Source organism: Mesoplodon mirus (assembly GCF_964341445.2).
Source record: "Mesoplodon mirus genome assembly, chromosome: 15".
NCBI lineage: Eukaryota > Metazoa > Chordata > Mammalia > Artiodactyla > Ziphiidae > Mesoplodon > Mesoplodon mirus.
In genome coordinates, this window is record NC_138991.1 from 29,660,256 (window position 1) to 29,919,931 (window position 259,676).

The 259,676-nt window shown below is 44.0% G+C and overlaps 4 protein-coding genes across 8 annotated transcripts; 1 reads left to right on the forward strand and 3 right to left on the reverse strand.

The window, feature by feature from the left end:
- Positions 1–8,416: 8,416 nt before the first annotated feature.
- DDRGK1 (DDRGK domain containing 1) lies at positions 8,417–19,294 on the reverse strand. Of its 2 annotated transcripts, XM_082644010.1 has the most exons (9): positions 19,120–19,294; positions 17,709–17,915; positions 16,401–16,513; positions 16,071–16,172; positions 12,815–12,937; positions 12,449–12,487; positions 9,795–9,851; positions 9,217–9,265; positions 8,417–8,886 (listed from the first exon to the last, which is right to left on the reverse strand). In XM_082644010.1, the coding sequence occupies exons 1-9, from the start codon at positions 19,286–19,288 to the stop codon at positions 8,720–8,722; spliced, it is 1,026 nt and encodes a 341-aa protein (XP_082500136.1). In that variant the 5' UTR covers positions 19,289–19,294; the 3' UTR covers positions 8,417–8,719. The 2 variants fall into 2 exon arrangements, with proteins under 2 accessions (XP_082500136.1, XP_082500137.1); XM_082644011.1 differs by lacking the exon at positions 17,709–17,915.
- A 4,658-nt stretch (positions 19,295–23,952) lies between these two features.
- Positions 23,953–40,493, forward strand: ITPA (inosine triphosphatase). 2 transcript variants are annotated; one of them, XM_082645093.1, is made up of 8 exons: positions 23,953–24,069; positions 33,125–33,182; positions 33,271–33,335; positions 33,946–34,019; positions 35,205–35,236; positions 35,794–35,909; positions 38,757–38,833; positions 40,017–40,493. In XM_082645093.1, exons 1-8 carry the CDS (start codon positions 24,004–24,006, stop codon positions 40,138–40,140), a joined length of 612 nt encoding a protein of 203 aa, XP_082501219.1. In that variant the 5' UTR covers positions 23,953–24,003; the 3' UTR covers positions 40,141–40,493. The 2 variants fall into 2 exon arrangements, with proteins under 2 accessions (XP_082501219.1, XP_082501218.1); XM_082645092.1 differs by lacking the exon at positions 23,953–24,069 and adding an exon at positions 25,329–25,731 and having other exon boundaries at positions 33,123–33,182.
- Positions 40,494–40,598: 105 nt separating this feature from the next.
- Positions 40,599–51,285, reverse strand: SLC4A11 (solute carrier family 4 member 11). Its single transcript, XM_082645078.1, has 19 exons — positions 51,241–51,285; positions 48,789–48,941; positions 48,606–48,652; positions 48,092–48,323; positions 47,924–48,005; positions 47,560–47,683; positions 45,702–45,917; positions 45,532–45,625; positions 45,307–45,432; positions 45,114–45,227; positions 44,891–45,023; positions 44,551–44,624; positions 43,850–44,114; positions 43,667–43,773; positions 43,406–43,574; positions 43,142–43,315; positions 42,744–42,939; positions 42,484–42,653; positions 40,599–42,354 (listed from the first exon to the last, which is right to left on the reverse strand). The coding sequence occupies exons 1-19, from the start codon at positions 51,269–51,271 to the stop codon at positions 42,291–42,293; spliced, it is 2,571 nt and encodes an 856-aa protein (XP_082501204.1). The 5' UTR covers positions 51,272–51,285; the 3' UTR covers positions 40,599–42,290.
- A 10,053-nt stretch (positions 51,286–61,338) lies between these two features.
- Positions 61,339–208,409, reverse strand: DNAAF9 (dynein axonemal assembly factor 9). Of its 3 annotated transcripts, none has more exons than XM_082600361.1 (38): positions 208,245–208,409; positions 183,373–183,452; positions 179,228–179,347; positions 176,123–176,247; positions 175,014–175,110; positions 173,938–174,044; positions 159,456–159,533; positions 149,919–150,017; positions 144,341–144,396; positions 143,431–143,481; positions 141,954–142,089; positions 136,797–136,878; positions 135,788–135,824; positions 129,933–130,017; positions 128,722–128,798; positions 126,452–126,496; positions 126,041–126,086; positions 122,378–122,489; positions 121,295–121,365; positions 120,336–120,386; positions 119,499–119,586; positions 109,111–109,214; positions 105,023–105,169; positions 103,865–103,953; positions 103,343–103,444; positions 102,969–103,086; positions 100,984–101,072; positions 98,999–99,157; positions 93,443–93,568; positions 87,970–88,007; positions 77,308–77,443; positions 73,843–73,929; positions 70,437–70,543; positions 70,036–70,110; positions 67,858–68,063; positions 66,651–66,716; positions 65,320–65,413; positions 61,339–64,742 (listed from the first exon to the last, which is right to left on the reverse strand). In XM_082600361.1, the coding sequence occupies exons 1-38, from the start codon at positions 208,325–208,327 to the stop codon at positions 64,630–64,632; spliced, it is 3,582 nt and encodes a 1,193-aa protein (XP_082456487.1). In that variant the 5' UTR covers positions 208,328–208,409; the 3' UTR covers positions 61,339–64,629. The 3 variants fall into 3 exon arrangements, with proteins under 3 accessions (XP_082456487.1, XP_082456486.1, XP_082456488.1); XM_082600360.1 differs by having other exon boundaries at positions 129,933–130,020; XM_082600362.1 differs by lacking the exon at positions 143,431–143,481 and having other exon boundaries at positions 129,933–130,020.
- Positions 208,410–259,676: the final 51,267 nt, after the last annotated feature.

A 259,676-nucleotide genomic window follows, 5' to 3' on the forward strand; every position in this document is an offset into this window, starting at 1 on the left:
TGATGGTGTAATAGTCAAAAAAAGAAAAGTTTTTTTCAACCTAAATACATCAATCTACTAAGAGAAGATTGACAAGTGAATACCAATGCAACCAATGCAATGCAAGTCCAAAAAAGCAAGTGGCAGAATCACATGTATACACACTATACTCTAATTTTTCTATTATTTTTTAAAGAATATATATGTACACGCATAGAAAAGTCTGGAAAGATACATACCAAACTACTAACAGTGGCTACCTTGAGATGGTGGGATTTCAGGGAGTATGACAGAAGAGAGGACTCTAGGCACTTTGGTAATGTTTGCACTTTTTAAAACAAGCATGTATTAATTTTGTAAAAAAAAATTTTTTTAAGGTAAAGAAGTTTGCTTGCAAGAATAAACAGGTGAGGGACTTCCCTGGTGGCGCAGTGGATGGGAATCCGCCTGCCAATGCAGGGGACACGGGTTCGGGCCCTGGTCCGGGAGGATCCTACGTGCCGCGGAGCGGCTGGGCCCGTGCGCCACAACTACTGAGCCTGTGCTCTAGAGCCTGCGAGCCACAACTACTGAGCCCACGTGCCAAGACTACTGAAGCCTGCGTGCCTGGAGTCTGTGCTCCGCGGCGAGAGAGGCCACCGCAACGAGAAGCCTGTACACCGAAATGAAGAGTGGCCCCTACTCGCCGCAGCTAGAGAGGGCCTGCGAGCAGCAACGAGTACCCAACACAGGCAAAAATAAATGAATAAATTTTTAAAAATTTAAAAAAAGAATAAACAGGTGAGTAAGCTCTGAAAATTTAGACAGGCTATTAGATATTAAATATTTGCTCAAAAATCCCTGCACCAATGGAGTTTGCATTCTAGTGGGAGGAGACAATAAGTAAAATATATAGTGAATTAGAAAGTGGTAAGTACTAAGGAGAAGTTGAGACTGCAGGGGATCCCAACTCTGAATAAGATAGAAGGTCTTGCTGAAGAAGTGCACTCAAGTTACAGATCTGGAGGGGAGGGAAGCAAGCCTGAAGTATAAAAGAGGTTCCTAGGATGCAATCATTTTATCTATAACAAAATGAGCTTTTCTTTTTCAATGTTTTGTTTTATTGCACTAAAGCTTCCAGACAGAAAAATGGTTAAACATTAAAACATTATAGTTTTTAATAAGATCAATAACTACAAAAAGAATTAGCATTGTTAAAAATCTACCTTTTGGGGCTTCCCTGGTGGTGCAGTGGTTGGGAGTCCACCTGCCGATGTAGGGGACACGGGTTCATGCTCTGGTCTGGGAGTATCCCACATGCCACAGAGCGGCTGGGCCCGTGAGCCACGGCCGCTGGGCCTGCGCATCTGGAGCCTGTGCCCCACAGCGGGAAAGGCCACAGCAGTGAGAGGCCCGCGTACCGCAAAAAAAAAAAAAAAAAAAAAAAAAAATCTACCTTTTTTTTTTTTTTTGGCCACGCCACATGGCATGCGGGATCTGGTTCCCCAACCAGGGATCGAACCTGTGCCCCCTGCAGTGGAAGTGTGGAGTCCTAACCACTGGACCACCAGGGAAGTACCAAAGGTCTACCCTTTTAAACGGCACTGGCCCTAGATTGTTTTATGGCTGAGTTCTACCTATCTATAAACAGGTCATTCTAAATCATAGGAAAAGAGGAAAAGCTCTATGGACCTAGAGATTATCATACTAAGCGTGGTAGGTCAGAAGGAGAAAGACAAATACCATATGATATTTTTATATGGAATCTAAAATACGACACACATGGACATATCTACGAAACAAAAACAGACTCACAGACATAGAGAACAGACTTGTGGTTGCCAAGGGGAAGGGGGGTTGGGGAGGAGAAGGATTGGAAATTTGGGATTAGCAGATGCAAAGTATTATATATAGGAATAATAAACAAGGTCCTACTGTACAGCACAGGGAACTATATTCAATATCCTGTGATAAACCATCATGGAAAAGTATATGAAAAAGAAAATGTGTATGTATAACTGAGTCACTTTGCTGTACAGCAGAAATTAACACAACACTGTAAATCAACTTTTTTATCCTTCAGTAAAATTAAAAAAAGGAAAGCTCTCTAATTTATTAAGGTAGAATAATCTTAATGCCAAAATCTGACAAATGAGACAAAAGAAGAAAATTGTGTGATTCATTAATCACCTGTCTTCCCCACTAGCTTGTAGCACCTATGTAGACAGGATCCTTTTTTAAAATTCCATATTTCCATCTTAATACTCTGGTAAGCAGAATAATGGCCTTCCAAAGATGTCCAAGTCCTAATTCCCAGGACCCGTGACTATGTTAGGTTACATGGCAAAGGAGAATTAAGATTATAGATAGAATTAAGTTTTCTAATAACTCTCCACTTGGAGATTATCCAAGTGGGCTCCATGTAATCACAAGGGTACTTAAAAATGGAAGCGGGGGACTTTCCTGGTGGTCCAGTGGCTAAGACTCAACACTCTCAATGCAGGGAGCCCGGGTTTGAACCCTGGTCAGGGAACTAGATCCCACATGTCCCAACTAAGGATCCTGCACACGGCAATGAAGATCCTGCATGCCACAACTAAGACACAGCACATCCAAATAAATAAATATATTTTTTTTTAAATGGAAGAGGAAGTTGGTGGTGGATTGGGGGGGCGGGGAGGGAGATGTGACTATGGAAGTATGGTTAGAGAGATACAACGTAGCTTGCTTTGCAGATGGAGGATGGGGGCCATGGGAATATGGGTGGTCTCTTGAAAATGGAAAAGAGCCTCCAGAAAGAAACATAGCCCACCTTGATTTTAGCCCAGTAAGACCTGTGTTGGACTTCTACATAACTACAAGATAATAAATTTGTGTTGTTTTACAACACTAAGTTTGTAGTAATTTGTTACAGCATCACTAGAAAACTAATGCAAGCACATAACAGACACTCAACATTCATTTGCTGAATGATGAATGAAACCACAAAAACCCTGGGTCTATAGATAAATGGGTAAAAGATAGAAATATATCATTCACAGAATACAAATGTCTAATAAGCAGTTGTAAACATCTTCAGCTGATATTGAAGAGATGCAAATGAAAACCTATCAAATTAGCAGGCTGTTGTGATCCTTTGGGCGTCCTACCCACCAAGTTATCCAGAAGGGAATTAGGGGCTTCTTCACTGGGATGACTGGGCAGTATCTCCAGATGCCAAATTGAGGAGCAGGCACTTAAATCCATGCTAAAGTTTGGATGTTTGTACCAAAGCTTTTTCCAGCTTGCTTTATAAAGGAAATAAAAACCTCCCGAATTGGGCCAAAAATTCTTAGGAATGACCAGTAAAAGTCTTGGTGGTTATCTAGACCAATATAAAACTATAAGTGAAATGTTGATGACCCAAGCATGCTGGGGTGTTTTACAAAATGCTGATGTTCACACACACACACACACACACACACGGCCCGTGAAAAAGAAAATTTAAAGGAAAAATACAAAAACATTATTAGACTATATTCTCTTTTGTACCACTACTCTTTACTAATGGCACATTCTACCTAAGACAGAATATGGTTTTATGTTCCCCAGGAATTTTTCTTTTCTGTAACATTTTTCTTTTCTGTTTTTACATAATTGATGCTTTGTTTATATAATATTAACAAACAGACTTATCTGTACCTATACGATATAAACCTCACTGCAAGCTATTTAGAAACAAGGTAAAAAGGAATACAAGTCACCACCCCACCTGCCATCTCAGGTGAGTTTTATGCACTCACCTCTATTTGTGAAGCATGTTGGTCCTTCTTAAAGCCCCAAGCAAAATAATATTTTAAATTATTATTGCATCATGGAAATTATGGTCATGCCCAAACCTCTAATCAATTTTTTTTTTTTTTTTTTTTTTTGCGGTGCGCGGGCCGCTCACCGTTGTGGCCTCTCGCGTTGCGGAGCACAGGCTCCGGACGCGCAGGCTCAGCGGCCATGGCTCACGGGCCCAGCCGCTCTGCGGCATGTGGGATCTTCCTGGACCGGGACACGAACCCGTGTCCCCTGCCTCGGCAGGCAGACTCTCAACCACTGTGCCACCAGGGAAGCCCCCTCTAATCAATTTTATGGAAACTTGCAAACTCCAAAAATATTACCAGATTTTTGTAAAATCTGGGGTAAATTTGTCCAGCAGAAAGTCTTCTCTGTAAACTCTGTACATTATCATTACAGATAGGTACACTGGTGGTTAAATGAAACTTTTATAACCTGCCTTGGGGGCCCACATTTCCCATGTGTCCAATACACACAAACTAAAAAGGCATCAAGACAACTGTCAAACTAGACATCAAACGTGTGTCTACACAACTACTATGAGGTTTAGCTCAACAAAAAAGTGACTTGACTTACCTCATTGATGAGGAATAAAGGAAAATAAAACAACAGAAGTATTTATCTCAGTTACTCAGTTACGATACAGTCATAACATTACTGGTTTTAGTTTTGGTGTAATTATTATTATTATGGATGTGTTTTTTGTATCATGTTAGAAATTTAAGTCAAATTGTAAAATCATATAAGAAAGTTAAAGTGACTAAAAGTGGTCAGAGTAAATCTAGCAGGTTATATAAAGGGATATATTTAAACAAGTTTAGTGTTACAGCATCAGTATTTGGTAGGTTCTCTTATGAGGTTCCTTTACACACTTATCTGTAATGAGTAATCAAATATTGCATTAACCAGTCAAAAATTATATATGGTGTCAGAATAAACCAAGCAAAAAAATTCTTTTCAATGTCCCCACTATAGTCTACATTGCTTTTGGTACAATTCTGTGACTACTAAAAGTTATGTATGATACACAACTCTTCACTCAGATACTGCCCTGTCAATACAAAAGGAACAGCCTCCTTAGAACCCTGTTTTTCAAACTATAGGTCGAGATCTGTGAGTGGGTTAGAGAAACAGGGAGTTCTCTGGTGGTCTAGTGGTTGGGATTCTACGCTTTCACTGCCGTGGCCCGGGTTCAGTCCCTGGTCAGGGAACTGAGACCCCGTAGGCTGCTCAGGGCAGCCAAAAAAAAAAAAAAAAAAAAAAGAATAGAGAAACAAATATCAACATGCATCAAACCATGATAAGCAAAGGATTACTGTGAAACTTTAGCCTGTTCATTATCTCTATATATGCACACACACATGTACCAAGTCCTTGATATAAAACCAATTTCTTAGTAAGAGATACTGTCAAAAAATTTTGAAAAACACAGCATTGGTAGAATAGTTGTCTCCAATCTTGGGGCCAGGGCTTAGGACTGGAGGTGTCTGGGGAATGCGCTTGTGAAGGCTTGCTGCAGTGCCCTCCAACAGTACAACGGGAGCGTGGAGGGAAGAGATGATAGACTGATAAAGATTTGTGGGATATGAAGATTGCGAAGAAGGCTTAAGAAATGAGTTAGTGATTTAAAACATTAATTAAACATCCCCCCGACACTTCACTAAATACAGCCTAAATCTCTGGGCTCAGTATTTACCACCCTTCCCAGCTGGGTCCCAAGCTCCCTTTCCAACCTGTCTCACCTTTGCCCCCACCTATTCCTTTCCTCCACCCAACACTCCATGCCCCTCAATCACAAAGCTTTACATTCGGCACACCTGGCTTCTCCTCAGCCCAAAAGGCCTCACCTTGTAATTACAGGCCGTGCACCTGTTGGCTGAATGATGGGCGGTATCCCTGCTATATTAATAGCATTACCCTGCCCCCACTTGTGGATGGGGCCATGTTTTGTTTACTGTGATTCCCTGGGGTGCTTAGTATCCTTCCTCATACTTAGTATTTAATAATTTTCCAACTCTTGACCAATTTTGTAAACAACCATTTTGATAAGACAAGTTTATTATATGGCTCTCCAACCTGCTTGTCAATATACCTTGAAGGTGCCTTAAAAAAGAAAAGTTGTAGGATTTCCTGGCAGTCCAGTGGTTAAGAATCTATGCTTCCACTGCAGGGGTGCACGGGTTCAATCCGTGGTCGGGGAACTAAGATCCTGCATGCTGTGCGGTGTGGCCAAAAAAAAAAAAAAGTAGTCATAGAACTGAACTGAATCATACTGGACTCTATTGGGAGCAAAGTGCTTTCAAAATAGACCTGTTGGGCTGGGCTGTGAAGATAAGGCACCTAGACCTAGCACAACAAGCACTGTGTAATTTAGGGGTTACAAAAACCAAAACGTATCTGATTGGTTGAAGCCATCAGTCTGGAGTTCCTGATGGAAGGGGGAAATCTGTGAAAGAGGAGCCACACAACAGGTTGAGGACTCAGATGGGTCCCTGGTTCTGAATCACCATCCTTCAGTCATTTATATTCTCAGCCACCTGAAATAACCACCCTGGTGCTCCAGGATAAGTAAAAACTGTACCCCCAGGAAAAAATAAAAATAAAACTGGAGTTAGTGAATAAGCAAATGGAAATCCATGGTATTTAAATGTTTATAATCAGTTTTAGCATTACATGTACAGATCAGTAATGTAATCACTATGATACCATGTGTGTTTGGTCAACTTTTTAAGGTATAAAAGTATTTAAAATAATTTCATATACAGCTGACCCTTGCGCAACATGGGTTTGAACTGCTTGGATCCACTTACTCGCAGATTTTTTTCAGCAGTAAACACTACAGTACAGCACAGTCTGTGGTTGGTTGAATCCGTGGGTGCAGAACCACAGATAGGGAGGAACTTCCGTATAGAGAGCCAGCCATAACTTATATGCAGATATTTGCCTATGCAGAGGGCCAGCGCTCCCAACCCCCTGTGTTGTTCAAGGGTCAACTGTACTGATTTGGGGAGTTTAAATGCTTAGAAGTATTTAAGTAATAATTAATGTTTAAACACTTGAAAATTTGTCTCAGTGGTTAAACTTTTCATTTATTAGTTGTTAAAAGTTTGTACATATTTAGAAAAATGTTAATCGCTTACTATCTGAAGAACTATTCATTTGATACTTTTATTAGATTAATAGATTGATTACTAAATAATGCACAAAGGGTTATAGGTTTTCCCCCTCTACACTAAGCCCCTGGGACATTAAGAGTCTTAGAAGCCTTCTGGGATATGAGGAAGGGTTGTGCCTTTTTCTTACTCCAGGCCTGTGGGCAGTGTCCTGAAGGTAGAATGTGGCGGCTTGGGCCGCCATAGTCATCTTGCTACGCGGATGGCAGTGGCTGAGGATGGTTGAGGGAAAGGATGGAAGAGACCTGGAGCTACTGTCTTGCTCTTCCAGAGAAGCTCCTTTGACTGGGGATTTTAATTACTTGCAACTTTACGGCCTGCCTTTCCACCCCACCCTCACTTCCTTCGCTGTCTCTCAACCTCAGCTACACATTGTAATCTCTTACTTATGTTCCCTGGACCCCAACCCCAGAGATTCTGATTGAACTGGTCCAGGGTGCAGCCTGGCACGAGACTGCGGTAAACTCCCCAGGTGATTCTAACGAGCAACCAGGGCGGGCTGAGAACCACTGCTCTAACTGTAAGCTCTTCTCTTCCCTTTGGAATTTTATCTTTCTATCTCATACTGTGGTTATCTATGACTATTTCTTCCTTCTTCCTAGACTGTGGGCTCCCAAATGGCCTTCCAAACAATGCATGTGGCCCTTCCCAGCTCCAGGTGACTTCAAGTGTCCATTGCTGACAGAAGTAGCAGAGTTATGCCTTATTTGGAATTTAGGTTCTATAGTCTATGCTTATGACACCAAATGAGTCAAAATCACCCTTGACAATCCCTCAGGAAGGCTCTGTTCTGGGAGCCTGATGTCCTGTCTCCCCATCACCATATACATAGACTGTTTCCTCCTAGACAGGAACAGAAAGCTGCCTCCTCCTCCACCAGGCACCAGAGGAAGTAGGTGGTTGTGTTTAGGGGCCATCTTGCATAAAAAATACACATTTAAACAGATGCCTCACCCTCAGCACAGCAGTAAGCTCATGCCATGAACAGCTCACAGGAACCAGAGTGCTGACCCTGCAGGAGACACACATCTCCCATCTCAACCCACTCTCGAGCATATGGTCCTTATATCCACCAGTGGGTGGAATCACCCACACCATTCAAACTTTTTGTCAAGGATGCAGAGCTGAATTCATGTGAAGTACTATATGAAGCAATGTCCCTCCACTGCACAGTTCTATCCAGCTCACACAGGTCTTCCCCTTTCTTCTCCCTGTCCCACAAGCAGCTGGCCCAGCCTCTCTCCTCCCTGACCTCCCTTCTGATGGCTGATGTTCCCTAGGACTCTATCCTTGGCACTTCTCATTAACTCTTCTTCCTACGGGCTCTCGTGGTGGGAACTCCTTCCTCAGTTCGGGGAGATGTGGCCCGAGAGGATTCCCACTTTGGCTCTGGTAAGGTAGGGGAGGAGGAGTAAGACCTCATCCAGGCCTTGGGGGCTGGGCTTGCAGGACACAAAGGAACAGAGTAAACGCTTTTTATTGAATGAATGGATGAATACATGCTTGATAAGAACGGAACTTGTATCTGCCTCCAAAGGACCCCACCCCCACTCCCAAGATATATTCTGAGGCTGAGATTTTCACCTGCTCACCTAGCACCCCTTCTGCCACACCAAGCCACGCCAAGCTCACCAGTGCTCATAGACCTTGAATCTGTAACTGCCTGGCCCACACTCCATCACTGCCCCAGCATGCAAGGGAGGGATAAAGATGTATAGCCAGCTAGACCATGCCAGCTCTGAGTCCAAGAGGGAAGGGCTAGGTCAGGCTGGGACCTGGGCAGGGGGCTCCCGGCCCCAGGCGATGAGGGAGTTGCTGGCCTGGGCAAGCTCGGTGATGGATACCCGGCCCCGCTGTCGGATGAAGTTAGCCACGGCAGCCAGTTCCTCCGGGGTTATGTAGATGAACTTGCCCCGGTCGTCAATCACACCTGTGGGGACATGCAGGTTGTGGGGCTGAGCCCTCCCCACCTGGCCTGAGGATGCCCACCCACCCACCCTTCCTGCCTGTCTACTTGGCCTTTCCTGGCTGTATCCAATCTTGACTAGGTGAGTCAAATCAGGCTTCCTTGCCTGTCCTCGTCACTCAAAGCCATCCCCAGGCCTTAGCATGTCCTCCTTGTAACTGCATCCCCCTCCTCAGTACACTGCTCCCCCAACCCGGGGTGGTCATCCTACCTCTGCAATAAGTCCCTGCAGCCCCACATGGCTAGATACTCCCCAAGGCCAGGGCCCAGAATGACTGACTTTTATCCTCTCACCTGTAAGAGTTCCCTCAGTTAGCAGGTCCTGGATGCGGTTTATGGTGTCCTGTGAGGAGAACAGTTCTCAGAGCAGAGATGGGTGCTGCCATCCCCAGAAAAGGCACTCACAACCTCCCTCCCACCACAGCCAAATCTCCTACTCTCCTTCTCATGGCCACCCTGCAATGTGACTCCATGTTTCTCCTTTGGAGGGACCCAGAGAGAAAGGGCTCTGGTCCTGGGACCCTGCAGGACCCCTGAGAGAGGCGCTCTTCCAACCAGGGGAGAACCGTTGGTGACATTTGGCCGAAAAGGCTGGTATAGCCTGTTGTAAGACAGCTGTCAAGGTAACTGGATTTGGGCTGCTAAGAGTGATGGGGTTTAGACATTTTTCTTTTTTCTCCCTGCCTGTTTTCCAACTAGTTAGAAAGGCAGGATTCCTGGGGTGCCAAGAGATTCCTACAGTCTACTCATTCTTGGTTGGGGGCAGGGTGGAAGGGGCATCAAGACTTTCCATCTTTAGGGCAGGCCCTCTCTTACAGCCACACAGACCCCATGGCCACACTCCATGTAACAGGCCACCTTGTAGGGCTTACCTGAGTCCGCAGGCCCACCTGGGAAGCCAGGTCTTCCAAGAGCACGACCTTGGACTGCTACAAACAAAAGGTGGAAAGGGAGTGAGGCTGAGCTTGAGCAAATCCTTCTCAGCACTGGAACCCTCTGAAGTTGGCATTCCGGTCTGATCTGCTCTGGGTGGCTGGATAAACACTGTGCAGATTCCTATGGGAGAGCCTTGCTCCCTTCACACACTACTCACGCACTCTCCCAACTACCCATATGGAGAGACACACACATTCATAACCTATCTCATTTCCCTTGCTTGTGGGCAGAGATCTGCCCAAAACTACCACTTGTCCCCCAGGCTCCGGGACCGAAGACCACCCTGAGAAAGACTTACAAGTGGAGAACCAAGCATAGCTGCCACCTTCTCCTCTGCAACCAGACGTATCTTTCTAACATCTTGGGCAGGTTGGAAGGGGAAGCACCATAGAGATGAAGGGGAGGGGTGACAGTCACCAAAAGCTATTTAAAGAAACTTTTTCTAGGACTTGTATTTGCTGAGAACCTGCCAGGACAAGGTACTGAGAAGCTGCTGGGGAAGCAATGTTGAAAAAGACATAGCTCACAGCCCCGCCAGGAGGAAGGTGAGAACGTGGAGAAGAACAGAGCAGAGCAAAGGCCCCAATAAGCCAGGGCCTTGGTAGAAGCTCATTCTTGCCTTGCCTTTGCTCAATGCCCCCTGGCCTGGAGAGTACCACAACCCTGACACGCCCATACTACTTTTCACCCATCCTCTTCTCACCGTATGAGACCCCCTTAACATAACTTTTGACAACACTGCTCAGTGCTTTCCACACACAGCCGTGTGCCACGTGCCTCCCTCACATCCTCAGGAGAAACGTTAGTTCCCAGGGATGCAGCTGAGGGTCCACTGCTGGATCCTACACATGCACCTGCCCCCGCCTCCCCCGCAAACAGCATATGACTTGAGAGAAGGCGGTCTTTTGCGTTTCTGTGAATCTTCCATAGCAAATGAGCTGAGGTAGGAGTGACACGGTGACACCGCCCCAGCTGCAGATGGCATGTGACTGTTTGAAATGCCAAACCGAATATGTAAGCAGGCAGGCAAGTGAGCGGCAGTTGGGCCAGAGTGTGGGCGAGCACAAGGTGACCTGGCCAGCTGGCCTCTACCTACAAAGCAGGGAGTGGGTGCTGGGCTCTGAGCGACAGCTCAGAGTGGGAATATGGAGTCACTCCAGGTGGTCCCTGAAAACCTGGCCTGAGGGGCTGCTGGGGCCAAAAGTATGTTTGGAAAAACAAACCAACCAACCCAGCCTCAATCAGAAAGAAGAGTGGAGTAACAAGAGCAAGCTATGCCTGTGCACATAACTGCTGCTCACAGAAATGTCCCTCCAGTTCTGAAACCCTAAGACAAAAGGGCCCATCCCCTTGGAACCAAGAGGAAGGTGGGTAGGCTGAATTTTGGAAGTTCTCCTTCTCTCTGCAGACAGCAGCTCTGGGAGAATCAGCTAGCATAGGCTGGAGAGACTTTTAAACTCCAAAAGAGTTTGGAGAACCCTCAGAAAATGGCCCCTCCAGAGAGGTGCTGAGAGCGAGGGCTGGCACTGCCCTGGGTACCTTTTCTCAGGCCTCTGCCTTGGAGAGGGGGACCTGAAGCTGATGCAGGAGGGCTTCCCGGAAGAGACTCAGGACTACATTGCTCCCCACTGGGTAGGTGGGGACAGTGAGCTCCAAACAGCAGCAGGAAAGCGTGAGATACCCTGCCCAGGGTTGCAGCCCTCAATCAAGTGTGCCAGGGTGGAGAATGGGCTCCATCAGAGGGAAATGGCGGCAGTCTGAGGGAGCCTTCTCCCTCTCGGGAGCCCTGGCCCCCAGCTGTGAGCCTAGCCCCTCGCTGGCTGGGAGCTGTCTAAACCCCTCTCTCTTCTGGGAGAGGTGGGGGAGGGTTAGCAAGCCCCCAGCTCCTTGGCGCCCCTGGTTACCACTCCCACCACCGCCTCCGCTCCCTCTGCATTCCTTCCCTCAGCCGCCTCTGCACCCCTGAGCTGCACTTGAAAACCTCTCCCCTCATTGCATCCTTTGTGGGAGAGGAGAAGTTGCTTAGCAGCAAAGCAGAGCAGGACGTGCTTATGCAACGCAACCTGGAGCAGTATCCGGGAGGCCTGCGCTGCAGCTGTAGACAGAAGGGGGCACACCTGCTGCCCTGCCCCAGGTTCCAAAGGAAACATCATCCTATATCCCCCGGAAGACCCAAGTTACTGGTTGGGAACACATGGCAGGGGATGCTTGTGTCACCTCAGTAGAGCCTCAGTATGACAGAACTGGCAGAAAACACACGTGAAGAAACTTGAAAACACAGTGACTCACTGAGCATGGGGTCTGAAGAGCAGGGAAACTGTCAAACCCTAAGCATGAGGAAGCGATCATAGACTCGCACTTCCCACACAGACCAGGTCCTTCTCCACCTTTGGGGTCAGAGAAGGGACTCTCCTGGCCAGGACCCCAGCAGCTCAGCCTCTCTTTGTCCACCTGCCCACTCCTGCACTAGCTTGAGTGAAAGGCCTGCAGCCCCCGCTCAGGCCTACTCCCTCCAGGCCCTGAAGATGCATCCAACATGCACACAAGAAGCAGGCAGCCGACACCCAGGTTCTGCTCTGTGGCTTCTTACCTTAATGTAGTTGATGAACTCGGCCAGGAAGCTGTGGGACTAGAGGAGCAGAGAAATCAAGGTGAGTGTCCCCCTGGCAAGGGCCACAGGGTCTATGCCTACACACCTGCCCATGTGAGTGCCACCTGCCTGCCCTGTGTGCCTGTCCAACCACCTGCATGAGCATTAGAGCCTCCTGTGGTGCGGGGATCGAGGCGCCACTTCTCCCAAAGACAAGGTCTCAGCCGCTAGAACCTGCTGATCCTGATGCCCACCCGCCTCTCACTGCCTGACTGGGGAGGCAGGTGAGGAGCAGCGGGGTGTCTGGGACGGGGTGGCTCATCTTTTTGGGCACAGGGAGGGGTTTCCTAGGGGTGGTGGGCCCACCTGCTCCTCGGTCATGGTCTCGCCCACACCCTCTTCCTCCACCACGAAGGCCTCCTTCAGTTTCAGATACTCTTCATGCTCCCGCTGGGCCTGCTCCTCCCGGGCTTTCCTCTCCTCCTCCTCCTGTGGACACAGAAGAGACAAGAGTCAGATATTTTGGGGTGAGTGCCCACCCTATCCTGTTCTGGTCTCTGCTGCCCCCACAGGGCAGCAGAGCATCCAGACCAGCCCTTTCTCAGGGACAGAGCTCCTTTAAGACCTTGATCCCTCTGGCTCCTAAGCTGAACAGCAGGATCCCTCTTCTCAATCACTTCCATCACCTCCCAGGTGAATGCTGCTCAGCCCCCCTTTCCCTGAAAATCCTGCCATGACCCCCCCCCCATAATATCCTCCAGTCACCTCCCCTCCCACTTCCTGTCCTGTCACATCCAAACTTCGTGAACAAACACCCAGTTTCCCCTTCCCACCAATCATCCATCCCTCCAGCCCACTCCAATCTGGCTTCTGCATACTCAGCTCCACCAAAACAAGTCCTGCTATGGTCTCACCCATGTCCTCCAACCACAAAAGCCAAAGGACAACCATCAGGCCTCATACCCCTGTCTTCTCAGTGGCCTGGGGCAGAGCCAACCATCCTTTCTTCCCTCCCTTGGCATCCAGACCCTACCCTCTTCTGGATTTCCTCCTGTTCCTTGGGCCATTCTTCCCGCCTCCTCCATCACTCAGCCCTGTCCCTTCTTTCTCCTTCACTCTCTGGGCCACCTCACCATGCCCACAGCATCAACAGTTATGTCCTTGCCAGTGGCCGCCACAGTTGTATCCCCACCCAAATCTCTCCTTGCAAACACATGACTGCCCAAGTGGCACACCCACTGGGCTGTCTCACAGGCACCTCAAATTGATTATGTCCCAGAAAGACCCTGTGATCTACTCCCCACACATCTGGTACTCCTCCTGGGCCCCTGGCTCAGTGAATCACACAACCATCTGGCCAGATGCCCTGGTCAGAAATGAGGCCCCATCTACCACTTCTTTCTTTAACTTGTGGAAAACTTGATCCACCCATGTCACTCCATCACCAGCACAACCTACTGCAACAGTCTCACCCCAAATCAACCCATTTTCCAGAATTCTCAGAACAATCTATTTTAAACATGAAGCTAAAGCTGGGACACGGAATATACAGGATGAGCCTGGAGCATTTTGCAGTGTCAAAAGTAAGAAAGTACTTAAAAAAAAAAACAAAAACAATAAGGGTATGTCAAAGGTACACAGGAGCCAACTAAAAGAGCTCCCAGTGGCCAAAGCTGGAACAATCTAAGCAAAAAAGTAAATAAGATAGCACTGGATGGGACTTCCCTGGCGGCCAAGTGGTTAGGACTTTGCACTTTCACTGCTGAGGGCCCAGGTTCAATCCCTGGTTGGGGAACTAAGATCCCACGAGCCACATGGCGTGGCCGAAAAAAAAAAAAAAAGATAGCATTTGGATTATAATACAAAGTTCAAATAAATATCCATAAGTCCATGTGGATACAAATAAACAATTGGGGACTTGCCTGGTGGCACAGTGGTTAAGAATCCGCCTGCCAATGCATGGGACACGGGTTCGAGCCCTGGTCCGGGAAGATGGCACATGCCATGGAGCAACTAAGCCCACGTGCCACAACTACCGAGACTGCGCTCTAGAGCCCACAAGCCAACTACTGAGCCCACGTGCCACAACTACTGAAGCCTGTGCACTCTAGGGCCCGTGCTCCACAACAAGAGAAGCCACCACAATGCGAAGCCTGTGCACTGCAATGAAGACCCAACACAGCCAAAAAATAAATTAATTTAAAAAAAAGAAAAAAAATTGTTTTAATTGCTTTAAAAAAATAAAACAATTGAATAAAGAAAGAAGAAAAGATAAATCTGTACAAAAGAATTCCAAATACTTTATGTAAATACTCTCCTCTTAAGAAGGTGGAGCATAGCTCCCTACCCCTTAAGTGTGGGCTGTGCAGTGACTTGTTTCCAAAGAAGCATGAGAAATGGAGAAATCTGGCAAATATAACCTTAGCCAGGTGATCAAGGTTAACATACTAGTGATAAGTCAAGTTGATAACGTACCCTTGCTATGTTGTGGTGAGGATGACACTTCACCTCCAGTCTTCCTCCCAGAAATCTATAACCCCCAGTCTAACCGTGACAATAACATAAGCCAAACGCAAATAGAGGGACATTTTACAAAATACTTGCCCAACAGGTCACAAAACTGTCAAGATCATCAAAAGCAAAGAAAGTCTGAGAAACTGTCACAACCCAGAGGAACCTAAGGAGATATGACAATTAAGTGTAATGTGGTATCCTGGACGGAACCCTGGGAAAGAAAAAGGATATTTGGGGAAAGCTAAAGAAATCCCAATAATGTGTCAAATTCACTTAATAATAATGTATTAATATTAGTTGTGAGAAATATACCACAGTAAGGTATGATGTTAATAATAAGGGAATCTAGGGTGCAGGGGAGAAGAGTCCCAGAGTATTTAAGGTGCATTATTAGGATCAATATTCAGAAAGGTAAAAAACTCTCTCAACTAATGCCTCCCCTCTGCTGTGTTCCAGCCCATCTGCTATAGCACCCATAGCCAGGCTTCCTGCCATCCAGTGTCCCTGGACAATAGGGCCAGAAGAGGCCAAAGGCACCACGTTATGGGGTCTTCCCATCTGGGCAGCCCTGGCTCTCACCCTGTATACCCCACATCTTTCTGATGTTGCCTTTCTTCAGCACATGATTCTCAGAAGGAAGGAAGCACCTGGCAAACAAAGGTTGATTCACCGCCCTTACTGCAGTGGCCTCCATTCCCTGAGCATCTTCTCTATGCCAGGCCCTAAACAGAACCTGGTACAGATACAATCCACCATCTCTTACAATGTCCGTTAACAGCCTCAAGACCCTTGGGATCCAGAACCCCCGCTCTGCCACCTTACCTCTCTGACCCCTTTCCTACTTCCTTACCCTGCTCTAGCCACTCTGCCTCAATGTTCTTCAAATGCTTCAGGTGTGTCCAATAAATCACATGCACAAAATTTCAGTCTCAGGCTCACTTTTCAGCAGCAGCTTTACAGAGGCTGTGCCTAGAGCTCAGGGACCAAATAAACCAGGGCCGGCACCTGGCTCAAGGCCCCTCTTCTAGGCTGGAGGTGTTGGGAAGCGGCATGGGTATCAAGGCTACCTGGGCAGCTGTCAGAAGTCAGCATCGGGGGCCTGGCTCACCTTCTGTTCCTCCTCCAAGCGAAGCCGCTCCTCCTCCTTTTTCCACTCTGCCTCACGCTGCGACTCAAGGCGTTTCCTCTCCTCACGCTCAGCCTCCTCTGCCTGGAGAAAGGCCTTCATGGGGGGCACATCTCCACCGCCAGCTAGAGTTTGCCCACCTCCCAAACAGGCCAGGCCAGGCAAGGCCTGGCCACAGACCAACATTGCAAGAGACAGAGACAGGCAAGCATCAAATACCAGCCCAGCATGCAAAGAGCCTCGAGGGGAGGGTCTGCCATTTAGAAGACCCTTTCCCACTTCTCAGAGCCGCACCCCATCCCTCCTGCTTGCCTCACGCTGGGCTTTTCGTGCTTGTTTCTCCTCCAGCTTCCGTAGTTTCTTAGCTCCAATTTTCCCTAACAGGTGAGTTTCCACTGGCTTCTCAATGTCTTCTTCCTCTTGGGCTGAGTATGGTCAGAGAAAGACACTTCAGGTCCTGGCCATGGAGGACTGATGATGATGGATCCACCCTACCCCTTGCCCCTCTCCTTATGGGGGGGATCTCCTTCCACTCACTTGCAAATACCACTAGCCCAGCTCTGCCCTCTAGAGGCCTCTGCCACGCAGAAATTCATCTGGGGGTGTGTGTGTTAGGTGTGGGGGAGGGGTGAGGGAACCATGGGTAAGAAAACAGATGATAACTTTAGATCTGCATAGCCATAAAGAAAGCACTCTAACCCAAGGGTTAAGCCCTCAGGAAATGAGTGTGCCCACACAAGGAGAGTGCTGGAATAGAAGGAGTGGACTGGGCTTCCCTGGTGGCGCAGTGGTTGAGAGTCCGCCTGCCGATGCAGGGGACACGGGTTCGTGCCCTGGTCCAGGAAGATCCCACATGCCGCGGAGCGGCTGGGCCCGTGAGCCATGGACGCTGAGCCTGCGCGTCCGGAGCCTGTGCTCCGCAACGGGAGAGGCCACAGCAGTGAGAAGCCCGTGTACCGCCAAAAAAAAAAAGGAGTGGACTGAAGAACTCTCTAGGTCAATCTAAAGACTCCTGCCCTTGGACTTCCCTGGTGGTGCAGTGGTTAAGAATCCATCTGCCAATGCAGGGAACACAGGTTCGATCCCTGGTCTGGGAAGATCCCACATGTCCGGAGAAACTACGCCCGTGTGCCACAACTACTGAGCCTGCACTCTAGAGCCCATGAGCCACAACTACTGAGCCCACGTGCTGCCAGTACTGAAGCCCATGCGCCTAGAGCCCTTGTTCTGCAACAAGAGAAGCCACTGCAATGAGCCCGAGCACCGCAACGAAGGGTAGCCCCCGCTCGCTGCAACTACAGAAAGCCCGCACGCAGCAACGAAGACCCAATGCAGACATAAATAAATAAATAAATAAATAAAAGACTCCTGCCCTCCTGTTTGGACACTGAGAGCCAAAATGAAGGAAGAGGGGGTTGGCTCAATGGAATAGGGATCAGGGTCCAGAGCTGCTAGTCCCCGGGAGCAAAGGCTGGGTCCTAAGTTTCCCCTAACTACATCCTATGGCTCCCAGATAACCCTCCCACACTATGGCTTCACACCCCACTCTTCTGCCCAGCTTTGGGGGTCCCCTCACCCTCTAACCCAGGCCCTTTCTCCACCAGGCTGGGCCCCTCTCACCTGGGATGACGGCCTCCCCCTCATTCTCAACTACTTCTGCCCAGGCCACCCGCTGGGCTCGACGCTGGGCCTGCAGGCGACTGCCCAGGTCCCTGCGGCGCCGGGGCCTGCCCCCAGTTCTCTGCTCCTCGGGCTCCAGGGGCTGAGGCTGGGCCACTCGGCCTGCTACTACTGCCTCCTCCTCATTGTGCAAAGGCCCATGGACAGCTGTAGGGAAGAGAAGAACCATGATTCTGTCTGGCAGCCCAAACCACCTCATGGCAGGGGGAACAGCGTCCTGGAAGCCTCACCCTCCTTGGCTCAACTTCCTCCAGGCTCCCGCTGCCCACAGCACAAAGTCCCAATTTCTCAGTCTGACTGTGGAGGCCTTCATATCCTAAACCCAGACCTTGGTCCTATGCAGCAAGATCACTCCATCCCTCCCACCTGTGCTGATATCTTTCTTTCCTCTCAAGGCCCCACTTTTCCAGTTGACCTGTCAGGAAACTACCACCCGGCAAGATGGAGCTGAAGCTCTACCTCCTCTAGGAAGCCCACCTTGACCTCTCCAGACCTCATGTGAATGCCCACGGCAGGACTGCATTTATCTGTTGCCTAACACCACCTGCCATGGTTTTATCTGGCACCCCAATCAGAGATCACACCCGAGGGCTGAGTCTCTCCTCTCAGGAAGATTTGTTGGCTATTTGCTTTATCTCAGCTTCTCTGTGCACCCTCCCACTCCCACAGATGCTCTGAAGTAGCTTGTAGGTCCAAGGAGGGGGAGAGACATATACACAAACCCATATGCTGATAAGAAATGATGGGGAGGGGGGCAGGATGGAGAATGACAGGTGTATGGGTTCTGTGCCCTGGAGGGCGGGGTGCAAAACAAGGAGGAAGGTGCATGGCCACATGTGTATTCTCCTTGAGGGTGAAGGAGAGAGCTTCCTGGAGCCACCTCATGCTCTGTTCAGCTCATGGGTAGGTAGAAAACTTAGGTTCCCCCTCCTCGTCAGCTGCTCTGGAGCCAGCCTAGGAGGGATGGGAAACCCCTGTGGATCCCCCAACGGGCGCAGAGAAGGGTTGCCCGGATGAGGGATGTGAGTGCCCGCCAGGGCCTGACCCTTCTATAGTGCCAAGGGGCCGGGGGAGAGATGAGGCGAGGCTCTCTTTTGGGGCCAGGAGAAAGGCGTATGTTCCCTGCTACTCTGTCCCCTAGCCGCAATCCTGCTCTGCGGCTCCCCGCTGATCCCCCTTCGCGCACGTATGCGCATGCGCGCAGCCTGCCTGCCGCGAAAGACGCGGCTACCTCGTCAGCCCAGCCAGGCAAGCTGGCGCATGCGCAGGAGTCGCGGCTCGACGGCCTACAGAGGCTCCGGAGTCAGAGAAGGCGCGGTCCCACCGGCCATGGCGTGGCGACAACTCCTACCTGCTACCACCCGGCTCCGGCTGCGACTCAGGAAGAGGATAAGGCCGACAAGCAGAGCCGCCGCCACCAAGTACACCACCGGGGCCACCATAACAACGGCTTCCAGGTGGAACCAGCCAGCGCGTCCACCCTGAGGCCCAGGATCTCCCAGGCCCCGCCTAACGCCCATGTGGCCCCTCCCGTTTCCCATTCTAGGCCCCGCCCACCACTCGGCCCCGCCCAGGCCGCACACTAAATTTAGAGGCCCTAATTTTTTTCTTAATCTGCTGTACAGCAATGAATGAATTAATTAGCTGTATAGCAAAGTGATTCAGCTTTACATATATATCCTTTTTTTTTTTGGCCTTGCTGCACAACTTGCAGGATCTTAGTTCCCCAGCTAGGGATTGAACCTGTGCCCTTGGCAGTAAAAGCACAGAGTCCTAACAACTGGGTTGCCAGGGAATTCCCTACTTTTTTTTTTTTTTAATATTCTTTTCCATTATGGTTTATCATAGGATAATGAATATAGTTCTCTGTGCTATAGGAACACAGAAGGTAGGCGCTTGTTTACCTATTCCATATATATCAATAATAGCTTACATCTGCTAACCCTAACCTCCCACTCCATCCCTCCTGCAACCCCTTGACAACCACAAGTCTGTTCTATACGTCTGTGAGTCTGTTTCTGTTTCATAGATAGGCTCATTTGTCATATATTAGATTCCACATATAAGAGATATATGGTATGTGGCTTTCTCTTTCTGACTTACTTCACTTAGTATGATAATCTCTAGCTGCATCCGTGTTGCTGCAAATGAGAGGCCCTAATTTTTAACTTTAAAATGAATTCTGGGGGAGTAAAAAGTTAAGTGGAAATTATTGCAAATGGTTATGTGCAGCGTGACATTTATAGGTTTTTTTTTTTTTTTTTTGCGGTACGCGGGCCTCTCACTGTTGCGGCCTCTCCCATTGCGGAGCCCAGGCTCCGGACGCGCAGGCTCAGCGGCCATGGCTCACGAGCCTAGCCGCTCCGCGGCATGTGGGATCTTCCTGGACCAGGGCACAAACTCGTATCCCCTGCATCGGCAGGCGGACTCTCAACCACTGTGCCACCAGGGAGGCACCTTATGTATGTCTTAAAAGCACTAAACAATACCACAGTGTTTATGGAAGCATACATATGCAGAAAAAGTAAAAAAGATGCTTGGGAATGATACATACCAACTTCAGAATAGCAGTTACCTTTGGGGAGGAAAGAAGTTGGATGGCATTAATGGCAGAGCTTTGCCTGTATCTGTGACATCTCATTAAAAGTGGAGACCAAATCTTCAAAACAATAAATTGTAATATACTTTTGTACTCAGACTTGCAATTTCACACCATTTTAAAGTAACTTATTGGGTTGTACAAGAATTATTGATCCAGTTTTCCATAGTGAGCACTAGGAAATTAAATACAGGAAATTTAAATTTTCTTTTAATTCTTGACACTGTTAAAAAAGAAAACAAAACTGGGACTTCCCTGGCAGTCCAGTAGTTAAGACTCAGCACTTCCAATGCAGAGGGCACAGGTTCGATCCCTGGTCTGGGAACTAAAATCCCACATGCCATGTGGTGCGGCCAAAAAAAAAAAAAAACAATAACCAACAAACAAAAACAAAACTGGGGACAAATTCTACCTCCATAAAGTTGTTTAAAAAAAAAAACCTAGGGGCTTCCCTGGTGGCGCAGTGGTTGAGTCCGCCTGCCGATGCAGGGGACACGGGTTCGTGCCCCGGGTCTGGGAAGATCCCACATGCCGCGGAGCGGCTGGGCCCGTGAGCCATGGCCGCTGAGCCTGCGCGTCCGGAGCCTGTGCTCCGCAGCGGGAGAGGCCACAACAGTGAGAGGCCCGCGTACCGCAAAAAAAAAAAAAAAAATTGGAATGGTGGGAACTTGAGCATTTATGATTTTCTGTAATTTTGAAATAGTTCATAATTTATAAACAAGCAAAAAGGGCAGGACAGTGCTTTTAAAACATATAAATGTTGATAATCGTTAAAGCTGGTCAATGGTTATATAGGGGCTCATTATACTACTTTTTTTTTTTTTGGTAAGTTTGACATTTTTGTGCAACTTTGAAATTTTCCATAATAAAAAATATTGTTAAAAAGTAAAAATTAAGACTTGATACATTTTTGTGTGTAATTTGCATGTGCATAGAAAGTTGTTTGGAAGGGCGAAACAAAAAACTGTCAATAGATATAACTTCCTTGCTGCCTCAGATTATATCACTTTCACAGCTTTCATTTGGAGTTCTCAGATTGTCAGGGTTCTGGACCCTAAGCATGTTGCTTAAGGTTTGTGGGCAGACTGAGTGGGGTGGAAGATGGCAGAGAGAACAACAGTGAGACAGCTGCTGCCCTGGTCCAGGTAAGAACAGAACAGGGCTGGATTCATGACAGTAGCATTGGAGTGGTGAGGAGGGGACTGATTCAAGAACTATTTCAGAGGCAGAATTGATAGGACCTGACAATCTCCTTCGAGGGCAAGAATTGTCCTTCTTTGCTTAACTTGGTTTCCTCCACAATGAGGGAAGTGCAATTCCAAAGAGATTTTCTGTCATATTCCTTGCTAAAGGAAATAAAAATTTACATTTTAGGGACTTCCCTGGTGGCACAGTGGTTAAGAATCCGCCTGCCAATGCAGGGGACATGGGTTCAAGCCCTGGTCCGGGAAGATCCCACATGCTGTGGAGCAACTAAGCCCGTGTGCCACACTACTGAGCTGCGCTCTAGAGCCCGCTAGCCACAACTACTGGGCCCATGTGCCACAACTACTGAAGCCAACGTGCCTAGAGCCCGTGCTCCACAACAAAGGAAAGCCATCGCAATGAGAAGCCCGCGCACTACACTGAAGAGTAGCCCCCATTCACCGCAACTAGAGAAAGACTGCACGCAGCAACAAAGACCCAACCCAGCCAAAAATTAAAAAAATAATAATTTAAAAAAATTTACATTTTAATTCTGGCATAGGCTACTTAATGAATAATGCAGTCCCCTTCCTTTCTGCTCAGAGAAACTAAGAACCTATTTACCCTGGCTCACCAGTTAAGTGAAGCAACTGATACATTTCTTTTTTGTTTTGTTGTTGCCTAAGAGGATTTCTGTCGCTTGCAACCAAGGATCCTAACTAAAGATCACACATACACAAACTTCTGCAAACAATTTTAGGTATTCACACATCTCCTTCCTCCCCTCCCCCCCACCCTGCCAAGCTCTTGGGCTCCAAGACCTTCAGATTTATTTATCTAACTATTTACGATTTATTTATTGGCTTGCGGGATCTTAGTTCCCTGACCAGGGACTGAACACGGGCCTTCGGCAGTGAAAGCAGAGTCCTAATCACTGGACAGCCAGGGAATTCCCCAAGACCTTCAGATTCAGAGTGAGGTCTATCTAAAGTGAATACTCATTTCCAATACTCCATGCTTAATAACCCTGTAGCTGAAGCTTTCAATAGTCAGGAGGTCAGCTTTGCTGCCGGGAACCTCTCCTGCCCCTCCACCTCCCTGAAGATTCACCATGACTTCATGAATTAGGAAGACAAATGACATACAGGGAAAGCAACCACTTCCTGATGTAACCCACTACTTCTCAGGCCAACTCCAAGGAGCCTCGCAAATCACATGGTAGAAAGGGATCACATGGTAGAATGGGAAACTTCAGGACCTGCCTTAGGACACAGTGAGGCCTTCTGGCCTATGCAATACTCCCGCTATGGTAAAGTCGTTGAGCAATGGGATTTCCCCCCCCACCCCGAGGACAAATTCTGGGATCTAAAAAAAAAAATCATCCAGATTATTAGAGGTCTTTAACATTAATGAAAATAACTCATCAGGCATTGACAGTCCTCCAGACTTCCGATGACACTCCTCTGACAGGAGTTGCCTCACCAGGAGCAGAGCTGGCCCTGAATCTGCCCTTACTGTTAACCTTTGGCTGTGAGTCCATGAAGGAGGGAGACAGCTGAATTGCCCAGTGGGGGTGTCAGCAGTGGGTCAAGGCCTATCGCACAGGTGGGTCTGCTGGGGCACTTTCTACTCTTTGCTGTGTTTGGGATGAAAAGATGTGGCTGAGAAGGGATGATGGACTTAAAGGACTGGAGGGATGAGGTAATAAGGGAGTCTAAATACTGAAGTCGCAAATCTGGTAGATGGGGGGAAAGACCGGGCTAGATTTAGGCTATGCCAAGTTTAAGATCATAGTCAAGTAGATAAGAGCTGGCAAGCAAGGAGGAACTAAGGAAGCGAGGCTGAAGGTGACGTCAGGACAAAGACCCAGGTTTGGGGGCCCTTGTCCAGAAGGAAACAGTTTCCAGAGACAGCTTTAGAGTGCCCGCGGTTAAGGCGAATCGTCCAGAGCCTAGGCAGTTCATCACCAGCCTCGAGGTAGGTACGCTGGGCTTCTTTGCTTCCTCGGTGTCCCTGTCCCAGAGAGGGGCGAAAGCAGGGGTGGGGCAGGTGGCTGGAACGGTCTCTTCTGACCTTGAGGAGAGCGTCTCTTTGCGGGAGGGACTGGTCTCGGCTTACACAACCTCCAGCGTTGGGAAGACCCCAGCAAATCCGACGCAGGAGGGCCGAGCCCTTCTCTTCCCTTCTAGCGCCCGGGGCCCCAGGCTGCTCAAACGGAAAAGGGCGCTGTGCTCCCAGGGATCTGAGCAAGGATTCTGGGCGCCCAGCGCAGCATTCCCGCCCCTAAGGTGCCCAGACTGCAGCTGCCTCCGCCATCATAGCGCGCAGCACGCAACAAAATCCACAGCCAGCCTTCCTGGGACCCCAGGCCGGAAACCGAGCCACCCCCTTCCGCCGCCAGGCGGAAGTAGAGGGGCTTCCGGTGAGCCGGCCAGGTACTTGTGGTTCACAATGGCGGCCTCCTTCTCCGGGAAGAAGATCGTGTTTGTCACGGGGAACGCCAAGAAGCTGGAGGAGGTGACGGGAGGGGTGGGAAGCCGACCAGGAGGCGGTTGGGGGGTAGCGTGTGGCAAGGTTGGCTGGGGAGAAGGCAGAGAAGTGGCTTCCAGGCGGAGGGAAGCACGCGGGTGGAAGAGCAGAGGGGGAACAGAGTCCGACCGGGAGGGATGGGTTGGATCGGGAAGGGGATGGGCCGCGCGGAGTGGACCGGCACGTATGCGGAGTGGGGGTGACCCGGGGTTGGACTCGATAGAATGAGGGCCTTGACAAATCCGGGCACAGGGCTTGTGAGCTTAGGGGCATCGGGAGCTGAAGGAGTGGTAGGGTCCTTAACACTTGTCCCAAAGGTCATCTCTTAAGCTAGGTCCCAAACCGGGACCCTGACACCTCTCTCGAGCGGATCCAGACCCCGTTGTTGTCCTGGGGTTGGCAGGGGCCGGACAGGTTGTGGGGCGAGGCATCCAAACTGAGTTCCACACCCCACCACGGTCCAGAAATGTGGTCCTCAGCCTCTCCCAGCCTCTTTCCGCCATCTGTGAAATGGCCATTATTCAGGAGGTCTGATTCACAGCGCAATGGGGAGGAGGAGTGAAGGAGGCAGTGGATCCAAAGTTCCTGCCTACAGGGACTTTGTGGTCGGCTCTGAGAATTCTGGGGGTTGATGGAACCGCTTTGGCTGCAAATAGTAGAGAGACACAGGGAGCTCATGTAAACAGCCAGGTGACAATCGTGGGAATACAATGGTATGCTGTCCCACAGGGCTTGAGGAGTCTTTCTCAGGAGTCCCTGTCGAGGGGTTTATTTGTCCTTCTAGTTCTCTCTGGATGCTCATCCCTTTTCCTTTTGAGGTCTTTCTGCATTTTTCCCTTCTGATGGAGGAGGCAGTAAGGCTTCTGCCAGGCATCAGCTCTGATTGGCCTTACTTGGATCAAAGGTTTGCCCTTTCTTAGTCAGCCATGGTCAAGGATGTGGGTCATATGTGTGGAGAATCAGGATGACACCCACTAGATGTCTGAGGCAGACCAATGGGGTGCAGTCATTAGGGTCATTTGTCTACAGCATAGGGACCAATGACACTTGTGTGCTGTTACAGGGTGGCCTCAGAAGTCAGAGCCCTGTGCTGATAAAAGGTTTGGGATCTTGAGGCCAGACCAGACAAGCAGACAGGCAGTGCCACACTGAACAGAGCCCCATGCAAAATGGTGGATGCCAGCTCCCAAGGCCATCTCTACCTCTGGTTGAGAATGTGGCCATCCCACATTTAAAGAAGAGGGAGGGAATTCCCTGGAAGTCCAGTGGTTAGGATTCCAGCTTTCACTGCCGGGGCCCGGGTTGGATCCCTGGTCGGGAAACTAAGATCCTGTAAGCCATGTGGCATGGCCCCCCAAAAAAAGGAGAAAAAAAAAAGAAGATGCTGGAGTAGCCAGAGGAGGCTCACTGGAGAAAATGGACTTGAAGTTGGCCTAAAATTGGGAGGTTTTTTTTTTTTTTTTTTTTTGCGGTACGCGGGCCTCTCACTGTTGTGGCTTCTCCCGTTGCAGAGCACAGGCTCCGGACACGCAGGCTCAGCGGCCATGGCTCATGAGCCTAGCCGCTCCGCGGCATGTGGGATCTTCCCGGACCGGGGCACGAACCCGTGTCCCCTGCATCGGCAGGCGGACTCTCAACCACTGCGCCATGAGGGAAGCCCTTAAAATAGGGAGTTTTAACTCTTCATCTCATGGTACCCCATTGGCAGAGTGATGAAGCCTCTGGACCCTTTCTCAGGAAAATATTTTTATTTTTATTTTTTATTATTTATTTATTTATTTATTTATTTATTTTTTGTGGTATGCAGGCCTCTCACTGTTGTGGCCTCTCCCGTTGCGGAGCACCGGCTCCGGACGTGCAGGCTCAGCGGCCATGGCTCACGGGCCCAGCCGCTCCACAGCATGTGGGATCTTCCCAGACCAGGGCACGAACCCACGTCCCCTGCATCGGCAAGCAGACTCTCAACCACTGCGCCACCAGGGAAGCCCAGGAAAATATTTTTAAATGTACATAATAAAATACATAGGATTACAAAGGAAATCAATTCTATTGGTTTACAATTCTCAAAATATTATAAATATTTGTGATCCAGTTACATATGCTTTATTAATGCATACTGAGCTGATTTCCCTGTGCTATGCCGCTGCTTCCCACTAGCTATTTTACATTTGGTAGTGTGTATATGTCGATGCTTCTGTCACTTCGCCCCAGCTTCCCCCTCCCCCGCTGCCGTGTCCTTAAGTCCATTCTGTATGTCTGCGTCTTTATTCCTGCCCTGCCACTAGGTTCATCGGTACCATTTTTTTTTTAGATTCCATATATATGCGTTAGCATATGGTATTTGTTTTTCTTTACTTCACTCTGTATGACAGACTCTAGGTCCATCCACCTCACTACAAATAACTCTATTTCATTTCTTTTTATGGCTGAGTAATATTCCATTGTGTATATGTGCCACATCTTCTTTATCCATTCATCCGTCAGTGGACATTTAGTTTGCTTCCTTGTCCTGCCTATTGTAAATAGTGCTGCAGTGAAGATTGTGGTGCATGTCTCTTTTTGAATTATGGTTTTCTCAGGGTATATGCCGAGTAGTGGGGTTTGCTGGGTCATATGGTAGTTCTATTTTTAGTTTTTCAAGGCACCTCCATACTGCTCTCCATAGTGGTTGTATCAATTTACATTCCCACCAACAGTGCAGGAGGGTTCCCTTTTTACCACACCCTCTCCAGCATTTATTGTTTCTAGATTTTTTGATAATGGCCATTCTGACCAGTGTGAGGTGATACCTCATTGTGGTTTTGATTTGCATTTCTCTAATAGTGATGTTGAGCATCTTTTCATGTGCTTCTTGGCCATCTGTATGTCCTCTTTGGTGAAATGTCTATTTAGGTCTTCTGCCCATTTTTTAATTGTTTTTTTTTTTAAATTTATTTTATTTTATTTTAATTTATTTTTATTTTTGGCTGCGTTGGGTCTTCATTGCTGTGCGTGGGCTTTTCTCTGGTTGTGGTGAGCAGGGGCTACTCTTTGTTGTGGTGCGCAGGCTTCTCATTGCGGTGGCTTCTCTTGTTGCGGAGCATGGGCTCTAGGCACGCGGGCTTCAGTAGCTGTGGCACGGGGGCTCAGTAGTTGTGGCTTGCGGGCTCTAGAGCGCAGGCTCAGTAGCTCGGTAGTTGTGGCGCACAGGCTTAGTTGCTCCGTGGCATGTGGGATCTTCCCAGACCAGGGTTGAAACCCGTGTCCTCTGCATTGGCAGGCAGATTCTTAACCACTGCACCACCAGGGAAGCCCGGGTTGTTTCTTTTTTTGATATTGAGCTCCATGAGCTGTTTGTATATTTTGGAGATTAATCCTTTGCTCGTTGTTTCATTTGCAAATATTTTATCCCATTCTGAGGGTTGTCTTTTCGTCTTATTTATGGTTTCCTTTGCTGTGCAAAAGCTTTTAAGCTTAACTAGGTCCCATTTGTTTATGTTTGTTTTTATTTTCATTACTCTAGGAGGTGGGTCAAAAAACATCTTGTGGTGGTTTATGTCAAAGAGTGTTTTTCCTATGGTTTCCTCTAAGAGTTTTATAGTGTCTGGTTTTACATTTAGGTCTTTAATACATTTTGAGTTTATTTTTGTGTGTGGTGTTAGGTGGTGTTCTAATTTCATTCTTTTACATGTAGCTGTTCAGTTTTCCCAGCACCACTTGCTGAAGAGGCTGTCTTTTCTCCACTGTATGTTCTTGCCTCCTTTGTCATAAATTAGGTGATCATATGTGCATGGGTTTATCTCTGGGCTTTCTATCTGTACCTTGATCTATATTTCTGTTTTTGTGCCAGTACCATATTGTCTTGATTACTGTAGCATTGTAGTATAGTTTGAAGTCAGGGAGCCTGATTCCTCCAGCTCTGTTTTTCTTTCTCAGTATAGCTTTGGCTATTCAGGATCTTTTGTGTTTCCATACAAATTGTAAAATTTTTTGTTCTAATTCTGTGAAGAATGCCATTGGTAGTTTGATAGGGATTGCATTGAATCTGTAGATTGCTTTGGGTAGTATAGTCATTTTCATAATATTGATTTTCCAATCCAAGAACATGGTATATTTCTCCATCTGTTTATGTCATCTTTGATTTCTTTCATCAGTGTTTTATAGTTTTCCGAGTCTAAGTCTTTCGCCTCTTTAGATAGGTTTATTCCTAGGTATTTTATTCTTTCTGTTGCAGTGGTAAATGGGATTGTTTCCTTAATTTCTCTTTCTGATTTTTCGTTGTTAGTGTATAGGAATGCCAGAGATTTCTGTGCATTAACTTTGTATCCTGCAACTTTACCAAATTCGTTGATTAGTTCTAGTAGTTTTCTGGTGGCATCTTTAGGATTTTCTATGTATAATATCATGTCATCTGCAAAGAGTGACAGTTTTACTTCTTAACCAATTTGTATTCCTTTTATTTCTTTTTCTTCTCTGATTGCCATGGCTAGGACTTCGAAAACTATGTTGAATAAGAGTGGTGAGAGAGGACATCCTTGTCTTGTTCCTGATCTTAGAGGAAATGCTTTCAGTTTTTCACCATTGAGTATGTTTGCTGTGGGTTTGTCATATATGACCTTTATTATGTTGAGGTAGTTTCCCTCTATGCCCATTTTCTGGAGAGTTTTTATCGGAAAAGGGTGTTGAATTTTTTCAAAACCTTTTTCTGCATCTGTTGAGATGATCACATGGTTTTTATTCCTTAATTTGTTAATATGGTGTATCACATTGATTGATTTGCGTACATTGAAGAATCCTTGCATCTGATGTATGATCCTTTTAATATGTTGTTGGATTCTGTTTGCTAGTATTTTGTTCAGGATTTTTGCATCTATGTTCATCAGTGATATTGGACTATAATTTTCTTTTTTTGTGATATCTTATTCTGGTTTTGGTATCAGGGTGATGGTGGCTTCATAGAACGAATTTGGGTGCGTTCCTCCCTCTGCAGTTTTTTGGAAGAGTTTGAGAAGGATTGGTGTTAGCTCTTCTCTAAATGTTTGATAGAATTCACCTGTGAAGCCATCTGGTCCTGGACTTTTGTTTGTTGGAAGATTTTTTATATATATAAATTTATTTATTTTTATTTATTTATGTTTGGCTGCATTGGGTCTTCGTTGCTGTGCGTGGGCTTTCTCTAGTTGTGGCAGGCCAGGGCTACTCTTCATTGTGGTGCACAGGCTTCTCATTGTGGTGGTTTCCCTTGTTTTGGAGCATGGGCTCTCGGCAGGTGGGCTTCAGTAGTTGCAGCGCATGGGCTCAGTAGTTGTGGCATGTGGACTCTAGAGCATAGGCTCAGTAGGTGTGGCACATGGGGTTAGTTGCTCCGTGGCATATGGGGTCTTCTCGGACCAGGGATCGAACCTGTGTCCCCTGCATTGGCAGGCAGATTTTTAACCACTGTGCCACCAGGGAAGTCCTGTTGGAAGATTTTAAATTACAGTTTCAATTTCATTACTTGTGATAGGTCTGTTTATATTTTCTAATTCGTCCTGGATCAGTCTTGGAAAATTGTACATTTCCAAGAATTTGTCCATTTCCTCATGGTTGTCCATTTTATTGGCATATAGTTGTCTGTAGTAGTCTCTTATAATCCTTTGTATTTCTGCAGTGTCAGTTGTGATTCCTCCTTTTTCATTTCTAATTTTATTGATTTACGTCCTCTCCCTTTTGTTCTTGATGAGTCTGGCTAAGGGTTTATCAATTTTGTTTATCTTCTCAAAGAACCAAATTTTAGTTTTATTGATTTTTGCTGTTGTTTTTATTTGTGTTTCATTTATTTCTGCTCTGATCTTTATGATTTCTTTCCTTCTACTGACTTTAGGTTTTCTTTGTTCTTCTTTCTCTAGTTGCTTTAGGTGTAGGGTTAGATTGTTTATTTGAGATTTTTCTTGTTTCTTGAGGTGCGATTGAATTGCTATAAACTTCCCTCTTAGAACTGCTTTTGCTGCATCCCATAGGTTTTGAATCATCGTGTTTTTGTTGTCATTTGTTTCTATGTATTCTTTTATTTCTTTGATTTCTCTAGTGATCTCTTGGTTACTTAGTAGTGCACTGTTTATCCTCCATGTATTTGTGTTTTTTACAGTTTTTTTCCTGTAATTGATTTCCACATAACAGTGTGGTCAGAAAAGATGCTTGATAACGATTTCAATTTTCTTAAATTTTCCGAGGCTTGATTTGTGACCCAAGATGTGATCTGTCTTGGAGAATGTTCCATGTGCACTTGAGAAGGAAGTGTAATGTGCCACTTTCGGGTGGAATGTTCTATAAATATCAATTAAATCTATCTGGTCTATTGTGTCATCTAAAGCTTGTGTTTGCTTATTTATTTTCTGTTTGGATGATCTGTCCATTGGGGTAAGTGAAGTGTTAAAGTCCCCTACTATTATTGTGTTACTGTCGATTTCCCCTTTCATGGTTGTTAGCATTTGCCTTATGTATTGAGGTGCTCCTATGTTGGGTGCATAAACGATTATAATTGTTATATCTTCTTCTTGGATTGATCCCTTGATCATTATGTGCTGTCCTTCCTTATCTCTTGTAACAGTCTTTATTTTAAAGTCTATTTTTAAAAATAAATTTATTTTATTTATTTATTTTTGGCTGTGTTGGGTCTTCGTTGCTGGGCTGTCTCTAGTTGCGGCAAGCAGGGGTTACTCTTTGTGGCAGTGTGCAGGCTTCTCATTGAGGTGGCTTCTCTTGTTGCATAACACAGGCTCTAGGCATGCAGGCTTCAGTAGTTGTGGCACACGGGCTCAGTAGTTGTGGCTCATGGGCTCTAGAGCACAGGCTCAGTAGTTGTGGTGCATGGGCTTAGTAGCTCCACAGCATGTGGGATCTTCCTGGACCAGGGATTGAACCTGTGTCCCCTGCATTGGCAGGCAGATTCTTAACCGCTGTACTACCAGGGAAGCCCTTAAGTCTATTTTATCTGATACGAGTATTGCTACTCCAACATTGTTTTGATTTCCATTTGCATGGAATATATTTTTCCATCCCTTCACTTTTAGTCTGTTTGTGTTCCTAGGTCTTAAGTGGGTCTGTTGTAGACAGCATATATATGGGTCTTGTTTTTGTATCCATTCAGCCAGTCTGTGTCTTTTGGTTGGGACATTTAATCCATTTACATTCAAGGTTGTTATCGATATGTATGTTCCTATTACCATTTTCTTAATTGTTTTGGGTTTGTTTTTGTGGGTCTTTTTCTTCTCTTGTGTTTCCTGCCTAGAGAAGTTTTTTTAGCATTTGTTGTAAAGCTGGTTTGGTGGTGCTGAATTCTCTTATCTTTTGCTTGTCTGAAAAGCTTTTGATTTCTCTGTTGACTCTGAATGAGATCCTTGCTGGGTAGAGTAATCTTGGTTGTAGTTTTTTCTCTTTCATCATTTTAAGTATATCCTGCCACTCCCTTCTGGCCTGCAGAGTTTCTGCTGAAAAATCAGTTGATAATGTTATGGGGATTCTTTTGTATGTTATTTTTTGCTTTTCCCTTGCTGCTTTTAATATTTTTTCTTTGAATTTATTTTTTGTTAGTTTGATTAGTATGTGTCTTGCTGTGTTTCTCCTAAGGTTTATCCTGTATGGGACTCTCTGCGCTTCCTGGACCTGGGTGGCTATTTCCTTTCCCATGTTAGGGAAGTTTTCCACTATAATCTCTTCAAATATTTTCTCAGACCCTTTCTTTTTCTCTTCTTATTTGGGACCCCTATAATTCAAATGTTGGTGTGTTTAGTATTGTCCCAGAGGTCTCTGAGATTGTCTTTGATTCTTTTCATTCTTTTTTCTTTATTCTGCTCCTTGGCAGTTATTTCTAGCATTCTGTCTTCCAGCTCACTTATATTTGTTCTTCTGCCTCAGTTATCCTATTATTGATTCCTTCTAGTGTATTTTTCATGTCAGTTATTGTGCTTTCATCTCTGTTTGTCCTTCAGTTCTTCTAGAACTTTGTTAAACATTTCTTGTATTTTCTTAGTCTGTGCCTCCATTCTACTTCCGAGATTCTGGATCGTCTTTACTACCATGACTCTGAATTCTTTTTCAGGTAGATTGCCTATTTCCTCTTCATTTATTTGGTCTTATAGGTTTTTACCATGCTCCTTCATCTGTGACATACTTTTTTACCCTCTCATTTTTTCTGATGGGTGGGATTGTGTTCCTGTTTAACTGGTTGTTTGGCCTGAGGCTTCCAACACTGGAGTTTGTAGGCTGTTGGATAGAGCTGGGTCTTGGTGCTGAGATGAGGACCTCCGGGAGACCTCACTCCAATGAATATTCCCTGAGGTCTGAGGTTCTCTTGTTAGTCCAGTGGTTCAGACTCAGAGCTCCCATCGCAGGAGCCGTTCACTTGGGGGTTCTTCCCATCTCCTTGGGCGTCAAGGTCTCCCACCAGCATCTGGCAGGTGCCCTAGTTGTAGGGAGACACGAACTCTGCGTCTTCCCATGCCGCCATCTTGACTCTGCCCCTTGTAAATGATATTTTGAGATATCTGCTACAACTGTAATGGGATATGACCACATCTGTGATTTTAATAGGTTTAAATATCACAGGAGATGCTAATGCTATTTGTGTTTGTTTTCTATATTCACTATTGAAAGGGATGCTAAATTTCAGGTAGCAGTTAGTTAGTGAAAATAAAGCGTTTTTTTTTGTTTTTTTGTTTTTTTGTTTTTTTGTTTTTCTAATCCAAGTTCACAGACCTCCTGAATTCTGGGTAACCCCTGATAGAAAATTCCTGGCCCAAAGGATAGGTTTTGGGAGCACTGAGAAGGGAAGAGGGTGTTCTAGGTAGGTGGTTAGCATGAACAGAGACCTGAAGTAGGAGGGAGGGATCGGAGAGTGAGGAGATGGGGGAGCTGACCTGCTGGGGTGGGACCCTGAAGGCTGGGGTGAGGCTCGTGGGCTTGACTTGGTGAGCTTTAGGGGACTGACAGGAGAGTTACCTGACGAGAAAGGTGGGTGACAGCTTGTGTAGTAATGGGGAATAGTTAAACAAATGGTGATAAATATTCTTTCATTTTGGAACAGGTCATTCAGATTCTAGGAGATAAGTTTCCATGCACTTTGGTGGCACAGAAGATTGACCGTATGTCTCTGATTAGTTCTATTTTTAAAAGATGATTCAATTTCTCTCTCTCTCTGTGACCTGACTGTGTGTCTGTTTCTCTGATAAGTGCCAGAGTACCAAGGAGAGCCTGATGAGATTTCCATTCGGAAGTGTCAGGAGGCAGCTCGCCAGGTGATTGCTCCACACGTCCTGTACTTGCGCCTCTTGTCTGGTGGCTCCTGGGGTCTGTGCCTGCTGGGGATGGGTAGAGAATATGGTGGGCACAGTTTATAATGACTTGAAGGACCTTTCCAGGCTTAGCTAGGCTGGAGTCAGTTAATGTTGGCTCTGGAATACTGCCTTCCTTTCTCAACTTTGACTGCATAGTATCCCCCTAGATGACCACACACACACATAATTCACTCTTCCCAATTCTCAGGTACATACATTCCACCCCTACATTCTCCCCACATACATCCACCCTGCACTCACACATCTCTGTGGAACTGAAAAAGAGTGCTTTGTAAACAGGCTGCTTGAGTATGAATCCCAGCTCTCCTGTCACTGTACCTGGAGCAAACTTTACAACCTGCCAAGGCTTTGATGTCCCTACCTTTAAAATGAAGATAAGAGATTAGTCAATGGCTGTTACCCAGAGCAGATAGACCTCTATCTGCTGCTGCTGTTGCACATCCCAGCTAGCTGTGAGTGTGGCCCTGGCTTGGGTGGCCGAGGAATTCAGGGTGGAGATGGGGCCTGCTGCTGGGCGCGGGTCTCAGGGCTGCATGTCCTTGTGCTGCAGGTGCAGGGCCCTGTACTGGTGGAAGACACCTGTCTGTGCTTCAACGCCCTTGGGGGCCTCCCTGGCCCCTACATGTGAGTGCTCCCCCACCCTTTTGCAGGGCCCTGGCCACAAAACCACTTGAACTTTGAAATGATTTGTTACTTGATGCTGCGGGTCATTCACTGTCTTGGCATCAACACCAGTATGTCAGATCGTCTTGAGGGAGGATTAGGGATGGGGAAGAGGCATACCTTTCTTTTGTAAAGTGTAAGAATGTGATTATGTAAGTTGAGATGGGCAAGGGGAACTCACCCATTGGAGAGGTACATTCGTGGGCAGATCAGTTTCAGGAAAGAGGAAATAAGGAAGTTGAGATCTGCAGATGGATTTCCTTAAAGCTCTCCAGTACCCTGGACCCCCTCAGAAGGTCTTTTTTTTTTTTTTTCGCGGTATGCGGGCCTCTCACTGTTGTGGCCTCTCCCGTTGCGGAGCACAGGCTCCGGATGCGCAGGCCCAGCGGCCATGGCTCACGGGCCCAGCCGCTCCGCGGCATATGGGATCCTCCCAGACCGGGGCACGAACCCGTATCCCCTGCATTGGCAGGCAGACTCTCAACCACTGCGCCACCAGGGAGGCCCCCTCAGAAGGTCTTTGTGTATCTCTAGGGTACAAATACCCCAATTTGTTAGGTCTTGGGTATGTATACAGTTGACCCTTGAACAACTCGGGGGGGTTAACGAGCATTTAACTTACAGTTGGCCTTCCATATCAGTGGATTCAACTGTATGTTACTGTAGTATTTACTACTGAAAAATATCCATGTATAAGTGAACATATGCAGTTCAAACTCATGTTGTTCAAGGGTTAACTGTATCTTTAACTTTTGGATTGCTGATTTGTTTGCCAAGGCAGTAGCACCCCTACACACTTACAGTGTACATTGCTCCATATTCTTACCAGCACTGTTTTATGACTTTTTAGTATTTTGTAATGGCGGGAGTGGGAAATGTTACCACATGCAATTTTAATTTGCATTTCCCTAATTACCAGTGAGATTGAGGGCTTCACTGGTTTATCAGTTCTTTTGTGGATTGCCTCTTTGTCTCCATTTCCTTTTTCCTATTGGATTATTTCTCTTCATTTTGAGTTGAGACATTCTTTATCTTTTCTCCTTGGCTCTCGCAGGGCTCTAATCCCTGGGGGACGCAGCCCAGAAACAAGGTGGTAAGAACATCCATCTGCTTGTGGTGTCTGACTCACCTTTATTTCTCTTGCAGAAAGTGGTTTCTGGAGAAGTTAAAGCCTGAAGGTATTATCCCCATGGCTCTTTCTTTAGACTTGTTTGAAATTAAGAATCTGTGGGTTCTACGGGAGGAGCTCCAACTAGTAATCAGGAATCTCGGGTTCCATCCCCTTCACGGAATCTCCATTCACCTCAGTTTCCCCATCTATAATCTACAGCTCACACTCTCCCTATACACCTGGTGCCAGGGAGCACTGAGATTTGGGAGGAGTGGATGGGGTGGGGGTGGGTGGTGAGAGCTTTGCGTTTGAGGGACAAAGGGGCTCTAGTTGATTCTGGCTCAGAGACGGACTGGCCCCACTGCTTGCTGTCCTTGCCTCAGTGTGGGGCGGGGAGGGGGACACCCTGTTGCTCCTCCTCGTCCCAGCAGCGCATACCCTGAAGCCCACAGTGGTAGAATAAGGAACCCCACGTCCCCATCACCCAACTTCCTGGGTTATCAGTGCAGGGCCTATTTGGTGATATGTATAACTCCCCTCGCCACCTGGGCCCCTTGAGTGCGAAGAGGGGGCTGGGGCTGGGCAGCACAGAGTGCCCTGAGCCCTCACTGCACCTGCCCGCAGGTCTCCACCAGCTCCTGGCTGGGTTCCAAGACAAGTCGGCCTATGCACTCTGCACGTTCGCGCTCAGCACTGGGGACCCAAGTGAGCCTGTGCGCCTCTTCAGGGGCCGGACCTCGGTGTGTACCCATGCTCGTTCCCCCGCGTGCCGCCAGAGGGCGCTGTGACTTGCGGTGGTGCTGCAGGACTGTGGTGGGGAGGGCTCGCCCCTGGGTACCACAGCTAGAAGTGCTGTCAATCCCGAAACTTATTTGACCCCTGAGTCTGGTGTTTGGAAAGGCACAATGGCTTACAGCTGTTGGGGCCTGGTATACCCAGAGCTCTGCAGTGTATGCTCTCCTGAGAAGCAGATGTGGAAACTGAAGGTGACAACTCCTAGAGCTACATCTATAGCCCAGACTTCTCCAAGCTTGAATCTCCTCATCCCACTGCTGAGGCAACAGCTTCCCTTGAACATCTCACAGCCTTTCCAACTTTCTATGTTCATATAGAATCTTCCTTCTCCCCCCAACTCATTCCTTTCAAAACTGCCCTTCAGTGCCCCCATGCTTACCTATCAGACCATAGGTTCAGCTGCTTCTCACAGGCTCCAGACCACCCTCTGGGCTGGCCTGCTCCCCCCACTGCCCCAGCCCATCCGTCCCCTCCCCGTGGCGGGAGTGTACGTTCAGGCCCATCATTTCTCTGCTTTGTCCTCTCTGCTCAGGATGAAAGCCAGAGCCCCACCACAGCTCCCATAGCCCTATGCCAGTGGCTCCACAGGGACTGTCCACAGATGCTTTACTTTACGCTCCCTGATTAGATTTTTAATTTTTGTGGTGAAAAAACAGGTGACAGAAATTACCATCTTCATTTTTAAGTGTACAATACAATAGTGTACACTGTTGTGCACCAGATCTCTAGAACTTTCTCATCTTGCAGAATTGAAACTATGCCCATTGAATAACGACTCCACCTTCCCCTCATCTCCCCAGCACCTGGCAACCACCATTCTACTTTCTGTTGCTAAGAGTTCAGCTACCTCAGATACATCATATAAGTGGAATCCTGCAGTGTTTGTTTTTTTGTGACTGGCTTTATCTCACTTAGCATAATGTCCTCAAGTTTCATCCATGTTGTAGCATGTGACAGGATCTCCTTTTTTAAGGCTGAATAATATTCCATTGTATATGTATACCACTTTTTCCTTTATCCGTTTACAGGCATACCTCGTTTTATTGAGCTTCACAGATATTATGTTTTTACAAATTGAAAGTTTGTGGCAATCCTGCATTGTCAGACTATGGTTAGCTTTTTTTTTTGCGGTACGCGGGCCTCTCACTGCTGTGGCCTCTCCCGTTGTGGAGCACAGGCTCCGGACGCGCAGGCTCAGTGGCCATGGCTCACGGACCCAGTGGCTCCACGGCATGTGGGATCTTCCCGGACCGGGGCACGAATCCGCGTCCCCTGCATCGACAGGCGGACTCTCGACCACTATGCCACCAGGGAAGCCCGATGGTTAGCATTTTTAGCAATTAAGTATTTTTAAATTAAGGTATGTACACTTTTTTAGACATAATGCTATTGCACAGTTAATAGATTACAATATAGTGTAAACATAACTTTTATATGCAGTAGGAAACCAAAAATTTCATGTGACTTGCTTTATTGCGATAATTGCCTGATTGCAGTGGTCTGGAACTGAACCCACAATATCTCAGAGGTCTGCCTGTATTCGTTGATGAACACTTGCGTGGCTTCCACTTTTTGGCTCATAATGCTGCTATGAATGTGGGTGTGCAAATATCTCTTCAAGATCCTGTTTTCATTCTTTTGGATATATATCCAGAAATGGGATTGCTGGATCATATTGCCTGGTTACATTTTTAACAGTTTTAGTGGTCTGCTACTTTCACAGAAATGTTCTCTCAAAAATCAAAAGTATGAACAACCACAGGCCCAACTTCCTGCACCATGACTGACTAGCACCTATGTTGCTGACGGGGCCTGATCACTGCCATTCGACCATTCCCTATTATCTCCCCAGCTTGGGCTGCTGTTTCTACTTTGTTGCTGCCAGCCCCGACTTTAACTGAAGTAGCCTTGTTTCTCCTTGTTTTGTTCTCTCCTGTGCTTTCTAAACCCCAGCCACATTGTCCTTTCAGCAGTGCACATGCTAAGCCCTTCTCCATCTCTGGACCTCGGCACAGCTGTGTCCTCCACCTAGAATGTTCTTTTTTTTTTGCGGTACGCGGGCCTCTCACTGCTGTGGCCTCTCCCGTTGCGGAGCACAGGCTCCGGACGCACAGGCTCAGCGGCCATGGCTCACAGGCCCAGCCGCTCCGCAGCATGTGGGATCTTCCCGGACTGGGGCACGAACCCGTGTCCCCTGCATCGGCAGGCAGACTCTCAACCACTGCGCCACCAGGGAAGCCCGACACTGGTTATCTTTGTCACATTTTCCTTTTGGAATTTGCCTATTACAGCCAGTATTTACTGAGCTCATTTTTGTGTTGAACATTGTGCAAAGTAATTTCTATTTTGTTATTTCATTTAATTGTTAGAGCCTCCCTTGTATTATGAGAAATGCAGTAATAGTAGCAGGCACAGGGCTTGGCTGCAAAGTTCAGGGCCCTCAAACTTCCTATTAGGAGAAAATGTTTTCTGTCAGTCTTTCCAAGTTGATTCTCTTCTTCAGTGAGGTCACAGTCTGTCAAAGCTTCAGAGAGGGAGGCTGGTCCCAGGGGTATCGGTGGGCTGATAAGCATGTGGTTCCTCCCTGTCTCTGGGGAGCGAGCTGTCCTGCTCTGCATTTTATGTGTTCAGCAAACATTTGCCGGCACCATAGACCCCTTGAGATCATATATTTTGAGTAAATAGGGTTTAACCAAATTCATAAACTAACCAAACTCAAGCTGGCTACTGCCCTCCTCACAGTGCATCTCCTCCACACCCAGTGGCACACCTGTCCCCCTTTCCTCTGGCAGGGCCGGATTGTGGTGCCCCGTGGCTGCCGAGATTTTGGCTGGGACCCCTGCTTTCAGCCTGATGGATATGAGCAGACGTAAGGAGCCCCAGTTTCTTTCAGGGGTGTGGGGTGGGGATGGCCGTGGTCTGGGTTGGGTCAGTGCCCCGCCCAGGTGCAGGCACGTGGTTACAGGCGGGGCAGGCTCTGAGGTGCCGTTCCGGCTGAAGGCAGCTCTGCTGGGGTGGATGCAAGGAATCTGGGTGGCCCGGTCCACAGCTGGGAGGCAGCTGGGCATAGCTGAAGTCTTGGGCTCTCGGGCTCAGCTCAGTACAGAGCAGCTTTGTAGCTTCAGTGGCTTCCCCGCTCTGACCTGGGCTTGTCAGCTTTGTTGGATGATTATCTGACCCCCATTTAGTCTGGAAAAATGTTAGCACTTGGCCACCACGTTACACCCCCACAGTGCCAGGTGTTCTCATTATTTCATGCTAGCCCCCGCTTATTTACATGGGGCATGTTGGCCATTATTGGAATCAGGTTTGTCAAGCTGGAGGGGGGCCCTTAGGGAGTGTGGCCTGAGGCCTCACAACAGCCAGGCAGGGCTGAGGACAACATGAAGCAGCACTTTGGTGACACAAATGCTCTATATCTGCACTGTGCAATCCAGTGTCCATTAGCCACATGTGGCTGCGGAGCATCTGAAATGTGGTTAGAGCAACTGAGGAACAGAATTTATTTTTATTCAGTTGTAATTGGTTTAAATGGCCACAGTGGCTGGTAGCCACCATATTGGACAGCGTAGATGTGAAAGTGACAACTGGAGTAGGGATTCTTACCTCACTGGAGTCTTGCCATGGGTGGCAGGCCACTGGCTGGCTGTTCAAGGCTCGTCTGCTGCCCCCTGCCCCCACCTGCCCACCCCACAGTGCATTGGAGGAGATTGCTGTGTTTGCTCTGTCAGGCCCCACTGCTTCCCGTCAACAGATGACAAAGCTGATCAAACATGCAACCCATCCCCCTGTCCCCAGCTTCCCTTTGATGACTTTTGGACACACTAGAACCAGTTTAAGATCCTTTCACACTTATTAATATGGGTTTCTACCTACAGGGGAATTTAAGACTCTGATTTTAAAAAAAATTAACTCTGGTTGCCAGGAGCTGGTAGCCCCACTACCCTTTCCTAGGGACTCTTTGAGCTTTGGGCTCCAGGATGAGGTGAGGTGTACACACCCTCCCTGAATCTGGGCTCCCTCTTCTCTGAGCTGCTACTGTTGCCCCTTAGATATGCAGAGATGCCCAAGGCTGAGAAGAACACCATCTCCCATCGCTTCCAGGCCCTGCTTGAGTTGCAAGAATACTTTGGCAACCTGACTCTACTTGGAGCTGGTGATGACCACTCTGCCTGAGGATCCGGGGAGGGCTAGCCTGAAACCGCCTCTATCAGGCAGGCACCCGTCCAAGTACTGCCTTCAGGGTTACCACTTCCTGGGGGTGTTACCAGCCGTCAGGAGCAGCTGGCTCTGCCTGGAACTTTGGCCAGAGGACACCATCCTCTTGCCCTCAGGGATTCAGTGGTCTCCTACAGCCTCCAGGCCTGGAATCCGGAAAGGACCTTGGGTGTTAAAACTGGCCTTGGCAGGGTTGAGGGTTTGGGGAAGAACCACACAAACAGCCTTAGATGTTTTTTAAATGCAGCAAATAAAAATTCCGGAGGGTACTTGCTTCCAAAATAAACTGGGTATATTTGCTTTGAAACCTGCCCCAGACAGGTGTCTGTCTCCTGAGTCCCCTTTGGCATGAGCAGGAAACCTCTCAGGTGGGGGGGGCAAAAGGGGTGTGGGGGGTGGCTGGACGAGGGCAGTGCTGTGTCGAGGCTGTTCGTGTGCCCTTGCTAGCTGGAGTATTATATCTTTTTGTCCTTGAAGCCTCTGATCATGGGCTGAACTTTTCCATGCCACATCCCTGCTGCCCGCCCACCCAGCCACTGAGCAATGCCACCACCCAGCTGGCCTCTATTGTGTTTGCTGGGTTGGGGGGCGGGCAGTGTGGGATGTTGAGTGCTTTTGCTTTATTCTGGTGTACATTAGAGCAGCTAAAATGTTGGCTTATGGTTATAACGCCAGGTTCATTTTTATGGCAGGGAGGAGGGATGGAGTTCTTGACCCCAGTTGGGTTGACATGCCACGGTTCAGCCTGGGGGGGCAGCTGAGTTGAGCCCTTCAGGAGGCCCGGCTCAGCTATCTCAGACCCGTACTGTGTCCTGGTGAAGCCCTTCCCTGGGAGGGACTTCAGAGTCCCGGGGTGGCTCCCTGCCTTCCTGCAGGTGTTACTCTGGTAAAGAGGAGGTGCCCAACCCCAAGGACAATCAGAAAAGCCTGTTGTGTGCAGCGGGTTGCGGGGGTGGGGGTCCTTAATGATGGTGTGTCACTCCCAGGCTTAAGTTACATCCCCTCCTCAGTCCTAGCAGCACGGCCCAGGGCCTAGATTTAACGGTTGTTTCCTCCCCTAAAATTCATCAGCACGTGTGGGTGAGGACAGGACCTCATCCCTTTGCTCCCGTCTTGTCTGTGAAGCCCAGCGGGGTGGTTTCCTCAGGAAGTGCCGGTGGTGGTGCTCAGCCTCCTCTGAGTTGTCTGCTTGCGGTGGGTGGTGTCCGGCTGGAGCTCAGGTGTGGGGTGCTCGGGGGGCCTGCCTACTCCTTGCCTGGTGATCCTGGACACAGCCCCACCTGCAGGAAACACACAGGCTACTGGGGTGGGGGCCCCAAAGAAGGATCACTTGCCACGTGGCACTTGGAGCAGGGCACCCCTCTGTGTCTGCTCCTCAGCTGCTTCCTCAGAGTCCTGTCCTGGATGCACAGTACATTTTCTGTCCCCTTTAAACTTTACCCATCCTGCAAGCAGCACCGTGAATGTGCTCATCCCACCCTACCAGCCACTGGGCTCTTCACTGGCCCCAAGCCCACTTTCCCTGCAGGTTCCTGGCAACATGGCAGAACAAAGGCCTCCTGGATCTTCCACGTTTCCCTGTTGAGCTACTGTGTGGAGTTGGAAGTAATAGCCCTTAGGTGGCACTCAACAAATCAGTCCCTTTTACCCCATTTCCCCTGGGATGGTTTCTCCCTCCTCAGGGCCCTCAGGTGGCCTTCAGAGGCTGGGGCAGGGCAGCATGGATGGAGGCGGTATGTAGAAGCATAGAAACAGGAGCTTTATTCTCTAATGTGCATGCATACAGCAAGTTCCTTACACAATCAAGGAAATGGTTTCTCTTTCAGGCTCTTTTATCAAAAGAAAATCCGTCCTGCTTAGTCCCACCCTGGGCAGAAGCTGCCCTGAGCAGAGTTCCGGACCCAAAGCAAAAGGCTAATGGGAAGAGGAGCAGACACACACCTTGGAGCCCCCTCAATGCCCAGACACCCTAGGCCAGTTGGGACAGCTGTGAGGGGGTGCAGCACAGAGCAGCACCCCAAGATACCCACACACAGCCACAGAGCCAGCCTGGGAAGACCCAGAAGGATGGGCGAATGGGGTGTGGCCAGGGCCTGGTAGTCAGGACCTCAGTGCTCAGCGTCCATGGCGTCCAGGTACTTGGCTTCAATGATTTGGGGCAGCAGGTTGTAGCTGAGGGGAGGGGGAACAGGCAGGAGGATAAGCATTGGGTCAGGGAGGGAACAGGCTGAGGGTAGCCACTCCAGCCCACCGTCTCCCGCCCAGCCGAGTCCCTCCTGCCTGCTGGCCACCCTCCCGTACCGGATGGGGATCATGGCGATCATGATGAGGGGAAAGATCATCTTCATGTAGGGCAGGGTGCTCATGCCAAAGGCACAGAGCAGCAGCAGCTGCAGGACCTGCAGGCCTGTGAAGTAGTGGATCTTCCTCTGGGGCACCCTCCGGATGTAGTGGGTGGGTGGGTACGAGGTCTGTGGGTGGCAGGGACCAGGTGTGGGCAGGTCTGCAGCCATATCCCCCACCCCCACCCCCACCCCTCACTCTCAGGGTCAGACACTCACTTGGTCCTTGAGCAGCAGGACCATGCGTGCAAACAGCTGGTTGCCGTCGATGGAGGTGAGCGCGATGTAGAGAAAGAGGCCGTAGAGCACAGGCTTGGGGATCCACTGCAGCGGGAAGGGCAGCAGCAGGAGGGAGAAGCCCACCAGGATGCTGGCGCCCAGGCTGGTCAACCGCGTCTCCTTCACACTCACAATCCTGTGAGGTTCCAGTGCACTGGGTCACCGCCGGCCTGGTCCACAGGGCCGTGTCCATCCCAGGTCACTGGGCTCTGTTACTTCTGAGCCCTTATCCCCTGAGCCATATCCTTCCTTAGGTCATATGTGGCCCAGGGCTACCCCCCACCTCAGGGTCCACGTGACTCTGGCCTCACGTCTCAAGGGGCCAGTTTCACACTCACGTCTCGTAAATGTGCCCATTCTCCACACGCTCTTCCACCATGGCTAGTGCCCGCACGTGCAACGGGGAGTGGGGGTAGGCAGCGTGGATCCAGGGCAGCCCAAACAGAGACAGCCCGGTGTTGATGATGGCGACGAGCAGGAGGTCCCAGTGGTAGGCAGTACCCTTCACCAGCCTGCAGCAGGCAGGGTCACATGTGGACAAAGCCCCATGGCCCCTGGAGGGCTGGGCACATGCTTACCCCTCCCTCCCCAGCCCTGCGAACCTGTTCTCCGGGGCATTAGCCAAGGCGGCCACCAGGTTCTGCTCGATGAAGAAGAGCATGGAGAGGAGGAAGCCGAGGCCCATGGCGCCGCTGACGGCCACCAGGGATAGCGAGTGCATCTCGGCCATCTCGAACAGGCTCTTGCTTGGGTTGTATCGGAACTTGCCCACTGCAGCCGGGTACAGGCCCCTGCTCAAGCCTTCCTCCCCCACAGAGCGACCCACCACACCCCACCCCACCCCACGCCTAGTCCCAACTCACTCTTAATCTCCTGGAAGCCGTAGGAAGAGATGAGGGAGAAGGTGAGCACTGAGATGGGCAAGGCACAGTCTGACAGGATCTCACGCATGTAGGGGTGCAGGTAAGGGCTAGGGAGGCAGGTGGGTGTCAGCGTGGCCTGCGGCTTGTGCTCCCTTGCCCTCACCCTGAGGGGGCACTCCTCACCTCTTCTTGAACTGGTAGAGGGTGTAGCTCAGCCAGAGTGTCCCCAGCATGATGAGGAGGCTGAGCACAGCCGTGTCCCGGGCCAGGGGCTCGGGGCCCTGGCTGCCCACTGAAGTCAGCTCTGGTGGGCTGGCCAGGAGGCTGGTGTTGAGGGCAGCGTGGAGGCTGCTGTTGAGGCTGGGGCTGAGGCCCAGCAGGCTCACCGGGGAAGACCTATCTTCGTAGTAGTTCCCGGGGTTGTGGCCACAGTAGTACTTCTGGAAGACTATGGACACAGGCCAACAGGACTCAGCCATCTGGGTTCTGGGAGCCTGGGGGCCCAGCAGCTTCCTCCTGGATGTGGGGGTGAAGGAGCCCCGAGGGGAGGAAGGGATTCTGGGGGGAGGAGGGGAGAGAGCTGGCCTTCTGTCAGCCAGGACCCCTTGACCTGCCTGTCTACCCACCACTCCACACCCTGCCCTCATCCATTTCTGACAGCGAATCCTGCTTGGCCCAGTGCCTCTGATCCTGCCTAGGGCAGCTCTATCACCCTCTAGCACGTGGGCCTGCTGCTCTTTGCTAGTCATGGCTCCCAGAGCACCCTGGGCCATGGAAGCAACCTTAACGCTTGCATGCTTCTTGGCTGCTCTGGGCACAGTTCCATAGCCCCCCGTCTCAACTCAGCTTCCCCTGCAGGAGGTGGCCATCGGCAATACACTCACTTTTGACCATGCCCTTGACAGCATCCAGCACGAATGTGATGGAAATGAACAAAGCAATGATCTCCTCCGTTGACCTGCCAGCAGGGGATATGCCTCATAAGACGGGGTGAGTTGTTAGTAGTGGGGAGCCTTCCCCGAGCCTCAGCATGGCCCCCTACCTCCTGCCATGAAGAGGACCAGGGTCCCAGGCTTTCCCCCTGGAGCAGTGATATGGTGGGGGCACCCCATCTACTCTAGGGTTAACAGGGCCTCAGAGGCTGGCGTGGAGGCTGACCCAGGCCCCTGGCCTTGGTCTCCCTCCTGCTTGCGAGTCCCAGAAGCTTAGGGAAGGCCCTGTCACCTCTTGAAGAGACTCATGACCAGGCTGAGGTTGAAGAGGGCATAAAGCGCGAGGAAGAAACTGTTCCACAGGCCTGTCCATGCGTAGAAGGTACTGAAGTCCAGATCGTAGTCATCACAGATGCCACGGATCACTGCAGGCGGTGGGACAGGAGTGAGCAGTCAGGGCCAGGCTGGGACCAGCGACCTCAGGAAGCATCTCCCCGCTGCCGCCCCCACTGCACCGTGGATGTAGAGGGCCAGGGGTGCGGTCGTCAGCAGCACCACCAGTGGCTGCCCGGAGAAGAGTGCGTACAAGAGGCCTCCAATGCTCTGCCCAGCTATGGTCTTCTGTACATCTGAGGATGCGGGGCAGTCAGGGGGGAACCGTGGCCCTGGGCTCCACCCGGCATGCCCCACCAGGCTCCAACCCCTCACCAATGGCCCCGTTCGTGTTCTCATCGTTGAGGGACCCAAAAGCGATCGTGGGCAGGAGGCAGGCGAAGTAGAGGAACAGGGTGGTGGTGATGTATTTGCCCACAGCTTTGTTTTTCCCGATCATGCCTAGGAATGGGAGACAGGGCGGAGGGTGTGTTGGGGATACAGGACAAGCCTGGGGCCTGAGCTACAGGCCGAGCTCCAGGAGGGCCATGGGCCACTTACCATCAGTGAAGTCCAGTGGGTACACAGGGAATCTGCGGGCGATGTCCTCCCGGATGCCCCTCCCCATGGGGAGAAAGTCCTTGTGCCGTGGGGGCTGAGAAGAGGACACGCGCCCATCAGCCCTGTGTCCCTGCCCCGTGCTGCCCGCCCAGGCCACCTCTGCCCTGCACCTGCGGGGGTCTGTGGGTGCAGATGGAGCTCATGCTGTAGTCCTTCATGCTGATGCTCGGACAGTGGCTCATTACGGTGAGCAGCTGTCTCTGATGTACCAGGGCCTCCTTGAATTCCTCCTCCGTGCGGGTCTTCAGGAGCTTCTGGCGGAAGGTGATGTCTAAGAACATGGTGGCAAACGTGCGTCCCACCTCCGTCGCAGTTTTGGTGCTTTTCTGGGGATGGGGCAAGAGAATCACATCTGTAGCCATTGTAGAGCGAAGGGTGCCCAACCCCAGCCTGGCCACTCACGGACAGACATTCCCAAGCACGTGGCAGGTGCTCTCCCCATGACCTGGGTGTAGTCCCCCAAAGTTCAAGCATAGTGGACTCTGCCACGATTTCCACCAGGTTAGCAGATCACTAGAACTACCATCAACCTAGTATTTTTTTTTAATAAACTCAGGTATTAAATCTGTGTAATTGTGGATAATGAAATCATGATGGTGGAGAAAAATGTTCACCCAGCTACTTTTCACTGGTGGCATTTGCACGGTCGGCTGGTTTATGATTTTCAGAGGGGTTCCAGGCCCATCCAGCCTTGTGCCTCTTGCCTGGCCAAGCTCAACCCTGTCCATGAACTCAGTGTTCAACCTCCATCCCAGCAGCCTGTCTCACCTCCCCATCCTAGGTCCCCTGGGAGCAGCATCCACCCCTCCATGCTGCCCAAAGCTACAGTCCCGGGGCTGCACTGTGCACACTGTGCTTTCTGGTAGCTTTAGAACAGGCTTGTTCCCCCGAGGAGGAGCCAGGTGTCAGGATGGCTGGCCTGTCTCAAGGCACCAGTCTAGCCACTCAATCCTAGGGATTCTCTTCCTTCCAGCTGTTCTGGCCACCTTGTCAGCTGTCACTCCCTCTGACCCATGAGCTGCCCACTGCCCTAAATGCCCTTCCTCTCTCCCCAGCACAGTAACATCTGGAGAGATTCACAGCATGTCTATGAAAGCCCTGGGAGGGACGATCCCATTAGCACCCCCTTTGCTTAGAGAAAGCCTGGAGAGGGGCCATCCGAAGCTCTGAGTCTACACCAGAGGCAGGGGCAGAGTCATCAAGAAGCCAATGGAGGGCCTCCCTGGTGGCGCAGTGGTTGAGAGTCCGCCTGCCGATGCAGGGGATGCGGGTTCGTGCCCCGGTCTGGGAGGATCCCATATGCCGCGGAGCGGCTGGGCCCGTGAGCCATGGCTGCTGAGCCTGCGCGTCCGGAGCCTGTGCTCCGCAACGGGAGAGGCCACAACAGTGAGAGGCCCGCATACCACAAAAAAAAAAAAAAAAAAAAAAAAAAAGAAGCCAATGGAATCTTAAGCATTAAGGCCCTTCCCAGGCCTGGGGAGGGGCCCTAGCCATTTTCTATTAATGATTTTAAAATCCTTTTCCATAAAAGAAGATTCCCCAAATTGTATAAGTCTCAGCCCCCACAAAAGCGAGATGCCCCTGGCCGGGGGGTAAATACCCCAGGAAGGAGTGGGGATCTTTGGTCAACAAATCATAGCCAACTAGAAGAGTTAGGGTTGGGCAGGCCAAAGAAAGGCCCCTATATTTGAATAGTAATAATCTTAAAAAGTATCTCTTTTCAGTCAGGGAAGAAATACAACCTTTTGGGCAACTTCTGGGGAAATTAGGGCTTGATAAAGACCTAACAAGTATGCTTCAGATGAACCCCAGTAGGGTGGAGATGAACAGAGAGGGTGAGAATGTGGCCTTCAGAGGCCAGGACTGTGGTGCTTCCAGCACTGGGAGAGATGCCCCCAAGAAGAGGGCAGGGTAACCTGGAACCCTCCTTCCTGGGAAACAGAGCAGCCACCCGAAACCCCTCCTCACCATCTTGGGTGGGGCCAGCACCAGGATGACAAACCGCACCTCACAGGAATTCTCCCCCCAGTTCTGCGGGCGAACCAGGCGGCTGATGCACACGTGCCGCTTCAGCAGGGCCTTGGAGGTACAGCTGGCAGGGACAGAGAGGGCACACAGCACACAGTTGCCACCCTTGGGAGCTGGGGCTCCCCCCTCCCCGAGCCCCCAACCATGACCCCGGTGACCTCTGTTAGGGAGGAAAAAAAAGACCAAATGGGATGGATTCCTCACTCTCTCTCCCCGCAAACTGAGCGGGCCAGCCTCCACAGGGACTGGATGCCTGGCTCCAAGGTGACGTGGGGAGGCCAGTTGTGGCGGCCTGGCAACTCACATGATGCAGAGCCACGACTGCTGGTATTGCACCCCCGTTACTGTGGCAGTGACCCCTTGGATGGTATCTGACAGTAGGTGAACTGCTGACAGAGTGGAAGGAACAGGAGGGTCAGATGGCCCCACCTCCCTGACCTCTCTCTCGCCCAGGCAGAGGGACAGCCCTTACCTTTACCCTCCATGGGGGCCCCGGCATCAGTGAAAAGCATGGCCATGAGCAGGTCCAAGTTGCAGTCGGGCTCGATGTTCTGGGAGTCTTGGGCTAAGCGGCACAGCATGGCCCGTAGCACATCATCCAGGGAGGTGGCTGTCTCGTTCAGGATGATGCTGGCCCGTGCCAAGAAGTCGTCTAGGTCCCGGTGCGCTCGGATCTCTTCCTCAAAGTTCTTTAGCTTCAGGTACTGTGGGGACCCCATACACAGAACCACACAGGCCCATAAATAAGAAAGACCTCCTGTCGCTGTCTGGGTCCTTCCTCTGTGGTGGTCCCCGGCTGACCCTGCCCACCAGGACCCGACACCCCCTTCCTGGAGAGAAGACCAGCGTGGTTGGCCCCAGCAGCCGGGCCCTGGGCTAGTATGAGATCCAGCATCGGTGTGAGCTCTCTCAGGGAAGCAACCACCTCCACCCCCAGCTAGTGGTCCAGGACCAAATGTCTCCCATCCGGTCAATGGGCCACTCACCTTGCGGGAGATGTGTAGGAGCCCGTAGCCGCCAGGCGATTCACTCTCTGCTGGAGGAAAGCGGGAGGGCTCAGGGGGCGGCCCCAGCCCTTCAGGTCTCTCTTGGTGGAGCAGGGCCGTATCTGCCCAGTCCCCAGTCCCCTGCATGCCTCCCCCGACCCATCCCTGCTACAACCCCCATACCAGACTGGGTGGGCTGCACCTCGAGGTTGACGTTGACAAAGAAACGGATGCTCTCGCCAGACACAATGGAGGAGTTGACCGTGTCGAAGGCCTCATCCCCCAGGCTCTCCTCACGGGTTTCAGAGGCATCATCCGTGTCACGCTTGAGGTAGCCTGGAGCCCCAACCACCACCAAGAGAGACCCCCCCCCAAGAGGGCCGGGCTACACACAGGACAAAGGGGCTCCAAGCCAAAGGAGCGGGGGCCCCTGGGCTGTCCCACTTGGTGCAATCTCGGTGAGTGGTAAGGGAGGCCTCTAGCAGGCTAGGAAGGAAACCTCAGCTAGGCCCAATATCTGGTCCTGGCCCAGCCCCCTGCGTACGGCAGCCAGCTGGCACCCCCCACCCAATGGTTTTCTCCAACATTCTTCAGCAGCGGGAACCCTGCACTGTTCTGTGCCACACATATCCTTTAGCTAGAGAAAGAACATGTTCATTCCACAGACACTGAGCCAGGCACATGGTACAATGATGTAGTTAAGACTGACTGGCCCCTGCCTTCTCAGAACCTCCAGGTTGCGGGACCTGGACCTGTCTGGCTCCCCAGAAGCAACTCAAGGAAAGCCAGAGCCCTGCAGTATCCGGACCTCATTGGCACAGGGAAGGCATGTGGGGCAAAGCATCAAGGCTGAGAGACCTTAGTCCAACATCAGACAAGGCCCAGGAAGCAAGAGAGCCAGAAAAACAGAGCCAGAGACAGAGGTGAGAGGACCCCAGAGGAGGCCTCATCTCAGGCCTCCACCCATGGTGGGCAAGGGGCCTGTTATGGCACCTGGGGACTCCAGAGCACAGAGCCTGCTGCCCCTTTCTTTTGGTCTGCGTCTCAGTTCCTGCAACTGCCCCCCAACACAGGCCCCCTCCTATAGGAAGCCTTCCTGACGACATGCAAAAGTTCCAGTCTGCCCTGAGTCCTGCTGGGGCTCCCCACAGCCTCTGGGATGACAGCCTGAGCCAGCCCTGCTACCCCTGGCCCCTCAGGCCCAGTCCCACACCGCCCACCTCCATCTCTCACTCCTCAGGCCAGGCGGCTAGCACCCCAGGCATGCCAGCTCCTGTCCTCCAAGCTGAGGGCTTCCCTCCCTGGAGGGCCTTCTTCAAGCCTTGACAGACCCTTTCTCCTCTGGCAGGGCCCTCCCTGCCTTACTCTTGGCCCAGCTGACACCTCTTCCTCACTGTCCTGTGAGTCCCCTGTGGTCCACCACTTGTGATTCACCCAGGAGCCCTTGTAGCTGAGACCCCACCAATGCCTGAAAAACACCTGTGCAGGAACAGGGACGGGTCAGCAGCACGCCTCCACCTGCCAGGCAGTGACTCACCCTGACTCACTTCCACTCCCTCCCACTGGTTTCCTCTGCACATCCCAGGCCCTGTTCCCCCAATGTCCTGTGCTCAGCCTGGGCCCTTTCTGGGTAGGAGGCACTAGGCCTCCCCTGTCAAGGCCCTCATGGACTGGTGACCCCTAACTCCAGGTCTGCACTGCACCCAGAGCCCAGAGAAGAACTATTATTCAAAAGATGTCATTCCCCCATTTGTCATGGAGCTCATGTCCATGAAAAACACCTTCCTCCCCAATTCTAGACCTGCTTTGCTTAGAATGCTTGGTTCCCCAGCCCCAACCTATCCCAACCTCCTTTCTGTCACCCCCACCAGCACCCACTATTCCCCAGCATGCTTCTCACACTGTCCCTCTTCTCCACTATCCTGGGCTCTATCTAGGACCTACCCAGCAGACACTACCAGCTCCCTGCAAGGCTCCTGGGATGCCATGCGTGCCCTATCTCCACCCTATAGCCCAATCACACACCTAACCTGCCCACCAGCAGCCTGGCACATGCAGTCACCATGCCCTGGGGACCCTGGGTAGGAGCACATCACCACTGTGTCCAAGCACTGTCCCACTAAACACCCCTCTGAGGCCAGCTCCCGAATCTGGGCTCAGGAGAGGCAGCACAGAGCCAGCCCAGAGATATGGGGAGGGAGAGAGCTAGGCTGGTGCAAGCAGGGAAAGCTGAGGTGCAGAGAGGTTACAATTCTTTAGAGGGACAATGGCAGCCCCTCCCTCAGAGGGCTGGGCGGGGTCTGAGGAATGTGGGCACACACAACACTTAGCCTAAAAGCTGGTCAGACAACCAGAGCATTGTAACAGCAAAACCATGGGCTATCATGGTCCACATAGTGCAGGATGGGAGCAGCCTGCCCTCCCAGGACCACAGGACAACCAGAGATCTGCCAGAGCCCAGGGCAGTTATCAGCTGCCCCTCTGACCACATCACAGCTTTCTGGAGGGTAGAATCCAAAGGCATCCCAGCACCAGCAGAGTACCATGAGTACCCAGGTGGATGGACTAGGTCCCCTAGAGACTTTTGACCAAGGAGCTCTCTCTATACACACACCCATACCTGAAATGTACTCACCTGCATCCTCAAAGTATCCATTCTGCGACATGATAGAAGAGTTTTCTGCAAGGCAAGGCAAAGAATTGTCACCAGCTCCATGCACCAGCCCCGGACAGTCTTCAGGGCACATCTGCTGCCCACCCCACACCAACCCTGCTGAGTCTTTCTTACCCTTCCCAGAGACCCTGGGAGAAAAAGGAGCAGGGGACAGTACAAGACAGGGGCTCCTTGAGGAGCCAGAGGAAGCCAGGCCTGTTATTCTTCAGCCCATCTGCTAGGGGCTGCCCAGGTGGGAAAGGACCGAGGCAGACAGGGAGATGCTCTCAGCATGTTTTCTCCAGGAGTAATTAAGAGTACCCAGTGAAGGAAGGAAGGATTCGCTGGTTGCAGGACTCGGGAGGGAGGAGACTTGCCTGGCCACCTTCCCTGTGGAAGCCGGCCTCCCTCTCTCAAGCCTTCGCTGCCAAGCCCAGTAACTGGGCTGGGGTTCTTCCAGCACTTTTCGGCCCTCACTCTCACGTCGGTCCCTGATGCCATCAACACCCATCACACGGGCAGTTGCCCCCAACCTCACGCGCCAGGGGTCACACGGGGGCGACCCGGCAACGGCCTCCTGCCCTCAGCACCACCCACTTTCTCCTGGGAGGCGGAGCCGTTGGTCCTCTTGGGAGATGCCGCGGGGTGGGGGGCGGGTGGGGGGGGGGAGGAAGAGAGCTGTCCGTGCTCTCAGCGCCGGGCCCCGGATGGATGGTCCGGGCTGTTTGTGCCTCGCTTTGCGAGGAAGGAAGCGACAGGAAGGGCCGCGTGCACGAGAGGAAAGCGCCTCCAGACTCGGAGACCCTGGGGGTCGGGGGGCAGGATGCGGACGGACTCCCGGGGCGGGAGCCCGGGCGGCATCAGAAGGGAGGGGCGGGGTCAGTAAAGCTAGCACCAGAGGCTGCAGGGATGGACAAAGGACGAGAATGACGAGGGTATGGAAGGGTGGGGATGCTACTCCCATGCGGGGCGGTTCAAGTGCCACGTAAATAGATGGTAGTACAAACCCCGGGGTGGCCCTCAGGTGTCAGCTGCGGCCGCGCTGGGGACAGTCAGAGGCCCAAGGATCCCTAAGAGTGGGCAGGCTGCCGCGCAGCGCCAGGGGCGGGAAGGTGTCGGGTAGAACGTAAAATGAGGCTTTCCGAGGTGGCTGCACGCCCGGCTGCGAAGACCCTGGCGCTCCGGGTGCTAGGGACCCGCAACTCCGCCCCGCCATTTGCAAGCCCCCCACTCCTCCACAAGCTACCTCGTAGGTTCAAAAACTGTTAAGAGTTTCAAAACGGCATTAAGTCAAGCGCGCAGTGCCCACGAAGTCGTCCTGGGCTTCCCCCAGCCACCCGCATACCCACCCGGGCTCCCACTCCCTCGCGGCTGAACTCACCCAGGGCACCCCCGGTCACCCCCGTCCCAGTTGGGAAGCCCCCACGACCCTCTCGCCCACCACGCCGGGGACCGGTGCAGGCCGGCGGCGTCCGCATTCCCCCCAGCGCCTCGACGGCTCCGCGTCCCAGCTTAGCACGCCTCTGCGACGGAGACCGGACGGCCTTCCAGCCGCAGGCACCCACCGCATGGCAGGAGATGGAACACGCGCCTGGTGGCCGCGGCCATGGCCCCAGCGATCAGCCGCGGGACGGCTGCACACCAGCGCGCACGCCCTGGCTCCTCACCAGGTGCCGCGGGACCCCAACCTCGGCGTCCTGGGCGGGCCTGAGGCTGGAGCCGGAGACACAAGCCTGCGCCGCGCCTGGGTCCTAATGCCGCGCCGACGGTCCTCCCCAGCGCTGCCCGGGCGGGGTCCCGTCCGCCCGCCCCGCGCCCTCACCCGCGCTCCTGTTCAGCCCGGGCGGGCTACTCCCGGGAGCCCGCGGCGACTTAGCCAGAACGCGTAGACTGGGCTTCTTCGGGCCCGCGCAGTGAGCGTTAGTGGCTGAGCGGGGCTGCGAAGTTTCTGGGAAGAAGCTCGGTGAGCTCGGAGACCCTCGGAGTTGAGACAGTGAGGCGGGTGTGGGTAGGGCCTCCCTGCAGTCGGCTTTAAGCACTTGGCCGGGCCCCCTCACCCCCTCCTCTAGGCAGGGGACCTCCGCTGGGCCCAGCCCTCCTGGGCCCCGCCCCCTCCATTCATCCCGGCTGCTCGAGCGGTAAATCCTCCTAGTCCTCCTCCAGGAAGCGCGCCCCGACTAACTACACGGGCCGGCGCGCGTTCTCTGGGCTACGCCCTGCCCCGCGGAGCCCGCTGCCCTCCCGACTCGGCGGCGTCGGGTTTACTGGCAGCGCGCCTCGCGGTTTCTCTCCCGGCCTCGTTGCGCCCTCGGCCTTCTCTTCGGTCAAGGTCTTGGCTTGCGGCTTTTTTCCTTCTCAAGATGGCCCCGCCGCCCGGTTTTCCTTCCCGGACACGAGGGAGCCCGGCCCGGGAACGCGCCTTCTCCGGCGCCTGGTCCTCTGCCAGCAGAGTATGTGTTCGGGAGGATGGGTGCGGGGTGGGGCGCGAGCTCTCTTGTGTAGGGAGGCGGTGATGCGCGCGGCCAGGCAAGTCCAGCCCATGCGGTGAACCCCTGATCTGACCCTTGGTGGCTTCTCAACAAATGATCACACAGCCCTCAGGCCCCGGACTGACCCAGGAACTCTCCCCATAACAAAGTGTTAACCCCCCATTCCTTCCACACTGGCCACCAGCCCTAGGAATAGCAGCAATCCCCCCATCTGACCTCCTGCTGGAAAGTTCTCCGCCTCTGTCCCCCAGGCATGGAAGAGGGCAGGCAAAGCAAGCCCAGGGTGAGCCCACCTCTACGGCAGGGGCTTCCCTGCGGCCCCCAAGGGTTCCTGGTGCGTTGGGGCAGCCCCATGCATAGATGGGGTGAGGCTGACCTGGTTTCCCCTCCCAGCGAGATAAGAGAGCATTAGGAGCAAAACTTCATGGGGTGCCCTCCTTGGCAGATGAAGGCCTGGGGGTCAGGATGGCCCTGAGCACCCTGCTCCCTACTACTGCAGAAGATGCTGCAGAAGAGACCTGCGGGACTCTGACCACGACTGACGGGGCTGGCCACATGCTCCTATGGTTGTGGTGAGCAGAGCTTGGGTGGAGACATGGGGTCTCCTCCATTCATGGGTATCCCCTCCATTCAGCCTAGGGACCGTCTCTAGGTCACCGTTTAGGTAGACCCGCAGCCCATGGCACAGACTCCCCCAGACAGCGGGGTGGGGGATGGAGATTTGAAGGGGAGCTGAAGACAGGCAGGCTGATTGCCCAGGAAGCAAAGTTCCATGTGGGAGGTGCAGGGGCTGGACCCCTGAAAAAACACCCATTTTGCCCTCAGCCCCTCTCATCTCAGAAAGCCTAGGCCTCTACATCTGCCTCCCCATGTCATCAGCAGCTCCCAAACACCTGGACATTCCAACCCAGCTGTTCCTGGAAGCCACCCTGGAATGGAGGGGACACCTCTCATCCCCGTACTGCAGCCTCCTCCCTCATCTGAGGCCCTTACCACTGAGCTCACCGAGGAAACAGGAGCCCACAGTCAAGATCTCCCGCAGTGGTCTATGGACCTGACTCTCACAGAAACTGACACCAACCCCTTCTGACCCCTTCCCCACTATAGCCTCCTGCGCTCTGCCCCTGTGGTTTCTATTCCCCTGGCTGTCCTGGAGAGACCCTGACCCCCACACCCCTGCTGCAAAGTGAGAAGCTGTTTCCTTTAGTCCTCCCACCCACCACCTGCCCTCTGTGGACCAGAGGCTGAGGGCAAATACAGGTGCTCCAGGTCTCCCTCCCCCCACACTCCCCATCCTCCCCCCCACCCTCCATGCCCCAGTGGGTCCTTACACAGGGGGTTTAGGGACCTGGACATAGACACACACATTCCCCTCATTCGCATCCTTGAAGTCTCAGACTTTACTGGGCTGTGGACACAACCTTGAATTCTGGGTTCCACAAGGCGCTTAATGGCTTTCTGAAGTACTTTCAACTGAGTTTTCTCCTTTAGCCACTATGCCTATAGATTTTAGAACCTGGAGAAGTAACTCTATAGTATCTCATTAAAAAACAAAACCCAAAATACTCCCCCCTCCAGGTACCACCCATTTCCTCAGCTGCACTTCAGAGCAAATTTCTCCAGAGTTGTCTCTAGTTCTCTGTATCCATGCCTCTCCTACCTCTCTTCCACCGATGCATACCGATCTTTTGTCCCCACTACCCCACTGAAACTGCTCTCAAGATCATCCTGCCTCAGCTTTCTGCCAGCCCCTCCCCCACCCCCTAGCAGCTCCCAACACCACCAATCCCTCCTTTTTAAAACAAATATTTATTTATTTTGGCTGCACCAGGTCTTTGTTGCAGCATGCATGAGGGATCTAGTTCCTCGACCAGGGATCAAACCCAGGCCCCTGCGTTAGGGGAGTGGAGTCTTACCCACTGGGCCACCAGGGAAGTACCCCTCCTTTTTTCTTGCAGCATTTCCTTCTCTCTCTCTCACCTCCTCGGACCTAGGAGTGTTGGCCTGCCCTGGATCTTTCCCTGGATCCATGGCTCTCTACCAGCCACAGCTGGCCACCAGATTTCACGACACCTGTCACTGAGCTCCTGACTTCAACATGACATAGCCTACTTACACCCTCCCCCCTACCTGGATGGCTAGTAGGGAATTCAGATGATATTCAGGCAAAATAGAGCTCCCGAGTCCACTATCCACCACCATCCACCTGGCTGCTCTGGACCTGGGAGTCCCCCCGACTCATTCACATCTGATCCATGAGTAAGTTTTGTTGGGTTTACCTTCAAAATAGAGCTCAGTTCTGCCCCCTTGCATCCCCAGCCTGGTCCATCATCTGGCCCTCTGACTTGCCCACACCCACCATCCATTCTCCACCTCCAATGGCTTCTCATGGCATTTAGGAAAAAAATAAATAAAAGCAAACTCCCTGCTGTGGCCTAGGGGAGTAGGGGTGTGGGGTAGGGGGTGCTGTACAGCCTGGCACCTGCCTATTTCCCATCTCATCCCAGACCTCCTGCTCCCAGGGGAGCACTGTTCCAGCCATCTGGCTGCCAACAGTTCCTTCAACACAACCGGCCCCCACCTGCCTCCAGGCCTGGAGAGTCTGAGTACCTGGAAGGTGTGTCCACAGCTGAGCTCGTGGCTCAGTTCATCCTTCAGCTCTCAGAGAGGCCTCCCCTGGTCACACCATCTAAAGTAGGTTCCTGTTTTCTGCCATCACAGATCCTCATGGCCCCTAACTCTGCAGCACAGCCTTCTTACTTTACTGCCTGGGCCGTCTCCCAGGCTAGACTGGGATCTCCCTGAGAGCAAGGCTATGGTGTCTTTCACCAGCGCAGCACCGGTGTAGTAGGTGCTCAATAAATCCATGACATATTGAACGCATGACCAACACCTCCCTGTACAGTTCCTGGAGGCTTTCAAGCCATGAAGCCCCCCACATGACCTCTTCAGCCGCCATCCTCCACTCCCACTCAGGTTTTCCAGCCAGGTACTCCTGACTCCCTCTGCCTCCTTCCTGTCGCCTGGACTCTTCAGATGTCCAAGTCCTTGTATTTCTACTTCCAATCTGCCCTCTCCTACTGCCCTCACCTTCCTTGGATAGCCTTGGCAAGCATGGCTTTCCGCACCTTGCAGCCTTAGGCTTTCCCTGGAGTCACAAACCTCTTGGGGCTCTTTGCTGCCCAGGGCAGGCAGCCTTGACCAGCATTCCCAGACCCTTAACAGCCCTTCTCCAGCTGCGGCTGTACCACCCCCTTGCTGTTCCTGGGAGGAGAGATGATGTTCCCATACTATCCCTCCAGTGGTGCTGGAGGGGGCTGAGGGAGGGAAGAGGGCCTCCACTGGCCTCCCCTCTTTCCTGGGGGACACCTCCAGGCCCCCTGGGTAGGTGAGAGGAAGACCTTTTGGTGCTCAAATATCACAGCATGAAGCCTTCTCCCAGTTGCCATCCACCCCTACTGAGAGGAAGATCCAGGTTCCTATAAGGACAGCTAGGAAGGCAAGGAGCCCTATGGAGGGCCAGAAGGACCTGCTCCCCTCAGGACAATATCCCTCTGTGCCCCCCATACTCAGAGTCAGAATCTAGTGCTAGACAGCAGGCTGTTGAGCAGGAAGGTTCCAGAGCTGCCCCACTGCCCTCATGCCTTCTGACCTGGGTTTCCAGTTCCACAGCCCAGCTTCTCAGCCAAGAAACCCCTGGCAGACAGACACCACTAAACACTGACCTACTTTCACTCATCCTGCTCCAGGGTATCCCTATGAGAGGCCAGGAACCTGCATTCCCATCAGAGCTGGCCCCAAACTTCCCCACCCTCATCTACCCCCAGGCCCCACTTCATTTGAACCCCATCACCAGCCACCTGAGTCCTTCCAAGTGGTGAATCCAGGTGGCCTATCATCCTCCTGGTCATCACTGCCCTCCTTAGCCTTTATGTGTACCCCACATCCTCCTTATCCATGGCTCTCATTCTCACTGGTCCCCTGTGTCAAGGAGCTGCCCAAGGTTCTGCTTCGAGCTCACTATTCAGGGCTGACACTGCCTGCTGCCCCACTTCAGCTGTCTTTCAAATGACCTCCAGCTCCTCCCAGCTCCTCCAAGGAAGCTGGATGCACAGAAAGGAAAAGTTAGTGGGGAAGGCATACAGGGCAACACCCTCGGGCAAGACGTTCAGCCTCTTTGGGTCTCTGATCCTTTTTATCTATAAAACAAAGAGGTTGAAATCGAGTGCTTTTTTTTTTTTTTAATTTTTATTGGAGTATAGTTGACTTACAATGTTGTGTTAGTTTCTGCTGTGTAGCAAAGTGAATTGGTTTTACATATATATATACCCACTCTTTTTAAAATTCTATTCCCATATAGGTCATTACAGAGTATTGAGTAGAGTTCTCTGTGTTATACAGTCGGTTCCTATTAGTTATCTAGAAATAGTTTTTTTAGTTAGAAAATTCCATGAAGTTTTGGTTATCAAACCATCTTTCCTCCTCCTGTTGTCCTTATTTTGCTATTATGTGTACATTCACCCAGGCATGAAATTTCAGAGTAAAGATGTAAAGTTTCTTAAAATTTTGAAGCTATGAAGGAAAAAATTAAACTTGTTTATTGGTATGGAAAAACAGTAGTAGTGGTAGGATAAAATGGAAATATAGTCACACTTCATTTGGTTAGCTTTTTTTTTTTAACAGATTTCTAATCATTTATTCGTTTGACATAAAATTTGTCAACCCTGATGCAAGTTTTTTTTTTTTTTTTTTTTTTTTTTTTTCTTTTTGCGGTATGCGGGCCTCTCACTGCTGTGGCCTCCCCCGTTGCGGAGCACAGGCTCCGGACGCGCAGGCCCAGCGGCCATGGCTCACGGGCCCAGCCGCTCCGCGGCATATGGGATCCTCCCAGACCGGGGCACGAACCCGTATCCCCTGCATCGGCAGGCGGACTCTCAACCACTGCGCCACCAGGGAGGCCCTGATGCAATTTTTTTAACCAAATTATTTTGGCTAGTCAATTTAGCAATGCTGAGGCCTGGGCAAAACAGGTATAATTTGTGGATAAACAAATTTATTTTTCTTCAAATTTCTGGAGAATGAAACAAAAGAATTTTGGAATTGTTTCAAAATGTTGGGGTTTTTTCCACTTTGGCTTTTTCCACTTCTACCTTGAGGTCATTCATCCCTTTGGCTCTTGTCTAATTAGTCATTTCGTCTTGTCAATTGCTCCTTCAAAATCACTCTTTAGTTGGTCCAGTTCTCACCCCCACCAATGTGGAGTAGCATTACAGTCTACATGATCTTTTTTTTCTTTTGGTTGGGTCATTTCCCTGACCAGGGATTGAACCCAGGCCACAGCAGTGGAAGTGCAGAATCCTAACCACTAGACCACCAGGGAATTCCTGATCCTTCTTTTATTTAGGAGAAAAAAAAGTATCAAACAGGCTCCCATGGCTCCCATGGAACACTGGTGTTCCTGGGTATACAGAAGCAGTAGGAGCCTTTTCTCCATCTTCAGGGGGGCAGTTATCTTAGCGAATAGAACATTTTCAAGTTAAAATGTTTCTTCCCTTGTTTAAAAGTCACTACTACCATCACCACCACCACAACAGAACAACTGTGTTTGCTATCACTTGTAGTAGAAAAGACTAGCAGAAAGCAAAAAAAATTAAATCAGATAGGTATCTGACTTTAACAGAAAAGCTCAGAAATGGCCTTCAGGTGGATGTGCAATGCTGATCCAGGGGAGCAAACCCTTCTTTGGGGAACCCAGCTCCCAAATGATGTTGAAGCGCCCTCATAAATGTGCAGCGACCCCTGGCCAGGCCAATCAGAATACTCCTGACCATTGTGACTGATTCAGGGATGCAAATGTGACCCCAGATTTTGGGCCTGCCTTTGGAGAGAGAGGTCGGGTCTTGCCTTTGGGGTGTTGGGGCTGTTGGATGGCACAGAGGAAGCTTACTGCCAGGGGAGTGTGAAGCCATTAAGGACAGAGAGGGGGCTCTGATGACATCTGAGACCAGCTGAACTTGAAGCTGGTACCACCCTGGATTCCTCTTAGAGCAACCGAGCCATTCCCTTTCCGTCATGAGCTGGCAGTAGGACCATGGTCAGATTTTCTTCGGGCAGGACTGTTCCCTAGATTATATGATGGAAATTAATACATCAGCATTTCTCTGTGCTCCTCAGAGAGCCTTGTGATTTTCAGCAGCTCCACCTTCTGCTTCAAATCACTTTCCACATGTCTATCCCACCAGGATTCCTTGATTCTAGGACTCTGGCTTGGTCAAGCATGCCCTCAGGGTTCAGTTCAGTAGTCCCCGGCCCCTACTGTGGGCCACTGGTGGGGAGGACCCCTTTCGCCATCCCCGGACTTCTTGGCCTCCAAGTCCTCCTGGCCCTCAAAGATCATCCAGTCCTGGAGCTCTTTGCCATTTACTGTCCCCCCTTCTCTCTGACAATTCTTTGGGGGTAATCCCCAAACCTTGGCGGTTTCTGGGAAGTGCAAGCACAGGAGCTCCTTCAAGGTTCAAGCCCTGTAGGATGGCGGGTGTGGTGGTGTGTCCGGGGTGGGTGGGTGGGTGGGTGGGGCGGGGGGCATAGTGGGGAGGGAGGGGGCATGCTGGGAGGCTCTGGGTAAGCCGGTGCTGAGGAGGGTGTATAGTACTGAGGCCAAGACCCCTCCCCCAATTCTCTCGGCTCCTCGCACGGTTTTGCAATCACATAGAGCCTCCAAACCCAAGACCACCTTCCCAACCATTTGAGGGAGGCTGCCTGTGGAGTCTGCACCCTCCCCCTCGGGCCAGCTCACAGATCTTCCCAGTGGGTCACTTCCTTCGTCCGGAGGCCCCTGCATTGAGGGTGGGATAGGAAGCAGGGTCTCTGTGGACACCGGCGGTGCCCCTCCTTAGTCGGCCCTTTTTCCGAAACGACAGAAGCCCCTGCACGGGGTGGGTCCTTGAGAGCTCTGGGGGTTCCGGCCGACCTCTCCCTTAGACCGTGCGGTTCCAAGGCCCGCCTGACCTAGGGAGCGCCAGGAGGGGTGCTCGGATCTAACCCGGCGAGGGCAGTGACTCTGCCACCCGGGCCAACTACTGTCCCTTCGCGCTTTGCTCATCCCCCGATTGTAAAGCGGACCGAGTGGCCACCTGACGGAGCTTTGGCCGGGATTAAACCAAGCTACCAGCCTGTGAAGCAGTGGTTCCTACCGCAGCCTGGCGCAGGTGGGGTGCCCCGCAGGCCAAGCGCCGGGACTGCGGATGCGGCTTCTCTGGGTGAGGGTGGGACAGCTTATCTCTGGGGCCCCGCCAGTCCCCCGCGCCCACAGCCAGCTTCCTCGAGCCCCTCCTTGGGATCTGGGACTCCCAGAGAGTGCCCACTGCAAGCCATGGTGGTCTCCTCATATAAACTGTATTCTCCGCAGCCGCTCAGGGGTCTGGGGAGGGGAGTGGAACACCCAAGGATCCCTCCTGAGGATCCCTCCCAGCAAAGAGGCGTCCCGGGGGAAAAACTGCGGGGAGGTCCCCAGTCCCAGGGGGAAGGCCACCTCCTGAACCCCCAGGGACACTTCGGGAATACACCAACAGGCAACTACTGGAGGCCCTGCTTGTTCAGTGATAAGTTTATTGGTCCTCAGTATTACATCTCAGTTAACAAGATAAATTCACATACACAACTGCAGGTAAAAAACATGAAAATAATATAAAAATAAATTGAAGGCTACTTTTATATATTTACTGAATTAAGTAGTGTAATAAATACTATAATAAGCAAAAAGCTTCAATCACACAATTGTTTCACTGAAGTTACAGTAGTGTTTGTAAATAGGAGTTTTAAAATTTAAGTTATGAATATTAAAGCATTGAAAAACTAGTATAAAAGTGAATTTTGGCACGTAAGTGAGCTCTTCTGTCATTAGTATTTGACAACCTGGAACAGTGAGGAAGCTATTTCTCACCTACTTTTTGAGGTACACTATCCATCTAGGTCAGCAACATGGCTGGAATACTTAATAGCTTACAATCTTTGAGTTAACTTTTCCCTTTTGACAAGCCCAAAGAGCAAATCCAGAGCTTATTACTGTGCAAAAAATTTCCGAAATCCTAATAGAATTTAGGAGGGTACTTTTTTTTTGAGACCCACAGGGCCTGGTGTCCAGGCCTCAGGTCACAGCCCCCAGGACTCTGTGGGGCCAACTCCACTCCTTGCCAGCGGCCCCTTCCTAGGGTGATCCCTTTTCTCCAATTTCTGCCTCCTTCCAATCAAAAACAGAAAAATCCCACATCAAAATGTAAAATAACCTATAACTTCAGCGACTTCAACACTATCACACTCACTCGGGGTGATATAAAACTGAAGCTGCTAATAGAAGAGTGGGCAGAAAGCATGTAAGACCCTGGAGGACTTCTGCCTATCCCTAGGAACCTGATGTCTTTGGCTGGATCTCTGGTATCCACTTCTAAGGTCAAAATTTCAAACACAGTGTCATGGCTCTTCCTCTAGAGACAGTCTAAGACCCCACACCTCCACCTGGAGTGTCCAGAGGAATCAAGTGGATATTAATCTTCACATCCAAGACCCAGAGGCCCCAAAGGTTACAGAAGGGGCAGTGTGGGGAGGAAGCATCCTCCCGGCCTCAGTCCTCAAAGAGCTCACACAGCGCACGGCTAGTGTGCCTCTTCACCAGGGGCACAGCAAGTACGCCCCAAGGAATGCCCTTTCGCCAGTGTGCCCTTCACACTCCCAAGCAGGCTGAGGAGTGTCTACGGAAGCCTCAGCCAGTTTTGCCTTTTTGGCTTTGAAACTTAACATTTTGACTTTTTTCAATCACAGTTTCATATTCAAGTTGAGGTAATCACAGTTTCCCCTCTAACAGGAGAGGAATTGGGACAGTGGGGCAAGTTGGTGAGAGAGCATTTCTATGGACAATGGTCAGAAACCAAGACCATCAGGAGGTATAGCCCCATGCAGTGTTTAAGACCCACTTTTATGGGCGGGCTCCGACCCCTCTTTAAAAACTCTTTTGTGCAGCAGCCAGGAAATGGCTCGAGCTCCTAGAAAGAGAGCTTTCATGTAAATGTTCACAGCAACCCACCTGGAGGAGATGGCCTGTCGTCTCCCCCCACCGCCACCCTCCCACCCCCAGCTCCCTTTTCTAAGGCTGCTTGAGTTTTTAAAAAGAGCTCGGTAGAGCTAAAGGAAGCTACAGTAACTCATTATTATTTCATCAATTGCACTTAAGATCTCTATTATTGATTCTGAAGCAGAGGCAGGCCCATTGTGGACCCCAGCCTCTGGCCAGCTAGAAGTGAGGGGCTCCCAGACTGGGGCTCCAAACCTGGGCCCTTGTCACCAGCAACTTTGGGAGCTGGGACTGGAGCACATGGGCCTTTTCAGAAACCTTTCTTCAAGCAAGAGTTCTTATTAAATGGTATTTGGAGTATTGTTCATTTGGCTTCAAATGAAAAATTTTTTTCTAATATAAGTACATGTTACTAACAAGCCCTTAACAACTGCTTTACTACTTGCATGCAGGCCTCTGTGTGACAGACTACATGTGCTCCATCGGTTTTCTGTCTCTCCTCTATGCCAGGATCCCTTCTCAAAAACCCCTCTACATTACTAGAAACTTTGCTGGTTTTGCCTATGTGCTCCTTCCTAAGGCATGCAAAAAAATACGTGAACTTCAGAAAGCATTTACAATCTAGGCAGCTGAGGCGCTTAAGTCCTAACAGACATCACCTAAGTATCTGTGCCTGCGACCTTCCTCTTCCCCACATTAATTCTGGAGGTCAGGCATGGGATACACTTGAAATTCCCCTCTGCTTTTTAGTCCAGCTGAAAACAAAGCTACTAGAAGGAATTCTAACTTGGATATTGGAGTTCTCCGAAATTCCTGGTCCCCTGGAGCCAAACAAATACAAGGCTAGCAACGATGCTTGGAGACATGAGATTCCTGAAGGTTGGGCTGAAAACCAGGCCTTCCCTGGCAAGACTGGGGGAGGTATGGGTGCTGAGACTGAACCCCCTTCAAGTGAAGATGCCCCATAAGCGACCAGAACCCTGGGCATAAGACTATGCAGTTGCAGGACACTGCCCTTAACAGTGAGGCAAAGCGTCACCAGGGAGGCCTGAGCAGCAGTTTTTCTCGTCCCCGAATGAGGTAAACCAGAGTGATGACGTGAGGAGGCTCAAGACCAGTCCCAAGGGGGGCTGCTTGTGTCAACTCAAAAGCCACATACTTCTGGAAAGCAACAAGTCTTTCCCTTCTGTTTAGTCCGTAAGGGAAATTCCCTCATTTTAGAATAAGCTGCTGATCTCCACCCAAGCTGTTGGCTCTGTGGGTTGGGATTGGCCAAGGCTTGTGCTGTTCCCTCTAGGACTGGGCACAGGGTCAGCAGGGCCCAAGCCTTCAGTGGAAGGGGCCTCAACAGGGAGGCAGGCACTCCACTGGGGTGAAAGGCTCTCCTGGGGTGGTGTCTGAGGCCCGAGGCCTGTGGTGGCCTGGGCCCCCAGGCGTGGCCACAGTTTGGCAGCCAGGATTCTTTATGTCCCAGCAGCCACCCTGTGCAAACCCAAATGCTCCTCCCACCCTCACACACTGCTGCAACAGCCCAAAGAAAATACTGTTATCAGAGACCCAGAGGTCCTGGACTGCTGGCTGCACACAAAGGGCAGCCCCCCGTCTGCTCATCCTCCATGAGGACCCCCCTCCCCCGCCAAATCAGTGGTGCAGGTGACGCTCTTCAGCGCTGTATAGAGAATAAAGACAACATGCACTCAAGCCAGCACACAAAGGCCAAGGAGAACAAAGACGGCCCCTCTAGGGAGGGGCCTCTGGAAAAGCTGAGGTTAAGACACCCCGTTTTAAAACGTCCATCTCCAGGGTCTTCTTCCTCTAGGGCTTCTGCTCAAAGAGGTCATGATACTCCTGCTGCTCCAGCTCGCGGTTATACTTCTCGATTTCCCGGTTGGCTTCTTCCACGTAGTCATTCATGAACTGGTCCATGACTGGCACCTCATTAAGGAAGAAGGCCCTGAGCCTCGGGGCCAAGGGAGCTGCCCAGGCCAGAGGAATCTGTGGACGGGTGAAGTAGGGGACACTGAGGTAGTGAGTGCTCAGCCTGCACAGAAGGTACCTGACTGGCTTTTTTTATATACTGGCGGCACCACAGCTGCAAAGAATGTGACAGGGGTTGACACAGGGCCCTTCATGAGCTCTTAGAACTGAGCCCTTCAGCTTTCACTAGCCCACAGCAGCACCCCATCCACCTTTTCACAAATTAACTACTGTAATCAGACCCAGTCTCCAACTTGTAAATCATGACTCCCTGATGACCACAGGATGTCACCACAGCTGCATTTAAACTACAACCCACAGAGTAACCTCAGCCATCACTGAGTGAAGAATAAATGTAATTTTAATGACTCTAAGAGGACAAAATGAAAAGTCAGCCTCTGTGGCTTGCTGTGTATTCCCAAACCCAGCCGGCACCAGGGGCTAGGCTATGATGGCTCTAGCAGATACCCTCTTTACAGCCAGGTTTTCACACACCCCCAGCCTCTCTGCCCCAGATTCCAAGGATACGTGGGTGAAAATCAGTCTTGTCACCAAAGAAGTTGACAAACTGGGTGCCATTATAAAAGTAACCTGCAGGTAGGGGGTCCAGGTGGCGTTTCACCTGTAGGAGAAGAGTCCTGTTAGAATTATCTGACCATTTTCTATCATTCACTCATTCATTAAAAACAAAAACAGGGACTTCCCTGGTGGTCCAGTAGTTAAGACTTTGCACTTCCACTGCAGGGGGCGTGAGTTTGATCCCTGGTCGGGGAACTAAGATCCTGCATGCTGCGCAGTGCGGCCAAAAAAAAAAAAAACACCCCAAAACAAACACGCCTATTACCCTAGCAAAATAGCCCACTTTGCTCTGTGGAAGGCTAGGTGTGCCAGGGAATAACACCATCCTCACAGCAGCCATCAAACAATGACTGACAGAGGTTCTCTCACCTCTCAGGGAGGAACTCTGGGATTATTAATGGGACCAAGCCCCAGGTGCCAACAGTGGTACTGGTTTGACAATACACGATTCCCTTCTCTTACTTTCCCATTTTCCTAATAGTGTTTTCTAGAATCACTTCCAAAATAAACTACCTGCGTTTAAATCCTTATTTAAGGTGTGCTTCTGGGGAAACACACACTGCCTGCTTTCTGAGGTGCCCATGGTGTCCTCAGCAGGAACACCCAGAGATGCCCAGGCCCTGGAGTCGGAATAAAGGGGCCCTCCTCAAATCCACAGCAGGGGCTCTTGGAAGCCCAGAGTCCTGCCCCACCTGCTCATTACTGGGACTTGGGACACAGCTCATGCTGAGACCTGGACTCTCTGTCCCTTTTAGCCTTTGTCCCCAAACCCATCAGGAAAAGGCCTCAGTGGGTATGGGAACTGGGGTAGAGCCTGGGAGTCAGCATGGGAGAGGGCTCCTCAAAGGGCCTCTCGTCTTGGCCTCAGGATTTCACAACCTGCCCATAAGCAGCTTCAGGATCTAGTTTTTACCTAGGCCCTCGCTGGTTTCTCTGTGGTTTATCTAGGACAGAGGAATGGGAGTAGGAAAGGACTTCTCTGCAGCTGCTTGAACACGGTGACAAAACAGACCTCCATGTCACCTGTTTCTCCCACAGGCACTAGTTCCCAATTTTGTAACCACATCACACCAGAGGTCACACTGCCCTTCTCACTGAGGCTGCAAGGCCAGGTGAGCTAAGGTTTCTCTTTACCCAGCTTCCCTCTGTGGCCTGAGAGAAGCAGGACCTCCAGCATGCCTACAAACAGCTACCTCACTCAGGAATCCTAAAAGATAGAGCTGCACAAGAACATCCTTGGGACACTGAGGGGACTTAGGCCCCCAGGGCAGGGTACTCACATGGATGTTCCTGATCTCCTGCTGGGTCAGCATCCCCCTGGTCTTCAGGGCTTTCCTCTGAGGCTTCTGTGCAGAGATGTAAGGAGGTGTCAGTTTCCAACAGAGCTGATGGGTACACGGGAGGGTGAGGGCTCAGGGCTCTGGGGGCCAGTTACATGACTGAGATGCCAGAAGGGGAAGCACAAGCATCGTCATGGATACAATATCCTGCCTGTCTGCCCCTTGAGAAGACCACTTTCCCACCACAGAGTCCTACGGGCCAGTGGGGAACAAACGGCAGAAGAGAGACTGATGCATTTGCAAATAGGCATGTTTCTGCCTCTTTGCAGATTCTCAATCCTAGGCCCCACCAGTGACAGACATGCAGACAAAAGAACAACTGGTGGTCTCACAGTCAAATACCATTTAAGAGTTTATCCAGTGAGTCTGAGAAAGACCCAGTCTGCAAGCACCCATTCCTTAGTATAAAAGACAGGTCCCAACTGAGCATGTACAGAAGACCCAGGCCCCAGCCAACTCTATTTCCAGAGCTCTAGAATAAGCTTAAGCTCAGACTGTGCTAAGAGGCTTAGAACCCAAAGCTAGCAGCATATGAAAGGATTTAAACTCCAGTCCGGACTTTTTTTTCTTTGTAGTATTGGATGTTTGTGTGGCTCTATAGGCAAGCCTCCTCTTCCCCTGTACCTCTCTCTAGGGCCTCCGGGCTCACTGCTGTCTATGCTTGGAGTCTTGGTTTGCAAAGGACTCTAAGCATATCTTTGTTGTTTTTCCTTTCTAGAGAGAGAACCAAAGTACAGGAGATGCTGGGCTCAGAAGACAGGAGAGCCTATGAATTAGGTTCAGCTAAGAAGACATTTTTGAGTTTAGAACACTAAGCTGATCCAGGGTCCACATGAAACAACTAAGTTTCACCTAGGTCCTGGTTAAGCCATCTGATAATAACTCCAGTCTGCCTTGGGAAGCAGAACTGGAAATGGCTTTGAGAACCTGGGCTCGCAGGGTAGGCAGCAAAACAAGTCTGTCTGGAGTTTGCCCCAGGGGCTTCCTCCCACTCTCAGAGTCCCTGAAAACGCTGGCTGAGCCTGTGAGGGGTGAACCAGTGGGGAGAAAGCAGGGAGAAGGTGGAGGGGCTTCTGCCTCAGGTCCAACAACAACTCTGAAGTGTCTGTCATATCAGTGCCAGGTCTGTCTGGGCTTTGGAAACCACCTGCTTAGCTGACTGCCGCAGCCAGTCCTTGACACTTTCTTCCTTCAGGGAGCAGCCTATGAACACGAGGTAGCATTCCTGCTGCCCGCTGCTGCCTTGAGGTGTGCTTCTGGAGTCAGGTGGTGGCGTGGGTCCCTCCAAAACTGGCACGATGCTCAAGGAATTGGCCAGAGTGTTGTGGCAGACCTCCATGGTCCTCTCAGAGTCTGCAAGGAGAACATTTTAGTCCCTGAGACCCTGTCCCAAAAGGATAAGGCTACACTAAGACTGGATTAGTGCAGCTGTGGGGGACAGATTCACAAGACATGCAGGAGGGAGAACTGACATGACTGACAGCAAATTAGAAAGGATGAAGTAAGAGAGGGAGGAACAATGTAAGTTTCTAGCTAAGCTGATTGGGTGATCTGGTGGACATCATTAACCCAGAAGGGGACTACAAGAGGAAGAAAAGGTTTGCAAGTGGGAGAAGAAGAGTTTGACTCTGCATCTGTGGCATTTGAAAGACTGTAGGACCCTGAGTGGGAGACATCTACACAGTCATTAGAAGAAGGGAATGGCTGGGGTCACCCCTATGGAAGAGGTAGCTGAGGAGAAGCAAGGAAAGCTCCCTTGGTAGAGGTGGAGGAGGTGGGTCTCAGCTGAGGTCTGAGAGTCCATGGGAGGAGGGCAAGCTCAACAGTACAAGTGCTGCAGGAGGGACACATGGGTGGGAACAGGAAAGATGTAATCGGGTTTATAAGCTGAGGCGCTGGGGGCTAAGATATACTGGAGACACAAGAAAAGGGTAAGGTTCCCCAAAAAGGCATGATGAGAAAGAGATCTAAAACAAAGAAAGGTTTACCTTTAACAAGAAAGGGGTCAAGAGTCAGTCTAAATAAAAAAGAAAAGGAGGTGATGACAGGGGAGAGGGATGAGCAGGGGGGGCTCTGTCAGAGCCTGAGGGAAGTGGGCTTGAGTAAGGGGCTTGTAGAGAAGGGCCAAAGTTTCAGATTCAATAACATAAATTAAGCCAAAGGTTAAGGACCTTGAGAGATTCTTTTATAGAGGCTCTGCCACCTAATTCTCCTATCTGAACCCAGATGATTCCATGCTTACAACTCTCAGTGGCTCCCTGCTGCAGACACCCCAGGTTACCTGCCCAGCATCCCCCTCCTCCTCCAATACCAATTCCCCATGGGCAATGGCAACTTGATCCTGGCCAATGAGAGAAGTCTGCTGAGGAACTGATAAAGACACCCACCGGAAGAGCCAGCTTCTTCCATCAGCTGGCTGTTGTATCTGGATGTGACACCTAGACCTGCAGCACTACCTGGCAACCATGAGGGGTGGGAACCTGAGGAAAAGCTGACACCAAGAATGTAAGAACACAAAAGCCATATATTACCTGGGTCTTCAGTGGCCTTGCTATCCTGCCAGACCTCGTGAGTTCTTGCTATGTAGCTAACACCTGCTAGCTGAGCTGGGGTTTTCTGTTATAACTGCCAAAGATGCCCTAACAGACACACTCCCTCACTTCCTCCCCTGGGACCCAGACACAGTAAACCCTTTTTGGTTCCTGAAACGTGCCTTTTTTTGCCTCACATCCACAGCACATGCTCTGCCTTTTCCCTGGAACATTCTCCCCTTTCTCAATGATGAGTTAACTGGCTCCTTGTTTTCACACCTTCCCTGAACCCCAGCCCAGGATTGACAGACTTCAGGTTGCAAGGGCTCCAGGGTCAAAGGCTGATAAACAGGTTTACTGAACAGAGGGGAGGAGAAGGCAAGTGGAAGGCTTGAAGACTTTGGCAGAAACGGATCCAGAGCTGGAAGGCTCAGCATTGGGGTAGCTCCTGGTGACAGGTCTAGGAGGCGGCCATGAATGGCTCAAGAGGGGTGGAGTGTGAGTCTTTAGAACAAGGAAGTCAAGGAGCTGTGAGGAGAGGCCCTGGGCAGGTTCATCCAGGGGCAGGAAAACAGATCCTCCACTGCAGAGCAGAAGGACCTGGAGAAAGATTGGGACCCTGACTGAAAGGGATGACTGGAGGAGCCTATGGTGTAAGACCCAGAGGGGAGGGTTTTTTGAGAGAGTTTAAGAGGCATCAGTGGTCTGCAAAGCACCAGCAGAGGCTATGAACTCACATCATGAGATGTGAGCGCTCCATAGAGTAGCGCTCCCAAATCCAAGCACCCAGTTACCTGAAAACTTCACTTTGCCCAGGATGTGGTAGATGTTTCCAGAGAAGGGACTTGGCTTGATAGAGGACTGAATTGCTGGTGGAGGAAGAGGACAGGGTTGTTACTCACCTGGGGGCAGAGGCCAAGTCCAGGGTGGCACAGCTGGGAGGGTTAGGGACTGGAAAGGCACCTCCTCTAGGGGCCAGGGTTCACAGGTACCCCCACCAGATCCTCCCCCAGTGGCTCTGCCACTATTCCCAGGGGTAAGGAACTCCTGGGTCCTCAAATTCTTCTGCCTGCTTTCAGACCCAAATGGTGAGAAGAGACAGCACACACAGAATACTAAAATGGTGCCAGGAAGCGGGGACAACTCTGGGGCATTCTTTTACCAGTGTCTGGGACATGTTCCGGTCAAGGCTTACCTTTACACTTGGCCACAAAGCGAGTCTTCTCCAAGGGACGACCAAACCATACACAAATCTGAACCATTAATGGAAAGACCGATCCAACATCAAATTTACCTTCATACCTTAAAAGGTTTAAAAAATTATAAATACAAGTAATTGGGGCTTTGAGTGTTACTACATACTACATTGGAAAGAACTACGTATCACTTATCATATTTGAATTCTCCCTTAATTGTACGTCATTTTGTGTACAAAGCACTTATTTGAAAGCATTTATGTCTCTTTCATCTTGAGACTGAGAAGCATGTTTGCCCCCTTAGAGCAGGAAGGTCTTACCTTCTTTGGACTAGCAATTCCTTAAAGTCAAAGACCCCCTCTACCTTTGAAGCTTGCCAGTATCCCAACTGTGATTAGGGGTCCCTCCTGGTACCTTTGGAGCTCTTCCTCAGGATCCCCTCCCACTCTCTTCAGGGCTCCCATTATGCCCTACCCTCACTGAGGGAAGTTTAACAGACTGTACATTTGGATGTGCAGTCTCTCCAGAAGGAACTAAAGGGCTGGGGCATCTCTGATCTATTTTCTCAGTTTTGAGTTCAGCAGACTTACTGACTGCCACAGACTCATTAAGAATGCAGCATTTAAAAAAGTTAACTTTTTATTATGGAAAATTTCAAAGATATGCAAAGATAGAAGGGCAGTGTAATGAATTCCTACCACCCAGCTTCCAAAGTTATGAAACTGTCATTCCTTCTTTTGAATGATTTCATTGAGATGAATCCCTTGATTGGAATCAGTCCAGGAGAGGGCATAACATCTCATGGGTAATTTATACCACCCGCAGCAGTAGATGAGTGTACTAGTTTCACAACAATTCCCCCAGCAATGAATTTTATAGATATTTTTGCCTAAATGTAACAGGTGTCAATCAAAGCAACAGTGAGACACCATTTTTCATTTGAGTATTACCTACATGGAATTCTGTTAACACAGTTGCCATTTATACTTGGTCTTAAGTGGACTGTTCACATCTATATAATATGGGTTACTCTTCTTAAATATCTAAACAAGCTTCCCAAATACTATATTAACCCTTCGTCACATTTGATGCAAACACCTCCCTCCAGTCTACTGTATTTTCGTATTAGTTTCCTTTGTTTGAAAACTGCACGGCAGTTTTGAATTTTACATTGTTCAAAGTATCTTACTCTTTAAAGCAACTTCTTTAAAGTAAGGTGGTGGCATAACATTTTTGCAAGACTGACATGTTCTTTTTGTTCTCTCCCCATCCAAACATGAGATTTGGAGACCACGGGCTTCTCAGGCTTCTGTGTTCAGAGGTGTGTTCCATTCCTTAGGGGAATTTGGAGGGGCCAGGGGAAGAGTACAAGGTTTCCTTACAGACTAGGAACAAGCCCTTCTACCAGGGGAGGTGGGGGTGGGGTCGATGACAACAGAGGGCTGTGGGAGGGGAATGGCTGAGAATTTGCACAGCACAGAGCTGAGCACATCCTGCAGCTAAGGCCTGTTCACTCTGAGGTGGTGGCCCTCACCCAAGGAGAGAGGGGAGTAATGTACAGCGATGAGCAGGAATCTGATGACTGCCATCTTGTTAAAAGAGTAAATCATCTGATTCCTAGGAATGAACTTGGAAGGGAGGGCCTGAAGGGTGATTCTGAGGCCCCTCCATCTCTGATTCTCTACAAGGACTGATCTTCCTGATAAAGTAAGATTTCAGACTCTAGATTCACAGAGCCTTCTAATGAACTCCCTCATACCTGTCTCTGTCCTAGATCGGTCTGCCTCCAGAAAAGTCTGTGCCCCGAGCTAGGTTAATGTATGCCATGCCCACAATGAGTTGGTATGGACTGGAGAATAGGTGCTTCCCTAGGCACCAGGTGGAGACGACAGAAGTCTCAGGACCAGGCCCAGAGGTGTGGGCAGCAAAAACGTCAGTAGCTGCAGCCACTGGAGAGTAGAGTTTCACCCCAGAAGCTCCATCTTTTTCTTTTTAGCTAAGATATTATTGTCTTATTCAGGCATAAGGAATGATCCACCTACTCACTGTTTAAGTATGATGTGACTCAAACCAGAGGTTCCTTCTAAAAATAAGCCTGAAAACCTTCAATTTTACATATTGACCTTTTTTTTTTTTTAAACAGGATAGTACAATCAGTTTTTTGCTGGTACAAAATACTGGTAATGTAAGGGGTGGTTGGAGGACTCACAGAGGTGGCTGAGGGAAGTGAGTGAGGACAATAAAGATGATCCAAATCAACATGAGGGATCAATTTTGTCTAAGCTTTAACAACTGTCTTCCCCTGAACCTTCAACAGAGCAAAACTAGTTTATCCATTCCATACAGGGACAAGTGCAGCATGGTGGTTAAGAGTACAGGCTCTGCTGTACAGCAGAAATTAACACAACTTCGTAAATCTATTATACTTCCAAAAAGAAAAAAAAAAATACAGGCTCTGAAGCCGCACAACCTGGGTTTGAAACCCAACTCTTTCACTTACTAGCTGTGGGACTTTCGACAAGACATTTAAGTCCTTGCTTCCTCAGTTACCTTATCTCTAGAATGAAGAAAATAATGGAATCTACCTTGCAGGCTTGGTGTGAGGATGAATGAGATAACACAGGTTGAACTCTTAGAGTGGCACTGTGAACAGAACTTTCTGTGATGATGGAAATGTTCTGGATCTGAACTGTCCAAGACAGTAGCTGCTAGTCACAGGTAGCTGTTAAGCACTTGAAATGCAGCTTGTGTGACTAAAAGGCTAAATTTTACTTTATTTTTATTAATATACATTTACATTTTATTAACTAGCCAAATGTGGCTAGTGGCTGCCGTACTGGAGAGCGAAGTCTTAGGGCAATGTGTAGCACACAGTAAGTGCTCAAGTGATGCTGGAAATATGATTACAGTGCACTTCACACTTTCTTTTCTCTTCCTCTCCTATCTGGAAGACAGGTTCAGGCTAGGAGGCCACCTGCAGAGCACAGAATATCCCCTGGGCCACAAGAGCAGGGAACCTACCTGTCAGATGGGAACCCTAGAGGACTGACTATTCTCAGGAGAGACTCTCTCACCCGGGAGGGTCATAACTCCTTGGTTCAATGCCGGCCACCTCACCCTCACTAGAGGCTAGAGGAAACAAAGGATACCATTGTGCTTAAGGCCTATAAGATGACTCCTTAAGTCTCAACATCCAGCAAGGGTCGCAATTTGGACCCCAAGATGTGGATCACTGGGCTTCCAGCAAGGCCAGTGGTTACTGGGACATGGCAGACTGTTGCAGCTGCCATTGTCACCCTCCTAGAGCACACCTGGTATTTTCACTTTCTTTTTTTCTTTCCTGTAAATAAATAAATCACTGAGTTTATAAAGAAATCTTAGCTACTTTTCAATGATGATACTTGCCAGCCAGGGTACATTAGATATCGAGATCGTAGCATCTGAGGACTCGAAAAACTATTTTCTGAGAGAATCAGTTCAATGTCTTCATTCCTTTGAAAACATACAGAAAACCCAGGTTAATCAGAAATATTAACCTTAACCTGTACATTCTGCTTACTCTCTACACCCCCAAACACACATACAAGTACATGCATATATATTTTTTTTCTGTTATTTCACCCCTAAATACTTTAGTATGCATCTCTAAGAACAAGCACATTCTCTTGAAGAACCACAACAGTATTATCACACTGAGGGAATTTAATACTGAGGACAAGCAGCACTGGTATCACATGGGAGCTTGGTGGAAATGCAGGATCTCCAGCCTACTCCAGACCTACTGAATCAGAACCCTCATTTTAATAAGATCCCTAAGAGGTTCATATGCACATTAAAGTTGGAGAAGTATTGATCTAATATACATCCATTTTCAAATTTCCCCTTTTTGGGGGGATAGGGCACTCAGGATCCAATCAAGGATTGCTCATTAATTTATAATCTTTATTTTCCTTCAGTCTGGAACAATTCCTCCAACTTTTTTTGTTTGTTTGTTTCTCATAGAGTTGACATTTTTGAAGAGTACATGCCAGCTGTCTTGTGTCCCACAACCTGGGTTTGTCTGGCTGCTCCTCATGATTAGATGCAGCTAAACATTTCTGACAAGATTAATGGCCAAGTGATGTTGTGTCCTTCCCACAGTGTCACGAAGGAGGCACATGATGTCAGTTTATCCCATTAGTGGTCTTGCTAAGTTTAATCATTTGGTCAATGTCATGTCTTCTAGATTAGACCTCTCCATTGTGAAGGTACTTTTCCCTCTTTGTAAGTAGTAAGTAGTCTGTGGAGTGACAGATACTTTTTATTTATTCATTTATTTATTTAATTTATTTATTTATGGCTGCATTGCATCTTCGTTGCTGTGCATGGGCTTTCTCTAGTTGCGGAATAGCGGGGGCTACTCTTCGTTGCAGTGTGCAGGCTTCTCAGTACAGTGGCTTCTCTTGCTGCGGAGCATAGGCTCTAGGTGCACAGGCTTCAGTAGTTGTGGCACATGGGCTCAGTAGCTGTGGCTCGCGGGCTCTAGAGAGCAGGCTCAGTAGTTGTGGCACATGGGCTTAGTTGCTCTGTGGCATGTGGGATCTTCCCGGACCAGGGATTGAACCCATGTCCCCTGTGTTGACAGGCAGATTCTTAACCACTGCGCCACCAGGGAAGTCCCGTGACAGATACTTTGAGACAAGTGAATATCCTTTTCCTCAACAATCTTTCATCCACTGCTTTTAGCATCCATTGATAATTCTTGCCTAAATCAAGTATTATACGAAAGGTTACAAAATGGTGACTTTCTAGTACTATAAATCCGTATTTATTTATTAGCTAGCATTCTTCTATAAAGAAGAGCTTTACTGATCTGTCCATCTCCCTTTTTTTAGTATCACCACAGACTCATTTTACTTCACATGCTATATAATCCATTATTATCATGGTTCTCTCGTATACTCAAGTTGTCCCAAATTTGCCTAGTGGGAGCTTCTTAAAGCTAGCTTCTGTATCCTTTCGACATATTTCCACTTATCTTTGAATACTTCCCTGCTTTTTTGTCACAAAATGTACTAGGCTCACCTTGTACTTTCACTCCCTAAACCTGCAATCAGCCAGTTCTCCAAAGAGTCCTGATACCTTGTAGCAGGGATTGGTACTTGGAAATTAAGATCTAGAGGTAGAAGTATTAATTGCTATTATTATTTCTAGTCCCTTTTAATGGAAAGGGTATTATTTCTGGTCCCTTTTAATGGAAAGAGCTAGAGAATATACTTTTTTTTTTGAAATAATGAATTTATACTGAGTCCCCCAATTCAACTCCAACATTTGCAGGGTTTTTCCTTACCTTTCCCATTTCATATTTATAATCTCCCTTCTCTAATCAGTGATGTCGTTTGTTTTGTTTTGTTTTGTTTTTTTTGCGGTATGCGGGTCTCTCACTGTTGTGGTCTCACCCATTGCGGAGCACAGGCTCCGGACGCGCAGGCTCAGCGGCCATGGCTCATGGGCCCAGCCGCTCCGCGGCACGTGGGATCTTCCCGGACCGGGGCACGAACCCATGTCCCCTGCATCGGCAGGCGGACTCTCAACCACTGCGCCACCAGGGAAGCCCAGTGATGTCGTTTGGAATCAGGGTTCCAACAGAGGATTATGCTCAGAAGCTACTTGAATTATTTTGCATATGTACGGTTCTTATTACTTTGGTATACAGATGGATTCACTTTTTTGTTTGTTCTTTTTCCCTCCTTGTTGACTTAATTTTTGAATGTGTAAAATATGTGCAATGCTCAAAAGTCAAAACTATATGAAAAGTATACACCTTTTAGCACCTTACTGAGCAAACAAAACTGCTATATGACAAGATGTTTTCATACATACATACACACAAAGTCACTAATTCTCTATTTTTAGTTTGTAATTTGAACCCAGGTCTATGAAGTAAAGATATAATTTCCCTATGTTTCCATGCCATTTCTCTCACATATTAACACAAAGAACATTGAGAGAGTCTTGACTTCCCTCCTTTAATGATGAGAACGTGAATGCATCAAAACAAAACATCTCAAAACAGTACAGGAGGGCTTCCCTGGTGGCGCAGTGGTTGAGAATCTGCCTGCCAATGCAGGGGACATGGGTTCGAGCCCTAGTCTGGGAAGATCCCACATGCCACGGAACAACTAGGCCTGTGAGCCACAACTACTGAGCCTGCGTGTCTGGAGCCTGTGCTCTGCAACAAGAGAGGTAGCAATAGTGAGTGGCCCCCGCTTGCCACAACTAGAGAAAGCCCTCGCACAGAAACGAAGACCCAACACAGCCAAAAATAAATAAATAAATAAATAGCCAATTTGATACATGAAAAATTATATATTTTTTAAAAAATTTAAAAAGTAAAAAAAAAACAGTACAGGATACTAACATGTGGGGTCCTCTTGGTGATTTTTACATAGCATCAAAAGCACTTCAAGGGTTTCCCTGGTGGCTCAGCGGTTAAGAATCCGCCTGCCAGTGCAGAGGACACAGGATCGAGCCCTGGTCCGGGAAGGTCCCACGTGCCGTGGAGCAACTAAGCCCGTGAGCCACAACTACTGAGCCTGCGCTCTGGAGCACATGATCCGCAACAAGAGAAGCCACCGCAATGAAGAGTAGCCCCCGCTTGCCGCAACTAGAGAAAGCCCGCCTGCAGCAACAAAGACCCAATAAAGCCAAAAATAAATAAAAATAAAATAAATAAATTTAAAAAAATAAAAATAAAAAAGCACTTCAAGACCTGACTTTTATAAATGCTCAGGTCTTTGACACAGTGGAAAGACCCAGTGGGCCATAGCCAGACTGCTGCATCTGAGAAAGTGGCTGGTCCTGCGGAGTGAAGTGAACTGGTAAGTTTACCTGGTGACAATCCCATTTTCTGCAAGAATGAAGGCTGCGGAAGGATTGGCAGCTCTGATGAGGCTCTGCAACTGAATGAGGAGAGGGTGCCTCTGCTCTGTGGTGTGACTGGTGAACACCACATTACTCACCAGGCCTGGGGAACAAAACCAAAAACAGTTCAGCCTTTATAGAGTCCTGACTGGGGCTGAGGGTTTGCACAAATGTGAGCCCTTGCTCCCTCTCCCCTGATCATCGCTTCTAGCAGCCCCCTCATGTAGACACCCCTGCCACCCAACACTGATATACATAGCCATCATTCTGCTCCTCTTTCTGCCACTGCAACCTCTTGGAGTGAACGGCCTCAACTCTGTAGCTGCCTCACCTCCTAACCTCCTCTGTCTTCTTTTTTTTTTTTTTTTTTTTTTTTCAGTACACAGACCTCTCACTGTTGTGGCCTCTCCCGCTGTGGAGCACAGGCTCTGGACGCGCAGGCTCAGCAGCCATGGCTCACGGGCCCAGCTGCTCCGCGGCATGTGGGATCTTCCCGGACCGGGGCACGAACCCGTGTCCCCTGCATCGGCAGGCGGACTCTCAACCACTGCACCACCAGGGAAGCCCCCTCCTCTGTCTTCTTAATTCCGCTTTGATACCTGGAGCTTTTTCATCTAAGGGCCCTTTCTATACCTCATGTACTTAACCTCATCAGGAACTGGTGCCAGTGACTTTTCACCAGTTCAGAACACAGACATGTACCAAGCACAAACCATATGTCAAGTGCTAACCATTCTCAAAGAGTGCACAGTCAAGAAGTCTCACCCATGGACCCACAGTTCCAAGGTAAGTGCTAACAAAGATATTCAGAGTGACACAGTAAGGAAGGGTGACGCATGTAAAGAGAGGTTGTGGAGTGGGCCACAGTCACTCTCAACCTTTCTGTGAAAATATAGAAGTAAAATCCACAGCACTACAGATAATTTCGAAATCAGAGAATTTGCCACATCCCACCATGCCGACACAATTGTAATACCTCTTCCATACTTATTTTTACATGGCTAGGATCACAGCATATACACCATTTCTGCTATAATATCATTTGCATTTGTGTTATTCAACCATTTTTATTCACTTAATATTGTGAAAATTTCAAACATATACAAAAGTAGAAAAAAATAGTATAATGAATGCCCACGAGCCCATCACTTGGCTTTAAGAAAGATCAACATTTGGCTAACTATTTCTTCTATACCATACCCCAACCTTTTCTCCTTTCCTCTCCTTCCCCACTGGATGATTCTGAAGCCAATAATAGACATCCTATTATTTCATCCAAAAATATTTCAGTATGTATTATCATAAGGACTCTTTAAAAAATGTATGATTAACAATAAATTCTTTAATATAAAATATCTAGTCCACACTCAAATTTTTCTGTCTCAAGAATATTTTCTTAATTTTTTGGAAACAGGAACCAAAGCCCATACATTATATTTCACTGATGCATCTCGTAATTCTCTTTCAATCTATAGTTTTCTTCTTACTTCTTTGTGATTTATTTGTTGAAAAACTGCATCTTGTATATTTCTCTCAGTCTAGATTTTGCTGATTGCTGTTGCTTAACATGCTAGATATATCTGGTTTATAGATTCAATCTTTTTTATTATAATCTAGTTTTTTTAAAGTTCTTGTTCTTTTTCTAACTTCTTAAGTTGAATGCTTATTTCATTATTTAAAAAAGCCACAATGAGATAGCATTTCACACCTGTTAGAATGGTTATTCTCAAAAAGACAAGACATAAGTAGTGTTGGTGAGGACGTGGAGAAAAGGGAAACTTGTACACTGTTGCTGGGAATGCCAATTCCATAGTGGTATAGACACTATGGAAAACAGGATGGAGATTCCTCAAAAAATTAAAAATAAAAGTACCATATGATCCAACAATTCCACTTCTGGAATATACCAGAAGGAACTGAAATCACTATCTTGAAGAGCTATCTGCACACCCATGTTCATTGCAGTATTATTCACAATAGCAAGATATGGAAACAACCTAAGTGTCCATTAGTGGATGAATGGATAAAGGAGATATAAGATGGATATATCTTATATATAAGATAGATATATCTTATGTATGATATGATATATATATGAATGTTACTCAGCCATAAAAAGAATGAAATCTTGCCATGTTGCCATGGATGGACCGCAAGGGCATTATGCTAAATGAAATAAGTCAGACAGAGAAATACCATATGATCTCATTAATATGCAGAATCTAAAAACAAAAACCAAACCCATAGATACAGAGAACAAACTGGTGGTTGCCAGAAGCAGGGGGTAGGGGGTGAGAGAAATGGGAGAGAGTCAAAAGGTACAAACTTCCAGTTATAAAATAAATAAGTCATGGAGATGTAATGTACAGCATGGTAACTATAGTTAATAATACTGTATTGAATAACTAAAGGTTGCTAAGAGAGTATATCTTAAAAGTTCTCATCATAAGAAAAAAATTGTTTTGTAACTATGTAAGGCAATGCATGTTAACTAGACTTATTGTGACTTCATTTTGCAATGTATACAAACATCAAATCATTCTGTTGTACACTTGAAACTAATACAATGCTATATGTCAGTTATATCTCAATAAAAAGAAAAATTATTTCTTGTTTAGTAACTTAAAGGTATATGCTTTCTTTTGAATTATTTGGTACAGAAATATTCATGACAGGTTGTAGATGGTGTCCTTTGTCATTAAAAATTGCCTATTTATTGATTGATTGATTGATTGGCAGTGCTGTGTGGCATGCGGGATTTTAGTTCCCCGACCAGGGATTGAACCCGTGCACCTTGCAGTGGAAGCACGGAGTCTTAACCACTGGACCACCAGGCAAGTCCCAAAACTGCCCTTTTTAGACTCTGCAATATTTTGCCTGGTATTCAACCCTGCTGTTATTAGTATCAACCTCATTTCTTTTTGTTTGCATTCGTCTGTTATACCTTGTCCATTCTTTTATCACCATCCTTACTTAGTTTTAGATGCTTCTCTTGTACAGAACATCATATAATTAGATTCTATTTTTTGGTTTAATCTGAGATACTTTTCCTTTTAATAGGTGTTTATTCCATTTATATTTACTGACACTTTGTTTCTGTTACCTTGTTTATGTGGAATTCTATTAAAATTTTTTTTTAACTTCTAGCAGTATGATTTCTGCATTCTGTTTTCTGCTTTCCTTCTGATAAGTGGTGGGCTTATAGTCTGTTTTATGTTCTTATGATAGCTATCCTTATGTCACCTTTAGACAATGTCTTCTGACTTTTCCATATGACAGACAAGGAAGTTCATATACCCTTAAATTTGTCCCACTTCTCCACTATCACGTTCTGGTTGGTTACATTAATAATTTTATAGATCCTCTAGTGGATACTTTTTCTTTTTTAAGTTTTACTGTTCTTATAAATTTATTTATTTATTTATTTATTTATTTATTTATGACTGTGTTGGGTCTTCGTTGCTGCTTGCGGGCTTTCTTTAGTTGTGGCGAGTGGGGGCTACTCTTCATTGCGGTGTGCGGGCTCCTCATTGCGGTGGCTTCTCTTGTGGTGGAGCACAGGCTCTAGGAGCGCGGGCTTCAGCAGTTGTGGCTCGTGGGCTCTAGAGCGCAGGCTCAGTAGTTGTGGTGCATGGGCTTAGCTGCTCCGTGGCACATGGGATCTTCCCAGACCAGGGCTCAAACCCGTGTCCCCTGACTTGGCAGTTGGATTCCTAACCACCATGCCACCAGCGAAGCCCGAGTGGATAATTTTGTATCTTTAAAGACTGTAACTAACTCTTTACAACTTGACTTAACAGCTTTAAAATTTACTGATCTCCCACTTGAGAAGATGTGGAGGTAATATCTCTCTTGTTGCCTCCTAATTTTTTATTAAATATAACTTCATTTATAGGGTTTTGAGATTTTCAACTTTTATATTCTATTTTGTAATAGCATTCTCATAGGTGTTATAATTAATTCTATACCTAAGAAGACTCAATGCTCACCATCAATCTTTTTACTAATAGAGACTAGTTTTGTTTTTGTCTTTGGGTTTTTTTCGCGGTACACGGGCCTCTCACTGCTGTGGCCTCTCCCGTTGCGGAGCACAGGCTCCGGATGCGCAGGCTCAGTGGCCATGGCTCACGGGCCCAGCTGCTCCGCAGCATGTGGGATCTTCCCGGACCGGGGCACGAACCTGTGTCCCCTGCATCGGCAGGCGGACTCTCAATCACTGCGCCACCAGGGAAGCCCGAGACTAGTTTTATAAACGATTAGTTCATAAGTGAATGTCTCTAAATTATGAGAATTCAGCTTTCCTAAGTAACCCTGTAATTGTAGGATCCTGAATAATGAATATTCAGTACAGAGGACTCTTACTGTTTACTTCAGTCAAGTGTTTTGTTTTTTAAAGAATTAGCTGTACTTAGTTTTTGAGGGCAAAACTCATAATGTACGGAAGGGTTCACAGAGAAAGTAAATTCCCTTCTTACCCAGCAACCTACTTCTTTCCCTGGAGGCAACCATATTTATCAGAGTTTTCTTCCAGATATGTGCTGAGTATTTACAAGTAAATGTGTATGTATACATTTTTCCCACAAGCAGTGGCATACTGTACCATTCAGTATACCATTCTGAATACTTGCCATTCTGTACCTTGTTTTTTCACTTAAGCCCTTTTAAAAATTTTAAAATACTATACCATTCTGTACCTTGTTTTTTTTACTTAAGCCCTTTAAAAAATATTTTTGGTGAAGCTTACTTCTTCCTTACAATCTTCTCTCATACCTTATCATCCCAATCCTCCCCTCATGCCACCTTGCTGTCTCCCTTTCTCTGAACTATGAGAGCTCCTTTGAATAACACAGGCGGTGCTTAAAATATAAGGCTTATATTTTTATTTATCTTCTTCATATATGTACAAAGATAGCATAAGGTAAAGATTAAAGCATGGGTTTTAGAGCCAAGCAAACCTGAGTCTGAATTTTCGGTTCCACTAATTATTCATGGGTGACATTAGGCAAATCGCTCAACCTTCTCTCTGAGCCCAAATTTCCTCCTCTGTCAGATGGGAACACATACCTCCAGGTTATCTGTGAAATGCTTTATCACAGGCTACAGAGATTAAGAACTCATTAAATGCAACCTGACACTACTACCACCACCATCTCATCATTTGGGAATGGGACCCCTACATGTACATCAAGGAGCCTGGACCGATCCATTCCTCAGACTGACAGAGGTGGCTGTGGCACACCTTAGCCACAGCAACAAGCAGGAAGGTAAGTCACATGACTCTCACCAGCCTAGGCTGTTGAGCCCATGGTTTAGATGAGTGGCTATCACTGGTTTGAAGGCAACTTCCAGGACCCCTGGCCCCTGCCTCTGGTCTGAGCCAGAAGTTAGTGATACTTCTTTCCTCTCACCAATCATACTTATAAAAAGTGTTTCAAAACTCTGAAGACTGAATCTAACCTCATAACCACATTCCATTCGCAACCAGGGAACAGGGGGTAGGAGCTTCATGTCAAAGGTCGTGTGTTACAATGGGGACAGGGCACACACAAAGGGTATACGGTATGCCTAGGATCATAGATGTCAGGAGGTAGATAGGGCTGCTGAGCACATAATCTGCTTCATGAGTGCTTACACACTGTTTGGGAATCTACTGGTTCCTTGGTTCTGAGACAGGAGTCCTGCTCTTTGCAGGTATCTGTTAGTGCTCCATAGAAAGTCAGTCGGCCTTAGGTAAATATGGCCTGTATGCCTCTGCACAGTGCTTGAGAGACCTCTGAGGATTCAAGGGTGAGTTTCCTCAATGGCTTCCCCTGACATCCAAGTGGTCACTTGGTGAAAGGCACACCAACTGCCTAGTTCCCCAAACCTGGGCCATCGTCCATCCTCCACTCAGTCCCTGCTACCATTTGCCTGGTTTAGACCACTGCTCTCTTTTCACTAGGTTACTGCTCATTCTTTCTACTTCCAGGCTTCCTTTACTACAATTCATTCTTCCTACTGTAGTAGGAGTAATCTTTCAAAAACATAAATCTGATCAAGTCACTTCCCTACTTAAAATATTTAATGCATTCCAATTATTTTTAGGCTGATATCTAAACTTCTTGGCCTGCTTGACCTATCTGCATGATGCACTTCCTCAGGGACCTAGTCGTACTCTAATCACCATCAGGCCTTCAGTCTTGCTGTTTCTTCTGCCTGGAGCCATCTTTTTTCTCATTTTTTTGAAGGAGGGCCAACTCCTCCTTCAGGGTGTAGACAATTTGAATAGCACCCCTTCCAGAAGCCTTTCTTAATCCCCCAGGACTGGGTTACAGCAGGCATTAGATAAAGATTTGCTGAATAAATGAACGAATGAACAAAGTGTAATAAAAGACACATGCAACCTGACCTCCGAGGCAGCTGCCTAAGAAACTAACCTGTGGGTACCCATATGCCAAAAATTCTCCCACTTGCAGGTCTGAGCAAGTACCATTCATCAGACAGCCATCTGGAAAGGTTTCTAAGATTTATTAGTATATACATATTTTTGGTACAAAATTCATAAGGTACAAAAGGGTGTTCAGTTTCTTCTTCCCTTCTCTGGCACCCTGAGCCTTATTTCTCCTCCGCAGAGGCAACAACTAATAACCAGATTTGGGGTATGCCTCCTCAGATAGTCTATGCATATACAAGTATATAGGAATATACAGAACCACATTTTCTTAACAGCTTCTCCTACACTTAAAACTTCTATTCTCAAGGTCTTCAGGTATGGCCTAGATGTGGTAACAGCACAAGACTTAGGAATTCAAATGGAGAATATGTCTGCATTTTGTTTACTCTATTTTAAAAAGTTTCCTCACATGCCTTCCTTGTTCAGAAGCTTTAACATTAAGATGGACCATCTGCAGTTAGAGTTTCAGGAAAGCCTCCTAACAAAGGTGACACTGGCAGTGCCTGTGCTTCCATCCCCATTTAGAAAGGTCACTCTGGGGCTTCCCTGGTGGCGCAGTGGTTGGGAGTCCGCCTGCCGATGCAGGAGACACGGGTTCGTGCCCCGGTCCGGGAAGATCCCACATGCTGCGGAGCGGCTGGGCCCGTGAGCCACGGCCGCTGGGCCTGCGCATCCGGAGCCTGTGCTCCGCAACGGGAGAGGCCACAACAGTGAGAGGCCCGCGTACAGCAAAAAGAAAAAAGAAAAAAAAAAAAAAAAAAAGAAAGGTCACTCTGGAGGCTGTGGGGAGGCAGTGAGGACAGCCTGGTGAGCCTACTGCCAGAACCCCATGTCCTGGTGCGGCCACAGGAAGTGGCTGGGGCCTTTGGAAACTGAGTAAAGCAAGGCCAGGCAGCCAGGCCCAGAATGTGGCACAGTGGGGTAGCAGGCAGGGTTCTAGAAGGCTCAGCACATTCCAGAGATGGCAGTTATGGGAGCCGGTTCCTGCAAGAGGCCCATGACATTCCCAGGGGTGGAAGACAAAAATAGCTGTGGTGGATCTTGCAGTGAGGAGTCAGGAAAGGCTGAGAGAAGATCTATAAAGGCCCTAGGACTCTACTTAGCATCTTCTTGGGCAGAAGAAACTGGAGAGTCAGACTACTACAAATGTGCCAACCTGAGTGGCATGCAGCAGGGTCACAAGCACAGGCTTGGCCTGCCTGAGAAAAGGCTAGGGTCTGAGTCTCTGACAGATACCTTGCCCAAAGTCCTGTCTGCCCCATGAGTATCGTGTAGACAAACACTGTGGGCTTTGGATTCTAGGTCAGGAATTGGACATAGAAAAGGGGCTTTGCTTTGTGGAGGAACAAGCAAAAGGATTATCCCCAGCATTCCTCGGGCCAGCTATGCAATCTGCTACCTGCCAAGAGGAAATGCCATCTTCAAGGCAAGGTACAGCAGTTATCTGGAGCACAGGGTGAAGAGGCCATCATAAGCGGTTTCATCTTGCTTGGGCTGGGAGCTGCCTTCTGCTCTGTTATCAAGGAGTGGATACTCTGATTTGGCCAATGCCTCACCAGTCTGGCTGTGAGTGAGCAGGCAGCCTGGACTGGCCCGTTCCCAAGAGTGGAGAAACATCTCTGAGGTCTGTTTGACCATCCCAGTCTGGCTAAAGACTTCCAGCAGCCCAGAAGAATACAAATCTCACTTCTTTTTTCTATCTACAGATACATCTAAAAGCAGGTCATGGTAGTAAATTATCTGCGCTCTGTTTTAAAGCCAGCATTATAATGAGCCTTGCTTGTTGTTTAAGCATTGAGATTATTTCCTAATCCTTGGATTTCTGTAATACACATCATTTTGTGGCTGCAATACAGTGATTTTCTCATTGTAAAATAATCCTTTGTTGTAAAAGTAATGAATCAGGGAGCTTGACTCATGAACAGGAGCGAAGGGAGGCAACTGCTCCCTTGGGACATGAAATGTTTGTCTACCGGTGGCAGATCCTACCTCTAAGAGAGCCACCAAATCTCTGAGGAGGAAGAAATACTTGCATTTTATCTCCTCTCTCCCCAGAGGGTCCATGCCCATGGTGAATTAGGTCAGATCAGTCTATAGGGTCCTCTTGGCCCAGATGTAAGGGGAAGATGTCTACCAAGGCACTATCACTTAACAAGCCCTTTGCAGTTCAGAAAACAGCATATATGGCCTCAAGGTTATCTGTCTACATCTGATCACATTCCCAGCTTTCTTTTTTTCTTTTAGTCCTCCGACCAGGGACTGAACTCGGGCTGTGGCAGTGAAAACGTCAAGTCCTAACCACTGGACTGCCAGGGAATTCCTCCGGCTTTCTTTTTTTTTCTTTTAATTCTTTTCTTAAAAACATATTTATTTATTTATTCTATTTTTGGCTGTGTTGGGTCTTAGTTGTGACACACGGGATCTTTTGTGGTGGTGCACAGGCTTCTCTCTTCTTGTGGCGTGCGGGGTCCAAAGCATGTGGGCTCTGTAGTTGCGGCATGCAGGCTCTCTAGTTGTGGCTCGCATGCTCAGTAGTTGCAGCGCATGCGCTTAGTTGCCCCGCGGCATGTGGGATCTTAGTTCCCTGACCAGGGATCGAACCCAAGTTCCCTGCATTGGAAGGCGGATTCTTAACCACTGGACCACCAGGGAAGTCCTCCCACCCCCACCCCAGCTTTCTTTATATAAGCACAGAATTGACACACACTGCCTTTGAACAATGAGTTGGAAGGCAGTGTTAATGAAATATGCCTACAAAATTCCAGACAGAACTCATTCTGTCTTGGCCTAAAAGAGCTTTCCTCTTGTAATACTGGCCCAGGTTCATGGGCAGTAAACACAGAACACTTGCTTAAGGTTCTTTGCCAAGGTAGTCTGATCATCTTTTTCCCAAATGCAAAAAAAGCAGAGGGGCACTGAAGGAGAAAGTGTCAAGAAGCCAAGGGGCACTAGGGTGGCAATCGTCATGTGATCGATCATGTGATCGATCACTATATGATCGATCATATAGTCAGAGGGGCTTACTATAGCTCACACCCTTGGCTTTGATCATGACTTCCAAACATTTATTGAAGGACCAGACAGCTCTCTTTGGTTATCTCCTGGACCTATGTTTTCTCCTATGTAGTCTATTTCAAGGATAGGTACCACCAACCTTCCCAATCTCCCAAGCTAGAAACCTAGGAGTCATTTCACATACCCCCTTTTTCAATGTCCCCCCATCTAGTCTGTTACCAGACCCTACTGATCCAGCCCCTATAAAATCTCTTTAATCTACCTGGGGTGGACACTGTGGATAGACCCAGCCAACCTCCATTCAACTCTGCTTCTGGGGTGCAGTGCCTAGAAAGCAACAGGGGCTTCTAAAAGCTAGACTTGAGACTCCCTGGTGCAGCAGTCCAACACACACATTCTTCTCTCCAGTGACCCGGCCTCCTGCCCTGCACAGCCTCCAGCTCAGCTCTTCCCCAAGACAACAGCTCTACGAATGCTCTGTTGTCTCCATTCCCTGTGGATTGGCAATGGGATCAGCAGAGCACAACTGTGCTGGTGACACTGAGTTATTTTCTTCCATCTAATTTCTACTTGCTGGGTTATTTCAGGAAGCCCAGACCCCAGGCCTTCTGACAACAATAAGTATTTTATCACTAACTGTAGGAAATTTAGAATTTATTCTGGGTCTCCAGCCATCATAGCTAATATGACTAAAAAGTGCTGCTCCCAGGCTGCCAGATGGTAGGACAATGCAAGGTTGAGTATAACCTACAGGATGGGTGGATTTTTCTAAATGTTATAAAGGAGACGTGGAAAATTTCAGTATATGTAGGAGGGGACTAAGGGAGGAGGTTCTACTTGGCCATACTCTCACTCATGGGACAGGAGAAATGCATCAAAATCTTGCTGATCCACAGGCTAGGAATTCCTATTCAGTCCACTGACATTAGCTGGAAGGCTAGGGCAGACTTAAGCCCAGCTCAGAAGAGGTGTTGCCATGGCAATTTATTATCATTAAGAGACAAACTCTTGGAAGAAATCTGCCTATCAAATATGATAAAAGCAAAAAATGCCCAAGTTTTCCCTGGATCAGTTTTATTTGCTTTAGATTTCAGAATGGTAGGTGGGAGCATGAAGAAAAGTCTGTCGTGTCTAAACATAATTTGAAAGGCAGGCAAGCGAAAATAGAGCATATTGCTTACCTTGTGAACACTGGTCGAGACATTTAGGAAAGAGAAATCTAGGGAGAAAAAAGAAATATTTTAAAACCATTAATCTCAGAATTTTCATTGGTTATTTCTCACAAAAATGTGAATATCACTAACATACAAGATGACTTACTCAGTGGGGCAACTGGCAGGCAACACTGAACATTAAGGAGAGCCATGGTTATACAAAAGGTTTTCATAGCTTTGAACCAAAGTCCCCTAAGCCAGAAACCCCACAGAAGTCCCAAAGTGGCCAACTCTTGGTGGAATGTTGAAGAGGGGATACTGAGGACAGGGCCAGCTCTCAAGACTATAGGAAATGGAGAAAGAGAACTTGGTCTTCTTTTCCACCCTCCCAAAGAGATACTGTCCTGACAGTGAAGGGGAAATTTCAAAGGAAAATGAGAATTATTTTGCCTAACTGTGCCAAGGGCCTTCAGTACCAAAGTTGCCATATTTCCCTTTATGTGCACAACAGAATCCTGGTTTCCCTTTAATCCTATCCTGAGCTCAAACGGTGAATGAAATGTAGGAAACTGACTGATTGGATTGAGGGTGACTAATCCAAAGTGTGAGTTAACAACTGTAGCTCTGCAGTAAGCTCCAGAGAAAAGCCCATATTCTCAGTGCTTTAAAACTTCTAAAACACCACGGTGCTCTTCTTAGAGAAGAAAGCTAACACTAATGAGAATAGCTGCCTTTTATCAAGTTCTTACCATGGGCTGGGCACTGTGCAAGCAGTTCATATATACAATTCTGTTCTCACATCCACCCTGTGCCTTGGGTACCTAAAAACCACAAAGAGTGGGTTTAGGTTGGCTAAGCAAGCTAAGCACTTGGCCCAAGGTCCCACATGCAGCTAGGAAATGGGAGAGCTTATACAGGGACCCAGGTTCGTTTGGCACCACAGAGCTCTGTGCTTTCTTCCCCTGCAAATAAGATGCTTGATAAAGCCACCCTGTGAATTGTTGCTGGTGTAGTTGGCAGGTATTAATGCTGTTCAAAACACTGAGGGGAGTTTCTCTCCTGCAATTTTCTTGGTGGTGGCAAATCCTCATCTTTTAATTTGATTTCTGACAACAGCCAGACACACACCATTTGGAACCAAATTTGGTGGATCAGTGAGCTGGATGAATACAACTTTGGGCTGTGGATCTAATTCACTTGCCTGACTCCTTCATGGTTTCTAAAGAATTCCATGGGAGAATCCCCATGTGCTCTGAGCAAGGTCAGGAGCCCTGGAACAAAGGAAGAGACATCCGCACCAGAGTGTCCCAAGAATAGAGCTCACTGACTTCACTGCACTCATAGTCCACTGAATGGCCAGCCACACAGCAAATGCATTTTTAGAAAAATGTCTGTCCCCATCAAGTAAGTGCGTGTGACTTTAGAGTACGTGCCCTTAAAAGCCCTTCTCAGCGTCCTGCTTGCTTTCTTGCAGCAGCCCACAGCAATTCACACCAGTGGCATCTTAGACAAGGTTGAGCAATGTTTCCCCTCAAGGCATCTTATACAATCACAGGTTGGATGCTCATGTTTTAAACCTCTGACAGGGCAGAGGGCCATTCAGCTGCTCACTTTAAACAGCTGCAAAGAAAATACTCAGAACACATGGACTTGCATATTCATGCAATTTCTTCTCATATCTTGTCATCTCTGGCATCCTGGTCCTTCAAATTCATATGCTGGCTTTCTTTACTAACCCAACTATGAGTTATCGTTGCTTTTTTATAATTCTTATAAAATTACATGAATTTTTTATTACAGCACTTCCTACCCTACATCATGATTAACTGTGTACATGTCATGGGTGTGGCATTTGGAAAATTATTTAACTTTTCTGAGCAAGAGCTTCCTCATGGTAAAACATGGTAATGATGCCTACCTTAAATGCCTCCCAAAATACCTAAAGGGGATTCTGAGGTTTGAAAGGGGTAAAGCATCACAGTGTCTAACAAACAGTGGAAAACAAATGTTGGCTCACTCCTTTCCTTCTCTACATATCGTCCTCCCTGTAATATTAGTATTATTAATAATATTATAATTATTAGTGTGTGTGTGTGTGTGTGTGTGTGTGTGTGTGTGTGTGTGTGTGTGTGTGTGTGTGTGTGTGTGTGTGTGTGTGTGTGTGTGTGTGTGTGTGTGTGTGTGTGTGTGTGTGTGTGTGTGTGTGTGTGTGTGTGTGTGTGTGTGTGTGGTACGCGGGCCTCTCATTGCTGTGGCCTCTCCCGTTGCGGAGCACAGGCTCCGGATGCACAGGCCCGGCGGCCATGGCTCATGGGCCCAGCCGCTCCGCGGCACGTGGTATCTTCCCAGACCGGGGCACGAACCCGTGTCCCCCGCATCGGCAGGCGGACTCTCAAACACTGCGCCACCAGGGAAGCCCGAGTGCAGAGTCTTAACTGCTGGACCACCAGGGAAGTCCCGATAACTTTCTATTCTTGATCATGAGTCCCATAATTCTCTTATTCTATTCCACATGCACCCCCATGCACATGAAACAGAATAACTCCACAGTCCACGCACAGGGGCTAATCATTAGTTTTCCAACAGAGCATTAGTAAACCACTATAGTAAATTACTTTCTGGAATGGATTCAAAAGTAAATTTGGAAATTTCTTATTAATATCTAAAAAATGAGCAAATCAGTAATTTTGATTTATTGACAAATATTATCTTTGATCTCTTATACTTTTTTTTTTTTGGCTGCATTGGGTCTTCATTGCTGCACGCGGGCTTTCTCTAGTTGCGGTGAGCGGGGGCTACTCTTCTTTGCATTGAGCTTGCTTCTCATTGCGGTGACTTCTCTTGTTGCGGAGCACAGGCTCTAGGTGCGTGGGCTTCAGTAGTTGTGGCTCACGGGCTCTAGAGCGCAGGATCAGTAGTTGTGGCGCATGGGCTTAGTTGTTCCGTGGCATGTGGGATATTCCCGGACGGGGGCTCAAACCCGTGTTCCCTGCATTGGCAGGCACATTCTTAACCACCGCGCCACCAGGGAAGTCCTAATCTCATACTTTTTAACCCACCTGATTTTGTCATTTATATTTTTATATTCCATAACTATAATTTATATACTCTACCCTTATTTCTATATTTAAAGAGGTTATATGCTTATCTTTAGCTTGTTTATTGATTTACTTATTTAAATTCTCTTCAAGGACATTTATTCCTCACATGCTGGCACACTCATTTATTCCACAGACACTTCATGAGCACTTACTATGTACTAAGCATTAAACAGAAATGATTTCTGTCCTCGCAAAAGCTAAATCTGTATTCTATAATTCCTCTCTTTTCTCTAATTGTCTTCATTTCTTTGTCTATTTCCTCTCAAAAATTTTTTTTGGTCGTGTAGCCTGTGGGATCTTAGTTCCCCGACCAGGGACTGGACCTGTGCCCCCTGCAGTAGAAGGGAGGAGTCCTAACCACTGGATCTCCCGGGAATTTGTATTTCCTCTCCATTTTGTTTTAGCAGTGTCTACTTTTACTTCTCACTGCTTTGAGATTTTCATTTCTCTAGTGAAATTTTTATTTTCTTTCTAGGACTCTAACAGTTTATCTTTCAGCTGCTTTTGTCAGCTAAATTCCTTTCCCCCTGATCTTTTCTATTTAACTGCTTTATTTATAACCTGCACACCATAAAATTTACTCATTTAAAGTGTACAATTCAATGATTATTTTTAGTAAATTGTTTACAGAGTTGTGCAACCATCGCCACAATTCGGTTTTAGAACATTTCCACTACCCCAGGAAGATCCCTCCTCCCCATTTCCCCAGACCTTTTATATCTCTTCCTTGAGCTCTTCCCTCACCACCCTGTTAGTTTCTCTTCTCCTTAACTTTTTCTTGACGGTGTAGAAGAGTACTTGTCTAGAGTGTAACCTTTGTCTGTTCTTTGTTTATTACTATCTTTTCCTACCTTTCTATGTTAATATCTCTGGTAGTGTCTAGTCCCCTGTTGGACTCCTTTCTGCTTTCATTCATCTTTAAGTAAAAACTTCAGAAAAAGAAAAGACATGGATGGTAGAAAGAGTGGCATGTAAGACTCAATATGGCATTCTGAAGCACACTGGGGATGCTCAGCATTGACTACAATAACCTAACCTAAGGCAGAAGGAAAAATAGACCACCTTAGCTTTATTATGGGAGAGCAGAACCTAGGTCAGAGCTAAAGAGAAGGGAGAGTGGTGAAGACATTTCTTGGGATCAGTTAAGGTGACTAGGGAAGTAACTTCTAATGTAAATTCTATGAGAAGTCTAAAGATATCAACTTGGGACTCAAGAAGGGAGATTTTTCAGATGAAGATCTAAGGAGAGATCAATCAGTTACCAGGAGATGATAATAATATGGACTAGTCAGAAAAACCACATGATTACAGACCTTGGATACATTCTACTAGGCTAAAGGGAGAGGAAGTCAAATAGCTCTATGAAGGGACACTGTAATGTTTGAAATTTCCCAGTGATGATTTCTCTCATGATGAAATAGGTATTCCAGATACCACTGGGGCAGTATAAACTGCAAAACCCACTCAGAAAGCAATTTGGAAATATGAATAAAGAGTAATAAAACTATCATACAATTAATTAATAATGTATCTTTGAGGAATCTATTCTAAGGAAATTATCTGAAATTTGAGAAATTTATATGGATAAAGATGTTCTCATAGCATTATTTATGATAGTGAAAAGTTGGAGACATCCTATGTGACTAACAGTGGGGAGCTGGTTAAGACTATTATGTCCATACATGCACATAATGATTATATACCCAATCAAAATGTAATTACCACTGTAATTGCAGGAACATATATATGTTCACTTATATAACATGTCTATATGTTAACCTAAGAAGAAGGATATAAAATTATATGTATACCACAACTGTAAAAAAGCATGCATATAAAAGACCAGAAAGGAATTCACAAAAATTATAATAGTTAACATTGAGTGAGATTATGAGTGAATTATACTCAATTTTCTTTGTTGTTATTATATTTACTTCCAAAGTAGAAAAAAAAAAAAAAGTTCACCTGTTTGTAATGAGAATAAGTGTCATTAACTGAGGTAAGATGCTTTAAGATGGCTTAACCACATGAAAAAGTATCTGTGAGGTACTCCAAGTGCCTTGGGACACAAAGCCCCTCCCCTGCAGTAAAGAGGAAAAGAAAAGCCTGCCATAGGCATTCTTTTTTCCTGGGAGAAGCTATTTCAAGTCCCACTATCCTAGAAGGGTGACTTTTCAGTGCACAAAGTGGTGAGAAGCTGACAGTCCAAATGGTAGCTCTGAGGACCTAGCACTAATCAAATGACAACTGGGCATTTATTACATATAAGGTAGACTGATGCATTCCAAAAGATAAACACACGTAAAGATGTGTCTCCTACTGGCAGGTGGGAGAAAACTGCTTTCTGTACACTTAAACACAACACACCCTGTGGGCCAGAGGTGGTCCTAAGTATGTACCTGTGCTCCATGTAGCAGCTCAGGGGCTCCACGCACACTGTGATGGCACCAATGGTGAAGGAGGACTTGACATTTGAATCCGGGTGTATCTGCAGGGCCTGGACAACATCAATAACATCTGTGTAGCTGGGGGGGAAAAAGGGAATAATTAGTTTACTGATTGGCGCTTTAGAGTGCGGGAAGAGGGGTATGCTTGCCGAGTGGCTGAGTAAGGGTGGAAGGAAAACCAAAAGGGGGAGACTGCGACTGGGTTCCTTGGGGTCACCCACTTCATGATTTAGAGCCCCCGGAGTCCACAGTGCTTCTGTATTTCCGAGTTCCATTAGTTCTAACTGCAAGAGTGAGTGGAAGAAAGAACCCTACTGCCCACTTCCCTTAGAGAAGCCTGCAGGTGACCCTAGGGCTCTGAGGGTGGGACCTGGTGTTTTCTTTTCTTTTTTTTTTTTGCGGTACGCGGGCCTCTCACTGCCGCGGCCTCCCCCGTCGCGGAGCACAGGCTCCGGACGCGCAGGCCCAGCAGCCATGGCCCACGGGCCCAGCCGCTCCGCGGCATGTGGGATCCTCCCAGACCGGGGCACGAACCCGCGTCCCCTGCATCGGCAGGCGGACTCCCAACCACTGCGCCACCAGGGAAGCCCAGGACCTGGTGTTTTCTAATCAAGTTAGGAGCTCCCGCATTGGTATATTTTCTTTAATAGCTCTTTCCTCTCCTTTCATCTCACAGAACATGCAGGAAAGAGAAAGAGGGATTATGAGACATATCTCCAAGTCAGTAGACACATGTCAAACACCAACTGCATTTGTATCTCCTGCCTGGAACTCCCTCCAGGGCCAATTTGATGTTTTCAATTACAACTTAATATGTTCCTGATCCAACTCTCCCACATCTGCTCCTCTTGAAGTCTTGTCCTTCTCAGCAGAGGAGATTCCGCTCTTTCAGCTGCGAGGCCAAAGGTTTGTTTGGCATCTTCTTTGACTCCATTTTTTCTTAATCTTTAAAATATAACTATGCTCATACTCCCACTCTACCACTGAGTCCAAACTGCTTCTGTCTTTGTATCTCCCTATAACCTGTTTTCAACACAAAAGTTAGAGGGGTCATACTAACCCCATCAGATAAGCCACTGAGTGAGTGGCTTCCATCCCCCTCAGCCTGAAAGCCAAAGCTCTTACAATGGCCCACAGAGCCCTCTAAGATCTGACCCGCACTGCAGGGATGAGTTTAATTTCTTACTATTTCTTCCTGTACCTGAATCTACCTATTTTGACCTCCTGGCTCTTCCCAGAATGTGCCAGGTATACTTTCACCTTTGCACTCTCTGTCCCCTCTCTTGTAATGTTCTTTTCCTCAGATGTCTGCTAGCCTCACTCCCTCAACCCCCTTCGGGTCTCTGCTCAATTGGCATCTTATGAGAGAGGTGTCCTCTGACTTCACGCAGCCTGTGGGATATAGCAATCCTCTCTCTTGATACTCCCCACCCTCACCCCAATTCCTCTCCAAAGCACTGACTACAGCTACACACACTGTATTTTCTAATTTGTTTATTGTGTGTCTCTGCAATAAGAATGTAAGGTAGTTGCTAGGTGCTGTAATCAATGGTGCCTAAAGCAGGGCAGGTGAATGAACTGGACATTGAACTCCAGGAAGACCCCTGGCCACTCCAAGAACATTTTCCTGACTAACCCAGCCTATCACAAAAGGTCAATTCTTACAGAGGAAAAGGCAAATCTGATGGGCAGCCTTGCTGATCATACAGACCTGGGTCTTAGCCTGGGGCTGGGGGGATAGGTACAGCCTGCCTGGGCTATTTCCTGAGTTCCTACAAACAATTCATCTGTACAACGGTACTTGACTTTACTCCATGCAACAACATTAGCACCGCCAAGCCCAGGTCTGCCTCAGTCCTGACCAAACAGCAGTGGGCGCTTCAGTAGAGAACATGGTGTGCTACGTTCTACAAAGAGCGAGCCCTCTGCTCCCTGGCTTCTCTTGGAGGCTTCTCCCACTGCCTGAGCATGTGTGCATATGACCACGTAGAGTGCTTTCCACTGGTTCTGTAGTGTCTGGATGGTCCTAGATGCTAGGAGAGCCCCTCACACTGCAGCAACACTCTGGTAAGCAGGCCTGAAGCTTACGAACTGCCTTAAATCTCTTTGTAGTTGTGTTTAATGGCCTTAATGCTCATGGTGAAGTGCCCTAGCCTTGCTCCTCAGCATCAGCTTTTTCCTCCTCTTCTAAAAAAAAGTGTCTGGGGGCTTCCCTGGTGGCGCAGTGGTTGAGAGTCCGCCTGCCGATGCAGAGGACACGGGTTCGTGCCCTGGTCTGGGAAGATCCCACATGCCGTGGAGCGGCTGGGCCCGTGAGCTATGGCCGCTGAGCCTGCGCGTCCGGAGCCTGTGCTCCGCAATGGGAGAGGCCACAGCAGTGAGAGGCCCACGTACCACAAAAAAAAAAAAAAAAAAAAAAAAAAGTGTCTGGGGCTTTTTACTTTCCATGTTTGGTACAAGCTGTAGAGACTCTCATTTCTTAGGGTTAAAAAGAACTGAAAGGGACTTCCTTGGTGGCACAGTGGTTAAGAATCCGCCTGCCAATGCAGGGGATATGGGTTCGATCCCTGGTCCAGGAAGATCCCACATGCCGCAGAGCAACTAAGCCTGTGCACCACAACTACTGAGCCTGCACTCTAGAGCCCGTGAGCCACAACTACCGAAGCCTGCGCACCTAGAGCCTGTGCTCCGCAACAAGTGAAGCCACTGCTATGAGAAGCCGGCGCAACGCAACGAAGAGTAGCCCCCGCTCGCCGCAACTAGAGAAAGCCCACGTGCAGCAATGAAGACCCAACACAACCATAAATAAATAAATAAATAATCTTATTTAAAAAAAAAAAAAGAACTGAAACATTTATAAGTCAGTCCTGAGGATTTTGGCAATTTTAATACAATAGATTTCCCTTAGACAGGGTGACTGGGGAATTCCCAAGTTTTCAGAGGATTACATTAATTTTCACTGATTTTAATGGAAAAAAGAGCAAAAATCAGGCCCCAGGCTTCTTGGTGAGGCCAATGTATCTAGGTGAAGCATCTGGGCACTGCAGCCAGGAGCCACTGAGGCAGACAGCAGGTCTTTGGTGTCAATCACTCTACTTGTTAATGGGGTGCCTGCTAATGCCCTCCCTTACTGCCCAGCCACTGCCTTATAACCATCCTGGGCATGGCTTCCAGACAGCAGGAGGCAGCCCTCACCTCAGAAGGATGCACACTGATCCAGCTGCTGAAGCCTGTACCTGGCCACTCTGGCTGAACTGCCCCAACTGCATGACGAAGGCAAAAAACTAACTCTTTGTGTTGCCTCTTTCTTTTCAGTATTCTCTTTATTAAAAACAAAAACAAAACAGAAATGAAAAACCCAGCAGGGCTTTAACTTTCTTTCCTCTGAAACAACAGATATTCCATACAATTGTCTTTCAGGCTCTATTTTACATTTGAAATTTAAGCCTACAATTTTACCTCGTTTTACATTAATTCAATTTTTGTTTTGAGCAATACTGTTTTAAATGTAGATAATGTAAAGAATAATTTTACAATGTTCCAGAGTATAAACAAATACAGCCTCTCAAATTCCTTAAAATTATTAAAACTCAGATTTCCGCAGTTTTACTTATTTGTGTATGTATTAAGTTCTATACAATTTTGTCACCTGTGTAGGCTCCACCACCACGATAAAGATACTGGACAGTTCCGCACCACAAAGCTCCCTTGTGTTGCCCTTTTATAACCACACCCACCTCCCTCCTGCCCCCAACTCCCATCCCTAACTCCTGGCAACCACTAATCAGTCCTCCATTCCTAAAATTTTATCATTTCAAAATACATTAATTTTTAAAACAACCACCTAATAATCCACTTGATGTCAAAGCTCAGCACCACTGCCCACCTGCTGCAGTAAGTAGAATGGGACCAGGCCACTCTAGGGGCAAAAGAAAATGCTGCCCTACAGCACAGAATCCTGTAAATCAAAATAAAGGCCACATTCAAGGAATAAAATTCTCAACATGAGAAGCCTCTGGGGTGTCCCCTCACCAACAACCTCAATACTGGGCTCTAAGGCCCAGCCCCAAGGAGATGGACATGCTACAAAGAGGCTGCCATGTGTTCCCTGCTGAGCCTCAAGAGAATGGGCTCAGCCTGTAATAACAGTGTCATAGTGAGCACCACAGCAGGAAATCCATCTGAGGTTCCTAGTGTCCTGGGGCTATGACTGGGCAAGAACTGGGTCTGAGTACAAGTGGGCTGGCCATACACTGTCACTGCAGTCCAGAGCAGCCAGGACACCTAGCACTTTTGCAGACTTGTACAGTTAGAGACAAGGAGTCAACAATGCTTTCTGAAGTAATGGAAGATGGATATGACCTCAGCTGCACAATGTCAAGCTACCAAATTTGACTCCAGGTCCACACCCCCAATGACTCTCAACTCTGGAGAAGCAGCAGGAGGTGATGAAGCTAGGCCCACCCATTCCTTTGACCATTAGAGGCGATGGAAAACAAGTGATCTCTAGCCTTCTGGCTCTGTGGCTTCCACAAACTCAGCCCACTAGTAGGACAAAAGGGTCAACAGAAGGGAAGCCCAAAGCAGGTGTAAGAACAAGATCTCAAGAAGAGAAAAGATGGCCTGGCAGGGCACATACTCCCAACTGCCTCCTGCAGCGCCACTGGCCTGGCTTTCCTCTAGTTCTCACCATCACACCCCAGAGACCAAACAGGGCTTTGGATCTGGGCCTATTCTCTACCGGAAACAATTAGCCAGTTGCAAATACTAATTATTATGAGCACAAAAAAACACAGCATAGCACAAAAGCACTTTGTGAGAACTGCCAAAAGCTTCTTTATCACCAACTATAATGACAGCAGCAAAGAGCACAGCCCATGTTTTCTTGATCTGGCACGTTCTCCTCTGGGCCCAGGGGATGATGGGCCTGCTTCCTCCCTGGAAGCTCTTAGAACAGGTCAAGGGAAGCTCCTTGCAGCCAGGGCTCCCCAAGCAGTGGTACACACTCCGAAACTGTCCTCACAGGGAGCTCCCTGCCCAACTGGATTATTCATGCTCCTCACTGAGGGGCCAAGGAAACCCTCCTGCACTAGCCATTCCGTGGATAATGGGGCTCGAGACTAGAGAGTAGGGACTGTCTCTGCAAGTCCACAGGAGGGAGGACTGAAAAAACTGAAGCTCCCTTGCCTCGGTGGCAAAGGAAGAAGCTTAGGGACCATTACCGTTAGAAGAATTATCAAAGTATCTTGCCCAGAAAACCGCCTCCCTAACTTTCTGCCTTCTGAGGATATTATGATGTTGAGGCCAAACTTAAAACTTGTGTGCCATCCTCACCAGTCACTCTGGGCCACAGGATGGCAACAGTTCTTGTTGAAGGCCTATCTGTGTAACACAGACACTTCTCATGCATGCGTGTTTGTTCTGTGCCCCAAGTTAGCCACACATGAAATAACAATAATGGCAAGGTCACCACCCTACCCCACTACCCCCAAGACTCCCAGTGCTCACCCTTGTAACACCACCAGTAGTCTGGTCTTCTTGCGGATGTAGGCTGACTGGCGGGCAGAGCAGTTCTGTTGGGCCTCCAGGGCACTGGAAAGGTATCTCTGGAAGTGGGCAGCATGAAAACATTCGGAGCTGTCCATAACCTGACGGTACACCATCCACCTGGAAATGGCAAGTGTAATCTCAGCATGAGGACCAGGCCCACAGGCTCTGCCAGTGGATTCAAATGTGACCAGTACTCCCACAGCCTCTCTGTCCAGTGAACCCATACAGGAGAAAGCAATCCTGGCACCACAGAAACAGGTAGAGTGCACTGGCTGGGTGGGGAGCCCTGTATCCTGCACTCACTGCTGGAGCTTTTGGCAGGAAATGCCTTGCCACAGGAAAAAAGGTCAGATAAGCACATGACCAACAGATTTCAGAGTTGAGAAAGACTCCTGAACAGGCAGTCACTTCCTGAAGGATCATTCAGTAAAATGGCTTCAGTCTAGTTTTCAGTAAAATTCTTGCTAAGAATAAGTAATGGGGGGACGGGGAGTTCCCTAGGGGCCTAGTGGTTAGGATTCGGGACTTTCACTGCAGTGGCCCAGGTTCAATTCCTGGTTGGGGAACTGAGATCCCACATGCCAAGTGGCCCAGTCAAAAAAAAAGAATAATGGGATAATGGGTAGGGTGAAGAATTCAGATTCTTTACAGAACAATCAATGGAAATGAGGGAGGAACTGGTTAGCTATTGAGTACTTATGAAGGAGGTCTAATATTTCCCCATATCTCTCCAGAACTCACCTCCCCACAGCGCTCCCCCCACCAATCTCCCACTCTAAACTCCCAAACTTCTAGGTGATTTCAGTCTTCTCAATTCTGCTATATGGCCTCCTGCAGGATGCCTTGCCTTTTTTTTTTAAAAAATAAATTTATTTATTTTATTTATTTATTTTTGGTTGTGTCAGGTCTTCGTTGCTGTGTGTGAGCTTTCTCTAGTTGCAAGCGGGGCCTACACTTTGTTGCGATGCACGAGCTTCTCACTGCGGTGGCTTCTCTTGTTGCAGAGCACAGGCTCTAGGTGCGCAGGCTTCAGGAGTTGTGGCTCGCAGGCTCTAGAGCGCAGGCTCAGTAGTTGTGGCACATGGGCTTAGTTGCTCCGCGGCAACTAAGTGGGATCTTCCTGGACCAGGGCTCGAACCCGTGTCCCCTACATTGGCAGGCGGATTCTTAACCACTGCACCACCAGGGAAGCCCAGGATCCCTTACTTTGAGGTAGACCAACTAGTTATTAAAAGCCTGGTCGGCAAGGGTTGTTTAGCAATCTGCCAACCAAATGGAAGTGATGGATGAATGATTTCCCCAATTTTGCCTAAGCCAGCATGTCCCAGTTCCACCTGAGCTCACGCAGTCCCCTTGTGGTCACGGAAGGATCACATCCACCAGCTCTCAAGTTCTAACCACCCTGGTTCTGAATTCCCCTGCTGACCAGGCACATTCCCAGGCCTCTGCCCATGCTGGTCTTGCTGCTACAGGGCTCTTGCCCAGATATCCAAGGGTTCATTCCCCCATTTCCTCAGGCCTTTGCTCAAATGTCACCTTCTCAGTGAGGTCTTCCCTGAGTACCCAATTTAAAACTGGAATCCCTCCCCCAGCCCAGCACTCCCTATAGTCTTCTCTGCATTAATTTCTCCATAGCACTTTTCACTAGCTAATATACTATTTTCCTTATCTGGTTAACTGTCTATCTTGCCAAACTAGAATACAAGCTCCATGAAGGCAGAGATTTTCTCATCTGTTTTGTTCATTTGTCCCCTATAGTTAGAACAGTATCTGGCATACAGAAAGTACTCAGTATAAATATGTTAAATGAATGGATGGATGGATGACCACTGCGCCGATACCAGTGACACCAAAGGTCAGTGCATGTTGAAGGTTTCCCAGTGCCAAGGCAGACCCAGACATAGAATCCCTTTCCCCAAAGCAAAGGCAGCAGCCATACTAACCTGCCGTATTCCTTATGCAGAGTGACCAGAAAAGCACAGAGCTCGCTAGCATGACAGCCTGGGAGACCAGTTACAATGCTGATAATTACCTACATGAAAGAAAAGCCATGTGGGTTTGTGATTCAACTGGGAGGCAGCGTTGTGTAAGAGGTTAAAAGAACTGACTTCTTGAGCCAGGTTCTATGGGTTTGAACCTCAGCACCAGCACTCACTAGCTATGTGACCTTGGGCTCACAACAGAACCTACCTTGCAGGGTGGATGTAATGATTAACTGAGTTAATATATGTAAACAAAATGCGTGCAACAGTGTCTGGCACATAGCAAACACCATATACAACAATGTAGTGTTACTATAATAATTTCCATGGAGTAGGCTGTGACTAGATCAGTCTATGTGTGGAACAGATAACTAGTGAGAGCCTGCTGTATAGCACAGGGAACTCTACTCAATGCTCTGTGGTGACCTAGATGGGAGGGGTATCCAGAAGTGAGGGGATATGTGCATAAATATGGCTGATTCACTTTGCTGTACAGCAGAAACTAGCACAACATTGTGAAGCAGCTATACCCAATAAGCTAAAAAAAAAAAAAAGTATAATGGAAAATACTGGGCAGAAAGGAGGTTTGGGACAAAAATGCCACAGGCTAAATTGGTGTCGTAAACTCAGCGAAGGAGGGGAGTGGCCTGTGCCTTCCAAGCCACAGGGCCTGAGCTAAGGAAACAAACTGGGTGGAGGAAGCACTTCTCAATCTTGATGGGGAGAAGAGGTGCCAGGCTGCACTTTCCTAATCTTGGCACACGACCACATGAAAACAGGGCCCTCTGCAGGCAGACATTCCAAAGCAACTCAAGAAATTCACCAACAAAGAAGGGGTCAAGCAGAGAAGAAAGGAACCATGCATTTGCTGAAGGATAACGATGTCAGTGACATAGCATGGCAAGGGCTTCTTTAAGTATGTTTTATTTCACAATACACAAGACTCACTGGGACAGGTCTGGAGTGAAGTTCAACTTGGTGGCACTCATCACTTGAGCTAGTCCCATCAGCACAGAGATGGCTATGGATGCCTCTTTTATGGGAAACAGTTCTCCCTCCTCCCCTCTGACCAGACCCTTAGTCTGTATCCCTTTCTGTGCCTATGGGCAGTACTCCATGTAACTGACTTTCTGTTTATACTCTTCCCATCCAAATTTCTCCATCTTGGTTCCCATTCCTCAGCACCCACGCCTCAGCCTCTCAAATCCCAGCAAACATGCTCACAGCCAGATACCTTCTTACTTTAAGGCCAGTCCTGTAGCACTTTGTTATATGAAATATCAATACATATATTAAAAAATATTTAAAATATGTAAAATATAACATTTTCATTTTTAAACTCTTGCTTAAGGGAAAAATGAGGCTTCTGACTGCTTAATGCTTCTATTTTCTTTTGCAGCTGAGTGTCTTTTAGATTTGCACAGAAATAAATGCCCTCTTTGAGCATATTATGACATATGGTTCCAAAGAAATGGTGGGAGGAGTCAAGAAGAGAGACGTGTGAAGCAGGAGATTAAAATCCACTCTTGGGAAGACAGTGTTTATAAAGTGTCACCTTCACCTGGTGGTGCTAGCAAGGTCTCGTTAACACTTCCCCTTACGAAGCTCAATGTGCCAGGTAAGTCCTTGCAACCAGCAAGAGCTGATGGCATGAGAGTACTGAGCAGGAGTTTGGAAGACCTGGAGGGGCAAGGGGGAAGGCACAGCAATATGCCAGGGTTTCATCATTGCTATGGGGCTCAGCTGGGTTTAATGTAGATGCCTGTACACAGTCATTATATAGAGTAGGTTTCATGTATATCATTACATCAGTATCCAGGGAGGTGGAGAGTCTTATAAAAGGGACTCCGCCTGAGCTCCTTTTGTTAATTGACACTGAAGATTAAGGGCAGGCTATCAGGATTATCTTCCCATGAATTCCCAGCTTATTTGGTGAGCTGCTGTACCTTGTCATTTTCTACTGTGTGAGTAGGGTTGATTTCAGCTTGCTGCAGCAGGACAGGGAGATGGGTCCTCATCACGGGTTCCCGACTAATGCTGCTGACGGCAAAATGCTGGAGAAACCTAGAAAAAGAAAGACAATGCTATTACGTTACCGTCACCAGCCTTGCCTGAATGTGCCCATTCACATGATAAACATTTAATTGCTGAAAAGAAACCTTAGTGAATATCTCCAGAGAATAAAATTGTATATGGTGTGTCACTACTACTTTTTATAATTATTCTTAAGAAGCTATAAAGAAAGAAAATGGAGCTTAGAAAGCACCAACTCTGAGGTTTCTGACATTTTAAAAGTCAGAAACAGAAAAACAGAGCTCACCCATCCAGCTCTGGGAGTTTGGCTGAGAGTAGTTTTAGAGGACTCCGTTTCTCCCCAGCAGAATGGCTCAGGACACTGAAGAGCTTCTGCGCACTGGAGTGTCTGGAATATCAAAGGCTCACAGATTAGAATTCCATCTCTCTACAGCAAACATACTTTACATAACTTGTTCTGATATTTTCAAGCCAAAGTCCCGTGACAGAGTCAATACTTCTAAAACAAGCATCTCACTGACTTAAGCAAAATTCAGCATTAATGCAGGATGACTGGTTTGCCCACATAGGAAGCCTGGCCTAAAATCTTTGGTAATACTACAGGTTTCTGATTCTTGGTGGATTTCATCTCTCTTGACTTTTGTTCCCCAAGGGCACTGGCTACCTGCAAGTTGGCAGCACTGGAATGATTGTGTCGGCCCTTTCAGAAGCCAGGACCCCTGTGTTACATAACACAAGTCATCCTGCAGAGAGAGCAGACACACACAGCCTAGGGAAGCAAGCATAAACACTGAAGGCAGCCACTTACAATCTCTTTTGTTCCACAGATAATCCATCTTCCTGGATCACTTTTAAAGACAGCCCTGAGTTAGCCTGCTGTTGCCAGGGGGAGAAGACCTAAACAAAACAGAATTTGAGCAAAGAACACTTTAAACCCAACAACAGGATATGGAACCCACATGGGGATTTGATGGCTGTTGAAAATCTAGACTGTCAGTACAGAGAAAAACCATCATAACAAACAAGTTTGTTCCAAAAATAGAGGCCTGAAGCAATTCTGTTCTGTATTTTTAAAAACTAGAATTTCTTTCTGGGTTCTTCTCCCAGGGATTCTGCTCCTTAAGAGGCCAGGAAGCACAGAGGAAGGTATCAGGTAATACTGTTCTGGCAGCAGGGGCATGTCTTCCCTGGTGATAGGGCCAGAGAGAAGGAGTTCAAGCAACCCCTGCCTAGAGGCAGAGGAATAGCTGAAGAGAATCTCTAGGTTCCTAGACTGAAAGGACAAGCACAAGGAGGTAGAAGGACCAGCTGGCAGTAAGATGGAGACACAGACAGGCCCTAAAAGCCGCTCTGCAGCCAAGGCCAGTTCTTGCCTCTTCTCTGTTCTACGAATCTATCCTGAGGGAGGGACTGTCCTCTCAGAAGCTGTTGCATCACACCTTTCCAAGCATTTCCACCAGAATAAGACTGGCCATTTGTATGACTCTGGCTACTGCTTGGTCTCTAAGTAGGCTGTATAATTCTTGGTGAGCTCCCTCACTTGTGCAATCTGCGCTGAGAGCCTATGGTGTGCAGCCTGCTAGGTGGAACCACTTGCAAGGGCAGGGCCTATGAACCATGGGGAAGGAGATTTTGGGGTGGGGTAGAGAGCTCTGACCCAGTAGGTAGGGCCCAACAACTCAATAAAGTAGCTAAAAGGAAAATGAGTCTAATTATGACTTATAAGGGACAAAGAAGATTTTTCTTAGAAGTTAAAAACCCTTTTGTTCAGTTCCTTTAGGTTCTCACCTTTCAATGGCAAGAGTACTATTCCAGGACCCGAAAAGATCAGAAGCAGCCACCCTCACACCAGCCCTCCCAACTCTCCCTCTCAGCACCTCACTGTTAGCCCTGAAACACTGCCTTACCAACTAAATTGCTAGGAAAAAGGGGAGTAATTGTTTTGCTGAATAATGATTGATGTTACCTCTGAGTAAAATGTTTGGTATATCTTGGATTTGGGGAAAAGGGCAATCATCAGAAAATTGTTTGATCCACGGAAATGAACTGGAAGATGGGGAAGCAATGAACTTTTGAAGTCTATCAGAAGGGCAGCAACAATACTGGTGGAATCCTAAAGAGAAAAAGAGGGAGCATCACTGAGAAAAGCCATATGCATGATACAAGCCCTCACATCTACTGTCAGAACACATACGGTGAATGTCAGTCCAGTTATTTTCACATTACATGGTTTACTGGGATTCAGTTATAGATGTGCTTACCCACACCCAGTTTTAGGAGATATAGGAAGTACAGGGTCTTTTCTCCTAAACTGAAAATATCATCTCTTCCTAGGATATTAATCCCTTATCGGATAAATGACTTGCAAATATTTTCTCCCATTCTGTGGGCTGCTTTTCACATTCTTAATAGAGTCTTTTGATGCAGAGAAGTTTTAAAATTTGATGAAGTCCAACTTATATATTTTTTTCTTTTGTTGTCTGTGCTTTTAGTGTCAAACCCAAGAAACTGCTGCCTAATCCAAGGTCACGAGGATTTATTCCTATGTTTTCTTCTAAGAATTTAATAGTTTTCGTTCCCACATTTAGGTTTATACTCCATTTTGAGGGTTTTTTTTGTATACAGTGTAAGGTAAGAGTCTAACTTCATTCTTTTGCATGTGGATATCCAGTTTTTCCAGCACTGTTTGTTGAAAAGACTGTCCTCTTCTCATCGAATGATCTTGGCACCCTTGTTGAAAATCATTTGACCATATAAGCGAGACTTTCTTTTTGGGCTCTCTATTCTGTTCCATTGGTCTATATATCTAATCTTACACTAATACCACACTGTTATAATTATTGTAGGTCTGTAGCTAGTTTTGAAATTAGGAAGTGTGAGTCCTCCAACTTTCTTCTTTTTCAAGATCATTTTGGCTATTTTGGCAGGGGAGTCCCTTGAGATTCCATATGAATTTCAGGATGGGTTTTTTCATTTCTGCAAAAAACACCATTGGGGTTTTAACAGGAATTGCCCTGAATCTATTGATTGCTTTGGGTAGTACTGTCATCTTATTTTAATATTAAGTTTTCCAGCCCATGAACGTGGGATGTCTTACCATTTATTTAGGTCTTCTTTAATTTCTTTCAGCAATGTTTTGTGGATTTTGGTGTTTTAAGTCTTTCAACTCCTTGGTTAAATTTATTGGAATTGTTTCCTTAAGAACCGTTTCGGATTATTCACAGTTTGGCTACGGAATTGCAACTGTTTTTTTATCTGTTTATTTCATATTCTGCAAATTGGTGAATTCGTTTGTTAATTCTAACAGTTTGTGTGTGTGTGGAGGGAATCTTTAGGAATTTCTACATATAAATCATGTCATCCATGAACAGAGCTACTTTTACTTCTTTCGTTCCAATTTAAATGCCTTTTATTTCTTTTGCTCGCCTAATTGCTCTGGCTAGGACTTCCAATACTATGTTGAATAGACGTGGCAAAAGCAAGTATTTTCGTCTTGTTCCTGATCTTAGAGGAAAAGGTTTTTTTTTTTTAAGTTTGTTTATATATACTTTAAAATTTTTATTTATTTATTTTTGGCTGTGGGCTTCTCTAGTTGCAGCACATGGGCTTAGTTGTGTTATGTGGGATTTTAGTTCCCCAACCAGGGACCAAACCTGGGCCCGCTGCATTGGGAGCATGGAGTCTTAACCACTGGACTGCCAGGGAAGTCCCTTTTTTTTTTTTTTTTTTAAATCATTTAAGATTTCATTATGAAAGTCATATGTTCATTAAATAAAAATGTGAGAAAAACATAAAAATAGAATAGAGAATAAAGGTTAAAAAAATTAATCCAAGGTCCCATCACCCAACTCCAACTACAGCTAACATTTTAGTACTTTTTCCTTCTAGTCTTTTCTTCCTATGCATTCATTGACTTCCCTTTTTTATGTATTGGGAAATCATATTCACTTTTACAGTTTCATATCTTGCTTTTAAAACTTAATCTACCATGTTGTTGTAAACTATCTGTAAACATTTTCAAAGGCTGCATCCGACTCCCCTCTTAGCCCACCACTATGACTGGACATTCATATTATCAATTCCACTTCACCTTTTGTCTACTTCACTGTACCTTTTATCTACTCTTTACTAATTTACTAATTTACTGTTATACATGGTAGCATGCATCTGATGTGCTTCCACGTATCTGTTAACTAACCTCACGTCCTCTGAACACCCATGACCTGGCACTCAGTGTTTTCATGTTGATAAAGTTAGAGCTCTTCATAGAAAAGAAACAGCAACTCATTTTTTTTAATCACCAAAAACAGTTTTCCTGGTTTGTGTTTTTGTCTTTTAATTCCCTTTTTGAATACTTTTCAGAGTTTTAAATTATCAGTGTGATAAAATTTATGCTACATCCATACAGTGGAATACTACTCATCAATAAAGCAATAAAAAGGAAAAACTATTGATACACACCACAACATGGATGACCTAAAAATCATGTTGAGTGAAAAATGCCAGGCTCAAAAGGGTACAGAATGTATCATGTCCATTTATATAACATTTTAGAAAATGCAAACTAATCTACAGTGACAGAAAGCTAATAAGTGGTTGCCTGAAGCCAGAAGCTGGGGGAAAAGATGATCTGCAAAAAGGTATTAGAAAACTTTTGGGGGGGTGACAAAAATCTGTATCTTGACTGTGCTGGTGGTTTCATGAATATATACATCTGTCAAAACTTTAAACAGATACAGTTAACTGTATGTATGTATGTATTTATAATATATTTTATTCAATCCAACATATCCCAAATATTTTAAATGTAATCAATATAAAAATATTATGAGATATTTTACATGCTTTTTTTTAGGTATAGCTGATGTACAATATTATATAAATTTCAGGTGTACAACATAGTGATTCACAATTTTTAAGGGTTATATTCCATTTATAGTTATTATAAAATATTGGCTATATTCCCTGTGTTGTACAATAAGTCCCTGTAGCCAGTTAACTGCACTTAAAGTATATTTCAATAAATTATCAGCAAAAAGTTAAAAAATCCTTAAGTGGCCAAATCTGACAAACTGTTTCTTTAGAATTTCTTGTATCATTTCTAAGCTTAGATTAGAAAGTCTTCCTGTCCCTAAAGATTTAATAAATATTCATCTTTATATTCTCCTTAACTGGACTTATTGTGGTGATAATTTAATAATATATATGTCTAAGACAGTAGATCTTAAAAGTTCTCATCAGAATCTGAAAAAGAATGGATATATGTATAATTGAATCGCTTTGCTGTACACTTGAAACTAATACACTGTAAATCAACTATACCCCAATATAAAATAAAAATTAAATTTAAAAAAGTTCTCATAAGAAAAATAATTTGTAACTATACCCTTTTTTCTACTTATGAAATTTTAAAATATTTAATTTTCTCAGAAGTTTATTTTCATTTTTGATATGAGTTAAAAATCCATCCCCACCCACCCCAAAATTAGGTAACTTATCATTCCAGCCCTTAAGTTTCACCCTTTCCTTTCTGATGCTGGAAGACTCTTTAACCTAATTAATATCACATATCAAAGCTTTCACCTAATATAGCCATCTAACTTGTCTGGTTGGTCTGCCTGCATTTTTGAATAGCCGTTAAGGAACAAGGTTCTATGTGGAAGAAAGACATAACTCTTCCTGACTTGCTCACAGAATTCATTTTCAGAGCTATCTGACCAAACCACTTTACCCGGTCTCTGTCCTGGCTCCCAAACAAGCTGGTTTTGAGGCTGAGACCACACAGGGTGGAGGGCCTGCCCTCTGCTTTGGTGTCACACTGTGATGAGCTGTGCCCTGGCCAAAGGGTACAGGCTAGGGGAAACTCATAGCTACCCCTATGGCTCACAAGAGCCTCTCCATGACTTTCCTGCCTGCCTGCCTGCCTCAAGGGCAGCGCTGGTTCCTAACATCCTGCCCTGTGGTGGTAGAGGGAAGACAGGGAGTTATTTGATTTTCCCTTAGAAGTGTGAGTATCTTTCTGAACATCAAAACCATGGACTGTAAAACACCTACCCCATCATAGAACAAAACGGAATTCATGTGATCCTTGGAAATGATGATATTTCCGTGATGACGGTCAGAAAACAGAAGTCCACCAGAGAAGAAATGTACTTTCCCTGGAAGGAAAAGAGAGCTGGTAAGAGCTGGAGGGCTGGATTCTGGGGGCCAGTATCACAACGTTCTTCCTGCAGGTTCCAGGCCAAGACAGAGTGGTTACTAGAGACCATTTGAAGTGCTTAAGTTAAACAATCTTTATGCTGAGCCCTGTGCGCTGAGAAAGCCAATGTACCCTCTTAGGGTCTCAGAGAGAAATGAGGCATCAGATACAGTCTTTGCATAAGAATTAGAAAAAGAAACAAGTGAGTAAGTTATCAGCTGATGGAGAGAGGCAAAATTCACATTCACTTATGGGTGTCTTCCAGGGAAATACACTAAAAAAGACTTTGGTATGTCTGCTCCATTACTGAGTTTATAGATGCTCCTTTCTACTATCTTGGCAGAAGCTGGCTCGGCTCTGAAATGACCACATCTCTCTCATAAGGCCCAAGAAAGAGCACTAGGGCATGAGTTGTTGAAAGACTGGTGAAGGGTGCTTAAGGGCCCCTTGCCAGGAAAGGAACATGTGAGTTAGGCAATAAGTGAATTCTACAGACACTGGAGGCTGCTGTTCTGTAGTTCCCAAAAGCAAGATGGGTGGGACATGGACACTGAATGTGGGTTCCTTAGAATAAGGATTCAGGTTTAAGGAGAGCTGCTTGTTTCCTGGGTGGCCAAGGTTACACAGCAGCTCAGTATGGGCCCTAGGGAGTAGATCACAGAAATGATGGACACTAAGGTCACAAGGGTTAAGGCTGGGCCTGGGCTTGCTTTGGAGACCCAAATGAAGTACCCAGGGCACCCATAAGACCCCTAGGTGAAGCTGCTCTCTGGAATGGTCCAAGCTGGATCCTTCCTATTCCTGTAATAGCCTTTCTTTCCATGTCTTCACAAACAGACAAGAGATAAAGTATTTCTTAGAGCTCAAGGCACAGGCTTGGGGAAAACCGCCAATATCTTATTGCTAAGGCAGAGGACATGAGACCAAGAAGAGGGACTGATTCCTTGAGCTGTAGTTCTAAAAAGGCAGCCCCAAAGCTGTGTAAGTTGTAATGACAAGGAGAGCAAAGGCCAAGTTTTGAAGGTTTCCTGAGAAGGTGGGGTTTCAGGAGGCAGAGAGGGGCCTAGAGAGTATGTGTGCTTGTGTGTGTGCATGTTAATGGGGGATGGGGAGAAGTGGGGGAGGTGGAGGCAGTTTTTAGGTACTAGAGGACGGTTTGAAGCCTGAATCTCAACAAAAGAACAAGACAACCAGTCAGAGGGAACTAATGCCAACCTTACCAGCCAGCCCAGTTCAAGGCACTCAATGGTTCAAGTCCTGTAAGGCTTCTACCCTCTAACAAGTAAAATCTAGCCTCACCTACACACAGTCTTGCCCTATGGCCCTCTTGAGTGGAGGTTCCTCATGCCCCAGCCTCATCCTGCACCCATGCCAAGGTTCATCACTGCTGTTCCCAGACCATTCCCTCCCACAATGGCACAATATTTTCATTCCCTCAGACTCATGCCCCTCCTTTCCTTCACTGCTCACATCTACTCCCTCCTAATTATGCTACAACACTTCAAACAGCTTCTGAATGTGTTCACAGTCTTCTCTTCCAAAGCCGACACTCCCATTCCCTCTGAGAGATCAGGGGGTGGGCCATGCCACGCTCTGGCCTTGCTGCTCCTCAATGCCAGTTCCATACCAGTAAAGCAGCACCCAGAATGTCTTAACTTCTGAAATCTTCAGCTACAGAACCTACTCTCTGACTACAAAATGCCATCATACTTTTAACTATCTCACTCCCCAAACCTCATCTCATGATGTCACTGAGCCTTTGAAGCCTTCAGTTCCCCCATTTTCCCTTATTGCTCAGAAGTTTCTGACTTTCCTCTCATCCACATTCAGGGCCAATCCCCAGGTACAAGACAAGCTTTTGATCTCTGTTTTGTCAGGGAAAGGGATGGGAACAGATTTTATTTAGTATTTACTAAGCACCAACCATGTCATATACATTATAGTTTTCCATCTTTGCAACAACTGTAAGAGGTAGTATTATTTTTAGAGGACTGATGGGAAACTCAAGCTTAGAGAGATCTTCCCAAAAGTCATAGAACTGCTTGATAGTGGAGCCAAGTACAGAACACAGGTTTGTCTGATGTCAGGGCACTGTACCACGCTAGCCACTTCGGTTCTCTTTTTTCCTTTACTTCTGCTCTCTCCACAGCCCATCTGTGGCTAATCTGATGAGGTACCTTCTCTGCTTGCTCAACCTCAACAAGCCCTCAGTGCTGCCTGGCAGTCCCACCACTGCCATCTCCTTCCATCAACTCCTCCAGGGCCCAACCAAAGCCCTTAACACTCTCCTAACACCACAACTTCTTAAACTCCAGCCACAAGATGACTCTACCTACTGTTACAGAGGAAAGAGGGGTCAACAGGTGTAATCAGGTAGAAACTGCTCCCCTACCTACTGCTTAGTATCTGGACCCTTCCATGTCCTGGGCTCACCATCCACCTGTATACCTCTAACAGAAAGCTTCTCAGGAACAAGTACCACTCAAAGGCCTCCTGGACAAACCTCAAAATCATTCCAAAGCTTCCAGAAAACAGCACATATCTGAGAGCTGGTACATTCCAAGTAGTCACTGGGAAGATGGGAAAAGAAGTGGATCAGGGAGGTCATCTCCAGCACTTCTTCTCCCTCTAGATTCTAAAGCCTCAAAACAAAATGGAAAAGAGGCAGAGAGAAATTCACAAGGCAGTGCTGGAAAAGCACTCACTATGGGACCTGGCCCAGGACAAGAGCTGATTTTAGTACTGGTGCAGACTGTTCTGTGTTGCAACTACCCTTTGCTCTGGGAATAGTAACTCTGTTATTATTCTCAGGGCACACATGAGATAACTGAAGTCTCTCACTGGGTGGTCCAATGCCAGTGCCCCAGTCTCTTAGATACTAATCCACTTGAAGTAGTAACACTTCCAGTATCTGTTCTGGACTTGTGACTGTCAAACTGTTATCTGATAGGACATGCCTTTGCAAGGGCTTCTCAGTGACTGGGGGAGCCAATTCCTGATGAGATCTCCCTGGCTCCTTAACCAATCCCTGGTGCCTTGCTTAACGGGCTCTTTCATTCCTTCTCCATTCTGTGAGCCTGAAAACCCAAGGTAAGAGGAAGGTCCCCCTCAGTACCCAAGAAGTAGCAGGGGACTACAGCAGGGCTGTCTTTGATTGACCTCTACATCCCCGGAGATCTAACAGGAATGAGCCCTCAGGGCAAAATAAGACACCAAATGTTAATGAAGAATTTGGCTTTTCCTCCTTCAGACAACTGGCTGTACAAATAAAAACGCTTGGACTTCCCTGGTGGCACAGTGGTTAAGAATTCGCCTGCCAATGTAGGGGACACGGGTTCGAGCTTTGGTCCGGGAAGATCCCACATGCCGCAGAGCAACTAAGCCCGTGTGCCACAACTACTGAGCCTGCGCTTTAAAGCCCCTGAGCCACAGCTACTGAGCCCGCGTGCCTAGAGCCCATGCTCTGCAACAAGAGAGGCCACCGCAATGAGAAGCATGTGCACCACAACAAAGACTAGCCCCCACTCGCCACAAACTAGAGAAAGCCCTCATGCAGCAAAGACCCAACACAGCCAAAAATAAATAAATTAATTAATTAAAAAATAAATAAATAAAATAAAAATCCTCCAGTGGTCCAGCCTGTGTAAAGAGGGAACATTATCACTGCTGGGAAAATATTATGATGCAATGGCTGGATAATTCTCCTTCTGTGTGTGTGACAGTATGTGAAGTATACATATATGATTTAAAGAAAAAAAACTGGGCTTCCCTGGTGGCGCAGTGGTTGAGAGTCCGCCTGCCGATGCAGGGGATGTGCGTTCGTGCCCCGGTCCGGGAGGATCCCACATTGCGGAGTGGCTAGGTCCGTGAGCTATGGCCACTGAGCTTGCGCATCTGGAGCCTGTGCTCCGCAACGGGAGAGGCCACAGCAGTGAGAGGCCCGCGTACCGCAAAAAAAAAAAGGAAAAAATAAAAGAAAAAAACCTAAACAACAACAAACCCTGATGCCTGTGTATGCACCACTCAGCTTAAGAAATCAAGTATTCCTAGTGCCTTTGAAGCCTCCTCAATGTCCTTCCTCAAAGGCCCTCTCTCTTCCATCCAGAGGGAACCAACATCCCAAATTTTATGTAGCTTTACCATACTTCAATGTATCTATAAACTATATATGATTTAGTCTTGTCTCTTTTACTTTCATACAAATGGAATCTTAACACATGTGTTCTTCTGTGACTGGCTTACTTCTTTCAGCATCCTGTTCCTGAGAGTCATCCATGCTGTAGGTAACATGCAACTGTGGGTAATATGTATGTTGTAGGTATATGCTATATAATTCATTCATGCTCAGTGCTGCAGAGAACTTTCTCTTTTAAAGTGTCCCTCAACAGTTTCATATCAACACAAGGGAACACATGAGAGGGTGCAGAATGAAGCAGATGGCCACTGCCTGGGCCTTCCCATCACAGGAAGGTGAAACTAAGCTTGGTCACCAGAGTTCTCAGACTTTATGTGTCAATGGTACCAGCATCTCTGCTCCTCATTGCTAAAAAATCTCTGCCTGATGGAAAAAATACTCTGGAATCTGTAAATTGCTACAGAGATAATGAAGGTGCTGCCCGAGGGCCAACCATTCACTGAGGCTTGCAGGAAGTAGTAGATATATGGTCAACTGATATTCAACAAAGGTGCAAAGACAATTCAAAGTAGAAAGGAGAGTCTTTTCAACAAATGGTGCTGGAAAAAATGGATATTCCCATGTAAAACAATGAACATCAATTCATACCTTGCACCAGATATTCTGCCCATTAGCACCAGCCACAGTGGAAAACTTCGTACTTCATAGGGATGGCAGGTAGTGTTCTCAGAATGATTTTGTCTCACTACTGGGGTAAAATTAGTCCTAAACTAAATGCTGCTCTGCTTCTTGCCTAACAAAGCTTAAAAGAAGGCCCAGATGATAAGAGTAGAGAGAAACAGAGCAGTTATTATCACTGTATTCCCTATGTTTGCGGCTAGAGGAAAGACTGAACCACGTTAACCTGAGACATGAAAGATGTAAAAAATGTCTAAATTGAACTTCTAGAGATGAACAATACCATTTCTGAGAAGAAACACACACTGGGTAAGACTAATGACATGACAGCTGTTGACAGCTTAGCTACTCCGTGGTTCTGCTGCCTCAGCATCCATCTCGTTTGGCCAAGCGGCCTGCACGGGCCTTAAACTGACACTAGCCCGCGCATGCGAGCACATGTCCTAGACAACAGCCTGCAGAGTCACAAGCAAATGTAAGTTCCTGATATGACTTTCCCAGCAGCCCTTGTCATCAAGAGTCTCCCCTGCCTCCTTAGTGCCTTCCCCTTGTGTGCCCCTTATATAAGACCTCCATGAGCTTAACAAAATTCCACTCTTTTTAGTTTGAATTGACCAGTTTGGCCTTAGCCAAAAGGCTAAGGAATCCCAAAGCACTCCAACCCACAGACCCTAATAAAGGCATGTACCCAGGTCCAGCCTGCACCTTGCCTTGACCACCACCCCCTGGCCCCCGCACCTCCGTGTAGCCCCTCAAGGTATGCCATGTACTTCCTCCTGGACCTGTGAATAATAAACTTCTTTATTTCAATTTCTTTCGTGGTCTTCTGTTGAACCTGGCTCACCATCCAGCAGCCTGTGTTCCGTTTGACAAATGTTAATTTAACAAACTCATAACAACAATGCAGAACAAAAGATTAGTAAATCAGAATATGTAGAAACTATGCAAAATAAAACACAAAGAGAAAAAAGACTAAAAATAATTGTACAGAGCATCAGGGAGCTGTGGGACAACGTTAGGCAGCCAGATGTATGTAATTGGAATCCCTGAAGGAGAGGGGAAAAACTGAAGAAATAATGGCCAAAAAATTTCCAAATTTGAGGAAAACTCTAAATCCATCAACTCAAGAAACTAAATGAATCCCAAGCATAAGCAACATGAAGAAAACCACACCAGTCACATAAAGATCAGACTGCTTAAAATCTGTGATAAAAAGAAAGAAAATCTTAAAAGCAGCTGGTAATAAAGGACATCTTATATAGAAAGGAACAAAGATAAGAATGACAGTAGATTTCTGCTCAGAAATAATGTTAGCAAGAAGACAGTGGAGTGGAGCAACATCTTTAAAGCACAGAAAGAAATGGTCAACCTACAATTCTTTACCAAGTGAAAATATCTTTCAAAAGCCTCAGGGTTGGGACTTCTGAAATGGCTGTGAGGAGTCTGGAAAATTCTCTCCCCAGGAAGCAGCCATAAAACTGGACTGTCAAAAACAACTAGTTAAGGACTCTGGAAACGGACCAAAGTTATACAACAAAACTGAGAAGCATTTAAGGAATTCTACTGAAGCTTGGTAAGAACAGTGGAAATCTATGGTATTTTAGCTTGGGGCTATTCACATTACCTCCCCTCCAGCTCTGTGGTGCAGAAGTCTTATGAAGGAGAGAGGTTGGCCTGCTGGAGTGGCTGACTTTATTTGGGGGCAAAGCACAGAAAATTCCATACGTAGGGATATCAAAAACCAAAGCAATCCAAATGGCAAACGTGGGACTTCCCTGGTGGCGTGGTGGATAAGACGCTGTGCTCCCAATGCAGGGGGCCCAGGTTCAATCCCTGGTCAGGGAACTAGATCCCACATGCATGTCACAACTAAGAGTTCATATGCTACAACTACGGAGCCCGAGAACCGCAAATAAGGAGGCCGCCTGCCACAATTAAGACCTGGTACAACAACAACAAAATAAGTATTCAACAACAACAACAACAACACAGTGGCACACACTCAGGGAAGACCAACATTGGACCAGAGATCTCAGTGCTGGCTGGTACAACCAGCCAGAAATGTAACAGGAAAATCAGAGGAGTGAGACCGTAGACGGCAATTATGTCTTTACACACCACAAGAAAGATGTGGTGCAAAGCACTGTCCTGGTGCCAGGTGCACCAGGAGACATGTACAAGAATGCTCATGAGAGCACTGTCTGCACTAGCAAAAAACTATAAACAACCCAAATGTCCATCAAGAGTCAAAAGGATAAACAGCATATTTTCATACAAAGCAATCCTATGGAACCATGAAAATGAATGAGCCATATGGCTACACACAACAATCTGGATGAACCTTAGGACCAGAACACTGAGTGAAAAAAGCAAGTCCCAGAAGAACACGATAGAGTGTGATCCTAATTTGTATTGAATTCAAAAATAAGACATTGTTTAGGGATATAGGCATATGTGGTAAAACTCTAAAGCAGGCTCCTGAGGATTAGGTACTGGGCAGCCTGCCTGACCAAGGTCAGCAGGGTAGGGAAGAGAAGGGCACATAAAGGAAATGAATGAAAAGGAAGCTGCATAACAAAAAGTCTTTTGATAGCAGAAGTCACTAACTGGGAAAGGGAAAAAATACCAGAGCTGGAAACATTTCAAGGTAAAGGAAGTACTATTCTTTTTATCCATAAGTAGTTCATTGGGCCATCCCTAGACCAAAAATCAAAAGACCTGGACCACCCCCCCAGATGTCACCACTAACTCAGAACCATTTTTCACCTTCTATGGGGCTCAAGATATGAAGATCAATCAAGATAATGCATGCTGATGAGCTCTTTAAATGCCTTCAGAGGATGGGAACAAATAAATCTCAGTCTCAACTCCAGGCATATTTACCTAGACCCTTAAATGACATTTAAGCTTCAGGACCCTTCACCTGCTCAAGCCCCTTTTCAAGGCCCAGAGAAGAGACCTAACCCTTCTGTATGTACTATTTTTCCTTAAGACAGCCCTGAAGTGGTATAAACGTCAAACCCTATAAAACTGACCCGAGCCCTGAAGTGGTGAAATGCTTAATACACAGCCAGAGGATATTCCTATTTAAATTCTCTGCTCTACTGAAATTTCCTGCCTCAGAAAACCATCTCCTATTCAAACTACATTTTCCTCAGGAACTAAGAAAGTGTGAAATCTAAGCTCTCAAGTGTGTGACTAACAAGGCCCCAGAAATTCCTGGCTTTATTCGTGTGTAGAGACCTCAGGATACACTGAATCTTGCTGGATAACTCAATACAGTGTAAGATTATTTTTCTAACAAGGACTTTTGCTAATAAGGTGCAAACTAATTTTGGCAAATATCCTTGCTAAATATTATAACTGGCTCAACTATGACACAGCACAACCACCTCTGTGTTGTGTCTACAAGCTGATTTTAAAACATTATGCAACTTGGCCTCAAGGCTAGGAGTACTGTCACACACTCTCCTGTCTTTGGCAAATGTTCCTAACTTCCTGGTTTTTTGTACCAGGATCTGGAGAGGCAGAAATGCAGGGGGCACAGCATGATAAAAAATGCTACCTGGCATTTTGTGGATCGAAAACCAGGACTCCTTGTGCTTTATCTTCTATGACAACAGAGGAGCCAAGTTTAACCAGTGATCTGAGAACATGGAGAGCAACTTGTCACTGGAGAGAATATTTTCAAGAAGAACAAATTATCCAGAGAGGGAATTTGCTTAGTAAAGGATGAGGAATTTGTGGAGTAAGTCACAACTCTTCTTCCACAAAAAAGGCTTATCTAACAGGGAAAGAATAGGACTCATAAGAAAATGTTATTTTGAGGAAACCAAACAGGAGCATGGACTGAATCCCCAGGAAATCCATGTAAGACCAACACAGTTCTTGAGAATTTTACATCAGCAGAAACACTGCCAGCTTGGACTGAAAGGGATAGAGAGAATAGAAAAATGAAAGGAGACTGTTGGACCCCCAAAATTCTAGCAGCAAGAAGCAGGCTGATAGAACTAGTCAGCTACAAAGTGCCACCTTCATGAAAAGGAAGGACGACAGAGGTATAGCCACAGACCAGAGGGCAGAGTCATTAGTCTAGAGGGCAAAACTAAGAGTTTAGAGGGTAGAACCAAGAGCCCAGTGGGCAGAACTAAGGGCCATGGAGGACTATTCCTAGGCCTTGAAACCTAATGTAGGAACTGGAGTTTGTCTAGCTGAATTTCAAAGCTGCCTTGGGGTTGGGACTCCTTTTTACCTTTCATTTTTCCCCCTTTTTAATATGAATGTCTGTAACTGTTATCCTATGCCAGTCCTACCTTGTATGTTGTGAGGGCTGGGGCAGATAACTTGCCTCTAATTTCACAGGCCTACAGATGGAAAGGAATTGTGTTCAGGACCTGTACTTTATGAATTAGCTCCAGAGCCTCACCTACAGCTGATTTAAATAATCTTGATGATGAGATTATGGATTTTTCAGTTGGTGAGATTTAAGACTCTGAATTGTTACCATAATGGAACGAGGCTCTTGGGTGGGGGTGATTATACCTTGCATGTGAGAATCGTGGGGCACAGAGGGCACACTGTGATAGGCAGAAATTTAAAAGAGCCCCCATGATCTTCATCCTCTTAGGTTACTCCTGTATTCATGTAACATTATATGGAAAAAGGGAGATTATCTGATTGGGCCTCCTCTAATCACATGAGCCCTTTATAAGCAGACTTTTCTCTGCCTGGTAGAAGAGGAGTTCAGAGAGATTCGAAGTGTGAAAGAGATTCAACACAATTAAGGTTCTTTGTTGCTGAGATGGAGGGGGTCACAGGGCAAGGACTCCTGGGAGGAGGAGCTAAGAGTGGTCCCAGTTGATAGCCAGCAATGAAAGAGGCCCCTCAATCCTACAGTCTGAAGGAAATGCACTCTGCAAACAACCTGGATGAGCTTGGGAGCAGGTTCTTTCCCAGAGCCTCCAGATATAAGCCTGGTTAATGCCCTGACTTCAGTCTTATGAAACCCTGAACATGAATCCAGCAAAGCCTTCCTGGACTTCTGACCACAGAACTGTGAGAAAATAAATGCATGTTGTTTCAAGCTACCGAATTTGTGGTAATTTGCTACACAGCAGTAAAAAACTAACCCAGGTTTTGTTTTGGCCCAACAGAACCTATTTCTGGACATGTTGCTGCTCTAGCCCATTCTGAGAGCAATCCTCAGGCAGCAGCAAGAGGACCAGGTGCAGTTCTGGCACCAGTCCTTTCTAGCACAAGTTTCCTCATCTGGAAAATGGACAGATCAAAAGAGAAAAGCTGTAAGAAAACACTTCTACACCAATAAGTTTTTTCAGATATCAGATGTATTATTAATTACAACACTCATGTTGAAACCTGTGAAAGAGGTAGCCAGACAGAGTCAAAAACAGAAAAGTCAGAGCCGCTCACCTTCCTCAGGCCAAGACTGTTGATTACTAGAATAAAGATACGCCCCTTCTCCTCTAGTTAGAAAAGTGCCCAGGAAACACTCATCTCCCTTTAAAAAACAAACACAAAGAGCAGGTGATTTACAGCATAAACATTCAGAGAATCAAAAGTCCTGCCCAAGTTAATCTGTCTACAGAGGCTGCTAAGTCAGCCTCAGATTTACCCAGCTTCTTTCATGGCCTTTGGCACTGCTTGGCTCTTTGCCATGTTACTGGTATTCATGACTCGTGCTGAGAAAAATGTTAAGGTCCTCTCTGAGTCTAGGCACCATGGTCTGCAATGCTTGTTCATGTTCCTGTAGATTTATATCCTCTGATAAAAGAGGCAACTTCTCCTTGGCCTAAAGCCTTGACCTCTTAGCTCTACATGTCTAGGCCAATTTGAGATCTTCATGTATGTATGTATGTATGTATGTAATTTATTTATGCCGCACCACGTGGCATGTGGGATCTTAGTTCCCCGACCAGGGATTGAACCCGCGTCCCCTGCACTGGAAGCGGGAAGTCTTAACCACTGGACAGCCAGGGAAGTCCCTGAGATCTGCTTTTAAAAGTACTGGGAGATTTTGAAAAAACACCTAAAGGTTTAAGTGGCAGAAAGAATCCCTCTAGTTTGTACCCCATACATGGTTATTTCTAGAGCTCTGCTGGGAAGGGGAAGAATACAAAAAGGAATTGAGACAAGAAGGTACAGAACCTTTAGATTAGCAGTAAGAGGAAATATTTTAAGTTGTTTTTATAAATTGTTTACATTTCATTTTGATATGATGTTAACATTAAGAATAAGAAGGCTGCTTACCATAACCGATTGCTGGGTTTTCTCAGAAAATTTTACTTCAATATCTTCTACCTGTGTCCAAAAGGAGTGCAGATTTTCAGTTTACTACTTCAAAGGCAAAACTCTGCTAGGTCTCCCTTGTGTTCACATATTTCTAAGAGAGCAGTCCCTCCACCAAATCCAGTGTTCTCAGGCCCTGATGGCTGGCAGAGCTGGCTGCTGGTCACAAAGCTCAGAGCACCAGGCCATGACGGGCTCTCTCATGGGGACCTGAAGTCCAGCTAAATAAGCCTACGATATGTGGAGAGGATATGTTAGTCTCCACTTACATTTCACTTCGGAGAAAACTATTTTTAGGGATGAAGGAAAGAGAACATTTTAAAGTATTTTGAATGTGTTCTCATTTAAACATGTTCACATTAGAGGATGACTCTTGCTCTCCTCTATTCATGTCAGGATTGTAGAAACAGAATATAAACAGATTCTGAAATAGGTACTTAGACCATTACTAGACTCACTGCTGTCATATTTTCTGTGTCCCAAGGCACCAGAGTTTCAGACAAGTCCCACAGATGAAGATGGGACCGTTCCACATGGTTGTAAAAATTCAGCAGCAACTTTTCTGACCAGAAAAGGGAGCACGTGATCCACTTCTCACTTTCCGTGTGACCTTGGACAGGTTGGTCAATTTCTAAACCTCATCTGTAAAATTAGGGTGTTAATTTCTTCCTTTCACAATTTAACAGGACCCAGATAACTGAGTTCCTTTCTTTTGGAACTTTTCCAAGATTATAAAAAAGTTAAAGAAACTAGATTCATCTGTATAAAGAAAAAGAGCAGAGATAAAAACTTCTATTCCTGAAAAGTCGCTAGGTAAGGATCTGACGTCCCACCAGGACCCAATGAAGAGGCTCTTCCTTAAACGTTCTCCCCAGTTTCTCCACGTTTATGTCCACTTTCATCTGATGAATGACACTAACCAGCCAGGAGCAGAATCTGGGTATGGCAGCTGTCAGGATTATGAAGCTGGTTTCTGTGGTAACAGTGCCATCTGCAGGAAGACCACAGATATGCCGGTTACTGCCCACCAGAAGAGCCCACCTTGCAGGCCCCAGACTGCTTCCCCTTCTCAGGAGTGAGGGCTCCTCTTATTAGTATACAGAGTCTGAGACCTTCAGAAAATGAAAACTTCCTCATCTGGGTACAGGGAGTCTAATGAGGGGATGGAGAAAGGCTTCCCCATGTGATTAACTCTATTCTTTTTACGCCAAATAGAAATACATATTTAAATAAAGAGTCCATTTCATCTATACTTTTAATTTTTGTCAAGGTAGTACAGATGTACATATTAAAAACCAAACAAAACATTATCAAGCTCATCCTACTAGCATTGGATATTATCATTCTCTAGAATTTTTTGCTAACATAATGGGTAAAAAAACAGATCTAATTATTATTTCAAATTGCTTTTTTCCTGACTACTAGTAAGGCTGTACATATTCATATATATATATATATATACACATACACATACAGTGGACCCTTGAACAATGTGAGGGTTAGGGGTACTGATCCTCTGCACAGCTGAAAATCCATGTGTAACTTTACAGTCAGCCCTCTGTATCCACAGTTCCACATCCACGATTCAACCAACCATGGAACATGTAGTTCTGTAGTATGTACTTACTGAAAAAAAATTTGTGTATACGAGGACCTGTGTAGTTTAAACCTGTGTTCAGGGGTCAATTATGTGTGTCTGTGTATGTGTAACATTAAAAAATATATATTTTTAAAATATTAAAAAATTTTTTTTGTTTTCCACTCTGGTAAACTGCCTGCTCATATTTTTTGCCCATTTACCATGGGGTAGCTTGTCTTTTTCTTATCAATTTATAAAAGCTCTTCATAAATTAGGATATATACTCTTTGTTTATTTTAAGTATTCTAATATTTTTACCAGTTTATTGCTGGTCTTTTGATTTAGTTTATGGTTTATTTTGCCAAAAAAAAATATACATCTAAACAAGTTCAAGTTTTGCTTTCCAAAGATGACATACACTTACCCTTTTCTTTAACCAAGATCTGAGATGTCAAAAATGATTCTGAGAAGACCACAGATCCTAAGCACCCACTTCCTCCCAGCAACTCAGGAATGTCATAGATGGTCATACAAGCCTGTATCAAATAAGAAACCAGAGTTAGTCCAGTTGTCAGTCCTAAACATACAGGGGAAAATCCATAAGAAACAGACCACAGAACACTAAGGCACATGGCAAAAGAATACTGGAGAATTTCTAAGGAAAACTCAAGTATATCTTGAAATACATCTCAAACTGGGAGATGACTTCAGGATCACCCAGGCTTTTTGCTCCTTGGTCAGAGGCACACGTGGGCTAGATGAAGAATATCTTTATGTTTCTGTAAATTCCCTCAAATTGCTTATCCTCCCTAAAAGGCAATGCAACAGCCTTCCTTCTTAACCATGACCAGTGTCACATCCCAGTGTGTCCACATGTTCATCCACTCCTTCTTTGGTTTGGGCTCGAGTTCTGAACAAATCTGGAAAGGGGGATACATGTCTTCATGGATATTTCTGGATACCTGTCAAAACATGCAAATGCTCCTTTCAGTACCAAAAAATTAAAAGAAAGCTGTTCGAGCTTTAATGGCCAAGACAAATAAAAACAGAGGCTTCAGTAGGCCAGAAAAAAACTAGAGCAACTCAGAGAAAGCTCCTGAATGGCTGGTAAGAAGGCTATAATTTAGTTAAAAACCACTGAAAATGAAATAATTCTGAGATGAATCTAGCAGAGGAAATGCAGAAATTGGTACAAGCCAGAGTTAGAGTTTGAGATGACCGTGAAGATTTGGTGAAGGACAAAGGATAAGCTGCATGATGAGCGCTCCCAGGTTCCTGTCCTTCCTGGCCTGACGATGCTGAATGGCCAGGTACAGAGCTCCTAAAGCCAGAGCTCATTTTCACACCTTGTTGTCCTCATATGGGATCCCTGCTCTATCCTCAGTACAGAGACAAAAGACCTAGGCCTCTTGAAGGGACTGCTAGATTCTCAAATAAAAACAGATGGCAGGGGACTTCCCTGGTGGTGCAGTGGTTAAGGATCTGCCTGCAAATGCAGGGGACACGGGTTCGATCCCTGGTCTGGGAAGATCCCACATGCCGCGGAGCAACTAAGCCCATGCGTCACAACTACTGAAGCCTGCGCGCCTAGAGCCTGAGCTCTGCAACACGAGAAGCCACTGCAATGAGAAGCCCGTGCAGCACCACAATGAAGAGTAGCCCCCGCTGTTCGCAACTAGAGAAAGCCCGCGCAGCAATGAAGACCCAACGCAGCCAAAAAGAAATAAATAAAAAATAAATAAATTTATAAAAAAGAAAAAAAAAGATGGCAGAAGTGTTGAAAGGAAAAAAACCATAGTTAGTCCTTAATCATCCATGTTGTCGTGATAAAGGAATGTACAAAGTGACAGATAGGCTTTATACTTCAGTTAACTTTCTCATTAGGCATGACAACTGGAAGGTTTATCTAAATTTGTTTCAAAGAATTTTGAGTATCTGAAGACACAGAACCTTCCTGGGCTACATGGTTCTTCTTAAGTGATAATGATCAGTTAGGTTCCCAAATCAATTAGGAAGACAAATCCTGTGGTTTCCTAATCCCCCACTTCCCCATTTGGCCTCTGGTGTTGAGGAAGGGGAGAGAGGACATTAAAAAGAATACATGTAGTATTGTTTAGACACTTGCTATGTACTTCCCACATGTGGCATGGGGAGAGAAAACATATGAAGCATCATTCCTATCTTCAGGAAACCTATAATGTATAGCTGGAGAGACAAGAACATTCTTACAGAGAAGTCATCATGTGACACATTACTACAGAATTACTCCCTAATTTATGTAATTTACTCCCTAATTATGTATTCCTATAGGAATACAGTACTTGTAGGGAGAAATCAGTAGGGTAGGCTTGGAGGAGGAGGCTGAACTTCATCTCTGCCTGGAAGGGAGGATAGGATTTGGACAGAAAGCACCAACATCCTATCTTTTCTTTCTTATTTCATTAGCTGCTGCTGAATGTGTACTTAACACAGTAGTATGATTCTACTGGACTGCTAATCACCTACTCCAGTGCAAAGCATCTTCCAGAGCACTGCACAAGAGTCTAAGAAGAGAAGTCAGGGAAACTAAAGTCCAGCAAGGAGACAAAGTATTATTACCTAAATATCAGAAAGTATTTCCCAGTGTCTTAATAATGTCACAAAAAAGTCTCCATTAGTTCTAAAAGAACATCACCACAAAATACTGACAGAGACAGGGAGCAGGTATGTTATAAACACAGAAACTACTCACAACCTTAAAAAATTAACCATGTTGTACCACTCTCTGTAGATGAGATAACACTATGCTTGTCTCCTGGTGATGGCAGTGGGCATGCATTTGCACCAAGTCATCCACGCCTGCCCACCCACTTCCCTATGACCAAAAGCTCACTGAAATTAAGGTTCAGGCAGTAGCCACAGAATGGACTGAAGGTACAACTTGTACCCATATATACTACAATCAGAATCTTGGCTGGATGTCCACCATCCTCTTATGCATTGCTTGCCAATTTTCTTCATATCAGGATACACTGGGGTAAAGAGAGGATTTGGATGTGGCTGGGAGCAACTGGTTTAGAAACTCTGGCTCCCCAAGACCATGCCAGCTCACCCCAGGGACCAATATTTCTGCATCTCTACACCCATTCCCTTGGCCCATTAGTTCTGCCTTCAGCACGGAGGTCAGAAAGCTCTGTTCTCACTACCCCACTTCACAGTAGACTCAGGCCCGTTTTTTTTTTTTTTTTTTAACGTTAGTTTGTTCTTATTTTCATAAGCGTCTGTTAAATAAGGGCATAAGGACTTCCCCTGGTGGGGCAGTGGTTAAGAATCTGCCTGCCAATGCAGGGGACACGGGTTCGAGCCCTGGTCCAGGAAGATCCCACATGCCGCAGAGCAACTAAGCCCGTGTGCCACAACTACTGAGTCTATGCTCTAGAGCCCATGGGCCACAACTACTGAGCCCGTGCGCCACAACTACCGAAGCCCACGTGCCTAGAGCCTGTGCTCCACAACAAGAGAAGCCACCGCAACGAGAAGCCCATGCACCACAACGAAGAGCAGCCCTCACTGGCCCCAACTAGAGAAAGCCCGTGAGCAGCAACGAAGACCCAATGCAGCCATAAATAAATAAATAAATAAATAAATAAATAAACAAATGTATTTATTTATTTTTTAAAAAGGGCATCAACACAGGCCTTGGAACACACAGAAGCCACTGAAAACTTGGTCTGTATTGAGGTAGGCTTGTCATCAGCTCCCATTTCCATGTGAGGTCAGAGAAACCTCAGCCACTTGGAGGAAGCCTTCCTAATATCAGGAAGAGGTGTCTACCACCCCACACCCTCACCCCCCCCCCCAGCTAAGACTCTGCACCCAAGGGGCGCCTAGACATGGGAGTGTGGATGTGGTAAGCCTTGTACAGCTGCTGGACACCCTCAGAAAGCACAGGCTCACCACCACTGCAGCTGGAACAGTCCTGAAAGTAGACTAGTTTTCTCAGGTAAGGGGTGGGCTGCCTAAGACTCCCACCCACTCCTACCTCACCCCTTGTAGATGTCCTCTACAGGCCATTCCCTGCCAGCTGACCTGTAACAGCTCTGCTTACCGTCTTCACAAAGTATAAGCTATCTTCACTGTCCAGAGGCACAATTCTATAAGAGGAAATTGATGGGAGAGACATATTAAATTTACAGTGTTCTCTTTTTTTCAACTTGGAAGCAACTCACACTCAGATCTCTCTCAGGGATTTTCAAAACACTGGGTTGCATGTATGCAGAATTCCACTTGGAGGGAACTAGGTCCACCCCCCAGCCCACCCTAGTCTTTCAGTGGGAAGCCTTCAGGGCAAAGGGTCTCAGCTGAACACAGCCACTTCCAAGCCCAGCCCTGGAATGATGCCACTGCCAGGTGTAGAAGGGTGAAAAGATCATCCATGCCAGCAGTTACAAGGTAGCTGCTCTTCATTTTGCTCCTAAAACTTGCCCCCAGTGAGGACACACCATAAACATATACTTACCTTCCCTGATTATTCACAGCATGTATATGAAAAGCCATCTTGGAGCTGTAGACCCAAAACAAAATAAAACAAAAGTCAGTCTGCTTCTGTGACCACTGTGTTGGCATCCTCCCCAGACACCTGCCACTGCAGTGCACCTGTGCTGGGCTCTCACAGACACCAGTGAGGTGTGTGTCATCCTTACCTGCCTTAGGGTATCATGCCATCAGCAAACATGGGGTCAGTGTCTGACTCCAGTCACGGCCCTGCCTCTGTGCAGATTATGAGGGCTATCTTGACTCTTGGACAGAGCAGGAGAGAACTATGTGCCTGCCATCCATGGCAGATTGAGAGTAAACCTCTACTTGTCCCAGGCCTCTGGCCCACAGCTTGACATATTCTCCTGCTCCTCCTCCTCTTCACCACCTTTGAAGTCAAGCTGCCATCCCTGCTCGGAGTCAGACTGCTACCCACAGTCAACTGCTATGTAATAATGGGCATGGTCAGGCCTTTAGAACTGAGGAATAACCAGAAAATCCTTTTGGCATCAACTCTTTTTGTAAAAGAAAGTTTCTAAATTGAATTAAGTTTAATTTTTTTGCCTTAACAAGTACTGGTCAGTCATATGCTAACTTCCCGTGTTCCTCTTGGGAGAAGATTTGCTAATTTGATGCAGTTTGAGGGAAGTGACCATGTGAAGAGAAGGAAGTGGGGCTCTTGGGTGGAGGGCTGGCCCTGGAAGACTCTCCTCCTATTGCCTGGAATGTATTCTCTCCTTGTTCTTTCCTCCAGCCAGGGTGGTACACCCCATGCATAGGAGACCATGGGATTGAGAGCGTGGCCTGCCCTAGAAAGACAGGGTGGGCTAGGCAAGGCCCCGAGGACAGGAGGAATGGAATGACTTTGTCAGCCATGCCAATGGTAAGAGAGGAGAACCCAATGAGACAGCAGCTACCATTCACTTGCCCAATCACTCTACAGGGCAGGAAGATGATGAAACAGATGCACAGAGAGCTCCCTATCTTGCCCAAGGTCACACAGCCTGAAAGCAAAGAAGCTTCCTTAAACTCAGGTCTGCCAGGAACAGACAGTGCAGGTCAGCACACAGCCTTAAGGGACCAAATTTCCTCTAACCCTCTCCTCTCATGGTCAGAGCTACAAGATTCAGAAGACCCAGAAGAAAGGAAAAGAAACCTGAAGCAAGCCTACAGCTTTGCACCAAAGAGTTCTGGCTCTTTCCTACACTCCTGGAGCTATAGCAATAGAATCCTTCTTGTTAGATCATTAACTAACTTAGTTTTCCAAATGTTCCTTCTCACTACCCAGGGCTGCAGATGTAAGAAAATGTGGGGTACGGAACTGAGGTACCACAGGGCACATCCCAGAAGTGTCCTTAAAGAAACTCTCTGATATTGGTGTCTTTTGTCTCCTTTGCAAAAAAGTACACCTGGGCTTCCCTGGTGGTGCAGTGGTTGAGAGTCCGCAAAAAAGTACACCTGGGCTTCCCTGGCGGCGCAGTGGTTGAGAGTCCGCCTGCTAATGCAGGGGACACGGTTCGTGCCCTGGTGTGGGAGGCTCCCACATGCCGCAGAGCGGCTGGTCCCGTGAGCCATGGCCGCTGAGCCTGCGCGTCCGGAGCCTGTGCTCCGCAACGGGAGAGGCCACAGCGGTGAGAGGCCCACGTACCGCAAAAAAAAAAAAAAAAAAAAAGTACACCAAGTCGTCCTCATATGGGACAGAAGGTTGAGTAGACTGGGTTCAAGAAGGTTTAGCTATGGACAAAGACTACACAGAGATCCACTGTGATATGCCAGGACATGTGTGATGGGAAGACTGCCAGGAAGCCAAATTCCCAGACCTTCTAGACCCTGAGACATGGCCAGGCTCAGGGGTTTCTACCATCTGAGAAGTAGATGAGGCCCAGGGCAACTCTCTTCTAAGCAGTGACCATCTTCATGTGCCCAGGCCCCTAATCCTAACAAACCTCACCACTCATGTCCCCAGCTTCATCTTTCCAACCTCTGAACCCAGGTCTGTCAGTTCTAATACTGATCTGCTTCCCCTTCCAGCCTCAGGCAGTGTGTCTGACTCTCAAACAGTTCCTCCATCCTTGGCTCCTTGGCCTCTCAAAAAAAACCCTGATCATGAATGACTCTCCTTCACATATCTTATTGATCTACTGGAACATTTCTCAAAGGGGAGACAGAATTATCAAATACAAAGGAGAAAAGGGTTTTTAAAACACAAACATTAAAGAAAAGCTTTTATAGACAATATCAGCTATTGCTTACCGCAGGGCTGCCTTAAACTGCATCAACTCAAAGGAATTTAACCCAGATCCAAAGGTCTGCTCAGCTACCTCCTTGGCCTGTAAAATCAGTAACAAAACAGAGACAATTAGCTTTCACAGCAGGAAAGAATACACTTAGAAGGGCCTTTCTCACATATGGCCAGGAGAACACTTCCCATCCCCTCTAAGTGACTACTTTGTATACATCAATAGATTAAAGTGAAAACATCTTGTTAGGGGAAACAGGAGCCTGCTTTCTTCGGGCTGGGTTCACATGAAAACACTTCATTCAGGCAGGTGGCCACTGGAATCTGATCTGGTGACCTGTAACCAGCTGGGACGGTGCCATTGTGAGGCCTGGAAAAGCGCTTTCTCCTCCCCTTGAGAGATCACTGCCCTCAGTGTTTCTGCCCAGATGCTAAGCACATTCAAATAACTAAAGTTATAAAAAATCAGTTAAAAAACAAAGGTGCACAACTGATACTGAAGAATAACCTACAGTTTTGCATAAGCCTTCAGCTAAAGGGCTGGGAAATCCCAAGTACGGGGGAATCAAGTTCAGTGAGGAGGGAAGATGGCAAGGAACTGGTGACAAGGAACTGGTGACTAGGCGATAGTCTCTTAGATATCTACAACACAACCTTTCCAATATCAAACAGTTTGCTTCAGGAAAGGTCCTATTGGCACTGGGAGGCATCAAGCCAATTCGTTCTCATCTGTCACTCGGTCAGATATAGAATTCAACTCAGCACAGCAGGTTAACCACAAAACAGCAAGGAAGTAAACGGTCAGAGAAAGGGAACACATGTGCCTGTCTAGGAAAGACAAGTCAGAATTTCTCATCTTTAGTTAATTTTTTAAAACACAGAATTATAGGAAATCAAACTATGTAGCTCAAAATAAACTTATCTAACTTTATTAAAATTCACAGTAGAACAATCTATATTTTTCAACTTTTGAAAACCTTTTAAAAAACTACTAAGTAAAACAATATACTACAGAATGATTTCTTTTTTAACACAACCAGATATCTACAAAGTGCTGATTAGCTGTCATTCATAAGACAAGCTCAGCACACTAAAGGCATCTCTTTGGTGCCCAAGTTCACACACAAAATTAAGTACTATAAGGTGTCCAAATTAAAAACAGATCGATAAAAAGTTTCACATTAAAATAACCACTAAGGAAAGAGAAATGCGGTATTTAAATTACCTTTGTTAGACTGGAAGTTTTAGCATAACATGCGATGGCAGCCACAACAGCCTCAATAACAGCAGCATATACCTGTGACAAGAGCCTACTTTAAAAACAAAAAATAAGGGTTAATTACAGCATCACAAGTTTCATCAGAAGCTGCGTGCACATAAATGACATTCTCTAAGAAACAGATTTTTCAACAGAATGAGAAAAGTATAATAACAGAACTTGTTGACTTCTAGACCTTTTAAAAGCTATGTGCCCCATTCCAATTTTTACTTTGCTCTTGTTAAACCATGATAAGGACCACCTTTTCTTAATTCTGCTCAAAAGACCAACCCTCCCTGTTTGTGATCCAACAGAAGAAAACTGTGTAGACTCCCTGACCCTCTATGAGGACCCGAAAGGTATCATGACACAGACTTGCTGCTTTTCCAGGAACCAACCACAGCACACCTTCAAGTCGTCTCCTCCCCAGGCCTGCTAAGGGCTGGCTGCTACTGGAACCTCAGGGTGGGACTCCTCAGGGGGCAAAAGAGATTATCCAATTTCTCTCCACTTAAACGAAAAAAATTTTTTTTAATTGGGGTATAGTTGCTTTACAGTGTTCTGTTAGTTTCTGCTGTACAGTGAAGTGAGTCAGCTATACATATACATATATCCCCTCTTTTTTGGATTTCCTTCCCATTTAGGTAACCACAGAGCACTGAGTAGACTTCCTTGTGCTATACAGCAGGTTCTTATTAGTTATCTGTTTTGTTTTGTTTTTTTAATTTTATTTATTTATTTTGGCTGTGTTGGGCCTTCGTTGCTGCACACGGGCTTTCTCTAGTTGCAGTGAGTGGGGGCTACTCTTCATTGCAGTGTGCAGGCTTCTCATTGTGGTGGCTTCTCTTGTTGCAGAGCATGGGTTCTAGGTGCACAGGCTTCAGTAGTTGTGGCACGTGGGCTCATTAGCTGTGGTTCGCAAGCTCAGTAGTTGTGGCTCATGGGCTCTAGAGCACAGGCTCAGTAGTTGTGGTACATGGGCTTGGTTGCTCTGCGTCATGTGGGATCTTCCTGGACCAGGGCTTGAACCCGTGTCCCCTGCATTGGCAGGCGGATTCTTAACCATTGCGCCACCAGGGAAGCCCTAGTTATCTGTTTTATACATATTACTGTATATGTGTCAATACCAATCTCCCAGTTCATCCCCCACCTTTCCTCCCCTCCCCGCCTTGGTGTCCATACATTTGTTCTCTATGTCTGTGTCTCTTTTTCTGCCTTGAAAACAGGTTCATCTGTACCATTTTTCTAGATTCCACATACACGTGTTAATATATATTTGCTTTTCTCTGAGTTACTTCACTCTGTATGACAGTCTCTAAATGCAAATTAATAGCCAGAGACCACTTTCTAAATAGCTCACCTGACCTAGAGAATAGAGTCTTTTGAGGGGAAGCATCCCCTGCTCCTGCCCAACCTTGCGCTTCCTATCTGACTTCACACTTCCCAAAGACATTATAAGGTTTTTTTCTTGGGACTTCCCTAGTGGCGCAGTGGTTAAGAATCCGCCTGCCAATGCAGGGGACACGGGTTCGAGCCCTGGTCCGGGAAGATCCCACATGCCGTGGAGCAACTAAGCCCGTGGGCCACGACTACTGATGCTGCACTCTAGAGCCCGCGAGCCACAACTACTGAGCCCACGTGCCACAACTACTGAAGCCTGAGTGCCTAGAGCTCGTGCTCGGCAACAAGAGAAGCCACCGCAATGAGAAGCCCACACACCACAGCGAAGAGTAGCCCCTGATCGCCACAACTAGAGAAAGCCGGCGAGCAGCAACGAAGACCCAACACAGCCAAAAATAAATAATAAATAAATAAATTTATTTAAAAGAGGAAGGTTTTTTTCTTTGCCAGACAGGGAATGCCATGAAGATTCCTAGAAAATCCAAGTCTGGTTCCCTTTTGGGCAGGGTTTCTCAATCTCTGCATTTTGGGCCAGCTAATTCTTTGTTGAGAGGACTTCCCTGTGCATTATAGGATGTTGAGAAGCATTCCTGGCCTCTCAGTAGTAACCTCAGTTGTGACAAGCAAAAATGTCTCCAGACACTGCCAAACATCCCTGGGGGTGGGGGGTTGGGGAGGGACTGGTGGGAGTGATGTGGCAGAACTGTCCTCGGTTGAGAACCACTGCCTTAGGGGAAGGAGACCCAGGGTCTTATTAGGATAATTACAGAGAGAAGGGGCTCATCCACAAGGCCTCAAAGGCAAGGGAGGTGTTTGGCAAGTAACTGCCTTATCTAAGAATATGTTTATTTTTAAGCCTGAGAATCTTGTAACAGGTAAAGGAAGGCGAAAGGAGTTTTGTAACAGGGAAGAGCAAATTCTGACTCCACTTGGATCTGTTTCTTCTACTTTAACCTTTGCTTTTCATTGCTTTTGTTATTATTATAATCACTATCTATAGCTGTAAGCATACATAATGGCCTGCCACAGGGAACCCTGACCCTCTGCCTGACTGTTAAACTAAAAGGCCTTTGTTCAGCTCACAGAAAGACATTCTGACCCTGCCCACCTGTGAATGGCTGCAGAAAAGAAGAAATTAACACAACCCCTTCCCACTGCAGGAGATATTCTGCAAGACAAATGGCCTTTTTACTTTACTTCTTCACCACCTCTCCCTCTCTGATTCTAGAAAAGAAACTGGCATCCAAACCCTGGTAAGATGGTTATTTGGCCACCTTCTTGGTCTGCCGAATAAAGTCTCTACTCCTTGCCTCAACACCTCGTCTCCCAATTTATTGGCCTGTTGTGCGGCGAGCAGAGCGAGCTTGGACTCGGCAACAGTTTGATAGCAGGAAGAACAAAGAAATGATCTGGTCTAACACTCTCATCTTACAGAAGAAACAAGTAGGGCCTGTAGAGGAACTCAGGTCTGCTCTCAGCCTGGTGCCTTTCCATTGTGCCACATCACACTGCCAGCACCTTCAATTTCCTCCTTGGCTCTCACACACCTCTGCATTGCAGGTAAGAGATTTGAATAAGGTAGAAGAAAAAGAGAAACGACACATAACAAAACGACAGCTCCAAGGTTCGACATATCCTGAAGATTGTTGACCAGGCCATGGCAGAGGGGTATGTCCTGGTAGGAAAGTGCCCGGCAGGGACACTGCCAAAGAGCTTGGCCACTTCCAGGTATGACAAGAATCCTCCACATCTCAACACTAAGGGCAAAGATTTATAGAGACCAAAGACATATAAAGATACCCTTACTCCCTCCCTCACCCAGCTTAATTCAAACATCACTCAGTACCAACACTGGTTCAGGCTAACCCCCTGCTTGGCCTTGTCCTATATAGACCCTCAGGCAAGAGTTCAGTACAAAGCTATCTGGCTTCTGACTCATAGAAAGGCCTGGACAGGAGGCCTGAGACCCATGATTAGGGAAGGGCCTGCTCTATGCCTGGATGGTGCTGCTGTTGCCTTCAGTAGGACTCCATTAGGCCCCAATTCCACCAGCCCTGTGACTTAACAAGTCTCCTGATGTGGGCCCAAGCACCTCTCAACACCAGTCCCTGAAGTACAGCACCAGTGACTTTGGTTTAAGCAAAATGTCTACAGGTCTAGAATGAGGATCCAGGGCAATGGCTAAGCACAGCTGGCATGGAAACACAAACAGGTACAAAGCAAGACTATACATATCCACCAACACATGAGAATGTGGTTGACTTGCTGCTAACGTAAAGAAAACCCGCACAAAAAAATTGCATACACACTACAATTACAGCTACACAAAACCTATATGTATAATTAAAAAAAAAAACAACAAAAAGATACACATTAAGATACTAATGTGTGGGGCTTCCCTGGTGGCGCAGTGGTTAAGAATACACCTGCCAATGCAGGGGACACAGGTTTAAGCTCTGGTCCACAGGGGACATGGGTTTGAGCCCTGGTCCAAGAAGGTCCCACATGCCATGGAGCAACTAAGCCCATGTGCCACAACTACTGAAGCCTATGTGCCTAGAGCCCATGCTCAGCAACAAGAGAAGCCACTGCAATGAGAAGCCCGCCCACTGCAATGAGGAGTAGCTCCTGCTCACCGCAACTAAAGAAAGCCTGTGCGCAGCAACAAAGACCCAATGCAGCAATCAATCAATCAATCAGTCAATATGCTAAAAAAAAAAGATACTAACGGGTGGTGTCTAAGAAGAGGAATTATGGTTAATCTTATTTTTTCCCCTTATATCTCAAATTTTCAAGTGTGATTATATTACTTTATATTTTTCCAACAGAGCCTTACGGGTTCTACCCTAGAGATTCTGATTCAGTACTTCTGAGAACTACTATAGCCCGGGAAATGTATGTTTTTAAAAAGATCCTTAAATGATTCTCTGTGGCCTGTCACTGTTAGCCTTTGGGAAGCACAGACCTAATTCGTTTGTGCTAGGATATTTAATTAGGTAATAACAGAACTCTATTACCTTCATAATTCTGAAAGAAAATCCCTTTATGGAATTCAGAAATTCCTGCATTATTATGGACTGATTACATCCTCCCAAAATTCATATGGAACCCCTAATCCCCAATGTGACTATATTTGGAGATAGGGCTGGGCCTTTAAAAGGTAATTAAAGTTAAAGGAGGTCATAAAGGGTGGGCTCCTAATCCAGTAGGATTGGTGTCCTTATAAGAGGAAGAGACACTAGGGACTTCCCTGGTGGTCCAGTGGTTAAGAATCCGTCTTGCAATGCAGGGGACACCGGTTCGATCCCTGGTCGGGGAACTAAGATCCCACATGCCATGGGGCAACTAAGCCCACGTGCCACAACTAGAGAGAAGCCTGTGCACCTCAACGAAAGATCCCATGTGTCAATGCAGCTAAAAAAAAAAAAAAAAAAAAAAAAGCAAGAGGCACCAGAGATCTTTCTCTCTCTCCATGTAAGCACAATACTAAGAAGGTGGTGGTCTGCAACTCAAGGAGAGAAGCCTCACCAGAAACCAACTCTGCTAGTACCTAGATCTTGGACTTCTAGTCCCCAGCATTGTGAGAAAATAAATTTTGTTGTTTAAGCCACTCAGTCTGTGGTAATTTGTTACGGTAGCCCAAGCAGACAAGCATTAATGAGTTAACTTCGTGTCTTTGGTTTCCTGCTAAACTGGGGGGGTGGGGTGGGGTGGAGAAATCAACACTAGGCCCTTTCTAGAGAGTTGCATGGCCTGAGTTGAGATCCTAGCTCTGTTCCATAAGTCTCAGTGTCAAATTCAGAGGAAACACCTCTCAGACCAGATGTGGTTTCACACAGGTTCTACCAATGGGTTTCAGGATGTTTTATTTTTTGGAAAGCCCTGTTACAAAATGCACAATATATTAAATATATTAAGAAGCATTATGCCATTTAAATGCATGGGTGTGCAGGCAGAAGGTCTCTGAGTCTGGAGAGAGGAGCAGATGGCAAACCTGGCAGAGTCTCTAGCCTAGACTTCAAGATGAAAGACAGGGGCTGGGACATTCTGGGAGACTACACAGCTCTACTTTACTTACTTATTTTACTTACTTACTTATTTATTTATTTATTTATTTGGCTGCATCAGGTTTTAGGTGCAGCAACGTGGACTCCAGAGAGCACGGCCTCGGTAGTTGTGGTGCGGGCTTAGTTGCCCTGCAGCATGTGGGGATCTTAGTTCCACGACCAGGGATCGAACCCACCTCCTCTGCATTGGAAGGCGGATTCTTAACCACTGGACCACCAGGAAAGTCCCTCTGCTCACCTCTTAAACCAAATGTCCTACCCAACGCTGATCTCAAAAGGAGGTAGATGGGACAATCTCAACATCTGAGTAACTCAATGGGAGAAAGAAAAAATGTAATAGAAATGAAGACTTACATTTGTTCAGTTTTCTTGGGCAGCTTGTTGTCATCTCCTGTGAAAGAGGACCATGTATTAAGAATGTGACAAGATTATAGGAGATGCAAACACTTTCACAAGGAGGCTAGAATTTCTTAATTTGAAGGAGATGTCAAGAACTACATTTTTTTCTTTTGAGTTAAATACTGTACAAGCACAAACAGTGAAACCTAGCTTCTGCCAGTATCCTCCCAGACCATCATCCCTGACACTGACCTTGACAACCAATCAGCATCACCACTAAACACCAGAGAAGACATGTGGAATCTTCAGCTCTGGAATGTTTTTGCCTTTATTTTTAAATTTTTAAATTAGGAGGTATAAGTAAGCAGGCTCAGTTCTGCCTCTTTCTTCATCTCCTTAATTATCCAACCCAAGTCATGCTTCTTTCAGAGTTTCCTGGCTTATATAACAATGCTCAGGAGAAAACCTGGTTTCTGATGTACTCTCCTCTGTGAAACAGTGCTGGGACCCTCATTCATTCAAGAGTTCTTCTCTGTGTCTCTTTGCATGTCTGCAGCTTCTGGTTACCCCAGCAAAGAGGATAGCCTCAGTCAGCCTAGCCTTTCTGAATGGCTCCTCAGCATAGAGCACTTGCTCCTGTCAATGTTCCCAGCTTATGGGTACCCTTCTACCATGGCTCTTCCTCACCTTCCTCACTAGAACAACAGGCACCTGGCTGAGTCATCCAAACTCCCATTGCAGCCCATATCTCCTCCTGCTATCTCCAACTACAGCTGACTCATCTTTGCCTTCCCTCTGATACCAAGCACTTGGTCTCACACATGATTGGATCTAATATATACTGAGCTGATAATTATTCCTCCTGAAATACACTCTGTGAGAAATGTGTTAGGCACATCAACAAGGAATTACAGGCTACAAAATGAGTTTCTGAGGAAAGTAGTAAATCTCAAGTCCACTTCTAGTTCATGGGAGAAACTTTTCATTAGATAAGTTGATGAGACGACAACTTACATGGACTTACCCAAGTAAGGAACATGAGTAGCTCCAAAAAAGTATGTTCTTGAACAAGCAAGGGGTCCCTTTGGTGAAACACACTGTACTACCTGGATATCAGAAAAAAAAAAAAAAGGAAAAAAGGAGCAGAGACTTAAGTGTGTACTGTTAGAGAAACAAACAGTGTATAGTTAATAGAAATCCATTTTATTTTACCAACAGCTGCTTTATTATTTTTTAAACGCATAGGGGAAAAGGTCACCTTTGTTCTTTTTCCAAAGGTATCTTGTGTGTATTTTATAACTTTGGCTACATTGTGAGGCTGCTGTTGGGTCAGCCCAGGATGCTAAAGAATTAACAACTTAGAAAGAAAAGAAGAAAAAATGTGCTTGGGTTTTGACTGTCATTAATGTTTAGTGCAGAACTTTCACAATTTGAACCTTGGCTGACATGATATGCAGATGTGGGAAGGCAGCTACAAATTCAGGAAAGGAGGTGATACCCAGGTCCCCACCTTCACTTGTATTTCATCTCTGCTAAGTTCTCTAGATTTTTTTTTTTTTGCGGTACGCGGGCCTCTCACTGTTGTGGCCTCTCCTGTTGTGGAGCACAGGCTCCGGATACGCAGTGTCAGCGGCCATGGCTCACGGGCCCAGCCGCTCGCTCCGCAGCATGTGGGATCTTCCCGGACCGGGGCACGAACCCGTGTCCCCTGCATTGGCAGGCAAACTCTCAACCACTGCGCCACCAGGGAAGCCCAGTTCTCTAGATTTTTAAGTTCTTATTTTTCTTCCCTGCTTAGTTGCTCATTTATACAGATAGAAATGGATGTCCTTTTCTATTTTGAAAACCCAACAATCTCATCAGGGTTCCTAGGATAGTAGGTACAAAATGCAAAAATGCTACCACAAGAAACAGAGGAAAGGAAATTAGCACAGTATCTTATTTTTTTAAAATTAATTAATTTATTTATTTATGGCTGCATTGGGTCTTTGTTGCTGCGCGAGGGCTTTCCCGAGTTGCGGTGAGTGGGGGCTACTCTTCATGAGGTGTGCAGGTTTCTCATTGCGGTGGCTTCTCTTGTTGCACAGCACTAGCTCTAGGTGTGCAGGCTTCAGTAGTTGTGGCTCACGGGCTCTAGAGCACAGGCTCAGTAGTTGTGGCGCATGGGCTTAGTTGCTCCGTGGCATGTGGGATCTTCCTGGACCAGGGCTCAAACCCGTGTCCCCTGCATTGTCAGGCAGACTCTCAAGCACTGTGCCATTAGGGAAGCCCAGCACAGTATCTTAAAAACAGCTAAATATGACACAAATATTCATTCCTTCTATTTTACTCCATTAAGGAAGTCACAAGAGAATACATGGCATTTTTCTGTAATCCAAGTTATAGATTTGAAATAAAAATTTAATTCTGACTAATCTAAACTATACCATAGTGAATATGATCAATACTGCCATGATCCTAAATGAAAAATCATGTACATAATTCTAACTGTTGGTTAATAGGCTTATTTCCTCAAAACATGTTCCTTGGATTTCCAAATTTTCCCTAACTAAAGGTTTTTTTATAAGGTGCCATGTATTTCAAACCTGCTTCCTTAGATGAGGTCACAAATTTATGTAAGCCTGTATTAACATCAAATTTATTGATGTTTAGATGCAACTGACAAGGGATTAATCTCCAAAATATACAAAGAGCTCATACAGCTCAATATCAAAAAAACAAACAACACAATCCAAAAATGGGCAGAAGACCTAAATAGACATTTCTTCAAAGAAGACATACAGATGGCCAAAGGGCACATGAAAAGATGCTCAACATCACTAATTATTAGAGAAATGTAAATCAAAACTACAATGAGGTATCATCTCATACCGATCAGAATGGCATCATAAAAAAATCTACAAATAATAAATACTGGAGAGGGTGTGGAGAAAAGGGAACCCTCCTACACTGTTGGTGGGAATGTAAATGGTGCAGCCACTATGGAGGACAGTATGGAGGTTCCCCAAAAAACTAAAAGTAGAGCTAGCATGTGATCCAGGAATCCTACCCCTGGGCACATACTGGAGAAAACCATGATTTGAAAAGATACAATGCACCCCAATGTCCTCTGCAGCACTATTTACAGTAGCCAAGACATGGAAACAACCTAAATGTGCATCAACAGATGAATGGATAAAGATGATGTGGTATATATATACAGTGGAATACTACTCAGCCAAAAAAAGGATGAAATAATGCCATTTGCAGCAACATGGGTGGACCTAGAGATTATCATACTAAGTGAAGTAAGCCAGAGAGAGAAAGATAAATACATATGATATTATATGTGGAATCTAAAAAAATAATGATACAAATGAACTTATTTCCAAAACAGAAAGAGACTCACAGGCATAGAAAACAAATACATGGTTATCAAAGGGAAAAGGGCATGAGGGGAGGGATAAATTAGGAGGCTGGGATTAACATATACACACTACTATATATATAAAATAGATAACCAACAAGGACCTACTGTATAGCACAGGGAACTATACTCAGTATTTTGTAATAACCTATAAGGGAAGAGAATCTAAAGAATGTGTGTGTGTGTGTGTGTGTGTGTGTGTGTGTACACACATATACACATATATATGTATAAATGAATCACTGTGCTATACACCTGAAACTAAGACAATACTGTAAATCGACTATACCTGAAAAAAAAATGTTATTGACATTTACATTAAAAAGGAAATTGGGGGCTTCCCTGGTGGCGCAGTGGTTGAGAGTCCACCTGCCGATGCAGGGGACACGGGTTCGTGCCCTGGTCCGGGAAGATCCCACATGCCGCGGAGCGGCTGGGCCCGTGACCCATGACCGCTGAGCCTGTGCGTCCGGAGCCTGTGCTCCGCAACGGGAGAGGCCACAACAGTGAGAGGCCTGTGTATCGCAAAAAAAAAAAAAAAAAAAAAAAAAAAAAAAGTAAATTGGTACAACAGAAATTGCATGTGTAATGTAAAACTGCTCAGATAATCTGGATTTTCAGGTTTAATATCACCTATTAATTTGTAAATTATTCACAAATGGCACAGAAATGGAAAAGATAAGTATGTCACCTTGAAACAGAGCTGAATGAAGATGAAAGTTCATAACTAGGGCCCCCACCACCCCAGGACCAGGTCTCAGTAAGTTCCTTGACTTCATTAGGTTTTCATGTTTGTAAAATAAAGAACCCCAATTATTACAGAAAGTTGTATAAATAACCTGCTACATTTTTGTTTTGGTAATAGACTATTTTTTTTTAGAGCAGTTTTAATTAGGTTTACAGAAAGACTGATCCGAAAGCACAGAGAGTTCCCACATTATCTCCTGTCCTTCCCTCTGCCTCCACAATTTCCCCTATTATTTGTCTTGTAATATAATATTTGTTACAACTGATGAACTAATATTGATAAATTATTATTAACTAGAGTCCATAGTTTACATTAGGGTTCACTCTTTGTATTGTACATTCTATGGGTTTTGACAAATGTATAATGACATGTGCCCATCATGACAATATCATACAGAATAGTTTCACTTCCCTAAAAATCCACTATGATCCATCTATTCTCCCTTCCTCCCAAACTCCAGGCAACAACTGATCTTTTTACTGTCTCCATTTTTTTTTTGTTTTGGCTGCACTGCGTGGCTTGTGGGATCTTAGTTCCCCCGACCAGGGATTGAACCCAGGCCCTCGGCAGTGAGAGTGGCAGTGAGAGCATGGAATCCTTAACCCCTGGACCACCAGGGAATTCCCTTTACTGTCTCCACTGTTGTACCTTTTCCAGAATGTTATATAGTGGGAGTCATATACTATGTAGCCATAAAAGACTGGCTTCTTTAACTTAGCAATATGCATTTTAGGTTCCTCCATGTCTTTTTGTGGCTTGATAGCTCTTTTTATCACTGAAACACAGTCCACTGTATGGATGTATCACAGTTTATTTATCCAGTCACCTGCTGAAGGACATCTTGGCTGCTTCTAAGTTTCCAAGTTTTGGCAATTATGAAAAGTGATGTTATAAGAAAAAATTCCTTGTGTAGGTTTTTGTGTGGACCTAAGTTTTCTGCTCACTTGGGTAAATACCAAAGAGCATGACTGATGCTAAAAGTATGTTTAGTTTTGCAAGAAACTGCCAAACTGTCTTCCAAAGTGGCTGTACCATTTTGCATTCTCACCAGTAATGAATGAGAGTTTCTGTTGCTCCACATTTGGTGTTGTCGGTGTTTCAGCCATTCTAAGGTGTGTAGTGGATGGCTAAATTATTGCTCCAAACATTTCACAGCACGATCCTCACTGACTCTTCTACTAGTCTATGAGATCCTTCGAGGCAAAGACTATGACTAAATTTGCCCTGCACCTAGCACAGTGATTGGCACATAGTAGACACTCAATAATGATTACTGAGTTAATGACTGAAAGCCCTTTGGCTTTGGAGTCATACAGACCTAAAAACAGAAATCGGCTAAGTCATCCACAATGTGGGTGTGCACTGGGGTTAGTTTCTTTTTTTGCAATTTTTTTGAGATAATATTCACTATTTTAAAGTATAAAAAAATGTACTGGTTTTATCATTGTGTTCTTTTGTCCTCTTTATTGTTCCAAGATTCCTTCTTTTTTTTTTTTTTTATCATTTCTTCTTTGTTTTGACCAAACTTCCTTTAGTCATTCTTTTAGGGTAGGTCTGCTGGCAACAAATTCTTGTAGTTTTCTTTCATCTGAGCATGTCTGGATTACCCCTTCATTACTGAAGGAGGTTTTCACTGGATATAGATTTCTAGATGATAGTTCTCTTTTAACACTTGAAATGTGACAGTCAAGACATAACAAATTTAGGCTTGGAATGACTCTATTTTCAAGTTAATTTAAAATTCTTATTCTACTGTTGATACTACTTGGATAAATGAAAGTTTGGTTTGTGAAAGTATTTTTTTAACCTTTTCCCTTCAATATTTAAAAATTAAATATGATACTTTCAAATCCTATCTAGTACTTACATAAAAATACACAGTCAGTTTTTATTCACTTTTCACACCAAAACAACTTCAAATTCAAGGTTAAATCAATACACTAGTTGGAAAGGTTCCATTTATCCAGCTCCCCTCCTCCCTATTTGATAATAAAACCAATTAAGCACCAGGTAGTCAAGCCACTCACCATGTGTTTGGCAAAGCTCCCGCTGGGACCAGTGCTGCGTACCAGGTGCCCTTCAGAAGGGAAGTTAAAGTTGCCAGCATTCAGGTTTTCTCGTGTGGAATGATTACCAAAGAGAACAAATGGCTGCCTATTAGGGCTAGAGTGGCAAATCAAAAACATGTGATTAGTGAAGAGATATCTGGCTAGGTAAACTTCCAAATGAATGAGTTCTTGGGCTTCTCTGACTGTCATCCTGCAGTTTGAGCAAGGTGATTAGTACAGTCCACCTAATGCTCCCTGCTGGTTGGGAAGAGATACCAGATTATCTCTGACTCCTCCTACTGACCCATAGGGACATAACTAACCCAAGCCATGTTTATATTTTTAGCTTGTCCTCTGCTTAAGGAGAAAGTTCTTTAAGTTTGCTGTCCATGATGCAGAGATGGAGCAAAATCCCAGTTTTATACAATAGCATTTTGATAGAAATATACATTTTCAAGAATGATAGCAGTTGTGATACTCACACTGTAGACAAACAATAGAGCTGTTAACCATTCCCAAGTAGCTTTAGGAGGGAAGGAGGAAAGTAGGGTTCTCACCACCACACCTACCCGTCCCTGCACCCATCCCTCTCTTCCCTCTTTCCTCTTGGCTGCAATGCTTCCTCATAGTTTCCCTACTTTCCACTCTGCTTCCACTCTGCCCTCCTATAATCCATTCTCCACATTGCAGAGAAGATCATCTTTTAAACATGCAAAGCCTTTATTTTCAGGAGAAGGGCTGACATCTTTCACATGGCCAACAAAGACTAATATGGTCTGGCCTGGCCAACTTCTTTAGCTCCATATAAGGCCACTCTCTCCCAACTTCCACACTCCGGCCAAATTCATCTTCTTTTAGGTTCCTCAACACACATTTCTTTTATGTTCCTTACGTTCTCATCTCAGGACCACTGCTTTTGTCCCTTAATTATCTTTACTCATCATTCACATCTCATCTCCCCCCAGAGGTCAGCTCTCCAGTGTGGTCTTCACAGTACCACGTTCTTTTCTCCTTCAAGGCGTCAATCAGAGTTTGCAATTACATATTTCTTTGTGAGGTTGCTTGATTAATGTCTTATTTCTCCACCACATTATTCACTCCATAAGGGCAGAGACTGTGTCTGGTTTATTTTTAAATCATGTATCTCTTGCTTAGTATGTCATACCTATTTGTTAACAAATAGTCTGACTAAAGGATATTTTAAAAAGATAGTTTCTGCTATGGATTGAATGTTGTGTTCTCCCAAAATTCAACATGTTAAAATCCTAACCCCCAAAGTGATGGTATTAGGAGGTAGGGATTTGAGGAGGTGATTAGGTCATAAGGATAGAGCCTTCACGAACAGGATTATAAAAGAAACTCTTATAAAAGAGGTTCCAGAGAGATCCCCCTTGCCCCTCCTGCTATGTGAGGTTAGAGTGAAATGACACCCATCTATGAGAAAGTGGGCCCTCACCAGACACCAAATCTGCCAGTGCCATGATCCTGGACTTCCCAGTCTCCAGAACTGTAATGGAGAAACAAATGTTTGTTGTTTATAAGCTACCCAGTCTATGGTATTTTTGTCACAGGAGCTAAAACAGACTAAGACAGCTTTCTTTATCCCATACCCTTTCCTTAAGTTGCCCTTAGAGTACGTCATGTGGAAAATCCTTTGTATTTCTTCTCATTGTTCTTAAACATACTTCCTTAAGCTTCAGGCAAACTGGGGCTGTTAAAAGTAAAAATGACCCTGATTCTATTCTGATGCTTAATTCAAGTTAAGTGAGACTCTGTGCAGAAAAAGATGACTCTGAGTCCCAGTCAGGGTAGTCTGTCTCATTACCAGATTGGACTGCAACTGGGGAAGAAAAGAAAGATCTACTCGCATTTATCCATCAGAGGAACTATCCGTTGCTGGGCCCTCCTGATTATCACTGCAAGAGAGGTACTGAAGGAAACACTTCAAGAAAACAAATGCAGCAACCTTCATTGCTCCCATGTCTTCCTGGGGCTGGACCTTTATGCCCAATCCCTTTATCCCTTTTACTCCCCAACAAGCCACTGTCGATCACTGCCCAGCCCTTGGACACTCTGCTTCCTCTAGCTTTGCTGGGTTACAGATGGAATAAAAAATTCCTTTCTTTAGATTTTAGCAAGTTACAATGTTTTAAAAGCCACCTTAATATAAAACGGTTTTTAATACAAAAATACAAAAGCAGTGAAACAGACAATTTTATAGAGTATGGATTTCTTACTCTGTGATGACTAAAGTCAACCCATATTTTCCTGACTCCACCTTCTGTACTTAGATTCTCTCCCATTTCCACCCCCTTGTCAACCCCATTTTCTCTATTACCATTCAATTTCTTTCCCAAGAATCTTACCTATTTTCAGTTATATGACTGGAAATCATTCCATGACTAAAGTAACTTCTGAATGGCTAAAAAAGAAGTCAACATTATATATATTAAGATCACAATTTTATAAAACAATGACAAACCCCTCACATATGCATGTATGTATGTATATAGTGTGTGCATGCATGTGTGTGTGTGAGAGAGAGAGAGAAAGAGAGAGAGAAAGAGGGAGAGATGCATGTTTATAGATTGTTATAAGAACATGGGAGGACATATGTGGTGGATAACAACATGAATTTTGGAGACAGAAAGCAAACAAACAACAATTAGCAAAGAAAAAAAAGACAAAAGGCTGCAAAAGAAAAAGAAAGGAAAAGGAAGGTAAAGAAAAATCCTTGTCAAATTTTACAGTTTTTAACTACTGAAGGGAAACTGGACAAACCACCATCTGTGCTCTAAGTTACTAACCATATAGGAATCTTCTTCTTCTATTAAATTTGTTTCTACATTTCCAATAATTAGAATTATGTTAATTCTATAAATTATAATATATATTAATTCTAATATACTAATTTAAAATGAGTAATGAGGGAGAATCCAAGGGACTTAGAAGTACTGACAGAAGTTTCCCAGGAAACCACAGAAGTACTTCTCAGCTTTGATGTGCATAGCGCTAGGCTAAACACTAATCAAACATTGATATGCAGGGTCTTTGTCAAGAGTTCAAAACTTCAAAAGGCAATTCTAATCCCCTTAAATAATACTGATTGTTTCCCCCCACCCCCGATTAAATAAATAATATATGCTTATTTTAGAATACAATAAAAACCACCTACAATCTCTAAGAACTATTAACGTTCTGGTACATTTTCTTCAAATCTTTCTTCTATGGTATATTCATAGAATATATATAGATTGTACCAAAGTTTATTAAATAGTCCTTTATTCTTGGAAATTTATATTGCTACTAACTCTTATATCATAAATAATACTGTAATGAATAACTTTTCATAAATTTTATCTACAGCTCTGATTATTTCCTTAAGGCAAATCTGGAAATGAAATTATAGGGTAAGAAGGCAAAACTATATTGCCAAATTGTTTTTCAAAAAAGTCTGATCAATGTACACTTCCACTTACAATATCTGAGTGTGCCTATCTCAGGGTAAGCACTGTCCAATAAATGTCCTTTTAAAAATATATTTGTCAAGTTGACAAACGAAAAATGGTACCTTATTGTTGTTTTATTTTATACCCCTTTGATTTTTAATGAAGTAGAATATTTCAGATATGTTCAATGGCCATTTGGACTTCCCTTTGGTAATTAACTATTTATTTACATCCTCTGTATGTTTATCAATTGGAGTTTTGGAGTTTGTCTTACTGATTTGCAAAAACTCTTTATATATTAAAGGAATAATAGCTAAAGTTTATTGAGGGTTTACCATGTGAACTGTGACAGGCATTTAAATGTATTATCTCAAGCACAGTTGACCCTTGAACAACGAAGTTTGAACTGCACAGGTCCACTTATATGTCTTTTAAAATAGTAAATACCACAGTAACATATGACAGGCAGTTGGCTGAATCTGTGGATGTGAAACCGCGGATGCCAAGCAACCGCAAATATGGAAGGACTGCGTATAAGGAGGCGTCGTGTACACAAAGAGCTGGCTATAAGTTAAATGCAGATTGTCGACTGTGTGGAGGGTCTGGAGGGTCTGGGTTCCTAATGCCAGTGCTGTTCAAGGGTCAACTGTAATCCTAGTAACAACCTATGCAGTTCATTCTCATGATCCCCTCTTTACAGATGAGTTGGCTAATTTAATTAACTTGTCCCAGGTCACAGAGCTAGTGAGCTGCACAGTCAGGATTCTAACTGGATTTGGGAAAAAAAGATAAAATTAGATCCATATCTCACATCATATCCATATCTCACATCATATACGCAAAAAATCCCAAGTGAATTACGGATCTAAATTTAAAAAATTAAACCATACAAGTACTAAAAGGGTAAATTCCTCTTTAACCTTAGATTTATAAGCCTTTCTGTATATGACTCAAAGTCCAGAGGCAATAAAAGAAAATATTAATAAATTTACATAAAGATAAAAAGTTTGCATGGCAAAAAACCACCATAAACAAAGCAATTGATAAATAAGGAAGAAATATTTGGAATATATATCACAGACAAAAAGGTAATAGCCTAAATATATAAAGAACTCGTAAAAAACAAGGGACAGGGCTTCCCTGGTGGCGCAGTGGTTGAGAGTCCACCTGCCGATGCAGGGGACACAGGTTCGTGCCCTGGTCCGGGAAGATCCCACATGCCGTGGAGCGGCTAGGCCCGTGAGCCATGGCCGCTGAGCCTGCGCATCCGGAGCCTGTGCTCCGCAACGGGAGAGGCCACAGCAGTGAGAGGCCCGTGTACTGCAAAAAAAAAAAAAAAAAAAAAAAAACCACACACAAAAAAACCAAACGAAGAACAACAAAAAAAGGGACAAAAGACCTAAAACCTGTGCTCTATAGCTCAGTTAATAATGTTGTACCAATATTAAAATGGGAAAAAGACATGAAAATAAAATATAAAATGGCCTTCAAACATATGAAAAAGTGTTCAAGCTTAGTCATATTAGAAAAACACAAAATAATACCAAGATACCATTTCTCATCGATGAGACTGTCAAAAATTAAAAAGTATGACAACACATTCTATTGGTGAGGCTGTGATAAAACAGGCACTCTCATATGTTGCTAGTGGGAATGCAAATCAGTACAACCTTTCTGAAGGGAAATTTGGCAATAGCTAACACAACTACATATGCACTTACCTTTTGACCCAGCAATCCCATTACTAGGTATACAAACCTCCAACAATATGAAAACACATAAGCACAGAGTTATTTACTATGGCACTGTTTGCAACGGCAAAATAACCTAAATACACATACATAAGACAGGGGTTAATCTGCATATAACTTATTATAGTTGGCCCTCTGAATTTGCGGCTCCTCTGCATCCATGAATTCAACCAATCTTGAACCGTGTAGTACTGTAGTATTTACTACTGAAAAATATGCAAGTGGACCCAGGTAGTTCAAGCCTGCATTGTTCAAGGGTCAACTGTACTATGAATTATAATAAGGAATGAACTGACCTAGAGAGAGTTCCAGGATACACTGTTAAGTGAAAAGAGCAAAGTGGAAATGACTACATATGGTATGCTACTCTTCAGTAAAAGAAAGGATATAAGAAAATACTTATGTATCTGATCATTTGTGCAAAAGAGACAGAAAAGATAAACCAGAAACTGAAGAGATTTGTTACCTACTGGAAATGGAATGGGTGGAAAAAGGGTGGGAAGAAAGTGGGAATCAGAACATGGTAGTAAGAACCCAGGATAGACATGTCACTGAGTGTATCTTTTTGAATATTGTTTACTCTTAGAATCAGTAATAAGAAAAAAAGAATTAAAAAGAATAAAAAACTGAAATGGGCATCAGTGAGAGGTGGGACAACTTCAAGTGGCCTAATATAGAGGTAATTGGAGTCTCTGAAGGAAAAGAGGACAGAAAAAAAAAAGGCCAAAAACTTTCCAAACTTGATGAAACTAAAAATCCAGATCCAAAAAGCTCAACAAAACCCAAGCATAGGAAATATGATCAAAATTACAGTGAGACATACTATAATCAAATTACTCAAAACCAGTAATGAAAGAGAAAATCATAAAAGCTACCAGAGGGAAAAATGACAAGTTATATACAGAAGAACAAAGATAAAGATCAAAGACTTCTCATCAGAAATAATGCAAGTGAGAAAGAGTGGAACAACATCTTTCAGGTACTGTAAGGAAAAAACTGTCAACCTAGAATTCTATACACGGCAAAAATACTTTCAAAAATGAAAGTGAGGGATTTCCTTGGTGGCATAGTGGTTAAGAATCTGCCTGCAAATGCAGGGGACACAGGTTCAATCCCTGGTCCGGCAAGATCCCACATGCCGCCGAGCAACTAAGTCCATGTGCCACAACTACTGAGCCTGTACTCTAGAGCCCGTGAGCCACAACTACTGAGGCCCAAGCACCTAGAACCTGTGCTTCACAACGAGAAGCCACCACAATAAGCCTGCACACCACAACGAAGAGTAGCCCCCACTCGCCACAACTAGAGAAAGCCCACGTGCAGCAAATGAAGACTCAACGCAGCCAAAAATAAATAACTAATTAATTTTTAAAAAATGAAAGTGAAATAAAAATTTTTTTCAGACATACAAAAGCTGGAACAATTAATCATCAGAAGATTCACACTACAAAAAATGTTAAATGATATCCTTCGGGGAGAAGGAAATCATACCAAATGGATACCTGTGTCTACACAAAGAAATGAACAGCACCAGAAATTTTAACTACATGGGCAGATATGTAAGATTTTTTAATTATTTAAATCTTTAAAAATATTTTTAAAGATTTTTTGAAAGACAAAAAAGACAACTGACTGTTTAAACAAAAATAACCCCAATATATTGTGGGGTTTATAACATAATGTAAAAGTAAAATGCACAGCAACAAAGATCAACTCCAGTTCCAAAGGTCAGGAGTAGGGCCTGTCCTGGGTCGCAGTGGAACACAGCAGAACTGAGGACTGGCAGTGCAAGCCCAAAGTAAGCTCAAGTGCAAGCTCAGGATCACTCTTTTTTTTTTTTCAGGATCACTCTTTTGATCCTTCCTGTTGACTAGTTTTGGGAAATAGTTTGAGAACTAGATTTGTGCTTTGCTTTCTTTCTTTCTTTCTTTCTTTCTTTATTTATTTATTTAATTTTTGGCTGCGTCTGGTCTTAGTTGTGGCATGTGGGATGTTCGTTGAGGCATGCAGGATCTTTTGTTGCAGCGCGCAGGCTCTTTGTTGTGGTGCGCGGGCTTCTCTCCAGTTGTGGCCTGCAGGTTTTCTCTTCTCTAGTTGTGGCGCGCAGGCCCCAGAGCACGTGGGCTCTGTAGTTTGCAGTACACGGGCTCTAGTTGCAGCATGCGAGCTCAGTAGTTGTGGTAAGTGGGCTTAGTTGTCCCACGGCACGTGGGATCTTAGTTCCCTGACCAGGGATAGAAGCCACGTACCCTGCATTGGAAGGCGGATCCTTTACCACTGGACCACCAGGGAAGTCCCTGTGCCTTAGTTCTTGATTTACATACCTCAGTTTACTCATGGAGTGGGTCTTATCCTGAACCTAGTAACTTCACTACTGTTGTTTGCCTAGAAAGAAAGCTTGGCATTACCTAGAGGTTCAACTGACAAAGGTGTGCTATTCACATGTGGAGAATTATTCCTAGGCTTATTAACTGGTGCCCAACAGAATTCCTGGCTGACAGGGGCACCACCTCTGACAAATGAGTATCTTTCTTGTAGAGAAACTGGCACAGAAAAAAAAAACCTTCTTATATAGGGGTTGGCATGGGAGTTAAAAACTTCTTTACAGCATGCAACAAATCTTAAGGAAATGATAGCCAAATTCGGATTGGTAGTGCTGTGTTCTGAGAAAATTTTTAATAAAAGTAAAAACAATAAATAAACTAGCCAATTTCTTCTTTCTCTTTAACCCTTCCTTTACATACCTCACCCGCCTGAGATTCAGACAATTCCAGCAAGAAGGGAATTTCTGTGTCAAAACTGGCAAAGAAGCTAGCCCACTGATGTTCAAAAGCCACCAAATCCTAGAAAGAAAATGAAAAGATAATGTGGTCATTCAAGGAGGTACTTTAGAAAACCAGAATCATGAAACCACATCTGATCTCAAAATACCAGACCGCTTAAATATGTTGTTTAAAAGGTAGTAGCAAACTACTGATACACGTTACCACATGGATGGACCTCAAAAACATTATGCCCAATGAAAGAGGCCATATATAAAAGACTACAGTATATGAAATACTCAGAAAAGACAAATCTACAGAGACAGAAAGTAGACTAGTGGTTTGCTTAGGGCTGAGAGTGGGAATGGAGGTTGACTGCAAGTGAGGACAAGGGAACTTTCTGGGTTGAGGAAATGTTCTAAAATTCAAATTGTGGTGATGGTTGCACATCTCTGTAAACTTACTAAAAATCACCAAACTGTACACTTAAAATGGGTAAATTTTATGGTATATAAATTATATTCCAATAAAGCTGTTTTTTTTAAAAAAAAGGGCAGTAATGTCCTTTAAAAGCTGTTTTTAAAAAGGACAGTTAGCAACCCTTGTTGAAGAGGGAGTTATTTATGAGGCACCTAAAGCTATTTATGAGACACTACACCTAGTACCATAAGCTCACAGCAGTGAAGCTTTGTTCAAGGACAAATCAGTTGACTTTAGTTAGAAGTTCAGTGGGGCCAGAGGTGGCCCAGAGCCCTTTCCTCCCTCATCCTCTCCTCCCAGCGGGAAAGCAAGTATGAGGAACTCTGCACCTTCCCAGCTGACTCTCCTCTACATACAGCCTGCCTCCCTCCCCCATCCCAGCTGCTTTTCAGCCTCCTCTCTGAACTCATTCCTGTTCCCAACCACCACACATTGCTTTGTGTTCCTGGCTTTTCTTTAAGGCATCATCAGTTAACCCAAAATATCAGCTATGACTTGCTTGATTGAGATACTCAAGTGACATCTTTGTCCTTATTTGGAAGTTGCTGTTAATTTGTACTCAAATTGGATAGTTCTCTTTACTGTCCATCTCACACTGTGTAAGTGTACATGACAAACACCCAGCCTAGTGCCTTGCTTACAGCAGGCATCCTGTTTGCTGCACTAAAACTGGCTGTCTGGATCTATGCTCTTCCCTACTCTTCTCTTTAAGGATACACAAGTACTCATACCTATGAACTCTGTGTTAGCCATGCAATGGTCCCAGGCATAAAGCATAATGGATCTCTGCTGGGAATACTTAGTGTAAACAACATTCTCAAGTGACTTCACTATTTGCTGCCCAGACAATCTATATTTTGTTTATTATATATATATATATATATATATATATATACACACACACACACACATGTATTACATTACATATATGTCAATATATGTATAAAATTATTTTCAGTAATATGTAGGAGACAGTGCTGATACTGTTTTCTGAGTATGTTTTATATATAACATAGGATAAAAAATCAGGTATATATTTGTGTACATATGTATGTATATACATGTGCATGTATATATAAGTATGTATATGTGTATACACACATACACACGCACAAGGAGAGAAAAGGTGAGGGAGCAGGGAGAGAAGAGAATTTCCTAGTTTCGTCCACTGAAGAGATCTAGAAACAATGACCAAACCAGGAGCAAGGAGCATTTCTAGCACCCAGATTGTGGTGCTGAAATGTGATTTCCCACTCAAAGAAACCATAACTTACTAGAGAAATGACCAATTCCAGGTCTGAGACAGGAAATGTACAAGATAAGCCTGGAATATCTTGTCACAGTATATAGCAGAGAAGTTACTGAGGACTATTAAGATTGTGTTAAAAGGATTTGTGACCAACTTGAAGTGAGACCACAGCCCAAAGATGGAACAATTTAGAGCATCAGTAAAGATGATAACTGCAATGGACAGAAACATATCAAATATGTTTAAATCTATGAGTTCAAAATTAGATATATTTTAAAAAACTATTTTTTTTTTTACTGGTTACTTTTGGAAAACGGTTGGGAACCAACCTTATTTTGAAAACTTAAAAGTAAAAGCAAGAATTCAAGCATTTATATTGCTTTTCCTACATGAATGTCACCACTGCATAAACAATATTAGCAAGCTGAATATTTCTCTTTGGAGAATATAAATGAAGAAGGAATTATAGAATTGGAATACCACCATTTTGCAATAGTGAATTAAGACTCTAATTAATGAAGTAAAGATCTGAAGATTGCATATCAATGGCTGTTCACAAAATAAAGAGAATCAATTAGATATACGTACTTCTTGGTAAGGAACACAACACCCTCTATGAAGTAATCTTCCCTCTAAAAATCAACCCTGAAACTGATTAAGGGTTTCTAGATTCAATTACTAATAATCAGGAAATACAAAAGACAGGGCAACTGTTAAACTACATCATGGGAATGCAATCAACAAAATCCCAGTAAGGGGCTTCCCTGGTGGCACAGGAGTTAAGAATCTGCCTGCCAAGGCAAAGGACACAGACTCGAGCCCTGGTCCTGGAAGATCCCACATGTCGTGGAGAAACTAAGCCCGTGGGCCACAACTACTGGGCCTGCGCTCTACAGCCCGCAAGCCACAGCTACTGAGCCCGTGGGCCACAATTACTGAGGCCTGCGCACCTAGAGCCAGTGCTCCACTACAAGAGAAGCCACCACAATGAGAAGCCCATGCACCACCACAAAGAGTAGCTCCCACTTGCTGCAACTAAAGAAAGCCCGAGTGCAGCAAAGACCCAAAGCAGCCAAAAAAAAAAAAAAAAAAAAAAAAAAAAAAAAAAAAATCCCAGTAAGGACAACCATATGACAATGATCTGGTTTCTTCAACAGACAGTTAGCGAGGGGTGGGTGGGAACAAAGAGAAGGAGGGGGAATCCATACATGAGAAGAAACCTAAAACACACACAAGCAGGCAAAGCTAAACTATGATTAGATTCAGAAAGACATGTGCTGGAAACTTTGCTTTGCCTCTTACTGGCTGTGTGACCTTGGGCAAGGGAACTAACCTCTCTGAGCCGCAAATGCCTTATGTGCATAATGGCGGGGGCTATTATTTACCTTACAGAGATATTATAGGATTTAAATAAAATAACCTGTAGAAAGTGCTTATTACCAGGCCTTACACACTAGATGTCTGCAGTACTTGTCAGTTTCTCTGCTTCTACTGTTGGCTAGCTGGAGTTGGCTAAGAACATCTGAGCCTCCACCTTAATTTCCTGGAACTTGTCTGCTCTATCTCTCAGACACCCATAATGCATATCACTGGCCTCAGGTAAGTCACATCTGAGGCTATGCAACCCATTGTGGGTCTGTGCTTTCCTTGCTTGGCTCTGTCCAATCCCTTGGGCTATACCAGAATGCTTCACTTTGTGAGGCTTAGGAAAACAAAAAGAACCAATATAGCTATTAGTACAGAATACACTTTATTCTGTTTTCCAGTTCTATTTAGAAACAAACTCAGAAGTATGTCTCTATTTTAATGGCCTACATGGTGACACTCACCTTGGTTTGGGTCTATGATAAGAAGTAGAGTTATACAGTTGGGCAGTCACCATTTTCTGGCTATCTTCTACAGAAAAACACTGCGTGCTTTGGGGGATACACAGAAAAGATAGGCACTTTGCTCCCAAAAGAGTTCCCTGAGGGAGGTAGATATGTCAGTACTAATTACAGAATAAGGTGGAATGAATCATTAAATACTGCCTTCAGCTCCATGCTATGCCGAAGAGTGACAAATCCTAACCACTAAACCATTGGGAATCCACGCTATGACTGAAATGGGAGAGAGAGAGAGAGAGAGAGAGAGAGAGAGAGAGAGTGTGTGTGTGTGTGTGTGTGTGTGTGTTCAAATCTTCCTAATATCCTTGGGTACCTCTCTATGCCCACTTTATAGATGAGGAGACTGAGGTACTAAATGGTAAAGTGACCTGAGGATGCGATACTAACAACTAGCAAAAGTGAAAATATATCTAGGTAAGGGATACCCAGAGTCTGTGTGGTTTCCACCAGACACACTATTCTCCAATTTTTCCCCAGCACAAACAGTGCATTTGTGGAAATGGATACTGTGCATGGAGGTAGAATTGGTTCGTTGGATCTGATGATGAAGAAGGGAAAGTCTATCTGCTCAGACTCCTGAAGGCCGAATCCAGAAGACAGGCCCAGATGGATATCAAGATCAGATAAGCAGCAGAAGTCTGCAAACCCCAAGAAACATGCCAGTGTGCCTTGGCCCTTGGCCACCAGGAAAGGACCCTGAACTTCAGACAGAACTCTTGCCCCTAGGCTGGCATCCGGCAGTGTCTGATCTCAGGTGACTCAAAGGGGGAAAAGAAGCTTAGTTTCAATATTTAAAAGTATTTTTAAGAATTACATGAGGTAGAACTTCCCTGCTGCTGCAGTGGTTAAGATTCCGCCCGCCAACGCAGGGCACACAGGTTCGAGCCCTGGTCTGGTAAGATCCCACATGCTGCGGAGCAGCTAAGCCCATGTGCCACAACTACTGAGCCTGCGCTCTAGAGCCCGTGCGCCGCAGTTACTGAGCCCACGTGCCACAGCTACTGAAGCCCGTGCACCTAGAGCCTGTGCTTCACAACAAGAGAAGCCACTGCAATGAGAAGCCCATGCACCACAATGAAGAGCCCCCGCTCACTGCAACTAGAGAAAGCCCATGCATGGCAATGAAGACCCAACACAGGGTGGGAGGGAGGGAGGGAGGGAGGAAGAAAAAGATGTAAAAGAAAAGAATTACATGATGTAATAAATATAAGAAAATGAAAATAAGTAAAATAATAACAATCACCAGTGAGACTACCATCTGAAGTTTCTAAGACACAGAACACAAATTATTTTACAAAGATGATGGAAATATACTCTGCTTTTTACTTTTCTCATCAAACATATTTTGAACATCTTTCTAAATCAAATCTCAGAGCAGTATGCATTTTCTCTTTGCAGGATCTGACCAAGAAGCATGGAGCTGTAGGCTCCCTGTTCATCAAAGAGCTGCCAGCAGTGACTGACCAATAAAAATTAAGGCCTAGATGCTAATTCTGACTATAAGATTACCAGTCTTAGCAAAGAGAAAATACATGTGAACAGAAAAGTATTTGGATATTGAAGAGAAAAAGAGCTTTTAAAGAGAACTTTGGAGGCTACGAAGCAGCTAAGCAAGAGAAGGAAAAAAAAGTAGATTTTAAGAAGTAATATGGGGGGGCTTCCCTGGTGGCGCAGTGGTTGAGAGTCCGCCTGCCGATGCAGGGGACACGGGTTCGTGCCCCGGTCCAGGAAGATCCCACATGCTGCAGAGCGGCTGGGCCCGTGAGCCATGGCCGCTGAGCCTGCACGTCCGGAGCCTGTGCTCCGCAACGGGAGAGGCCACAAACAGTGAGAGGCCCGCGTACCGCAAAAAAAAAAAAAAAAAAAAAAAAGAAGTAATATGGGTATAGATTGGTTCCCTTTTAAAAAATTTTTTATAGGCACAAGTAATGACTAGAATTGCATTTTAACTTCTTTTGGTTGTTGGATTTGAATTTTATTAACACTTGTAGACTCACCACAGAGATCCCTGCACAAATTTATAGTCATTTTCATACATATTTATTTTATCCTACTTAGGGTTTACTAAGCTTCTTGATCTGTGGATTGATGTATTTTATTTCATCAATTTGGAAAGTTCTCAGACATTATCAACTTAACTTTCCAGCCCCATTTTCTCTCTACTCTCCCTTCTGGGACTCCAATGATCTACTATGCTAGATCATTTGACACTGGCAGATACTGGATGCTCTGTTCTACCCCTTTTGCTCTTTTTCTCTCTGTCCTTCAGTTTGGAAACTTTCTATTGACTTATCTTCAAGTTCACTGAACTTTTCTTCATTTGTATCTAATCTGATAAATTAGCCAACCTAATAAATCCTCCATTTCTATACCATATATTTTTCATTTCTAGCATTTCCATTTGGTTCTTTTTATAGTTTTCAGGTCTCTGCTAAAATTCCTCAACTCTTCACACATGTCCCATTTTCTTCCAGACGCTTTAGCACTTTTATCAGTTACTTAAACAGATCAAATTTTCTTGTTTCTTCCGGTCTTGTAATTTTTAAAAAATCATATGCCAGACATTTTGTATAAAAGACCAGTAAAAACAGAGGTAATAGTACCATTTACCTCTAGGAAAGGGCCACTAGATCCCTTTCTTTTGTTAGGCCACTAAAGCAGGGATCTAAGTCAATTTGATCTATAATTGATCAGGGTCTGTGTTTTGTAGCATTTGTAGTTTGGTTTACTTCACCACTAAATTCAAGTATTTCAAGGGTGGGGTGTGAACTTTGATAAAGATTTTGCTCAGAGCACTGGGACAAGATTCTGGAAATCTCTTTGCATTTTATAGCTGAGCCACCAGCTTGCAGAATCATGGACAATCTCTCCCTGCTTTACAAGCTGTCTACCACTTTTCTGGGTGGCTAAGTTCTCTTTGCCCTCTAGTCCCCTTGGCTCTGTCTGTGTAGAGAGATCCTTGTCTTGCTGCCTTGCACCCAGCCTTAAGAGGGCAGCTGCTTATACTCTGTAAAGACCTGGAATGCCTCCAAATGACTGCTCTCAGCTCTCCTGCGCTAATCCAGGTTATAGTTGAGTGTCAAGTACCTCAGGGGGGATGGTTCTCAGTGCTCCTACCTGGTGCCTAGTCTTTGGTGGACTACCCTGAGCACTTGTGAAGACCTATGGTTTAGAGTTGAGGGGTAGGTGCTCACTCACTCACATACAGCCATTAAAAGCTCTTTAAAAGGTCAACTGATTTTTACTTATCCCTGTCTGTGATAGATTTCTCTTCCTCCTGCTGCTCCATTGGAAATGAGAACAGTGTCCTATGAAGGGCCCTACTTTTTTAGAAATAGAGTTCTTTGAGGTTTCCTTGCATCTTCAGCTCTCTAATGATTTTACACTATTATTCTGTTGCACATTCAGATTGTTTTGGTTATTAGGGTGAGAATAATGGTCTCTTTTGACTTTCTATATCCCTAACTGGGAGTGGAAAACCATGCTCATTTTTATTTCTTATTTTGTGAACAGCAAATTCCGGTTGTCTCCCAGTTCCCCACTGTTGTATTTTTCTTATCAATTTTAAGAGCTCTCCATAGTGTAGTGGGTATAAATGTGCTCAATCATATTTTGGAATAAGAAATATCACCTTACTTTATTCTTTCTAAATAAAATTAAATCTGGCCCTGAGTCCTCCTCACTCTTGCTGTTAGATGGGAAGTCCACTATCAGACATTAAAAGGGCTCCCTTTCTACTCCTTCACGGTATCACCTAAGAATACCAAGCTCACTGGAAGTCAGAAAACCAGGAAATGGCCTGGTCTACAGCCCATGATGATTACCGCTATTGCTTCTTCAGTTGCATGATGTCACTGCTGTTCTCGGTGTAATTAAAGATGCTATCCTGAGTGGTCCCATTCCATTGACTCCAGAGATGCTTGTGATGTTCTCAAAACTACAATGCTATATCTAGCTTCCATGTGTGACATGAAGCGTCCTCACATTCAGGGCACTGCATGCAAGTGGGTCATGGGTCCCAGATACTATGCAGAAACTCCTAAACTACTTATCTCTCTTATTTGTCTGTGGTTAAATTTTGTGTGTTTGTTTGTTTTGTTTTTTTTGTTTTTTGCGGTACGTGGGCCTCTCACTGTTGTGGCCTCTCCCACTGCGGAGCACAGGCTCCGGACGCACAGGCTCAGCAGCCATGGCTCACGGGCCTAGCCGCTCTGTGGCATGTGGGATCTTCCCAGACCGGGGCACGAACCCGTGTCCCCTGCACCGGCAGGCGGATTCTCAACCACTGCGCCACCAGGGAAGCCCTGTGGTTAAATTTTATTTAACATTCTTACACTCTTTTTTCCTTTTTTTGTGGCCATGCCACACAGCTTGTGGGATCTTAGTTCCCCGACCAGGGATTGAACCCAGGCCCTCAGCAGTGGAAGCACGGAGTCCTAGCCACTAGACCGCCAGGGAATTACCATCATTCTTACACTCTTAATGTTGTAATTTTTGCATTTTCACTTTTTCCCATAATTAGGCAAGCCATGGATTGATGATGATGATTAGGCCTTTTAAAGAACAAAAAGTTCAGGTTTTAATTTTCTTTTATATTCTTATTTTATTAGAAATGTTTAACAGAATGGATGTTCAATTTCATCAAATGCCTTTTCAGCATCTATGGAGTTATCATAAATGGTTCCAAGGAGAAAAATCAGTAGTGATACATGAATAGATTTCCTGATATTAAACTAAATATTAAGCCCTTAATAAACTCTGCTTCATCACAGAATGAATGTTCTTTTAATATGATACTGTTTGCTAACATTTTACTTAAAGTATAGGCATTAATATTTGTGAGACTGATGTGCAGTCTTCATTTTTTGAATTATTTTTGTTGGGTCTTGATTTCACAGCTCATTTCATTAAAAGGCTACATACAAGCTTTTTTTTTTTTTTTTTTTTTTTTGCGGTATGCGGGCCTTTCACTGCCGCGGCCTCTCCCATTGCGGAGCACAGGCTCCAGACGCACAGGCTCAGCGGCCATGGCTCACGGGCCCAGCCGCTCCGCGGCAATGTGGGATCTTCCCAGACCGGGGCACAAACCCATGTCCCCTGCATCGGCAGGTAGACTCTCAACCACTGCACCACCAGGGAAGCCCCAAGCTGTTCTTTTTCCATGCATATCCATCCATGACCCCTGAGAGACACTATTGAGCTGTTTAAACAAAGTACCTATACCTTAGTTTTGTTTGTTGCTCCTCATTGCAAATTGCTCTGCCCACTGTGAATTTTTTCTTCAAAGTTCAGATGAAAAATTAATGCCTGACCCTTTAATCTAGGAGTTAGTGAGTTATGGCCTGCCGGCAGGCCATATATTTTTATAAATAAAGTTTCCTTGGAACCCAGACACACTCATTCGTTAAAGCATTGTCTATAATGACATTGCTGAGTAGTTCGAACAGAGACACAGGGCCCACAAGGCCTAAAATGTTACTGTCTACCCCTTTACAGAAAAACGTTGCCAATCCCTGTCTAATCCTTGATTCCTTTAAGGCATACACCAACTTTTTAATCTTTTCATGCCAGAGAAAGAGTGCAAAAAGACACCCTCTTTATTGTTTTTCTAAAGTCCAGCCCAATGGAAAGAATGTCTTTAGGGGAAAACCTAAATCTTGGACCAGACAGGCAGCCTTGGTCTCATCTCAGGTGAGGTTTCCTCAGAGTGGAAGAGGTAGTGTCTCTTTTCCAGGTCCCCTTCCACCCCCCAAGAAGTTCAAGATAATAATTGGGGAAGAAACTGTTCAATTCTTTGACTAAAGCAAACTAAAATATATCCTGCGTTTCTACAAGTTAAATACCATTAGTGGATAATTGAGCTGGTTGTAGTATTTATAAGTTAAATACAGTATGGCTCCTTACTTCTGAAAGCAAACTCTCCAGAGACATAGGATCCATCTTGCTGTAGACATTCCATAGATTCAAACTCACATCCTGCAACTGCAACACAAGGGGAAAAACATTGAAATAACTGAGTCAGTATCATTAGGATGATCAGAATTATTTCCTGACATTTAGAAAGGACTATCTTGGTGAAAACTCCATGATTAGAATAATAAATAAAAATTTTATATTATATTAGAACCTATACATATTAATAAAGGTGTCCCATTCAAGGAAACTATGTGTTCAGAGACTTTGGTATATCTTTTGAATATCTTCAATGATGGGCATATATATATTTATATACATATACACACAAAAATATTGTCTTTGTTTAGAATAAAATTTTAATTAAAATAATACATTCCTATAGTTTTAAAAAATCAAATACTAGTCCTAAAGGTTTGTAATAAAAAAATTTTAATCCCTACTCCAACCTTTCACAAACCTCCACTAGTCTTAATCCTCAGAGGCAACCACTTTGAAGTCTTTTAACATTTTCTTTTTGGTAATTACCTCCATATTTTGATATAAGCTTCTATCACTATTTCTTGATTTATCAATTTAGAAATTAAATACTGACTTATGGCCAAGATGTAGCTCTGCTACGCCTATCCCCATTCTCATACGTTTTCTCACATATACACCTTAACATTATCTAATATCATAATATGACTTTTTTGGTTATACCAGTAGTTATTGTTTATAATATTAAGGATATATATATAATATATATAATATATATATAAAATTTACTGCAGGCCAAGTGCATACCATACTCATATTTGCTTTCTTAAATTTTGTTTTTCCAAGAGCTACCAACAGCTTCATTCTTTTCACTTGTATAATTTAAAAACTCAATCCTAAAATTTTTTCTACCTTTCCCACTTCATTTGCTAGTACACTTACACTAGAGTTTCTCAATAGCAACACTACTGTCATTTTGGCCAGTTATTCCTTTGTTGTGAGGGGCTGCCCTGTGCATTGCCTTGTGCAAAATCCCTGGCCTCTACTCACTAGATGCCTACAACCCACCCCCCAGCCCCGGTCCAGGCAAATCAAAAGCATGCCCAAATATTGCCAAGTGACTTGGGGGGATGGGGAGGAAGGGACAGGAAAATCACCCCAATTGAGAACCACTGGCTTTAAGATATCAGATAATCTATCATTTCTTTTTCTTCTTGCTTCATTCTGGTATGCCTGTTATGTAAGCTTGCTGTGCAACTGCAACTTTCACTATGAGACTTCTCTATGCTATCATCCTGGTGCTCTCACGTGATGGATCTGATTCCATGGCTTAATTTGTCTCCTGTTCCTTGGTTGTTTGCTGGAGAACATCCTCCAACAGCTTTCTAAGAAAAGATTAATGGGAGGAAATTTTTTTTAGTTTTAAAATGTCTTTATTCTCTCCTTACGACTAATTTGGCAATCAGTGATGCTCTTTCCATTCTTCTGTATTCTTTAGTCTCTCTGTGCTTCATCTTGGATATAGTTTCTACTGCTATGGCTTCAAATTCAATCTTTTCTTTGGCAGAGTCTAATTTAATGTTACTGCCATTCAGTATATTTTTTCACCTTAGATATTGCAATTTTCACTTCTAGAAGTTCAATCTGAGTCTTTTTTATATTTTCTGTTTCTGTTCAACACGCTCAGTCTTTCCTCTAGCTTCTTGAACATATGGAACAGTGAGAATAACTTTTAATGTCCTTGTCTGCTAATTCTAACATTTCTGTCAATGTTAGGTCAATTTTGATGGACTGATTACCTTATTATCAGTCATGTATTCCCACTTCTTTGTAAACTGATAATCTTTGGATGCCAGACAGTGTGAATTTTACCTTGTTGGGTGCTAGATATTTTTGTATTCCTATAAATATTCTTGTGATTTGTTCTGGAATGCAGTTACTTGGAAACAGTTTGATCCTTTCAGTCCTTGCTTTTATAAATTGTTAGGAGGGTCCAGAGCGGTGCTCAGACAAGGGCTGATTATTCCCCACAGGAGACAAAACCCTCCTGAGGACTCTATCCAATGCCCCCTGTGAATTATGCATTTTTCGAGTCAAACTGGTGGGAACAGGTACTATTCCCAGCTCTGAGCATGCATCAGGCACTGTTCTGGAATACTTTCAGATATTTTCTCCTTCCTCCACCTTCAGTAGTTACATTACACAAGAACACATAGATCAATAGTCCGTTGAATACTTGGGATGTGGGGGTGGGGAGAAAGAGGAATCTTGGCAGATCTTGGGAGTTCCGTTTTGGAGCAAATATTTCCTCTTTAGTACTCTAGCCGTCCTGGTCTCACCGGACTTTCAGCTGCATCTACTCAGCTCAGGAAGTGCACTGGGATCTACCTGGGTATCCCCTTCCTGTGCCATGGCCTGGAAATTTTCTCAAAGTACAGTTGACCCTTGAATAAGGGGGTTTGGGGAACTGACCCTCTGTGCAGTCAAAAATCCATGTGTAACTTACAGTCAGCCCTCTGTAAATGCAATTCTGCATCCATGGATTCCACCAACTGTGGATCGTGTAGTATTATAGTATTTACTACTGAAAAAAATTTGCATATAAGTGGACCTATGCAGTTCAAACTCCTGCTGTTTAAGGGTCAACTGTAGTAAGCTAGGACATTTGTGGGGCTCACCTTGTTTATTTCTCTCACTCAAGGGAATCACTATTCCTCATTGCCTGATGTCTAGTGTCTTGAAAGTCATTGCCTCACGTTTTGTTTAATGTTTGTTTTGGTTGGGGAAGGAGAGAAATCAAGTTTCTGTTGTCTTATTGCGTAAGACTTATTTTTTCTGCTTTTTATGATATTCTTTAATCCTCAGTGTTCCAAAAAGGCAGAGACAGATTTAAGGTTTTTCTACTTTCATTGATGCTTGCTAAAAGCTTTTATTTCTCTTTATCACTGGAAATGTTTACTTTTTTTTTTTTTAATTTCCTCCCTTCTGATATCTCTGCTCTATTTTTCTAGAACTCCTACTTAATGGCTACCAAACCTTATGGATAAGTTCTCTATGACTTTTAAGTTTTTTCTCATATTTTCTACCTCTTTTATTTCTAAACTTTTATATTTTGAGATTTTCCTAACTGTACCTCCCAACTTCTCTGCTAATTTTATCAATTATCATTTTCCAGAGCTCATATTTTCCTTATATTCATTTACCACAAAATAACACTTATTCTAATAAGTCACCAAATCTTACATTTCTCTGGGCATCCTAAGGAGAGTTTTGTATCTTAACTTTTCCTCTATATCATAAATCATCTTTGGTCTTAATCAATCAGAGTTTTAAAACAATCTTGATCTTTTTCTTTCAAGTTACAGGTATTTAATCAAATGTGTGGTGAGCTTCACTGCCTGTTTATATTTTCAAATGAAAAGGCTGATTGGAAGCTTTCTGCTCTCAGCAGAGCTTGTCAACTACCAGGAAGTTTTATAGGGAGAGTAGACAGGCAGGAGGCAGTTATTATAGGATCTCTACTCCCTCATATTCTAAGTGTAAAAGTGTAGGTAGAGAGCTTTACTCTCAGCCATCAAAAGCTACACTACCCAATGAGTTCTCTTTGTTTTATTTTTCAGTTTCTATAGAGAAACCCCACCCATCCACTCACCTTGTTCCTTGTTTTTCCTAGTGTGGAGGTGGCAGTTGGTAAATGTCTGGTTGTTTATCACTTGGGAGGTGGGGAGGACGACACAGACTCCTACATAACCTTCAATTAATTCATTTTTGATATCACCAATTTCCATCCTCTATCCTCCATTTTATTACCTTCCTCACTGATTTAACCTATTTGGCTCCTACCTCTGTACTGTGGAACAGGTTTACAGGTGTGTCAACTGATTAGATTTTTGAGGTACTGAATTGATTTCTATTTTTTAAATTTATTTATTTATATTGAAGTACAGTTGATGTGCAAAATCATGTAAGTTACAAGTGTACAATATAGTGATCCACAATTTTTAAAGCTTATACTGCATTTATAGCTATTATAAAATGTTGGCTATATTCCCTGTGCTGTACAATATATCCTTGTAGCTTATTTTATACATAATAGTTTGTACCTCTTATTACCCTACCCCTAATATTGCTCCTCCCCACTTCCCTCTCCCCACTGGTAACTAGTTAGTTCTTTATATCTGTGAGTCTATTTCTTTTTCATTTTATTCACTAGTTTGTTGTTTTTTTTTTTTTTTTTGTGGTACGCGGGCCTCTCACTGCTGTGGCCTCTCCCGTTGCGGGGCACAGGCTCCGGATGCGCAGGCTCAGCGGCCATGGCTCACGGGCCCAGCCGCTCCGCGGCATGCGGGATCTTCCCAGACCGGGGCACGAACCCGGGTCCCCTGCATGGGCAGGCGGACTCTCAACCACTGCACCACCAGGGAAGCCCCATGTTGTATTTTTTAGATTCCACATAAAATGATATATTTGTCTTTCTCTGACTTATTTCACTTAGCATACCACCCAAATCCATCCATGTTGTTGCAAATGGCAAGTTTTCATTCTTTTTTTTATGGCTGAGCAGTATCCCACTGTATATATATACATCATATCTTCTTTATCCATTCATCTACTGATGAACACTTAGGTTGCTTCCATGTATTGGCAACTGTAAATAATGTTGCTGTGAACACTGGGGTGCATGTATCTTGTTGAGTTAGAGTTTGGGGTTTTTTTTTCAAATGTATACGCAGGAATGGAATTGCTGGGATATAAGATAGTTATATTTTTAGTTTTTTGAGGAACCTCCATACTGTTTTCCACAGTGGCTCAACCAAGTTACATTTCCACCAACAGTGTATGATGGGTTCCCTTTTCTCCACATCCTTACCAACATTTATTTGTGTTCTTTTTGATGACAGTCATTCTGACAAATGTGAGGTGATATCTCATTGTGGTTTTGAGTTGCATTTCCCTGATGATAGCGATGTTGAGCATCTTTTCACATGCCTGTTGGCCATCTGTATGTCTTCTTTGGAGAAATGTCTGTTTAGGACTTCTGCCCATTTTTTGATTGGGTTGTTTTTTTTGGATGTGGAGTTGTATGAGCTTTTTATATATTCTGGATATTAATTCTTATCAGTTGTATCATTTGCAAATATCTTCTCCCATTCAGTAGGCTGTCTTCATTTTGTTGATGGTTTCCTTTGCTGTGTGAAAGTTTTTAAGTTTAATCAGGTCTGACTTATTTTTAATTTGTTTTTTATTTGCATTAGGAGGCAGATCCAAAAAACTATTGCTACAATTTATGTCAGAGTGTTCTGCCTAGGTTTTCCTCTAGGGGTTTTATGGTTTCCAGCCTTACACTTAGGTCTTTAATCCACTTTGAGTTTATTTTTGTATATGGTGTTAGACTATGTTCTAATTTCATTCTTTTACATGTAGCTGTCTAGTTTTCCCAGCACCACTTATTGGAGACTGTCTTCTCCCCATTGTATATTCTTGCCTCTTTTGTTGTAGATTAATTGACCATAAGTGCATGGGTTTATTGCTGGGCTCTCTATTCTGTTCCATTGATCTATGTGTCTGTGTGCCAGTACCATACTGCTGTTATTACTGCAGCTTTGTAGTATAGTCTGAAGTCAGGGACTGCGATTTTCCTCCAGCTCTGTTCTTCTTTCTCAAGACTGTTTTGGCTCTTTGGGGTCTTTTGTGTTTCCATACAAATTTTAAAATTATTTGCTCTAGTTCCATGAAAGATGCCATTGGCATTTTTGATAGGGATTGAACCGAATCTGTAGACTGCCTCGGGTAGTATGGTCATTTTAACAATATTACTTCTTCCAATCCAAGACCATGGTATATATCCTTCCATTTGTGTCATCTTTAATTTCTTTCATCAGTGTCGTACAGTTTTCTGAGAATAGGTCTTTTACCTCTTTAGGCAGATTTATTCCTAGGTATTTTATTCTTTTTGATGCAATGGTAGATGGGATTGTTTCCTTAATTTCTCTTTGTGATAGTTCATTGTTAGTGTATAGAAATGCAACAGATTTCTGTATATTAATTTTGTAACCTGCAACTTCACCAAATTCATTGATGAGCTCTAGCAGTGTTCTGGTAGTGTCTTCAGGATTTTCTATGTATAGTATTATGTCATCCGCAAACAGTGAAAGCTTTACTTCTTCCTTTCCAATTTGGATTCCTTTTTTGTCATAAATGGCTTTTATTATGTTGAGGTATGCTCCCTCTATGCCCACTTTTTGGAGGGTTTTTAATCATAAATGCGTATTGAATTTTGCCTTTTCTGCATCTGTTAAGATGATCATATGGTTTTTAGTCTTCAACTTGTTAATGTGATGTATCACACTGATTGATGTGCAGATACTGAAAATTTCCATCGATAGATCCCACTTGATCATGATGTATGATCCTTTTAATGTGCTGTTGGATTCAGTTGATGATTTTGTTGACGATTTTTGCATCTATGCTCATCAGTGATACTGGCCTGTTATTTTCTTTTTTTATGATATCTTAGTCTGGTTTTGGTATCAGGTGATGTTGGCCTCAAAGAATGATTTTGGAAGTGTTCCTTCTCTGCAATTTTCTGGAATAGTTTCAGAAGGACAGGTGTTAATTCTTTTCTAAATGTTTGGTAGAACTCACCTGTAAAGACATCTGGTCCTGGACTATTGTTTTCTGGGAGTGTTTTTGTTTTGTTTTTTGTTTGTTTTTTATTCAATTTTAGTACTGGTAATTGGTCTGTTCATATTTTTTATTTCTTCCTGGTTCAGTCTTGGGAGATTGTACCTTTTTAAGAATTGGTCCATTTCTTCTAGTTTGTCCATTTTATTGATGTATAGTTGCTCGTAGTGGTCTCTTATGATCCTTTGTATTCCTGTGGTGTCAGCTGTAACTTCTCCTTTTTCATTTCTGATATTATTGATTTGGGTCCTCTCCCTTTTTTCTTGATGAGTCTGGCTAAAGACTCATCCATTTTATCTTTTCAGAGAACCAGCTTTTAGTTTCATCTATCTTTTCTAGTTTTTTAAAAATCTCTATTTCATTTATTTCTGCCATCTTTATGACTTTTTTCCTTCCACTAACTTTGGGTTTTGTTTGTTCTTCTTTCTCTAGCTCCTTTAGGTGTAAGGTTAGGTTGTTTATTTGAGATTTTTCTTGTTTCCTGAGGTAAGCTTGTATCGCTACAAACTTCCCCCTTAGAACTGCTTTTGCTGTGTCCCATAGGTTTTGGATCATCATGTTTTCATTTTCATTTGTCTCTAGGTAATTTTTAATTTCCTTTTTGATTTCTTCAGTGATCCATTCGTTGTTTAGTAGCATATTGTTAACCCTCCATGTGTTTTGTGGTTTTTGCAGTTTTTTTCCTTGTAGTTGGTTTCTAGTCAGTGTTGTGGTTGGAAAAAATGCTTTCAATTTTCTTAAATTTACCAAGGCTTTTTTTGTGGCCTAGTATGTGACCTATCCTGGAGAATGTTCCATGGGCACTTGAAAAGAAAGTGTATTCTGCTGCTTTTGGATGGAATGCTCTATATCAATTAAGTCTATTTGGTCTAATGTGTCATTTAAGGCCAGTGCTTCCTTATTGATTTTCTGTCTGGATGATCTGTCCATTGATGTAAGCAGGGTGTTAAAGTCCTCTACTATTATTGTGTTACTATTGATTTCTCCCTTTATGTCCATTAATATTTGCTTTATGTATTTAGGTGCTCCTATGTTGGGTGTGTATATATTTATAATTGTTTTATCTTCTCCTCGGATTGATTCCTTGATTATTATGTAGTGTCCTTCTTCGTCTCTTATAACAGCCTTTATTTTAGGGTCTATATAAGTCTGATATAAGTATTGCTACCTGCTACCCTGGCTTTCTGTTAATTTCCATTTGCATGGAATACCTTCATCCATCCCCTCACTTTCAGTCTGTGTGTGTCTTTAGACCTGAAGTGAAGCCTCTTGTAGTCAGCATATACAAAGCTCTTGTTTTTGTATCCATTCAGCTACTCTGTGTCTTCTGATTGGAGCAGTCAGCCCATTTACATTTAAGGTAATTATTGATATGTATGTTCTTATTGCCATTTTGTTGTTTTGGGGTTGCTTTTGTAGGTCTTTTTCCCCCTTTTTCTTCTTTTGTTCTCTTGTGACTTGGTGACTATCTTTAGTGTTATGTTTGGATTTTTCTTATAGTCTGTATATCTATTACAGACTTTCGGTTTGTGGTTACCATGAGGTTTTTATATAGCAATCTATATACATACTTGATTGCTTAAAGTTGTTGATCTCTTAATTTCAAATGCATTTGAACAATCCCACAGTTTGTACTCTCCTCCCCTCACTATGACTGTTTTTGATATCTGTTGGGAAAATTAATAAAGTAGTCTTGCTCAGGCTTCAGATGCAGAAGCAGGCCTCTGACTGACCCGTGACCCAGCCTGGACTGCACACTTGCTTGCACACCTAACAATGCTGCTAGCAAGGCAAGCAGCACTCACAATAAGAAAGGGAGTGGGTCTTGGAACTTCTTGAGCCCCGGGGACCTGGCCAGTCCCCTGGGGTCTGGAAAATCTTGTGACCCACATGGTGAAACAAACAGCATTGCTAAAGTAAATCCAGAGCTGCGTTTTGGCACGCAAACTGATATCAGTTTGTGGCCTGGAATTACAAATGGAAGCCCCTGGAACTCTGATCTGAAGTCTCACCCATGGGGTGGACACACCGCCTGGGACTCTTCCCAACTGGAGCTCCAGACTGGTGTTACTCAGGACTTCCCAGCTGCTGTTTGGATCTGGAAGTAGGTGTCGGCCCAATTCCGTGACATATATATACTGTGTTATGTTTCTCTAATATTCTTATTCCTTTCCTTCTAATGATTGTATATTAAAATTAAGCTAAATCATCTTTCATTAAAGGATTAAAGCTGTTTATTTGTGTGAAACAAGTGGTTATTTTGCCAGGAAATCCAACAAATCTTAAAACAGAAAGCAGGCTTTCGGCAAAACACCACATTTTACATCAAATTCTTCTGTGTATCCCTTAAGTGCTTATTGTGTATATCTGTAGATATTGTGGATTTTACTACTTTTGTCTTTTCACCTTTCTACTAGGTTTGTGCATGAATGATTTCCTATCTTTACTGTATGTTTTCCTTTACTGATGAGCTTTTTCATTTCATAATTTTCATGTTTCTAGTTGTGGCCTTTTCTTTTTCACCTAGAGAAGTTCCTTTAACATTGGTTGTAAAGCTGGTTTGGTGGTGAACTCTTTTAGCTTTTGCTCGTCTATAAAGCTTTTGCTCGTCTATAAAGCTTTTGCTCTCACCAACAAATAAGCATGAGAGCCTTACCGAGTAGTGCATTTGTGCTTGTAGGTTTTTCCCTTTTGTCACTTTAAATTTATCATGGCACCCCCTTCTGGCCTGCAGAGTTTCTGCTGAAAAATCAGCTCACCGCCTTATGGGAGTTCCCTTGTATACTATTTGTTCCTTTTGTCTTGCCACTTTTAATATTCTCTCTTTAATTTTTGCCATTTCAATTATCATGTGTCTTGGTGTGTTCCTCTTTGGGTTAATCCTGTATGGGACTCTGCATTTCCTGGATGTGGATAATGGTAACCTATTCCAGGTTAGGGAAGTTTTCAGCTATTATGTCTTCAAGTATGTTCTTAGCACCTTTCTCTCTTCTCCTTCTAAGACCCCTATAATGCAAGTATTAGTGTGCTTGATGTTGTCCCAGAGGTCTCTTAAACTGTCCTCATTTCATTCTTTTTTCTGTTCAGCATCAGTGATTTCCACTACTTTGTCTTCCAGCTCACTGATTCATTCTTCTGTATCATTTAATATACTGATGATTCCTTCTAAAGTATTTTTCATTTCCGTTATTGTATTCTTCATCTCTGGCTGTTCTTTATATTTTCTAACTCTTTGTTAAAAACTTCTAATTTCTCGCTCTGTGCATCCATTCTGCACCCACATTCTTTTTTTTTTTTAATTTGTTTTTTTAGCTGTGTTGGGTCTTCATTGCCGCATGCGGGCTTTCTTTAGTTGTGGCGAGTGGGGGCTACTCTTCGTTGCGGTGTGCAGGCTTCTCATTGCGGTGGCTTCTCTTGTTGAGGAGCACGGCCTCTAGGTGCGTGGGCTTCAGCAGTTGTGGCACGCGGGCTCTAGAGCACAGGCTCAGTAGTTGTGGCCCACAGGCTTGGATGCTCCACGGCATGTGGGATCTTCCTGGACCAGGGATCGAACCCGTGTCCCCTGCGTTGGCAGGAGGATTCTTAACCACTGAGCCACCAGGGAAGCCCCACCCACATTCTTTGATCATCTTTATGATCACTACCCTGCACTCTAGCTTGGGAAGACTGCCTTTTTCACTTCACTTAATTCATCTTCTGGGGTTTTATCTAATTCCTTTGACTGGAACATGTTCCTCTGTCACCTCATTTTGCCTAAGTTGCTGTTTGTATTTTTATTTATCTGGTAGGTTAATTATGTTTCCCGACTTTGGAGAAGTGGTCTTCTGTAGGAGACATCCTATGCATCCTGGCAGTGCACCTCCCTCGTCACCCATGCTATATGCTCTAGGGGTTCTCCCATGAGGGCTGTGTGGGTCCTTCTTTTGTAGCGGGCTATTTGGGTGATGTGGTAGGCTTTGTTGGCGCCTGGTCCAGTTGGTTGCCAGGCCCTGCCTTGTGCAGAGGCTGCTGGCTGCTGGTTGGTGGGGCTGGAAAACCTCAGGGAGTCCCAGGACTAGTGCTGGCTCACTGGTAGGTAGAGTCAGGGTCCAGAAGACTCCAGGGTTGTTGCCTGTCGACAGGTGGGTGAAGCCAGGTCCTGGAGTTAGTACCAGACTACCGGCAGGCAGACCTGGGTCCTGGAGTCTGGTTTCTAGGCCTAGGGATCCCAGATCACTGGTGTGTGTGTGTGGGGGGGGGTGTCCTGACACAGTTGGGTTTGCGGTCCAGGGTGTCCTGAAGCTTGTATTTGGCTGATAGTGGACAGGAGGCCAGGGCCAAAGTGGTCTCAGGGCAGGGTCTGGCCTGCTTTGGGCAGGCTGCATTCACAGGCTGTGGGAGTCTGGTTTTCTTGCAGCTGGTGTCTGCCCCCTGGTTGGTGAGACTGGTTCAAAGGCCGAAGCAGGCTTCCTGGAGGGCAGGGCTGGGGCCCAGAGGATTCTGGGACTGGTGCCTTCCCACGGGTAGGTGGAGCTGGGTCCTGAGCCTCTGGTGGGCAGGGCCATGTCTAGAGGCAGCTGTGGGTTCAGGAAGTCTTCAGGCAGCCTACCTGCTGATGGGTGGGGCTGTTCCCCTGCCTAGTTAGTTTGGCCTGAGGCCTGAGGCATCCCAGCACTGGCCCCTACAGGCTACTGAAGCCAGGTCTTGGTGCTAATGAGCTAAAGGGAGGATTCCACAATGGTGACCACTAGCATCAGTGTCCACGTGATACAAGGGAGCTCCCAAGGAATGGCTGCCATTAGCGTCTATGTCCCCAGGGTGAGCTGCAGTTGCCTCTTACCTCTCTGGGAGACTCCCCAAGATCAGCAGGTAAGTCTGGCCCGGGGTCCTATCAAATTACTGCTTTCGCCCTGAGTCGCAGGGCGTGTGATATTTTGTGCACGCCCTTTAAGAATGAAGTCTCTGTTTCCCCCAGTCCTGTGGGACTCCTGATATTAAGCCCTGCTGGCTTTAAAAGTCAAATGTTCTGGGAGCTCATTTTCCCAGCGCAGGGCCCCCAGGCTGGGGAGCCCGATGTGGGGCTCAGAACTCTCACTGCTGTAATTATCCTCCAGTTGTGGATCACCCACCTGGGGGAAAAGGACCTGACTGTATCGCAAGTCTGCCCTTCCTACCTGTCTTGTTGTGGTTCGTTCCTTATGTCTTTAGTTGTAGAGGTCTTTTCTGATAGGTTGTGGTCTTTTTTCATTGATGGTTGCTCTGAAAATAATTCTGATTTTGCTGTGCTTGTGAGAGGAGGTGGGTCTTTCTACTCTGCCATTTGGCCAATCTCCCTGATTTCTATTTTGAAATTCAAATCTTAATTCTACTAATGAATTTTGAGACATAACAATATTTCCTCATGTCATCCATCTCCCTTTTTAATTCTGCTTGCTCAACCTACCATATCTATTTCTCTTTTTACAAACTGCATTCTTAAAAAGTACAAAGAGATATTTTTCTCAATTTTTATTTTATTTCCTGGAGAACATATTTTTTAAAAGCATGTTGATGTATCCCTGAATCTAATATGCTATGGTCTCTTACCTTCTGAATTTTTTCATAGGGTTTATCCCACCTTTCAGTACAAAAATCTTACGTTTGTCCATAAAAAGGTGAATGTTTATAGTTATTCTCATTATTCAGAGGATTATTTTAGAATCCTCCCCTTGGGGAGCTGGTTAATGTAAATTGACATTACCAGGTCATATAGTTCCAGCAGCTGGAGAGTAAGAAGAAGGAAGTTGGAGGCAGGGAAAGCCCTAGCAGAGGAACTTCCCTGTACTGCTTTCAGGAAGAAAGAGTTCCCTATATCCATAACTTAGTTTGGCTCAGCCTAAATACCAAGTAAATGCTATGTGGGTCTGGCTTCCTTTCTCATGCTGGCACCTAACACATCAGGGATGAAAACATCCTCTGAATTAAGGATTTTCTTCTGGGTATGAGCATGTAATAAAGAAGAAATTTGAAAAATTAAGTTGTAAGTATCTGTAGTTCTCCTCCTAGCTTTCATAGGAGGCAAGAACTTTTCTGGCTCAGGCAGTTATGAGGCCTTTAATATGTGAATCAGAGAGAAGTACAGTATAATGGCAGAGCTGATCAGGAGGCCAAACTGCTCCATACTTTAAATGACCAGGAAGGACAGGGTAAGGAAGAGAAGTGAGGTCAAGGGAAATGAGATGGAGATGAAAGGAAAGTATCTGAGAGAATGAAAATTAGTGGCTACAGAGAAGGGCAGGATCTGAAGAAAGGGATCCTGAGAGAAGACTTATAGTAATAACTCTTACAATATGATGTGTGCTGTTTCCTCCTCACTGCCCATCCCATCCCCTAAAAACACCATCCTACAGGAAAAATCTACATTACCTGGATTTGACTTCATGGTGTGATGCACCTTAAGGCAGAAGCCAGAGGCCTGCCCCATTTGAGCTGCATGAATTGTACAGCCTCCTAGTGCACTGCTTTCTAATGCTAATCTAGTGGCAGCCCAGGGGTTAGGAGCACAGGCTCTGAAGCCAGACTCTCTTGACTGGGCCCTGCCACTCACAGGCTACTAGCTCTGTGACTTTGGGAGATTCATTTAAACTTTCCATAAAACAGGGATGGTAATAGTACCTACTTCAGAGGGTTATTGTAAGAATTAAAGTTAATTCATGCAAAATGCCTGGCGTATACGAGACAGTATAAATGCCTAGTTTATACAATTAATTAAAAATAAACATTACCATTATCACTAAAAATTTTAAGTTTCCTCTCTACCTCTTATGACTTGCCTCCTTTCAAGCCCCTCTTCTTCTAAATTAGAGGGCATTAGGTGCTATCAGGGGCAGCTCCCACAGCCTTGTTGATGTTCTGCTACCTGTGGTCAATGTGAGAAAACTGGTTTGGAGCAAGAAGAGTAGGGCTGATGTGGTGTGTGTCTCTTCATCCCTACAGCCCACGTTCCTCTACATTACAGGGTTTGCCAGGTGAGCCTCCAAACATCTCTTAGGGACACTGCTACTTCTCAGAAGGGGGTAGGAATTAGCCCTGGGCCTTGCTTCCAAAGGTCTCACTTACTTCTATCCCTAAGAGTATGCCCCCATTTCTAGCATGTCAATGTTCCCTCTCCCTGGTTTCCTGTACTGGGGGCAGGTCATTTCAGTGCGGATCCTATGGAGGCATGTGGATACCAGGTCATCCTCCCTAATATGTACCCTGGATGATCCCCTCTCCCAGTCTCATTCATTAATTCACTTAACAAATATTTATTGGTCATCTTCTAGATGCAAAGAATACTGAAATAAAAGATACTGTTCTTACCATAAAATCTAACCCTTTTATTCCTCTAGTAGACAGTACTTATACAAAATTCTCATTGCTCCTTTCATTGCTCTTGAACAGTTAAATTATACGAACTTCTGAGCTATAAGGAAGAAGAATGGTTTTGTTCTCAAGGAGCTTCTAATCCAGAGATCAGGGGTGGGTGAATGGGTGAGTGGGTGTGACAAATGTGGGTGACATCAGACGATAAAAGCTATAAGAGGAGTCAGCCTAGGGTGCTACAGTGAACTTAGAACGGGGAAAGGAGAGGAAGGAGGACAGAGAGGAACTCCAAGAATAAAGGGCACAGGAGCTCAGTTTGGGGACTAGCCTTAAATAGCAACTATTTTCCATTTCAAGTCTTTTAACTTGCTCCATGCCCTTTGGAGTCACTGCCAGCTTTTCAGAGTGTTATACACCCACATTGTGGGCCTTCATAAAAACAGCCCAGTGGTAGACAAAAACCAGGCACACTGCTTTTCATACGTACCTCGTATTTCATGGTAAAAAATCCATCCCCTCCAATGCCCTCAAGTGCAAAGGCCTGTACAATTGGCCATTTCTCCACTACAAACATATCAAATATCTGCAAGTGACCTAGAGGAATCAAGTACAACATGTATCAAATACCGTCCTGGATATAGCAGTCTAAACCTGATCTAATGTGGTCATTAGACATCATTTCTCACAAATTCACCACAGCCTCATCAAGCAAAATAAAACTGAAACAGATACACAAACAAGTTACAAAAATTCAGATTTCTCTACAGTATTTTTTCACATTCTGGTTTCCTAAGTAAGTAATTAAGTAGGTAAATAAATAAATAAATAGTGGCCTACTACATCTGACTTGTATCACTAAGTGGATATATTTATTAACAGACCAAAACTTGGCTCCTTTCCCTTAAGAAACACAGCTAACCAATTTCCTCAAGGGAAAATTACCAAATCAAAATTTTTCTTTTCTTATAACAACAAGCTTCAATGTGCAAAGTTTTTTGTTTTTTTTTTTTTATAAATAAGATACAAGCACTGCTAAGCTTTTTGATTTTTTCCCTCTGTTTTCACACTTTTTTTTTCGGCCATGCCGTGTTGGCATGTGGGATCTTGGTTCCAAGACCAGGGATCGAACCCGTGCCCCCTGCACTGGAAGCACGGAGTCTTACCCACTGGACCACCAGGGAAGTCCCCTACAAGTTATTTTTGAGTCTCACTGTCAGCATATTTTTAACAGCTACCCAAATTACTATTTCTTATTAGCAAGAGGCCCCACATCCACACTTCAAGTATAATAAGTGGTATAGCATAGATGGCAACTATGGTAAATCCCTTATCAGTTCTTCCGACTGCTGCTGGTAGCATGCTGTGTTGCTGCAGAAACTTCGGTTATGAACACAAGCTTACATAGGAAAGTTCCGAAATTTCATTCTGCTTGATCCTCTCTGCCTTTAGTGAAAACAGATCAACAGGTTTCCCACCTGAATGCCTCCACTGAAAGAAGTAAGGACATTCGATTCACACACCATCCCAGCAAGGTTCTAAAATGGCTGACTGTCAGATACACACCTTGGGAGCTGTAAGGAATGCCAATTCTACTACAGTCTCGAACCATGTCCACAAAACTGGCAATTTTAAATTCTTCTGCAGCTTCCTCATCTTCATACTAAAGAAGGAAATAGAACGGAAACAGGCTCTAATGAGACATCATACAAAATCCCATATTTTCTGTGCATTTTTATTAGTTGTCCCACATGTCCCAAGAGGGTTTTCTTGTTTGTTTTTGTTTTGTTTTGTTTTGCTTGGCCGCATTGCGTGGCTTGCGGGATCTTAGTTCCCTGACCAGGGACTGAACCCACTTCCTTGGCAGTAAAAGCACAGAGTCCTAACCACTGGAACGCTAGGGAATTCCCATCAAGAGGGTATTTTTAAAGGCAACTTTCAGTGTTTGCTGGTCAGAAACACGTCATTCCCTTACCTTACACCACACACAAAAATCAACTCAAAATGGATCAGAGACCTAAATGCAAGAGATAAAACTTGTCCTCAAAAGTCCCCTAAATGCTCATATGGAAAGAAGGGTTCTGGACCTACATTGGGTCACAATTTCCACAAAATCCTAAATCTTAAGTCCCAATTTGATTTCTAGCCAAATCTTTGAAAAGGGTCTAAAGGGAAATAGAAACAAATACCAAGAAATCCAAACATGGAAATGTCACAGAGCTTATCAAATTCTCCTGGGGCAGTTCCTAGGCCCGAGAGAATGGACCCAGGCTGGGGATAAAGAAGCAGGGCAGGAAGGCAGGTTCACAAGCCCACTAGTAGGTCCCAATTTTAATAGTCCTTTTTGTCTCTTCCAGGCATATAATTTATTGCTAGGGTAGCCTCATAATGAAATATGAAAAGTTCCACTAAAACAAATAACCTTTTTTGTGTAACCACATTTCACAATTTTGGGGGGGGGGCCATGTCGCGCGGCATGCGGGATCTTAGTTCCACAACCAGGGATCAAACCCATGCCCCCTGCAGCGGAAGCTTGGAGTCCTAACCACTGGACCACCAGGGAACTCCCCAATTTGATTTCTTTAAGGACCTCCTGTTCCCATTCTATCAATACATTTTCCTGAACGAATATCCTTAGAGTGTCTCTAAGCGCCTATTTTATCGTTTCTTCTCACCTCATTTTCAGTCATGCAGTGGAAATGCAGATTTCTCCAATGTGCCACATAGGGTAAAAGATAGCGATAATTTATAGGATTACAGTACAGATGGACACTATCTGATTTAATCAATATAATCACATCTGTAAGAAAAACAAAATTAAAACACGATTGTCAAAAGCATTTCCTTTAGACATCTTCTGCCCACATAATCAGTAAAACCATTAAAACTACAGAAACAATGTAACAAAACTCTAAACTGAAAATTCTTTAATTAGGCAATGTGCTTCAAAGTGACTGCAGAACACTCAAGTGTGGACAGCAAGTATTTCCTCATCCCCATGCTATGCTTCCACTACTGTGGCCCTCTGGTTATGGTAGAATAAGTCAAAAGAACAGCCTTCAGGGTGTTTCACAAAGTTCAACAAAGCAAAATTTGTTGTACCAAACTCAACTGTGTACTTCGCTGTCGAGATAGATAGTAATTGAAAACTCTACAGGTAAAAGCCACTGAGGCAGGAAAACAGCACCAAATATGGCCAGTGACTGGTTCTCCTGCAGACATCAGTGTATAAAGCTCTTGGCTGCTGGCTCATCTGGCTCAAGGCAAATCGTGGGCCCGAGGATACCCCTTTCCTTGCAACCTGGGAAGGGTTATTGTATACAGATGTAAACTCCGTACACAGGAAAGGCTGGGAGGAAGGAAGTAAAGGCAAGTGATCAGCAGCTCACAGATTTAGGGAATAACCATCGATGTTGGTGGGTCAAATAAATAAAGCAATCCCAAAGGTGCAAATAAAACCGAGTAAACTAACAAACAAGCCATGGAACGGGGCAGGAATATTAAAACAATTTGAACACTGAGAAAGAAAGCAGTCACACTTCCAGAAGAAAAGCAGAGGCTCCATTCTAGGGCTCCTCAGAAACCAGAGTCATTAGGCCTCTTTCTAACAAGATGACACTAGGGAAGGGGCTAGAGGAGATGGCTGGAAGTGAGAGAGGAGCGTGGGGGCAGGAAGCAACTGAGGCAGCAGGCTTAGGGCAGTGCCAGCACAGTAACACAGCGTGACAGACCATAATCTACAAAAACATAAGCCCAGTGAATACTGATCTCAGCTGACTGCACAGCTGGGTGGCCTCATGAAATAAAGCTCCATGATGGTGGCCTTTTAAGCCACTCTGAGCTCCACACCTAGTCAGACCCTAGGTGTTCTAGGCAACACAGTATGGAGCAGGCTCTTCACTGCTGACTCTCAGCTAAGTGCTGGAGTTAAAAGGTAGCAAGGGATGGGAAAGAAGCCCCGTCTCCTTCTGCTGGGAGACCCACCCTGAATCATCTGTAGGTCACCTGCTCAATAGCGAGAGTTTGATGTCACTGAGGGCTTCCTGTATAGACTGTACTCTATACTAATGCGTAACATACCGCAAAGAATTAGGATCCAGTAAAAGAAATAATGCAACAGCTACTAAACCTAATGAAGCATGCTCAGGATCTCACAAGACTGACGTCATCACTACAAATAAATTTTAACAGAGTACACAGTCAGGTAAAAGAAGAGAGCATAAGAGTACGTAAACTATTTTAAAAGTTTCTTTTTAAAATAAATCCTTCGTGTTTGCCTCTTTTTCTCTCAGATAATTAGGGATTGTAATGTGGAAGATAAATCTGGTGAACTCAGCTTTCTAGCTACTTGGATTTAAAAAATGAATTTATTAATTTGGAAGAAAACGCTCACTTTATAAGCACTCATTGTGCTAGGTGACAGGATAAAGACAAAGATAAGCAAAAAGGAGCACCTCTGAGGATTTAAACTACTTCCTTAATTTCAGTACTGCAATGTCCTTAGCAACCTTGACTGCAGTGAAATGTGTGGTTGATACAAGTATCTGCCTTTTTGTAACTGTCTAAATGAGCTGCCAAGATGAATTCTTTCCAAGCCAGTATATGTTTTACAGTGTAAGAAAGCATTTTTTAAAATCAAAATCTGCAACTAAATTTGAATTGAAAAAAAATTAACAGAAGGAATAATTTCACCCTGCTTTCTGCACTTCCTAATAAAAAGAAAATCTTTCACCAATCTGTAAGGATAGATACTATTAAGGACTTTACTACAGAAGAATTTTCACATACACTAGGCCAGGGTTCTTCACCTTCAGCACTACTGACAGTTTAGACCAGATCATTCTTTGTTGTGGGGAGCTGTCCTGTGTACGCGCTGTAGGATGTTTAGCAGCATCTCTGCCCAGTTGTGACAGTCAAAGATGTCTTCAGATATTGCCAAACGTCCCCTGGGGGATAAAACTGCCCCCAGTTGAAAACCACTGTACTAGGTCCACAGCAAGATTATTTCAACATCAGATGTTTGCTTTCACGCATCCCCCAGCTGCTTCACAAGAGCTGTCTCTCATCCATTTTGACTTGTCTATTCCTGTGTCTCCTGATCCACCTGGCAGACAAGTCATAATGCTAAGTATGTGATATCAGAGATAGCTCCTGGGCATCACCCCATAGCAGCATGAACACAGGGTGAGTGTCTCAGAGCCAAGGAAAGGGGAATGTAGGCAGAAAGTCTGCATTGTAGTCACAGGCATCGTCATAAATTACAGCTCACAGAAAACAATTCCCAAAGACAGAGCAGGATAAAGAGCCTTTGTTCCTAAGCTGAAGATCCACATGAAGTCCTCCTTGCAGGAGTAGCCTGCAGGCTTATCCTTGAATCACAGCTGAAAGTGCTTTCATAGGACAACGGCACATAATATGAACCTCCCAGCATGTAGAGGCAATGGAAAATTCAGAGGAAAACTAGTACCTTGCCAAGAAGATATAAAGCCAAACACTGATGTTTACTTTTTCCCTCTAAAACCGATTTATCTAGTAAACACTCTGAAAACTACTTGTCACCAGTCTCTTATAATCCAGCAGGTAACCTACAGAGCATATTACTTAACATATCAGCAAAGAAGAAATGTCGTTTTTCATTAATAAAAAAAGCAAAAATTTACTGGATCTTCAGGCTATTTTAAATTTGATCATATTTTTCCATAAAAAGGCCATGAAATAAGAATCCAAAGTACTATATCACTTACTCCTCTCTCACACAGAGTTCACCAACATATACTTACCATCTAGAACTTCTTCAGAAAACCCTGTTTTCTCAAAATCACTGGTATTCTGATTGTACAAACCAAACAGGAGATAATTTGCCAGCTCTCTGCAGCCTTCATTGTACCTGCTATCGATTCCTGCAAGGCAAAAAAGGCTCTGATCAGCTGTACTGTACTACGGGGAACATATGAGTCCCAACAGTTTGCCCCTGCTCAGCAAAACCCTAGTGGTTAAGTTAAAGGCAGCACCTCAGACCAGTTTTGTGCCAGAAGCCAAACTAAACAACTGAAAGAAGCAGGCCTCAGCATCAAGTACTCTTACATGGATTCAAGATCTATATAGTTGAGATAGTCAAACAGCACAGAACATAGAAGCTGTTAATTTAATCAAAAGCAATTCTTGAGGATAGAAGGAACCAGAAAATATAGTCCAAGTCCTGCCATAGTTGGTTAAATTTTTTTAATACTTTCAGTTAGAATAGGAATAGGCATCAGAAAAGTATTCTCTTCTCAAAGAGACCTTTACCAAAACACATGGAATTAAATAAAGGAGGATTAAGGTGGTTTGAAAAGAACTCAAAGAAGTAAAAAGAGGACAAGTGAATGAAACCTCAGACATCCATCATTTCACAAATATTTATCAGGCCCAAGGCCTAGCACTCTGCTGGGTGCTGAAGCATGTAGTAAACATGCCTACAGATGGTCTTCACGAAGCTTACAGTCTAGTAGGGCTGGGTCAGAGACTAATAAAAAGGAAATTAAATACTGCCTTCGCAACTGCCTTTCAATGCCACAGGCACATATACTACCTGGTTCCTGGGTATCTGTGAAGGCCCAGAGCTATGACTCTGGGCAAGAGGGACATGTCAAGGGCAGGAGGCAGCTGGCTACGTGAGGCTAAAAGGAAGGGGTTGGGGCAGAAGCGCCAAGAATGGAAATATGGCTGGAGCCTGGGAAACAGGACGACTGTCAGTTATTCAGACCAGTGAAAAGTAATGGGCATTCAGACCAGAGGGGCTTAGGGACCACCTGTGGCAGGGGACTTCAAATATGGGAAGACTACTTTCTCAGCTAGATCAAAGCAGCACATCCCTCTTTTATGCCATCCAACACTTTAGTGAAGAAAGAGATAAAAAGATTCAAAAGCAGAAATGACCTGGCCTACATAAGGCCTGAAGTAGAAAGGGCTACAGAGTTAAAAAATAACCAGTGGACTGGGCAGCATGTCCTCTTCTAAGGATTCCAGCTACATAAACTGCCACAAAAAATGCTAACATTAAAAAGACTGACCATGTAAAATTAAAGGTAAAAGATACTATATGTAACCACCATACTCTAGTTAATAAAGTTGTTTCCCATGGGGGAATTTTGGGCTACAAATCTGATACTACTAAACATGCATACTGGAATTAAACAAGTAAATGGATGGTAGACCGTAGGTGCCAAGTTTCTCACTGGTGGAGTGGAAGTTTACAGATAAGCAAGAGAAGGAGGCTAGAATGATCCATGTAGTAATGGGTTAGAGCTAGAAACACTAATATGAATTCACGTTTAGCTGAATACAGTAGAGACAGTTATATAACATTTACAGATGTGTATATATACACCACTTAAGGTACACACATATATTTCCTTACTTTGTCAGCTGAGAGGGCCTAAAAGCAATGACATCCCAGTAGCAAAGAGCATACCCAGTGCCCAGATCTTGGTTTCTAATACCATTCTCCAATAAAAGAAATCAGGGCTCCTTAGAGAAATGGCTGATTCTAGGACTGAAGCAGGTAATATACAAAATAAGACTGGAGCACCTTATAGTGTCAGAAAGTACAGAAGTACTAAATAAACTAAAACTTTTATGGTGATATACTAAAGGGAGGGATGTAGGAACCATCTGAAAGAGCCCCAAACGGCCAAAGCTGGAACAATTTGAAGTAGTAGTAGGTTATAACCTAAGGTATAAATGAAGTAGTACTGGATTTTAACTCAAAGTATAAAATAAATCTCCATGAAGACATACAAACAAATGATTGAATAAATAAATAAATGGGGGAGAAGAGACAAATATCCCATGCAGAAGAATTTCAAATAATTTATGTAGACACTACCTTCCTCAAGGCAATGGAGCATAATCCCTGCTCCTTAAGTGTGGGCTCATAGTGACTTCCTTCCAAAGAGGACAATATGGAAGGAGGGGTGGGGAGAGTACTTTACAATGCAGAACCTGACAAATATTATCTTAGCCAAGTGATCAAAGTCAATATCAACAGTGAAAAGTCTTGTTGTTAGTATGTATCCTTGATATGTGATGAAAATGGCATGTTACTTCATTGGTCTCGCACTCCAAAATCCATAACCCCAGTCTAAGCATGAGAAAAACATAAGAAAAATCCCAAAAGAGGGATTTCACATATGTCAAAACTTATCACATCGTACACTTTAAATATGTGCAGTTTATTATACATGAATTATACCACCATAAAGCTGTTTTTAAAAAAAGGTTAGCAGAAATTCAGTGAGAACACCTCCTACACCCTAATAACTAAATGAAAAATGCCAAAGTGGAGGGAGTTGAGTCAGAGTTGCTCAGAAGGATACTGTCGAGGCTAGAAGGCTAGATTAAACCAACCAACCAACCATGAGATGCTATGTTAACTCTAATTACCCAAAAAAGCAGAATTCACTAAACCCCAGAAGCTGTTTAAAAACATACAAGTGCCTCACTGATTTCTTGCTTCACATTCACATACAGCTGTTTGTCCTGAAGGTTTTTTTTTTTTTTTGGCCGCACCACGCAGCATGTGGGATCCTAGTTGCCTGACTAGGGATCGAACCCACGGCCCCTGCATCAGAAGCACGTAGTCTTAACCACTGGACCTCCAGGGAAGTCCCTGTCCTGAAGGTTTATTAAGTTTTTACCTCAATCTTCACACCCAACTTCAAATATCAATTTCTGCAACATTTGTGTTTTCACTAAAAATATATATATATAATTATGTATATATATATATGGTCACATGATATTCTTATAAGTTGACCTTTTTCTCAATCCTTTAGTATTCTATATTCAAGTAGCCCACATGATCAATTTTATGCTGCCTATTTTTACTAGGTTGAGCCTTAACTAACAGAAATAACAGCATAAGTCCAGTAACAAACAGGTGATTTTATTCATAAGTAAATTCATGGCAAAGACAGCCCCCACACCCTTGATAGGTGCAGCTGGAAAGAGAATCCAGTGAGTTTTGTTTCAGCATTTGACTGGAATTCTAGGCCCACGATAAACTATGTCTCTTGGCTAAGTGAGGGATGAAGCCAAGATTCAAACCCAAAACCTGCCTGGCTCCAGAGTGCACGTTTTTAACCACTCTGCCCACTGCCTATCGTTAAGTTTAAATGCAAGTGCTATTAAGTGAAAAAATAAAATTATGCATAGACTATCTGAGGAGGGACAAACAAGAAAGTGGTTCGCTTCTGGGAAGGAAATTGGGTGGCTGACAGACAAACAACCTGACCTAAGCAAGTTTTATGACTCAATACTGTGAATGTAAATGAAAGTGAGATAAAGAAGGAGACTGACCTGACATAGAAAAATCTCCAAGATATACTTATCAAGTGAAGAATTTTCAATTAGATTAACAACAATATACATAAAATGTCCCCTTTTGTGTTAAAAAAAATATGGTTGATATTATCTCTGGGAAGTGGGACTGGGTAACTGGGATGATTAGAAAATTTTGTTCATTATTATTTGTGTAATGTCTTAATTTTTAAATTATATGATGTGTTTTCATAATAAAAACAGTGTTAAAGAACAAATAAATGCCGAATTCTGCCACTCCATGGCCCTGAGCAAGTCGGTTTGATCTCCCAGAGTCTCCGTTTCCTCCTCTGTAAAAAAGGGACAACACTGCTTCTTGTAAGGTTGCTGTGAGGAGAAATGAGGTAACATGTACAAAGTGCCTGCTCTGTGGTACAGGCTCCCTATCTCACTGATATCTCACCTGACCTCATTAAAACAGCAACAGATCTCAGGGGAACAAAAGCTGGGAGAAGAATACTAACTCACAGCTTATCTCACAGTGATGATACTATTATTAATATCTTCCTGTGAACAGAAGCCAAGTTGTCCCAGCCCTGAGTCCCACCTTGTTAAAAGCACTGACCTAGGATGCAGAGGATCCCGTCGGGTTGAGACTTGCTGCTCTGGGTCAGGATGCTCTGAACCTGGCGGAGTCGACTGCAGCTGCAATAAGAACAGAAATCAGCTTCCTGAGTGCCAGCACATGAAGACATGAGGAAGGGAACGATTGCTAGGGATGGAAACTGGTCCTTATCTGACTTTGGTATCGGAATCATAACAAGAAATTAGGGAGTATTCTTTTTTCTTCTGTTTTTTGGAAGAGATTATGCAGAAGTGGTCTGAAGACTAAGTCTGAACTGCTGATTACAAACCGATGGACAGTGGCTCTCTGGCTCAACAAAGGATGGAGCCAAAGGCCCTCTCATGATAAATGCTGGATAGGACTAGAACTGAGCAGCTGACCAGAAGGACTTTCAATGACTTCCCAATTTTGAAGTTTAATCAAAGAAGAGTTTCTACACTTACCTGTCCTAACTGTGGTCATCATTGGTCTGTTAAAAACGAAACAAAAAACAAACAGATAAAAACCAAAAACTGGCCTAAGGACCTAAAGGAAGCTCTGATGTATCATCATAACTACCCCCACAGAGAGTGTCAGTAGATGGTACTTGCTCCCATTTCTGTGCAGATCTCTGATTCCATTAGTTTTAGGCATATGCCCTTCCTCCCAAACAAAGCATAAGGAGAGGCACGACCAGACATTAATATCACTTCTAAGGACCCCATGCTTTCCATATCAATCCCTCCTCCTTCCCAGAAGTCCAAGAGAGAGCTGGTCACTTTCCTGCTTGAGACTGATCTTTCCATAAGGTCTGTCCACATCACCTTCAGGTCTAAGATCTGTCTCCAGTATTCATTCCCTAACACTCCTATATTAATTTTTTTCCCTACAGTCAACATATTCCCAGCCCTACCACTTCATTATTATCTAAGATCCTCCATAAACCAACTACAGTAACTGTTCCATCCATAACAGTCAGATTTCATCCTCACCCCTCTGCTCTGGTACACTGTCCTACACTCACCCAAGCAATAGTATATCCAGCCAAACAACACCACTTCCCTTCCTTGGATTCTCTTTCCCCCCTGGATTCTTTCTGATGTTCCCATAACCCAAGTCCATGACTTAGTGGTCATTATCATCGTCTTCCCTCAAGATGTTCACAATCTTCCACCTAATACCAAAACCAAAGATAGCACCAAAAAATAGAAACCTACAGATCAATATCTACCGTGAATATAGATATAAAAATCCTCAATACAATATTAGCAAATAGAATTCAAAAACATACAAAAAGAATTGTACACCATGACCAAGATGGATGCAAGGCTGTTTCACTACTGGTAAATCAATATAACCCATCATCTAACAGGCTAAAGAAGAAAAAAAAATCACACAACCATATAATTGATGCAGAAAAATCATCTAACAGAATTCAACACGCATTCATAATAAAAACACTTAGAAAACCAGAAATAGGGTTTCCTCAACTTGATAAAGAACATCTACAAAAAACCTCCAAAGCAAAGTTTGGAATATACTTAATGGTGAAAGACTAAATGAGGAACAAGAAAAATATGTCTGCTCTCATTACTCCAGTTCAACGTAATACTGGAAGTTCTAGCCAATGCGATAAGGCAAAAAAAAAAAAAAAAAGGAAATAAAAGGCATAAAGATAGAAAAGGAAGACATAAAACTATCGCTATTTGCAGATGACATAATGACCTATGCAGGGAATCTCACAGAATCTACAAAAAAAAAAATCTGAGAACTAATAAGTGAATTCAACAAAGTCACAAGATCAACATATAAAAACCAACTGTATAAATGAACACACAGAAACCAAAATTAAAAATACAGTATCATTTAAATATAAATCTAACAAAACATGCACAGGACTTACATGCTAAAAACTACAAAACACTGATAAAGGAAACCAAATAAGATATAAGTAAGTGGAGAGACATACTGTATTTACAGACTGGAAGACTCAACATAATATAGATGTCAATTCTCCTTAAATTAATGTACAAGTTTAACACAATTCCTATCATAATCCCAGCAAGATTTTTTGTAGATATAGAAAAGATTACTCTAAAACTTACATGGAATGGCAAAGGAACATTCTAGAATAGCTAAAACTTTTCTGAAAATGAATAAAGTGGGAGGAATCACTCTACCTGATGTCAAGACTTATTAGAGAGACAGGTCCAAGACGGCGGAGTAAAAGGACGTGCACTCACTCCATCTTGCGAGAGCACTGGAATCACAACTAACTGCTGAACAGTCATCGACAGGAAGACACTGGAACTCACCAAAAAAGATACCCCAAAACCAAAGACAAAGGAGAAGCCACAATGAGACAGTAGGAGGGGCACAATCTCAATAAAATCAAATCCCATAACTGCTGGGTGGGTGACTCACAAACTGGAGAACAATTATACCACAGAAGTCCACTCACTGGAGTGAAGGTTCTGAGCACCACATCAGGATTCCCAAGCTGGGGGTCTGGAAAGGAAGGAGGAATTCCCAGAGATTTAGATTTTGAAGGCTAATGGGATTTGCAGGATATCGACAGGACTGGGGGAAACAGAGACTCCACTCTTGAAGGGCACACACAAAGTAGTGTGTGTGTCAGGGCTCGGGGGAAGGAGCAGTGACCCCACAGGAGACTGAACCAGACCCACCTGCTATTCTTGGAGGGTCTCCTGAAGAGGTGGGGGATGGCTGTGGCTCACCAGTGGGACAAGGACACTGGCAGCAGAAGTTCTGGGAAGTACTCCTTGGCATGAGCCCTCCCGGAATCTGCCATTAGCCCCACCAAAGAGCCTGCAGTCTCCAGTGCTCGGTCGCCTCAGGCCAAACAACCAACAGAGAGGGAACTCAGCCCCACCCATCAGCAGACAAACAGATTAAAGTTTTACAGAGCTCTGTCCACCAGAGGAACACCCAGCTCTACCCACCACCAGTCCCTCCCATCAGGAAGCTTACACAAGCCTCTTAGATAGCCTCATCTACCAGAAGGCAGACAACAGAAGCAAGAAAAACTACAATCCTGCAGCCTGTGGAACAAAAACCACATTCACAGAAAGAAAGACAAAATGAAAAGGCAGAGGGCTATGTACTGTACCAAATGAAGGAAAAAGATAAAGCCCCAGGAACACAACTACATGAAGTGGAGACAGGCAACCTTCCAGAAAAAGAATTCAGAATAATAACAGTGAAGATGATCCAGGACCTTGAAAAAGAATGGAGGCAAAGATTGAGAAGATGCAAGAAATGTCTAACAAAGACCTAGAAGAATGAAAGAAAAAACACCTAGAAGACTTAAAGTTAACAAACAAACAGAGGTGAACAATACAATAACTGAAATGAAAAATACACTAGAAGGAATCAATAGCAAAATAACTGAGGGCGAAGAATGGATAAGCAACCTGGAAGACAGAATGGTGGAATTCACTGCTGCAGAACGGAATAAAGAAAAAAGAATGAGAAGAAACGAAGACAGCCTAAGAGACCTCTGGGACAACATTAAATGCACCAACATACACATTATAGAGGTCCCAGAGGAAAACAGAAAGGACCCAAGAAAATATTTGAAGAGATTATAGTCGAAAACTTCCCTAACATGGGAAAGGAAATAGCCACCCAAGTCCAGGAAGTGCAGAGAGTCCCAGGCAGGCTAAACCCAAGGAGAAACACACCGAGACACATAGTAATCAAATTGTCAAAAATTAAAGACAAAGAAAAATTATTAAAAGCAACAAGGGAAAAACAACAAATAACATACAAGGGAACTCCCATATGGTTAACAGCTGATTTCTCAGCAGAAACTCTACAAGCCAGAAGGGAGTGGCACGATGTATTTAAAGTGATGAAAGGGAAGAACCTACAACCTAGATTACTCTACCCAGAAAGGATCTCATTTAGATTCCATGGAGAAATCAAAAGCTTTACAGACAAGCAAAAGCTAAGAGAATTCAGCACCACCAAACCAGCTCTACAACGAATGCTAAAGGAACTTCTCTGAGCGGGAAGCACAAGAGAAGAAAAGGACCTACAAAAACAAACCCAAGGGCTTCCCTGGTGGTGCAGTGGTTGAGAGTCCGCCTGCCGATGCAGGGGACGCAGGTTCATGCCCCGGTCCGGGAAGATCCCACATGCCGCGAAGCGGCTGGGCCTGTGAGCCATGGCTGCTGAGCCTGCGTGTCCTGAGCCTGTGCTCCGCAACGGGAGAGGCCACAACAGTGAGAGGCCCGCATACCGCAAAAACAACAACGACAAAAAAAAAAAAAAAAAAAAAACCAAAACAATTAAGAAAATGGTAACAGGAACATACATACTGATAATTACCTTAAACGTGAATGGATTAAATGCTCCAGCCAAAAGACACAAGCTCACTGAATGGATATAAAAACAAGACCCATATATATGCTGTCTAAAAGTAACCCACTTCAGACCTAAGGACACATACAGAATGAAAGTGAGGGGATGGAAAAAGAAAGAAAAAAATCAAAAGAATGCTGGAGTAGCAATACTCATATCAGATAAAATAGATTTTAAAATAAAGAATGTTACAAAAGACAAAGAAGAACACTACATACTGATCAAAGGATCAATCCAAGAAGAATATATAACAATTATAAATATATATGCCCTCAACATAGGAGCACCTCAATACATAAGGCAAATGCTAACAGCTATAAAACAGGAAATCGACAGTAACACAATAATAGTGGGGGACTTTAACACCTCACTTACACCAATGAACAGATCATCCAAAATGAAAATAAATAAGGAAACAGAAGCTTTAAATGACACAACAGACCAGATAGATATAATTGATATTTATAGGACATTCCATCCAAAAACAGCAGATTACACTTTCTTCTCAAGTGCGCATGGAACATTCTCCAGGATAGATCACATCTTGGGTCACAAATCAAGCCTCAGTAAATTTAAGAAAATTGAAATCATATCAAGCATCTTTTCTGACCACAACGCTATGAGATTAGAAATGAATTACAGGGAAAATAACGTAAAAAACACAAACATGTGGAGGCTAAACAATAAGTTACTAAATAACCAAGAGATCACTGAAGAAATCAAACAGGAAATCAAAAAATACCTAGAGACAAATGACAATGAAAACACGACGATCCAAAATCTATGGGATGTGGCAAAAGCAATTCTAAGAGGGAAGTTTATAGCTATACAAGCCTACCTCAAGAAACAAGAAAAAACTCAAATAAACAATCTAACCTTACACCTAAAGGATCTAGAGAAAGAAGAACAAACAAAACCCAAAGTTAGCAGAAGGAAAGAAATCATAAAGACCAGAGCAGAAATAAATGAAATAGAAAGAAAGAAAGCAATAGCAAAGATCAATAAAACTAAAAGCTGGTTCTTTGAGAAGATAAACAAAATTGATAAACTTTTAACAAGACTCATCAAGAAAAAAAGGGAGAGGACTCAAATCAGTAAAATTAGAAATGAAAAAGGAGAAGTTACAATGGACACCACTGAAATACAAAGCATCATAAGAGACTACTACAAGAAACTCTATGCCAATAAAATGGACAACCTGGAAGAAATGGACAAATTCTCAGAAAGGTATAACCTTCCAAGACTGAACCAGGAAGAAATAGAAAATATGAACAGACCAATCACAAGTAATGAAGTGGAAACTGTGATTAAAAATCTTCCAACAAACAAAAGTCCAGGACCAGATGGCTTCACAAGTGAATTCTATCAAACATTTAGAGAAGAGCTTCTCAAACTCCTCCAAAAAACTGCAGAGGAAGGAACACTCCCAAACTCATTCTACGAGGCCAACATCACTGATACCAAAATCAGACAGATAGTACAAAAAAAGAAAATTACAGACCAAGACTACTGATGAATATAGATGCCAAAATCCTCAAAAAAATAATAACAAGCAGAATCCAACAACACATTAAAAGGATCATACACCATGATCAAGTGGGATTTACCCCAGGGATGCAAGGATTCTTCAATATACACAAATCAATCAATGTGATACACCATATTAACAAACTGAGGAAGAAAAACCATATGATCATCTCAATAGATGCAGAAAAAGCTTTTGACAAAACTCAGCACCCATTCATGATAAAACCTCTCCAGAAAGTGGGAATACAGAGAACCTACCTCAACATAATAAAGACCACATATGACAAACCCACAGCAAACATCATTCTCAGTGGTGAAAAACTGAAAGCATTTCATCTAAGATCAGGAAAAAGACAAGGATGTCCACTCTCTCCACTATTATTCAACATAGTTTCGGAAGTCCTAGCCACAGCAATCAGAGAAGAAAAAGAAATAAATGGTATACAAATTGGAAAAGAAGAAGTAAAACTGTCACTGTTTGCAGGTGACATGAAACTATATATAGAAAATCCTAAAGATGCCACCCTGAATAACCAAAGCAATCTTGAGGGGAAAAAAAAGGAGCTGGAGGAATCAGACTCCCTGACTTCAGACTATACTACAAAGCTACAATAGTCAAGACAATATGGTACTGGCACAAAAACAGAAATACAGATCAATGGAACAGAATACAAAGCCCAGATATAAACCCACGCAACTAATCTATGACAAAGGAGGGCAAGGATTTACAATGGAGAAAAGACAGTCTCTTCTAAAAGTAGTGCTGGGAAAACTGGACAGCCACATGTAAAAGAATGAAATTAGAACACTCCCTAACACCATACACAAAAGTAATCTCAAAATGGATTAAAGACCTAAATGTAAGACTGAACACTACAGAACTCTTAGAGAAAAACACAGGAAGAACACTCTTTGACATAAATCACAGCAAGATCTTTTTTGACCCACCTTCTAGAACAATGGAAATAAAAACAAGAATAAACCAATGGGACCTAGTGAAATTTAGAAGCTTTTGCACAGCAAAGAAAAGTATAAACAAGACGAAAAGACAACCCTCAGAATGGGAGAAAATATTTGCAAATGAATCAACGGACAAAGGATTAATCTCCAAAATATATATAAGCTCATGCAGCTCAATAATAATAAAACAAACAACCTAATCAAAAAATGGGCAGAAGACCTAAATAGACATTTCTCCAAAGAAGACATACAGATGGCCAAGAGGCACATGAAAAGCTGCTCAACATCACTATTAGAGAAATGCAAATCAAAACTACAAAGAGGGGACGTCCCTGGCGGTCCAGTGATTAAAACTTCACCTTCCAATGCAGGGGGTGTGGGTTCAATCCCTGGTCAGGAAACTAAGATCCTACATGCCTCGCAGCCAAAAAACCAAAAACATAACAACCGAAGCAATATTGTAACAAATTCAACAAAGACTAAAAATGGTCCACATCAAAAAAACAAAAACAAAATCTTAAAAAAAAACCCAAAATACGACAGTGAGGTATCACCTCACACCGGTTAGAATGGGCATCATCAGAAAATCTACAAACAATAAAGGCTGGAGAGGGTGTGGAGAAAAGGGAACCTTCTTGCACTGTTGGTGGGAATGTAAATTGATACAGCCACTATGGAGAACAGTATGGAAGTTCCTTAAAAAACTAAAAATAGAATTACCATAAGACACAGCAATCCCACTACTGGGCATATACCCAGGGAAAACCATCATTCAAAAAGACACATGCACCCCAATGTTCAGTGCAGCACTATTTACAAAGCCAGGTCATGGAAGCAAACTAAATGCCCATAGACAGATGAATGGATAAAGAAAATGTGGTACATATATGCAGTGGAATATTACTCAGCCATAAAATGAATGAAACTGGGTCATTTGCAGAGACTTGGATGGACCTATAGACTGTCATACAGAGTGAAGCAAGTCAGAAAGAGAAAAACAAATATTTTATATTAACACATATATGTGGAATCTAGAAAAATGGTACAGATGAACCGGTTTGCAAGACATAAATAGAGACACAGAGGTAGAGAACGAAAGTATGGACACCAAGCGGGGAAAGCAGGGTGGTGGGATGAATTGGGATGATTGGGATTGACATATATACACTAACACGTATAAAATAGGTAACTAATAAGAACCTGCTATATAAAAAAATAAAATAAAATTCAAAAAAATTTAAAAAACTTATTATATAGCTAAAGTAATCAAGATTGTGGTTCTGGCTGAGAGATAGACACATAGATCAATGGAACGCAACAAAACAGCCAGAAATAGACCCACAAAAATATAGCCAATTAATATTTGACAAAGGGTGGAAAGTGATTCAATAGAGGAAAAATAGTCTCTTCAATAAATGGTGTTGAAACAACTGGATATCCATAGACAAAAACATGAACCTCAACCTAAACCTTATAACTTTTACAAAAATTAAGATAGATCATAGATTTAAACATTTTAATGTAAAACTATAAAATCTTTAGAAGAAAAAAGAATAAATATTCAGGGCTTAGGGTTTAATGAAGTTCTTAGGCTCAATACCAAAAGTATGATCCATTAAAAATTTGATAAATTAGACTTCATCAAAATTTTAAACTTTGCTTTGTGAAAGAACCTGCTGGGAGAATGAAAAGACAAGGTACAGATTGGGAAAACATATTTGCAAATCACTTACCTAACCAAGCAGAATACATAAGAAACTCTCCAAACTCAAAAGTAAAAAAACAATGCAATTAGAAAACAGGCCAAAGGCATGAAAAAACATTTTCTCAAAGTGGATATAGAGATGGCACATAAGCACATGAAAACATGTTCAACATCATTATCCATTAGGGAAATGCAAGTTAAAACCACAATTAGATATTTCTACACATCTATTAGAAAAGCTAAAATATCCATAACAAATGGTGATGATACCAAAATGCTGGTGAGGATTCAGAGAAACTGAATCATTCATAGATTTCTGAAGTAAATTAAAGAAGACACCAATAATGGAAATACATTCATGTTCATGCATTGGAAGACTTAATACTGTTAAGCTGTCAATACTACACAAAATAATCTACAGATTCAAAATAATCTCCATCACAATTCCAGGAACTTTTATATATATATTTTTTTTAATTTTTATTGGGGCATAATTGATTTACAATGTTGTGTTAGTTTCAGGTGTACAGCAAAGTGAATCTGTTATACAAATATATATAGCCACTCTTTTTTTAGATTCTTTTCCCTTATAGGCCATTACAGAGTATTGAGTAGAGTTCCCTGTGCTACACAGTAGGTCCTTATTAGTTATCTATTTTATATATAGTAGTGTATATGTGTCAATCCCAATCTTCCAATTTATCCCTCCCCTCCACTCCAGAAACTGTTTTTGAAGAAACAGAAAAATCCATCCTAAAATTCATAGTAATTTCAAGGAACCCAGAATACACAAAACAATACTGAAAAAGAAGGATAAAGCTGGAGGACACACTTCCTGATTTCAAAATTATTACAAAGCTAACCATAATGGTTTGGTACTGGCATAAAGATAGACATATAGAACAGGGGTCCCCAACCCCCAGGCTGTGGACCGGTAAGGGTTCGCGGCCTGTTAGGAACCCAGCCACACAGCAGGAGGTGAGCGGTGGGCAACCGAACAAAGCGTCATCTGCAGCTCCCCATCGCTCACATTAATTACCCCCTGAACCTTCCCCCCAACCCCTGGTCCGTGGAAAAACTGTCTTCCACTAAACCTGTCCATGGTGCCAAAAAGGTTGGGGAACACTGATTATAGAACAATAGAATAGAATAGAGAGCCCAGTAATAAACTCTTTTTGTGACTGGCTTATTTCACTTACTATAATGTGCTCATGGTCAAATGATTTTTGACAAGGGTACCAGGATTGAGAAAGGAGAGTTTTTTTCAACAAATGGTTTTGGGAAAACTGTACAGTCACATGCAAGTTAAAAAAAAAAAAAAGAATTCAAACTCTGACTTTACACCATATACAAAATTTAACTCAGAATAAAGACCTAAATGTAAACCTAAAACTATAAAATTTTTAGAAGAAAACATGGGAAAAGCTTCATGACATTAGAGTTGGCAATGATTTTTTGTCATTGTCATTTTCCAATGACATCAAAAGCACAGATGACAAATGGAAAGATACATAAATTAGACTTCATCAAAATTTAAAACTTATGTTCATTAAAGGACACTATTAACAGAGTGAAAAGACAACCCACAGAATGAGAGAAAATATTTGCAAATCATATATCTATTAAGAGGCTAATATCCAGAATACATAAAGAACCTCTATAACTCAGCAACAACAAACAACTCAAAATGGGCAGAGAACATGAATAGACATTTCTCCAGAGAAGATACATAAATGGTCAATAAGCACATGAAAAGATAAAAGATGCTCAATATCACTAATCATCAGGGAAATGCAAATCAAAACCACAACGAGGTATTACTGCCACACAAATTAACATGGCTACTATCAAAAAAGCAGAAAATATAAAGTTTAGCAAGGATGAGGAGAAATCAGAACCTTTGTGCACCATTGGTGGGAATGTAAAATATTGCAGTTGCTGTGGAAAACAGCACAGTGATCCTCAGAAAATTAAACACAGAATTACCATATGATCCAGCAATTCCACTTCTGGGTATACACCCCAAAGAAATGAAAGCAAGCCTCAAAGAGATATTTGTACACCCAAGTTCGTAGCAGCATTATTTCCAATAGTCAAAAGGAAGAAGCAACCCAAGTGTCTATGGACACAGATAAACTGTGGTATATCCATACAATGGAATATCATTCAATCTTAAAAAGGACAGAAATTCTGACATACGCTAAAACATGGATGAACTTTAAGGACATTATAATAAGTGAAATAAGCCAGTCACAAAAGGACAAATATTATATGATTCCGTTTTTATGAGGTACCTACAACAGCCAAATTCACAAAGACAGAAAGTAGAAAGATGGTTGCCATGGGCCTGAGGGAAGGAGTGGGGAGTTACTGTTTAATAGGTACCAGAGTTTCAGTTTTGCAAGATGAAGAGTTCTGTGGATAGATACTGGTGAATGTAGCACAACAATGTGAATGTACTTAATACCACTAAATTGTACACTTAAAACAGTTAAGATGGTACATTTTATGTGTATTTTACCATAATTAAAGAATTTTTAAGTTAAAAGAAGCCAATGTGATGTAAAACAGAAAGAGAGGGAAAGCTCTTCTTATGTAAAAGAGATTAAAGAATAATAAGACAATGCAATTTATGAACCTTAATTCAATTTAAACAAACAAACAAAAACCCAGGGAAACATCTATGAGACATATGAGGAAATATGAATATGCCTTGTATAATAGGTAATAATTATATTATATATTATTATAATATTATCATCTATCATCCAGGGCATATTCAAATTGACTATTAATTTTCTTAGCTGAGATAATATTATGGTGGTTACAAAGTAGAATGTCTTTTTCTTAGCAGACACATGAGGCAGTACTCAGGAGCAAAGTGTCATTATATCTGCAAACTGAAAAACGTTTAACAGAAAAGAAGAATGAAAAGAAAAGAAAAAGTAAAGACAATGAACATAAGGTAAAAAGTTAAAATTGGTGAATCTAAGCGATGGGTATAGAGTATTCACTGTACTATTCTTTCATCTTTTCTGTATTGTTTGAACATTTTCATAATAAAAATTTGGGGCTGGAGGTAAGGAGGACTCAGGGTTTGGAAGTAGCAGAATTTAAGCTGCAAGATGACTAAGATTAAAGTAAGAAAACTTCTTTCCCTGGGAAATGGTTGCCTGTCCCTCCCCACTTTCTCATGTTTAATATAAGATTCATTTTGCAATCATTCTCTACACGACAAATATTTCATTAAGTTGGTCCTTTGGTCCATTGCGCAACCCTAGCTGACTACCAAGGTTACCAAGAGCTCTTGGGCTTTCAAACTTAGAATCAGCCAGTGACAAAAAGCATTAACAGGTCATGTGACCAGGAAACAAACAGCTCCCCAACTACTGCGGTGGGAAGCCAAGACAATACTGAAGACAGGAGCAAAAAGAGGATTTTTTCCCTGCAAGTATTTTGGGAAATAAATAAAGGGAAAAGTAAAACAAAGTGAAAGCATATAAAATGTAGAAAGACCTTCCTCTTCCCAGAGTAAAACATTATCATAGTATTTTCTTGTCTAATGGGTAGAACTAAAGTTAGTTCTTTTTTCCTTTGAATATTTCCTTGCTTCCCAAATTTAATTTTTAACCAGAACATAGCCTATTATTTGTCACTGAACCATTAAACTTTTCACTTACTCAAGTATTTACCTATTAAAAACACCTGGTAGGGCTTCCCTGGTGGCGCAGTGGTTGAGAGTCCGCCTGCCAACGCAGGGGACGCGGGTTCGTGCCCCGGTCCGGGAAGATCCCACGTGCTGCGGGAGCGGCTAGGCCCCTGAGCCATGGCCGCTGAGCCTGCGCATCCGAAGCCTGTGCTCCGCAACCGGAGAGGCCACAACAGTGAGAGGCCCGCGTACCGCGGGATTTTCAAAATTAAACAATTAAAACATGAATAATTCTCCTTATATTCTATATGTTTTGTGCTTTGAATGTTTTACAAAGTGAATCCTCATACCAACCTGAATCACTTTATCTTATTAAACTGCTGTGAACAATCTGAGGTGAATCTCTCAGTAATACACAGTTTGGGTGAGTTTTTTGGGGAGAGAGTTGTTTTACATAAAATCATAGTAACGACATATGTAACTGCTCTGTAACGTGCTTTTTTCACTTAACATTGTACCTTAAGATCTTTCCAAGCTAGTAAATAGAACACAACCTCATTTTTAAAACTGTTGTACTATGTTCTTTTTATTTAACCAGACACTATAATTAAACATTCAGGATTTTAATTATTTTTGCAAATAGCAAACAATGCTTCATTGAACAACCTTATATAGCCATCTTTGGCACAAGTACTAAAGTTTCTGCAAGGTAGAGACTAGCATTGCCAGGTTAAGAGGTATCTGCATTTAAAACTTTGATAGATCTTGCCAAATTGTCTTCTTAAAACGTTCACCTACAATATACCAGAGTACCTGTTTCCCCATAACTTCTAAACCATGTGTGGTTAGAATTTTCAGTGTTATACAGTTGCCCCTTGTTATACATGGAGGATTAGTTCCAGGACCCCCTCAGATACCAAAATCTGCAGATGCTCAAGTCCCTTATATAAAATGGCATAGTATTTGCATATAGCCTATGCACATCCTACAGTACACTTTAAATCATCTTTAGGGACCTCCCCGGCAGTCCAGTGGTTAAGACTCTGGCTTCCAATGCAGGGGCGTGGGTTCGATCCCTGGTCGGGGAACTAAGATCCTACATGCCACACAGTGCAGCCAAAAATTTTAAAAAAATCATATCTAGATTACTTATACCTAATATAAATGCTAAGTGAACAGTTGTAAATACAGTGTAAATGCTATATAAATAGCTGCTTGTGTGCAGCAAATTCAAGGTTTGCTTTTTGAAACTTTCTCAAATTAAAAATATATATATTTTTTTCTTTCTATCTATCTATCTATTTATTTATTTATGGCTGCATTGGGTCTCTGTTGCTGTGCCTGGGCTTTCTCTAGTTGCGGCGAATGGGGGCTACTCTTCGTTGTGGTGAGAGGGCTTCTCATTGCGGTGGCCTCTCTCGTTGTGGAGCATGGGCTCTAGGTGTGCGGGCTTCAGTAGTTGTGGCATATGGGCTCAGTAGTTGTGGCTCACGGGCTCTAGAGCGCAGGCTCAGTAGCTGTGGCGCACGGGCTTAGTCGCTCCGCGGCATGTGGGATCTTCCTGGACCAGGGCTCGAACCCGTGTCCCCTGCATTGGCAGGCGGATTCTTAACCGCTGTGCCACCAGGGAAGCCAAAAAATATATTTTTGATTGGGGTCGTTGAATCCATGGATGAAGAACCTATGGATATGAAGGGCTGGCTGTAATATTAATTTATTTAGGACTTTTGCATTTGTAGTTCTCCTTTGTACTCTCCTAGTCAAACACCAGCATTATGCCAGCATGAGAAAACAAATGGCAAAGCTTTCTGAGGTATATACTTCACTTAGCATGCTTTCCATTTTCATTTCCCTTGGTAACATACACTGTGCCCCTTCTCTGCCACAGCATCCAATCATGACTCACCCAGAAGCAAGCCAGGTCAGCTGGAGTCCTTTCCAGGGATTTCCTATTTTAGAGGTAGAAGAGAAATGGCCTCTAGGGTCACAGTGCAGGAAGAATGTGGATTTCGGGCTATATGGATAGAGGCAACTATTTTGATAGCAGAGTCTTGGTTCCAGTTCCTGAGGCCCTAGTTCTTACAGGTCTTCCTACAAGTCTATCTCCCCACTATTCCTTCCAGCCAAGTAAGCCAACACATTCACTCCCTTTTTTACTTTAACCTTTTGAGTTGGGTTTCTGTCACTTGAAAGAGAGAGCATTCTTCTTATTATGAAATCAAACCCAGGAAATGTTTAGGGTTGAAGCATACCAATGTCTGTAACTTACTTTGAAAAGCATTAAAACATAGGATGGATTGATGGATGGATAGCGGGATGACTATATGATAAGGCAAACAGAGCAAATACATTAAGCAGAGAATCTAGGTATGAATATACATGAATGTCCACTGAACAATTCTTTCAACTTTTCTGTACTTCCAAACAGTTTTCATAATAAAATATGGGGGGGAAAATCAACAGCAGGAGTAATACAACATATTATCATATCAGCATTAATTCAGACTTCAGGTACTGATTACAAGGAGCTACTGCAGGACTGCTAGAAAAGGATTTAAGGGCTTAAGAAAGCTGGCCCTGCATTAAAGTGGCAACTATTTATTCCCTCCATAAAACAGACTTGGAAGAAAGCCAAGAAGGCAGGATGTGTCTCAAGTCAATAACTGTCCTTTCCCACTGATGTCCTTTCTGGAGCAACAACTTGCAATGGAAAAAGCAAACGCAACATTACTGCTGTCATGACCAATACATGGTTAACCAGTGACCATAAAGTGACTCAAACTGAAGGGATACACACACACACACACACACACACACACACACACACACACACACACGACTGAGAAATGTGTTGGCATCATTTAACTATTCCATGACTTGAATTTTCTCCCAGCATTTTCATGTAGCTCATCACAGCCATTAGTAATCCTAAGCAATGTAACTTTCATTCCACACAGCTACCTCTCTGTGGTAGAGACAAACAGATGCCTAATCCATATCCATTCTCCCCCTTTTTCTTTTTTTTAACTAATATTGGGTTGGCCAAAAAGTGCCTTCGGCTTTTAAGTAAAAATAAAAGACACATTTTTCATTTTCACCAAGAACTTTATTGAACAACATAGTCACCGTTTTGTTCCACTACCTTCTGTCATTTTTCAGGCAACTTCATAATTCCATCTTCCCAAAACTTTTTATCTTTTTGAGCAAAGGTTCCCAGTGTCTTTTACAGTCTTCCAGGGAACTGAAATTTTTTCCATTAAGAGAATTTTATAAAGACCAAAATAAATGGAAATCTGAAGGTGCAATGTCTAGTGAATACGGTGGATGAATCAGAAATTCCCACCCAAGCTCTAACAGTTTTTGCCTGGTCATCAAAGAAACATGAGGTCTTGCTTCTGTTGACTAATTCCGGACGCTTTTTGTCGAGTGCTGCTTTCAGTTGGTCTAACTGCGAGCAGTACTTGTTGGAATTAATCGTTTGGTTTTCTAGAAGGAGCTCATAATAGAGGACTCCCTTCCAACCCCACCTTATACACAGCATCACTTCTTTGGATGAAGACCGGCCTTTGGTGTGGCTGGTGGTGGTTCATTTAGCTTGCCCCACGATCCCTTCCATTCCACATTATTGTACAGTATCCACTTTTCATTGCCTGTCACAATTTGTTTTAAAAACAGAACGTTTTCGTTACATTTAAGTAGAGAATCGCATGCAGAAATACAGTCAAGAAGATTTTTTTCATTTAACTTGTGTGGAACCCAATCAAAGCGACGAACATAACCAAGCTGGTGCAAATGATTTTCAACGCTTGATTTGGATATTTTGAGTATGTCAGCTATCTCCCACATGGTATGATGTTGACTGTTCTCAATTAAAGTCTTGATTTGATTGCTATCAACTTCAACTGGTCTACCCGACCGTGGAGCATTGTCCAGAGAGAAATCTCCAGCAGGAAACTTCACAAACCACTTTTGACACATTTGATCAGTCACAGCACCTTCTCCATACACTGCACAAATCTTTTTTTTGCACTTCAGTTGCATTTTCACCTTTCTTGAAATAATAAAGCATAATATGCTGAAAATGTTGTTTTTCTTCATCTTCAATATTAAAGTGGCTACACAAAAATTCACCAATTTTGATACATTTTTTATTTACTTAAATAAAATTTATCTATCTATCTATCTATCTATGGGTGCGTTGGGTCTTCATTGCTGTGCACGGGCTTTCTCTAGTTGTGGTGAGCGGGGTCTACTCTTCGTTGAGGTGCACGGGCTTCTCACTGCAGTGGCTTCTCTTGTTGTGGAGCACGGGCTCTAGGCGCGCGGGCTTCAGTAGTTGTGGCACATGGGCTTAGCTGCTCCACGGCATGTGGGATCTTCCGGGACCAGGGCTCAAACCCATATCCCCTGCACTGGCAGGTGGATTCTTAACCACTGTGCCACCAGGGAAGTCCTGATAAGTTTTTTTTTTAATGCATGCTGATATGACAGCTGTCATAATACAATCTAACAAAATTGTTTCGAATGAAGTTAAAGACAACCAAGCACTACTAGAGCCACTATGGAAAAAACTGTACAAACCTCTTGGCCAACCCAATAGTATCCCAATTTTATTTGGAGCAGCAATAGGCACAGCTCCTTTGCTTCTAGACCTGACCAATGAGACATGCAAAAGCCATCATGTGGAGGCTTCTGGGAAAGTTTTCTGAAGGGAAAGAACTGACTCAACTAGGAAAGCTGCTGCTTTTCTTTCCCCTTTTTGTCTGACAGACCTGATAGCTAGAGTTCCTGCAGCCATTTTGTGACCATGAAGCTATGGAGAAAATGGAATCCATTTGCTAAATACAAACACAGAAGTGGCCTGGTTCCATACCAGGACTAGCCTGCCCTCCTCTAGATAGACATCTATCTATCTATCTATCTATCTATCTATTTATTTATTTATGGCTGTGTTGGGTCTTCATTTCTGTGCAAGGGCTTTCTCTAGTTGTGGCAAGTGGGGGCCACTCTTCATCGCGATGCGCGGGCCTCTCACTATCGTGGCCTCTCTTGTTGCAGAGCACAGGCTCCAAACGCGCAGGCTCAGTAGTTGTGGCTCACAGGCTTAGTTGCTCCGCGGCATGTGGGATCCTCCCAGACCAGGGATCGAACCCATGTCCCCTGCATTAGCAAGCAGATTCTCAACCACTGCGCCACCAGGGAAGCCCCTAGATAGACATCTTTTGCAAGAGAGTGTAAACCTCAAAGTTAAGTCATTGTTAAGCATCTTCTACCAGCTGCCAAACATGGTTCCTGACAGGTCACCTTATCTAAAATAGTTAAAACTTGTACCCAACTGCAATTCATGTCTATGCATATTTCACAAATTGGGGTATATAAGACTCTCTACAAACTAAATCTGAGAACTTCAGAAAATGCTCCCCACCACAAATGGAAAATGTTATTTTAAAGTCTGTCACTATGTGCCACTGTAACAATATATTATTTTCCATTTTCTTCCTTTTCTCCAGATTTCTCTGAGCATTTCCACACACAATCTGCTCTTTGTAAAGTCAGTTTCACAGGTCTTCATTCAAAAGGCATCTACAAGTACTTTCCCTCACTTCTTTGACTATTAAAAGCATGCCAAATATAAATGCACTGTGGAATTCTGGATTGGATCTTGGAATAGAAAAAAGACATTAGTGGAAAGACTGGGCAAATAAAGTCTGGAGTAATAAACTCCAAATAAAAACAAATTTACTAAATAAACAAAGTTTACAGTAAACTAATGTAAGGTACAAATATTAATTTCTTAGTTTTGATAAATGCACCATGTTAACATTAGAGGAAGCAGAGTGAAGGCCATATAGGAACGCTATGTACCATATTTGCAACTCATCTATAAACCTAATATTATTTCAAACAAGTTGATAGCAAAAAGCATGCCAAGTTAGTTAACTTTCCCTCGAACTAGGGCTCAAAATCACAGAATACAGTTTTAAATACCCAAGTAGCAAACTCTGCTTTTCTTTTTTTTTTAATATCAGGGCAAAACAATATTTAAGCTGTGGAACTCTTGAGGGCATCTGCATCTCATCTACTCCCCCTCTCCAAAAATTACAATATCACAGAAGAGCCCAAGAGCTAGGAAACACTGTTACAATATTGTGCGCTATTAATGCAACTATACTCACTAAATAAAGAGTCCTCAAAACACAGTCATCCCAGACATATGTGAAAATGCTTTTCAAAGTTCGCTTTTACATAAGACCTACCTGTTTTCACTAACTGAAAGAAATCTGAAGAGGGTTTTGCTTTTATGAAAAAAGGTGAAAAGCAAAGATAGCCAGCATCTGTTTTGCAGTGGAGCAATGAGAGTGGCACTGCCAAGCTCCTTCCCTGGTAACTACACTCAGCATAACAGCAACAAGCCTCCATAGCTTTGAACTGTGTCTGTGAGCATCTGTGCTTTATCCTGATTTATTTTGTGCCTCTGTTAGCAAGATGTGTTCTAAGGTAATTGCTCCTTCATTTTAGGCTGTTTCACCTTACAAAAGGTTTCTTAGGAAGGCTCTACTTTCTGATAGCAGGGGGAAACCCATACTTAGACCTCCACCCCGGGCCAGAAATAAGGTCATAAAAACATAACTAAGTAAACCCTTTTTACTTCTATAAGCACCAAGCCTCCCTGGCCAGCATCCAAGCAAGTATACTGAAGGTGAAACTTCAAATTTTCAAACACACAAGGTCATAGTCTTACTCTGTATTTTGAGTTTTCTTAAAGCAGGGACAATTACCACTTCTGTTAGATCTGTAAACCCAAAAGAGAACCACGGGTATTGGTACCTGACCAGTAAACATCACCTGAAGAGATAACCTGTCTCTGTGAGGCTTTATGTAAGTGCTCTCTATAGAAAATCACTATGGTGACCCCCCTTCCCACCATCTAGCTTACAACTGTGATTCTTCATTCTCTGAACACCCTTAGCCCACAGTTTCACCTGTAATTATTCTTTATTCATTCAATAAATAATTAGTGCAAGCAGTGTTTCATAATAGCTAACAACAGCAGTTCACATTTAGTGAGTACTGACTATGTGCCAGACACTGACCTAAGCACTAGGGCAAGCAATATGGGAAATGGCAATAAAAAATGGTCCCAGCCCAGGGCTTCCCTGGTGGCGCAGTGGTTAGGAATCCGCCTGCCAGTGCAGGGAACATGGGTTCGAGCCCTGGTCCGGGAAGATCCCACATGCCACGAAGCAACTAAGCCCGTGAGCCACAGCTACTGAGCCCACGTGCCACAACTACTGAAGCCCGTGTGCCTAGAGCCTGTGCTCCGCAACAAGAGAAGCCACCACAATGAGAAGCCCGCACACCGCAACGAAGAGCAGCCCCTGCTCGCCACAACTAGAGAAAGCCCGCACGCAGCAACGAAGACCCAACACAGCCATAAATAAATAAATTTATTAAAAAAAAAAAAAGTTCCAGCCCTTTGGTAATTTCCAGAAGCAACAAAGAAGGTCCTTCCTTATGAGTCCCTTAACAAGGAAAAAATCCCACCTATACGTGGTATAGAAGAAGACCAGCACAGGAACTCCTCGGTCAGAATTTTTTGCTAGAGCACACGCCACCCAGTGAGTTCTTAATAAAGGGCGCATGGAAAATCAAACTATGAGACCTCGCATGTGTGAAATGTCTTTATCATTCCCTCACACCTGCCTGAGAGTTTGGCTGGATACAGAATTCTGGGTGGGAACCCATTTTCTTTTAGAAGGTATGCCTTGCTCCATTATCTTCTAGTGTCCATTCTTGCTACAATCGAATGATTTATGACTCTGTGGTTTATAGATATTCTTCTGTCTTTATAGTGCTCAAAAATTTCATTATGTGGGGACTTTCCTAGTGGCGCAGTGGTTAAGAATCCTCCTGCCAATGCAGGGGACACGGGTTCGAGCCCTGGTCCGGGAAGATCCCACATGCCACAGAGCAACTAAGCCCATGTGCCACAACTACTGAGCCTGTGCTCTAGAGCCTGCGAGCCACAACTACTGAGCCCACACGCCACGACTACTGAAGCACACGCACCTAGAGCCCGTGCTCCACAACAAGAGAAGCCACCACAATGAGAAGTCGGTGCACCGCAACAAAGAGTAGCCCCCAGTGGCTGCAACCAGAGAAAGCCCACGTGTAGCAACGAAGACCCAATGCAGCCGAAAATAAACAAATAAAAAACAAATTTCTAAAAAAAAAAAAAAAAATTTCATGATGATGTGCCTTGGCATGGATATTTTTAAATTAATTGTGCTGGATTCTTGGAGGGTACTTTTCATCCAGAAACACACCTTTGTTTGTGAGAAACTATTTTATTTTGGATGATTTCTTCATGCCAACAAACAATAACCACCCACTATCCCTCCTTGTTACAGACATCTACAAACCTGTAGGTCACTCAGTCCTCCACATTCCCTCAAGATTTAGCTTCTGGATCATTGTCTCTTTGCTATTACTACTCCCATCTTAATTCATGATGATCTTAATATACACTGAGATAACCCTTCCACTATCCTTACCTCTCAGTTCCTTTACTCCTATTTTCCAATTACGTCCTCTATCCTACCTCAGCCACTCTCTTCCACAGTGCCCACATCCAAGCAGCTCAACACAGCTGAAGGGGAAGCATTCAACCATGCTAACTGGGTCTCACCCACCTTAAATTTATGACCACAAATGCCCCCTAAAATATTTCCTTATTCAACTCATTTTTTCCCACTCTCCTGAATGAATTTTTCACCTTCTTTCTCCTCAAACTTCCAACACCTCCCCCACTCTTCATTTTTAGCTTAAAGACCTTCCTTCTTATTTAACTGAGAATATGGAAGTAATCAGAAGAGAACATTCACTCTGTCCCACTACTAAGCTACCAATTCACCAGTATTTGGGTCAATATAATCACCACAGATGAACTGTCCATGTAGCTATCGGGCTTAAGGTCAACATATCCATTTATATCCTAGACGCCATTCCCTCTCATCTACTCAAGGACTTCACCCCTGCAATTGTCCCTTCTCTCTCTTTAATCATCAATTTGTCTCTCTATACTCCACTATTCCCATTAACTTACAAACATGTTATCTGCCCAGCTAAAAACAAAAAGAACTCTAACACTTCATGCCCTTCCAGTCACAGCCCTATTACTCTGCTCTCCCTTACAGAAATCCTTGAAACAACATCACTGTGACTATCTATACTCACTGTCTTCAATTCCTCTTCTATATCCTCTTGAACCCACTGCACCAAAACTGTTCTTGTCAAGGTCGCCAATGACCTCCACATTACCAAATCTAATAGTCTATTCTTGCATTTATCATTTGACTATCCTTGATTCTTCCCCTATCTCAGAGGTAGGAAACCATTTCCCCTCAGAATTTGGAAGACATTGCTACACTGCCTTTTTTACATGGGGTATCCCAGGGCTTGGATGTTGGTCCTCCTCTCTATCTACATTTACTCCCTGGGTCTCTATCTAGTCTCACAGCTTTAAAAAAAAATTTTGGAGTCACCAGTAATATGGGTGGTATTTCCAGTTTCAATCTCTCCCCTGAACTACAGACTAATATATCCAACTGCTAATCCTCCACTTGGCTATCTATTATCTATTAGGAAACTCAAATGAACAAGGCCAAAATTGAACTCTATTTTCTCCACAAATCTGTTCTTATTCCAGTGTTCCCAATATCAGTAAATTGCAACTCCATTCTTCCAACTGCTGAGCCCCAAATTGACTATGCCTTCTTACATTATTGTTCCTTCAGCCCTATTTCCTCCCCAATACTTATTTCTCATCACTCTGTATTACGATTTTTACCCCTCTCCACTTACAAAGGAGCTCTTGGAGGGCAGAGGCCTGCCTTAATGCTCTGAATCCACAGCACCTAGCACAGTGTATGTTGGATTATTTGCATAAAGAGGCAGTGAAATTTAAACTGTTAAACAAGTCCTGAGCAGGGTCAGATTCCTCTGCAGGAAAAGATCTGAAGTAGGAAAGCATATTTCAACTATTTCCACTGGTTCCTTAGTACAAGTAAAGATAGTTATTTGGTAATAACTCCAAAATCTCAGTGGCTTGAAACAAAGGCTTACTTCTTGCTCACTCTACGTGTCAAACATAGGTCACCTGGAAGCTTGCTCTGGTTCCCAGACTGAGACTAGCCACCATCTGGAGCACCAACAATCACCAAAACAGAGGGAAAGAGTGGCAAATTACACACCAGAAGTTTTTACCATTAAGGGATACACATCATTCCTGTGCACATTTCACTGACCAAAAGCAACTAACAACGCCATATCCATCTTCAAGGGTGCAAGCAAGTACAATGGTACCACATGCCCAGGAGACAGAAACCAAAGATATTTGATGGACAGCACTGATGACTACCATATCATTAAAAAGAAGCTTTTAGATCTAAGCAACAATATTTTAACTCCTGATCTCTACTGCTCATCTGTGAAAATGAACTCCATTGCTAGAAGAGAACCACTCACTTGCAAAGTACTATCTATGGGTCTCTAGGAACGTAGCTTCACCAGTTAGGCCCGCCTCTTTCATCACTCAGGTGTCAGAGTGCAGCAAAGAAGCCAAATATGGGTGACAGGAAAGTGCTGATTACAAACCTTCCAGAAACGTTCAATGTCAAAATCTGGGAAAGGCTTGACTGAATGAGTAAGAAAAGCACGTTCAGTTAAAAACGTCAGGGAAAGGAGGGAAACTTTCACAAAATTTCTTTTACCAAAGGTGTACAACCTCCAGGTCTTGGGGTTCCTTGCACTACCCCATGTCTGAAGACTAACAAGTTTCACTCAAACCACGTGATGAAAAATTCGGAGTTTGAGTATGATTAGTAAAGTTAGCCAACATTGATCTTTTTAACATAAAAACACTACTTACAAAAAAAAAATGTATACTGACATGCTACCACAAGCAAGGAAGGAAGAAGTTATTTTAGAGATGGATTTTATTCAGAAGCTCTTTTTTCCCCAAAAGTCTCAAAGACTCCAGACTTCAAAGCTGAAGATGATATGGGATGAACCCCGTCTACAGAGACCCTGGATTTAAAGTGTGGCTGCTTCAAGTTCTAAAGTATCCTGTGCAGTTTCTATTTTATTCAAAGTTTAAATATTTTCTAACAGTGAAACTGGCTGCCAGAAACGTTAGGACAAACTGGAGATGGTTACCATAAGCTGCTAAACACTTGGAACTGTAAAGTCCACTGAAATTCCACTGAAGAGCAGAACAGGAGTCCAAATATGTCACCTAACGTCACCTGCCAAATCAGAAGCAAATTAGTACTCCCAAATGCAACAAAGGGTATCTAGTCCCACCTCCCCATCCTTTATTTATTCAACCAACATGTGTTAGTAGCTGGGGTGAAAGAAGGAATGTCGGTAAGTAAGAGAGGGACTGGATTTTAAGATTTAGTTCTTGTTCTCCATGAATCTGGTGGAGTTAAAACAAAATAAAAACAAAGAAAAAAAAACAGATTTGAGGGCAAAAATTCCAAAATACAATGCCTTAAATATCATAACAAGGATACAGGAAAGACCATTCTCACATGTTAAGTTGACAACCTTCGTTAAAGGAAACAACACCGTATTTGCTTTGTTAAGTAGCTAGAATAAAGAAAAAGCAAACAAAACAGATAAAAATCCTCTTCTGGTTTAATGACAGTTTAGCAGAACCAAAGCCCATTTCTCTCTCTTCCTCCCTTCCTCTCAATGGTCTCTGCCACAACCCCTCCATCATTCCAACCTCCACACTCCACTGGCAGCCCCAAACCAGCTCCATCACGAATAATACCGAGACTATCAAGGTCAGCCCCAAAGGCACAGGAAGCAGACAGCAGAAACAAATCTTCATATATCGAAAGGGGGCGGGGACCCTCCCTATACTGAGGCACCCGGGGGCTCTATCTCTAGGCTCTGTGGCCTGGGATCCGCAGCTTTCGGGGATTCTGGCCCCCTTTTCCTTATCCAGGCCCCTAATGACCTCCACCTGTCCTCAACCTGAACTCTGCATCGTGGAGTGAGGGATAGCCTCGGGCTGGGGTAGGGGGAGGTGGGGAAACGCGCAACAGGGAAGATGCTGTCCGTGTGGGTGTTTCTAGGGGGCGGGAGGGGGGTACTCTCTAGGGAAGGCGCAGTGAGAGGGAAACGCTCTAAAGGAGACCTACTGTAGGGGAGCATGAGAGGTAAGCCATTTCGAGGGAAACCCATTTGGGGGTTCTATAAGGGGAGCTATTGTGAGGGAACGTCTCCATAGATGGCCGTTTCTGGGGAAAATATCCTATGGGGAAGGCAAGTGTATTAATCATACAGAAGGCACTGTGGAGGTTCTCGATAGGCGAATCTTTCCGGGGGGAAATGTTCTATGGGGTTGGGGATGTCATAATAGGGGGTCTTCACAGAAGAGCCGTTGTGGGGTTGTCGATACAGGAGCCATTGTGGGAGCCTCTGCACCGAGAGCCGTTCCTCGGAAAACGTTCGTCAGGGAACCGTTCAGGAAAAAAACCGTCCGCAAGGAAGCCATATCGGACCACGCCCTTCGGCGGGAGGCGTCTCCAGACCCCAACAGCCCGCAACCGCCTGCCCGCCCGCCGGCCCCTCTGCTGCCTCGGCCCCGCGTACCTGACAGAGGGCGACCCGCGGCCAGGGCCGCCGGGGGACCGTGCGCGGGGCAGCCCCAGCCGGTGTTGGGGGTACACGTCCATGGCTGCGAGAGGCGGAGGAGGACGGCGCCGCTGCGAGGGTCACTCAGGCCTGCGGGGCGTCTCCTGGCCCGCTTCGGCCGGGCGGGGCGGCTGGGCGTGCCGGGTGGGCGGGGGGCGCAGTGCGCGGGGGCACGTCGGGGGCGGGGACACGTCGGGGGCGGAGGCGGAGGCGGGGGCTGGGGCGGAGCCGGACGCGCGCAAAGAGGGCGGATGGGGGCGTCGGGACGGATTGGGGGTGGGGGCAAGCGCACGGCTGCGGGTAGAGTCTTTCTTAAACTTCGAGGCGGCCGGGTTGGACGTTGGGACCGTGGGTGCCCAGAGTGAAAGCTACCGCGCCGCCGCGCTGGCCTGTCCTCAGGCTTCGCATCGTGGAGTGGGACTCTGCGGCGCCCCCAGCCACGCACACGGGCGCGCCAGGGGGCGGGGCCTCGTTCTGCCCCGCCCAGTCCACTTCGACCTCCAGCAAAGCCTTCTGCTGCCGCAGAAGGTCCCTGGCGCGGAGATCTGAACCACCCTGGTGCTCGGCTTTCGTGCCCCGGTCTCCCAGGCCGGTTCCTTGCTGCTGTTTCCTCACCCGCTGCTAGTCAATTGTGCACCCTCCCTTCAGACGTTCAGCCGATTTCTAGCCGACCTAAGGTTAGCGGTGCGCGCCCATCCTTGCGCAGACGTTAGGGGCTCACAGGGGCCCAGAGGATCCCTACCCTTTACAGTAAAGATTCTGACTCGACCCGTTTCCGACTGCAGGGCCGTATGCAAGAAACCTAATCCCAGCGAGCGTCAGTCTTTTGTGTAATTGACAGTTTCCAGGCATCCTGTATATACAGGACGTATTTAATGATTTTGTCCTGCGTCGTATATTGACTTTGTCAGGATGCCTTAAATGTTCTGTATTTATCTTTTTATAATCAATTAAAAACTATTAGAGCTATTTTTCCGCCACAGTAATTGGTGCTTAAATCACTAACTGAAAATCCTACCTTTACAAATAAAAGATCTGTACAGTGTCTACGGTGCCTCCAGCGAGTTTAGCTGAGGGAAGACCAAAAGAAGGAACTAGAAATTGAAAGTACTTATTTTTCATATTCAAGAAAGGAAAGGACTTTTTTTGCTCAAGTTGTAAGTCCTGATCAAGTAACCACCATTATTTAGAGATAACTTCACATCAGTACACAGGCTCTACAAACCAGCCAATCAGCGACAGCCTCACTCCAGTGGCTTCTGAAAATCAGCCAGTCAACAACAGCTTCACTCCGGTAGCTAGGCTTCTGAAAGTTCGTAAATCAACGACAGTCCAGAGCTTCTGAAAGTCAGCCAATCATTGACAGCTCTATGCTTCTAGACAACAACCAATCAGCAAGTGCCTCACTCCAGGGACCAGGCTTCTGATAGTTAACAGGTACTCAGCTTCCTCACTCCAGTAACCACACTAACAAAGCTGGAAGCCCGTCAATCGCTGGACGCTCACGCTTCTGAAATACTGCCAGTCCCTGAACGCTAGCTTCCCAAAACATTGGATTGGGTTGGCCAAAAAGTTCGTTCGGGTTTGCCGTAAGATGAGACAGTAAACCCGAACGAACTTTTTGGCCAACCCATATTGGCTCAGCTCCGACTTTGTTAAGGGAGACTGTTCCTTACAAGTACAGCTCTCCTTTGCAGGCAGACTAGATATTCACCTTTGAGTTCAATTTGCTTTTCGTAAAATCAAGTTCGCAACCCTTTCACGACTTAACTCCCACCTTACCGTTAGATATGAATTTGGGCTTGTGACAGATGCAATGATGCAGCCATGAGATTTATTAAATACAACTTTTTCAGTTCTTGCGTTGGTCGCTATTACCAATTTTTTTCTTTTATAATTCAATGGGTATATTCACAAAGTTGTGCGATCACCACCACAGTCATTTTAGAACATTTTCAGCACGCCCAAAAGAAACCCTATACCTTTTAGTAGTCATTCCCCCATTTCTTCCAAACCATCCCAGCCATAGGCAACCACTAATCTACCTTTCTCTCTCTCTCTCTCTTCCCGCCCCCCTTCTATGGATTTGCCAATTCTGAACATTTCACATAAATGGAATCATACAGTATGTGGTCCTTTGTTACTGACATTTCATTTAGCATAATGTTTGCAAGGCTCATCGGTGCTGTAGGATGTACAAGGATTTCATTTTTTATGGTTGAATAATATTCTATTGCATGGTTATCTCATATTTCTTATCCATTTATCAGGTGATGGACATTTGTGTTGCTTCCACTTTTTTACTATTTTTTTTTAGCTAATGGTGCTGTGAACATTCGTGTACAAGTTCTCCCGTGGGCACATGTTTTCAAGTCTCTTGGGTATATGACTTAGGAGTGGAATTGCTGGGTAACTCTATCTTTTGAGGAACTTCCAAACTGTTTTCCAAAGCAGTTGTACCATTCACTTTCCCACCAGCAATGTATGAGAGTTCCAGTTTCTCCACCTCCTTACCAACACTTACTATCTCTCTTTTTGTTCATAGCCACCCTAGTAGCTGTGAAGTGCTATCTTACTGTGGCTTTGATTTGCATTTCCCTGACAGCTAATGATGTTGAGCATCTTTTCCTATACCTACTAGCCATTTTTATGTTTTTTTGGAGAAATGTCTGTTCAGATCTTTTGCCCATTTTTTAATTGGGTTGTTTTTTTATTAAGTTGTAATAGTTCTTTATATAGCCTAAATACAAGTCCCTTATCAGGTATACAACTTGCAAAAATTTTCTCACACTCTGTGGGTTTTCTTTTCACATCCTTGATAGTGTCCTATGAAGCGCACAATTTTTCATTTTGATGGTATTGAATTTATTTTTTTCTTTTGTTGCTTGTGCTTTTGGTGTCATATGTAAGAAACAATTGCCTAATCCAGAGATTTACCCCTACATTTTCTTCTAAGAGTTTAGTAGTTTTGGCTCTTACATATAGGTATTTGATCCATTTGAGTTAAATATTGTATTTGATATGAGGTAGAAGTTCAGCTTCATTCTTTTGCATGTGGCTATCCAGTTGTCTCAGCACCATTTCTTTTCCCATTAAGTTGTCTTGGCAACCTTGTTGAAAATAAATTGTTACCTCGTTTTTATTTGCTATATTTGAACCCCTAAATGCCAAAATGCAAGTGTGAATTTCATGATACATTTTCTGAATTAAATGAGGAAAATTCCTTTTGAAGCTCTTTGTGCAGTATGCAAGTGTTCATACAGCATTGAAAATGGTGGAAAGTCAGATATAAGCGAGCATATACTATCAGCTAAGAGTAAAAGATGCATGATTTCTTCAACTTGTATCAAAGAAAGTGATAAAATAAAATTTTGATTAAAAGAAATCTAGATGAAGAACACAAAATAATCACAGCAGAAGTTGTAACAGTCTCCCACATTGTATATTGTCATCAGTCTTTCAGCTCAAATGACTCATTGAATGTACTGCTACCAGCAGGATTTTCTAATTCCAAAACTGGAAGCAAAATGTCAAATGCCAGGACAAAACCTACAGCAATAATTAAAAATATAATAACTCCATTTACTATTGCAGTGATTATCAAAGCCCTAAATGCCTCATCTTTTTATGGATGCAAGTAATAACAAAGCAGAAAAATTTGCTTGTGCAATACCCTTCTTGTGAAAAGGCTCACTTTTAAGGTTATTTTAAGTAAAGACTCTTCCAGATTAGACTTCAGAAACAAGAGCAAATTTTTGCAGAAACTCTCTTATTGACTTAGGAGTTAACGAAGAAAATTGTACTGCTTTTGTTGGAGATGATACCAATACAAATGTTGGTAGATGTTCGCATAAAAGTGCAGACATTGTTTATTCAAAGCTGAAGTAAAGCACGAATGGTTCTTCGGAAGCCGTTTGGCTATCTGGCTCATATTCTGCATGGTGCTGCTCATACAACATCTGATGTCTTTCCTGTTGACTTTGATGTAATTGTCATGAAATTGTTCTCTTAAGCGCCAACTGAACAACTGAGGAATTTTTGTGATTTTGTTGGCATTCAGTACTGTTCATTTCTCTTGCATTCAGAAACTTGTTAGCTTGCTTTAATAAATGAAGAATCCTCAGTTTATTTGAAGCACTGAATCATACTTTAATCCTAAAGAAAATGCCCCTCAAATTCTTATTGACTTTAAGGGAAACTTAGTTACCTCTTGTTGATAGTTTATAATACCTCTTTAGCAGTAGATTATGCAAAGTGAAAGAAGAGAAACCAGTGTTGTTGAGGCACTCCATTGCTTAAGGGAACTGTAAAATGAACTAAAGAATGATTTTTTTAACATCTTTATTGGAGTATAATTGCTTTACAATGGTGTGTTAGTTTCTGCTTTATAACAAAGTGAATCAGCTATACATAAACATATATCCCCATATCTCCTCCCTCTTGCATCTCCCTCTCACCCTCCCTATCCCACCCCTCTAGGTGGTCACAAAGCACTGAGCTGATCTCCCTGTGCTATGTGGCTGCTTCCCACTAGCTATCTATTTTACACTTAGTGTATATATGTCCATGCCACTCTCTCACTTCGTCCCAGCTTACCCTTCCCACTCTCCGTGTCCTCAAGTCCATTATCTACGTCTGTGTCTTTATTCCTGTCCTGCCCCTAGGTTCTTCAGAACTTTTTTTTTTTATATTCCATATATATGTGTTAGCATACGGTATTTGTTTTTCTCTTTCTGACTTACTTCACTCTGTATGACAGACTCTAGGTCCATCCACCTCACTACAGATAACTCAATTTTATTTCCTTTTATGGCTGAGTAATATTCCATTGTATATATGTGCCACATCTTCTTTATCCATTCATCTGTCGATGGACACTTAAGTTGCTTCCATGTCCTGGCTATCGTAAACAGAGCTGCAATGAACATTATGGTACATGACTCTTTTTGAATTATGGTTTTCTCAGGGTATATGCCCAGTAGTGGGGTTGCTGGGTCGTATGGTAGTTCTATTTTTCATGACTACCATCTCATGAAGAATTTGATTCTTGTACAAGAACTAAATACTCTCTGGCATGGGAACCAGTGGAATCATCATGTATAGTGTTGAAGAAGAAAGGAAGAAAAATTGATGACAATGTTCTTTTTCTGTTACTGGATAACATTTTAAAAAGTTATTGATCAGGGGCTTCCCTGGCGGCACAGTGGGTGAGAATCCGCCTGCCCACGCAGGGGATGCAGGTTCGAGCCCTGGTGCGGGAAGATCCCACATGCCATGGAGCAACTAAGCCTGTGCGCCACAACTACTGAGCCTGTACTCTAGAGCCCATGAGCCACAACTACTGAGACTGCATGCCACAACTACTGGAGCCCGTGCTCCACAACGAGACAAGCCACTGCAGTGAGAAGCCCGCACACTGCAACAAAGAGTAGCCCCTGCTTGCCGCAACTACAGAAAGCCCGCACGCAGCAATGAAGACCCAATACAGCCATAAATAAATAAATTTATAAAAAATAAAAGTTATTGATCAAGAGATGCAACATAATACTGAAAAATGAAAAATCATCTCATTCCATGAAAGATGGTATTTGCTTCAACAAGCCATATTTGAAGAGCAATTTTCAGGGTTGTTAACTTTATCCTAGTATATGTTCAGTATATTGGCTCATAATGCTAATGTTGAGTATATTTTCTCTTTAATGAATGTTCAATAGACAAAAGAACTAAAGAAGTTAGATGTGACCACTGTAGAAGCTATGATACAAAAAAAATGAGCATAGACTGTGTCTGCAAGGAATTTTATAAGCAAATACCACAAAACAAGGAATTATTGAAAAGAACCAAATGATCAGAAGAATATAATTACAAAAATGTATAATTTAGATACTTATAATTTATTTTCTATGAATAACAAATACTTTTAAAGTATATGTACCACTCAATATTTTTCTTTTCTATCAATGTAGATATGCATAAGCAATTAGATATAATTCAAATTTAACTAGGCCCCCCTGTTTTTCATTTGCTAAATCTGGCAACCCTACTCATAAGTGATCTGAGATATTGTGTGTTACCCACTTAAGAGGATCTTCTTAAAAGTTTTCCCCCAATAATCTTTTTTTAATGGAAGTATAATTTCCTTACAATAAAATGGTTGATAAAATACAGTACAGTTCAATGAATTTTGACAAATGTTTACAGTTTTAGAATCATTGTGCCCCTCCCCCCCCCCAGCTAGGATACAGAACATTTCCATGATCATAGGAAAGTTCCCTGAGACCCCTTTGCAGTAAAATCCCCACCTCGGCCCCAGACAATTACTGATTTGATTTTAATGGCCATAGATTAACTTTATCTGCTCTTGAAATTTATATAAATGGAACCAGTATAATGGTTTTGGGATTTATTCATTTTGTTATACATATCAGTAGTTTGCTCCTTTCTACTGATGAGTAGTTTTCCATAGTTTGGACAAAACGTAATTTGTTTATCCATTTACTAGTTGGTAGGCATTTCAGTTGTTTCCAGTTTGGGGCTATTATGTGTAAATTCCTATAAACATTTATGTAGGGCTTCCCTGGTGGTGCAGTGGTTGAGAATCTGCCTGCCAATGCAGGGGACATGGGTTCGAGCCCTGGTCTGGGAAGATCCCACATGCCGCGGAGCAGCTAGCCCCGTGAGCCACAATTACTGAGCCTGCGCGTCTGGAGCCTGTGCTCCGCAACAGGAGAGGCCGCGATAATGAGAGGCCCGCGCACCGTGATGAGGAGTGGCCCCCACTTGCCGCAACTAGAGGAAGCCCTCACACAGAAACGAAGACCCAACACAGCCATAAATAAATAAATAAAATTTTAAAAAAAACACAAATTGTTTAAAAAAAAAAAAACATTTATGTATAAGTCTTTGCATGACCATATGTTTTAATTTTTCTTGGGTAAATACTTAAGAGTGAAATTGCTGGGTCATATGGTACATGTATATTTAGCTTTATAAGAAACCATCAAACAGTTTTACAAAGTGTTTGTTTTCATTGTACATTCCCACCTGTAGTGCAGGACAATTCCAGTTGTTCCATAACCTCACCAACACTTGGTAGTGCCAATCTTGAACTTTCATTCTCCTGGCTATGCAGTGGTATCCCAGTGGGGTTTTAATTTGCATTTCCCTAATGATAATGATGTTGGGTACCTTTTCATATTCTTATTTAGCATCTGAATATCTTCTGTTGTGAAGTGACTTTTAAGTATTTTGCCCACTTTTTAAAATTAAGTTGTATATATTTTATTACTGAATGAAAGGAATTTTTTTTTTTTGCGGTACGCAGGCCTCTCACTGTTGTGGCCTCTCCCATTAAGGAGCACAGGCTCCGGACGTGCAGGCTCAGTGGCCATGGCTCACGGGCCCAGCCGCTCCGCGGCATGTGGGATCTTCCCAGACCGGGGCACGAACCCGTGTCCCCTGCATCGGCAGGTGGACTCTCAACCACTGCGCCACCAGGAAAAGCCCTGAAAGGAATTTTTAAATGTATTTTTAATATGATTTTTTTCCCAGATATATGCATTGGGAATTTTTTCTCCTAGTCTGCGGGTTGCACTTTCATTTTCTTAAGGGGTATCTTTTATGAAACAGAATGCTTTAATTTCCATGAAGTCTAATTTATTTTTATTTTCTCATTTATTTAAGAAGTAAATGTGGCTAGCTATGGTATTGGGGCTGTAGGAATAAGAAGAGGTAGGAAGGCCTGGACCAGCTATGAGACCTTACCTGAGGTATTGATCCCACCCCCCACTCAAAGCCTCTAATCACAGTCTTGAACATGCAGAATAATAAAAGCTTGAATAGATTGAATTTTGATTCTTTTGGCAAAGCTATTACATAACGACCTATGGTGGTCTGGAAGGCTTCTCAGTAGAAGTGGCGTTTGTGCAGGGGGTCCAGAAAATGAGTGATAATAAAAGCTATTATTTAAAAACACACTGTGTCCCAAGCACCTTTCATGTACTTCTTTGTGGTAGCCAACCTCCAAGCTGGCACCCAGCGATTCTCACCTCCTATATTCAGGCCTTTGTTTAGTCCCCTCCATTATACAGGTAAGAAAACTGGACTTCAGAAAGGTTAAGGAACTTGCCCAAATAAGTATCAGAGTAGAATTTTTTCCCTTGACAAATAATTAAAATTTTTTTTTGCAATTTCCATGAAGAAATAATAAAGGGAAACATCACAGCTTATATAACAAATCTCTTCAGGCTTTCTTGAACCTCCTTAATTTTTCTCTAATGCTGTAACTTCTCTCAAAAAACCCAAGGCTGCCCAATTTTACACACTCCTCTCTATATCCTGTCATGCATTTCCCACTAAGCAAAGCAAATACTGGCACTATTAGAACAGAGTTTTGCTTCTACCTCTATCTTTCTCCAATGCTCTGCCTCTTTGAAGGGTTTTCTAGGAAGAGAATAAGGGAAGAGCATGAGAGGCAGAGAAAACAACAAATGCAAAGAACTGAGAGTTTCGCAGGATCCAGCTGCTTCAATATGGCTAGAGATGAAACTTCTTCGGAAAGGAGCTGGTATTTGGTGTATAGAAATCTGTAAGTCAGGGCTTCCCTGTTGGTGCAGTGGTTAAGAATCCTCCTGCCAACACAGGGGACACGGGTTCGAGCCCTGGCCCAGGAAGATCCCACATGCCGTGGAGCAAATAAGCCCGTGCGCGCCAGCTACTGAGCCCGCGTGCCACAAGTACTGAAGCCTGCGCACCTAGAGCCTGTGCTGCGCAACAAGAGAAGCCACCGCAATCAGAAGTTCATGCACCGCAATTAAGAGTAGCCCCCGCTCGCTGCAACTAGAGAAAGCCTGCGCACAGCAATGAAGACACAGCCAAAAATAAATAAATAAATAAATTTATTTTTTAAAAAAAGAAAGAAACCTGTAAGTCATGCCAACAATTTTGGATTCCTCTACAGTAAAAAACAAAAACAAAAACAAAAACAAAAACAAAAACAAAAAAAACTTTAGGCAGGGGAGAGACATGCTATATCTGAACCTTCAAAAGACCTTTTGGTGATTTAGCAGACACTGTTGGTGCTCCTTGGCACTTAACCATTTCTTTGCATGCTAGCCACCTTCCGTGTGAGCGGCCTGGAAGGGCTGAGAAATTAATGCCTGCTGGAAGCCCTGTGACTGAAAGAAGTTGTTGTATAAATACCCCAGCTTCTCACTCCTCAGGTGGGATGATTCTGAGGCATCTTTTCCGCAACATTTCTCAACATTCCCCAGGATTGGGCTTCCCTGGTGGCGCAGTGGTTGAGAGTCCGCCTGCTGATGTAGGGGACGCGGGTTCGTGCCCCAGTCCGGGAAGATCCCACATGCCGCGGAGCGGCTGGGCCCGTGAGCCATGGCCGCTGAGCCTGCGCGTCTGGAGCCTGTGCTCCTTAACGGGTAGAGGCCACAACAGTGAGAGGCCCGCGTACCGCAAAGAAAAAAAAAAATTCCCCAGGATTAACCTCTAATTGCCCATAGTGATAACTTGCTTGAGAATGGGTACTCCATTGACTGTTTTCCCTTCCCTGAGTCTCTTCCCCATTCTCCTGATGGTTTTTCCTGTGATTACCTCACAAACAAGGTACAGTTGTCCACCCTTATCCATGAGGAATATGTTCCAAGATCCCCAGTTGGATGCCTGTAACTGAGGATAGTACCAAACTCTATATATAGTATATTTTTTCCTATACATACATATAAAGTTTAATTTATAAATTAGGCACAGTAAGAGATAAACAACAATAACTAATAATAAAATAGAACAATTATAACAATATACTGTAATAAAAGTTATGTGAATGTGGTCTCTCTCTGAAAAGATCTTATTGTACAAATTTAATGCCTTTTTCATCTTAACTAAGCACTTACGCACTGTGGCTGTAACTTTTGCAGTTTGAGGTGTGACAACAAAACTAGCACGGGTTTCCTTTTTCCTTCACAATTTCACAGACGGAAGATTTGTTCTCACTGTAGATTTTAGCAACCCCAGCGTCTGACCTTTTTTCTTTTCTTATTAAGTTGAGAATATTCACCTTTTCACTTAAAGGAAGCACTCTATGACTTCTCTTTGGCGTTTCAGAATTGCCGGTGTCACTACTCTTGCCCTTGGAGCCATTATTAAGTAAAATAAGGATTACTTGAACACCGCACTGCGATGCTGCATCAGTCAGTCTGATGACCAAAACTATTGGGCAGGATATGCTGGACAAAAGGATGATTCACGTCCTGGGCAGGACAGAGTGGGACAGCATGAGATTTCATCATGTTACTCAGAATGGGACGCAATCTAAAATTTATGAATTATTTCCAGCATTTTCCATTCAATATTTTTGGACTGAGGTTGACGGCAGGTAACTTAAACCTCGGAAAGCAAACATGAGGATAAGGGGGGACTTGCACTCAAATTCTTATCTCAGGGTCTACTTCTGAGCAGGGGGAAAGGGAGGACTACAGAGTACAACAGATGGAGTAAGAGGTAATAGAGCCAATGTTTATTCAATTGCACATTAAAATGTTGACTCTTTCCAAATCACTCTATGAATTAAATGAAATTTCCAACAAAATTCTAACAGGATATTTTTAATGGAACTTAAAAAACGGATCCCTATGGTCATTAACATTAAAGTCAGTTGCAAAAAAGAAGAAAAAGGAGAGGACACTTGCCCTACCAAATTTAATGCCTTTTCTGTCTTAAGATTTACTATAAATCTATCATAATGGCACAGGGTAAACAGTCTTAAACATATATGAGACCTTATTGTATAATACATGAGGCATTACAAAACAATGGGGGAGGGCTTCTCTGGTGGCGCAGTGGTTGAGAGTCCGCCTGCTGATGCAGGGGACAGGGGTTCGTGCCCCATTCCGGGAAGATCCCACATGCCGCGGAGCAGCTGGGCCCGTGAGCCATGGCCGCTGAGCCTGCACGTCCGGAGCCTGTGCTCCGCAATGGGAGAGGCCACAACAGTGAGAGGCCCGCGTAAAGCAAAAACAAAAAACAAAAAACAATGGGGGAATCGATGGACTATTCAGTAAGTAGTGCTGGGAAGTTGACTACCAATGTGTAAAAGAATTAAATCTTTATGTGATATATGCAAAATAAACTGCAGGTAATTTACATATGAAAAACAAAACTTGCAATTATTAAAGAATATATTAATGTTTATAACTCAGAGAAAGGGGATGATTTCCTAAGTAAGACAGAAAAATCAGAAATCTAAAGAAAAGACTGATACATTTGATCAAATCAAAATTCAAAACATATGTACAACAATACATAGTATAACCAACTTAACCATCCATGATGTAACATGGATGAAACTTGAAAGCATTATGCTAAATAAAAGAAGCCAATTGTAGAAGACCACATATTGTTTGATTCCTTTCTTCATATATAAATTTTATTTATTTATTTATTTATTTTAACATCTTTGTTGGAGTATAATTGCTTTACAATGGTGTGTTAGTTTCTGCTTTATAACAAAGTGAATCAGCTATACATATACATATATCCCCATATCTCTTCCCTCTTGCATCTCTCTCCCTCCCACTCTTCCTATCCCACCCCTCCAGGTGGTCACAAAGCACTGAGCTGATCTCCCTGTGCTATGCGGCTGCTTCCCACTAGCTATCTACCTTACGTTTGGTAACGTATATATGTCCATGCCACTCTCTCACTTCGTCCCGGCTTACCCTTCCCCCTCCCCGTGTCCTCCAGTACATTCTCTACTAGGTCTGTATCTTTATTCCTGTCTTCCCCTTAGGTTCTTCATGACCTTTTGTTTTTTTAGATTCCATATATATGTGTTAGCATACGGTACTTGTTTTTCTCTTTCTGACTTACTTCACTCTGTATGACAGACTCTAGGTCCATCCACCTCACTACAGATAACTCAATTTCATTTCTTTTTATGGCTGAGTAATATTCCATTGTATATATGTGCCACATCTTCTTTATCCATTCCTCTGTTGATGGACACTTAAGTTGCTTCCATGTCCTGGCTATTGTAAATAGAGCTGCAATGAACATTATGGTACATGAATCTTTTTGAATTATGGTTTTCTCAGGGTATATGCCCAGTAGTGGGATTGCTGGGTCGTATGGTAGTTCTATTTTCAGTTTTTTAAGGAACCTCCATACTGTTCTCCATAGTGGCTGTATCAATTTACATTCCCACTAACAGTGCAAGAGGGTTCCCCCTTCTCCACACCCTCTCCAGCATTTATTGTTTGTAGATTCTTTGATGATGGCCATTCTGACTGGTGGAGGTGATACCTCATTGTAGTTTTGATTTGCATTTCTGTAATGATTAATGATGTTGAGCATTCTTTCATGTGTTTGTTGGCAATCTGTATATCTTCTTTGGAGAAATGTCTATTTAGGTTTTCTGCCCATTTTTGGATTGGGCTGTTTTTTTTTTTGATATTGAGCTGCATGACCTGTTTGTAAATTTTGGAGATTAATCCTTTGTCATTTGCTTCATTTGCAAATATTTTCTCCCATTCTGAGAGTTGTCTTATTGTCTTGTTTATGGTTTCCTTTGCTGTGCAAAAGCATTTAAGTTTCATTAGGTCCCATTTGTTTGTTTGTTTGTTTGTTTGTTTATTTATTTATTTAGTTTAGTTTTTTGTGTGTGTGTTTAGTATGCAGGCCTCTCACTGTTGTGGCCTCTCCCGTTGCGGAGAACAGGCTCCGGATGCACAGGCTCAGTGGCCATGGCTCACGGGCCTAGCCGCTCCACGGCATGTGGGATTTTCCCAGACTGGGGCAAGAACCTGTGTCCCCTGCATCAGCAGGCGGACTCTCAACCACTGCGCCACCAGGGAAGCCCTATTTATTTTTTTAAATTTCCATTTCTGTAGGAGGTGGGTCAAAAAGGATCTTGCTGTAATTTATGTCACAGAGTGTTCTGCCTATGTTTTCCTCTAAGACGTTTTAGTGTCTGGCCTTACATTTAGGTCTTTAATCCATTTTGAGTTTATTTTTGTGTATGGTGTTAGGGAGTGTTCTAATTTCATTCTTTCATGTGTAGCTGTCCAGTTTTTCCCAGCACCACTTTTTGAGAGACTGTCTTTTCTCCATTGTATATCCTTGCCCTCCTTTGTCATAGATTAGTTGTGTGGGTTTATCTCTGGGCTTTCTATCGTATTCCATTGATCTATATTTCTCTTTCTGTGCCGGTACCATATTGTCTTGATTACTGTAGCTTTGTAGTATAGTCTGCAGTCAGGGAGCCTGATTCCTCCAGCTCTGTTTTTCTTTCTCAAGATTGCTTTGGCTATTTGGCGTCTTTTGTGTTTCCATACAAATGGTGAACTTTTTTGCTCTGGTTCTGTGAAAAATGCCACTGGTAGTTTGATAGGGATTGCACTGAATCTGTAGATTGCTTTGGGTAGTATAGTAATTTTCACAACGTTGATTCTTCCAATCCAAGAACATGGTATATGTCTCCATCTGTTTGTATCATCTTTAATTTCTTTCATCAGTGTCTTATAGTTTTCTGCATACACATCTTTTGTCTCCTTAGGTAGGTTTATTCCTAGGTATTTTATTTTTCTTGTTGCAATGGTAAATGGCAGTGTCTCCTTAATTTCTCTTTCAGATTTTTCATCATTACTGTATAGGAATGCCAGAGATTTCTGTGCATTAATTTTGTATCCTGCTACTTTACCAAATTCATTGATTAGCTCTAGTAGTTTTCTAGTAGCATCTTTAGGATTCTCTATGTATAGTATCATGTCATCTGCAAACAGTGACAGCTTTACTTCTTCTTTTCCAATTTGGATTCCTTTTCTTTTTCTTCTCTGATTGCTGTTGCTAAAACTTCCAAAACAATGTTGAATAATAGTGGTGAGAGCGGGCAACCTTGTCTTGTTCCTGATCTTAGTGGAAATGCTTTCAGTTTTTCACCATTGAGAATGATGTTGGCTCTGGGTTTGTCATATATGGCCTTTATTATGTTGAGATAAGTTCCCTCTATGCCTACTTTCTGGAGGGTTTTTATCATTAATGGGTGTTGAATTTTGTCAAAAGCTTTTTCTGCATCTACTGAGATGATCATATGGTTTCTATTCTTCAATTTGTTCATATGGTGTATCACATTGATTGACTCATGTATATTGAAGAATCCTTTCATTCCTGGGATAAACCCCACTTGATCATGGTGTATGATCCTTTTAATGTGCTGTTGGATTCTGTTTGCTAGTACTTTGTTGAGGATTTTTGCATCTATGTTCATCAGTGATATTGGCCTGTAGTTTTCTTTCTTTGTGACATCTTTGTCTGGTTTTGGTATCAGTGTGACGGTGGCCTCGTAGAGTGAGTTTGGGAGTGTTCCTCCCTCTGCTATATTTTGGAAGAGTTTGAGAAGGATAGGTGTTAGCTCTTCTCTAAATGTTTGGTAGAATTCGCCTGTGAAGCTATCTGGTCCTGGACTTCTGTTTGTTGGAAGATGTTTAATCACAGTTTAAATTTCAGTGCTTGTGATTGGTCTGTTTATATTTTCTATTTCTTCCTGGTTTAGTCTCGGATGGTTGTGCTTTTCTAAGAATTTGTCCATTTCTTCCAGGTTGTCCATTTTATTGGGATATAGTTGCTTGTAGTAATCTCTCATGATCCTTTGTATTTCTGCAGTGTCAGTTATTACTTCTCCTTTTTCATTTCTAATTCTACTGATTTGAGTCTTCTCCCTTTTTTTCTTGATGAGTCTGGCTAACGGTTTATCAATTTTGTTTATCTTCTCAAAGAACCAGCTGTTAGTTTTATTGATCTTTGCTATTGTTTCCTTCATTTCTTTTTCATTTATTTCTGATCTGATCTTTATGATTTCTTTCCTTTTGCTAACTTTGGGGTTTTTTTGTTCTTATTTCTCTAACTGCTTTAGGTGTAAGGTTATGTTGTTTATTTGAGATGTTTCTTGTTTCTCAAGGTAGCATTATATTGCTATAAACTTCCCTCTTAGAACTGCTTTTGCTGCATCCCATAGGTTTTGAGTCGTCGTGTTTTCATTGTCATTTGTTTCTAGGTATTTTTTGACTTCCTCTTTGATTTCTTCAGTGATCTCTTGGTTATTAAGTAGTGTATTGTTTAGCCTCCATTTGTTTGTATTTTTTACAGATTTTTTCCTGTAATTGATATCTAGTCTCATAGTGTTGTGGTCGGAAAAGATACTTGATACGATTTCAATTTTCTTAAATTTACCAAGGCTTGATTTGTGACCCAAGATATGATCTATCCTGGAGAATGTTCCATGAGCACTTGAGAAGAAGGTGTATTCTGTTGTTTTTGGATGGAATGCCCTATAAATATCAACTAAGTCCACCTTGTTTAATGTATCATTTAAAGCTTGTGTTTCCTTGTTTATTTTCATTTTGGATGATCTGTCCATTGGTGAAAGCGGGGTGTTAAAGTCCCCTACTATGATTGTGTTACTGTCGATTTCCCCTTTTATGGCTGTTAGCATTTGCCTTATGTATTGAGGTGCTCCTATGTTGGGTGCATAAATATTTACAATTGTTATACCTTCTTCTTGGATTGATCCCTTCATCATTATGTAGTGTCCTTCTTTGTGTCTTGTAATAGAGTTTATTTTAAAGTCTATTTTATCTGATATGAGAATTGCTACTCCAGCTTTCTTTTGATTTCCATTTGCATGGAATATCTTCTTCCATCCCCTCACTTTCAGTCTGTATGTGTCCCTAGGTCTGAAGTGGGTCTTTTCTAGACAGCATATGTACAGGTCTTGTTTTTGTATCCATTCAGCCAGTCTATGTCTTTTGGTTGGAGCATTTAATCCATTTACATTTAAGGTAATTATCGATATGTATGTTCCTATTCCCATTTTCTTAATTGTTTTGGGTTTGTGATTGTAGGTCTTTTCCTTCTCTTGTGTTTCCTGCCTAGAGAAGTTCCTTCAGCATTTGTTGTAAAGCTAGTTTGATGGTGCTGAATTCCCTTAGCTTTTGCTTGTCTGTAAAGGTTTTAATTTCTCCGTCAAATCTGAATGAGATCCTTGCTGGGTAGAGTAATCTTGGTTGTAGGTTTTTCCCTTTAATCACTTTAAATATGACCTGCCACTCACTTCTGGCTTGCAGAGTTTCTGCTGAAAGATCAGCTGTTAACCTTATGGGGATTCCCTTGTATATTATTAGTTGTTTTTCCCTTGCTGCTTTTAATATTTTTTCTTTGTATTTAATTTTTGATAGTTTGATTAATATGTGTGTTGGCATGTTTGTCCTTGGTTTTATCCTGTATGGGACTCTCTATGCTTCCTGGGCTTGATTAACTATTTCCTTTCCCATATTAGGGAAGTTTTCAACTATAATCTCTTCAAATATTTTCTCAGTCCCTTTCTTTTTCTCTTCTTCTTCTGGAACCCCTATAATTCGAATGTTGGTGTGTTTAATGTTGTCCCAGAGGTCTCTGAGACTGTCCTCAATTCTTTTCATTCTTTTTTCTTTATTCTGCTCTGAAGTAGTTATTTCCACTATTTTATTTTCCAGGTCACTTATCCATTCTTCTGCCTCAGTTATTCTGCTATTGATTCCTTCTAGAGAATTTTTAATTTCATTTACTGTGTTGTTCATCATTGTTTGTTTGCTCTTTAGTTCTTCTAGGTCCTTGTTAAACGTTTCTTTTATTTTCTCCATTCTATTTCCAAGATTTTGGATCATCTATACTATCATTCCTCTGAATTCTTTTTCAGGTATACTGCCTATTTCCTCTTCATTTGTTTGGTCTGGTTGGTTTTTATGTTGCTCCTTCATCTGCCATGTGTTTCTCTGTCCTCTCATTTTGCTTTCCTTAATGTGTTTGGGGTCTTCTTTTTGCAGGCTGCAAGTTCGTAGTTCCTGTTGTTTTTTGTGTCTGCCCCCAATGGCTAAGATTGGTTCAGTGGGTTGTGTAGGCTTCCTGATGGATGTGACTAGTGCCTGTGTTCTGGTGGATGAGGCTGGATCTTGTCTTTCTGGTGGGCCGGTCCACATCTGGTGGTGTGTTTTGGGGTGTTTGTGATCTTATTTATGATTTTAGGCAACCTTTCTGCTAGTGCGTGGGGTTGTGTTCCTGTCTTGCTAGTTATTTGGCATAGGGTGTCCAGCACTGTAACTTGCTGGTCATTGAGTGAAACTGGGTCTTGGCGTTGAGATGGGGATCTCTGGGAGATTTTCACCTTTTGATATTATGTGGAGCTGGGAGGTCTCTGGTGGACCAATGTCCTGAACTCGGCTCTCTCACCTCAGAGGCACAGGCCTGACACCCGGCCGGAGCACCAAGACCCTCTCATCCACACAGCTCAGAATAAAAGGGAGAAAAAACGAAGAAAGAAAGAAAAATAATAAAATAAAATAATATAAAGTTGTTAAAATAAAAAATAATTATTAAAAATTAAAAAATAATTTTAAAAAAGGAAAGAAAGAAAGAAGAGAGCAACCAAACCAAAAAACAAATCCACCAATGATAACAAGCGCTAAAAACTACAGGAAAAAAAAGAAAAAAAAAAAAAGGACAGGGCTTCTCTGGTGGCGCAGTGGTTGAGAGTCCGCCTGCCGACGCAGGGGACACGGGCTCATGCCCAGGTCTGGGAGGATCCCGCATGCCCCGGAGCGGCTGGGCCCGTGAGCCATGGCCGCTGGGCCTGGGCGTCCGAAGCCTGTGCTCTGCAGCGGGAGGGGCCACAACAGTGAGAGGCCCTCGTACCGCAAAAAAAAAAAAAAAAAAAAAAAAAGGACAGACAGAACCCTAGGACAAATGGTAAAAGAAAGCTATACAGACAAAATCACATACAGAAGCATGCACATACACACTCACAAAAAGAGAAAAAGGAAAAATGTATATATATATATTGTTGCTCCCAAAGTCTACCACCTCAGTTTGCGATGATTCGTTGTCTATTTAGGTATTCCAGAGATGCAGAGTACATCAAGTTGATTGTGGAGATTTAATCCGCTGCTCCTGAGTCTGCTGGGAGAATTTCCGTTTCTCTGTTCGCACAGCTCCTGGGGTTCAGCTTTGCATTTGGCCCCACATCTGCGTGTAGGTCATCTGACGGCATCTGTTCTTCGCTCAGACCGGACGGGGTTAAAGGAGCAGTTGATTAGGGGGCTCTGGCTCACTCATGCCGGGGGGAGGGAGGGGTACAGAATGCAGGGCAAGCCTGCGGCGGCAGAGGCCAACGTGAAGTTGCACCAGCCTGAGGCATGCCGTGTGTTCTCCCGGGGAAGTTGTCCCTGGATCACGGGACCCTGGCAGTGGCAGGCTGCATAGGCTCCGGGGAGGGGAGGTGTGGATAGTGACCTGTGTTCGCACAGGCTTTTTTGGTGGCTGCAGCAGCAGCCTTAGTGTTTCATGCCCATCTCTGGTGTCCGCACTGATAGCCGCGGCTTGCGCCCGTCTCTGGAGCTCGTTTAGGCAGTGCTCTGAATCCCCTCTCCTTGTGCTCCCCGAAAGAAAGGTCTCTTGCCTCTTAGGCAGTTCCAGACTTTATCCCAGACTCCCTCCCGGCTAGCTGTGGCGCACTAACCCCCTTCAGGCTGTGTTCACGCAGCCAACCCCAGTCCTCTCCCTGGGGTCTGACCTCCGAAGCCCGAGCCTCAGCTCCCAGCCCCCACCCGCCCCGGCAGATGAGCAGACAAGCCTCTCAGGCTAGTGAGTGCTGGTCGGCAGCGATCCTCTGTGCGGGAATCTCTCCGCTTTGCCCTCCGCACCCCTGTTGCTGCTCTCTCCTCTGTGGTTCCGAAGCTTCCCCCCTGCGCCACCCGCAGTCTCCGCCCGCGAAGGTGCTTCCTAGTGCGTGGAAACCTTGCCTCCTTCACAGCTCCCTCCCACTGGTGCAGGTCCCCTCCCTATTCTTTTGTCTCTGTTTTTTCTTTCGCCCTACCCAGGTACGTGGGGAGTTTCTTGCCTTTTGGGAGATCTGAGGTCTTCTGATAGCGTTCAGTAGGTGTTCTGTAGGAGTTGTACCACATGTAGATGTATTTGTGGTGAGGAAGGTGATCTCCACGTCTTACTCTTCCGCCATCTTTAGAAATCTATTTATTTTATTTTTGACTGTGTTGGGTCTTCGTTGCTGCACGCGGGCTTTCTGTAGTTGCAGCAAGTAGGGGCTACTCTTTGATGTGGTGTGCAGGCTTCTCACTAAGGTGGCTTCTCTTTTTGTGGAGCATGGGCTCTAGGTGCGCGGGCTTCAGTAGTTGTGGCTGGCAGGCTCAGTTGCTCTGGCGGCATGTGGGACCTTCCCGGACCAGGGCTCGAACCCGTGTCCCCTGCATTGGTAGGTGGATCCTTAACACTGTGCCACTAGGGAAGCCCTATTTGATTCCTTTTTAATGGAAGATCTAAAATAAGCAAATCCACAGTGACAGAAACAGATTATTAGTTGCCAGCAGCTTGGAGGAGAGGGGGAATGGAGAGTGACTGCTTCTGGTTTTCTTTGGGGGATGACGAACATACTCTAAAATTAGATTGTAGTGATGATTGTACAACTTTGTGACTATAATTAAAACCCAATGGGGACTTCCCTGGTAGTCCAGTGGTTAAGAATCCACCTTCCAATGCGGGGGCCACAGGTTCGATCCCTCGTTGGGGAACTAAGATCCCACATGCCACGGGTGACTAAGCCCACACGCTCTAGAACCTGTGCACCTCAACTAGAGAGCCAGTGTACAACGATTATTGAGCCTGCGTGCTGCAATAAAGAGCCTGTGTGCCCAGCTAACACCCAATGCAGCCAAATAAACAAATAAATTTTTTTTAAAAAGCAATGGATTGTATACTTTATTTTATTTTTTTAATTTATTTTTGCGGTACTCGGGCCTCTCACTGTTGTGGCCTCTCCCGTTGCGGAGCACAGGCTCCGGACGCGCAGGCTCAGCGGGCCATGGCTCATGGGCCCAGCCGCTCTGTGGCATATGGGATCCTCCCGGACCGGGGCACAAACCCGTGTCCCCTGCCTCGGCAGGTGGACTCTCAGCCACTGCACCACTGGGGAAGCCTGGACTGTATACTCTAAATGGGTGAATTTCATGGTATGTGAATTCTTTCTTCTCTTTTTTTTTTTAATTTTTGGCTGCATTGGGTTTTTGTTGCTGCGAGCGGGCTATCTCTAGTTGCCGCGAACCAAGGCTACTCTTCGTTGCGGTGCGCGTGCTTCTCACTGTGGTGGGTTCTCTTGTTGCGGGGCACAGGCTCTAGGTGAGCAGGCTTCAGTACTTGTGGCACACGAGCTCGGTAGTTGTGGCTAACGGGCTCTAGAGCGCAGGCTCAGTATTTGTGGCGCATGGGCTTAGTTGCCCCGTGGCATGTGAGATCTTCCCAGACCAGGGCTCGAACCTGTGTCTCCTGCATTGGCAGGCAGATTCTTAACCACTGCACCACCAGGGAAGTCCCTGAATTATTTCTTTTTTTTTTCCTTTGTTTTTTTTTTTTGCGGTATTCGGGCCTCTCACTGTTGTGGTCTCTTCCGCTGCAGAGCACAGGCTCTGGACGCACAGGCCCAGCGGCCATGGCTCACGGGCCCAGCCGCTCCGCGGCACGTGGGATCCTCCCAGACCGGGGCACAAACCCGTGTCCTCTGCATCGGCAGGTGGACTCTCAACCACTGCGCCACCAGGGAAGCCCCCTGAATTATTTCTTAATAAAACTTTTCTTTTTTTAAAGGTAAGCCACACGCTGGGAGATGATATTTGCAGTGAATATTATTGACAGATTATATCAAAGAATTCTGTAAAGCAATAAAAATGACAAACAACCCAATATAAAAATGCATAAAGAATTGGAATAGACATTTCAAAGATGAGGAAATTCAATAAACATACGTAAATACGCTCAACATCATTAGTAATGAGGGAGAAGAAAATTAAAATAATGAGATACCATCACACCTATTAATTTGGGAAAAAAACTTTAAGCAGCTTCACATTATTCAGTGTTGCCAGGATATGGAAAAATGGGACCTCTTGAACACTTCTGGTGGGAGTATAAATTCATATAACCACTTTGCACCACAATTTAGTTATATCTAGTAAAGATGCTTACATGTCCCTATAACCCAGCAATTCCACTTCAAGAAATTTTTTTCATATGGGAATATATGAAGTAAGTCCATAGATGTTTATGCCACATTGTAATAGTAAAATTTGGGAGGGGGGATTTTATATCCATCAGTAGGGGATCAGGTGTGAAGTATGAATCAAATATGGAATATTCATTCAATGTTATATTATACAATGATTAAATGAATATGGATAAATCTCAAAAACACAGAGTTCTGTAAGCTACAAAAGAATATTTTCAGTATGACTCTTGTAATAGTCTTGGTTTTCCAGAGAAACCAAACCAGTTTTATATACATATTATTATAAGGAATTGGCTCATGCAATTATAGAGGCCAAGAAGTCCCACAATTTGCTGTCTGCAAACTGAAGACTCAGGAAAGCCCGTAGTGTAGTTTCAGTCTGGTTCCGACCACCTGAGGGCCAGGAGTGCTAATGGTATAAAAATTCCGGTCTGAGAGCAGATGACTGATGTCTTAACTCAAGTGGTCAGGCAGAGAGAGTGAATTCTTCCTTTCTCCACCTTTTTTTCTACTCAGGCCCTCAGCTAATTGGATGATTCACACCCACCTTGCAGAGAGCAATTTGCTTTACTCAGTCTACTGATTCAAATGCTAATTTCATCCCAAAACATCCTCGCAGATAAACAGAGAAAGATTATTTAATCAAATACTTGGGCACTCTGTGACCCAGTTAAATTGACACATAAAGTTAACCACCACAACACAATTAATGTAAATTAAAATAAACATACCTGAAATGATATCATGCATATTGCAGCAAAAGTATAAAAATATGATAGTTGTTGTTTCTGAGACTGGGGAAGGTAAACTTGGTGAATATATCTTCATCTACAATGTTTTATTTCTTTAAAAGATTTGAATCCAATATGACAGAATATCAACATTTGTTCATTTGGGTGATTGGTACCCAGGTATTTTTTTATATCAACCTTCCTTATTCTTATCAACATATTTATATTTTTTCAAATAAATAAGAACCTCTAAATCACTATGAAAATATAACCCCCCTCCCCCATAGAAAATGGACAAATGATATGGAAAGGCAATTTACAAAGGAAGAAATGAAACTGTGCATCTCAGATTGGGACTTGAATCCAGCCAAATCCCAGACTGGGACTCAAACCCACAGTCTTTTAAGCGAGATCACACACCTGGTCTCAGGACTTAATGAAGCTCAGCTTCTGAGCTTCACAGAAAGAATTCAGTGAGAGACAAAGTGATAGTTAAGAAGTAGATTTATTTAGAGAGAAACAAACTCCACAGACAGAGTATAGGCCATCTCAGAAAGCAAGAGCAACCCCAGGGTATGGGGTTATCAGTTTTTATAGAGGTGGGTAATTTCATAGGCTAATGAGTGGGAGGAATATTCCAGCTATTTTGGGGAAGGGGTAGGGATTTCCAGAAATTAGGCCATTGCCTACTTTTTGACCTTTATGGTCAGCCTTAGAACTGTCATGGCACCTGTGGGTGTGTCATTTAGCTTGCTGACGTGTTTACAGTGGGTGTATCCTGAGGCTTAAGGTCTAGTGGAAGTCAACTTGTTTGCCATCTTGGACCTATTTGGTTCTAATCAGTTTATGACATGTCTTTGGGCTGTGGTATTCTTTTAAAGGTTGTGCCCTGCCCCCTTCCTTCCTGTTTCAGAAATACAAATGGCCAAAATAAAAAAGATGAAAATATGTTCAACTTGACCAGAAATCTGGGAAAGGAAAATTGAAACAACAGTAAGATGGCTTCTTGCTTATTAAATAAATCCATCCTAAAAAAAATAAAAAGCAGTGTGGAGAAATAAACACTCTGATATCTGCTAAATGGAGTAAAAATGGGTACAATCTTGCCGGAGGGTTCTCTGGCAAAATATATGTAGCAGGTTCTCAAATTCATTTTCAATCTGGTTTGAATATTGGACTGATTAGGATTACACTACTCTGTGATTGAATTTTACCCTGTAAAAGTTAATTAACAGTAGTTTAGCCTGGGTGGAAGAATCTTTCTATGTTGAAGGTATGGTGGCTGTGGCACAGTGATGTCAGAAACCAAGGTCCCTTCTAATTGTGCATCTGCTGGCTTTCATTCCCTAGATGTCTGTTCATGCTCCAGCCATCACACAGCAGAATAGAGGAAAGGACAAAGAAGAAAGAGCAAAGGATGACAGTAGCTGTCTCTCAAGGAGGCTTCCTGGAAGCTTCCATATGACATTCTGCCTTCATCTGGTGTCCTGAACCTAGTTATGTGGACATGCCTAGTTAGAAGGGAGGCTGAGAAATGTAATTTTTATTCTGGTTCAGCTAAGTTATCTTGTTTGTTTTTCTTTTTGGTAAAGGAAATAGGGAAGAATGAATATTAGGAAAGAAATAGCAGTATTTGTTATGGGTGTGTAGAGAAAATGTAATTTTATTTTATTTTATTTTATTTTTGTGGTACGCGGGCCCTCTCACTGTTGTGGCCTCTCCCGTTGCGGAGCACAGGCTCCGGATGCGCAGGCTCAGCGGCCATGGCTCACAGGCCCAGCTGCTCCGCGGCATGTGGGATCCTCCTTGACTGGGGCACGAACCCGTGTCTCCTGCATTGGCAGACGGACCCTCAGCCACTGCGCCACCAGGGAAGCCCCTGTAATTTTATTTTGATATGGTCTTTCATGAACGATATGTTAGATGTTGTAGGTGCCCTTACCAGATTCCGTTAACCTAGGTAGTACATACCATCCCTAGCTGTTGTGAGTTTTGGTTGATCTCAGATTACAGCTGCTACCTTTTTCAGAGAATTGTCTTTGGCCTACAGCTGCTACATCACAAAGAAGTGCCTGGGAGGTTATACCCACTCCAGGGGAGAGAGAGACAACCAATGGTTTACTGACATGGGGTAAAAAAGCCCAACTGTTGCCTCATGGCGGATAATTCAGTGGTACAATTCTCACTCCAGAACTCCCCTGTGGGATCAGGCTTAGACTAGACTCCAGCTGAGACCATATTCTTCACTGCTTCCCTGATATACATCTTTCATTATGTGCACAAGAATCCCCATCTCAGGCTCTCTTTCTAGTGAACTTGCCCCAAGACAAGTCCTTATCTACTGAGTAGTGGGAAAAAATTACATTTCTGTCCTGTCCAGAAACCTTAGTCTAATGTAATAATTTGGATGGTCCTTTTAGGTAATACCTAGTCCCTGCAATAGATTGGATTATTGTTCCCAATTCTTCACTCCCTCCCTAATATACATTATGCTTCCTGACCCATTGACTTTGGACTTGGCTATAAGATTTACACTGGCTAGTGGAATATTGGTGGATGTGGTATGAGCAGAGGCTTTAAATGTGAGTGTGGTTCGGCTTGGCCTTTTGCAACCCTGTCCTCTGTCATGAGAAGAGCATGTTACAGTAGCCGCTGGCCCCAAAATGAGGAGACTTGTAGAACAGACTTGAATCCTACTCATGGCCTGGAGCCAAGTTCAGTTGATCCCAGTTGAAGCCAAAAGAGCTCAACTGAGCCTCAAACCTATGAGTAAGGAATCAAACTTGTTTTTAAAAATCACCGTGATTGGGCTTCCCTGGTGGCACAGTGTTTGGGAGTCCGCCTGCTGATGCAGGGGACACGGGTTCGTGCCCCGATCCGGGAAGATCCCACATGCCGTGGAGTGGCTAGGCCCGTGAACCGTGGCCACTGAGCCTGCGCGTCCGGAGCCTGTGCTCCACAACGGGAGAGAGGCCACAACAGTGAGAGGCCTGCGTACCGCCAAAAAAAAAAAAAAATCACCGTGATTTATGATTGTTATGCAGCAAGAGTATAACTAAAAGTGTCTTTTTAAGAAGAAATGGTCAGATTTTTAGCTTTTTGCACCCATCTCACTTTCAAAGAGGACATGTGGATGACCAGGGGGAGGTGGACTTACGTGTCCATCTCCTACCTCCTGATATCCATAGCTGATGAGATCAATTCTTTTTCTCAGTTTGAGCTGGGTCTGGTGTCTTTAGCCTCCCACTGGGTTTTACTTGCTCTTTGGACAACTCTGAGTCATTGTCCTGTCTCCTCTGTCCCTGTCCGTGGTGGTCAGTCCACCCATCAGCCCCTGTTGCCCCATGACAGACCCACTGGCTCTCACCTAGCATTTGCTCCACCCAAGGATCATGGGAGTCATGACAGGAGCCCAAGAAAAGCTGAATCCCTTTTTGGCCACTCTGTACATTGCTCTTTAGCAGGTTCTAGCAGGTTAAAGCATTGCTCCTCTACATGGTGGCCTCCTCCGAGAACCCCAAATAGGGAATGGAGTGATTTCTCCTGCCCTTGAATCATAGCTGAATTCTTGAACTCTTTCTCCAGGCTGAAGTCTGGAACAGAGAAATTAGAGCCCATGCATTCCATATCCTCCCTCTGCAGCCTCTCCCTCCTTTTCTTCTCCATGATACTGTCAGGCCAAGGCCTTGGTTTTGAAAGCACACTATGGAGGAAATGCTTCAATCTGATAGCTATTGTTATGTCAAATGGAGCTAATGGAATTTAGAAAAGTATTTCCCTCTCGACAATGCCTTGCTTTGGAGCCTATTGATATGCAGCAAAACTGTTTTGAATGTCCAAAGTTGAAAAAAAAATCCTCTTTGTTTATGTCCTGGAAGAAATCAAATCTTCACCAGCACCCCACCAGGAGGGATGAATTGTGGTGGACATGGAGATGTGTTGCTCAGATCCCCCTTCCAGAAGGACTGGCTGCCCAGCTGCAGAGAGCATGTCAGCAGCCAGCCTCCAACTGTCAGCTCCTTCAGGGTCTGCCTTAGCTGAAAAAAACACGCCTTCCATGGTCATGCCCTTCCCAAGTCAGCCTATGTGCGGTGACTGGGTCAGGTGGAGATGTAAAGGCCTGGCTATTCTGGTCTAATGTGGGACACTTTCATGGGCAGTACTCACTCAAAAATTCCCTACCAGGTTGGCTGAGGCTCCACTGGGCCTGCATCATAGTTTGATTTCTTCCTCTGCCCAGTCTGGCTTCTATCCCCTTCTTTTCCATAATAAATGTCTTGCACCCCAAACTCCATCTCAGTATCTGATTCCAGAGAACCCAACCTATGACGTGGATACTTTGAGCTGCAAGTAAAGATCCTTATACATACAATGGAATATTATTCAGCCTTAAAGAGGATGGAAATTCTGGCACATGCTACAATATGGATGAATCTTGAGAACATTATGCTAAGTGAAATAAGCCTGTCAGAAATACTGTTTATCTACTTATATGAGGTACCTCGAGTGGTCAGATTTATAGACAGAAAGTAGAATGGCGGTTGCCAGGGGTTGGGGAGGAGGAAATGGGAACTTACTACTTTATGAGTACAGAATTTCAACTGGGGAAGTGAAAGTGTTCTGGAGATGGATGACAGTGGTGGTTGTACAACAATATGAATGTACTTAATGCCACTGAGCTGCACACTTAAAATTGGTAAATTTTATGTTATGTATATTTTATCACAATAAAAAATATTGGTTAAAAAAGTCAGCCACAAATCAAAGAATTACACACTACAGGCAGGCTTATGAAATGTAAGGATGGTTAAATATTAGAAAATTTATTAATATAATTCACTGTGCTAATAACACAAAGAAGAAAAAATATCTGATCATGTCCATAGATGTTGAAAAGGCATTTGAAAAAATGTAACATCAGTTCCTAACATAATTCTTAATGAAGCAGATATTAATTGGCTCATCTTAATATGACAAATACATTTTTTTTTTTTCTGGCTGTGGCGTACAGCTTGCAGTCCCTGACCAGGGACTGAACCCGGGCCCCAAGCAGTGAAAGCACCGAGTCCTAACCACTGGACCACCAGGGAATTCCCAAACGACTAGTAATTTATATCTAAAAACAAAAACCAGCAGTGTAACACTAGAAGCATTCCCATTAAAATAACAAACACCCATTGTCACCACCATTATTTAATATTGTTCTTGACAACTAGCTAATAACTTAAATTTAAAAAAATCTAAAGTATAAAATTGGAAAAGAAAAGATAGGTATAAAAGACAAAGATAGGGCTTCCCTGGTGGCGCAGTGGTTGAGAGTCTGCTTGCCAATGCAGGGGACACAGGTTCGTGCTCTGGTCCAGGAAGATCCCACATGCTGCAGAGCGGCTGGGCCCATGAGCCATGGCCGCTGAGCCTGCGCGTCCGGAGCCTCTGCCCCACAATGGGAGAGGCCACAACAGTGAGAGGCCCACATACCGCAAAAAAAAAAAAAAAAAAAAAAGACAAAGATAAAGGATATAAACAAATTGTACACAGAAAATATATTATTAAACATCTTTTATAATAGAAATACAAATTAAAATTTAATTTTTGCTAAGATTAGCAAAGTTAAGACAATGGGCACTCATATTTGCTGGTAATGTGGAAACTGGTACTACTGGTCTATGGAGGGCAATTTGACATCTAAAAAAATCACAAATATACACACTGGATATGTCTTTTGACCTAGAAATTTCCACTTCTGGGAATCTATGCTATAGATTTGTTTCATATATGTGTGAAATTTTATCTGTTTAAGTATGTGGCAGATACTGCTATCTACCAATATCCATTTTCCTTTTCTTCCTTATAAAAGAAACTTGATCTTGTTCAAGGTGACAATAAACCCAATAACAACATATCACCTTGCAGCCTGGGTAGCCACATGACTTAGTTATGGTCAATAAGCCAAAGACGTTGGTTGGAATTCAAGGAAAGTTCTTTGAGAAGGACAGAACTCATGGACCTGTCTTTTGGCTCTTCACCCTCTTTTTTTCTGGTCTGGAATGCAGAAGCAATGTCTGGAGGAGCAGCAGCCATTCTGTAAGTATGAAGATGAAAGTCATACACTAAGGAAGGCAGAGAGGGGAGGAGGAGCCTAGCTTCCTGAAGATGGCATTGAGCAACTGTCTCTGTTCTGGAATTCCTCCCTCTAGACTCCTTTCTGTAAGAGAAAAATACACTCTATTTAAGTTTTTTAAAGTTGAGTTTTCTTTTACCTTGAGCCAAAACCAATCCTCACTGAATCAAAAGATTTTGATGGTAATATCAATTGCTGCATTGTTTGTAATACCAATAAAATTGAAAACAATCTAAACGTCCATCAACAGAAGACAGGGTAAATAAGTGATGGTACACACATGCAATAAAATACTCTGTAGCAAGAAAGATGAATGAGGAGCACCCACAGGTATTGATAAGCAATGATCTTCAAAATACATCATTAAAAGAAAAAAATCAAGATGTAGAACCATGTGCCTATTGTCCTATCATTAATGTAAACAAAAAGGGGAGGGGTGTAGTTTTGATAACCGAGGGAAACAGGGAATTTGCAGGAAAGCCTGTTTCTTGAGGTCCCAGGGAAACACAGAAACGTCCTGTTGGAGGAACAGAGAGACATGAGGGTAAAGGAGGCTGCTGCCCACTGAATCTCTCATGTTCCACTCTTCTGCTTTGGCATTCTTTCCATCCACAGGTCTCTGTGTCCTCTTGTGGAACAATTCTTTGTGTTATGATACTCTAAGGTGTCAAGTGGGCTGGTGAGAGAGTTCCAGAGTGAGCTGGATGACTGGGGTAGATGGAAGGAGAAGCCTGTGCCTCAGAGGGCAAGTCTAAAAGACAGTGCTGACTAAGCCACTTTCCTCTGGCAAGTGCCTATGGACCCATTCCTCAGTCCTAGGGACACAGGAGAGAGAACAAAAACTGAGTGGTTGTCACATAAAATCTTGGTGAGATGCTGCAAGTCTAAAGTAGTCCTTTTAGGACCATCATATAAGAAAGTGGCCTCAAGATATATTTCAGCAGTTTCAACACAGAGTGATCTTGTCATTGGACACATTTCACAAAGATATAAGAAATGGGACACAGCCCATGCTCATTCTTTTCATATGACAGGGGCCTGGAGGGTAACACTTCCAGAGGAAGAATGGAAGATTCTGAGAGGATTACACAAGAGTATTCCCTGGTCTTTTCCAGAAAATAAGGGAGGCTATGGTAGAAGGGAACTGAAAATTTCAAAGTATTGATCATATCCATTACATAAGACATTGTGTTTAAAAGCACTATGACATCATGATACACAGGGCCTTGATTTCATCTGATTTTATTAAAAATAAATCTGGATTCAGATTTTTGATAGAAATATTAAGTGATACTGTATCCATCTCAGTGCATCACATCAGTCAGTTAGTCACATTAGTGGTGATGCTAAGTGTAATCCCTTGATCAATATGGTGACTACCAGATCTCTCTATGGTAGTGGTACCTTTTCCTCTTTGCAATTAGTAAATACCCTTAGGGTGACACTTTCAGACCTTTTCAATATCTTTTCCCCAAACTCTTTCATTGCAGTGGTTTTATCTTTCATTGATGATTCCTGTCTGAATCAATTATTACTAGAATTCTTATAAAATGATTTTCCCATTTCTATCATTCCTTCCACATTGACTAGTTGATAATCTTCTATGAAGAACTTTCCTTTTTATCTCCCTTAAAATGTGTTGAGTTCATATCAATATAGATAGATGGATTCCTTTTTACTCAATATATTATAACCCATTCTGCATTATTCATTTGCAGCTGGCATGACCTCAGATTTGACATGGGGCTGTCTTTAAAATGTAGATTCCAAGGCACCTTCTCCATTGTCTGGGAGTGGAGTCTGGGGTTCTGCATTTATAACTGGCTCCCCCTAGTGCTACTTATGTCCACTAAAGTTTTAAAGGCTGAAGAGAAGCCCTTCCAAAGGACCATCTGAGGGGTTTATGTTAACATTGGTTCCCCCCTACCAAGGCAATAATCCTAAAATGTGAAAAGGCTGCTCCTTTGAGGCAAGGAAGACCAGAATACCAGCAAAGGCAAGTCTGTCTTCTGTGGGTACAGAGGGATGAGTAAGAAGTGGAGAGGTTGGGAGGCGAGATAGCTACTATTTCCTTTACAGCAATGTTTTTTTAAATAATGGGAACCCTTTGCTTCTATCCCCAAAGGTGGGGATGATATTTGGAACCAAACATTGATATAATTAAGAAAAAGCCTAGATCAGGATGGCATATAGAATGCATGAGTATACAGTATCATCCCTGCTGGTATCCCAGTGAAATCCAGAAAAAACACGAAAAAGAAAAACTAATAGTTTTATAGAAGCATCAGGAAACTGAAAAACCAACAGGCCAGACAGTCTAAAAAACTCCTGGAAGATAGAGAGCAGAAAGCAATGTGTGGTTAAAAAAAGGAGGAATTGAGCTCATGTTAATGCCTGCTTCCTCTCCTAACCTCACTAAAATAACAGTAAATTAGAAAAAACAACAACAACGAAAACAAACACAAAACCCACAAGGAAAAAAGAACAGGCATTGAGGCAAGACTGGGTTAGTGATGCCCATAGTATTTTAGATGTTTTTTACCTGGCATAGGAGAGAAAGAGAAAATGATTCCACGCTCAGAAAAAAGGCAAAATTATGATTGATCAATTCCTGATACCTCGAGGAAATACCTTAAATGCCCAGTTTGAATGAAAGCTGAAACTAGAGTCCTGAGGAATGTAATCCATTGCCACAAGATGTCTAATTGATTCACAGCTATTGAAGGAACAGACAGTTTTATGGTCCACTATAGTTATAGTTTAACTTTAGAAACCAAGAGATTCTATGATTTTACAGCCTGGTTGTACAGTTAAACACAAGGATTTTAATGCCGTGTAGAAAGTTAACTGGTCTCGAATCTTACCTAGCAAACTGTCTTTGGAATTCCTTTCATTAACTCTAACTCAGTGTTTGTTTATACACATACACACTTCTGTTTTTCAAGCACTGGAAAACCAGCCTTTTTTTTTTTCTACATGCTGTTTTTTTCCTTAAGGAATTAAATCCAATTTTGATAAATGCTCACGATCTCTTCATTTTAGAATTTTGCTTTAACATTGCTTTCACTTTTCTCAGTTCTGCAAAGTAAATGGGGATGAGCCAACAGGAGGAAAAACCAATTTGTGCTTTAGTACTCCAGAAAGGCTCAGAGATTGGAAATACCACATCTCATGGTGGGAATAGCTGAAAATCTTGGTCCTCATCTATCAGGACAGAAAACTAGAATTTGCCATCTGGAAAGGTTGGATCCCAAAGCTCTTGGCTTAGGGAGATCAGGCACAGTTGAGGATGAGGCTGCTGGAGTGGATATGGGGGAATTGAGTGAAGTCATCCCCTGCTCTGAGCCATGCAGATTCTACCACTATCCACTGTCTCCCTTCTACTCACACATACACTGCCCCCTACCAGGCAGATGATAGGAGGAGCCTTCTCTAGAGAAACTGGCCAGCCCAGAGAAAAATTCCTACAGAAATTGACCTTTGGGGGAGTCCCCCTAGGAGATTTCCAGGGCCCTGCTCTTCTGTTACTATGAGGCCACAATCAATAAACTCCATCCATAAACCTAAAACTCTAGTTCATGTGTATATGAACAGATGGCTATAGGTCACCTAACATGGAAAGCTGCTAACATGGAAATCAGAGACCTAAACAAACTGAAAAAAGGAACTTGAGGAAATTCTTCCCACCTTCCAGTCTCCTGCCAGTGCCTCCCACAAGCCAAGGGAGCTTGAGAAGCTATGAGGGTCAGTCCCCTGAAAGCACAAGATGGGCAGGCAGGGAGTGGATATACAAGCAAATAGGCACCTGACCAGCACATCCTTGAAATACCAGTTAAATTCAGACAGAGGGAGACAGAGACAAAGATAGTGAGATAGAACAGAAAGAGAGAGAGAGAGAGAGAGAAGGACGAGAGACAGAGAGAGAAATAAGAAAATGGTGGGAGGAAACTTTCAAGAAGATAATCCAAATCTCAAAATTGAAACTTCTGGTTGGAAAGGTCTCATCAGGTTTCCAGCATAATGAATGAATTTAAAAATATAAACCCAGCCAATCAATATGAACTCATGTTTAGCTTAACACATATACAGATGAATAGATACAGAAATAACTTTAGAAATAAATGCATGTCTACATGGGTTAGTATATGTATGTATATTTCCCCTTTCTACTGAGAAATCCTGGGAGCACTGACACTACAATAGAAACAAGTACACCCAGTGCTGAGATCTTGGTTTCTAATACCATTCTCCAATCAAAGGAACCAGAATTCCTTGGAGAAATGGACTGAATTTAGGTCTGGGGCCAAGAAAATACAAAATGATCCTAGAGAATTTTATAGAACCAGAAATAAAGAAATTGCTCAGAAACTACAACAACAACAACAAAAGATGGGGCAAGTCAAAGGGATACCAGAGCCAACTTGGAGGAGTTCCTAATGGCCAAGGCTGAAACAAATTGGGAAAAAAAAAATAATGTAATATTGAATTACAACACAGAGTATAAAATAAATATACTTGATATATATTTATTGATCCTTATATCAGTAAAGTGATTGAATACATAAACAAATGGGGGAGATGGGACAAATCTCCTTTAAGGAATAATTTCAAATAATACACATAGACATGCTTCCCCCTTTGCAGAAGGTAGAGTTTAATTCCTTTCACTGTCTCCTTTGAGTGTGGGCTGGACTTGGTGACTTACTTCCAAATGATAGAACATGGAAGGGGGAAAAATAGTAACTTTACAATGGAGAACACCACCTTGACCAAGTGATCAAGGTTAATATCATCAGTAATAAGTTGTGTTGAATACGTGTCTCTGATATGATGTGATAAGAAGGTTACTTTTACCGCTGTGTTTTTTTATCCCCAAATCCTACAACCACAGTCAAGTCATGAGGAAAACATCAGACAAGCCCAAATTAAGGGGCAAAATATTCTACAAAATACTTAGTCAGTACTCTTCACAGAGGAAAGTCAAGAAAACAAGGAAAGACTGAGAAAATTTGAATAAAAAAGGATGGGAAATACATACCATGCAAATGTTAACCAAAAGAAAGCTACTGTAGCTATATTCATATCAGACAAAATAAACTTTAAGGCAAACAAAATATCTAGAAAGAGATTTTTTCATAATGGCAAAATGTGCAATTTGCCAGGAAGTTATAATAATCATAAATTTGTGGGCACCTAATAACATGGTCCTCAATGTTAAAAGCTAGATTGATAGGACTTGAAAGCAAAATAGATATGTGCACAATCATGGTGAGCCATTTTACATACTTCCTTCAGGTGAGCCATTTTAACATACTTCTCTCAGGAACTCTCTCAGGACCTGACAAAACAGACAAAATAAGTCAGTGGGCCTGTTGTTTGTCTGTTCTTTCCTTCTCTCTTTCTCTTTTCTTGTCTTTTTTTGTTTTGTTTTTAGTTCCCCTTCCAGGGATTGAACCCGTGACCTGTACAGTGAAAGCACACAGAGTCTTAACCACTGGACTGCCAGGGAATTCCCTAAATGAAATTTTAAATTATTGAATAAATAAAAATTGAAAGAATCAGATTAATGGAGATAGGGTCAAAGAGAACCAGAGCCCAAAATATGCCTGCCAGAAGTTTAGGGGCAGGTGAAAAACAGGGCTTCTCAATGAAGTTAACTCATTTGAACAACATGGAATTATTACAGGGATAGAAAACCAGGTCAGTGGAGCAATACATAGTCAAGTAACAGAACTATATAAATGTAGAATCTAGTTTGTAACGAATGTGACATTTACAACTGGTGGGGAAAAGATAGACTATTCAACATATGGTTTTAGGATAATAGGTTTTACATATGGGAAAAAAATTAAGTTAGATATCTACCTCATGCCATAAATAAAAATACATTTGGATGGAATACAGATCTGAAATAAAAAACAGTTTTTTAAAAGTAAAAAAATGAGCAGATTAAAAAATATATAAACATACATATATATATATATAAAATATATACAAATATAATTTGGGAAAAGAAAGGTTTTCATAAACAAGACACAAAAGATGGAGGTGAGTACGGTAGCTATCATACGCTTACCAGGTTTTCCCTCCTCCAGTTCTTCCATAACCAAACTCTTTCAGTCCATGTGGAGCACATTCTGAGTAGTCTGAAATGACTGAACCAGCCACCAGACACAGGAATAGATATATAATACATACTGGTCAGGGTGCCCATAATAGCAAGCAGATTCTCCTGGAATTCCTATGCCCAATCCATCAGGAGAGTCCTTCTCCCTTCCTTTGGAACCAGGAAGTGTAATAATATGGGCCATGTTTCCAAAAAGATGAAGGAAGCTTCAGTGGGAAAGAAGCCCAGGGAACTGATAGACTGAGAGAGAAATGGTCCTAATGATATGGTTGGAGTTATGATTCTAGTTGTGGCTTAGGACTAAATACCTCTAGAATTCCCAATTTTGTTAGCCAATAAATTGTCTTTTTATCAGAACTAGATTGAGTTGGGTTCGCATCACTTTCAACCAAAGAACCATGTCCAATAATCCAAAGATGATAAAGGTGAAGCTTGTTGATTTAAACTCCATAAAACCACAACCTTCTCAATAATGAGAAATAGCATAAAAAAAGTAAAAGATAAGTCATAAAATAAATTATTTACAGCAAACAATGGACAAAAGATCAAGTCCAGAATATATACAGAAAGCCTTCAAATCAGTAAGGAAAAAATAAAATGGCTCAAAGGAAAAATGAGAAAAGGTTATTGTGTTAGAACTCTTCCCTTTGAAAGTAATAAAGCTTAACTCGTACTCCTTTAAGGAAAAGAGTGGGGAATTTTTGTGTTCAAATAATTGAGAACCCAAAGGAGCAACATATTTCAGGAATGGCAGCATTCTGGTGCTTAGATATTGCCCATAGCAATTGCTTGCTCTCCCTCTCTCCATCTCTTAGCTTGAATTCTTTCTTTCTTATGAGTAGGTTTCGTTGTCACCAAGGGTCTCTTTACATGGCAGCAATATATTTTCCTGCAGCTGAGGGCTGCCCTCATTGTATTTGTCATAACTGTTTTGATTGTAAATGTTATAAAATCCAGCCCAAACTGGTTTAAACAAAGAAGGGAACTCATTAGCCTGTGTAATCAAAGAGGTGTAATCTAAAGTAAGACTGTCTGAGTGGAGCTTGAACTAAGAGCTCCAACAACATCAACTAGGACTCATTTCACTCCCTCCACAGTATCCTGCCTTCTGCCGTGCTGGCTTTATATTCAGGTTCCTCATTATGGCCTCCAGCAGCCCTAGGTTCCCCTCATCCTTGATGAGGAAGAGTGAAATATATGTTAGGGAGTAAATATATATGTACCACAACGTTCTTAAATGTAGCTCATAACTTTAAAGACAGACAGATTTCCCAGAGTCCATATCAATGTGCCCAAAGACTCTAGCAATGCCAGGGCCTGTGCCTTCCCCTGGGCCAATCCATCATTGTATCTCACTGAATGGGTTTTTGGTTGGGTATCCTAGGAGCAGAGCCTGAGCCAGGGATTCAGCTGCACCTGATTGACTGAAGAGTGCTCTCAGGAAAATCTTATAAGGGAGTGAGGGAAACAGAATAGGGCCAAGGAAGAGACTAGGCAAAGGTGAGGGTCCAGCTGCAGTCTAACCTGATCTCTTGGGGAGCGCTGAAGCATAAATCGTTATGCAGAATTGTCTCTCCTCTCTTCCCTTGGGTCTCCTTACCTTTAGATGTGGAATGGGGGTGGGGGTGGGGGGGCCGTGGTGTGCAAATCGGCCCTCTCCTGCTGCAGGCAATTCTCTGAAGAAAAGTGCAGTTGTCAGTAACACTCACCTGAACTGAAGGATGGGTGCCCTGATCAGTAAAGGGAATCTAACTGGAGTGCCAACAGTGTCTACTACAATGATTTAGCATGATTGGCCTACTTGGGTCATTTGTATGCCTTGTGACAAAGGAGATAAGCCTTTTGAGTGACAGCCCCCCCCCCCCAGAATCATATGCAATGGGAGAAGGGCGATTCTGAAAAGCAGAATCAGATATTGTCTGCTGTTCCCTTCAGAACTCACACACATGCCTACAACTTTTTAAATGCCCCCATCTAAGATAATGCAGTTAGCTCACAATTGAAGAGAAACTCTTTCACTTCTTGCAGCAGATGCTGTCATTGCCTTTCCCAAAGTCCCTTGTCCTTACCACTTTAGTGCATACTGGCCTGACTTCCAGCTGCCAGTATGTGTGCTTCTCTGAATAAGGGCTTTCTCTGACTGTTCCCTATTTTGTCACCTAAAGAGCAGGCCAGAAGTACAGAGGAATTAATGTTTTTCCCTTCCTGGGAGCTGCTCTCAACCAATGAATGACAGGAGTTGATGTACAAACATTTCAGCTCCCTTACTCTTTGTAGTGGAATAACACTGTGGTGCATGTCCTACAGTGGCTCCCAGAGTTTACCGTGGGATTAAGATCTAATTGTGCACAATGGTAACTGGCATGATAACACACCCTATATTTGTTCTCTTACTTTTCCTGTGTCACTTCCTTACACTTCTACCAGTATTCTCCTTTACCTCCCAAATAAACGACTACTTACAGTTGATACAAGTGTTCTTTGCTTTGATAGCTGACAATGTTCCTTGGTCAGTCCATCTCACTGCCTCCTGGCTACTCTCTGTGCTGTCCTCCATGGCCATATCTAAAAGGTTTCTAGAATGGATCCCCTTCTGAATTCTGTACAGCTTTAGCAGGTCATTTCCTGTTGTTGTGAGATCTGAGGCCTTAGGATGCTTTAAGGTATTGTCAGCCATACTTGCCTGATCATAAGACTCAATTGGGGTGCTTATTAAAAACCTAAATTCCCAGCACTGCTCTTCACCGTTCTAAAGGAAAAGATCCTGGGAAATTGTCTTTGCCTGTATTCCCTAAGGAACAGAGCAGGAGGCAAAGGTTTCATAGTGGGGCCTTAACGGGAGGTACAATCCCAGAGCAACAGAAGATAGAAATAGGGGGAGGAAAGAAAACAAATTCAAGGTGGTCTATTGCTGGGCTCACCAAAGCTTCAAGAAAACATACCTGGTTGCTTAGTTACACAGGAGTCTTCTTTAAAAGTTATGCAAACCCGCCATGTCTTGGAATGTTCCACTGAGGGGTGAAAAAGAAAGATTATTTCCTGGTTCTCTCCTGTCTCTTATCTTACACTGGCCAAAGTTCACACATGTGGTGTTAACTCCCTCATGACCTGGGATTCTTTTCCACTCCTATAGAAGGGGAGACCAAGTTCCTTGGCTGACAGGTTTACTAAATCATGGGTAGGAAAATAGCAGTTCCCCCCAAATGAGGAAATTCAGGGAGAGAATAATTAACTCACAGAATTTGAAGGTCATAGGGTAAGGGATCACCCTTAAGATATCACCTTCAAGATATTTAACAATCAGTATATTATGGACACAGCTCAATCAGCAATTATTATAGGTATTATAGGACAAAGAAAATGAGTACTTGTGTTGATAACATTAGGAATCAAGATTCTCAGAACAGAATTTCTCCTGTATCTCTTTTCAGAGATACAAACATAGAATCAAAATTTTGTGAAACCTTGTTGCCCTAAATTTGAACTTGGAAATCGACATGAACTTAAGATGAATTTTCTTTAAAAAAACAAACAAAAATTTTCTAGCTCTGTATACTAAAAACAAAAACAAAAACAGCCATGTCTCTAGGAATGAGTACCCCTAGCCCCTAGATTGTGATCTCTAAATACTGTTTTTCTCTAAAAGGGACCAGGACTATTGGAAAAAATGATTTCATGTCTAGGGCAGAAAATGTACAAGATGACCTGAAACATCTTGCATTAGAAATGTAAAACCTTTAAGGAATTCCCTGGTGGTCCAGTGGTTGGAACTCTGTGCACTTTCACTGCTGTGGCCTGGGTTCAATCCCTGGTTAGGGAACTAAGATCCCATAAACCTCGCTTGGCTTGGGGTGGGGATGGGCGGCGGTGGGGCGGACTTTAAATACTACTGTAGGAGCTGGCTTACTATATGGGACAATTTGAGAATCAAAAAGAAGAGTGATTACAATGAACTGAAAAACATCAAACATGTTGCACATGAGTTCATAATGATATTCAAAACAATAGAAAAACAAAATGCTTTGATCAGCTTTGGAGGATGCCAGGGAATTATTTCATTGTTCTGAATACTGGTAAACAAAGGCTCATAAGCACTTACCATACTTCTACTGTACAAACTATACCTCAGAATAGCTAAATAGTTGATGGAGAAATATTATTCTTTATAGAACAACCACAGTTAACAAATGCATAAAGGATGATAGAATGAAATATTAGAAATTATAAACATTATAATTAAAATGAAATAATGACTCTAGGCTAGTTCTGTCTAATATAGTTTTCTGGATGATGGAAATACTCTATATTTGCATTGTTCAATAGAGTAGCCTCTGTAGCTACTGAGCACTTAAAATGTGGCTAGTGTGACTAAGGAACTGAAGTTTTAATTTTATTCAGTTTTCATTCAATTTAAATAGCCACATGTAGCTAGTTGTTATTGTATTGGACAGTACGGTTCTATGACCTGATTAGTTTTGGCTATTAAAATCATTAGGTGAAAGACTGGTGGGGAGTTTATAATGGATGGATTAGAGTGACTACCCTTGAATTTACTGATTGGGACTTCCATGGTGGTCCAGCTGTTAAGACTCCGAGCTTCCAATGCTGGGGATGCGGGTTTGATCTCTGGTCGGGGAACTAAGATCCCACATGCTATGCAGTGTTGGTGGGGGGGAGAAAAGAATTTACTGATTAATCTTAAAATCACAAAAAGAGACAAACAGACATTATGTCTACTGATGTGATAAAACAGACAGTATGTAATACTACCCATGAAGTATTCTTGCCAAAAACTGAAACCAGAATCTGACCTGATCAAGCTTCTAGATCTAACTATCAGTTTAGGAAACACAGGGAACAGAGGAACATGATAAACAATACCATAGCAAGAGAGAGCAGCAAAATCTAGAATGTGGTAAACTCATGAGAACAAACAATGTGATTTATTACGATAACCAAATAGGTGCAAGAGACAAGAAGTGGAAGGGCATGAAACCTGTAGATTAAAGAGCTAAAAGACAGGCCAGTCAAATGCAAAGGGTGGACCTTATTTGGAACCAATTATGTCTTAGTCTGGGTCCCTCAGAAAGCATAACCTAATTTTTAAAAAAGCTATGTGCGGGACTTCCCCGGTGGTGCAGTGGTTAAGAATCTGCCTGCCAATGCAGGGTACACGGGTCTGAGCCCTGGTCCAGGAAGATCCCACATGCTGCGGAGCAGCTAAGCCCATGTGCCACAACTACTGAGCTTGCACTCTAGAGCCCATGAGCCACAACTTGTGAGCCCACGTGCAGCAACTACTGAAGCCCGCATGCCTAGAGCCCGTGCTCCACAAGAGAAGCCACTGCAGTGAAAAGCCCGTGCACTGCAACGAGGAATGGCCCCTGCTCACCGCAACTAGAGAAATCCTGCGTGCAGAAACGGAGACCCAATGTAGCCAAAACTAACTAACTAACTAAATTTATTTTTAAAAATTCTTTTTATTGGAGTATAGTTGATTTACAACATTGTGTTAGTTTCTGCTGTACAGCAAAGTGAATCAGTCATACATATACATATATCCACTCTTTTTTAGATTCTTTTCCCATATAGGTCATTACAGAGTACTGAGTAGAGTTCCCTGTGCCCAACAGTAGGTCCTTATTAGTTATCTATTTTATATATAGTACCGTGTATATGTCAATCCCAATCTCCCAATTTATCCCTCCCACCCTCCATTCCCCCCTGGTAACCATAAGTTTTTTTCTTACATCTGTGACTCTATTTCTATTTTGTAAATAAGTTCATTTGTAACATTTTTTTAGATTCCACATATAAGGGATATCATATATTTGTCCTTCTCTGACTTACTTCACTCAATATGACAATCTCTAGGTCCATCCATGTTGCTGCAAATGGCATTATTTCATTCTTTTTTATGGCTGAGTAATATTCCATTGTATATATGTAGCATATCTTCTTTATCCATTCCTCTGTCTGTGCCAACACACTTTATTGAGCAGTGTGACCTCAGGGAACAGGAATGAGGGGTGCTAAGTGAAACAAGGAAACAGGGAAATCCAACACAAGAAAGCATGATCAAGATGGCCACCGCTAAAGGTGATTCCTTAATCCTGTAGACCTCCTAAGAGGCTGCATGTAGTGTGCCTTAGGACTGTTGCTTTGGGGATGAAAGGGAAACAGTTGTTCATTGGTTCTCATTCTCCACTGGTCAAAGTTTACCTCGAAGATTGTTAAGTCCTTGGCACTTCTGGGTTGTGCATGCCTGGGTGCCAAGCAGATTTCCACAGTAGGCCACACTGCAGCATTAAAGAGAAGCCAGGAGCAGGTTCCGGGCTGTACCTGTGTGTTGAACTGTGCAGAACTGTGCAGAACTGATCTAGGCAACAACTGCTGAATTAAGAGACAGGTGGTCCCCAGAGGATCTGGAGTTAGGCACAGAGGTGTCTGATACAAACTGTATAAAGGGAGAGGGGCAGGGGAGAAGGGCAAGATAAATCAGGGAAGTTTCTTTTAATTAATTAATTAATTAATTAATTTTTGGCTGCATTGGGTCTTCATTGCTGTGCGTGGGCTTTCTCTAGTTGCGGCGAGCAGGGGCTACTCTTTGTTGGGGTGCGCGGGCTTCTCATTGTGGTGGCTTCTCCTGTTGCAGAGTACGGGCTCTAGGCATGTGGGCTTCAGTAGTTGCAGCACGCGGGCTCAGTAGTTGTGGCTCACGGGCTCTAGAGCTCAGGCTTAGTAATTGTGGTGCACGGGCTTAGCTGCTCCATGGCATGTAGGATCTTCCCCGACCAGGGCTCGAACTCGTGTCCCCTGCATTGGCAGGTGGATTCTTAACCATCACGCCACCAGGGAAGTCCCTAAATCAGGGAAGTTGGAATGCTAACTGGCTTTTGGGTGATACTAAGCAATTATTGTCATATTGTTAACTTTTTGTGAGATAATGGTATAGTCATTACGATTCTTCTGGACTTACCTTTCAGAAAATCATACTAAGGTCCTTATACATGAAATGATATGATACCTGGGATTTTCTTCATAATAATCCAGTTGGTAAGGGAAAGTGGATGAAGGCATAGCTGAAACAAGATTAACCATGAGTTATGTGCTGGTTTTAAAAATGTCCAGTAACTTTTCGATATTCCTCTCTTCAAAAGGTAGAACCTAACCCCTCCCACCCCCCACCTTGGATGTGGATGGGACTTAGTGACTCATTTCTAATGAATACAGTGTAGTAGAAGTGATCTTGTATGTCTTCCAAGACTACATTATAAAAGCATTGCAACTTCCACCTTGCTGTTTCTCGGATCATTCATTCTGGGGGAAGCCAGCCACCATGCCATGATGACACACCAGCAGCTCTAGGAGAGGCCCAGGCCACAAGAAACTGGTGCCTCCTGCTAACACCTTACCAGCCACAGGTATGAGCCACCTTGAAATAGATCCTTTAGCCTCAGTTAAGGCTTCAGATGACTGTAGCCCAGGCCAACCATTTGCAGCCTTATGACAGAGCCTGAGCCAGAACCACCCAGTTAAATCACTCCTGAAACCCTGACCCACAGAAATTGTGTGAGATAAAAATGTCTAGTATTGGTTTAATTTGCTAGTTTGGGGTGTAATTTGCCGCACAGCAGTGATCAACTAAAACAAGTTAATGATTGTTGAGGCTGGGTATTGGGTTCATTGTACTATTCCATTTTTGTGTATGTTTGATATTTTTCATGATAAAAATTAAATATTGAATCTCTAAAAATTAAATATTGCATCATCATATAAATACTTTCCAGGTGTGTTAAAGACTATCTGTAAAAAGCAAAAAATGCCTGGCAAATTATCATCTTTGTAACTTCAAGAAAGGAAAGGATTTAAAAAAAAATTTATTTATTTATTTGGCTGTGTTGGGTCGTAGTTGCGGCATGTGGGATCTTTAGTTGTGGCATGCGAGATCTTTAGCTGTGGCAGGTGGGATCTAGTTTCCTGACCAGGGACTGAACCTGGGCCCCCTGCATTGGGACCACAGAGTCTTAACCACTGGACCATCAGGGAAGACCCAGGAAAGGATTTCTTAGACAAGACTCAAAAAGCACAGACTATAAAAATTGATAAATTAATCTACACTAAAAATAAGGACTCTTTATTGAGTGATACAATAAAGTGAAAAGCTGAACAAAAATCTGGAAAAAAGTATTTGTTACACATATAATGAAGAAAAGATTAGTATCTAAATATATCAATCAATAATAAAACTATAAACCAATAGAAAAATGGGCAAAGGATATGAACGCACAATTCAAAAAGTATATGAACGCACAATTCACCTAAATGCCCAATAAACAAAAAAAGATTGATCGACCAATATCTGCAACTCTGTTTTGGTCACCACAGTAATTGACACCTCTTCCCCTAGCAGCTCTCAACAATGGCTGACTGGAGTTGGTGTATAAATACCCCCAAATATGCCAGTCCTGTTGCCTCCCTGGGGTTTGTGTCCTACACCATTTCCCAGAGTTTCCCTTGAAACCAGAAACTGGTTTGGTAAAGCACCCTGTGTTGAGTTCCCTTCCCTTCCATGTCTCACTTCCCCACTCCCCTACCAGCTTCCTAGGATTACATCCCACAGTAACCTTGAATACTCGCCTCAGGGCTTTCTTCTGAGGGAACCTAAGCTAATAGAAAATGTTCAAGCTTCCTTGCCAGTATGGGACAAAGCCGGAACCCTGGCAACTCTGTGGGGAGTCTTTCCCACATGAAAAAAAACCTTTAGACTCCCTTGAAATGTATATGGAAGAAGGGCCCTGATGGTTTCAAGCCAGCCCTGCATGTGGGGAAGCCCAGACCATGGCCTTAGGCACAGATTTCAAAGCTGCCCCATGGACCTCCTGCAGGTCTGCTTTTTTTCTGTCTTCTTTGAATCTTGTCCATAATCCATGCCCTTGGCCCTGACTTGCTGGGGTTCATAGCTAAACTCTCCCTGTTCCTTGAGCCATTTTTTATATGCTGATCTGGCTTTAGCCTGTTTAACTTGGTAAACATTGCAATCTGGGCCATACCTCTAGTCACAGGCCAGGCTTTTGGTCAGCTGGCTCTGTATACAGGGTTACCTGCCACTCCTCACCCACCTTGGGGTTCCTGCCACAGTCACAGTACAAGTGGATGCAAGAACCACTTCGCTGTTAGGAAGTCTGCATTACTGCCAGTGGCTTCTCAGATGATGGGAGCTGGTGCCAGCGGCTCAGCAGCAACATGAAACTTGGACCTCTGCGTAGGCAACAGAGGCCTTGATCACACCCCTGGCAATAATCTGTATTATGACCTTGGGCGAGCTATAGAAATAGAGATGGTGTTTCTAGTGGCACCAGGACAGTGGACTTTGATGGGAGTCAGCTCGGAGAGGAGACGGCCTCTCTCTGAGCCAAAGCAGGAAATGAGGAAATGGACATCTTCCATGGATTTGCCATGTTGTCTCAATGCTAATATCTTCTGTTATGGCATTGTTTGTATGCAGGGGGACTTCCAAACTCTTGCTGCCTGTATAAGTTATTGCCATGAGATAAATTACCCCCAAATTCAGTGGCTTACAAGAACAAGTTACTACCCTCATGGTTCCTGTGGGTCAGAAGTTTGAGGGCAGCTTGACTAGGCAATCCTGGTTTAGGGTCTTTCATGAGGTCAGTTAAGATGTTGGCCAGGGCTGCCATCATCTGAAGACTTGATGGGGACTAAAAGATCCACTTCCATGTTGGCTCACACAGGTATCTGGCAAGTTTGTGCTGGCTCTTGATGGGAGGCCTCAATTCCTCACCACCTGGGCCTCTCCACAGGCTGTTTGAGTGGCCTCATGATATGATGACTGGCTTTTTCCAAAGCAAGTGAAGAGAGAGAAAAAGAAGTGGGATAGTGGGGAGAGGGAGAGAGAGACTGACTATCCTTTGTATGGTCGCATTCTACCACATTCTATTTGTTAGAAGTGAGTCACTAAAACCTGGCCTACATTCTAGGAGAGGAATTAAACTCCAACTTATAAAGATAAAGGGAGTATCAAAGAATGTGTGGACATTTTTAAAAAGTACCACATGGCTTTTAGTTCAATAGCTAACTATAACTTGGATTATAAGGTCTTTTCCAGCTTCTATTTCTGACTAGCTAACCCCGTTTTTCTATTCCTTCCTTAAGTAATCAGTAAGGTACAAATCATCCATTAGGAATATAGTATGGTCAACTCCTGTTACTTTAGTTAATAACTAGAACACTTATCTGCCCTTATTAGGAGGAAATCCTATAATGTCTTCCTCTAGAATCCCTCTCTTTCAGTGAATTACCCAAGAAACCTGGGGCTTATTCAGTCTAAAGTGGCCAGTCCAGCTTCCAAACAAGTCAGCCAAGCCAGGGTTGTGCATCTAACTTGTGAAAAGTAAGATGTGAAAAGTAAGTGTAGAGAAGACACTGATTGAGAAGCCATCCCACTCATCTCCAGGGAGGTGGCACGAAGGAATATTGTCAGGTGTGGAGATCATGAAAATACAATGGTCAGATCTCCTGCTGTGTGGAGTGTGACTGACTGGCAGCCCAGCGGCCGCCAGTCTGGCTCCACCACCACATTTGTGCTAATGTAGGCCGCCTCCTGTGAAATTCAGGGCCACTCCAACAGGAAACTTTGGCTCCAACACTCGCCTTTGGCCTGGACAAGCCTTTCTTGGAACTGCACTGCAGTCTGAGACTCTTCTTAACCAGTCCTGCTTTCCCCCTTTCCTTCACAGCTGTCAGTTTTTTATTCCAGTCTGATTCCTCTCCCTGCCTTTTCCTGCTTCCTTTTTCTTTATCCTTCACAGATGTTTCTCCTAATAAGTCTCTTGAACTAACTCTGTTCTGGCATCTGTCTGTTTCTTGGTAGGCCTCCCAGGCATTCACAGTGCTGGAGCTGATTCCCACTGGCTTGTGGGAGCAGATTCTGTGCACCACCCTCCCAGCTCCACATTCAGTGACATCATGTTGGTAGCTTGAAATAGGTCATGACGGGAGTATTTACACTGTAGGAATCAACAAATGCTACACATGAAAGCTTTTTTTCCCCCTAGCAAGCTGGTTGTTAAACATTTATCAGTATATCTCTGGTATATACCCAACAGAAATGTATACATATGTTCACCAAGAGACCTGTGCTAGATTCCTAGACTGTTCATAGTAGAGAAATGAAAATAAAGGACCTACTAGATACAACAATATGGATGAATCTCACAAACATAATGCTAAGTGAAAGCCAGTCACAAAAGAGTCCATACTGTAGCATTCCTTTTACATAAAGTAAAAAACTGGCAAAACTAATCTATAGTGTAAGAAGTCAGGAGAGGAAATTCCCTGGTGTTCCAGTGGTTAGGACTCAGCACTTTCACTGTCAGGGCTGGGGTTCAATCTCTGGTCAGGGAACTCAGATCCCTCAAGCCGAGTGGTACACCAAAAAAATATGTGTGTGTGTGTGTGAGTGTGTGTGTGTGAGTGTGTGTGTGTGTGTGTGTGTGTATGCCTAATTAGTTCTATGAAGGCAGGGTTTTTTTAACACAATTTTAAAATTTTTGTGGTTAAAAAAACCCCACATATAATAAAATTTACCATCTTAACCATCTGTAAGTGCACAGTTCAGTAGTGTTAAGCATATTCACATTGTTGTACAACAGATGTCCAGAACTTTTTCATCTTGCAAAATTCAAACTCTATATCCATTAAACAACCACTGCCCACTTCCCCCTCCTCCCAGTTACCTCATGTAAGTAGAATCATACAGTATTTATCTTTTTGTTCACTTAACATAATGTTTCTAAGGTTCATCCATGTTATAGCTTGTGTCACAATTTCTTTCCTTTTTAAGGATGAATACTATTCTATTGTATTTATTTACCACATTTTGTTCATCCACTCATCCACTGATGGATGCTTGGGCTGCTTCCACCTCTTGGCTAATGTGAGTAATGTTGCAATGAACATGGGTATGCAAATATCTCTTCAAGAGCCTGCTTTCAGTTATTTTGGATATATATATATCCACAAGTGATATTGTTGGATCATACAGTAATTCTATTTTTAATGTTTCCAGGAACTGCCAAACCATTTACCATAGTGGCTGTACAATTGTACACTCCCACTAACAGTGCACAGTGATTCCAATTTCTCCACATTCTCGCCATTTGTTATTCTGGATTTTGTTTGTTTGTTTATTTGTCTGATAATAGCCATTCTAATGGACGTGAGGAAGAGCAGGGATTTTCTTTCATATGCTTTTTCACTGCTGCCTCCCAAGAGCCTAGGTCAATCTCTGGTACATAGTAGCCACTCAACGAGTATTAGTTGCATAAATGAATAAATTGAATGAGTTGACTTCATGTATCGGGTTGTGTAGTGGGATGAACAGTGGTACCACAAAAAATCTGTCCACATCCTTACCCAAGAACCCGTGAATGTTACCATAATTGGAAAAGGGTCTTTGTAGATGAAATTAATTAAGGATCTTGAGATGAATAGGTCATCCTAGATTACCCAGGTGGGCCCTAAGTCTAATGACAAGTGTTCTTTTTTTTTAAAGGGAACTTTATTTTTATTTATTTATTTATTTACTTTTCGCTGCATTGGTCTTCCTTGCTGTGCAGGCTTTCTTTAGTTGCAGTGGAGCGGGGGCTACTCTTTGTTGTGGTGTGCAGGCTTCTTATTGTGGTGGCTTCTCTTGTTGCAGAACATGGGCTCTAGGCGCATGGGCTTCAGTAGTTCTGGCATGTGGGCTTCAGTAGTTGTGGCTCACGGGCTCTAGAGCGCAGGCTCAGTAGTTGTGGCTCATGGGCTTAGTTGCTCCACGGCAATGTGGGATCTTCCCGGACCAGGGTTTGGACCCATGTCCCCTGCATTGGCAGGTGGATTCTTAACCACTGCGCCACCAAGGAAGCCCGAAAAGTGTTCTTATAAGAGAGATATGCACAGGAGAAGACAACACAGAGGAGAAGGCAACGTGATGACAAAGATTGGAGTGATGTGGCCACAAGCCAAGGAGGACAAGGAATGCCAACAGCCATCAGAAGCTAGAACAGTCAAGGAAGCATTCTCCGCTGAAGCCTCCAGAGGGAATGCAGCCCTGCTGAAACCCAGAACTGTGAGAGAATAAATTCTTGTTGTTTTATGCCACCAAGATTTTGGTAATTTGTTACAGCACTCACAGGAAACTAATACAGGCTGCTACCCATAATTCTGAGAAGTTTTTATTAAAAAGGATGGTTTCGGGAGTGGGGTGGGAGGATGAAAGAAATAGATGAGGGAGATTAAGAGGGACAAACTTCCAGTTACTAAATAAATGTCACAGGTATGAAATGTACAGTGTGGGGAATACAGTCAATAATAATGTAATATCTTTATGGTGACAGATGGTAACTAGACATCATGGTGATAATTTTAGAAGGTATAGAAATACTGATCACTATGTTATAGCTAATGATACTGAGTTATATACTTGAAAGTTGCTAAGAGAGGAAATCTTAAATGTTCTCACCAACAAAAAAAGAAATGGTAATTATGTGATGGGATGGAGGTGTTAGTTAATACTATGGTGGTAATCATTTTGCAATATATAAGTGTATCAAATCAACATGTTGTACATCTTAAACTTATATGTTTAAGGTGTTTTATGTCAATTCTATCCCAATAAAGCTGGAGAAAAAAAAAAGAAAGAAATACTGAGCACTATGTTGTACACTAGGAACTAACAGTGTTGCGGGTCAATTACACTTGAAAAACAAATAAACAAATAAACTTATAGAAAAAGAGATCAGATTTGTGGTTATCAGAGGTGGAGGTTGTGGGGTCGGGGAATTGGATGAAGGTGATTAAAAGGTACAAACTTCCAGGTATAAGATAAATAAGTGCTGGGATGTAATATACATCATGATTAATATAATAAACTCTCTTGTATGTTATATGAAAATTGTTAAGAGGGTAAATCCTAAGAGTTCTTATTATAAGGAAAAATATTTTTTATTTAATTTTATATCTATATGAGATGATAGATGCTCACTAAATTTATTGTGATAATCATTTCATGATGTATGGAAGTCAAATCATTATGCTGTACACCTTAAACTTATACAATGCTGTATGTTAATCATATCTCAATAAAATTGGGGAAGAATGGCTTTAGTTTGGGAAGCTCTAATTTGAAGTCATTCTCCATGGGTGTACTATTTAGCAAGGCCAGTTGTCTTTTAATGTTATTATTGTTTTCATAACATCTAATCCATGTATAGGAGAAGCCTTTTAGTTCTCTATCATAGAAATTTGGGGAAAAGGGCATGCATCCAGCTCATCCAATAGAAGTTTCAAGTCCTCTGCCTTTAAATTGGTTATCTCTTCCCAAGACTGGGTTTTGTCCCTTGAGCTGATGTAAAGGTCACTTCCTATATCTGTGGGGCTTGTCTATGGAGGCCATAGGGGCTCTGCCATAGCTCAGGGGGCTAATTCTGCGCTCCCAGGTCAAGGATCCCTAAATACTTTCCCTTAGAGCCTGACAAAGAGTATTGGGATCTTATGTTTGTAAGTTGACCTATCCCTCACATGGGAGCTGCTACCCATTAAGCTTCATTCCTACATAGAACCCTCCCAGCTGTGATTGTTCTGAAGTTTCAGGATCAGCCTTTTTCACAGGCAGTATAGTACCTTACCTGTTAGGTGAGATCCTGACACCTGTAATCAGGGAATTACTTCATTTCATGTGTACTAAAAGTATAAGAAGACCTTTGGCATACTAAAATATGTTGATGTTTCAAACAGTTCAGAGAAAGGTTTTTTGATGCTTAGGGAAGGTCAGACAGCTGATCAGGTAGATCTTACCAGGGAAGCATTCATCCTTGCTATATAGTGCTCAATAAATATTCGTTGTATGTAGTAAACTGCTGGTACCCCTCCCAAATTTCCTTTACTGGATCCTTCTTACTGCTGTGAGTGATGGCTGCTAAATGAGATATGTGTACAAAATCCTGGCCCTTTTGCCTCAAGGTGGGATCAACTCTATGGTACAATTCATGCTCCACAGCTCTCCATAAGATCAGGCTGAAGCTCCAGATAAGACCACATCTTACCAGCTACCTTCCCTGCCCTATCCTGCTTCCTTCATTGCCTTTCTCCTAAGAGTACTCTCCCAATAAATTATGCACTCAAACCCTGTTTCAGGGTCTGCTCCCAGGGAAACAGACCTAAAAGACACTGCATGAATGAAAAAATATAAAAATTCATCCATGTCCATGACCTGGAGCCAATATTATAATGCAAGCAAAGATATAGAAAATGATGACATGAAATCAGAGAGAGCAGAAGGGCCACACGGAGAGAATGCTTTTCTTGAGTGAAAAAAAACAAAAAACCGGCAGAGGCAACTTCAAACCATCTTAGTGGCAAATGTCCCTGGCCATGCAGTTAGTAAGAACTATGTTATTTAGAGTCTGGACTTAGAACAGTTCCAGATCAAAGGCTAAGAATTCTTTGCTGTTGGCATTAATGTTTCTGGGACCTGGCGGTGGCTGCTTTGATAAGGACTAGTGGAGAAACAGGTGGCATGGGATTTTAGGTAGAACAGCCACAGTACCTTGGTGATAAGGAATAAGGAGTCCAACAGAAGTGCTTCCAGAGCTGCAGTGAGCCCTTTCGTTAGAAGTGACTGGATATTATACCAGAACCCACTTAGTATTATATACAGATGACCAGCTATACTTGATATTTGTATACATAATTATACAGCCATTCTTGATCAATTCTTAATCAAGTTTACCTCACAAGACTTGTTCTTGGCAGAAGCAAGTTACACAGTATTCTGGTAATCTATTGCTGTGTAACAAATTTAGTGCCTTAAAAAGTATACTTATTTATTTTGCTCGTGTACCTGTAATTTGGGGTGGATTCAGCAGAGATGATACCCCTCTGCTTCATGAATGTCTCGGGCCTCAACTTGGAAGACTTGAATGGCTGTGGGCTGGCTTCCTCATAGCATGGCAGTCTTAGAGTAGCTAGACTTCTTTTAAGGCAGCTGGATTTCCCCAGTGCAAGTGTTCCAAGACACTCAGGAGGAAGCTGCAAAACTTCCTATGACCTAGACTCAAAAGTCTCAACACATCACTTCCATCATAGTCTACTGGTTAAACAAACCATTAAAGACACCCCAGATTCAAGGAGTTGGGGGATTAGTCCCCACCTCCCCACATAAATAGTGTAAATGAATTTGTAGCCATCTTTAATGCACCATACAGAAAGAGAAAGTGTAGTGGACTCTGACAACAACAGTAAAGGAGAAAGAAAATATCAATACTTCCCGTCACAAGAAAAGATTTTGTTTTTTAAGGACAAGATAATTTGAGCATGTTTGAGGGGCTAAGGAAAAAGAACCAGAGAAGGGAGTAGATTAAAGAAGTAAGAAAAAGAATGTTTGCTGCAGCAAGGTTTGAGAGCTTTGGAGAGCAGCCATACTGCTGCTGTGTAGATGCGAGCCATTTCCTGTTAACCTCAAGTGTTGGTAAAGTCACATGAAACTTCACAGCCTGAGCTCAGTTTTGCTGTGGGGAGTGGTGGAATAGGCTGGTTCCACTTCTGGCCTGGAGGAGCAGTGCCTCCTGAGGCCAGGGCATGGCTCCATGCCAGTCTGTCCCATGGTAGGGCCATGTCTTCCATTTTCCTGTCTCATCCTGCACATCACCATGTAGGAAACATGGTGCAAAACATGTAGCAAACATAACCATGTAGCAAAACATAACCTGCAAACCAGAATGCCAGTGCTAGGGCCTAGGCTGAACAACGGGTTTCACGTAGGAATAGGAGGGATGTGTGGGTGGAGAGCTGGCTGTTGTGCAGTTCAGCTTCACCAGGCTTAAGGGGATGCGGAATGAGGAAGGTCAGGACCTGGGTATGAGGTCCATCGTAGAATTTTAGAATTCTGTGCTCTGTGAAGAGAAGCTTCACAAGTACATGAGGGCCTTTTTTTGTTTCCCACGGACTGCAAGGTGCCCAAACTATGAGATAGCTGCCATGGGAATATTCATCCCACCACAAGGCTTATGTCAGACAATGTTCTGGTTATCTATTGGTGAGTAACAAACCTCTCTAAAACTTGGAGGCTTAAAACAGCAGCCAGTTTATAATTTCTCAGGATTTTGGATAAGGCATAGTAGGAAAGACTTCTCTCTGTTCTACATAATGTGGAACGGCCCAGATGGCTGGAACAATGGCTTCTTCCCTCAGTGACTTTGTCCCTCAGCTGGGATGGGTCCACCAGTTTCTTGTGTCT

Coding starts and splice junctions, on each gene's coding strand:
- DNAAF9 (XM_082600360.1), bottom strand. CDS start 208,327: ATGGACGTGTACCCCCAACACCGGCTGGGGCTGCCCCGCGCACGGTCC. Junction 159,534..173,937: donor TTTTTACCATGAAATACGAG/GTACGTATGAAA, acceptor CTTGTGTTGCAG/TTGCAGGATGTGAGTTTGAA. Junction 130,021..135,787: donor CCCAAGAAAACTGAACAAAT/GTAAGTCTTCAT, acceptor TTGTTTTTAAAG/TAGGCTCTTGTCACAGGTAT.
- ITPA (XM_082645092.1), top strand. CDS start 25,428: ATGGCCCCCCAAAAAAAGGAGAAAAAAAAAAGAAGATGCTGGAGTAGC. Junction 25,732..33,122: donor CTCTCAACCACTGCGCCATG/AGGGAAGCCCTT, acceptor TCATTTTGGAAC/AGGTCATTCAGATTCTAGGA. Junction 35,237..35,793: donor GGAGAAGTTAAAGCCTGAAG/GTATTATCCCCA, acceptor ACCTGCCCGCAG/GTCTCCACCAGCTCCTGGCT.
- SLC4A11 (XM_082645078.1), bottom strand. CDS start 51,271: ATGTCGCAGAATGGATACTTTGAGGATGCAG. Junction 44,625..44,890: donor GTCATGAGTCTCTTCAAGAG/GTGACAGGGCCT, acceptor CCCTGCTGGCAG/GTCAACGGAGGAGATCATTG. Junction 42,940..43,141: donor AATGGGCACATTTACGAGAC/GTGAGTGTGAAA, acceptor GGAACCTCACAG/GATTGTGAGTGTGAAGGAGA.
- DDRGK1 (XM_082644010.1), bottom strand. CDS start 19,288: ATGGGCGTTAGGCGGGGCCTGGGAGATCCTGGGCCTCAGGGTGGACGC. Junction 17,916..19,119: donor CCGGAGCCGGGTGGTAGCAG/GTAGGAGTTGTC, acceptor TCTTCCCTACAG/CTGTCCATGGGCCTTTGCAC. Junction 9,266..9,794: donor AGGTGGGCCTGCGGACTCAG/GTAAGCCCTACA, acceptor TTCTCCTCACAG/GACACCATAAACCGCATCCA.